Here is a 251,780-nt window from a genome sequence, read left to right on the forward strand (position 1 = left end):
CCCCCGGGAGCTCAGGCACAGGACGCCGGGAGCCGGGGCTTGCCGGGGGCGGCCAGGCGTCCCGCTGTAAGGCCCCCACAGCCCCCAGGAGAGCTCGGGGCGTCCCGGGGCGCCGGCTCCCCTTCTCCGAGCCGCGACGGCCGCCCCAGCCGGCGACACCTCACGGCCGCCAGCGACGGCGGCGCGCGGGCCCAGGGGAGCGGGGCGCGGCCCCGCGGCGTGGGCGGGGCTCCCGCGGCGTGGGCGGGGCTCCCGCGGCGTGGGCGGGGCTCCCGCGGCGGCGCGGGGTGCGTCGGCGGTGGGAGCAGGCGGAGGGGCTGCGGCAGCCCGCCCGCCCCCTGCTCGGCATCGCCTGTTGCAGCGCCGCTCCTCGCTGGTAACTATCCTCTGTCGGTTATGCTTAATAGGTGATGGTTGATGTCCCCCTATGGTGCTGGCGGGAAAAAATGAAAATTAAAACGAAGCGGAGCTGCCGCCGCTCGCCAGGGAGGGCCCGGGGGGCGCGGCAGCCGGGCGGGCGGTGACCCCGGGGGCTGCGGTGCCGGCAGGGAGCAGCGCGGGGGTCCCGGCGCCGGTTCGGCACCAGGCGGCGGCTCCGGGGGGGTGGGGTGGCGGCGGGCGGGGAGCCGTGCCCCGGGAGCGGGCATCGCTGGCGGGGCTGGGAACGGGGCTGGCAGCGGGGCTCCGCTGCGCTCGGTGTCGCCCTGTGCTCGGCCGCGGGGGGGGGGGGGGGGGCGGGCAGGCGTGAACCTGGTGCTGCTTCAGCAAACTGGGTCGGGCTGAGCCAAACCTCTTAGAATTCATCTCGGCAACACGGTTATTCGGAAATGCACCTGGCACCGCAGTGCTGGTTGAAGTGAGCCCCGCCGGCTGGAGAGCGACGGAAATCCCGCCGGGGTGTGAAGTCGGTTGAGAGTGACTCGGAGATGTGGCACGGGTCAGGGTGCGGGCTGGGCAGGGCAGGGAGGGGGGGGGGTGCCGAAGCGGAGGCACTTTTAGCATCTCTGTTAGCTGAAAACGATCTCGTGAGGTCGCGTTTAGGGACTGACGACCAGTCTGCATCAGTGTCAGGCGAACACTGACCACCCACCACCGTTTTCGGTGTCAAAAACTGCTTAGCCAATACATTTAATCTTAGTATTTATTTTTTAAATTCCTTTTTGTCCACAGGGTCCCACTAAAGGCAACTTCTTTATAGCGGTAATAGTGTTGAGAATTTCTGAAGGGCATTTCCTTTGCCTCACTATGGAAATGAAGAAGCTGGTTTGCATGTTGCAGATGACTCTGCTGTTTGTCCCCTGCCTGCAAGGTTAACGTTTCCCTACCAGGCTGGCAGCAATCAATTTCCCTCTCTTACCTCTGCTTCTGCTCTTCCTTTGCATGTACTCCACTGCGTAAAGTGAGTGGAATAGGCTGAGGCAAAAATTTGGATGCCTCTCCTCAAAAGAAACTGCGTAAATTAATTTAAAGGTATGGCTGCAATGTGTATAATAGATGCCAGAGGGGAAATATTTATGTAACACACCGAAACATTAAGTTGTTTTTTTTTTTATGTAATTGTCATCCAAGAATCAATACTGTGCCCGAGTGATTTATTTTGTCATTGGCCTTTGTGCTTAGCAGTGCGAGATTCAAAGCAAAACGTCACAACGAGGAAATGCACGTTACATGCACACCGTGCGAAATCGTGAGCTCTCCCCCATTAGGCTGTAAGCTCATTTGGGCAGGACTTCCACTGTCCCTGTCTTGGCACAGTAGCGGTGGTTGCATCTCCACCATGGTGTGGTGGTGCTTGGGGCTGGCGGGACACCTCAGTTTCTGCCCCAGCACCCCATTCTGTGGGAGGCGGAATGGGGCTGTTAATGCCTGCCTTTGAGTTTGGAGTTAGGGTACGACCAGGGTGAGCATCCAGACCTGATCGCCCAGGCACACTCCCAAGTCCCCTGGTCAGATGTAGGTGTGGATGACACCCTGAGGATGACACACCTGAGGATGACACTCTGAGGAAGGCTGGAAGGATACCCAAAGGATACCCGAAACCTCTTACTGAAACATTTTATGTGTGTTCATGCTGTTGACAGCGAAATACTGGGTTGCAGTCTTCTCTTGGAGGTAAATGGGGCACTTTATGTCTGGCAATAGGGATAATCCAACAAACCCTTACCAGAATTCTTAAGTTTTCTCCACTGGAGCGGTGACTTCAGCAGGGTTGGTAGTTTCACCAACATGCATGAAGCCAAGCATTTGGCAAGTGGTATGTGGGGTCGGTCCAGGCACAGCAGATGATGGTACAGTGCTTGGGCTTGGCCAGGTCCCTTCTGCCAGGTGCCCGCTGGTGGGGACAGTCGGGGAACCCTTTCCTGCAGCGCTGCCTCCTGGCTCTGCAGCCATGTCTGTATGACCATATGGGCCAGTGCTAGCTAGTACATGCACCCCAGGCTAAAAATCCTACCTGTTGAATACCGGAGTGTGATTTAGGCTTCCTCTCCTGAGGAAGTTTTGCATCCTGCATTCTGGGATGAATTTTTGCTTTTATAGGGGCTCCTGGCAAAACTTCTCCAGGCTTCAGTGGGATTGGCTTTTTCCTCCTTTCAGGAATAAGGTGGCCTTTGTGTTTGCAAGACCAAGGCCTATCTTTCTTTGTTTCAGCATAAAAGAAAGTTACAAGAGCTGTACTTAAAACACCATCTCACTCAGAGGTTTGTGTGTTTTCCCTGGTGGGGAAAGAGCCTTTTTCCATTTTCTGTTCCAGACCCTTCCCATGGCAATGGCAGGGGCTGTGACAGCAGCTGGGTAGTGGCACAGACGCCTGAGCAGGTGTCTGGTGTGACAAGACACATGGGAGGGACTGTGGCCCAGATCCCCAGCAGTGTCTGGCACTGTTCTTCATTGATGATCTGTTATGGGTGACCGTTTGGACGGTACTTTCATTGGCTGCTTCCAAAATTATCTCCTCTATTCCTTTAGCAGTCATTAAGATGTAGAAATTGTGAGTGAGAAGGTCAATAATGGTGGCAGTCCAATAATGGAGTATGCTATACACGGTATTCCTGAGTTAGAAAACAAGATGAAACTCAGATGAAACCCCATTTTCCACATCACGGGGTGCTTTCTCACCATTAATGCTTACCCTCTCTCATCCCATCACTGTCTCTGTAACAGACCTGCAACTCCTGAATTTTCCCATGTGCAACACTCACTTCAGGTAGCCCTTGCTGAAAAATAAGCCCTTAGAAAACTCATACCCTCCGATCATCCACACAAAATCAAGAGAAAGGAGCAGCGAAAAACCACAGGCAGGGTTGTGTTGGGAGCACATGCCAGGAGATCAAGAGGAGGAAACGCAGAGATACACGTCTTCTGCTCCTTTGCATGCACAAGTGTAACCTGTACTATTGCTAAATAACCATACTTATTTATTCATGTATTTATTTTACAGATAATCTGCAGGGTTTTTTTCATTAAATTACAATAATTCATCAGAAATTCTAGTCTCTTCCATGCTATTAGAGAAACCACATTACAGTTTTAAGGGCTGGATGAAACTCTGTGCGTTGCCAAAATTGAATGATTTTCATCAAGAAGAAGCTAGGACCATGCTGCTAGTCCTCCTGCTGACCTTTAGTATTTATTGCTGACATAGCACACAACTGGAAAATTCAGCAATTGGTAATAGCATTACAAGGCGGACTTGAGGGATGGTTTTCTAAACTAGTGGTGGACGCTGCAAAGAAAACATTATTTTTTCTCTCAGTATTTTGCTTTTTTCCAGGCTCTCTTTGTGCTGCCTGTGGGCAGAGACCCTCTGGAGAGTGCCCAAGCAGAAACCCTGACCCAGCCAGCTCTCAGGAGCCCTGAAGTTGGTCCTGCTATGTGCAGGCTTAGGAGCCTGAGTCCGGATGCTTGGCGTTAGCGAGGGGAATAGTCCCTGTGTAAACATCTGCAGTCTGTAGGTGCCTGTTTTTCCTTCCTACCCTACCTAGTGACCCTTAGTATTTACAGTGCATTCATTTCCTTCTCACTTGCAGGAAGACAGCTAGTCCAGTTTCCTTCTCTTTTATAGGAAGGTAGCTAGTCCACTTAATCAGTATTTTGAATAAACCTAATATATTTTTTAATCTGCTTTATTCATATTTACTCTTTCTATTGTGATCTTTTTTTTTTATTCTGAATCAGTATATAACATATTTCCCTAGTTTAAAATGTATTTATTTTTGTTGATTTTCATTATTGATCCTTCAATATTTATTTTCCTGTTGTGATATTTTAGCATTAGTAGGCCTTTATTAGATTGTGAATGTACACCCTTGCTGCTGCTGTTTCAGGAAACTTCTGAGGTTGTTCTGTAGAGTTTTTTCTTTAAAGAAAATCTCAACGTGTTTAATTTTGCTCTTGCAAGGCCTTATCTTGCAGAAAGCGGACTGGTTTAGCTGGGAACACTCATACGTATGAGCTAAGTAAGCAGGTATGCTTTTAGATCAGGAAAGTTTCCTTCCTCGTAGCATTGCGTTTTAATGTAACACACTGAGCATGAGATTTGGGTACGTGAACTCCAGAGGTCCTTTGCAACCAACATACCCACGGTTCTTTCTTCTCAGTCTAAGCTGAGTACGACAGGATGGAAAAGCATGGTTAAAGCTCTGGTGTTGGAGTATTTGGGACAGCAGAGTGGCAGCCCGTGTCTTTCACAGCACACTTAAATCGACGAGTCCAAAGTTTTTGGAAAAGGTCAGCATCATTCTGAAATTGATTTCCCCAGAGATGAAGAACTGTAAAACTGCAGTAAAAAAATATTTGTTTCAGAGACCTGAGTATTTTACAAAGTTTTTTTTTGTTCCTCTAAGCAGAAATAGCTGTATTTCTTACCAAAGTGGAATTTCTTTCCTCATTACTGTTCCTGTCATTATGCTGTTATGTTTCCTAACCTTGAAATGAAAGCAGTTTTGTTAACTTTTTATAAATGCTTGTTACCATGTTGGGATTGAATTGCCTACCCCAGTGTTGTAGAAAAAAAGTGCAAAAAAAGTTTCATTTTCTTGAGTGTACACAAGGTAAAAGGGAGGCAGTGTGCTGGGTAAGAGTGGAATTGTGTGAAAAAAAAAATGAAAAAAAGCCAGAGTTACTGAGCTACTGCTTCTCCCTGCCCCCGCCCCCAGTAGTTTTATGGGGTCATCGTTAAACAGCAAGGAAAAATGCAAACCCTAGTGTCTGCTGTTAAGCAGAAGACTCAAACTGAATCACTGAAGAGATACTTAAAAATAGCATCATTAGAACATCTTCTTTGTTTCCTGATTATGTAAAGACACATGAGAACATTCTCTAATTTTTATTTAAACAAATGTCTGAATGATTGACTCTAGGAAGTTGTCAATATAATTGTATTCTACTGCTTATGGGAAGAACTCAAAGGGTGATATTTCAGTGTACCTTACAGACGAAATGCCTCTCTCCATTTGCAAGAAAATAAGTAATTTATACCATATATCAAAATCTTTACAAGCTATACAACTTTTACCCTACTTTTACATTTGAAAACATCTGTACTCCTAAGTGTCAGCAAACTTTTCTAGCATTTATGTCCTGTTGTTTTGTATACAGTCCTTGCTTGCCTGACATTCTGTAAAGAGAAATATGAAGTTCAGTTTGTGAGACTTCTATCATGAAATATTAGTAATAAACTCTTGAATATGTAACTGGCTCCCATTAGTTAGCTTTGGTAGACTATTTTTCGCTTCTTCCCCTCCCCATATGTTTGCTGTCTTTTTGTACAGGCAAGTGTCATGACTTTGCTCCTCAGTTTTTTCACCTGTGTATCCAGGTCAGAGTTTTCAAAATAAAACTGAGATTTCAGATTAGCCAGTCTAAGACATGAAAAAAATAGAGCAGTCTCAGGAAAGTGCTGAGCAGCTACCATCAGAAAGCTGGACCTTAAGGTCCCAGGGACGAAGACGCATCCAGGCTTTCTGCAAGACCTGCAGACCAGAAGTTTGTGGAAGTCCTCAGGTTCTGGATCTCAGAGTTGACCCGTTCAGGGTTAAGGGAAATGGCAAAGGTCATACAGTGTAAATTTGCTTGAATTACATTTTGCAGGTGCAGTGAGGTCATTTGCATGTTAGTGACTTGATCAGCTTGGCTTTAATGAGCAGAGTTAATCAGAACTGTGATTAACACAGGAAGTGTGAGCAGGGACACATAATGAGCAACAATGTAAAAATATTCATTGTTGCCTATGAATTAAAATGATGTAGTTCATGTGTTCTTTAAAAAAACCTTAGTTTCTCCAACGACTCTTTTTTTAAAATACCCACCTTGAAACTCCATGAGCATGCTCATCAGGAGGGTCCTCACCGACTGCTCTGTTGTAAGGGTAGGCAGAGCAGCCCCTAGCTTGGACGAGCTCCCCTTGCTAAAAAGACCAAGACTCAGCAGAAGGAAAGCATCCTCCTCACGAGGTACCCAAAGCCAAATGCCTTGCCAAGTTGGTTGGTGGGGTTGCCCCATAAAGAAGCCATCTCTGAGTGTGGAAACGGGCTCCCCTGTACCCGGTGGGAAAGACTTGTGGTGCCACCAAGTGCCAAGCCTGGGGTCATCTGCTGCCTGTGAAGTGGGTCAGTAATAACATAGACATCACATGGATAGATGGTGCAAGGGGAAAATAGGGCAGAGGAAGTAACACTGTGCAACTCCCTTCCTGATGAGATGGGGTCATCAGCTGCTGAAAGTCTCCCATGCTCATGAGAGTGTGTTTCTCAGGACTAACACCAACCATAAACTCTTTAAAAAGAAACTGTCTTTGAATATGCATGTCTGTAGGAGGCCTGATATTTGCAAAAGTTGTTGGGTTTGAGGTAGCACTGGACATGTCAGTATGCACAAGGCATTTGGGACAAATAATTAGTTAGCCAAAAAAAAAAATCCCGAAAAGAGAAAATAATGTTTTGCTTCTTGATGATGGTAACTGTTCTACAGGATGAGGCAGTAATCAGTTTCTTTATTTTTACATTGCAAACACAGTTCTTATATTGTCCGATTGCCTCAGAGAGATTGCTAGGTCAAAAAAGAGGTATCAAAGGAGAGATACTTTCCAGAAAATGAGACAGGGATTTATAGTGACTCAGAGAAGGAAAATACCCTTGCTAAAGATCCTTTAGACCCACCTTAAAGGATAGCTGACACATTTTACATCTGATTTCTCAATGCTGTGATATACCCACTGGTATAGCCCCAGTATTTTTGTGTGGATGCTACACTCCTAGAATTAGAAAACCAGTTTTCAAGCCAATTCAAAAGCAGCCCTCAGGTGAGGACTGGCATTTGACACTGATTTTCAGATAACCCCTGCTGGCTGCCCTTGCTGCAAAGCTTCGAGTGCCCAAGCATTAGCCTTTGTCTGCAGTTCTCATTTGCATCCCAATGTTCAGACATCTTCAACATCTACTTTCACAATTACGTACGATATATAGACAAGCAGAAAGTCAGAAGGGGAAGGATGTCTGATGGTTAGACCACTATTTCAAACCATAGGAGATGTCTCCAAGATACATGTATTAAAAATATGTCTTTTTTTAAATAAAAGAAGTAGAATATTAATTAATTAATTACATTAGTCAGTGGCACCTTGGTTACTACCAGCATTTGAGCTAGCTTCTTTAAGCAAATTTTTAAGCTAGCTTTTTAAGCAAATCGTATTTCTGCACTACTCTGCCTTCGGCATCTACATACCTTTAGTTAAATGGGTTTGTGCAACCAATGGTAAACAGAAATCTTTGCAGCTGCAAGAGAAGTATCCCCTTAGGCTGGAACTACCATGTATCTGCCATGTATTTATCCTCTCATCCTTCCCCTTAGAGCCTTTCTTGTGGTGGGATTTGAGGACTCCTGCATTGGCCCAGGTGCACAGAACCCATGCAGCAGCATGTCCTAGAAATTCTGGACAGAAGCGCACAGCCTTTGCTTAAATGCTGACTTGTTTTGCGAGGGCAGCTAGGAAGACTTGCTGAAAAGATGGCCTTTAGTAAAAGCTGGGGTTGTGGCTGCAGACAGTTGTGTGCTGGGAAGGAAGGGGGACCACACGGCTTTGTGGGGAGGCTGCAGCGCAGCCAGTACACAGGATCTTAGTAAATGCACAGTAATTTATCTCTCACTGATGAGTCAACATCTCTTCCATTCATTGCTGGAACAAACCCTTGGCCATAGAGTAGCTGAAGCATAATAGTTCACATGCCAGCTGTCCTCACGGTGCCTCATTCATGTGGCCATGGCCAGAAATACACCTGCCAAAGGTGTCCCTGAGCTTTAAGTAGAGAAAGCCCACAGTACTGAAATCTCACTGGGGTGTGGAAATGCACTTATTTTTAAAATAAAAGGTAACAGATCTTCAGCCATGAAGGAAACAGATTACAACATACAGCTGAAACTACTGAGGAAATACAAACAGGCTGAACTAAATCTAGTCTTTGCAAAAGTGCCTGCAAACCCTCTTGTTTAAATGTGATGTGTGAGTCACAGCTTGCAGCATGCAGTTGAGGATGCCCTTAATCAGTGTGCTGCACAGGAGCACGGGAGGTCTCCTCTGCGAAATGAATCAGGAGAAGACTGGTTTGTAGGGGATCGCTGCAGGCCATCAGAGCTGCCCCCTAGTTTTTGTTCCTTTTGCAGTTGCAGGAACAGCTCATGTGCAGAGGAGGGAGAGGAACCAGGCAAACTGATGGGATTTTCCGCAGTGGGAGGTCTTTGCCTGGCTCTCCTATGGTTTGGCTGTGCAGTGTGTGTGACAGCTAAAGCAGATATTTCATTACACACTACTCAGTACATGTAATATGTAGAAGAGATGAAGAAAATATTTTGTTATAGCTAAAACTTGGATACTTGGATACTTTCCACACTAATGCTTGGAAAAGGATTTAGAGTTACTGTCATGTAGGAAACTCATTGCTGCTCATGTGAAGCTCATAATTCACCAGGTGGGAAAAGGCAAAGAAATGCCTGAAGGAGCATTAAACCAGCCAAAGCAAGCAGGCAGACTGCTCCTGGCACTCTTGACACTGAACACTCTTTCCCTTGAGCTATTTGGTGGTTTGTGCTAGACTTTCATCTCAATCTTATTCCTTCAGTCCTGGCTAGCAAAGGGGATTGTAGTAAAAACTGAAGGTGCTCCTGCTTTCTTCTCCCCCATGCTTTTGCAGCTACCTGAATGATGGTGGTAGAGCAAACCATCCTGTCTGCCTGTTATATCTGGTTCCTCTTACCTCCCTCTCTGTTTCATTTGGGAGAGTGCCAGCCCTTTGGGGCAGCTTGCCTTCTTACCCTCTATCTTTCTTCATTCCTGGAACCACAGTACCCAGAGGCTCCAGGAGCTCTTGTACAAACTAGCCCTAGCAACAAAGAAGACACAAAGCTGCAAAGTGGAAAAAAGCTGAGCACTTGGGACCATTCTGGAAGAAAAATTCCTGGCTGCCTTACCCATTCCTCTACACAAACTTGAGGTGCCAGGGAGGATGGTTTCTGGCCAGCACTTCATAGTGACTGAGGCCATTTTTATCCTTGAGCAATAACATGGCTTATTGTACCTGGTCCAAAATTTTGGAGTGGACTCTGTGGCCAGTCTGTACATTACTGGCCATGGCAGTGCTTGCCAGGCATGTCTGCCACCAGCTTCAGTGGGAACGGGCCTGGTAGAACAGGACTGGCAACCCCCAGGGTGGATATGTAGATACTCCTGGCTGTGGAGATCTGCAGAGGACTTACACTGCAGCCTCTTTGGCTTGCTCCTTGTGCCCATGGAGCATGCAAAATGTCACCAGCACTGCAGGGTGTCGAAACTGCAGGAGGAAATCATCTTACACTGATGATGCATCAAGAAATCCTACTGCTCAGGTGGTATTCCTGGTGCCCATCTCTCCTCTGTGTACCCTCAGTTATCTTGTGTGGGATATGCAGAGGAGACAGAGGCAGAGGGTAAGGTTCCATGAATGGCTTTCAGCTATTTGGGAAGCTTGTCTGGCTCCATCCTCCCTGTGTCCGTGGAACACCTGCTTTCCCCCTTCCCTCCTGCTGCCATAGGGCAGGCATCAGCTCACCAGGGCAATCGAGCCCCACACTCCCTGCATGCCCATGTCTTGTCCTTGGAACAACTTCAGTTGCCTACCCAGGGGCAGTGACAGCAGGGCTGCTGGCCATGCCTCAGTTGTCCATACTGGCCAGTTGCTCACTTCCAGGTCATGACATAAGCTGGCCAGTGGTATCATCTGCAAAGGTTTCCTTCATCCTGAATGTGTTCAGGGTCTCTGTCCCTGCTGTTTGGGAACAGCTGAGCTCAGAGGTGAGGGTGTTTGCCATTCATTGTGTGAGGCACGGATAGTTATCTGAGAAGAGGCTAAATAGATCTGCCCGAGATCATCTCCAGAGCTGTCCCGCTCATCAGCCCAGCTGTAGAATGAGGGATGGAAACTGGGCAGCAAAGTCGGCTAGGAGCAGGACTAGTGACACTGTCCCTTTGGGGTTTAGGTTTAGGGGGTGGGTTGTGTGCTTTTGCTCCCTACAGGTCAATGAGTGCCTGGGAAAATGGACTCACTGTTGACTTGTGGGTGACCTGCAAGGAAGACATGGTCTGTGCATTTTTTTAGTGGGATGCAGAGCTGGATATGGCCAACCACTATTGCTCCTTGGGCTGTTTGTGCAGGGGATTTCTGGGCAGCTGCCTGGGAGGGTTTGTTCTTTTTCCATGATATGTGAAAGCGAAGTGGGCATTTGCTGGGATTACTGGTGTGTGTCACTTGGGTAGCACAGGGTTTATCTCCTGGCTTTGCCCTGCAGAAGGCCTTGGTTTCTAAATTCCTGACACCACTGACAAACACACAGAGAAGATCAATACAGTTGTGGAGTTTTCATTTGCTGCTGAATTGTTTAACATTTCAGTTTCTCCTGTGTCTCTCGAATGCTGTGTCAAAAGAGCAATTAATGTTTGTTTCAAGTTTATCTGTCTTTTAGATAACACGCAAGAGCTAATGTTTTGTGCTCCTTTTCAAGAACAGTTGTTTAGGGGCTCTTTTGAGTCTTCTGACATTTGGAAACACACCTGTTGACTTTGCCTCATTAGCTTTTGGTGTGCATTGCCACAGCAGCACAGAAAACGGAGCAGCTAAATGAGGATGCAGAGCCGAGGAACACCCCTGCATGTCTGAGGATGTGCTCTGCCTGCTTCCTAGCAGTGCAGGCAGCTCCTGTATGGTACCCACTGGCAGCAACACAAGCAGCATCTGTGTGCTGCTGACAAGTATCTGACACGTCACACTTGGTACTGGCTTTCGAGTGGTGGATCCTTCCATCTCTCTGTGTTCCCTCAAAGGTCTTTCACTTTAAGCAGTCAGCAAAATTAGTCTGGTTTTCACTTTTACCACATGCGCCTTCTGTATGATTGTTAACTTAACTACTGTCCCAATACAGAGGGTCTTCCTGACCGTATTTTAGTTAGGTGTTAAATATGTTGATTGCTAAAACTTGTCCAGGGTGCCTCAAACTTTTGCTTAGGCATGCAAAGCCTCACAATCTTGGCCACCGTTACTGTCAAAGCCTGGCTACTGCTCTGTATAGACTTATAGAATAGGAACATGTCTTTGGATGCATACCCTCCAATTGCAGAGCGCATCCACATCTCTTCAACCTTATCTCAGCTGAGCTTCCAGCCTTATTTCAGCTGAGCTTCCAAGAGGTGTCAATGCTAACCACTAGGGCAGGAAGGTGTTTGACCAGCAAAGTGAAAAAACAAACAGAACAAGAAAAGCAAGGAAAAGCTTGGTTTTGCTTATTTGAGATAAGCAAAGTTGATACTGAAAACATGAAGGAATTGTAACTGGGTTTTTGTGGGGCTTGGCCTGAAGCAGAATTGCAAGTAAGACCAGCTGTAATCGGTGCTCACGATTGCTAGCAGGCAGAGAGGGGCAGAAGTGTCTCCCGCTTCCCAAGCTTTTTCCCCTCATATTTGTTAGTTTATGTATATCATGAAAGGGATTAATCCCAAATACAAGCTCTGATTGGAGGTTTTCTTAATCACCATGTAAAAACATTATTGGGACTAGATTTGTCAGGAAAGAGGGTGGCCTTGTAAGCATTCCTTTTCCAAAAATAGAGATGTACCAGGTAAGAGTTTGTTGGATTCAGGACCTTTGCAGAAAGCCTGACCTCAGATACCTCCTGTCTTTAATTTCCATACCGATGCCTCCATCAAAAAAACCCAAACCACCCAATCTTTTTTTGTCTTCCTGCAGCTCCAGTCGATGCAGGACGTGTTCCTTCTGAGTGAAAGGCTGTCACCCAGTGCAGCACACGGTCAGCCTAGCGCTGGTTCTCACCTCCACCTGCAGGAGCATGGCGAGTCCCTCTGCTGCGGAGCCAGAAGCAGGGCTGGCTCTGCAAACACAGCCGTGGCAAGGCTGGAAACGAAATGCCCTCGGTTTGGGCATTTGTTCTCCACATTCTGTACTGAATTATTATTTTTTTTTATGTTCTGTAGAAACGCAGCAAGTTCCTCCTGCGGGAGGCAAACTTCCCCTCCCAACAGGGAACTAATAACTGCTTGTACAGGTTTCTGAGTGGCAGCTTCTGTGCAGAACTTCAGGCCATTGACCACCATGCTTGGAAAATGCAGGCAAGAGGCTGTAAAAAGAAGTGGGGCTTCTGAGCTAAATACCCTTAGAAATATTGTGAAGAATGCTCACAGAAGCACACTGCGTGAGAGCGAGAGAGCTTAAACAGGGTATGAGCCAGGGAGTAAGGAAATGGCAAGAGGTGGAGGGAAAAGGGAAAAAACTTACAGAAAATGTGCAAAGGGAAAATGAGAGAATAAAGGGGAAAATGCCAACAAAAAGAAGAAGAGATACAGGAATATAGCTTTTAAAGAAGCTGAGTTAAAAAAATGAAAAATAAGCTAAAAGGAAAGCAAACAGCCTAGGAGGTTAAAATTTCCAAAATGTAAAAACATATAAAATATAAATATAATGATGTAGTATTCAAGAAGGTACGTGTGCGAGTGAGCCTGTGTGCACATGATATTTTGTTCAGTCCTACAAGTGTTCATGTGCAGATTTCCATCTGGGCCCAAAGGAAATTGAATTACATTTTTCTTGGCAAAAAGCTGCCTGTGGAGAACTTGTCTGGGGGGAGCAGCTTCACTTACAAATATGGGTTTTTTTCCTGCAGTTGGACCAGCTTGCAGCAGAAGACAGGTACTTGAAATTGTGGCAGTGGGATGGCGGCGCCTGGGCTCCCAGCAGAAGTGCTTTATCTTTGCCGTGACAGCTGCCCCAGGCACATGGCAGAGCCTTGTGCCCACATAGCAGGCAGGGCAGGTGGGTCTGGGGAAGCCCATTTTGCCGCTAAGCCAAAGCCACCTATGGTTTATTCAGCAAAAATTGGGTGAGATAGACTGTAAGTATAACAGATAAGTTACAGTGAGACAGCTTTTGACAAATTCAGATCCTCAGAAATCATGACTTTGTTTCCTCCCAGCTTGGCAAAATCAAGTGTCATAATTATAATTAAAAATAAAATACTTTTTCCATCTGTTTCTCCATGCTTTTTACTCCTGTAAGCCTCTGACGAGTTGAGCCACCGAAGTCACGTTTTCATACTTTTTCCCTCATCACAAAGATGAAATTGTAGAATCATAGAATCATTTAGATTGGAAAAGACCTTTAACATCATCAGGTCCAACCATTAACCCAGCACTGCCAAGTCCACCACTAAACCGTGTCCCTAAGCACCACATCTATGCATTTTTAAATGCTTCCAGGGACGGTGACTCCACCACCTCCCTGGGAAGCCTGTTCCGATGCTTGACAACCCTTTTGGTGAAGAAATTTTTTCACAATACCCGATATAAACCTCCCCTGGTGCAACTTGAGGCCGTTTCCTCTTGCCCTGTCACTTGTTACCTGGGAGAACAGACCGACCCCCACCTGCCTACACCCTCCTGTCAGGCAGCTGTAGAGAGCGATAAGGTCTCCCTGAGCCTCCTCCTCTCCAGGCCGAACAGCCCCAGTTCCCTCAGCCGCTCCTCACCAGACTTGTGCTCCAGACCCTGAAAGAAAACCCGAACAGCTCAGAAACAGGTTTTGGGCTGAGTCAGGGTCTAACCAAGACTCTGGTTTTCATAGGATTGCCCAAAAAAATAAATACACAAGAGCCAGTATTGTTGCAACAGCCTCTGTGAATGACACTTCTAGACCCATATCCTTTTGGAAACGGATATATCAGCTGGAGGAGTCACCGCTGGTCTCTGTTCGAGCCGTGGGATTTGGGTGCTCTCCTGGGAGAGGCAGGGCGCGTGCCCTCCTCCTCCCGCTGCAGTCAGACCTGCGGGCTGGCTGCTGGCCGTGGCTGCTCTGCTGCTTAACAGTGGCCAGGCTTTTCCAGCCTCTTCTTTTCACTCTCCCACCAAGTAAAACCCAAGATTAGTTCCTGCACCGTTATTAATATTTCACCAGTACTCGCCGTTGCAGCAAATGGATGGTTCTGCTCAATAATTCATGGCTGGGTGTAGCCTATTAAATTTGTAGTGGGGTGTACACTTTCCTGTTATTTATTTATCATTGCTTTCATTTTACAGGGTGTTTTCTTCCCTGCCATTTTTCACTTGCTTAAATGCCTCTCCTTCAAAGTTCAGGCTACTTGCAAGAAATTAATCTTGTTCCTTATGCCTTTTAAGTAAGGCTAAGCTCTCACTGCAAGGACCTGGGACTGGGCCATAAGGAAAACTTTCAAACACATTCAGTCACTTCAGTGCAGGAAATCACTTTCAAGCAAATGACTGGGAATTCGGTACCAAGCCTGACAACCCAAAGTTCATCCATGGCCTCAGAGCTATCTGCTTTTTGTTTCACAGAGATGTTTGGCTATTTCTGCTGAGGAAACAACCTGCTCCAGGACCTACAATTGACTGTTGCCCTGTCTCACCCTCTGCCAGCAGACACTGTTCTCTCTCAGAGCCCTGAATGTATGTTTTGAGATGTGTAGATCTTTCTAGGCTGGTTGTAGGTTGTACCCCCTGCTTAGGAGTGATCTTTAGCTTTGTGATGTGGAAACAGTCTACTCGTAGCTTATTTGAGCGTTGTGGCTCATCTTGACTCCTAAATAAGACAGCTTGACAGTGAAACTGAAATAAAGTTTTCCTTAAAAGGCTCTACGATGGGTTTTCAGAGTTAAGGGTTTGGAAACCAAAAGCTGCACAAGCATGTAAAACCATAAACCAGTCTCCCAGCCTAAGTTTAACAGGACATTATCCTCCTGGTCGTTCCTGTGCCCAGCTCCAAGGGAAAGTGTGAGTTTGGAGAGCCACTGGTCCTGAGAATGACCCTGCCAAAAGCATGCTTTTCAGTATGAGAGACCTTCTTTCTACATTCCTCTATCTCCAGACGTGCCAGTATATGAGCCTAGGCTTCCCTTCCTGCCCAGGTAAAAATGCCTTGTTGCCGATTCCCGCTCAAGGCTGCCAGCCCTGCTGTGTGGCAGAGGTTTCCCTTCATTTTCTTCACACCTGTGCAGGCGTGGGCCAGCACCCTCCACGCTGCCTTCTCCCTCCTCCTCTGGCTCCGTGCAGCGGCTGTGCAGGGCACCGCTGGGAGTGCCGGTACAAGGGGTCCTGGCATGGAGGGTGGTGGTTGCATGAGGGTCAGGGATCCCATGTCTCTGGGAGGGACAGCTCAGTGGCAGGCTCCAGCTGGAGGTGAAGTCCTGCAGTGACAGGTCTGCCCCACTCCTTCCTGCACGAACAGATTGAGACAGAGAGTGAGATGCTCTTGTTGCACCAACAAGTATTTCATGATATCATGATTCCAGCTGCAAAAGACCCTGGTTTCCAGGTTGTGAACAATTCAATGGGATCACCCACTATTGCTTTGTATTCTCAAGGCTTTTTCTGGCAGATGTAATGCAGGAAGAATACAGCACAAAAGGTCTTATTTTCACATGCATTCTGCAAAGCTCCCAGTCTTTAGTATTCTCTCTCCCACAGAGATCACAAGTGGCATTTTGAGATACATTGCTAACGCAGACAGTCCCAGCAGTAGGTCAGATTACCTCCCCTCTACCTGAGCACATGCCATCAGAGTAATGGCTCCTGCTTCACAAGGACTCATTTACCTTTCAACAGCATTTAAGTTCTCAGGGTCCATTTTCAGAAGCAAGGCAGGTTATTTCAGTATCTAAATCACTAGTGGCTACTGGAAGTGTCACTGACTTCAATAGGAACAAGAATGGGGTCACATGGAATAAAGGTGTGATTTAGATTGCATCAAACTGTAGTGGGAATTAGACTGGGTACTCTGTACTTACGTAAAAGCAAGATATTATTTGTTTAAATGAGATCATTTTTAAATAATTTCCATTAATTTTGATTTGCCCTAGTTTTTCATGGACCAGGAGGTTCCTCTCAAAGGGTTCATTTAAAATTGTGCTGTCATTAAAACAAAGACACTTTGCAAGGTCCACAGGAAGCTGCCACTGTCAGTCTGGAAGATTTGTGCTGCTGTCCCTGCTTTGCTCCCCACCACGCCCTTCCCATCCTGTGTATGTTCTTGGAAGGAGGACAGTCCACAACCTGTGACTGTATCAGCAGCGGCAAGGGAAGGTGGTGTGTGATACGAATGTGATTTTGCAAAATAATGGCCTTTGGAGCAACTCATTCCCTGAAGCAGAAGCAGTCTCCAGGAAGACCAAGGAAGAGGGTCTTGGGAGACTGCAGTGAGCAGTTACAAATGCAAGAGCCAAGAAAGAGGTGGTCGTGCCAGAAAAGGCCACCGCAGGAATACTCTTCCCTAGTTCCCACAAGGAAACTGTTCACCTACAGCAGACCTCAAATCTCTCCTCAGTTGGGGATCCCTGCAGACCCCCTCTGGGCTGCCAGAACACAATATTGCCAAGTAATTTGAAGCTGCTGCTGTACCTTTTCTTAGGCAGATGCCCCAGTTCCTTTGAATTTAATTCCCACTCATTGGCAGAAACCAATTGGGATCAATGGTTCCTGCAGGGTTTTTGGGTTGCCTCTTACCTTGTTAAGAAATATCCAAGCTTGATGACAGGAGAAGGTGGCCAGTGGCTGCCCTTGCTAAGGCTCCCCACGACACCCAGGGGTGAAGGGGAGGAAGGTGAGAGCCCGCTGGCAGGCGAGGAGGCAGGAGTGAACACCTGCTGCTGCTCAGGGCTGGCAGGGCTGAGGCAGGGGCAGAGGAGAGCCAAGGCTGCAAGAGAGGAGGACAAAAGCTGTGGAAGGGTTTGAAGCCTGCAGTGACACAGCCTGCCTGACCTGCAGCGAAGCGTGGCTGCATTGCACGGGCAGCAGGATGAGAGTATCAGTGCTGCAAAAGGTACGTGGAAAGAAAGGTCCTTCAGGCACAGGGATGATAAGGGGCAAGGCTTTTGATGTGTTTTAGTGGTGACAACAGAGGGGAAAGGACTGGTTTTGAACCTGTTTGGCTGTGGCTCAGGGGCATAGTCTGTTCATAATTATAGTCCTCTCTCTGTCAGTGATTAGGCACAGTGCATGTTAATTTATGGTTCTTAATAGTCATCTTAGCTGCTTCCTAATATCCTTGCATGTAACTGGAGGAACACCCTTCTAACTCCTCTGCCTTTCATTCAAGTAAATCTCACAGTAGCTGCACTGAGATTTTGCCCCTAAGACTGGAGCTGTAGGTCAAATGTATTATTTTTCTAATGGGGGACAGTAATGGACATTGAACTCGGTATCACAGCACATCCTATCGTAACACCAACCAGTCTGTTGCTAACTGTAAGCGTACTTCATTTATATTGAAGAGTTATGATTCAACACACTTCTAGGAAATAGATACTATAATGATTGCCTGCAGTATCCTGTCCTGTGTAAGAAATTACATTAGAGAGATCATTGGTATATAATCATATATTGCCAGCAATACCATAAACAAGCATCACATAGGTACAAGTTAACCAGGTACAGGTGGGAGTTAACTATTGCACTGTACCAATGCAGTGTATTTCAGTGCTGCCCAATAAAATTGTTATTTGTGTGATGCTTCAAGGATGCACAGTGCAGAATTTAAATAGTGCGTTGTCATGACAGGACTTCAGCTCAGGTTGTCTGTAAAGACTATTTAAGTTTAGTGAATTTTGGTGAGACAGCATTTTTAGGTATACACAGTGACATTCTAGTAGGTCTTGCAGTAAAGCAGCAAAAGGAAAAGGGATTCATGGTCCATATGGCAAATATATAATTTTTTTGTTGTTTATAAATCCATCATACTTTAAATCTCATCCCCACTGTTCTCATATTTCTAAGCTGTTTGAGCACTTTTTAAGCACAGCTGGTGCTTATTGATATGTCCTGGTATGAATCAGTACTGTGTGCTGATGACACAGGATTAAGCTCAGTCTAATTGAGATGAATATAAAATATCATACGCTAGGGTGGAAAATCTGAGTACTTCACCTAACTTCTGCAACAGCTATGATAACTCAAGGGAGGATGTTAAGAGTGCTTAGCAAACGTCTCTGATAAGAAAACGCCCACCCCTAGTTTTCCTGTGCAAGTAAGATGTTAGATTTAAGGTATGCATCCATTTGGTGCCCTCTTCCCTATCTCAGAAAAGGTACTGCAGCATCTAAGGAGGTGTTGTGGAGTGCAACAGAAATAATTAAGGATTTGAAAAAGCCTGTAAGAAAAAAGTTGGGGCAAATCATCAGGCTAGTGTTAAATATCTTAGCAAACAAAGAAGGGGAGTCTGTCAAATAACGAAATACCACACAGGAGGTATTTTTCTAGTAGAAGGAAGTAATCATAAATGCCTGGAACATATTTCAGTGTAATTCTGAATACAGCAAATGTACGTGTGCTTCAAGGATAGATCTTAACTATGGGGATTTGTTCATGAGAAGGTTTTCCTGAAGCTCTCTGACAGAAGCTTGTAGCTGATGGTTCAGCTGGTCTGAAGAATCATGAATGACAGCTTTTTCATTAAAGCCCATTCAGTTGGGTTATTTTTTCAGCTGCCTGTTTTCAGAGGTAGTAAAAGTCAGAATAGAAGTTGTTAAAGAAGCTGAAGGATGATTCTTCAGCCTATGGAAAGTGGTGGGAATTCTGCTCTTAAGGCAGGACATTTGTTAAAATCCCCATGGGACTGATGAATCATTTTAATCTATTGATGTTGTGTTTTCAGTTCTGCTACAGCTTCTGCAATGCTGCATCACCAGGGTTGAAAGACAGCTAATGTTTGCATCCATCACACACTTTTACCCTTGACCCTCAGTGTAGCTGGGAAACATACCCTTGAAATTAGTGTCAGTTGTGAGGTGGCGTGAGGAGCACTGTGTCCTGTTTGAGGCTCCCCTGTACAAGAAAGGCTTTGACAAACCGTAGAGAGCCACCAGGGTGGTCAAGGGGCTGGAATACATGAGATCCAAGAAGAGGCAGAGAAGGCTGAACTTGTTCAGCCTGGAGAAGAGAGGGCTGAGGGGAATCTTACTGGTGCCTACACCTACCTAATCGGAACTTACAGAGAAGACGGACCCAGCCTTTTGTCAGTGTGCACTGAGAATAAAAGGTCAGAAGTTGCATCAAGGGAAATTCCAACCACATGCAAAGAAAAAAAGTTTTCATAGTGAGACCAGTCAAATGTTGGCAGAGGTTGCTCAGAGATGCTGAGGACTCTCCATCCCTGGAGATGCGGCCCCAAAAGCCCCAGCCTGACTTTGCAGCCAGCCCTGTATTGAACGCAGGGTAGGACTGCAGACCTTGTTGTCATGCAAATTTAAAACATGGCTGCTTTTATCACCAAAAAGAGAAGGTGTTTGGTGCGTATACATCTGCTTAGTGAAAGAGAACTGAACCAAAGAGGGTAAAACTGAGAGGAAGCAGTACACATCAGTGCACCTATTGTAGGCGTAACGACGCGAGGGAGACCAGAGAATTTCCTTATAAAGACAATCTATTTCACGATGATGTTTTGTCACCAGTCACTTCCCGCTCTGGGCTCAGTCTTGGGCTTACAGTCTTGGGCTTGACGAGTTGCTCTGCAGAAAAGGAAGATTTTCCTCGTCACGCAGCAACCTGTTTCGACATACTACTTGGCAGTTCCCCAGCCACCAGAAGTTTGGGTTTTTTTAAGAACTTCTCCTCTTTCTGTTGGATTTGCAGCTGTCGAGCTGTTGTGCCCGCAGTTTGGACCCACCGCTTGAGCCCGGGAGGTAAGATCACAGCACACGCTGTTCTTTTAGCGAGCAGCCCTCGTTGAGTGTATGAACAGTTTAACTGTGCAGGAAATTGTGGTCACAACGACAAAGCAGTGCAGGTCTGTACAGCATGAAGCATGTTCCAATCGTCTTGTGCACAGCATTTCTACTGACCTTCAGGGAAGTGTTTGATGGATTTAATTGGGCAGAGTGGTCTTTGACTGAGTAGGGTGGTAGTCTTTGAATTTGCGTTGGTTCGTCAGGGTATGATAAAGTCAGAAGCCATTATTTAGATTACAGAGTGGATCCCTCTAAGGAGGTAATTCTCATTCCAGTGATGAAAAACACTGATTCAGAAAGCTAATGTATTTTGGCCCATAGTGTTTACAATCTACCCTGCTGACTGTTAAGACATTTATCTTAGGCTTTTATAAATGTAACTTCACTCTTCAGAGAACAAATAAAACTGATTCATGAAGGACCCTGAGTGTAGTAGGGACTTCTGCTTTAAAAACAGTGATATGAGGAGGTCCTAACATTGTATTTGCCTTTTAAGATCTTGACTGTTGAAGCTGGTCAGGCTTGCCCCTTGTCTTCTTTGGGATTTCAGCTCAGGCTGTAGACCAACTGTGTCTTGCAAATGTCTACAGAAGGTTTAGGTGGTAGCATTGTAAACAGGAGCCTTTGGGCTTAACTTTTTGCTCCGTAAGAGCAGTAGACTGCTGTTTTTGTCAGATACTGGCTTCCTCAGCACATGGATTTGGTTTAAACACTGTAAACTGACCCTTAAATCTGTGAGCAACTTGACTTTTCAAGCAAATGGGACCTCAAGCCTTTGTTAGTGTCACTGAAGCCACAGACAAAGTTGGCCAGCTGGTGCCTCACTGCTGCAGATATCAAGTGAAGACGATCTCTAGCAAATGGCAGGTGAGATTGTGCCATGAGAAGTGCAGATGGATGCTCAGCGGTTTGATTGTCTTGATAAAAGCAGATCACACCCTGAAACATCTCATGTAGAGAGGTTTGGGCATGTATTGCCTCCCTCCCCTCTTGCTTCTCACACAGGGATGATCTTGCCCTCCCGAGATGGGGCCAGAGGGTCTGTGCAGGGTCAGGGGTGGGGCTGGGGAAGCTCTCCGGAGTGGACAGGAGACTTTGAAACCCCCTTTGTGGTGGGAAACTCCATTGAGGAGAGATGCTAGAGCCACGAGGGACTGGGAAGTACCTCCCTGCTTGCTGGTAGCAAGGATGGGGATTTCTGCTTCAGTCCTGACTGTGAGACCCAGATTTGCTTAGCTCAGAAGCTGAAGACAGTGTTCACACAACAGGTCAAAAAAAGGTTGTATTCTGTTGCTGGTTTTGAATCTGCTTCCTGAATGGAAACTGAGTAAGGGTTTGGACTGAATACTGCTACGGTTATGCAGTGTTTGAGAAACTATATGAAACTCATCATACTTAAACAAGTCCAGTGGTGACACTTCTCTCACCCTGCTCACAGAACCTACCATGCACTCCATCATGTTGTATAATGCTACCAAATTTTTTTTTTTTTATCATGTTTCCTTCTGATTTCATTCACAAGCAGCTTAAAATGCATCTGTGTAGCATGGAGCAGAGCTATCTTGATAGAAATCCTACAGCAAAAGTCATCACCGTATGTTTTTTCTGAAGTATGAAAGAACCTTATAAAGGGGTTGAGTAAAGGGGAAGGAAGGAGATGGAGGCGACCAGGAGAGTACAATGCATTCAGAAATGTAGCTGATTTTCATACTATTAGCCCTTTCATGCAGAACAGCAGACTCCAGTAAAACGCTGATACAAAACATAAAACGTTTATCAAAATGAAAAATACATACGAAAAAACCTGAAATAGTATTTAGGTGCTACAAGACAGTGTAGGAGGCTCTGCATTGATCTCTCTGCGCATCTTTGCAGTTATCAAAGGGGAAAACTAGGATGGGAAATAAATCGCCACCCCCAGATGAGACAAGCGGGGTGTCCCGGACATGGAGGCAGCGCTCACAGGGAGAACAGCATGTGAGCCATGAGGGCTGCCCAGTGGTGGGGACTCAGCAACCATGCCATAAATCCAAATTATTCTTCAGAGGAAAGTGGCACAGGAGGACTGTGCATCCTACTGCTCCGGTTCCTGCTTCAGTTCCCCTTTGCACACTCAAGAGACCTTACATCTCCCAGCATGGCACCATTGCAGGAGCGGGTCCAAAGTAGCAGGACAGCTGGTAAGGAGGGCTATGCTCAGATGTGCTCTCCATGTTCTGGTCTGGTTTGGTGAGTGGAAGAGCCTGATCACTCAAGGGCTTGCTAAGCCCCTATGAATCCCTGCTGAAATCAGTGAGGAGTCCTGCAAAACTGAGAGCAGAATACAGCTGCTGGTGTTGGAGCAACAGTAACAGATTCATAAAACCAGGTGCAATCAGTCAAACGCAAATATAAAGTTTGCATCTAAAAATAAAATACCCACCTCCTTTTTACAGCTGGAACATGTTTTTAATACTTTCCATGCACAGAGGAACTCTTTTCCTGCTAACAAGCTGGAAACAAGAGGCCACGTTCTCCTTTTCTTGTATCGGTTACGGGGCTTTCACAGGGCATTTGGGACTGAGTCAGTACATTGTGACCTGACCTTCTGCCGCTGGGTTGCAGCACAATGAGTGCCTCACAGGAATAGGAAGAGCAGTTTTCATCTGTCTGCCTTGGGTTTTGTGTCACATCTGCCATCCCAGTCGTGATGGGGCAGAGGTGGGGTGGCTCCTCATACCTGTATCCAAAGCAGCCTCTGTAGGTGCTCCCCTCTTCCCCCACCTTAGTTAGCAAAGGTGGAACTGGGTGGGCCAGGGCTTTCCTTGTCGAGTAGGACATCTGTGGAATGACAGAAGCTGTTTGTCAATTTGGCTTGGTTTGAAAACCAGCTTTGGCCAAAAAAAGAGGGGAAAAAAATCACTGGAAACATTTGATAATCAAAATGTTTCTTTTTCTATATAAAAATGTTTTCATTTTAAAGCTAGCTAGCTTGTGTGGATAAAGGGATAGAAAAGATAAGTGACCCAACAAAAAATGTAGTGTACTACGTCAATTTTTTCTTTTGTAAGAAAAATTCTACAGGCTCTGACTGAAAAATAATATGCACAGATATGCTGTCTCCCTGGTAGAATTTATCTGACAGATAAAAGACACATAAGGATGGTATTTATGGGTTCACAGCTCTGTTTCTTCGGTTTCCTTGAAGGATTAGTACACCCTGCCACTGAGTGGTATATTGGAAAGAGATCTTCATTTCTCTACAAACCCTGTGTATTTTCCCTTCCTAAGCCCTGTTGAGTCGTATTTAATTTAGGACTCAGGCATCACATTGACAAACAAGGTCCTTTATAAAATGGAACATTAAGAAAATAACTCATGGGCATCACTGTGTTGCTTTCTGAACAGTGATAAATGTATTTTCTCTGTATTTTCAAATTGTATATGAAATAATATGTGAAGTGCAACAACTTAATTTCAGTGCCTGCACACTTGGTGAGATTTTGCTGTCTTAAAATGCCTTTGAGGCAAAGATTGTCATTTAATGTGGGCTAAACTGTGAGTATTTATCATGTACCAGGGAGGAACTGTTTGCCATAACTTCAGAAAGACTCTTCTCTGTGTTTTGTATGCTGGTTTAAACAGTGAGATCCCACCCCAATTGAAGGTACTGTAATCCAAGTTACATATTGCTAACAGAGCCAAGCATGTTTCTGTCTACTTTAGGATTTAAAATTTAGCTCAGCATCTTTGAGGAAATTAGAAAAACCTCTTATCCATGTGTATAACTATAGCTATTTAAATAGGGAAATAGTCAAACCACTAAGCGCACAACTTGAAAAACAAACTTTTTTTTTATGAACCACCTCAGGTGTTCAAAGATGTTGCAATTTGTGCTTCTTAAGTAATTTTCAAAGTTGTTGTGTAAGAAATGCATCTAATTGACAAATGGTTCAAAACCTGATGGTATTTGCTGATGCTGTCAGTCATGGTGAGTAGCTGGCTAGATGGTGACACTCACCAGCAAGGAAGTAATATAGGGGTTCTAGTTTTTATCTTATATCATTAGCAAAAAAAAGCCCTATCACAAAAAAACGTCCACACAATCTGCTTGAAAGCTGTGATGCTAAACAAGTATAAAGGACATGTGTGGGATTGTTTATTTGTCTGAGATGGCTGGATGCCCTCGAGCCACCGTGGCAATTTATCACTGCTCCAACCCGGCAGCAAGGCTGGGGAAGTTTAGTGTTAATGCTACTGTCCTACTTTGCTGTGGGTGCACTATGGATCACCCTGCTAGTGGCGGGATACAAACACATTATTTCGATCAAAACTGTAAGAATAACAACAAATAATAATAATTGTAAGAGAGAGAAGCATGATAATAGCAAGTATGCTGAAAATATGAAGTTTAACTGGGAGATAAACTATTCTGAATTATGTAGAAAAAGATGTTTGACATATGTTTGGCCAACAAGATAGCTTTGCCTGTTGCATTTTAATTTAAGATTTTTGCCAATAAGCACAGGATGAAACTTTAAAATTGGGGAACTTCTAGGCCATGCTGTTGTGGTTATAGCATTGATTCTTCTTTCAACACGAGACCCACTGAGTAATTTCTCTTTTTCTCACCCCTTGGTGAGAACTAAATTAACAAAACTTGTCTCCAGAAGGAAAATATTTATCAGAGCCTAACTCATAAATCTCCTCTTTTCTTGTCTTCCCCTCAGCCCTTCCACACTGTAGAAAATCAACAGACTGAGACATAATTTGAACAGAAATGCATACGGATATGTAGATTTACATGTGGGACCTTATGAGGGAAAGGCAGAGGGAAATATTTCTAGGGAGGATTATACTATCAGCGATATTCTGATGAGTGACAGGAATGAGGAGGGCCCCAAAGGTGCAAGAGGTATGGAACAAAGATCGACTATGCTCAAGATACTCTCTTTTCCCTTGTATTTTTCTGGCCTGCAAGATGCTTCAGATCTATCACAAGAGTTTCTGCACAATTCTGAGGCCACCTCTGTTATTCCTGCCTACTGGTGGCACTGTCCAGGGCGGGCTGCGTGTTGTGGGAGGATTGCTGGTGGTGCCTCTTTGCTATCAGCTAGGAGGGAAAGGCTAATGCAGAAAGGAGCTGGAGAAGTATCCCCCAACCCTTATGGAAAGCTGGACATTTGGAAATTGAATTTGTGGATGAGACAAGAAAGAGAAAAGAAAAGGAACTGGAGCTGTGAGCTCTGATAAAGTAAAAAGCAGACCTTCGTGTGCAGAGGGAGACACAGTCTTACGCTGCCCCATGCAACCCTAACAGCTATGTTTCGCAACAGCATGTGCCTCTTGCTGCATCACTTTCAGGAAAAAAAAAAAGTATGAAGAGAAGACAGCAGAAGAAATAGGGGAATGTATATATGATGGGGAACACATATGCAGTTCTTTATCTGATCACTCCAACAGCTAGAGGCGTTGTTGTATTACTAACAAAGCACTAGTGCATTAACATAATAAAGCCCTGATGGTAGAAAGTGAGTAAATATTAGTAATTTGTTCAACTTTCTCAGCACCAAATTCACAGTTAAATCATTCCTGACAACTTAAGTATGTGTTTGTGAAATGTAATGTTGCCCCATGAAATTTACTTTTTTGCTTTGGGGAAAGGTACAGCTTCATGTCTAGCTGTAAAGTGCAGTTTCACACCTTCAAGGCTTTCATTGCCTTGCTTGCAATAAGGCTTAAACACCAGAGAAGTGGAAGAAAATATGAAACAAGGTAACCATTTAATACAAGCCTTGGAAACCTTGAGGTTTTAATGGATTTGCCATTTATTATTTATATTGCATGGTGGGTGCACACTTTGCCAACTAATGCATAACCAGGCAGCTTCTCAGGCTATGGTTTCAAAATTGAAAGAGATGAAAGAACATCAATATTGCTGTGTTTCAATTTAGAGGTAACGTTCAGGTTTGAGATTATTTTAGTTCTTCCTTTATATTCCATACTGAAAATTGTTTGTTATTAGATCTCTTAAAATATTAGTGTGATAGTAGGTCCTTCTGAGGATAAGGTCAAATAAAAGGAAGCTTTACGGCATGGCTGTAATGTATTGGTTTGGAAATGATGGCAGGAAAGGCAGTGCTTCGTAGAGGCTCTTTTGATATCAGTTTGGTACGATTCTCAGCAGCTTAGGTGAGGCTATTTTCCCTTTTTTACATTAATCTGTAAATCAACAGCCTTCTGGGGAGGAAGAAGTAGTTTGCACAACTTTATTTTTGCTTTTGCAATAGTGGGTTTATGCTGTTTGGCAAACAAGAACGAAGCGTCACTTTCAGGCAATGTGTAATCCAGATGTCCTGATGCCATCTGAAGCTCAGTCTGTCTGAAGGAGTGATTTTTTTCCTTCTGAATTTTTATTACCATCCCTTTCTTTCTTGTTGGCTGTTCTGCTTTCTTGCTCTGACCTGTGGAGCTGTATTCCCCTCCTCAGCATCCTGCCTCCACATACAAGCATGTGCTGACTTTCATCTTGTTCTCTCTAAAGAACCTCAGTTCTTTCACTGATCTTTGATCACACCAAGTTCAAGATCCTTCCTCCCAGCTGCTGCTGACCTTTAAAATCTCATTTGTGCTGATAGCTAAGCCATTTGCATTTGTTCCTTCTCAAACTCCCCTCCCTTTTGCTTGTGGTTCACCCTTGCCCAGCCTTCTCTTTGCTTCTTGCTCTACATCTCCATGCTCAAAGCCATCCCCAGGTTCTCATCTGCTGATTTTCCCTTTGCTCCTCTCTCAGCACCTCAACAGCCACTCCCTTCAAAGAAGCTGTTTCAACTAGTTCATATTACCTGTCACCTCCACATACTTTGCTGCTATACCACCCTCTGCACTTTTTTTCTCGGCATCTGTCTTGTCATACTGATTTAGCAAACAGTTTGGAGCAGAGCAGTGCACCATATGCTTACAATGCCTTGTGGATTATCAGTAATCGGACTATTCACCCAGGGTTGTTGGATGCCCTCTTGATGGGATGCCTGAGGTATTTTCAGTTTGCATTGAGGATGATGAAGTGCTGGAAGTGCTTGACCCCTAGAAGCAAATGACCCTGCTCTTGGCTGATAACATTAGTAAGAAAATATTGGGCCAAACCTCCCCTACCATAACCCAGAAGCATTTTACATTTCTATGTGCCTAGATATCATAATTTACTTGTAATGATCTAAGCAAAATAAGCAGTTTATATACTGAAAAGTAGCTTTTTGAAAGTGGGTTTGCTCCTTTTTGCTGTGTGTTGCTAAAGCATTGGACTTTTACTCTCTTGATTTCCCTATGTTTTGCTTTTACTACTTGAACAATTTAAAAAAATGACAGTTGTTTTTAATTGTGAATAACCCTGAAATCGTTAATCTGCAAATTCTGATTTTGATTAATTGAGTGTAAATGTGAGGGCTTTCAGTAACTTCACAGAGATCTTCTGGCCACGGGTGAGCCTGGAAAACGTGCAGCGAAGACTTCTAACACTTTTGCTGCCTTTATTATGTCCCTTGCCAAAACCAGGAGTAGAGGTAACCCTGAAACTGTGTAGAGGTGGGGATTTTCTTGCTGGTATGGATTTTACATGGCAGATGTACTGTGATGGGCCCCACTGTCAAACCCTCAGAGAGGTGATGAGTTACGATGCACTTGACCTGCCAGAAGAGCTGCACAGATGACAGGACGGGGCTGGCTGACAGAGGGTGCCTGTCCAAATCTCACTGCTGCCTAAACAGAGAGCTGGTTTTTAATCAGCAGCACCAGGTGATGTTACATGCTGGAGCTGACAGGCTGGAATGAAGAGATACTAAGGACATGAAAATGCAGAAGAAACCCAGTTGTGTGTTGGGGTGGGGAGTGACAATACCTCCATCACCCGAGTACAACTACTCCTTAGGTCCTCAGGACCAGTTCTCATGCTTGGTACAGATTCATCTGACTTCTCAGCTAAGTGTAACCACCTTTACAGCACAGTGGATAACATTGACCTAAAAAAGATGTCAGAAGGATTCATTACAGCAAAGCCCTTCATCCTATTATGTGTTATTAGTATAAATGCCCACACACGTAAATATATGTACTATTAGTAGGGTTCTTTGTATTTAACAGTTTGGTTAGTTACTGATCAGAGGCAACAAATTATGCAATCAAGAAAAGTCCATTTTATGTTGGTGATAATTTTTCCTCAGGTTTGTAAAACTCTTTGCAACAGTAATGTTGTAGGCAACAGCCTGTGGTGTTTCTATCTGTTAAGCTCTAGAACAGTCTTAATGCTATTAAAAGTTATGTCGCAAATTACGTTGCTTAATCAAGTGACTGGACTGGAAGGGATGATCTTGCAGTGGAATATGGATTTTCTTGCTGATAGTGTAAGATTTTCATGTGTCCAGGTGCATTTTAGGTAATCCACGTACTGCAAAAAACCACAGCATGCAACAGAAAAAGATTGGTAGTGAGGAGTCAGAGGCAGGAAAGGTACCAGGACGAAGGAGCGAGACTGGATCTAATTCTACCTGAGTATATATAACCTAGTCGTTATTTTGCTAGTGGATCACAGGGCTTTTTACAGGTAATGTTTGAAAGTAAGGTGGTTAGAAAATTTTATAATATTATATTAGTATTTCGGCAGCAACCAGCAGCTCTGTTGTGCTAAAGCTGCACATGGGTTCTCGTGCCCCAGTATGTGACTGCATTGTGGATTATGCTGCATTTCTCTGCCTATGAAGGTTGGAGTGAATGAACAGATTTTTCTCTGGAAGCTGTCCTTACCCTAAAACCACAGTGATGTGGCAAAAAAAGGGTGCGCAATGCTACAGGGAGACAGCAGACAAAAAGCTAACCCCATGAGATTGCCTTTGGGCTTTCAAAGCCATGTCCAGATTGGTTCTCACAGATACAAGGAATCAATGCACGAGTTCAAGACAGCATTAGACCTGAAGCCCAGATAGGCTGTAGCAAACCTCTAATTTTTAAAATTATCCCTGTATATCCTTCTATAAAGTTTGGAATCTAAGCCTCCATGATGCAATGCTGGTTTTAGTCTGGGAATGAGGTATTTCTGATTTTTTTTTTCCCCATTTGAACACTGTAGCTACAGCAACCACTTTCCAGGATCAACTCGGGTTTCCATTCTATTCTATTTAAATAGTTGCTTGGTTAATTAATACTTAAAGAGACATAGGACACTAGAGACATTCTGACAAATATAGAATAATAGATTGTCTCCTGAACAGTTTCCTCATGAATAGATGCAAGGGACAGTAGGTGCACAAAAAAGCAGAGGGGTATAACGTGCATCTTTTGGCAGTCTATTAAATAATATGACAAAGGGAAGTAAACTTTCACTTTCTGATTATTAAGACAGGTGCGTAGAAAGGGAAAGTCTAATCCTTCCTCCTGCTTTATACCTTTGGTGAGAGGAAAGGCAGAAAAAACTCCTTCCAGCCACCCATTCCTAAAGTGCCACCCGACCCCAGGCACTAACTTAGGTACCCTGTGGGCAAGTCCCTAAACTCTCTCCATAGCCAGGAAGAGAAGTAGCCCTCTGGGAAGCCCGACCTGGTGCTCTGAACACCTTGTGAAGGAGCTTCTCTCCATCCACCCACCCCGTAAGGGTGACCAGCCTCCTCATTAGGTACCCGAAGGTAGGCGGTGCAAATATTCCCCAGGGTTCAGCTCCAAGCCAGCCCCCCAGGAGCAGACAGGGCTGCTGCTTCTCTGCCGGCACTGCTGAAGAAGCACATGGTGAATTGTGTTTCCAAAGGGGGAATAACAAGAGCCAGCACAGTTTTGTCCGCTTTCTCCATGAGAAACAAAAGTTAGCAGAGGTAGGATTTCATTCCAATTACATTAGTATAAATAAAACTGTTGGGATTTTGAGCAGGGCCTGGGAAAACAACAGGAGGGACATGGATTTGTATGTCATGTACGCAGGATTTTACCCCTTCACTTGATTTTGGGATGCACAGAGGAACTGGGTTTTCAGCTATGGGGAGCTGTTCCGAGACTTTCAAAAACCAAGTGAAACCCCCCCTTTTTCATCATGATAACAAACCCAAAAAGTCACCAAATAAAACCAAGTGTTTTCTTCTTGCAGACCCGCCACTTGGAGAAATAGGAAATGGCGTCAACAGCACACTTCTCGGAGGAGGAGATGGCAGAGCTACAGGAGGCTTTCAGCAAAGTTGGTGAGTACGGCAAACAGGAAAGGCACTGCTTAAGTGTGAAGCTGTAGCAAGCTCTTTTCTGATGTACTGACCAGCTGTGAGGAAATGCAGTTTACTCCAGCGCTGCTGCAGTGTCACAGGAACCGCAGAAACTCCTTTTCCTGCCACTGCGGGCCTCCTGGGTGAAACCACACCAGCATGCTGCGGAGCAATGGCTCTTGCTGGAGAGAGATGGCAAGGCGATGAAAGCAGCATTTATGAAATAATCTCAGAAGCTGTAGAGAAAACCATGCTGTAAATAATTCTCAAGTGAGTACTCCCTGTGGGGAGGAAGCGTCTGGAGAAGACAAATGTCCAAATGGTTACAAAATTTGTCATCCCTTTACTATGACCTTTCAAGCCCATATATTTTTAAACTGTGTGTTTCCTTCCCAAGCCTTTAAAATTATCATCTGATTCGTCTCCTGTAAAGTCACACAGACCCATCGCTGTCTGCCCACATTCTATAAAAAGGTCCTTGAGCTTCTGACAGCTCACATAACTTTTATTAGCAGATCTGTCAGCCTGGCTGGATTATGTGTTAACCAGTTGTCCTTGCTGCTTCAGGTGATGGTTGTTCAGCTTCTGAGCACACAGTAGCCCAGGCTGGCAATCTTAAGCATCTGGTCACTGTGTGCCCCGTACACCTGATGTACTGACAAGGCAAATGCTGGATGGAGGCTTTTGTTCCTCTCCCAGATATTTCGCTCTCCAAGTCCAGATCCTTTTGTTGTATGACTGCAGAAATGGATAGGATGCTCTCTGCAATCTGTATTAATCCGTGCTACTGATGCTAAGAGCCGAGTGCCTTTTTGCAGCGTGCAAGGAGTGACTCATATTGCAACTTACCACGCAGAAAATTGGTACACACTTCTTTAAAATCACCTCAGCCTCTGGGCTGAGGAAGAAGAGCCTGCAGAACAAGAAAGACACATATACATATACATATCTATATAACACTATGTACCTAAGCATAGTGTTTTAACAGAAACTCTCCATACAATAAATTCAGTATACTTCTTTATCTTGGAGATTTTCACAGACTGCTGGAGAACAAAGGACTATTTAACCTGTATTGGTGATCTCACAAAATCCTACCCTGGATCTTGCAACAGGCTCAGCAGGACTATCTGTGTTAGCACCATTGCAGAGAAACACCCATGTTCTTATTTTAAGGATGACATACGCGATTCCAAACCTTCATGACTTCCAATGATACTAGGTGCAGAAAACAGGCTAAAATCACCAGTTATATCTATAAATATATACACATGTAAGGTGTAACTGTATTGCACCAACTCCATTTTCTTTAGCTGTTCTGTAGACAGGATACTCCCTCTATGAATCACATGTTTGTCTATATGCAAACCTTGGATAGTCAGTTATATCCATCTAAACTTAGCTTTGTTAAAGTATTACTATATTCTAAACCATATAATTTCATCACTGTGAGGTGGGGTATTTTTTGTTAAACGGTGATTGCAATTTCTTCATGGGCCTGAATAGTTGAAAATACACACCACAGTGGTTGAAAATACTGAATTTCAGGAACCAAACCTTTATATATAATGTACCCTTCCCCAGGTAAAATAAAAACAGCCTTTGTGTGCATAAAATTTCATTGGGCTGATGTAGAATCTAAATGTTGGTGACAATCTTTGCAGATATCAGTGGGAACGGCTTCATCCACGCCAATGACCTAACAGACGTGTTGAAGGCAGCCAACCTCCCTCTCCCAGGATACAAAGCCAGAGAACTCATTCAGAATTTGACAACCACGGGGGATGGCAGGATCAGTTTTGATGAATTTATTTCAGTAAGTAAGATGTTATTTATTTCAATAAGATGCCAGGTGGGATACTCAAGGTTGTCCCCAGGGCACAGCAGAGGCACAAGCACAGGGTATCCTGGGCACCTAGTTAATCCAAGGAGTCCTCTGGTTGGAAAAGATGAGAGCAGAAGGTAAGCAAACTAGAAATCCTGCAATTAACTGGGACAAGTTCTATGTACATAAATGCAGCTGTGTATTGAATACATTTAATACCTTTCCATTTGGTTGGAATATGCAGTGGCATAAAGTTTTTCAGTTATAAGTTGCAAAAAGATTATGTTCTGGATATATGGTTATGAAAAATTTCAGCAGATTGAAACTAAAAACTTTATGGGGCATTTTTTCTATTTAAAAAGCTTCTTTCCCTGGTCTGATCTAGGACAAAAGCAAATGCTAAAATAGAAGTGGATTTTCCTTGGGATGGAGAAATAGATTTTTACTTGTCCTGTCTTCAAACCAAAACTGTTAAAGGCCCTCCTCCTGCACATTTTAGCTCTGTTGTTTCATACCATACACATGTTGGTTACTTAGCTGATCTTTGTTCACTGCTCTGAAAACAAAAATCTGCACACGATCCTGTTCTACCATGGCAGACAATACACAGATTTTATCCAGTATATACCACTGAATAACGCACAAGCCATGCTTCCCTATGTACATATGAAGCAGAGAGGATGTGCCTCCTGGCCCAAGAGCTCACTGTTTTAGCTTGGTTCAATTCTCTGAAATCTTAAAATTGTCTCTCATGCTTGAAAGATTTTCCAAAACCTGAAGAGTGATGATGTTGCTAAGTCGTTCCGAAAACAAATCAACAAAAAGGAGGGGATCTGTGCTATCGGTGGGACGTCTGAGCAGTCCAGTGCCGGCACACAACACTCTTACTCAGGTACGTACAGCTGTCCTACACTGACAGCAATGAGGAACAAACAAGCGTGCCCTTAGAGATCATCTGCACCTTATCTCAGTGCAAACCCAGGTGCTCTGGCCTCGGTGAGCTTTGGTGGCTGTTCAGGCAAGGCTGGTGCAAGGCAGAGTTCTGAAGGTGACAAAGGTCTGGAGCAGGGTCTTTGTAAAAAATAATGTGAGCTGGTTTACTGGGGCAGGCAAAGCTGTAGCTACGGGAGGAAGCTCCAGCTGGCTTCGCTTCCCTTACCTTAAATGCATTGCAGCTTTGCTGGGGAACAGCCTCCTGGCACGGCTGTAGCAGCACAGAGACTGGCCCCTTGCTGTCCCTGCTCACAGGGAGGCATGGCATGGGTTCCCCATTGCTGCTGACCCATTTCCTTGTACATTTTACCAGTAGTCTGGTAGTCTCTCTGTAAACTCACCTGTAACCAAATGGTTCTTGACCTTTTTCTAAAGATGGCATGACCCCTATAAAGAAGGCTTTTCTCCAAGCCTGTTTCCCCAAGCTGAAAGTTTGGGGCAGCCATGGTTGCTTCTGTTGCCTCCTGGGTACAGCCCACTCTGAAGCAGCTCCACAGGGAAGAAGTCCCACCCTTGGCTGTCTTCTCCATGGGCAAGGGTGAGGAACTGACTTTCTCCAGAGAAGGGAGAGTGGAGGATGCTACCAAGGCCTCCACCCAGCTGATCACAGGGGACACCATCTCTGAGCTATTGGGGGCTGTGTGAGCTGCTGCTGGTACAGGATAGCCACATTTCAGCCCTGTTGGACTACAGGCAATATTTGCCCATTACCCTCTCAATGCTCCTTGTCAGAATCCAACCCTGGCCACGCTCTTCTAAATATTGCATGTGGAGGGTGTAATCTACAATACAGAAATCACTTATCTGAACTTATTTGAAGTTATGTGGGGTTTGGATTTAGCGGAGTGATACAGCAATGCACTCACATTACGGTGCAAGTACGTATTACCCTTAGCAGAGCGTAGCAACTGCAACATGCAGTTGAATCATGAGAATTTCATTATCAGTCTCTGTAATGTGCCTGCCCTCATGATATTGGGCAACCCCTGTCAATGGGTTAGAGTATGGAATGAGTATTACTAGCTCAAACCCATTGCTGTCTTCGGCTCATTTGCCTGCCTCCCTAGAGCCTTCTTCCCTTGTAGGCGTTTGTTGATCAGTCACGCTGGTGGGATAGTCTTCCCCGCAAGGAGCTCTGCCTTTGTAAGTAATATGATGGTAGACATATTGCTACCATATCAGCAAACTGATGGATTTGATGTTGTGTCTACAGAGGAAGAAAAGTATGCCTTTGTCAACTGGATCAATAAAGCTCTTGAGAAGGACCCTGACTGTAAGCACGTGGTCCCAATGAATCCAGAAACAGATGACCTCTTCCAGGCGGTCGGTGATGGCATAGTGCTTTGGTAAATAATACCTGTCTTTCTCACAAATGGGAACTGTGAGCCTCCAGAAACTCACCTCTCTGCTTAAAGGGAAGCTGCTGACTACATTAAGCTCATGAATCTTTGCTGATTTAGGGCCTTAATAATGCTAGGGGTTTTGTTTCTTTCATATTTAAAAATATAAAGCTTCTTTCATGTTAAACGAGAGTTTTTCCTTGCCTCTGGAGCCTTGCAATACAGTGAAATCTGAGGAGTTACTTGGTTTTATTTTTGTCCAAGGAATTTTAGGGGTTCACGTGGCAGCACGAGATAGTGAGTGCTTTCACAGAAATTTTCTGCACAATAAACTTCTCACACCACCTTGTGGCATTCTTGGCCACACACGTGTAGTGCAATCTGCACGTGACCCAAAAGAATTGCTCAATTCAGTAACTCTCCAGCATTTTGGCTTGCCCTACAGAGTAGTGATAAAAGCTGTATCTGTATTTTGTGTTCACATAGCTAGTAGTGTATTTCTTACTTTATCTTTTATTTCCAGTAAGATGATCAACTTTTCAGTGCCAGATACCATTGATGAGAGAACAATCAACAAAAAGAAACTCACACCCTTCACAATACAGGTACTGAAATACAAGATTCTTTGCTTTTCCTTTAGGATGCTCTGATATACTCAGAGCAAAGGCTGGGGATACTATAGTCCTGCCCAACAGAGTCAGGCAAAGTTGTTTGTGCCAAAGTGAGATGCTCAGGTCCACATCGTAAACCCATAAAGACTTATATTTCTGTTTCTTTCCAAACATGTGAGCAATCCCATTAAACAAACTGTGTTTATATTTGCACCTAACCCAATGTATGTTTACCAGTTCAAAGCTTGAGATACCTTTGCAGTAGGTGCCGTACAAATGCAAGAGCAACTCGATAATGTGGTGACCAGTCTCAGTCGGAGCAGCTCTCAGAAGGCTGAACCCTGCATACAAGGTCACACAGGCACAGCCATGGACTTGAATTCACAACTGCTGTGTTGCAGTCTGATGTCCTCACCAAAATATTAACTGAGATCCAGGAAGCACTGTGATGTGCAATGTGCCTGAGACGGGACCATAGTCTTTGCCTGCCTTTTACAATCCATGCTATTTCACCTTGAATGCTGAATCCCTTCTTTATTTCTATTACATGCACATGTGTAAGATTTAAAAATTGGACAAAAAAGCAAACTTTCACTTTATAAAGCTTATTGTGTTTCTCACGCAGCAGTACGTAGAGAAATATTTTTATAAGAACAGCATCTATATATCTGGATACAGAATATAAATAGATATATGGAATAGATATGAACTTAACCCAGTTTAGCCCTCAGCTACTCTGATTTGATGGAACATTAGCCGGGCTCAAGTAAGCTCAGAAGCCATTAAATTGGATTTTTATGCTGTCTACCACATCTTTCAGTTCTAATCATTTTGGTCAGCAGCATAGCTTAGTGATGCAGCTCAGATCAATCCCTGTCACACATAGACATGATTTGATCAATACAGCTTCCACTTTAACTTAACCCTTTTACAGCTGTCTGGTGGAGAAAAGGTAATTAATTTGAAATGCTCCAATTTTTTCTAGCTTATGAGAATTTACACTATGTCTCTGCATTTTATATCTAATCAAATCTCTCTGTCACACCAGTGGTGAGGAAATTCATGTGAAAAATTGAGAATCTGTGTGATAAATTATATTTTCAAGACTTCTGTCTGCTTTACTTATCCTCTGTTTACCAAGCCACCTTTTTGAATAGCTTAGACCTGTGGGTCAGGTTTTTTTATACTCTTTGTTTTAAATGGGAAGGAAGTGGAAAAGGAACGTAACATTCTTGAAACCTCACCTTCTTTCCACCCCTCACTATGAATCACAGCATCTCTCTGCTTCCACTGAATACTCCCAAACCAGGACCCCACGCTCCGAAGTTCAAAAAGAAAATACCCAGGCTTGACCTGTTCTGACCTTGGCTGAACTGCAAGGTTAAAAACCTCAAGTCTATTCATACTGATTCCTATGACCATGTGCTTTTTGTATACCTTGCCAGCTAGCAAATTAGTTGTATCTTAGGTGTTAGGGCTTTTGTTAGGGCTGTTTAGGGAGAGCTGAACCTGGAATATCTGCCAGTCGATTGGGCTATAACTTACCTCATTCCTCCATGTGTGCAAGACTGAGCAGAGCAGAGCTTGCCCCATGCTGAAGCTAAGTCTGCACTTGATCACGTGTTTGCGCCTTAGCTATAGGGAAAGCCTGGCTTTGACAACCAGGACTGAGCCAGGACATCACTGTGAACGCAGATGTATGCTCTGAGCTTCAATGCCTTGTGACATGGCATCATTCACCTTTGCCAAAGAGGTCCTTTCCATCTTTGTGTTGGCACTCAGAATTTACCAGTAATGCCAGCAGATTATGCATTCCCCAGGTCCCTGTGGTCAGATACATATCCTGGGCTACACCAAAAGCAGCATAGCCAGCGGGCTGAGGGAGGCAATTCTGCTCCTCTGCTCCACTCTGGTGAGATCCACCCGGAGCACTGCCTCTAGCCCTGGGACCCCAGCACGGGTGTCAGGGTTTAGCTCCAGCCAGCAATTAAGCCCCACACAGCTGCTCACTCCCTCCCACCTCCCACCCACCTGCCATGGGATGGGGGTGAGAATCAGAAGGGTGAAAGTGAGAAAACTTGTGGGTTGAGATAAAGACAGTTTAACAGGTAAAGCAAAAGCCGTGTGCACAAGCAAAGCAAAACAAGAATTCATTCACTGCTTCCCGTCAGCAGGGAGGCGTTCAGCCATCCCCAGGGCAGCAGGGCTCCAGCACACTAAACGGTCACTTGGGAAGACAAACGCCATCACTCTGAATGTCCCCCACTTCCTCCTTCTTCCCCCAGATTTTACTGCTGAGCATGACATCATATGGTACAGAATATCCCTTTGGTCCGTTGGGGTCAGCTGTCCCGGCTGTGTCTCCTCCCAACTTCTTGTGCCCCCTCAGCCTCCTCGCTGGTGGGGTGGGGTGAGAGGCAGAAAAGGCCTTGGCTCTGTGTAAGTGCTGGTTAGCAGTAGCTAAAACATCCCTGAATTATCAACACTGTTTTTGTCACAAATCCAAAACATAGCTCCATGCCAGCTACTCTGAAGAAAATTAACGCTCTCCCAGCCAAAACCAGCACAACAGGAAAGACATGGACTTGTTACAGCAGATCCAGAAAAGGGCCACGAAGATGATCAGAGGGCTGGAGCACCTCTCCTGTGAAGAAAAAACAGTTGAGAGACTTGGGTTTGCTCAGCCTGGAGGAGAGAAGGCTCCAGGGAGACCTTACTGCAGCCTTCTGGTACTTAAAGGGGGATTATAAGAAAAACGGGGACAAACTTTTTAGCAGGGCCTGTTGTGACCGGACAAGGGGAAATGTTTTTAAACTAATAGAGGATGTATTTGGATTAGATATAAGGAAGAAATTTTTGACAATGAGGGTGCAGAAACTGGCACAGATTGCCCAGAGAGGTGGTGAATGCCCCATCCCTGGAAACATTCAAGGTCAGGTTGGACGAGGCTCTGAGCAACCTGATCTAGCTGGAGATGTCCATGCTTACTGCAAGGGGGTTGATGCAGGGGGCTGCAGGACTAGATGACCTTTATAGGTCCCTTCCAACCCAAACTATGCTATGATTCTATGATTCTAGGTATGTGAATGCATTCACAGTGAAACTGCTCACAGATTTTACTAGTTTGGGCTGTGCTCCCTTCCTGTATCCTCAGCTCTCCAGTCACTGCTTCATTTGGAAGTTCTCTTCTCTCTCTAGGAAAATTTGAACCTGGCCCTGAACTCTGCTTCAGCCATTGGGTGCCACGTTGTTAACATTGGAGCTGAAGACTTAAAAGAAGGGAAACCTTACCTGGTTTTGGGTCTTTTATGGCAAGTCATCAAAATTGGACTCTTTGCTGACATAGAGATCAGCAGGAATGAAGGTATGTATAGCTCTACTGTTGTCACTGAACAGCCTTTAGGATAAAGATCTTTTTAAAAAAATCTGAGCTGAATTTTTTTCCAAGTATTTGTTACCTGTCTTCTTGATTTCTCTAATTTCCCGTGCTCTTTACAAGTTCCAGCACTCCAAAGTCCAGGGGTGTGTGTAGGCTTGCATGTGCAGAGCTAATTTCATGTTCACTGGGTCAGGAATGATGGTCTACACCCAGGTATATTGGTGTTTGGGCACTAAATCTGGGATAAGGAAATGCTACACTGCATTCAGGAAGCTTTGCTCTTTTCTTGCTCTTGATTGCCAAACATCTCCTCTTTCTTTGTGAAATCAGAATTATAGAATCACAGAATAATTAAGGCTGGAAGGAACCTCTGGAGGTCCACCCTGGAGTTCCTCTGGTTCAGCCATCCCACTACTCACTCACAGCAGTACCAGTCTCAAGGTTAGATGAGGTTGCTCAGTGCTTTTTCCAGTGCTCTCTGGAGAGGCTGTTCCACAGCCAAACTACTCTTGCTGAGACATTTTTTTTCTTACATTTAATAGTTTGAATTTATCTTCCTGCACCTTGTGACTGTAACATACTGGGGAAACACAGCTCTGGCCTCTCTACAGTTGTTGAAGACAATACTTGTTCCTCTCTCAGACCTCTTTTGAAGCTAAATAAACCCAGTTTTCTCATCCTTTTCTCAAATATCATGTACTCCAGCCCAATCATCTTTGTCTCCCTCCACTAAACTTGCTGCAGTCTGTCAGTGTCTCTCTTGTACTGGGGAGCTCCAAACTGGACACAGTACTCCTGATGCCAAAATTTTCCATGAAGTAGCTTTAGCATGAGGCTGTGGATGTGTACATGCAGTCCACACATACCTCATCTTGCTGCTTTGTCCCCTGTGCCTCTGGGTAGTCTGCTCAACCAACAGTGACACTTCTTTCCTCCAGTTACCATGCAGGTGTTACCTTCATTGCTTCACTCCTTCCACATTTCTATCCCTTTCATAGCCAGAGCCACCAGTTTCCAGAGTTCCCAGTCCCCATTCCTCTGTAGGTAGCCTTATCCACCTTATATCTATTTTTCCCTTTCTGGTATTTTCTCCTTCACTTCTCATCTCAGACTTCAGTTTGTCAGGGTAGATAAGCCAAGATAATTTAAATTTCTTTTCAGATTCTCTCTTTCCCTGATAGCCTTTCTCTGCAGCTGTTCCAGGTGAAACTGCCCTTTCTTGAATATGGGACACTGTATTTCCAAAGAGCTCTCATGAGCACATGGTATCAAGGCAGTAATACATCCCAGCCTCTATGGGAAATAACTAGGATGCACTAATATTGTGTTTGGTTTTCCCCTGGTCACATCACATGGTGGCTCAGATAGCTCAGGAGACATCTAATACACTCAAGTTGTTCTCATCCTTTGTCTGTATAAGCTTTTAGCTAACAGCAGTTATTCATATTAGTTCCCTAGTGAATGCCTTTGAACATGGCACTATTAAATTACATTCCGTTTTTATTAGTGTCATCTAGCTATTTCTGTGTGACTTCCTGATCGTCCTCTGTATTGACCATGCCACCTAGTGAATATCTTCATCAAATTTTTAGCACATTGCTAGTATTTGTGCCAAGATAATTGATGCAAAAAGAAAAACATTAATCCAAAAATCAATCCATGATCAAGACTGCACAAGAATCCTTCTTCCAGCCTACTTCTCTCCATGTTAACATTGTTCTCTTCATAAAATCCACTGCCTACTTTCAAATGCTTCTATTATCCCCTTTCTGGTTCAGTTTAACCCCAAAGCACTCTATATCAATTTATCTATTGAATTCCAGATACAGTAGGTCTTCACTGTTTCCTTTATATAGCAAATCCGTATTTCTTTCAAGCCATATTTCTTTCAAGGAATGACAAAAGATATCACAAGGAGATCACAGTAGTGTGACACACTCTCCCTTTTTATCACATTAACAATAAGTTTCCATGTTATTAGTTGTTCTTTTTGAAACTTGTTCCAGTCTTTCATGCTCCAGGATCAGCTGAACATCCTGCAGTTGCAAGGGTCAGTCCTTCCCTCCTGCCTCTTTCTCCTTCTATGAACGTAGCTGTGTTAATTTTTCTATGCAAATAGGCTACCTTCTCCAACTGACAGGTGAGTTAACTCTACCGGCCCATGAACCCATGAAGTCATGCGCAAAATCTGTAGAATACCTGTGTGTATCCAGTTTCACTGTGAAGGTCACTGAGATTTCTTTCATCTAAGCTGCAGAGAGTCTGTGTTCATTTTCCCATTCCCATCTTACCTCTGTACTCAATGTCACTGTGTCCAGCTCTGGAGCCATAAGCACAGAAAAAACATCAACCTGTTGGAGCAGGCCCAGAAAAGGGCCACGAAGATGATCAGGGGGCTGGAGCACCTCTCCTGTGAAGACAGGCTGAGAGAGCTGGGTTTGTTCAGCCTGGAGGAGAGAAGGCTCCAGGGAGAACTTACTGCAGCCTTCTGGTACTTAAAGGGGGATTATAAGAAAAACGGGAACAAACTTTTTAGCAGGGCCTGTTGTGACCAGACAAGGGGAAATGGTTTTAAACTAATAGAGGATATATTTGGATTAGATATAAGGAAGAAATTTTTGACAATGAGGGTGCAGAAACTGGCACAGATTGCCCAGAGAGGTGGTGGATGCCCCATCCCTGGAAACATTCAAGGTCAGGTTGGACGAGGCTCTGAGCAACCTGATCTAGCTGGAGATGTCCCTGCTCATTGCAGCGGGGTTGGACTAGATGACCTTTACAGGTCCCTTCCAGTCCAAACTACTCTATGATTCTATGGTCATCTTTTCATTAAGACCTGAAGCAAGGAAATCGAGTCATTCTTAGACCACACTGAAATTGTCTTGCATTTCTATATGATCCACTACTAGCTCCACAACTATCAGCCTTTTCTTCATTTTATTGATGAGACCCTTTTTCTGTTTATGTCCTCTGTCATCCTAACACAGCTTGGGTTTTGTCAACGCTTTGATTACTCACTTTTAGAAACTAGGGTAGCAAAATGTGTAAGAGAGAAAATACTTCCACATTCTCCTCTACAAGTATTCACAACATTATTACTTTTCTTTTTTCCTCGCTCAGCCTTGATAGCTCTTCTGAGAGAAGGAGAGAGCCTGGAGGATCTCATGAAGTTGTCTCCAGAGGAACTGCTGCTGAGGTGGGCAAACTATCACCTGGAGAATGCAGGATGCAACAAAGTCAACAACTTCAGCTCAGACATCAAGGTATGAGAAACACTGACCAACAACAGCAAAACAGCAGGTCCACACCCAAATCCCTGTCCTCCAAACAGGGATTGTGCACTGAAGCAATCCAAGCAGCTGAGACTGCTCTGCCAAACACATAGAGCTGGGCACAGAAAATCATTTCAGCGGGGTTTACCCTTCCACTCAGTAGTATTCCTCCTTCTGACCTCCCAGGCATCACGGCCAGCCCTAGTACACCAAACGCCTGGGAAAGGAATGGCTGGCTGGCTCTGGACAGGGCATACGCGCTCTACTGCTGTATTTTCAGTTCCCTGCCGCTATTGCTGTCCTCCTTCCTAAATGTCCTTAAATGTTTCTTGACCTGGCTTTGGTTTGGAAAGGCTGGACCTTACCCAGACATGTAACCAGGTGTAGGGGAAGAGGATGGGCTCTTCCAGTTCCCCCACTTGATCTTTTCTTCACTACAGCACCTGGGTTATGTGCTTCTACCTCCCAGCCTTTGCTATAAACCTGCATGCACTAACCTGCAAGTTTTAATTCAGTAGGACTATTCAAAATAACATAGCTAGATGAGGAGGCACTTGCAAGGATGCATTCCTAGTCCATGCAGCGTATTGCATGCACTTGGGACTTCATGGGCTTGTGGGTGCAGAGCTTTCTCTGTAGGACCTTCACTCTTCCCAGACAGAGGTAGCTGAACCTGAATGGTGCACACTGATGAGCTGCAGGCACTGAAGCTACAGTGAAAGGCCCAGACAGCTTTCCAGGGCTGTGGGGGGTGTATCAGGGAGGGTGTCTGAGCTGGCTTGAAGGAAAGCCAGGGGCTAGCCAGCACACCGACCTCCCTAGCCATGACCTGACCTTCCCACTCCCAGCAGAGCATGGGAAAAGCCCCACTCCAGAGATGCCTGGTTGTAAGCTTCACCAGGGACTGAAGCACAAGAAGTCATTTACCGTGACTTACTTGACATACATAAAAACACACCCAGGAAGGCAACAGGAGAGTCTGAGAGTCACATTTGACAATACAGTTTTTATTGTAACAGGTTTTTGGTTCACTGGGTGGAAGTGACTGGAGAATATCGATGGAAAGGGAAGGGAATGGAGTCTTCCCATCTTTCTGTATGCTGGCCGAGAGGACTATAATGCAACTGATTAAATCCTATCTGCAGCTGAAAGATAAATCACTAAATCACACCTACCATATTTACAGTTGGGAAATAAGGCACATTTACCTCTTAGAGGCCAAGCCTTTAGCCTTTATAGTCATTCTCTAACTGTGTCTCCCCACCTCAAACAACCACTTTTTTGATATGTGGGTTGTAATGCATATGTATAAGTTTTAAAACAATTCGGGTAATCAGCTTTATATTTTGAAGAGTATGGGTTAGTTAGTCAAGTCCCTAAATACTAACATGTAGCTTTATTTTCAGTTAAGTTCTTTCTGAAATAAGATTATTTTCCACACAGGGAAGCAACATTACATTTCACAAAAGATTAAAGACACGACATGTTAAATCCTTGTCTTGGTTCCTGCTCTTTTGCCTGAAAAATGCTGATACTGTTGTCAGTTTTAACTTTGTCTGTGAATACTGTGCTTTCTCTTCCATAACTGTTCCAGTGTTGCTTTGAAATCTGCTTTTAAACATCTGCTTTCTCCTTCTGCATTTTCTTTTATTAAATGCTCAGCAGCCTGACTTCTACAGTATTATAAAGGTATGCATTTTCTTATCTCTAATTTAATGTTCAGATTAATTCAATTCTAATCTCTCTTTGTTGTTGCTGTCCTTTTTGTGAGTGCAACACACAGCATTTTGTCTCGTGTGTTGAGCGTTCTGCAGCATATATATATTGGCTTAGGGAAGAATCAGATCCAGCAAATACAGCATAAAGTAGGAACTGCTAAGTGCTTCCAGCTTAATTAATTTAATTATGTAGCCCAATGATTGATGTAATAAAAACAAAGCATGCAGGCCCATTGTTCAGGGGAGCACTGGCATGCAAAACCTGGCTTTAGATGTAATTTTTCTTCCCTTTAATTTCTGTCTGTCACAGGACTCAAGAGCTTATTACCATTTGCTGAACCAAGTTGCCCCCAAGGGAGATGAAGAAGGCATTCCAGCTATCACTATTGACATGTCAGGATTAAGGGTAAGATGAGATAAGTTTAGAGTAAATGCCGGTATTTTCTGTCTGTTACTTGCATTGCTGGCCAACACGGGGTTGCACCAGGATGTCAGAACAAGCAAACTCTTTTTAGCATTGCAACATGATCTTGTATTTCAGAAATCCAAACTTTCAAATAATTAAATGATGTGGTTTGCCTTTTGTTAGATATTATCACTGAAACTTTAACAACCATTGAACCATGCTGCTAAACTACTAACATGTAACAAGTGTATTTAAATACATTTATTTGGGAGTTTCATCAAACCATCCTCTTTTATATGGAATATAACTAAAAGCAATACGGTGAGATGGCTCTGCATTGTAGGTAAAGCCCTTTTGAAAACACAGACCTGCCATTACTAAAAGTGGGAAAGGAAATAGCTATAGATCTGACAGGGACCTGCTTGAACAGCCCCACACCTTGCTCACATGCAGAGATCCTGAGCGGGTCCTGTGTGCAGTGCCAGGCGGTAGGGTGAGGCTGATGGCCCCACTTTTTGCTGGTGCAGGAGAAGGATGACGTCCAGCGAGCAGAGTGCATGCTGCAGCAGGCAGAGCGCCTGGGCTGCCGGCAGTTCGTCACAGCCACCGACGTCGTCCGGGGGAACCCGAAGCTAAACTTGGCCTTCATTGCCAACTTGTTCAACAAATACCCTGCCCTTCATAAGCCAGAGAACCAGGACATCGACTGGAGCTCCATTGAAGGTAAGGAAAATGCAAATAAAGGATGTTTCTGGCCACCTGTGCCACAGTATCCCCAGCTCTGAGTCGATGATACGCTAACTTAACCTTACGTCCTTCAGACATATATTCACTGCACCATTAGCACAGGCAGCCTTGAGAAGGGGAAGCTGCTCTTTACCTGTGTGTAACTTCTCACATTTTAGGGGTCTGTCCTATGGATAGCACATGTTAAAAGACAAAAATGTTTGTGGGATGTCTAAACCAGTATTGGTTTAGACATCCTACTATTGAGCATGCTTGTTAGTGGAATCTAGAGTTAATCTCACATTCCCTTAATTGAGAATATAATTTAAAAATCAGATCTTGCATTAACATGCTGCCTGCTTGCTCTGGGCTGGGGTCAGGACCACCCTTGTATGGATCATTTGCTGAGCTTCAGGTCCTCCTTTCCCCGCCTCATAGTGCAACTGCTCATGCTGAGGCACAGGCTGTTCTTGAATTCTTGAAGGTGTTTCAAGCCAATCTGCCTAAATACTGTAATATATAGGGCATGAAGAAATATTACATGCTGCACCATACTCTCTTATTTCACCTGTCAGCCAGGGTCGCCTTCTGTTTATGGTTCAGTGCGCTGTAAATTCTGAGTTATAGTTTCATCGCAAGACACCGATTTTACTGGACAGTTGTCTTTTTGCAGGCCTGTTGATTGATGTATTTGTTGGTTTAGGTGAGACAAGGGAAGAGAGGACATTCAGAAACTGGATGAACTCCCTCGGTGTTAATCCACGTGTAAATCACTTATACAGGTAAGAGGAGGTACTGCACTTCCATCGGATAATAAAGAGCCAGCGATTTGTTTACAAAAACATAAAAACATTTGGACCCTATAAGAATATATGCTACTTTTTTTTTTCCTTTTCTTAAGGAAACTAAGTTTACCTCTACTAATAGCTTAGTTGAGTTCCCTTCCCCTGTTCTTTGTCTAACAATACATCTTTTTTATTGTTTTCAGTGACCTGTCAGATGCCTTGGTTATCTTCCAGCTCTATGAAAAGATCAAAGTGCCAGTAGACTGGAACAGAGTGAACAAACCACCATATCCTAAACTGGGTGGCAACATGAAGAAGGTACAAAAAGCTGGAATAGTTCCAGTAGTGATGTCTGTATCAATTCAAACAGCAATGTGGCCACTCATGTTGCTCTCAAGTCCCAAGTACAGCACATTAAATTACTTTTTTCCGTCAATAAATAATTTTTTGTCCTGAAAAAGGAACAAGATGTTTGACTCACTGGCTCTGTTGACAAGTGAACAATATTTGTGAAGTAAAAAGACTTGACAATTTTTTGTGTCAATATTTAAAAACTGTACTTGCAGACCACTTTTACTACTGTCTCAGTCACCAGTTATAATGCATCTTGACCGTGAGTCATATGGCACCAGCTTAATTGCAGCTGTCTGGATCACTGCCCTCCACAACAAAGGAAGACAGTGATGATAAGTGTTCTTGACCAGATGCCTCAAGAACCGATCACAGAGTTGCTGCTAAATACAAAGCTTTCTCCCAGCTACCTGGATGGCTAATTCTATCCAGTTAGGCCAGACTGATTAACTGACCTAAAGTATTGACTGGGACACTAATCCTTTGCCTCAGAGCAATGCCATGGTGCTGGAGGTACCCATGAGCTTAGAATTGTATTTTCCAGGGTAATCTGTTTTTCAGTCCCTGATGATGAACTATAACATTTCCTTCTGTGTTAACTCTTTACGATGGTATTTTTGGGATGGATGGCTGCTGGTAGTCAAACAGCTGTATTATACAGAGCCCCAAAGCTCCTGTTTGCCCAGAAGGATCTGGGCTAAGTGATCCAAAAAAAAATTAAAGTCACAGTGTTTTGTCTTCTTTTTTTTTGCTGTATTTTTGAGCTGCACTAATTGACCCTGTCATTAACAGCTTGAGAACTGCAACTACGCAGTGGAACTGGGAAAGAATCAAGCCAAATTTTCCCTTGTTGGCATTGCTGGGCAAGATCTGAATGAAGGAAACCGTACGCTCACGCTGGCCTTAGTCTGGCAGTTGATGAGAAGGTATGGCAGTCAGACACAAACTTTAGAACATTTTGGTATACTCAGTTTGCATTATAATAGTTTCCTGATGCTATCACTGAGAAGGATTTACAGGCTACAGCTTTCTCGCTCCTCTGTTTGCACATATATGCAAAGACAGAGTAACCTTTTGTTCACTCCTAGTTAAGGATGCAATCAAGGAGCACATTATCTTGTGGGCAAGGCCATTGCAATCAGCTCATGCAGAAGATTATTATTGTCACTATCTGTATAGCATGAATAAATGTCCATTGCATGGAAGAGAGAAAAAGAAGTTGCGAGGTCTCTGTATCAGGAAATGGGGAGAACGTACTGGAAACAAGGAATTGATGCAGAAGTTTTGTAATCTGCTACCTGAAGTGGATGCAGTTCAGTAGCTGTCTCCACTTTAATGTAATTCTCTGTGTGTATGTGTGTGTGTTTAAGAGCATCATAACTGGGGGGGGGGGGGGGGGGGGGGGGCGGGGGGAAGACCCAGTGGTTAGGAACCGAACAGAGACTAAATTCAGTCTATAAAGCAAGGTATATGTTTATCAGGCAGATAATTAATCTAGGGATGTGGATTACTTGCCATCAGTTTGGGATGTCTTTCCAAGGTGTATGCTGACATGCAAGCAAAATATTCCAGGCTTGTGTTTATGCAGAAAGTCAGTCTTAGATGAGCATAACAATTCCCTTCTGGCCTGAAAGTCAGTGATTACTTTTTAAAACACTATGAGAATTAGTCATTTACACCAGGATCCACTAAGAGAGACCTTCTAGGAGTTTTGAGTGTCAAAAGATTTTGACACTCCTAGAACAGGGATTACGGAATTGGGGATGAATCAGACCCATTAGTATAATTATCGTGTTATAATATAATTCATATACATTGTGAGTGTGTGGGAAGCAGGAGAGTATCAGGTCTAAGAGGACCATTGGGTGATCCCAGTCAAGTGGCACACATACAGGATACTTCTGAGGTTATAGTAGACTTTGAGCAAATGCACTTATCCTGGCTACCCTCTTAAGGTACACCCTGAATATCCTTGAAGACATTGGTGGTGGAGAGAAGGTCAATGATGAAATCATTGTCAGCTGGGTCAATGAAACGCTGACTGCAGCTGGGAAGGATTCAACCATCTCCAGTTTCAAGGTATAGTTTTGTTAGAAGTCTCTTAGGAATCTCTTTTTCCATGTGTTGGAGTGTATGTTATATATGTTGCCTGTATATAGATGTATATATGCATATACATGCACACTTTACATTATGATATAATTAGTGACACAGTGTGATTATTTTTCATTCCCTTTTAAAGGCATGTTCAAATATACAGATTTTATTCAAGAGGCTTTATTATGAAAAGGTAACAGAAACATGATATGAACGTAACAGGAAACACCTTGAATGCCAGTTTGACATAGGACATCAAAGTATGGAGCCAGGAATGATGACCAAAATTAAGCAAGAGCTGCTGTGCTGTTGATTATTAAACAACAGCAATTACAAATGTCAATATTAAAATTCTACTAAAACAGTATTAAAGTATATAAAAAAAAATGGAAATATGCTTATAACCTGGTAGTACCTTGCAGGTGTACCTTGCCCTATTTTGCAAGGTACCATATAACCAGAAAGACAGACCAGTTCCAGAGGGCTTCTATTTTTGCTAATGCATCTGCAACGCTTCCCAAGCTGGGAAACACTCAGTGGATGTAAATCAACAGTTTACACCAGGCAAGGATGGCTCCATCAGAATTCATGTAATAAGCTCAGGAGTTACACAGTCGGGGCCCCTTGCACCTCCCATCAGTAGTTGTGTATCAGTGTTATCTCCTCACAGGAAGCAAATTCACCAGCCCAGCACCCCATCTTTGCTTAATGACATTGCATTCTATGACAAGGTGACCCACTTAGTGGATGAGGGAAAGGCTGTGGGTGTTGTCTGCCTTGACTTCAGTAAAGCCTGTGACACCATTTCCCACAGCATTCTCCTGGAGAACCTGGCTGCTCGTGGCTTGGGCAGGTGTGCTCTACACAGGGTAAAAAGCTGGCTGGCCGAGCCCAGAGGGTGGTGGTGAAGGGAGTTACACCCAGATGGTGGCCGGTGACAAGTGGTGTTCCCCAGGGCTCAGTGCTGGGCCAGTCCTGTTTAATAACTTCATTGATGATCTGGATGAGGGGATCAAGTGCACCCTCAGTAAGCTGGCGGATGACACCAAGTTGGGTGGGAGTGTTGATCTGCTCAGGGGCAGGAAGGCTCTGCAGAGGGATCTGGACAGGTTGGACCGATGGGCTGATTCCATTGTATGAGGTTCCACAAGGAGAAGTGCCGGGTCCTGCATGGGGTCACAGCAACCCCAGGCAGCGCTACAGGCTGGGGGCAGAGCGGCTGGGAAGCTGCCCGGTGGAGAAGGCCCTGGGGTGCTGGTCAAGAGCCGGCTGGACAGGAGCCAGCAGTGTGCCCAGGTGGCCAGGAGGGCCAGTAGCATCCTGGCTTGTATCAGGAATAGTGTGGCCAGCAGGACCAGGGCAGTGACCGTCCCCCTGCACTCAGCACTGGTGAGGCCGCACCTTGAATCCTGTGTCAGTGTTGGGCCCCTCACTGCAAGACAGACACTGAGGTGCTGGAGCGTGTCCAGAGACGGGCAGCGGAGCTGGTGAAGGGTCTGGAGCACAAGTGTGGTGAGGAGCGGCTGAGGGAACTGGGGCTGTTCGGCCTGGAGAGGAGGAGGCTCAGGGAGACCTTATCGCTCTCTACAGCTGCCTGACAGGAGGGTGTAGGCAGGTGGGGGTCGGTCTGTTCTCCCAGGTAACAAGTGACAGGGCAAGAGGAAACGGCCTCATGTTGTGCCAGGGGAGGTTTAGACTGGATATTAGGAAAAATATCTTCACCAAAGGGTTGTCAAGCATTGGAACAGGGAAGTGTTCATCCTTGGAGGTATTTAAAAGACATGTAGATGTGGTGCTTAGGGACATGGTTTAGTGGTGGACTTGGTAGTGCTGGGTTAATGGTTGGATATGCTGATCTTAAAGGTCTTTTCCAACCTAAATGATTCTACGATTCCATGATATCTCATCCATTGGGGGGGGGGGGAAATCCTTGAAAGGTTTCTTAGTCTGCCTTTGATGAAAAATTATGCTAAGCAGCCCTTCATGAAGACCTGAATGGTATTTGACTGAGCTGTCCATTGTCATCGTGTTCTTGTATCTAATTTATTTTACATCTATGCAGGATAGCAAAATCAGCACCAGCATGCCAGTACTGGATCTCATTGATGCCATTCAACCAGGGTCAATCAAATATGACCTCTTGAAGACAGAGGACCTGAATGATGAGGAGAAACTAAACAATGCTAAGTACGTTCATGCTAAGTGGCATGCAAGACAAGCTACCTGCTAAGGCTTGCCTGGGTCTGTCTTTGAGAACTGCTCTGCTATCACTCTCATCTGGCACAACCTCAACTAGAGAAATACCTCCAGAGCTAAAAGCACGAAGACTAGGAGTTAGGCAGTAAAACCCACTATCAATGGAAATGAAGTGTGTAATGTTATAATTCCTGCTTTATAATCCCTTTGAAGGGATCAAAATCACTTGGCTTCACAAGCTCTTATTTTCTCTTATTAAATTTAAAACTCATTCAGAGATCAGGGAACAATGCCAACAATAGTGAGCCATGGAAACCAGTGATTAGAGGTCATGGTACCTCTTTTAGTCACATACAGGTGGGACAAGGGCATATTTAAGAGAGAAGGGGGAGGACAGGATTCATGCCTGAAAAACTGTTTTTATGGATGTGGATATTGATTTTTTTTTCCTGGGTGGAAACCATTTCCTAGCAGAGAGGCAATCCTGGGGGCATCTCTCTTTCAGAGTTATACAGATCACCTCTCAGTCTGATTATCAGTTTAGCTTCTCCTTTGCTATGTGGCAACTACAAAAGGGAAAAGGGTGACGGTAAGGCAAGCAGAACTGCCATAATTTTTCCATAGACTTTTTCCACTGTTCTTTTCCCCTTCCATTTCCTACCATCTGTTCTCTTTCTTTCCTTGCAGTCCTATGTGTACTTTTCTTCATACTTAATTTCTTCATCTCTCTACTGATGTTTCCCTCTTTCCCTGTCTCTTTCTGCTCCCCCCGCCCCCCCCCCCCCCCCCATATTTCTGCATTTTGCACAGAATTTCAGAATGTATGTGCTCTGCAGTGGGAATAACCTGAGATTTTCTAGCTTTTTCATTAAAAATTGAAGAGACATACCCCCTGGAGAACAGTCAGTAGTAGCCATGCAACAGTGCACTCTGAGCAGGGAGATGGGAAGGTTAGCTTGCATGTTTTGAGTATGACTCAAGCTGAAGAGAAGCCCCTGAATGTTGATTTCCAACAACACTGATGTCCACCAACATCAGCCTTCCGCTTTCAACCCTTGTGAATTTGTTTGTGTGCAAAGACAGTCACAGAGATGGAGGGGGAGCAAGACCAGAATGGCTGGTTGTGAGGATAATCTTTCAGGGGATGGGAGACTAAATGTTTTATACCAGTTTGACCTGCAGTCTCCTGTGTTGCAGTAATCAGTGCTCTAACCATCAGGGAATACACTGTTACCTTTTACTAGAAATGTTCTCTGAGAACCTGTCTCATACACTTCTATAGAAATTTGATTTTGATGAGTCAGTAAGAAAGTTCCCAACCTACTCTAGTAGAGGGAAAATTAATGCTACTGCATTAACTTCTTTGTTTGTTTGTTTGTTTGTTTGTTTTTATTTTTTTTTCACTCATGCAATGCAGGTATGCCATCTCTATGGCACGAAAAATTGGAGCAAGAGTCTATGCCCTTCCAGAAGACCTGGTTGAAGTAAAGCCCAAAATGGTCATGACAGTGTTTGCTTGCCTTATGGGAAAAGGCATGAAGAAAGTTTAAAGCATAAAAGACTTGTACTGATGCCTGGTATTCACCCTTTTGATTCCCTCAAACTGGATGCTCCTCTCTGTATCAAGGAAATATGCAGGGTGCTCATGCTTTTAAGGCATGAATGTCACACGTGGTTCCAGTTCATACAAAAGTCTCCATGTGTATCCAAGAAATGTCTTGTTTTGAACAGTAATATGTGCTTGATTTCTTTGCCTTATTTTCCACTTTGCTAGATATAACCATTTCATATTCCTGAATAAGTTTTCAATAGCAAAGATTATACATATCCTTTTATTAATGGATACCAGAGTTTTCTGTCCGGGGTCACCTGGAGATCTTTGTCTTGGGAAGCACAGACAGCTTTTAGGACTGTGAAAGGTTATATACTACTTCTGCCTGAAAAATGTCTTCATGCTTTTGGTAGCGTTTCTGCCATACTTTCCTTCAGTTTGCACCTGGGATAACAAAAGGAGTTTCTCCAAGCCAACGCAAGTATTAGTGACTATATTTTTGGAATGGTAGGATCCTCTTAGGAAATCTTGTGGAAAGAGAGAAGCGTTTGGGGTCTGCAATGTGTTGCTGGTATGTGAACTGAGCAGTATTGTTCCCTGCAAGTTATGCCTCTGCCACCCCTGGCATTACTCACAGAGCACATTACTACTCACTGGAAAAAACACACCATAACCTGGTCCTCCAAGAACACCCAAACTCTGGAACCTTTGCAAGGAATGCTTTCCAGAGGATAATTCATTTTTATGTCATAACACATTTAAAACTTAAGCAGATTGCAAAGCGTGATAGAAATGAAAACCATATTAAAGAAACTAAGGGGATGTACTCAGTTAGCAGCAATACAATAGGAAGTGAACCAAAGGGACCCAGAATGACGTATTTATGCAGTGAACAAAAATTAAACTCTGTTAACTTCACAGACTGGCACTCAAAGGGCTGTGGCCCTGATGCAGGAAAGCATTTAAACCTGTGCTTGCATACGAAACAAACTAAAATGCTTCCCTGAACCCACTGGGAAGGGATCCTCAACAGAGCTAATTCAGCATAGCTTTGCAGCTAACAAGGGACTGTGGGTTTGCCTCAGTCGAGGGCCTAGCCCCATCTACGGATAGTCAGTGGGATATATTTGCACTGAATCTCTTCCTTGGAATGAGTCATTTACTGTTCTGGCCTTCACGTGGATTTTACTGTGGTGAAATACAGAAGGAGGGAATTTTGCCTTAATGCAATCCCATTGACAGTCTCAGTTCCCTCCCTCTCCCCTTCCCTCCCCTTCAATCCTTTCAGAATTGCCTTAATAAAGAACCAATATTCGTGAGAAGTGTCTCCAAATAAAAAGTTCTATAAAGCCAAATGTGTAGTCTTTGCTTTTAATAATGCATGTGCTGATGGGGAAGTGAGTATCATCTAGCTGAAATAGGGATAGATTTGAAAAAAAACAACCAACTGTGGCCCCGCTAAGGATGTGTCTTCCATATTGTTATTGAACTCACAGACTGCAGAAGGCAGGAAGAATTGTTTCCTAGGCCATTTCTGAAAACGCCACTGAGACACTGCCAAAGATGGGACACTGTGTGGGCTGGACCCACAGCCTGACCCAATATGATTTTTCCAATTCAGCTCAGTATCAGTTACCCTCTTCCTGTGCTCATATACCCATAGACTTTGCTTCTTTAAGCATTCTGCAATGCAAACACGCTACTTTGTTTTGGTACTAATGGTCAGATCCTGTTCCTGATCGGATCTGGCTGCCCTGTTCCTCTCGTGAACCTAGACAGTTAATACAGGGTGGGAAAGGTACAGCATCCTAGGACCCATTCGGTTTGGTCACAGCATTTCCCAGTGCTGGCAGAGAAGGAGAATATCTCGAGTGTTAAACGATGGAGATGTCACCCCAGCTTATTGCCCAGCAAGGGGGAGTTACCAGATCATCGCCCCTACACTGCTTACTCCTCTTTTCAGGTGTAGGACCCGCTGTTGCCTTACGTGAGGGGTGGCTCTGAAAAGGCAGCTGCTGTTCCCTTACGTTGTTTGACTCGAGAGTCACAGAATCACAGAATGGTCAGGGTTGGAAGGGACCTCTGGAGATCACCTAGTCCACCCCCTAGGTCATCTAGTCCACCCCCCTACGGAGGTAAGCCAGAGAGGGGAAACTGCAGGCAGAAACTGTGAACACAGCATTTCCCTCGGGTGGAATGACCGTGTATTTTGCGTGTGTGGCATGCACATGTACGCAGGGGCCGTTTTTGGCTGGATGGACAGTGTAGATCTGAGAGGGCAAGGTAAACCTGCCTGGAGAGATGTCCTCATCCCAGACTCAGGGGTGGACATGAGGGATGAAGTAGATGATAGATGGGAGACCGCAGCAGCACCAGGGTGAGAAAGGGGGCTCTTCCCTTGGTCCGAAATAAATGTAGGCATTTGCTATCCCCAGAGAGAAGAAGATTGTCAGGTATTTCCCATTAAGCAGCCCTTAGCGGCTCAGTTTTTTTGCACAGGGGTAGGATTTTTAGAGAAGCCTGCTGAGAGAGGCAGGGAGAAGAGGTTTCCACACATCATGGGTTTCCCATAGGCAAGATGTAAGACTCCAGGGGCCCTGGGGATCAAAACCTGCCTCTAACTTAGGCTCGGAGGGGGACGACAGGTGATGTACGCTGCTATTCAAAGCATGTTTTGTCAAGGGGGTTGCTTTTCCTCCTCCTCAGCATCCCAGCACTGGAGCCAGGCACCTTGCCATACAGCCCTCCCCGTTGCTGTTCTCCTGCCCCCCGGCTGGCTCTTGGGACACTGAGCCCCACCGTGCAGCTGTGGCCAGCGGTGAGCCCTGGCGCCGGCCCGGCCTAGCGCAGCGGCGACATCTCGCCACCAGGTGGCAGTCACCCCGTTTGGAGTCCCACAGACTGGCAGGCATGAGCTCCGGAAACGCTCTCCTCTGGGAAAAGGAGAAAATCTGGGATATTTAACCCCAGGCAAAACGCTAGCAGCTGCCAGTGTTGTAAAGGGAATAACTGCTGTTGGCAGGGGTACTATAGTAAAAGCCCTACCAGATCTTCATCCTTATCTCTATAATCTCCCTTGAAAAATAAATCTGTCAGGGACCCAAAGGTGTGGGAATAGCTGCATACTGGTACAGGAGTATAAACATTTTCACTTTTCAATGCACCTCTGTTCAATCAGGTATTCTTGTTTATTTGATGGATTTGAGAGTTTGCTTTCATGAACTAGTAACAGGAGCCTGTAATAAAGCTCCCAGCAGATGCTAAATGAGTTAAAGCCATGACAAACACCACACAAAACCAGGATCTGGAATTTTTTGCTATCGCTTTTCTCCAACTTTTTCCACCACTCTTAGAGAAAGCAGCTGCCTTTGGGATTCACTCCCAAATCAAGCTGGCTTTGTAAGCACTTCCATTATTGATTTTCATTGCACAATTAATCATAATTTTCAATGCTTAAAAAAGGCTTAGATGTTCATATGAATAAAAATAAAGCATCAGCAGTTAGAATATCTAGCAGAAAAAAACCATGAGGGCAATCAACCCACATGCTTCAGGGTACAGTCTGATCACCAGATGGACTCAGAAGGAAATATCTCCCCATAGTGTAGTAAAGCATAATTAGGTGCATGATGAGGATTTTACACCTTCTTGTAAATCATCTATCCTGGCTAGAAGTCATCTATTCTGGCCTTAGAAAGGAGACAGCAAGCAGTATGGCTGGTTGCTGTGCTCCTGTACAGAAAAAGTAATGTTTCTGCTTCCTGCAGAGATGGAATTGAATTGAAACCCCAACCTGACATTACTCCTCCTTCCAAGTGCAGCTTAATTCTGCTGTGAGCCTGATCACAAACTTCAGGTCTTGCTGTCCATTGCTGCCTAACAGTGCAGCAGCTTCGGTCTGGCTCCCACTTGGAAAACAGAACCCTGTCTCTGGCAGATGGCTGCAAAAAGCACATGAGCAGCACTGGTCCTACAGCAAGTACTCGGCTACCACTGCTTTCAGTTTGATGGAGAAATGGTGCCTCTGATCTTGCAAACCCATGTGTTGAGTTGCTACTGTGACACTACAGCTGTCCATCTTCTGTCACTTCTGTCATCTCCTCCACCATCTGGAGAATGGACTTGTCAAGACTTTGGGAGTATTTTGCTCCAGGCTGCTCAGCTGCTTTAAGTCCAGTAGTTTTCAGGCAAGCAGACAAGGTGAGCAGCAGAGAGTAGCACCACTGAATGCCTGAGCCTCATTGTCTGCTGTGTGGTGAGCAACGTCAAAGTTAAATTTTATCCACAAACCTAAGAAGCTGTTCATAAGCAAGGCAGGAAATAGAGGAGCTCTGTGTACCGGTAAGGTGATATCTGTGCACTTTTTATAGCTTAGTGTGGGCAAAGTCTGAATTAGGACCGACAACACTGGCTATGTTCTCATTTTGTTCCTATTTTTTATGTCTGTTCTCATTGCCGATTCTCTTTTGCTACCAGGAAAACTGTTGTTCCCCCAGCAGTTCCTTTGCTGCTCTGAAAGTAACACACAGCTTCGAGTCTTCATTATCATTTAGTAAAATGGTGATATTTTTAGAGCATTGTTTATCATTGCACTTTATTTACTTTTTGTGTCCTGATCACTTTTTAAAGGCAACAGTGTCTTACAGAAAACCTAATCTGCTCCTAGTGTGCAAGCTACTATTGCTATTACAGATCCATGATAAATTATCCAAAGCCGAGAAGGGCCAGAATCACACAGGCATGTGCTCACAGGTGGTGGTGTGTCTGAAATTATGAACAGAGCAGAAAGCTACATAACCAACCATGCAGAAAAGCACTGAACTCCCTCAGGGCAGGCAGTCATTTAGTGCTTCTGTTAAGGATCTAAAGGAATACAGCAATGAATATCTGTAAACACACAAAGCATGCAGGGGAACCCACACATCCACTTGGGATATCTCCTAGCAGGTGACTGACATGCACGATGCTGCTTTGATTCACACAGGCAGAAAAGCCATGTCCCACTGCCAGGCACATCTGGCAGCCTACAAATATGTCCTGGCTCTTCACTGCAGTCAAGAAAACCAGACACCTCAGAGCACATGTCAGTTTGTCACTGATGTGAGCAGATGGCTTCTGACCAGCCCCTGAGTAACATGTCCTCCCTCGATTTTGCAGCCCTGGAGCAGAACACCCTGCATGTCTGAGAGGTGGCGGATAAACCTTAGGTGCATCAACCTCTCCATGCCTTACTCCTCAAGACCTGCACCTGCTTGTGTGCTAGTAAAACAGTCCTGTGGTTAAGTAACATGGCAGTGAAAGGCTCAGTCAGCCACATCAGTCCTGGGTTTTGGCAGTCCTGGGTTAACGGCTGGACTTGATGATCTTAACAGTCTTTTCCAACCTAAATAATGATATCATTCTATCCGTGAAAAGTAATCGAGATCTCTCAGGAGGGATGCAGGCCCTCACCACCAGCCCTGCCTCCACTGCTTGCTGCCCTCTCAAATTACATTTCACGTTAGGGAAATGTGGCCGCAGTGCCCCGTAACGCTTCAGTCACAATCCTCAGACCAACATGGGGCAATGCTGCCCATGTGCTGATCAGACCCTGCAGAACGGTCAAATGTCTCTGGAAACTTCTCAAATTCGCTGTTGGAGCCAACTTCTTGGAACATAGGTTCTACTCACCTTAGAGGCTGTGAACAGTGCTACTGGGACCTGTACTATCAGAAACCTCCTTGGCTTGCCAAGCTTTGCAACATGTGGGAGCAACCTACTAATACAGGTTCAGCCTCTGCTGACCTACTGGCATCCATTAGCGAGCACTCAGAAGCTTTTAGCTTAGTAAAGGAACAAATTCTCCTAAGGTCATTTTACTCCGCACTTCTCATACAGGCTCTGGGCAGAGGGATACCCAGCACCATGACAGTGTTCTCTGTGACAGACCCTGTATCTTGCAGTGATCTCCTAAAGGTTTGGAAATGATACCCAAACAGGAATCACAGGACTGTCAGAGCATGGTGCTTAGATGCAGACTGCAGAAGCTTTCAGCACAGATGCTCTCAGCTGCCAGAGCAGTCACATGGTCCTGGGCAGCAGCAGCCATACAACTAAGTGAATCCGCTTGTGCAGACTGATGGTCAGCATGGGCTGACTGAGATGCGCCTCTCAGGCTGGGACCACACCAGCCAAGAGAGTTGAATGAAAGAGGGCAGGAGCTTTGCTCCATGGAGCTTCTCTTCACCAGCAGCCTCAAACAGGTCCTGGCATCCTCCAAAAGCCCAAAGAAAGGGCCCACTCTTCCAACCTCTGCCAGATGCCATGCAAGCAATATGAGCAAGTACAAGCAGTGCAGAGAAGAGCAGCAGATACTGCTGACACACCCAGAGACAGGCAGAACTCATCACTGCTCCAGGGCTAACTGCATTCCTGATATGTACATACAAACCTATGTAAACAGGGAGGGGGACTGGTGTGCATCCACTCCCTTGCACCTTAGCTGAAGTATGCTCTCTGTAGGTGGTACTCGGAGCACCTTTCTCAAGTGCTCAGTAGCTGTGCCTGGAGTGCTCCTGTGCCCCCCTTTGATATTCTTTGTTTAACAGAGTTGAACTTGCTTTGCGAGTGCTCTTTGTTAAGATACTGGCACAAAAATCATATCTACTGGCAATAAGAAAACATGACTCACTTGGACAACATGTTGTTTGGGTGGGAGTCGATAATAAACCTTCAGGAAACAGAGCTCATGAGGAAAGTTTTTAACCAGTACAGACACATCCTCACCTCCTCAAAACAGCACGTACACTACAGCATATTTCTCTCTGCTGACCCTGGAAAGCTGAACAGCAAGGAGAGTAGAATAAAAAATGAATAAAGTAGGTTGGCATAACTGAGTACTCAAAATCATGAAGTGAACATGTATTTTCAGCTCTGCTCACACCTGTCTGCCACGACTGAAACATACTGCTTGTACAGCACTCACCCGGGGATGAGAGGTCTGTTTCCTCCCAGGTTAACCCATTTTCTAGCACAGGTAGCATCTGATTTTTATACTTGGGAATGACATGAGGGAGAAATGACAGAACCAAAGAAATTTAGACATAGTTCAGATTTTCCCCTCCTGGTGGTTTCACAGGCTGCAAAATTGTTTCCAGAATGAAATGACAGAGGTTGGTGACATTGGCCATGTATGTAAATGATCACAGTGTCCTACGGAGATTAATTGGTTCATGAATAAAGATGAGGAGCTGAGGTGTGCAGGGAGAAATCATTTATCAATTATATGCCTTGGAAAACTGAAAGATGATGCGGCCTTAACGGCTGAATGGGTTTGAAAGGGAGACTTGTAAATTGAGTTCTAATTCTGCTCTGCCGCATTCATAATAAAGAGCTGTTAAACTAATTGCATCCTTGTGTGGTTCATGAGCAATGGCACTCAGCTGTATCGCAACGCAAGCATCAGGGATCAGAGTTTAGTTAGATTTTAGTCATCTTTTGTCTCATGTAGGAAGGATGCTATCTGGCTACCTTTGGCCTCATCAGTAGTGATAACACACACATAAAAGGGCAAGAGCCTGTAAATATTTTTCAGGAGATTAATTTTGCATTCGGATCTGAATTTAAGGAACCAAGGAGGACAGCACAGGCTCACGTGACTTTTGTGTTCTGCTTCAGTCGCATGGATCCATTGGTGTGATTACCCATCCTTGGAGGGACTCGTTGCTGAATAACTGGAAACAAGAGGATTCTGGAGGATCAAGACAATAGCAGAATATGCTAATCTCAAACAGGGAAAAGGATCTGAGGGATGGGGCTGCTAACAGCTGACCTCCCCTCCTCCTGCCCTTTCTGTGTGCTCATTAACAGGTTTGCTGTTACAGACAGTACCAGCCTAGCGTGGGCTCTGGCATATGCAGATCTGAGAATCCTGATGCAGGATGAGGCTTGTTATTTAAAATCTTGCTGCTGGACACTGTGCAAGCCCCAGGATCAAAGAGCATAGCCACACTTAACTCCTGGTTGAGCTTAGAGGAAATCTCGTAACACTTGCTGAAAAACAAGGGTGCCGTGGATGGGAGTCACGGGGGATTACTTGGTGTTGCTGCTGCAGCTGCTTGAGACCATCTGGCTGCAGGAGTTCAAGCAGTTCTTCCTTTGACTTGTTTTATCTGACAAATTTCTGTGGTCTGGATCTCCTTCACCAGCAAGAGCAGCTACAGGAGCCCAGCACAATGGCCAGCCCAGCATCTCAGTCTATGCTGATGCAGAGGGTGCTTGAGCAATGATAGATACCCTGAGTTAGCTGGGACATGGGTGCCTGGCCCCTTCAATTGCCACCTTTTTGGGCACTGAGATCTCAAACCACCACGCAAATATATGCCAGAGCCTGGGTGAGGTACAACACCTATGCAGTGTCCAGAGGACACTGGTGTTACCATATGTGAATTTGTAGAGGGAGGGGAGACACAGCAGTTTCAGCCAGAAGAGTGGAAATATCTCTTTAGAATTGCCTTTAAAGTGTGATTACAGTTTTAAAAGCAATATAGTAATGGCACCAGGAGGCTTTATATACCGCCAGTCCTAATTCCCACACGTGTAGTTTTCAACAAAGAAATCAAGAGACTACTTTGTAAATTATCTGCTCTGAAAACTAGGACCTGATCACCCCTTTTTAAATAAAAGCCCGTGCGTGTCCCAAAGCTACTCTAAAATTTAACAGAAACCAACACAGATCAAACTGTCCCCCATTACTGCAAGGCTTCTGGTCACATCTGCTACGGTAACACTTGCAGGCACCAGTTTAGCATAGCCCATACCAGCCAGAATTTTTGATCAAGTAGCTCTTTGTCACGGAATGCTGATTCATCAAAAGCAAAAAGGGTTGCTGGAAAGGATCAGTTCTGATGAATTTCCCATTGAGAGAAAAATATATTTGTTCAAGAAAGTTTTCAAATGGCTGAAATCTCCTCTTGCAACAGTACTTAAATTCAATGCTATTTCCTCCAGGTCTTAAAAAAAAGAGCATAGAAATGCAAGCTAATTTTCAATAGAATCATGAAAAAGCCTTGAAATCGACTAAAAATCAAACAACAGCTGAAATTATCAAAATGAAACATTTTTAATAACTCAATTGTTTTTATAGCTGCCATTCACAATATTTAAGACCTCGTTTTTCTTTCCAGTTTATCTAGGAAATACTTTCCAGGTTTTCAGAAATTCTTGAAGGCTAATAAACAATTTACTGTTGTAGGTAGAGCAAGTATATCTTAATTTATGACTTTTGTAGCCCGGAACACTGCTTACTGCTTCTAACCATAACACAGACCTGAAGTGTCCAAGCTGATGGAGGGAGATAAACAGAACGCATGGGATTCACTGGAACAAATGCAGCCTCCTACCTCCAAGCGAGTCACCCCCAGTTCTGGTGGCCATGAACAGGACTAGGCATTTCATTACCCTCTGAGATGTCTACAGGAGGTCATGGATTAATTGCTCCCCAAAAGTGCTCACCTCTCTGCAGCGCCTACGCAAGTGACACGAGGCGGCTCGCTCAGGTACAGTGGTCTGCACGGGGAAGGGCTAACACTGGAGGAGATGATTCTCTCTTCCTAAGCAGGTAAGAGGAGCAGATAGGGGGAATGTCAACATAAGCCAAAGGACAAATGATAACCCCTAGCAGCTGGGTGGAAGCAGGGAAGTTAATGCTTAAGGATGGGGTCTAAATACATACCCATCCCTTTCTATTATGTCAGCAGGCTTTTTTACTGATATTCTGCCTGAACACAGCTAGAGTGCTCCTCAGCAGCTCACAGGGCATCGAGGTAATCAGTGTATAGCTGGTTGCTCATTATAGCAAACCACAGCAACACAGTATAAATATATCATGTTAGGAAAGGAAATCAGACACTGAACTGCCACAGAACTTGTCTTCGTGTGTGGTGTGTGTCACAGCACAAATATCTTTCAAATGGGAACCTCCATGCTTTCAAAAATCAGCCCTCTTTATGGAGGTGCTTACTGACAAGGAACCTCATTCTAGGCACCCAGATTCAAACAATTTGGCTGCTGGTGGTGGGGTGGTGGTGCTGGGACGGAGCTAGGGGCTGCAGTGGGTATGGAGCTGCCATTTAGTCATGCAAGAACAGTGAGCAAAGACAGTGAGGAGGATGTCATCTGCATTATTTAAATACTAATGGAAGGGAAAAAAAGCAAAAAGACCATTGATCCAAATAAGCAATGTCCAGCACACATCTGAGAGGCAATGGGGTTTTGTGCTCCCTTGGGTCGCAAGATCTCTGAGGCTTTCAGACAAGCAAGAGGCATGGGGTTATAAATTTTTGCCTCCTGGTCAGTCACATCTTCCATTTTACTTTTTGGTTATTTTTTGACCTTCCGTCCTACATTTACTTTTCCATTTATTGTGTTTTAAGCTGTGCAGTGCATTAACCACCACAAGACTCTGGTTTTTCCTTCCCTCAGAATTTCCTCTAGTGCCTTTAGTTTCCTCAAACACTCATTTTTTTCCTTTTTTCTTTGTGTGTGTGTGAAATATTTCCAGTGCATACCAGAAACCAAAAAGCAAGTAGAAAACAGCGTGTGAACCATCTCTTTGCAACAAGCCAGAGAACTCACAGGAAAAGCAATCAACATGCAAAAGTGTCTGACACCTACCATTTGTCCAAAACATCCTTCTCAGGTAGATAGCAAGAAGCGTTCCCTTTTCCCACTTAATTAACACTTTAAGACATAGAGAAATATGATCCTTTTTGTTCCTTTGTTACCAGCAACCCCCCTCCATCAGCTTTTCCATCTCCTCTGTTACACCTATCTCAGTAGATCCAATTATTCTTTAAATTTGTATCTGTGCATCAGACATCTCCAGATGAAAAGTGTGCCTGGGTGACCAAGTTCTGCCTCCTGCATTTCATCCTCTGTCGGCAGCTTCCTTTTGCCTACGTGAGGGAAGAGCGTCTGAACCACTGGTTTAAAAATCAACCCCTGTTGAAAGCGCTGCCGGGAACAGCCTCTGTACCTCACCACAACTTCCTATTTGTTTGAACAACATCTAGAAAAGATAAATAGGAGCTACAAAATCTAGATAAGGTATCAGTGGTTTAGCTTCCCATGAGCCTCTTTCTTTCTCATTGGTGTCTGGTTTGTGCTAAACTCTAGTTTGGGGATTTTCAGTGTTGGTGTATTTTCACAGAGACATTAACCCCAAGGGTACTCACTGGGGAGCATGATTCACCTCTGCTGACCTCAGCCACCCAAAACTTAGCTGTCAGGTTCTTAGGGCAGGTCTGCCCTCCTAAATAAAAATAAAAATTTAAAAAAGCCAGGACTGAATTTGAGCTCTGAAGACCTGATTGCCTGCCTAACTGAAGCACTGGCTCTGATCCAGACCACTTCAGAGCTGTTTTAGATGAGGTTGGTGGATATGGCCTAGTCCATGTTACTTAACTTCTGCTCCAGGGCTTGCCTCCAGGCATTTTTCACCCAGTTCTATAGCTATAACCCTAAGCTACACCCTACAGCATCAAATAATTTATTTCCCCCATTCATGTCCAGGTCTCGGCTCCCTGGTGCCCCCATTGTGCTTACACTGATTTACTCCTCGGTCCTCCTCTGGAATGAATTACCTCTGGAAGAAAACCGGAATGAATTACCTCTGGAAGAAAACCATGTTGTGTTTCTGGGCACTACTCACCCAAAAAAACCTTCTATATCAGACAGCAGGTATGGTTTTATCATTCTGCACCTATACAACAGGGTCAGCCAAGAGCTAAAATACGGGTGGATCTGATGGTGGAGATGTAAGTGAGCAGTTCTCCCACACGTAAGGCTGCCATTGGGGTGTTCTCTAACCAGTGTCATGCCTGGAATTGGTATGTCGGTGCATGGAAGAAGAGGACTTCTACCATGACAACAAGCTAGCCGAGTTGCATTTACTGTTCAGGCACAGAATGCAGATGGAGATGATCTATTCTGGACATGTCAAATTCATTCAGCTTTTCGGCATGTCCTGTCTGAACAACTTTGGATAGGAATATGGGAGGCAAATCTTGGGGCATGCCAAAATTAATAATAATGAGATGAAGAGTCACTGGTACTTTTTTTCTCAAAAAGCTAATCCAACATGATATGTGGAAAATACATGGATGTAAAAACATCACAGAAAAGAGGACACGGAGCAGCACAAGCAATCTGAAATCCTTGGATGGATTCAGTGTTAACCAAAGAGGTAGAGGCCAGCTATGGAAGACAGACACCCAGTTGATGTGCTCATCCTGAACTAGAGGAATGGCCCTAAACAGTAGGTATCATGTCCCACTTGCTCCTTGTTTTCTCTGCTAGCAAATGCCAGCAAAATAAGCTTTCCTGCTCAGAATTTTTCCATTTGGACTTAATAACCTCAGTCTCACTCCTCTCACCCTGCTTCATGCTTAGTTGTGATGTGCTACAGGAGTGCTGAACACAGAGCTTACTGCTGGACCTCTGTATTTATTAGAGGATCAAAGAAAAACTTTGCATGTGGTGTTCTTTCTTATGTCTGCAGTTCGTAGCCACAATGAAATGACACAAAGGCTGAGATTACAAAGTGACTTGTCAACATGAAAATGTCCAAAATGTACTTTTATCCTTTCCTACACGGATGACATCAATACAAGCAGGACCTCCCCAGGGAGCTCTGTCATATTGACTTAGCCACCGGGAGTTTGGAGTTGAGGTGAGAGACAGTATTAAATTTTAACTACTCTTTAAATAACATTTTTGAAATCAATAATGTGGGTCCTGAACCCTCAGTTTTTCAATTGCATTTTGTTTCACTGTGGATGCCATGAAGATGAGGTTTTACCTGCTCTTTTTTACCCTATTTAACTGGATTCCAGAGAAGCATGTCTTCTTCAGTTTTGCACAGTAAGTATCTGCTGGTGCTACTGGGCTTTTAGTGGGTGGTGTGTGGGACAGGGAAAGTATTGAGGCAAAAGAACTCCAAGATGCATAAGAAAACATTTGGCAAAGGCTGACATTTATTTATTGCTCTTGTAATTGGATATGTGGTTCAATTTAACATATAGATGGTGGAGGAAATGAAATTACTCCAAGTCTTCTTTGCATCCATAAATCCTATGTTTTTAATCATATTAAAACTATTCTTTTCGGTCTAAGTGCAAATCAATTCTGTTCATTCAGTGCTTTTGAATGCCAATAAAGGGCATTCTGAAACTTAATGGGAAAAAATAATTTGCTTCATTTGGCTTAAAACAAGATCTTAAATGAATTACTTCTTGAGTTAGAAAGAGAAACCATTTCAGAAAGTGCTAACAATCTGTTTTCTTTCTAAAGCAGCTTTTATGATTGTTTTTCCAGTCATAAATCATTTTTGAATAACCATTTTGCATTTGTACAATGTTTCAGAAGCAGCTTTATTGTTACCTATTGATAAACTTCAGAAATGCCCTGAAACCAAATGCTTTCTTAAAGCATGAGAACATATGTCAGGGATGAAGACAGGCAAAGTGCTTTTATTTTCCACATGTACAGCTGGTTTAAAAACCTGAAATGTTTTAATAGCTACAACTAAGAGGATAAGCCCCTCCTGTTTTGGTATCAAGCAAGCTGAACAACCTCCTCCCAGGACTGAAATACCTACATAAATAATAGTGAATTATGTCTCACAGCTCTTCTGTGACTCCACATCACACACCAGCGGCAGACCTGTGACAGGTGAACACCACTGAGTTCACGCCTTAAAAAGAGAATCTTTGATCTGTTTGTTTTGCAGTCGCATTTTATAGTAGGTTGCTATGGCGGTGTGAGGGTTACAGTAGGGGGACAGTTAAACATGTTTTTAGGTGAATTCAGTGAAGCAGTACTGCTCTGTGCTGCTTGAAGGTTCATTTATTTCGTGTTTAAATAAAACACTGACTATCTGACCCTTACAGAAGTATATGGCATTTCCCACTGGAAAGCATGAGTCTAACCCTCTCAGCCCCAGTTATGAGCTAAAATAATGAGATTTTAAAGGTGATACATTATATCTGACTTTTTACTTTTATCTGAAGGCTGTTGGAGGATTTAGTGGTCATGTATTAAAGCTTCCCTTTGCAAGGTCATAGTGTGATTACTGCATCTGGACATCTAAGAAAATACCGAACGTGTGAGACTTGTGAAGGAGCCGATAACACTGGAAAGGCACCTAGATCGCTTGTAGGGAAAGGGCAAGGCTGGAGGCTGTTTGAGAGCCAAAGAAAGGTGGGACGAAAGAGAGCCCACAGCGGACATCTGTGCTCCAGGCAGACAAAGAGCTTACATGGACCAGAACAGGAGACGATGCTGGCAGCACTCCTTTAGTAACACTACCTGCTAGAGCCAGAGCAAGGCATTCAGCTGGAGACAAGTAGGGAGGCCTCTCCCCAGGTGATGTTAGTCAGAAAGAACAAGCGCAAGGTTTAAACCAAGCCAGGCTACGAGGACAGAGAGACACATCCATGCTGATGCCTTGTTTCTGAGGGCCTGTGTGACATGTGATGCTGACGGCCTTCCTAGTGACTGAGGAACACAGTGGCAAGGAGGGATGAAGACACAGAAACGCCTGCTGAGAGCTGGCACTAATTTAAGTCAACCTGTGAGATGGTGGCCAGGGCCCCTGGGTGGGATTCATCGGATTGTATGGGATTTCTACGCAGTTCTGCATGGAAGCAAGTCTCTTCACCTTCCTGTACAGCTAGTGGAGAAAAAGATGTGTATTTAGGTTATAATACATTCCACTTCAGCACACACACCTAAATCAGCTCAGGTTAACTGGGCCTGGAAAGTGCCTGTTTTTTTATTAAGAGAGTGACTAGCTCAGGTGAAGATACCAGAACCATCCAAAATGAACCGTAATGCATCCCACTCTCTTTGTCTTAGCTACAGATAAGACCTGAACATTGTAGTGTGGAGACAGCAGCTGGACTTCTATTTATCCAGAAGTAAAAGGGAGAGGAAAAAGAGATGGGGAACAGCGATAGACTCCAGTGGAACCCCGGCAGAAAGCTGGAGGAGGGGTACGAGAGGGATCAGCTTAAGGACAAACTCCAAGAGCAACCAGGGAAGCTGGGCACAAGGGCAGAAAGTGAAAGAAAAGAGGTGTGCTCAAGTCCAGCTGTACCAGAGCAGCAGGCAGGGCAAGGAAGCTGGGGTGGAGGGCTGTTTCTGAGGTTGGTATAAAGGCAGTAACTAGAGCTTTTGTCTGGGTGTTTTCTAACAGGGCTGGGGCAGAAGACAGATGAAAGGGGGTATAATGCCAAATCAAAGCAGAGGAACTGAGAAGCCTAACGACTACAATTTTGTCTGTTAATACTCCCCATGTTAAACATGACTACAAGAGCAAGGGCAGACATTGGATCAGTTTGTTCGGTGTATTCAGGTCCTACCAACACAAGCTATAGAGGAATTGCTGCTAGTTACCACCTGTCCAGCACTTACCACACTCAGCTGAAATATTTGTGCAACAAATGGTGCGGTACAATTATATACCAGCTTCCTCATTATGGTACTCTCAGGCTGTGGGAATCATAGGACGAAACCAGATGCAGAAGCCCTTTTCTAGTCTCCCCTGTGAAAAGACTTCCCCAGATACGGGAAGATGAATTAATTTTTAAAGTAGCCCCAAACACACACTTTGGAGTGCACTTGCCTAAAGAAATAGGCAAACTGCCAGCTATGCCTATCCCTAATGACTTTTTGATGCTTTGTCAAATGATGGTGGAGGCAAAAATAGGGCTGGCATATTGTTGGTTCTGCATGAGAAACAACAGTGATTGCTTGGAGCTGGGCTAAAAGTAGAAAAGATGAATCACCTGGTTGCCAGATGCTGTCAGGTCTTTGCTTGAAATCAGTCACAACAACAAGTTATGACAATCATGGTATACAGCTTGAAAACACTACTTTTGAGGGCTCTGCCTGTTTTCTTTTCAGGACAGTGTTTGCAGACAGGGCTGGCAGGGACTTCCACAGTGTCTGGTTTACGCACTGCCACCAGCTCCACATGATGGGAGGGCCAAAAGCCACCCCAACCCAGAAAATGGAAATAGAGGTCTGACATTCCCCTGAGTCTCCTCCTTCTACAAACACAAATTATTTTAATTCATATTAATTCAATGCAATTTTGAACTACGTGGCTTGCAGGGCACTGAAGATCGAGGCTGGATTTACAATGCAAAGTGGTATTTTTTCTTTCCAGAAAGCTAATTTCACTTCTGTCACTGATGGTGGGGTCAGGCATGGAGTAGCTGGGAAGCACCATCTCGTGTACAGTATGTCCAGACCATGGGTTTTAAGTAGAAGGGGAGTATTAGTTACCCAGCAGAGGGGGAGGACAGTGGTACAGACCAACGGAAACCATACCTGGCAGGAGGACAGAAATGAGGAGATCAGAAAAACTGGACTGGAGTAGGAATAACGATGGTAGCAGCCTCTGCACCTCTACAAACTATCATGTTTGGCTTTTGCCAAACTGGGAGGGCTTTTCCCAGACTGGGAGGACTCATGCCTCTGCTGAACAGTGACTAAACCAAGAACTCGGGGGAGAACAGGACAGCTGTCGTCTTGGTCTAGGCTAGTTTTCCACAGGTGCTGCTGCACTCCAGATTAGCTGGGGCTGGTCGCTGCCGTCTGGTGCCAGCTCCCAGGAGCAGTTTCAGAGTTCAGCAGTAGATACTGGCTAACAAAGCCCTGCATCACGTCTTTTATGGATTTTACCGACTGGCAGAAGCAGAGGCTGGAATGGGGCTCAGCATCTTCATTATTGAATCTTCTTTGAGTTCATGGCAGCCAAGCCAGGGAAGACAAGAAAAGCCAAGACTGCTTCTCTACTTTTGCATGACCTAGAGTAGTTCCAAGTACCTGTGCTTTACCTAAATACCCTTGGTTTTCAGGGATGAAGTTTTGTGCGCTCGCCCACAAACAGACGAACAGGTTGAAGCCCTTCAGGATTTACTGAACACAACTGAGGTACACAGATCCTTCTGTCTCTCCGGTCTCTAGGACAAATTATTCTCCCCCAAGTGCACTAATACTGCTTCTCCCCACAGAGAAAGATTTAGCCCACTTTCATTCACTTGTTCTAAAACAGCAACTCAGCAAATGCTTGGTTTTCACTGCTCTGCTGCCTTCTGATTTACATGAGAAGACCCTTCCTTCACAATGTTATAGTAGTGCATATATCAGAGCTCAGATTTCTGCAACTGATTTTGTGTTTTAAGACACCGCTAAATTGTCAAAGCACTAACACACAGTAAGTAGAAATACATTTGCTAGGGACCCTCAGCACTTTAGACCAATGCAATCCTGACCTATATGAGTGCACAGCTTTGAAGATCAGGACTGATTTTTTGCGGCATTTTACTTAAAGCAGCATTTAGAAAATAAGAATCTCTTAAGCGATACTTTTTTTTTTAATTGCTTCTATCTTTCACTAAATAATAGAGCATTTAATTTAAATGAGGCATCTCTCCCTCTTCAAAAACATTTGTTCAACCACACTCTCCCAGTATGAAGCCATCACTCTGCGACAAAGGTGTAACCGTTCCCTTGACCAACATAATTTACAGGATGAACCAGGATGTGTCTCAGATGACTTCAAGCTTTTAATGGTGCCTATGCGCAGTCTTTCTCAGCTCCTATTCATTTTATGCCCACGCCAAAATCCTGCTACTCCTCTGCTGTCCCTACTAGCATCTTCTGATCCTTCCCTTCAGTTCTCACAAACCTCGATAACCTTCCTTGCTCTTTTCCACCTTCACAAGTCAACTCACATAACCCATGTCCTTTGCTGTACCAAAACAAATCTCCCCTCCTCCATCTTTTCCTCACCACCGTCATTCTTCACTTTCTTGTACACAGGAGCCCCAAGAAGTCATGAACAACTGCAGCACATTCAGTGCAGAAAGAGCAATTCACAAGTCATTTCCATGAATATGTGAACTGAACATTTTTCAAGGGTTATAAACTGTCCATTTTTTTCATGGCTATAAACTGGGCAAGTTATAAAAAGAAAAGGGAAAGGGAATGGGAAAACGAAGGGCAATAGGAATAGGAAAGGGAACAGGAAGACACAAATAGTACCTCCCAACAAATTTTAATGGTTACAATCTAGCAAAAAAGAAGCAACTGAAAGTTATCATCTTACAAGAAGAATTATCAGGCTAATTACAGGTGCTACTCCCGCAAAAGCTGGAAAGCAAAAACTTAAAACAAAGGAAATCCTTTGTTCTTGCAGCACACACATTGCACGTAGTATCCATCAGAAGACCCAGACAGTGCACACCTACAACAGAATTATTTGTAGTGGCCCTGGGGCAGTATTGACCATTGCTGATGACGGGTAAAGAGACCAATAACCATATATGCATTATCAAAGTCTCCCATTTACGCCCGTTCATTGCTCCTCTGACACCTCACCTGTGTCAATCCAGAGTTCCTTAGTTTTCCTTACTCTCAATTCAAAAAATGCCTACACCAAAGAGAAACTAAATCTGAACTGTTGCACACCAGTGCAGACAGCAAACTAGTCAGGACAACAGGGAAAGCAGCGCTGGCAAGCTAAGCCTTGAGCTTGCTTCTTGGATGGGTTTTCCAAACAATGCTGTTTGATGTGTTGCTACCCTACCAATAATGTCTGAGAAGGCTACACTGAGACTAGCTCAGCCTTTTGTATAGCACATTGCAGTAATACATCCAGGGGCCAAATGTTTTACCATTTGTTGTTCCAAAGTCTTGATTAAAAGCATGGATGAGTTTTCTGTATGATTTTGCAGACATGTTCTCTGAGAAATTAATGAGGTAAACAGTTGACAGGTCATACATGCCTGGAAACATGATGCCCTGAGTATAATATTCCTGGTGCAACTGCACCAGAAAAGAAAAAAATAAACCCTATTGTCTGGTCACTCCATGCTCTATGCCTTTTAAAATGCATCCAGGAACTATGTTGACCTTTTTCACATTGTAAATTCATGCCTAATTTTCTGCTTACTGTTACCCCTAGATCTTTTGGTATTACTGGTTCTAAAGTTTCAGTCTGCATTGAATATGTTGGCTTCTGATCTTATTATTGCAAAAAGATTTAATTTTACCAAGAAGAATCTCATTTTCTTATTTTCCTCCCTTTTCTAATCTCTGTACTGCTGCTTCAACTTGACTTATTTCAAACCCCTTCTGGCATTTATTTCATCCCTGATCAAAGTCATCAGCAAATACAATAACTACAAAGACGGGTCTGATCTTCATTAATTCTCCAAATACCCTCAGGGAAAATAACTCTCAGCAGACCTGAAAACATGTAACATAATAACCAGCTAAACATATACCAGAAATACTCTCTCAGAAAAGGTTATGTTCCTGTCTTTGTTCTTGATTTATGAATTTATGTGCAGAAGTCATTATAAACACTTCTTAAATACATGTTTAATTTCCAGCAGTAGCAGAAAGCTATAACACAACACAGGGAACGCTAAACTGCTTGTTACAATTGGTCTTTTAAATTGAAAACATATGCTTTGATTATTTTCAAAATACTTACTAAATACTAGTAAGAATAGTTTTTCTTTCCTCAGTAAAAAAAATAAAATGGTTTTGAAAACTTTGCAGGTCATTCTCTGGCAACCTGTTGTGGTTGAAAACATCAAGAAGGACAGAGACGTCCATTTCTATGTCAGGGAGTCCAGCATAAATAGCACAAAAGCTCAGTTAAGACAACTGACCATCCAACACAAGTACGTTTTTTTTATTTGTTGTCATGAATGTTTCTGTGAAGTTGTTCATCATTTATTTAACAGGAGATTGTGCTCTTTCTTTGTTATTCAGAGTCTTGGTGGAAGATGTTCGAGGACTTATTGAAAACCAGACTATCAATGACACCTTCAGCCCACGCAGCTCTTCATCATATTATGAACACTACCATTCAATGAAAGAAGTAAGATATTTTTGTTATAATCCTCTGTAGATTCAAGGGGTGAAATTTGTCTTATGGTTGAGAATGGAGATAGGGAAAGAAATCATCAACACTTAAATAATTGTCATTGTACTGCTTAACCACTGGGAGTCGTATTTACTGTAATGGCTTCATAGAGAAAGAATGAAGCACCAGACAAAATCTCTCATACATGTATTGCCTCAAACTGCCCTTCAAGTACAGTCAATACAGAAGCAAAATGAAATCACAAAACAACATATAAATATTTTTAAAATTAAATGAATAATAATTTAGCCAAACAGAACTAAAGAGGAATTTCAGGGCTATACTTGGAGTGTGTTGTGACTGTATCTTACCTTACTATTTTAAAAGAAATTAAAGTCAGGCCAAGTGGTAAGTGGGCTGAATTGCTAGTTTTTCTTTCCCATCAGCTAAAGAGGCAGGATTTTGGGAGGTAGAATGAATTTAAGTCTAGACCACTTTCAGGGATGAAGGAAAACAATAGGGAGAAGATCTGTTTATTAACTTCATCCTTGCAGATATATCATTGGATGGAAGAAGCAGTGAAATTCCATTCTGACCTCCTCCAGAAAATATATATTGGATCATCATATGAAAAACGACCACTTTATATTCTGAAGGTACAGCTGTGACTTAAATGCAAAAACTTTCCAAGTCCTAACGTAAGCAAGTGAGACTGGGTTTGGCCAGAATACTTTCTTAAATCTATACTTCTATGGCGATTTTTTGTTTTTTAGAAGTTTCCTACTTTCTTCTGGTAAGGTGCATCACCTTTGCAAAGGCATTTGACCACATTAGGTTCCTTTTTGGGTCACAAAGAAGCTATCACATCTAGGCCATCATCCAAAGGCATGAAATACTGGCATGGTGGATACCCTCCTCTGTTGACTATGAAGCCAACCTAGTTTGTTGCCCTGCATAGTTGGCCATCTGCTTACTTGACCTCAGATCTTGCTGTAGTCTTGGTGTCTATGTTAGGAGCTTGCTGCAGGCAGTCTGAATGTGGCTCTCTGACTGTACGTGAACGTAAGACAGTATCCTGGCCCAGGATCAGTCTAAGCCCTCCCTAGAAGACAGATACTTCTTCCATCTTGGTTACTCTTTTCACTTTCACTTTTATGTGGTACACTTTACAGCAATGACATTTTAATACAAATTCTCTTTTGTTAGCTTTCTAAAAACCAGGAAAAATCCAAAAGTGCCATATGGATTGACTGTGGTATCCATGCTAGAGAATGGATTTCTCCTGCTTTTTGCCTGTGGTTCATAGGCCATGTGAGTAGATAATCACATCTGATTACTGTTTTCAAATCATAGCAAAAAATCTTTATGACATTTACCTTCTCTGTCCAATTGCACTCTGAGCTCCATAAAGTCTTAACCCATTTACTTCCATAACACCAACACATGGGATTTGTGTCTAAGCTGCATACACAGCAGTGTATGTGCATGTATGTGTGTGTCACTAGATGGAGGGGGGGGCAGTGTATGTGTGTGACAGAGAGACAGAAAGTCACATGGATCAAATGCAAAAGAGCTCAGATGTATCCTCAAGTATGAAATAAACCCCGAAGTATGTACAGCAAATTCAAGAGACATTTATAATTATGAACAGTCAGGGATGCAGAGGGCATGCCAAGAAAAGCAAGTATTTGGTAATCTACGAAGGATATGTTTAAACTGCCACATGGATCTGAGCAATTACCTTGACTCTGGGTCATACAACACATGGTGGCTCATGCTCATATTACTGCAGCTGGCACTGCCTGGAGTAGATCAGAGGACACCCAGAGTGACCTCAAGATGTCCTACAAGCCTTGGCTCTTCCCTATGTGCCTTCCTAGAGCAATAGGTACCCCACACTTGCCTGTGCAAGGCATGGCATAGTTCCACACCAGCATGCATGCCAGCAATCTCTATACAGCACTTGCTGTGATGAGTCACCTGCTGCTATTGCTCTGCATTTTCTATTTGTGCTCCTGCTTTTTTCTGGATCTGCCTCATTCAGAGAATGAGGTCACACAAGTCACCTTCTTCTGAAGGTACCCCTGTACAGACACCCTCCTTTCAGACCTCCAGAACATGACCAATAACTGCCAGCCACACGCATACTAACAGTTCATGGAAACTAGTAAATCTGGGGATCAAGTAGGTGGGATCAAACTGTAGTATGTATGGGCTTAGCCTGACCAGCCTTGATGTGCTGCCACAGACCAATGGTCACATCTGATCTTTAGTATCTTTAATATCTTTGCTGCTCAGCATAGTGAACAAAGGTACACCGAAAGATACAAAACCCATTTTTTGCACCTGGATTTTAACATATGTTGCCTCCATCTTTTTGAATTTAATGCATCTCTGCTCAACTCATTATGCTGAGCTGATGGCCCAGTTCCTAGTACGGAACAGAAAAATGCTCCTAAGGTCTTTCTGTCTCAGACAAGGTTGTCCAGCTTGCTCAGTAAATATCCCGAGATATTATTGTTACATTTTCACAGAAGCAAAGTTCACAGTAAAAAAAAGCTGGATGAGATGGAGACTTCACAATCACCAGTACTATAGCCAGAGAAACAACATAGATGAGTCCTTGAAACATGAATTATGGTTTGGCCATGATGGAACTATGGATGATGATGGTGAAGATAACAACAATAATAATAATAATGATGATGATAAATGTGTTTATTTCTGTCCTCAGTCACAACTATAAAACCTCAATGACTATAACATTTGAAAAGAAATTGAAGGAGTTAGGAACAGATACAGCTGAATATACTTGTGACCCACTGATAATCCCAGCCTCCAAGGTTCCCTTTGAGAGAAATGCATTTGCCCTTTTCATTCTGTTCCAAATAATAACCAGCTGTGCTGCCACTTTCCAAGTGACACATCCCTGCAGCATTTTTCAGAAGTAACAAGCTGAACATTTAGGTTCTCCATCCCCTTGATCTAATTGACGTGTTTTAAATTCAAATTTTATTTCTATAACAATTCACAAAGTAACGTTTTAAAATCTGACATTAATACACATCTGCACACACACACACACACATTAAAATCATGAGCCCTCTCTAGCAAATGCTAGGCATTCTTTATAATGGGTCCACTTTATCATTTAATTTTGTCATTAAGAATGTAGAAAGATTGACATTTCTCATTTAGTCAGAGAAAGTCCATTGCCTTAGGAAAACTAAGAAGGATTTTAAATGAAAGAGGGTGGTTTAAGTAAGGCAGAAAGAACAAGAAAAAGATATGATTAAGGACTTAGTCTATTCCACTCGTAACAAACCTGTTTATCTAGGTTAAAATTTCCCCCTCCGTGTTGTGGACAAACAACCAGGTTAGTATCACTAACACCTTCAAAATAGGCTGTGAGGCAAAGTTAGCAATGTAGATCTTACTGACTTGGCATACAAGTGCATTGAACTTACAATGCGACCAGAAGAGAAAATGTTACATACAGCAGCCGTCGGAAATGTTACTTGCTATTTTTGGTCTTGCTTTATTTTATGCTGCCTTTGTGGCATTTGCGGTGACAGGGAGGGTTCCTATCATTTATACAAGCAGCAAAAACTCAAACCTTCCTATTATTAGGCTTCAACTCTATGTCATGACCAACATTAAAAGACTGCAGTATATCTGATTGACTGTATCAGTTTGATTCCTACCCTTTCCCTGGCACTTCTAAACGAAGAGCTGCTTTGCTGTTAAGCAATTTCTGTGACATGACGTGCCTCTATCAAGAGGTAGACTGGTCTGATAATTGCACAATTATTTCACATATGCTATCAGGTGCCTTTCTAGGAAGGTAAGAAAACCACTATTACAAAAACTTTTAAGTTTTTAAGTTTCCCCTGTGCTTTATAGGCAATCCATGTGCGTGAGAGAGATCGGACCATGGCAAGACTTCTGGAGCACTTTGATTTCTACGTCATGCCTGTTGTGAATGTGGACGGCTATGTGTACACGTGGAGCCATCCCTCTGTACGTACAGCTTTTGTGACAGGCTGTGCAACGTACTGATGTGCTGTTTATGGAAACTATCAGTGTGCATGCTTAGGGCATCATTTCCATCATGGAACTGCACACCCCAAACTCTTAATCTGTGCTTGGGATTTCTGCGTCTCTGCCCTATTTAAATACAAAAAATACTGAAACTAATTGGCATTTGAGTCACTGTACTTTTGTGTCTTCCAAGCTGCTGGAAACACATTTGGAAATGACAGAACCTCATCCTGGGATTTTAATACTTCCAGATGTCAGGGAACGCCTGTGCCAGCCTGCAGCAGCAAGGTTACAAACATGGCACAATCCAGCACAAGCTGAATAGTGTGCTGCATCACATAGAGCACAGCCAATAATTCACTTCCTCCTCCTGCAATATAGCCCTGTTCTCTGAGTACTTTTTGTTTCAGATAAATGAAGGTATCTTTTGCCAAGGATTTTATTTATTGGTTGGAAATTCCCAGCTGTTGAGATGTTCTTTGATTTTCAGATCCTTCACTCAAGTTTCAAAAAGATAAATCTCCTCCACTCTTTTACTCAATTCGATCTTCAACCCAGCTTGATTCACATTTGGATAACTACATCGATACACCTCAACAGCTGTACACCAGATTTCCAACTTTCCACATGCTGTCAGGAATGCCTACAGAAAGATTGCACTTGGACTCCTAAACTCAAATACCTGGCCAAACTGTGTGTCTTCTCTCCTCCCTCCACAGTCCAAATCCATTGAAATCAGACCAGACATGTCCACTTCTTATCCTGTTCAACATCTCCTTTTCTCAGCCAGCCTCATGGGCAATCAGACTGTAGTTTTATAATCTCCCTTGGTGCTTTGCCTCTTCATTGGCATGTGACCTGTAGAGGCACAAGTGAGAAGTCACATTTAACTAACCAGTGAGATGGTGCATTGCTTTTCTCAGCTTTTCTCCTGAACATGGCTTGTGTGACTCTTTCCATAGAATCGGCTGTGGAGAAAGAGCCGCTCATCACACGGTAACAGCAAGTGCATCGGTACTGACATGAACAGGAATTTTGATGCACGCTGGTGTGGTATGACATTATTTCCTTCCTATTGTACCCCTGCCTCACTTTTAGCTTTTAAAAATCTTTATTTTGAAAATTTTTTCATTTACCATTTCACAAAGTTGATATACAGATAAATGAACCTGAATATCCGTTATGAACCAGTGAACACATCCCCATTTTGAGACACTTTTTGTTGGGACTCAGGATTTTTCCTCCCCAGGTGCCACACTGGGGACTAATCTCTTCTCAGCATGATGACAGGAGAGAACCAGGACCCTGGAACCCATCCACTGCATCACACCATGACACACCTGGTGCAGACTGTTGATGAGGAGGAAAGAGGGATGAGGTGGCCCTTGCCATGTCACCCAAGGCCTACTGCACCATCCAGTTGAGCAGATGCTCTACCATGTTGCATGAACTAATCACCTCAGTCATTTTTCAGTAATGCCTAGGTAACCAAGATTTTTTCGCTCTGAATGTTCCTTGTCAAGGCTCTATCATGTTTACTTAACTGCAGGAACGTTAGTACTTAATAGTCTGCAGAACTAACATGTTGCCATATAGATCAGACCTGCCTTCACTCACTACTGACAGTGATGTCCTGTATGACTTTCAGCCATTTTAGTCCATTGCTAAACTGGGAATAAAGTTATTTACTTACCATCCATGGCTATTATATAGAGAAAAATATACCTTTTTTCAGGCACAGAATTATGAAGATAAGGACTAAATACATAGATTTAAAAGTGATATTCAGTATAAATATGTCATAAAGACAGAACTTGGACAAGACTGACAATAGTTTCAGGGCAAGGTTATATAACGTGGTGCATTCAACTTGTCAAGCACTTTTGGTGGGTGGTGAACAACTTTGGAAGAGGAGAAATTATTCTAGTTTACATAGAGCAGAAGAATACAGGTAGATTAGAAAGTACTTCCTTTCCAAGTAAGCCTTTGGACAAAATGTACACCTTCTTACAAGGCAAAACCAGAACATCTTAATTGAGTAACTAGGGAAGTATTCATACTGGTTTTCAGCCATGCTACACTCCTCAGTTAGGCATGGTTGAAAACATAAGAAAGAGAAGCCTCAGCACCTTGCAAGGTCATTGGAGAGAAACAACTGTACAGATTAGTCTAGGCACCAAAGTCTGGTGCTTAAAATAACTTAAACAGATGATTGCTAAGGATCTCCCTAGGTTTCTACTTCTTAATTATACAGACAGTAAAATGCCGAAAAAAAGTAATAGTTTTCTTAATTAGCATAAAAATATTGTTTAAACCGATTCAGATGCATTAGCCATTGATAGCAATGGTTGAACAGATTTGATCCAGAACATACTAACTGCAGAATCTCCATTATTTCACACAGCTGTAGCTGTGTGAAACACCAGGCATTCAACAGGATCCTCAGAAGAACCAACCTGGAGTTTTATCACATTGTAACACTTGTAATTATTACTAGCTGTGCCAATTGAATACAGTAACACAATTATGTTCATGGGAAATGACCACAAATTCATGCAAACATGCCATTTAATCTTTACTCACCTACCTTTAAACAGTGAAGAGTTTTAGTCAGGGGTGTCAAATGTTCAGACATCCACTGGCTTCAGTGCTCTTGTGAATATACTTTGTACCACCACTAAATTCCAGGTTTTAGATCTGTGAATTTAATTAGAAATATACTGCTGTGTTTATTTGTTCTTCCCCTTCAGCTGCTCAGATAGCAACTCTATGAACTTTATGAACAATGCCTTCATGTCTTCTATGAAGAGCAAAATATACTAAATGCAGTGATACCTTACGCTCTTCTTTTATACCATTAAAAAGAAAAATTACTCCACTAAAAGCAATGCGCAATCTTGGAATTTGCTCTGTGGAACTGAATTTCACTGGAACCAAGACTTAATTTTTTTCTCCACGTTTTCTACATTATTTCCTTAGTTGGCTGTTCTGAGTACGACCAAGAATATAGGAAAGCAGACAGAACATTCATCCAAGACTGCCAGCCAAGAGATTCTTCATTGCCTTTTTCCTTGAACAGTACTCACTTCTCTGCAAAACACAACAGTGTAAAATTTAACACTGTCATTTTGTCACCTTCACGTGATTTCATATAGATGCTAGGAATTGTTTGTTTTCATGTGTATGAATTTTCATGGACCGTCTGTGAAATCTCCCTCAATTCAGAAGCATTAAGGCATATATATGTATCCCAGAACATAAACATATCACAGCCCTCTCTGCCTCACTACCCTTGTTTCTGACCCCCCAGCCTACATTTCCCAGAGTCAGTGTCTCTGTTGACACTTCTCCCCCACAGCGTGCTCTCCTCACTACATTATTTCTGCTTCTTCTGCTGTGTCACACAAGGGTGTAGGTCATATGAGGATGTATTTTCAGCCACTGATATTAAGAAGGGGCTTGCAGTATCTGTGCAACAGTTGAATGCATGAAAATACAGGTTTATTCTTAGCATTGACAGCCAGGTAACATGACCTACAAACCTAGTTTTTCTGTCTATCACAGCTACATTTCACCCATATACACCTGTACAGAGCTTTGCAACTTTTAATTAACTAAAATATATATCTATCAAAAACTTTTAAGTTGTTTTGGTGTCCAGATACGCTCCCCACTACTTTGTGGCATGCTATAGATCTCCCCTAGATATCACCGGCACCAGAAGACATTTCCTTCTCTCCTGTACCGTATGATAATACCTTGTGTTGCTTCTACAGCGCTGCTACTCTGCAGATGTAACTGGCATTATTGATTTGTGGAAGACGGACATCTCTTAAAGTCTCCCAGTGCCTGTGGATGAAGAAAGTCTTGTGGGTGTTAAAGCACTCAGTGAGCTTTATTCCTGCATAAGACTTAAGGATAAATAACCATTTAAACTACAGATAGTAGCAAAGGGGAAAACTTACAAAATTTATTAAAACATGAAAAGCTGACATTTAATACTAAAGAACCAAGCTGCTTCCAGAAAGTTATTTGGTCTTATTCTGAAGATAGCAAAAATGGTGAATCCTAGTTGTCTTTTCGGTAACTTATTCCAGTGCCTAGTTTTCCTCATTCTTAAAACCCTTCATTTTCATTTGCGTTTCTTCAACTTCCAATTGGCAGTTTGCTTTCCCCCTGAGATTAGAACTGCCTTTTTCCTGTAGTACTTCTAGATTTTAAGAAGGGATCTCACAGCCTTTTCTTGATGAATTTAAAGGGAGCATATTCATCCTCTCCTCTAATACTTTATATCCAGTCTTTGAATATTTATTTTTCTTCACCTTCTCCATATTTTTTTCAGGAGGTAGGTGAGAAACCCTAATAGGCTCACAATGATTTTTACAATATGCAAGTTTTTTCCATAGCATGGCAGAGTCCATGATTTCTTGCATATTAGTACCATACTCTGCTCTTTCATTAGACCAACAGAAATGTGGAAGTGGTCAAGGAGTAACACTGTGTGCTTTTTTGTTACAGGGGAAGGAGCATCTCCCTATGAATGTCACGAGATATACTGTGGACCCTACCCAGAGTCTGAGCCTGAAGTGAAGGCAGTGGCTCGTTTTATCAGAGATCACAAGGACATCATTAAAGCCTACATAACCATGCACTCTTACTCCCAGTTGGTATTGTTTCCATATTCTTACACTATGGACAAAAGCAAAGACCATGATGAGTTGGTAAGTCTTACCATCTCCTGAAGTTTCACATTTATTTCAGAACTTCTTATCCTGCTTGGTTAGGCTTGTAATGAGGGAGTTACAGTGCTCTAAGGATCAAGAATTAGGAAAAGAGATTTCTCTTTATGTTCTCAAGATCTTAAAGAAGTCTGGGCTGGTCTAGCAGCATGTAAGACAGCAAGCTTCTTCTAAAGACTACGGAAAAATGAAAATATCCATTCTAGATATTCCAACCTCTGATATGTTGAAGGTGCTGCTAGAAGAGCAGTATCTTGGTTTTTTTGGACACTTTGAAAAGTTTGGACACTTCTGTAAATTCCTGATTGTGTTGTATGATTTACACAAACTCTGAAATTACTTGGGTGTATAACTGAAAAATATCCTCCACATACCTAAGCAATGAAGTATTCTGGTGGATACTTGCTACTTTTATTAAGGTTTTTGCCACGGATACTTATTTAAAATGGTCCTAATGGTAGGATGGAAAATGTATCCCGCTTAATTGTTGAGCCACCAGATCCCACAGTAAAAACTCTCCTAGAAGACAGGCAGAGGTCAAAACAGAAAAAGTAGCTGCTGCTTTTTCCTACTGACTGTAACACTGAATTTGTCTGGACCTGGAAAGGATATCTAGGCTAAAATGGGATTTGCTAACACAGAAAAATTAAGCTGTCAGAGTAGGTGGACAGCTCAGTCATATTTGTTTTACCTAAAGCCATCAAATTCCCTAGAGCAAGGAATTCCCTCTCCTGGGCTTCCCAGCCCACTTTTGTCATTTCCTAAGCTCCAAGTGCCACAGCAATTAATTCTTTTATTAGCAGCAAGAGCTCCTCCCTAGCAGAAAGGAGTAGAAATCATGTAAAGGAGACCAGAAAGCAGCTTTGCAGGCTTAGGATTTGCCATATGGGAAGACAGCACATGTCTGAGGTGGACAGGTCACTTCATATGCTACATGACATAAGGGCAGGCAGTAAGAGAATTTATAAAGATACAGGATTGACATTTGCACGCACTGCTGTCATTTTTTCTGCTTTTCAACTTCATGTATCTCCCATTTTACCTAACACTCTATTTTTAAAAACCATATTTTAAAAAACGTTTTAAGAAACATATGTTGTAGAGATAAGAGGACTGTAAAGAAGTGCACAGTTAAAACATTGGAAACATCCTACTTAATTAGACAAAACCCCAGACAGTCCAGTATAGCATCTCCATTGGTAACTAGTGACAGTGAGTTCAGAAGAAACAAAAAAAATTGAGTAACGTAAATACAGAACAAACTAACTCCAAACAACATACATTCCTACGCTGTCTCAGATGCTGTTTAATTTCCTGAAACAAACTGCTTTATATACTGCAATAAAATGCAGTTGGGAGTGAACAGTAATAATGCATTTGTGACTCCTTCCCTACAAGGCAGAAAGAGATTGCACTAATTCTAGGCATTTAAGTCTTCCTCATGGCTTAAGAGTAGAATTCCCTCAATGAAAATATTTTTCTGCCATTTTTCTCAATACTACTATAGAAATCAACAGTGACTTAAATACTGTGGTAGAAAAGGAAAAATACAAGTGGGAACAAATGGTTTGACAACAGTTTGCTGCCTGAAGTGGTAGTACAGTCCCATCTGTATTTTTTACCTAGCTATAGCAGAAACGCAATTGGTAGCATGGACATACGCTGAAAATTTTAACCAGCTTCTGTGGATTTTCTAAAGCCTTTTTGTAAGTGTATTTAACAAATGAGAGATCCAGAATACAGTGTAAGTAAATCCATACATATTAACTATTATCACAAGGCTATAAAACTAATATTTTGTTTAATTTCAGGAAAGTCTGGCAAAGAAAGCAGCTACAGCTATAAAGAGGACAACAATGAAAACTTACAAACTTGGTGCTGGTGCACGAACAATTTGTAAGTACGATTTTACTGCAACAGTAGGCATGACAGTGTATCCTTGCTAGCATCAGAAGACAGCTTTCGAACCGAAGTTCTGGTTTCAGGTAACTTACCTGTTTTCCCTTCCTCACACAGATTTAGCTCCTGGAGGGTCAGATGACTGGGCTTATGATCTTGGCATTAAATATTCCTTTACCATTGAGCTTCGGGACACAGGAACTTACGGATTTTTGCTTCCTCCTCATGAAATTAAACCTACTTGCTTAGAAGCACTTTCTGCTGTCAAAGAGATAGCTCAACACGTTCTTGAAAATTTGTGATGTTGAATATAACTTATTTCAGCATGACTGTACTCAGCTCAATAATAAAAAAGCTTTCTACTTTATTAGAAGTATTTATATATAGGCCAAAAAATAAAGTATGATTGCAGCCCCTATACTTCATTTTAGAATACATCAGTTTTTTTCCAACCATACTTATATACCTATACCTACAATGGTAGTTCAGCGCACTACATATATATATGTATTGCACACTATAAGGGGAGAATAGCATAGATAATCTTATGTCTCTCTGGATGGTGGGACCTCCAGGTGATCTAGCATCTAATGGGCCCCTGACTGACATGCAGCATGATGGCCAGATCCCATCCATACAAATTCCCCAATTATGGTCATTCAGACTATTATAGGACTTCCTTACAAGAAAACAACCCTATTCATTGTTTCCACTGTCAAACAAAAAGGATGTTCACCTGACAACTTCTTGCTGCACATTTCGATAAAGGGCAGCAGGCGGCCAGACCACTGCACCCGGTGGAGGCTGCCCAGTTGGCCTGCACGGCACGTTAAGGCCTGAAGACTAATCCAAGCACCAGTAGTGCCAGGGAAAGGGGCAACGGTTTTAAAGTGAAGAGGGAATATTTAGATTAGATCTAAGGAAGACATTTTTTGTGATGAGGGTGGTGAAACTCTGGCACGGGCTGCGCAGGGAGGCGGCAGATGCCCTGTCCCTGGACACGTTGGAGGCCAGGCTGGACGGGGCTCTGAGCAACCTCAGCTAGTGGAAGCTGTCCCTGCCTGCAACAGGGCAGCTGGACGGGATCACCTTCAACGGTCCCTTCCGACCCAAGCCGTTCTGTGAATCTTTCCCACACCTCAGCCGCACAGTTTTATCATCCCCGCAACGCTGACCGGCTTAGGCCGAGGCTCTGGGCTGGCAAACCCACCTGGGGCGCTCAGAGCTGCCGGGAACGCCGGCCCGGCCGGAGCCCCCCGAGGCGCCGCAGTCCCCGCCGACGGGCAGCCCCCGCGCGGCGCGCGCGGCGCACACGACCCGCCTTCCCCGCCCCCCCCAACATGGCGTCTCTGCCGCTTCCGTCCGGCCCGCCAGCACCGCCCTCCTCCCCATGACGTCATCACCAGCGGCGGGGGGGCGCGAGGGCCGCCGGGAAGGGTGCGCGCGGCGGTGGCGGCGGCGGTTACCCAGCGGCCCTGGCGCGTGTGCGCAGGGCGGGAGCGGCGGGCGCCGTGCGGCTGCGGGAGCGGGTGGCGCTCCTCGTCTTCCTCTCCGTGTCGCTCCGCGGTCAGGCCCGGGAGGACGGACTCCCCCCTCGCCCCCTCCCACCCTCTCCGCCCCGGGCGGCGGCGGAGGAGGCGGCGGGGAGCGGCGCGGCAGCGGAAGGAGCAGGTGAGTGCGGCGGTACGGCCGGGGGCGCGGAGGGCGGGGGAGGGGAGAGGAGGGGAAGGCCGTGAGGGAAGGAGAGGCGGGGCGAGTCCAATCCGGTCCCTGCCCGGGGGCGGCGGGGCTCGGGGGCGCTCGGCCTTCGGAGCGGAGCTGCGGGGCGGCCGCGTTCCCGCCCGGCGCGGTGCGCCGTAGGGGCGGCCCGCCGGCGGCCGCGGGGCCGCAGCGCAGGTGCCGGTCATCCGGCAGTTTGCTTGGGGTGCGGTTCCGCCAGTCGGCGGCCGCGCTGGAGTCTGCCTCCCATATACTCGGATCTTCGCTGTTCGGGTTTTTTTTTTCCACTTCAATGAGGCTCTTGGCCCACTTTCTGGCAGTAAAATAGTTTCTGCTTTATGCGCTTAGAGGAACTACTAATTTCGCTTGTGTAAGTTCACTCATCACCATTTCTCTAGATAGTGGCTACAGCTAACTCCCATCCCTTCCAGAACTTGTAAACTGGGCATAGTGGGTTACTGTTATGGGTGGTTCGCTTAGGTCCTCACCTTTGACTTCTCTGCTGGATTATCACTCCAGCACTGATTTCTTGTCAACCTTCTGCAAGACGGAAGAACAGGTTTTGACAGATACTGGATTAGCAGCCAGGACCTTAAAAGGGATCTTGCTCTGATGGTGAAATACTTATGATTCCTCTGTGCAGATGGGAGTGGACAGCTCAGCCCATGAACTGAACGTATCTGAAAACTAGAAGTGTGTCTATATGTGGCTGTGCCTGAGATGATGCACCACATTTCTCAGCATGCTTGCTGGAGTGTGACAGTATGCTAATGTGGTGATCCAATTTACAGATTGGAGATACCAAGGGTTTTTTGGGATACATGTTATGAAGGCTGAGTGAGCTTGGATCTGTCCACACCAGTTGCATAGACTGTCACTTAGTCTGGTGAAACATCTTCTTTGAGTATGAGGACTCTGTTAGACAAGATATGGAATACTGTGTACTTTCTTTTGTGATACTAGGGCCTGATGGTTTAATTTATTTATTTACATGTAGAAAGCCAATCATGATTTTATACTTGTGAAAACATAATTAGCAGTTGCTTATCACTACTAATGGAGAAATAGCATATGTTAAATTCGAGGGATAGGTACAAGTTAATGTGGTGATGGGTTAACAGCACGGAGTTGTTGAAGTAAACTTGGAATAACTTCTAGTTTTCTGTCAAACAGGCTTCTTTGTGTGAGTTGAAGAGTGCTAGACTGACACCACATAAGTGTGCAACCAATATTTGACTGTTTTTTTTAAAGTTGGTTAACAATGTATTTTAGTATTTTTAGCATTATTTTTAGGTAGTAAACCTGTGGAGCTCCTTCAGATATCACTACTGTATTAGTATTGTGACATGGAAACATTAACTTTGTAATGAGAAACAAAACCTTTTCAAGTAAAAGCTCTTCATTTGGCAAAGTGAAGGGAAGCGCTGACATTTTCCTCTTTCTAAGCTGTTCTTTAGTTGTCCGCAGGAATTTAGTTTATCCTAGAGCATTATAATCAGTTTGTATCTCAACTTACATAGGATTTTAAATTTAAAATTTTGCTTGTTATTTTAAATAGCATATTTATCACTTCACAGGTAGGGGTTTGTAAGTGACATAATGTTTAGCCTGTGTATGGTATGCACATATGCATGCACAGATATTGACATGCTTACTAGTGATGTCTTCAACTTCTTAAAGAGATCTATATCTCCTTACAGTATTTTGTGAACTTTGCTTTTGTTCTGTTACATCTCAGTTTCTAATTTTCCTGGAGAAGCAGGATTATTTTTTACAGAGGACTGGATTAAGTTTTTCTAACAGAAAAACAGGTGTTTCAGATGTGTTTCTCTCGATCATGGCTTATGTAATGTCATACTTCTCTTGAAGAAAAATATTAAGCATGCTTGACACCAAAATGTAGGAGTACTGATAATAAAAAAATATAGAATTTCACTGAATATTGTGTCAATCATATCATACTTCATTGATTCCAATTACTTGGTTAGTGACCACTAGTTATACTCACTTCTCTCAAGTCTGTCTACATTTTAGATTAATTTGTGAAGTAACAGTGAGATATATTTTACTTCAAATGGTAGTATAATTAGTGTCATGAACAGACTGTCTCTCACCCTGGAAAAGTTACCTTGATTAAAAAATTAATCTGATTCATCTGTGAATAAGTAAATGTAGTGTTAAAATACCAAATTTATTTTTAAAGATTCCCCTGGATCTTATTTGTGTACGGGAAAGTGATACCTTACACTTAAAGCCTTAGCTAAGATTTCTTTCAGGAATACAATGCTCATTTCACTTAGTGGTAGTAAGCTGTTGCAAAAGTTGCAGAAACTTCAGTGCCCCTAAGTAGATTTAGCAATGCAATGTCAGGTACCTGAAATAGAGAAGTACATAATTTTCTACTTAGAAACTTTTTATAAAAGAAAACTTGGTAGTAATTATTTGAAATGTTGAAATATGAATGCTCAGGCTCAGTCCATACTGATACTCAGTTCTGTCTAATCCATCTGAGTCTTTGGTAAGGAGGTGGTAGTTCAGAGACACAAGCATTTGGTGGAAAGGAAAATCATTGCCCTGGCCATCAGTGTGGGGTTGATAGCAGGACTGTGATATATCAAGGGTAAAGCAACATATGAGGAAAATGTGGGAGAATTGAGCAAATCATGGGAATTTTTATGGGATGTTCCATTTAAATTGTTCTTTATTATCCATTAGTGTGCAGTCTGAAAAACTTTGGAAATTAAACATTTCACTTAAATTTTTTGCCCTTCACACTACTTCTTTATAAGCGAGGAAGCGTGGCTGATATAAAACTGCCATTATGTATCCGAGATTTCAACAGCAGTATCGTTTTAATAGTCTTTACGTTTCAACTTGATTGGTCTTTGAAAAATGAAAGTGGGATTGATTGCATTTTTAGATACAGTCTCTCAATTGTAATGTTTGACATAGTGAGAATTCCTCAGTTTGCCTCTGAATAATGTGTCTGGACTCTTATCCTGCAGCCTGTAAAACAGCTGTATTCACTTAACGGTGAAATCTCATGCACTTCTGGTTGCAGGCGTGGGACCCTCATGTGATAATATGTGCATACAGAAAGTAATATGCTGTGCAGCTGCAGCATGCAGTTCTTGTTTGTTTAGAATAATTTCTCATGCAATATCTCCTGTATTAATAATTTATCTGTTCTTAGTTACAAACTGGTGGATATGAGCCAGAATGTAGGGATAGAATTCTTGAAATAGTACATTTATTTGTCTCACATTCCAAGTTTTTAATTTATTTAAAATAAGGGTATTTACAAACCTTAGAAGATTCAGGGCTGGGTGATGTTCTCTTAATTTCCTTGCAGGAAATTATCAGCTAAAATATAGGGAAGTTGGTAGCCGGAATTAAATTATCTGTTGAGTTATGATGATGTCACCCCCTTTATCCTCTCCATATTTATAACTATTCTTTTAAGCCTAATCATCATCATAACTTCCTATAGAAGTTAATTCCAAGAAGCTACTATTTGCTGGGTGAAAACTAACATTAAAAACATAAAGATGTTTTGCCTCTGTTTCTTTGAAAATAAAAGGACATTCAAATTAGGAGGCAAAATGAATGTAAATTTTCGGCATTTGTATACGGCTATCATGTCAGTGTGTACTGTACTTACATATTAGATGCATTCATTTTATCTGTCCTTTGTGTGTTGAACCCTCTTCCTATGCCATTGCCAGTGCCGTTCTTCTAACCCTTTTTGTTTCAGATATGGCTTTTCTTACTGTAAATATTTAACCCAAAATCAGTATTTGGTATATGATCGTCTTATTAAAAATGCTTTTGCATATGTCAGTCGATTTTTGTATCCTCTGTTAAAGGGTGTAGCTGCATGAAAACATAGAAATTTAGTGGGGTTTTTGCTGAAATGCATTGGGAAACAATCCTGAAATGGAAGGGTGCTCAGCTAGGTGAGATGTGGTATTGTTTTGCTTTCTAACTTTAATGGTTTATCCTGTCAGACTTTATAACTACTGCTGCACATTGAGCTGTCCACAATGACTCCTAATTATTTTTCTCAGAAGACTGGACTAATTTGAACTCATAAAGTATTTAGATAAAATAATTTTTCCTTGTGTGCATTACATTATATTTATTTGCATTTCATCTGCTGTTGTATTACTCAATTTTCTAACTCATTTAGATCTTTCTAGAAATCTCTATTCTCCTCAATTTTTACTAATCCACATAATTTCTTACTACTGGCAAATTCTACTGTTTCACTGTGTGCTTCCACTAATTGATGTTAACCATTGTTTTTAATGTCTGGTATAAACCACATGGTTAACTTCTACCCTCTCTGAGCATCTTGGTTAATGTCTTGGTTATCTGAACCTCATTTATGAGATAAAATTCTTCAGATAATCCGATGCTTGGAGAAGTAGTCGCTAGAGCTGAGCTGAGAAATCTTTCAAGTACGTAGTGTAAGCTTGCTTTCTTCTGTTTATAAAGGAGCTAAAGTGCTCAGCAAGAGCTTCAGCACAGAGTTTTATTTGTAGAAAGTGCACAGGTGTAAGACTTCCGGAGAGGTCCCGTTGAAGTAACCACAGAATTCAGATAATGATGTTTTACCAAAGTACAAGAGAGAAACCAGGTATTACCGAAGTATCGAGTATGTAAGTTACAGCAGTATTACATTTTATGTGCATTTGTCCACATTTATACATTATACATTTTTTTGCTGTAGAATGGAACCTTCCAGTCTGAATGCTATGGGAACATATTGCTCATCAGATCAGTGCAAATTTGTATTAGTCCACTCTGGTGGGTGTTAGTTTAAATTTGTATTATTCTGACTGTATGGGTGAGCTTTTTGCCATTTGTAACCTCTTTGTGCGTGAGAAATTAGCTTAAGTGTGTGTGTTCTAAATGCAGTGATACTTGAGTAGGAGCGGAAGAGACAGCAGTAGGGCAGGAGATTGGTGTTTAGCTAATCAAGTTATATTGACTAAAGAGTTCTAGGGTGATGGCACTTTGCAATATGACAAAGAGGTGGTTTTTTTGAGCTGTATCTAAATAGTCCAGCAACTGGCAGATTTCCCCAAAATTATTTTATTTCTGTGTAGATCAAGTAGCATTTTGAGAATGGACAGTAGTTTTTGGAGCCTATTTTGCCCTTTTTCTACAACTTATCTCTAGTGCTAAATATATATATATATTCCCTTTTTTAAAAAAATAAAAAAACACCAATGGTTTACTTTCTATATTCAGTAACTCCTTCCTTTCTCAGGTAAGATAAATTGCAACTTCTTATTTATCAGACTTACACTGTATTTGTTTTAAAATCTGTTTTTATTAATGAAAAGGAGTTACTTGAGAAGTGTGTCACTGGTGTGGGGTTTTTTGTTGGTTTTGGTTTTTTTTCTAAACTCGGGTGATTCCAAATAGTCATAGGATACAAACCAGTAACAAACACAGACTGTGGATGATATCAAGGTGGTTTTTCGGTAGGTTGTCACATACTACTGAGGAGGAGAAAAATGAAGCTCTCATTTTTGGAGATTTGTTTCTGAAAATGGGAGCCATTGTAGTCAAGAACCTGTTTCTGAGAGGTTGGTGAAGTAACATGAAAGGCTCTTTTCACTTGAAGTCACTTGAGTTCATGTACAAAACATCTATGACGAAGGAAAGCATCTGTTCTCTGTGGTGTTTGCTACCTAAATGGATATGTCATATGATCTTTCCCAAAGGGAAACTGAAGAATCCAAAGCAGGTCATAAAACAAAATGAAAAATTATCATTACTGATGTTCAGCTGACTAGTTTAAATCAGAGACATTCCTTGTTATTAGATACATTTCACTCATTTATGACTTCTTTTTCTTTCTTCATCACCTCTGCAGCAACTCTTACAACGTTTATCATACTATTTTATTCATGTGAGTTCAGTGTCGATAGCCCCAAACTGAAGGATTTTACAGTTTTGCTTTTTTTTTTGGTTGAAGTAGTACAAAATGTCAAAAATTAGAAGGAAGGTCACAGTGGAAAATACCAAGACCATATCCGATAGCACATCCCGAAGACCCAGTGTGTTTGAAAGGCTTGGACCCAGCACTGGAAGTACTGCAGAGGTGAGTTGTAAAAGCGTTCTTCTTTTCCTCCCCATCCCAGCATCTTCTTTTCCAGGATTTAGGTGGTGGGAAAGAGTAGCTCACAAGTGTCAAATACTCAGATGTCACTGATGTTAGTAAAGGTGAAAAGAACTCCTTAACACATGGATGTTCGACATACTAATACTAGAATTTTCAAATAAAGCGTGTTGTCCCAGCTTCTGGAGAGGAGCAGTAGTACTGTACATATAATAGTATTTCCACCAACCTAAATTTTTCTCTGCCAGACCTGATACTCATTGTTGATTATTTTTTTAATTAGTTATATTACTGGTGGACAGAAATTACAGATAAATGGGAGTTAATGTGGAGTCATTTGTTTGTTCTGTCACACTCACACCAATGGTATTTCCAGAAATGAGTGTGAAATTCACCCAGTAATGTCTGTCTCTTAGACACAGTGCCGTAACTGGCTGAAGACTGGCAACTGCCTCTATGGGAACACATGTAGATTCGTACATGGCCCTTCACCACGAGGTAAAGGCTATAGCAGCAGTTATAGAAGGTAAATCAAGAACTCACTTTGAATTCTTCACATGCTGTAGGAAAATAGCTTTTGCAACTATGTCTTCTGTTTTTGTTTTTTTTTTTTTTTTAAAGTGAAATGCTGTGGTGTGCCTAATGGTATGTTTCATCAATAACCAATTGCATTGTGAAGCTGCTCAAAACAATTAATTTGGCAACTTGCCATGGGTTTTCCCAGGATTTTTGTGTGTATGTAGCTTTATAAAATGGAGTCCGCTGGATACAGATTAATTTCTTATATTACTTCGAAATGGGAAGTTCAAGTACCTTAATTTTTTGTGTAGTGTCACTGCAGCTTCTGATATGCCTTTCTGTCCTTTACTAAATTGCTGTTTTGAAGCTACTTACAGCAGTACTCACATACTTGCAGCCCTTCTGCCTTCGCTATATTATTTGATGAATAAGTTGTCTATGCTTTCTCTCCTGTTGTGAGAAAACACTTCTCTTTAAAACATAGTTTTGTGACTTTCTCTGTTCAAATATAGAACAAATACCCTGTACCATAGGAGATCCAAAAAGCTACTTCATTTTTCTGAAGAGAGTATTTTTTTATCTGCCCCTTCGTGTGTTACTATAATTTTAAAATGTTTTTTTCAACTGTCCTTTGTGTAGCGTAACACTTAACTGAAACTAAATGTGGCAGTAAGTTTGTAATATTCTTGCTATAAAGGACAAGATAGTACAGTTTTAGCATAGTACCTCTGTGTGAAGGCTTCACATTTTACAAACAGCTGTGCTTCATAATGGTACAGTAATGTCAATGTTACCTCTAGATGATGGATGGGCACACTGAAGCATCAAAGTATAAAGCAACAACAGGAAGGTTGGCATGAGGTTAGGGTTCTGTTTCTGGTTCTTTTTCCTGTTCCTGTGGCATACTCTGAGGATGATCTTGACTTTGCTTGTTTGATCTTTCTTTGCTTCTAGGGTGGTAGCAGCTGGGGTACAAAATATATCACCGAGTGTAATGTTTCTTTAGGTGTGGAAAAGATTTTATTCTGTTCTGTACTGAGTATTCCAAATGGGAAAAATGAGTGATTTACTGATAGAAATTAAATTTTAAAGCTGTTAGAATGTCACTTTCTCCTGGCTTTCAATGTTTGAAACGCTCAGTGTGTAGTTCTGCTTGGTCATTGCAAGAAAAGTGACATTTCTTTTAATGACTAAAGCTGTGTTTCTGCTTCACTGTCACCACTGACATTTAAGAGTAATGTTGATTTACTTCATTTTATTGCTGACTTTTTTTTTTTACTAGGACTGTATGAAAAAGTCAAACGACAAATCTTGCTGCTTATTTGCCTGACATTCAGCATTTAATAAAGGTGTTCTTAAAAAAAAAAAAAAAAGGGTGTGGAAGCCCCTACCTACTTGCACCCCCTGCCCCCCCCAAAAAAAAAAAACCCCAAAAACCACCCACACAAAAAAAACAACCAAAAAAAAACCCCAACCAAAACAGTCAAATGAAAAAACCCGTGTTTGTCTTTAGAAGTTTCTACTGATAGCTCTTGGCCAGGCACAGAAAAAGCTGGTTTATGTACATAATAAAATGTTGGCATTTTCATGCCATTTAACGTTACAGAGAGTTTTACAAATGTTGTCCCAGTATTTTGAATGCAGTTTTATTGGCTTCTTGCAAGCCAAGCTAACGTTGCTTCCACATCAATTGAGTTCAAGCAGTACCCTTGTTAAATTATCTGGGAGCTCAGCCAGGCCTGCTGGTGAAGTCTCTTGTCTGCTTTGCAAGCAGTTTGGTAGGACAAAGAACGTCTTGCTGCCTTTCTGTCTTGGCCCTTCAATTCCATACCTGTCTGAAATAAATACCATTGTTAATGGTTTTATCTGACCATAATGCCTTCCAGAGTTCAGAACATCACCAGACAGTAGGAAAACTTGACTCTAAAGTGTGAAAAAGACTCTTAAATCTAATTTCATTATAACACTGTTTCAGCATTAATGCTGTCAGCATGAATTTTAGTCTTGCTGTTACAAAAATAAAACCTAGCATGTTTTTACATATAAAGCTTTCCTGATGAGGATAATTAAGAACTTAGAGTAGGCATGCCAGTCTTCCAAGTATCTGAAGTAAGGAGAAGCTAGCAAGGAAAGAGCTGTCTATAAACATGATATCCCACAAGGAGTTTTGCTCTCTTGCTCCACTTGTAGATTGTTGGGTAGTTGCTTGGCAGCTTCCTGCTTGGTACCCTTATACTTTTGTAAGGATCTATGCCATCGTAGCATCCCTCTGTTAGCCCATCCAGTCCTCTTCATTCTGGATCATTACACTGGATTTAGAAAACAAACCAGCAGTAATAATAGGTAAGAACACATGGATTGTGCAGGGTTCAAATATTGTTGTGTGGGAAACTGAAAAATGGGACGATGTTTCCTGAGCATTCAGTAATAATGCATACATTATACACCAGTAATTGTCAATGCCTATACACACGTGTGTGTGCACATACACACAGGTATTCGCAGATAAGTGTGTTGTAATGTGTGCCTGTTTGTAGGTTGTTCCTGACACTAAGAGATACAGAAGCAAATGGAGGTGCTGGTATGAAAGTGCGTTTTCCTAACCAAGCCACTGAATATGGAGGACTGAACTGTTGCAGAAAGTGCTGCTGTTTAAAATCACTTAACTGCACTGCTAAAATTTCAAATTACGAAATTTTGCATGTTAGGCCTTACTTAAAAGATGGGCCCAGCGCAGAATGTTAAGTCATAAAAGAGAAATTTTTCATTGAGAAGTTTTCTTCTTTCAGTGTACAGGGATAATACTGTGGAGCCTTTTGTGTGAAAGGTTCTACCAGTTGCAGTCTAACCACATAATCTTAAACTGTAGAGGTAAAACTGTAGTTATCTGTTGAAATTCAGCAGTGTGCATTTTACCAGGAATAACCTAAGATCCCTTTTGGAGGGAAGCAGAGGGAAAGTTATGTAGAAAAGAAGCCATTGTGTAAAAATTAAAACTGTGGTACACCTGAAAGAAAGCAGTACCTACTACTACAGGTAGTAGACCAGCTTGTTTTTCAGTGCATTAAGCACTGTTTTCTGAAGTATCTAAAAATGCTCACAGCTTTCTGAGTAGTTATTTCTTAACATTTGACAAATTTTCAATCTTACTTTATTAGACAGTTGGGGGGGTTATGATGTGTTTGGGGAAGGAAGGGTAGGATGGTTACCATGAGTTTGCTCCAGCGTTCTCATAAAGCTGAAAAAAACCCGCAAACCCAAAGCAACAAAACCAAACAAAAAAACCCCAAACAAACCCCAGCTCTGAAGCTTTTTTAATTTCTGTGATTTCTTTTGTATCTTTTGTTTCTTTTTGATAACTTTTGTAATCTTTAAGTAGATTTGAATAATGTTTTGACAAAATGGGTTTTTTCTTCCTTCCCATACTGAAAAAAGTATTAATGGAGGGTGAAATAGTTTGGTTGCTTTTTCACTCCAGCATATAACTTAAAAAATAAAAAAAGATTAAAATATCAGATGTTTAGAAAGTACATGAGCTGCATTCAGCATAAGTTCTCTTGCTTTCTCCTTCAGCTACTGGGTTTTTTCCTGAAATTGCTCCTCTTGAGGAACAGTGTTTCTAGTACATTATCTATAATCTTTTTGCCTGTTAAATTAACTTTGTTTCACAGATCCAAATCCTTTGTGCCGTAGCTGAAATATTATTAAAAAATAAGGCATTGAATTGCCTTTTTAATGTTGAAGGACAGTTTATTTTTTTAGGTAGCTGATGGTATGCTTCAGAGAGTTTTGGTAATGCAAAGGAATTATCTTTCTAAGATGGAAAGAGGGGAAAAAAAGATACCTTTGCTAAAGCCAGTCACTTTAAAGAGGATATAATCATGTGTGCAAAGAAGATGACTTGTTTAGCTTTATATGCTGGATATTATTTGATCCTTAGTGCTGAAAAGAGCAACACGCTACTGTTTTGTACCTTTCCTCTGATCTAGATTGACCTGTATTTACAACTATATGAAGAATTAAATGCATTTAAAAATGAGAGCAGTCATTGGTCTTTTTCTTCTTAGATCCTAAAACACTTAACAATGTGATGCAGTTTAAAGGATTCAATATAGGTAACTTTGCAAAGGAGGAAGTGAAAACCAGTTACTGTTTCAAAAATGCACAGGTTGGAAATGACATCATACTAATTCAGGTTTTTGTATGCATAAGCTGTGAAAGACAGTTTACCCTTTGTGTATTATGTGACACAGGAAGGGTGGGAGAAAGAACGCTTTCTAAATGGAAACCCTAATTCAATCTGAAAAACAACAAATGTAAATTTCATTACTTAAGTATTATATATAACTCTTCTAATCAACTAAGGCAGCATCAGCATCTCTTTGATTCTTTAGTGTAAACTGACAGGTACATATCCAGTACTTTCATACAGCCAGTTCACAGAAGAATCTGTAATTATGGCTAACAGTCATCACAGAAATACCAGACTCAGGTTCAAGCCAGACTTACATGAAGAGAAAATTTGCTTTCTTGAACTGAAAGATCATTTGAAGCAGCTCATGCATCCCTTTTGCTTAGGAGCTAGTTTGAATGCAAGGGTTGTTCTCTTTTAGTGCATAAGTGTAAATGAACTTGTGAATCCATAGTAAGAGGTGACAAAGTTGTATAGATGTCTTGTGGTAGTGTAAGATGTTCCCCCTCTCCACATCACAGTAATACATTTTACAGGAAATATACCTTAGCTGTGTGACTTTAGAGTAGAGTTAATGCAATATTTTTTTAATTAAATAATGAAATAATTATGTTACTGCAAGATAGAAAATGGAAGAGGCCTCCAAGAGTGATTTTCTGGTGCATAGTCCTGCAACAGGTTTTTTTGTGGCACTCAGCAAGGTCATGGGAGGATGGCACCTAGATCCTGTTATCTCCACTTGCAGACTTCATCTGTATTCAGAGTTGTGCTTCTGTGTGACTATCACTGCTAGTCTACACTAGTTTGACTCTGTGTTAATTGTGTGTATATATATATGTATATATTTAAAAAAAATATATCAAAAATTGGCACAGCTTAGAATGTGGAGAAGGGTAAAGAATATCTTGAAAGACTTGGTAGGAGTGTTTGTGAAACACATTTGCATGATGATCAGAAAAAGATTTGTTCTGGATAGGACCACCTGAAGCTGATCTATAGTTCCTGAGTCATGCCATATATACATGCAGTAATTTCTCTTCTTAGAGTCAAGTCTTCCTGGTGTTCTGAAAGAGCTCGATTTTTAGAACGCTTAAGCTCATTAAAATGGAATCTTTTTTTATTCATCCACTTTGTTTCTGGGTGGGAGGTTTAGATCTTTCTATATATACTAATAAAAAAGATAATTAAAAGACAGATTGTATTCCTTTAAAAATAGTCCCATAGAACTGGTTATATTATGTTTCTGTATTATACAGGTCGCCAGAAAGACCCACTGGAGATCTTCGGGAAAGAATGAAGAACAAACGTCAAGATGTTGAGTCAGAGCCACAGAAACGAAGTACAGAGGAATCATCCTCTCCTGTTAGGGTAAGAATGGAGTTTGCAGAACTCCAGAATCCCTCAGTAGCAGTTGGGCAGTGTGTCCTAGAAACCTGATTGTGGTGACTTGTAATGTTTAAAATGTTTTAATGGACTGATCATTTTGTACATAGCATGTGGCATGTTTATTATGAAGTGTCTTAATGATTGTATTATTTTGCAATTTTATAGCACTTTCTGGTCTTTTGGTTCCCAAAGATTTTATAAATCCAGCAGACTAAGATATGTTCTAAACACTGATAAACAGGTATTTAATAACAGTGCAGACTCTTTGATTATTACCAAGAAAGTGTATTAACTGTTGTTCCAATCATCCACTGTTTCCCCCAACACTTATTCATGTCCATTGTATACATGCATCCCGACTCCAGTTATTCATCTCAAATTTGCTTTTGATCAGACCATGCAGTTACTGTTGTGCTGGTTCATTTTGCCCTCATCCCATACTCATCAGGCATCCCAGCTGCTCACTTTTGGATTTTGCATAAAATTCATTCGTTATTGTTCTCATTTTTTAATCATCCTTCTACAGCCCTATACCCCTCAAATATCAGAAGTTAACTTATTTTTAATTTGTGTTATCTGTTCCTTTTGTTACAAAAAAATAGGGGCAGAAGCTTGTAGTGTGACCCTGCACCTGTGTAACAATAGCACCAGTTATTCCTGTGTCATGTTTTTTAAGACCATCTTCATATGAATAATGATTACAAGTTTTTATTTGTGAAAAATTGGTTTTGCTTCTGCAGGTATTAACAGCATTTTTTTTTTTTCCTCGGTCGGTTCCTACTTGCTGTGTAAACTGGATTTTTGTCAGGTGTAAAGAAATCAACAGCAGCTGTTATCGTTAAATTAACAGAATGGCTTACCTTCCGATCATGTTTTCAGTTGCTGTTAATTTGTGTAAACTTTCAATCTTTTTACTCTTGAATGTGTTCCTTTTATTTTCTAATAGTTTGAATAAACTGTTCAGTTATTGAGTACGTGGTTGGTGGGAAAAGTGTTTTTTCCAACCGTTATTAAAAATTTACTGTAACTTTTTCTGTCCTGGTACAACTCTAATTTTGATGTAATTCTTACTTTTGGTTAGTTAACCCTGCTTTTTATAGTGTTCTATTAATGTAATAATAAAATACTCTTAAACAACTAAATCCCAAGTAAAGGTGAAACTGGAAGCAGGAATCAAAAGGAATTGAAGAATTAGTGGGTCTGTTCAAGTACCAAATAAGTATTTACAGGATAAGCATGCTACAGAGGAAAAAAAATGCTTTGCTTGAATCTCATAAAACAAGGCTGAGGAAACCACTGAGCTTTTGTATTATTTGCGCGGAGGCAACTCTCAAAATACGGGCTATCCAAAGGAAATATTCTGGAAAAAGTAGATGAAGAGGGGCAGTCGTCAGAAGTTGGCATTGCAAAGAACCAGGATATCTAAGCAAACAGAAGACCGAAGTGACTGAACTGTTAACATAGATCTTGCTCCACTGTTACAGCTACTACTATGGTGGAGATGTAGTATCTGATGTTTCCATCTCTTGTTAAAGCTTTTGGGATAACAGAGGAGCTGGATAATAAATCTTAACTTTGTTTTGAAATAACAAGTAGCTTGTTCAATAAAAAGTTTCATAATTGTGGGTTGTTTTTTTTTTTTTAAAAAAGCAGCACTGTTCCTTCAGACAAAGTTTGTGCTTCACCAGTCTACTAGCCTGAAACTTTAATAGAGGGTAGTGGCTAAGAGAACTGTCTGATACAGGTGAAACTTAAATAGCTGCTTTTGAAGCAAGGTTTTTGGGGGTGTGTAGGTAGTCAGAATAGCAGATATAATATTGTCGGGCTTATCAGCCAGCTAAGGGGAAAATTTTAGATTATTTTCAAATGATGAAGTTACAGAGGATGCTGTGGTGCTTATCTAAAGACCTATAACTTTTTAAGAATCTTGAAAAACTTTTGGACATCCCAAATGCCAAACTTTGCAGAAGATATGAAAACAGTAGTTGAGATACTGAAGTCTGAGGAATGCCATAGGGGTTGGGGAAAGATAGTTTCCAGCAATGGCAGATGAAACTTGCTGTTGGCAAGTGCAAGGTAATGCACAATGAAGAAAGCATTTAAAACAAAAAATCATGAATGAATATTTTAAAAGTAACTGAAACTATCCAGTAGAAAAAGAAGTTATTGTGGACAGCTCAATGAAACCATCTGTTCAAAGTGCAGTCACAGCTGCAGAAGCAAACACTCAGGTATATAAAAATGAAATTAGATCAATATTATGCTGTAGAAATTCATGGTCCCGTTTTATTTGAAATGCTGGTTGGTTGTGATCACCTGTGTGCAAGAGAATACAGTTGAAGGTCTTTTTGAAGTGGGCAAGGAGGTGAGAAAGACTGCAGAGAAGAAAGGACATGTGGCAAATGTATGTAATGTGTGGTTGAGAGAATGTAAATTAGATGCGTCATATTCATACTTTATCGTAGTAGAAAGAGTGGCAAATTTGAGAATGACAAGGTGAAATGCTCTTTATGTTATATATGACAATTCTGCCTGATTGCCAGAAGATACAGTCAAAAACCTGAATAGGTTCCACAAAAAGTTGAGACAGTGTAACTAGTATAAAATATTTTTAGAAGAGATTTCTTGGTTTTTGGAAACATAACTAGTACAATCTGTATATATTTAGTTAGAAATTTCCTATATGGACAGCTTGTAGACTATATCCCTTACTATTTCTTCACATCTTGTATTGTTATTTTCAGAGGGAATATGCTGCGTTACGTGGACAACTACATTGAACTCAGTTGTTTCTGTGAATCTCAGATCTGTATTCAGAATTATTTCAGCACTGTATGTTAGTATATCAATTATTATGCAAATAATTAGATAAGGTTACTGCCTTTATTGTGTTTAGTCGGAAATTTTTATGTTGCGTTTTTCTCCATATTATGAGAAGACAGTTACATTGCAGTATGTGAAGTATTACCTGGGAGTTGTGTGTAATTTGGGAGAAACAGTGGGAAGAACTTGAATGTACATTTAGGAAAGGTTTTTGTAAGGAATCTTTACCACTTGTTTCATGTCTGTGGGTTTTGTCACTGTGGCTTTTGAGTATCTCCACTGGAAATGGATAGTCAGCATTGTCTTGCATCTCTGAAATGGAAACAATACCTGCCCATTTCAGGGAAACTTCAGGTCCATTTTCTTCTATGTTTGTGTAGGGTGGTAGTAGCTTACGCTATAAAGGTGTTATACCTAGAGTAAAATAGTTTTGTGCTTGCCCAAAAGATTCTAGCTGCAATACGTGATAGCTTATTCTAGATTTAAAGGAAGCTGTGCTTTTGAGTTAGTTAATATTGCTGCTGCGTGTACGTGTACTAAGGCTGAAACTGAAGCTTCTGCCTTCTAAGAATTGTAGGCTGTAAGAGTCTTACAAATATTCTCTCCGTTGGTGTTGGCAAAATAGCACTTCTTGATCTTAAGTAGCATTTCTCCTGAATGTCAACATGAAACTGTAATCATCTATCCAGCACATGTAAATAGTTTAACTGTGAGCACATACCTGAAAACAGCATAGACAAAGTCTACTAAGTTGTTGTTTACTCTTAGGACAATCTACAATGTTTTTTTCAGTAAAAAATTATATTATAAAAGTTCATTGTTTCTCATCTAGTAAATGGCACTTTTTAGAGTCTGCAGTGGATACAGCATCTTCAAGTGCAAGTGAAAGACACGCTATTGGCCTTTAGGAGCTTGTCTTATATTATTCTTGGCTTATTAAGGGAGAGGCGAAAAAAAGCCTGTGTAAGGATATGAAGGAAAAATTACTCCCCATAGTACGAGGGGATTAAATGTGTTCTAAGTGGAACAAGTACAATAAAAGGAATATGTTGAAGATTTTTCAAAGAGAAAATTCAAATATGACTTCTAAACCATCATAACTTAAGTTCTTCATTTACTTGCCCCAGGAAAATATACTCAATTTCTAAACTGAGATTTGTTTTTCAAGATGCAATATTACCAGGATCTTTTTTCTTGATAACTAAACTGAAGTGATTTAGTGTATGAATGGGCTCGGATCAAGTTGTCTTGACTTGTAAAATAGCATGCTTGTATGAAAATTGTCTATTCCTTTCCCCTATATTCAGTAATGCAATAAAAATCTTTTCGTAGATGTTTTTGTTCTCAGTTCTGCAGAAGTATGATTGTGCCACTACTGAATCTCTCCATTGAAAGGAGAAAATACAGGCTGTTTCAGGATGCTTGTGGTTGGTTGTAAGTCTGGAGAATAGGCGAGATACATACAGGCTACGCAGTTTTTTTAACATGGGTTATTAAATTGGTCTTGAAGCATTCTGTCTTACCTGCACATTCTCTGCTAACAACTTATTTGGGGAACTGGCTTTGAGAAGGTTTTTTTTAAATCAGTATATAGAGGATGTCCTAACGTGTATTTCAGTTTGCTAGTAACAAATAGTGTTGAATTAATAGAAACCAGTATTTGTGTTTAAGAAGTTGTTTATTGTTTGTTTATATTCTAGGAATGAGTTGGAGTATATAGCAGTACACAGTTTAATAGAACAGATGCAGCCTTCAAGGAGGGCAGTCTAGAAAAATAAAGATACTCTTAAAAAAAATGGTTAGAGGAGAGGCTTGTTGATAAAGTTACAGATTTGCAGATCTCATCAGAGTAATTTTCTGGTAAAGCAGTGTGCTTTAAAGCGTAGTACAATTCTTGCTCTTCGACTGAAATGCCTTTATTGTGATGATGGCTTAGTTGATGTGTAGACTTGTCTGAGCAACAAACATGACTTGATAGTTTAGGATCTCATGCAACATTTTAGAGATCCTGTCATGAAATGGAGAAAAAAATAACTTTTTTTTTTTCCTTATTCTGCAAGCTGCTTTAAATTAAACATGACACAAATTAGTTCTTTAATGTGAAGTTCCTTCATGTTACATAGCAACTGGTCAGTTTTTTCCAAACTTTCTAAAGTTTTGAATATGATATACTGAATGTATCAAGATGAGAAGCTTGAAGATAACTGTGCATTGAAGCATCTGGTTTAGTTCACTAGGTAAAATAATTGCAGTACTTGTTCTGTCATCGTTTACGCCATTACACCAGAGATAAGATTTTAACATTGTTAGTGAATAAGAAGGAATAGTTGAATTTTACTCATTTGGGAGTGACTATCCACAATGTTATTTCCTTACTGTATTTCTAAGGTGACGTTAAGGATTTAATTTTACTCAAGATCTAACTCCCATTAAGGAATAGGTAGTGAAATTTTCAGGCATCTCCTTTTCTTGGCATAAAACCAAAGGTTCCTACATACCAACACTGATGAATCCCAAAAAGAAGGCACTATGGGAGGTGAGAACGAAAGGGATATGGGACAGACTTTCATTATTTGCTCTTTCTGATTTTCTACTTAATAAATAAACCCGAGATACTGCTAAGCTTGAATGTTCTTCCCTACCCCACCCCGCAAATAGTGGAAAAACTTTGCCCTGTACTCCACTGGAGCTTAGGTTGATTATTTAGAGAATGTCACTTCAGCAGAGGCAATGATGCAGTTGTGCAGCTTTACTACTGGAATTTAGCAGGGGGAGAAGAGCAGCACAGGTTCAGTTGCCTTTTGAAATTACCTTCTTTCCTGTAATAATAGTCTCTGGCTTCCTCAGGTGCCTGTGGGACCATCTGCCACATGCAAAATGGGTGCTATTGCAATAGCTAGACTTGCCTAATAGCTTGGGGACAGTGAAAGGTCAAATACAAAGCTATCAACAAAACTCGATTCCAGTGTGTTGCTTTAGATGTTTTTCCCCTTCCTTCTGCCAGCCAAGGGTCTCTGTGGGTTTTTTTTTCATTATTCCCCCCCACCCCCCTTCTTAATCCTTGGAGAGTTAAACAGCTCAGCTTCTGAGGCTCATCTGCATTGCCAATAAATATTCTTACTTACAGCTGAGAACTCTTACCCAGGCTGTTAAAATTATACTCTTCAAAGTTCATTAAACTTCTGGTCTCAAGAACCTGCTCTGTTCTTTCAGTTCGTGTTTTAAACTTTATTCTCTGATACATGCTTGATTCTTGCCCTGCCTTTAAACCCTCTTATGAATACTCTCTTCTCTTTTCCCCATCTGCTATTTGCATATTGATTATATGAAATTGCATTAGAACATGTTGCCTGTGGAGTCTCTGCTTATTTAAGAAGGTATTTGTTCAACAGCCTAAAGGGGAAAATGCTTTTTGTACTATAAAAAAGAAACAGCCAAAATACCATGTAAAACATACCTGCTTCTTCAGGCTTCTCTTAAAATAAAGTTGTTTACTCTAATGCAGCATTTTTCCCTTTATAGAAAGAGTCTTCACGAGGAAGACATAGAGAAAAGGAGGATATCAAAATTACGAAGGAGAGAACACCAGAAAGTGAAGAGGAAAATGGGGATTGGGAAACAAATAGAGAAGGTAAGTATAATTAAACTAGGAGTCCTCCTACAGCTCAAAGAATTGCAAGATTACTGAGCTGTGTGTAAAGCAGAATGCCTGAAGATCTGGTCTCTTGAACACTATTACACTGTAGCCATTAATGTTTATTTTTGGAGGAGAGCAAAGGAGCAATCTGAGTTGGACTGTTAAGAGTGGTAAAACCAACTTACTTTAAAAACATAAGCTTTTTTTTTTCTTGATTCCTGGGACAACAAGGAACTTGGCCATAGGCTACTCAGTGGCTGAACCTTTCACATTTAGATCACTAGTTGAATCCACATTACATCCAAAGTACTTTGGAAACTGGTCGGTCTGAGGAGAGAGCATAGCTTCTTTGAATTAAAAAGTCAGCAGGTTTTTGTTGCATAATTTGTAATGATGTGACCTGTCTCATTAACAAGGGTTTCATGAGAATAACAACAGCTGAAGATAAAATTGAACTAGTTATGTTCTGAAAACACTTGAAGGAGAGCAAGAATCTTGCATTACTTTCTGTTGTTTCTGTTTGGGTGTTTTTTTGTTTGGTTTAAGTGTTCAGTATTTCAGAAGTAGTTACAATATTGCAAGAGAAGATAGGAATTCTGATACATTCTGAGTGAATTCAGTTAAAATGTATGTATTTGCAAGAAAGTATATACAAGTTGTTTGTGGAATGGAGCTCCTCCATAGATCTCATTAAGTAGGTAGCTTTTCTGTAGTATGTGCTGTAAGTATTGTGAATACTGTTTTGCTGTATCGTAAGCACAATACACGAACAGAAAAGTAGCCATAATATATTTTCATTCCTTTCTAAATTTTGTGTTCAGCGTGATTTAAGAAGCGTTGACCTATGATATGTATGCATGGAAATAGAATTGAAGTAAAAAAAAAATTTGGAATATAAAACCCTCAAGTTCTATTTAAATATATAGTATGAATGTCTTAACTCTTAGACACTGAGGCTTTCAGCTTGAGGATTATGGGTTTTTTTCAAGATCGTGTTAATCATAGGTATGTGGATGAAGTAGAATTACTGTCTCTTAAAGTTCTAGTGAGTGCTATGTAAGCAGACAGGTGGTCTGGGAAAGAACCTATGTTGTTAGGAAATGTACCTCCCTATAAGCTGTTCCCGTGCATTTGTGACATATGAATGGAATTTGTAGACTTCAGTTTAGTTATTGCAAAACCTTTTATATAGTTCCTGTGTGTAGGAAGGGGAGTGAAAGCTAATGACTTTTTAATGAAGTCATCTTTTCTCTGACAGTTATTTTCCTGAAGTGTTTTTTGAGCATGACTTAAATAACCATTAACAAAATACATGTAAACAGGGTGAGTAAAACTGCTGTAATTTTCAGTAAGATTTCAAGGCTTGAAGCGTATGGTATAAGCTAGCCATGACTTAATGAAGTAAGTGAAATAATCACCTTTTCTGATGTGAAAACCAAACAGTAATAATGTTGTAAAACCAGAAATAAACTCTTAAGATATGCATTTATCCAGTGAAAGAGGTCATACAGACCTCTTTTATTTTAAAATCAATTTGTAGATGTAATCAAGTGTATCAATTGATTTGTGGGATGCTCTGTTAAACAAAATTCTTTAGTATCAAGCATCACTATTTAAACCTGTTCCATGTGAGATTTCCCAATTAAATAGTGCTCTACATATTTTTGATCTTTGTGAAGACACACTCTTAATTTTTTTTTTGTTATTTAAATATAAATAAATGGTTTCCTGGGTTTCCCGTGCTACCTCAGCTTTAATAATTGATGCAGGTCTCTGAAAAAAGTTAAGGTGTTTTTTAAATAAAGCTTATGAATTTAACTGCAGGTTATATGGAACTAACTGGAGTTATTTCAGGTTTACACACATAATTAGAGAAAAGATTGGCTTAGCTTCATTGAGCCATTCATACACTGCTTAAAAGTCACAGAAATACTTATGCTTGGTATCCAGTATGCTACATATTATTATTTCATATGTAATTGTTTACTAATTATTTTCTTTTTTTTAAATAAAGACTCTGATAATGGAGATGTTAATTATGATTATGATCATGAGCTGTCTTTGGAAATGAAGCGCCAAAAGATTCAGAGAGAACTCATGAAATTGGAACAGGAAAACATGGAGAAACGAGAAGAAATAGTCATTAAAAAAGAGGTTTGTATTACGTAAATGTGAAATTAAAATAATAAGTCATCAGCTGCTTCATAAAATTGTTTCCTGGAAGACTTGAGCTTCCTGGGCTACCAATGTGCTATTGTGTTACATAGTAGCAAGTATGTAGGTGTATAACTTAGTATGTGACTTGGATATTAGTTGTGAGTATTCGGACAGTCATTCAGCACCATAACCAAGTTTTCTTTTTATGAAGTTAGCTATAAAATGAGTAGGATTTAATGCATGTTAATGATAAAAAGCTAACCTTTAACAGAGAAGATGTGTAGAAGAAAACACAAGCCATTTGCCAAGCTGCTTTTCCAACATGTCTTGTAGTAACAGAGTAGAGTGACAAAGGCAAAGCTGTAAGTGTTAGAAACCCTGACATTTTGGTGAAGATGTAAAAAAAAAAAAAAAAAAACAAACCACAAAACCAAAACCCTGAAAGGAATTCTTTCTTTTTCAAACTTGAGTGCTATATGGGAAAGTACTGATTTTAAACTTGTAGTAACAGTTTTTGTAATGTATTACAGAGTGCATCTTCTCTTCCCCCACCATTTTCCTGTTGTCTTCCCTTTATGGTGTTCTTTGAAAACAGTGTGGTTACTTTATTTGAGGTAGATGTGTACATGGTTAAGATCTCGGATGTGGGATGATACTGAATTTACGTATTTGACACACATATCAACATACAGTTAAGCTTTTGAGCATCAGTATCTTACCAGTTAATATATTCTTTTCCTCAAGATTTCTCCAGAGGTGGTTAGATCTAAATTATCACCATCACCAAGAAAGTCTAGCAAATCTCCAAAACGAAGATCCAGTCCCAAAGCATCTTCGGCTAGTAAGAAAGAAAAGAAAGCATCTACTGTGTCTTCCCCACTTTTGGATCAGCAAAGGTCAGTATGTCGATGCATCTTGTGAGAAAGAACAGAATGATGCGGATTTTTATTATTGGGGTTTTCATAATTAATATGGTTTTTCATTTTCCTTGCTTTCAGGCCTTTGATTAAATAACTTTAGGGGAAGGTCTCTAAATTGTGCACTCTGAATCATCTTATGCAAAAAATTGTTAGATGCATGTAGTTGTCAGTTGATTGATTTCATGGTTTACAAGCAGGTCTTTTCGAGTATCTAGAGTCTGGCAGGCGATAAGGAAATGCAAACCATTACAAAGTGGGAAGCAGTTTTATTTGAGATGCTTCAACCTGTGAAGTAGCTCCTGTAGACTGAAGTAAAATGTTTAAAATTTGATTGACTGCAGATTCTTTTGGTATTGCATATTGATGTTCAGGAAATAATGTTTGACTTTCAAGGCAGGGAATTTCTCAGAATTTAGGAGGGGAAAAGAAGTGGAGGATGTGGAGTGGGGTGGAAAGGTAAGGCCCAGGTACGTGAAAATCACAGGAAGTTGAAACTGGGCACCTTGCCACAAAAGGTCAATCTCCAAAACCTGTTTATAATTCTTGCTGGCTGCAGGACCTTTTCAGTCACTGCTTACAGCTTTTAGATAGGAAAGTAAGTACTGTAGCAGTGTAAGCAGACACTTTTGTATTTGCTAAGTAAAAAAACCCTTTAAAATAGGTACAAAACTATGTTGTGCCTGCTGCATGAGTGTACAGCATGGGCTAGAATGCTACTGACATTCAGCATGCAGTGATATTTGGTTTATAGGGTTTATGTCAGCAGTAGTTTATATGGAAAGATGTATACTATTTCATATTGTGAGATGCATATTCAAAAATATTTGGATGCTCTATCCTGTGTCAGGTAGCTAACGTTAAAAAGAAGACATGATTTTTTTCAAGTCATTTTGTGCATATGATTGGGGTATTGCATTGCAGAAACAGGAGTCTGAACAGGCAAGATACTCTGCAGAGTTCTGGTCCTCTGATGTGTGCAGTTCATGCAAGGGCATTTTGAGTTTGAACACTAGTTCTGTCTGAACAGGAGCAATTCCTGTTTTTGTTCACTTGCTTTAGAAATAAAGGTTTTAAATTGAAGAACTCAGTGTGAGTTTTTACCGTCTGCATTTACCCTTCAGTCACGTACAGTTACTGAACACTCTGTGCTAATGGAGTGGTGATTCCTATCATAAAAGCTCCAAGGTCCTTTACATTGTAACTTTCCTGCCAATACTGGAGAAATAATTACTTGAAATAGTTGACAGTCCTTCATTTTGCCCCCACCCCTGCTGTTAATTTATCTCTAGGAGTTCTAAAAGTAACCAGAGTAAAAAGAAGGGTCCTCGTACCCCTAGTCCTCCTCCTCCAGTACAAGAGGAAACTCCCCTGGGGAAAAAACACAAAGAAAAACATAAGGCGAAAGAACGTTCAGAAGAAAAGACAAGGGAGGTCAAAGAGAGAGGGCGTGACTTTGAAAGGCACAAGGAGAAAAAAGAGAAGCAGAGGTAAGTTATATTGCTTTATTAGCTTCTAACGTTAATGTAACCTTGCTTTTCAGGTTATTTTTTTAAACACTGAATAATAAGGGATTTATACCTGCTCTGCCAAGAACCTTTTCAATACTCATTAAATACTTTACGTGCGTTAGGTAGATTGATAGACTAGAACTATCAGATTGGTAGGCTTAATTACATAACTTAGTAAGCTTGTAAAGTGCCCTTTGGAGAGATTCACTACTTCTCAGGAAGCTGGACCTTCACCAATGGAGCAATTCATTTGCCAAAATCTTTATCAGAGTCGTTCACTTGTCCGCTTGCCTGCTTTTCTGAAATCTTTAGAGGACTAATATCTTTCTAAATTGGCAGTGGCATGTTTAAACTCTCCCTAATCAAAAACTATTTCTGTAGCAGTCAAAGACTACTGCCATTTTAGCATTACTTCACTTTTGCTTATCTCTCTCTCTCTCTCAAATGGTGGATTACTATGACTATTCCCATTATTTTCTGAAGCATAAGCATCTATTTAAGTTGAAAAATAGATCATCGTCATTTTTAAGTCCTGTATTCCCTTGATGAAAATAGGGTATGTGTCGGTATATGGGTTTGCTTTCTAATGTATAGTGAAGACTAAGGAGTGGAAGACTGCTGAACTGTGTATTTTTAATTGATTAAATAAGTTACACCATACTTTAAAATATATTATTTCCTCATGCTTTAACACTCCATTACTGGAAGGAGGTCATAAGCAGTAGAAAAGAACATTCTAGGTAGTGCTGATGAAAGGACTAAGAGAGTACTTGGCTTATCGTACTATAATCAGATATTGCTGTAGTGACTACAGCCTTTTATTTCAGTGTTGGATTTTTGTGTCTTTTTTCCTAAATAATAATAATAATTAAGAAATAATGTCAAATCTTCATGGTGTACAGTAAGTGAAATAGTTGAAGGTTCCGACAGATCTCTCATCCATTTGCAACTGTGGTGAGTGTTTGAAAATGTCTGTGAGCTTGAGGCTTCTTAAATAAAGTTCTGACATTACAAAATTTTTTTAAATAGGGTTGCAAGATAATTCTCCATTGATAGGGATTCCATTTCATGGCCACATTAAGTATTAGGTAAAGTTAAAAGACTATATTTTTGGTTTTACATGTTCTAGTTTTCTATTTTACAGTCCAGTGATTAGCGAGAACTTTAGTGTATATCTTGCACTCTTAAGTTTTGCTAGATTAAAGTAATTTCATATGTGAAATCCTAGATGGAACAAATGACTCTAAGATAGTTCCTGATCTTGTAAGAACAGGTTCTGTCTTGAAGTTGTTTGTAATTTCTTAGAAATGTACTAATGCCGTATTACACCTGTTAAACAACCTGCTGTTTATGTTTCCCAGGGATCCCTCTGAAAGCTCCCATAGACAGAAGCATTCTCCTAGTCCTGCAGATCATTCTGGCAGTAATTCTTCCCCTTCCAGGGAGTATTCACCACCTGCTGCAAGGCGAAGACAGACCTCCCGAGCTCCAGCCAAGTCAACCACTCACAAACATAACTTCTCACCCTCTCGCAGGTAGGAGGTCAATTGCATGTATTTTATTTCCATGAATAGTTCTAATTTAGAAGCTTCTTCTGTTGGTTTGACTACTTGTTTATGTGTGTCTGTTGTGGGTATGTGTGTGCCTCAAACACTTGAGCTCCGAGACTTTCGGGGTTTTGCCAAATTACTATGTTGAGAGTACCTGTCATGTCAAGAACACAAGTCATGATATGGGCTTCCGTTTATCAGTTCCTCTCAGCTGTTCAGCTTCAGGTGGAACTTCAGAAGTCTGATATGAGGCATAGTCTATGATCCTTTGGAATTTTTTTTTTTCTCTTTTCCTCACCTTCCCCCTTCTTAAAAAGTAGAAAATATGAGAAGTCTTCTGTCTTGGAGATGGGGAAGGAGCAGGGTTTCTCCATTCTAGAATGGGTAACAGATTTTGCCTCTACAAATCTTTCCTGAAAATCAAGCACAGCTGGCTAAACAGTACAATATGAGGACAATTTCAGAGACCACTCTTGCAGAAAGCTTCAGGGAAGATATCATCCTGCTAGTTCTAGAGGCCTTAGGAAAAAAATCTTTTACCACCCATTAAAAAGAAAGAAGGAGGCTTCTTATTTTGGGCTGAAGGAGTCTGTAAGCTTAGGTTTAGAAAGGCAGTGCTAAATACTGCTACAGTCCTATGTCCGTATAATGGAGAGGGAGGCATACTTATCTCCTGCACTTCTGTTGAAGGATGAGGGGAAGACGCCAGATGTCACATATATCTGCATGCTGATAAAACAAGCAAAATAAAACCCATCCATTCAGCAGTCCTAAGAGTCTTAAGCAAGCTCTTTTGCTGCTGTGGTGACTCAGTTCAGCTGGAAAAACTGTATTGTTTCAAGCTAGATGTCACTGATAGACATTTTCTCTAAATTAGAATGTTTATAGCAAAGGAATTAGAGCAGCCCATTCCCCCTGCAGCTGGCAGTAGTAAGGAGACTGAAAAATACATCTGCAGTACCCTTTTCCCCATTTTTTTCTGACCTATTCCAGTATTTTGCTCATTACTGCCTGCTTGGAGGTTCTGTGCAAATGTATCAGGTGTTGTGCAAGGGAATGTTAAGTAGGGAAGATAAATGGGCCTTCTGCTAGAAGCAGGAAAGAATATTCAGAATGTTTTGTTTGTCTCCAAACCATTGATAGCCTTCCATGCAAGCCAATTTTGATAACCCCGTGTTTCATAATAATGTTTTCATGACGAAAAGTAAATGTAGTCTTAGTTTAAAGACTGGAAATCATGAAATTATATTGTATTCTGTCAGGGTCAGGAAGGACTGACAGAATACAATATAGAGTGCTTTGGAAATTTTGCTACTAATTCCAGGCCATCTGTTTCGTTTGTATGTGACCGTGTGTACAAATTGTCATCTTAGACGTATGCAGGCTCAGTTCAAGTATTATTTCAGCCTGTCCTGCAAAAATTTTGTTTGACTTCTCTCAATCAACAAGTCTGAAGTGCCTCAACAATCAAGTCAAGACGCTTTCTTTGGTGAATATATCTGATTCTGTAATGGAATCTGGCTGTAAAACCACCATCTTCACGAGATTGGTCCTATGGTAATCAGCATACTACTCCATGGGGCTCTGAAGGTAATTTTCTTGAGTCACTGATATTGACTAGAAGGAAAGGTGAAATACTGATACTAATAGATTTCCACCACGTTGTCTTTTAGCTAAAAAAGACTTCATTACAGACTTGAGTTCCTACCTCAGATTGCCAGTGATTTCACTTCATTTTCCATTCCTGAAGCTTTGCTCCTTCGAAGCTGAATCATTGTTCTGTGTTCTTGACATGAGGAGAATCTGTTTACCTGCGGAGTCTGGGTCTTTAAGAAGCATTAGCCAGGAGATCCACTAATGAGTATCGTCGGCTGGGCAACTGTCTGTTTGGCTTTTAGATAGTGTCATGACAGGTTGCAAGTCTGCTAACCTGAATTATGCCAGAGCTCATTCTCTTCAGAGCTCAACTGACAGCAACTATCTTGCTGAGAAAAATTTCTTGCAATGTTTGCAAGTTATTCAGCAAAAGCTGCGTTACATATATATCTTTACCAACTGTTATGTTATTGTAGAAGATTGCAGGGAGGTACTACTGCCTTTGATGAAGTAGTCTGTCATTTGTGTGCCACCTGAAACGGAGAGCTTCATCTGTCTGATCTGGATGTTTATTTGAAGACACCAACACTGTGTATGGACATTCAAAAGCAGGGACTAATTTACTTAAAATTAAGTGGTATTTTTGAAGACGTATTATCCATGTGTGGTTTTTCTGACTCCTGTTCTTCTCTTTGGAGAATTTTGTGAAGTGGGAGGGAGTTGGGACTTAAGGGCAATGCATATTTCATGGGAAGAGATACTGGTAAGTTGCTTTGATTCTGATAAGGGAAGAAAACCACTACTGAACCTAAAGGCTTGAAGTGTGTGTTTGTCCGTGTTAGACTGTATGGGATAATGTATTATGAGGAATTTTTTGTACTGCTGTGTAGATAATCTTTAGTTAAGTGATGGGATTTCAAAGATGAGAGACACTTCATATGCTTTTTCTTATTCTATTAGATAAGAGTTTTCCCTGTTCGTGTAAACATTAATGCTCGCTAAAATATGAAGTAGATATGCATATGAGTTTTAAGGATCCAGGCCTAAATTGTTTAAAGATCAGTGCTTATAATAAAAGGAAGTAGTTAAAAAATGCACAAGGAGACAGTTTTGCTTTAAACAAAATGAGAAAAATTACCCGTAAGTAACACTGTGTAAAAATTATCTGCCTGATTTTACCATGACCTCCAAAAAGCATTTTACATTGAAGAAAACAACTGTTCTTGGTTTTGGGGTGGGCAAGATAATTTCTGACTCCTCCCTCCCTTCCCCAGGAAGGCGTTCTGGTAGCTGTGTAGTACTGTGTAAAAAACGTTTTGATTGGACGACTTGCTCTTGGATATTAAATAAACTGTAACCATTTAAAACTAAGTGTATTTTGAAAGGATATGCTTGGTACCCTTGAGGGAAGACTACTTTGATATTTTGTAGAGAAACAGCACTTATTTTCATCAGACAAAGGGAAGAGATGCACAGATTATTTTAATCACTTTTTTTGTAGGGCAGGGTAAGAACCTTTCAAACCAAGTTTTTACATGTGTGCCTATTTTGACTTTTCCTTGCAGGTCTGCTTCCCCATCAGGTCAGCATCATTCTCCCATATCCTCCAGACATCACTCCTCTTCATCACAGTCAGGCTCCTCTGTTCAGAGACATTCTCCTTCCCCACACCGCAAAAGAACTCCTTCTCCATCCTATCAAAGGACAGCTTCCCCGCCTGCAAGGCGATCTTCTTCTCCTTATCCCCCCCACTCTTCCTCTTCTCCTCAGAGGAAGCGAAGCCCTTCAAGACACCGATCTCCTGGAAGAGAAAAAGGAAGACATGATCGTGATCGGACTTCACAGTCTCATGATAGGCGCCACGAAAGGCGGGATGGTATGAATAAGAAATAGCACTTCAGAATAATTGTTACTTGTTTGCAAATTGCATTTTGAAATTTCATTTTCAGATTGTGGCATTATCTGCACCTATCCCAATGGCTAGGTGGTGAAGAAAATACTGGCAGTATTATTGTTCCTGTGCTGGTGGTGCTGTTTTCAAGGACTGTGCAGTGGAGTATTCCTGACAGGACTGCTTATGTAGGGTCAGCTGATTGTAAAGGTCCTGTAGGCATCTGTGTAGATGTGGTGTCAGTAATACGCAATGTTGGTGTCAGCAGGTAAGTGGTCTTCTCTTGGTGTCAGGCATATACTAGTGGATCAGCTGAATGGCAGCAGGATACTGTAAGTAACTGTTACTCTTTTCTGTGAGATGTATTGTCTTTTTAACTGACATTACCTGAAGTTTGTGCAAAGAAATGATCATTCTCTGGAAATCTGTAAAGCTGGTTGAGTAATTTGTAATGGGGAAATGCACTGCTCCTCTCAAAAGACAGATTACAAAGAGTATATATGTCAGCTTTTTTTAGACTGTCTGTAAACTTGCCTTCCTGTAGCAGTAACATTATAAACATGTAATTTAAAAAAAAATAATAATAATTCAGCAGGGCATTGAGGTCTTAAAAGCAAGTGGTCTAAATGTGTGTGTCTGTAAAAAAAAGGAATCTGATGGGAGGAGAAATGACCCTACCTTAAAATTATTGAAGTGTGCTTGCTCTCTAATGTGTTTGAAATTTATTTTTAGTATACTTGCTGTCTTTTGAACAGGTAAATATTTGTAAAGTACAGATTCAAATTCACAAAAAGATCCTTAAAACTTAGTGAATATATATGTAGATACCCAATATGATCTTCTACTTATATATTAATTTTTATTTTCTCTGTGTATGTCAGAAGTATGTTTTGACTGTATTACTCTTTTAAACATTTTACAGAAACTAGAGGGAAAAGGGAGAAAGACAGAGAAACAAGAGATGATCGTGATTATGACCAGGAGCAGAGTACCTCCAGGGATCACAGAGATGACAGAGAGTCTCGTGATGGAAGAGATCGGAGGGAGCCAAGAGACAACAGAGATCGGAGGGAGCCAAGGGAATCCAGAGACACTCGAGACTCCAGAGATACGAGGGATTATAGCAGAGATACCAAAGATAGCCGTGATCAGAGAGACTCGCGCTCCACACGGGATTCCCATGACTACAGAGACAGAGAGAGTCGTGATGCCCATAAAAAGGATGACCAGTATCAGGAGGACTTGCGCAGCTATGGAAGATCACATGGCAGAGAGGACAGCTCTCGTGCTGAAACAAGGAATGACTCCAGAAGTGACTCCAGAAATGAGAGCAGAAGTGATAGAACTGGCAGAAGTCGAGGCAGAGGTCCAGAATTATCTGACAAGGGTATTGCGTGATTTAAAAAATTAATAAGTGTCCATATCACTGGAGACTGAGTATTGATATTCATACTGTCGTGTTTAATATTTGTTATGGAAGTGCTGCCAAACAGTTCAGTGCATGCTTTTAAAGCTTTGTTCAATTCCATTGTCGTTAAATTGGAACAGTTGCTTAAATTTATAGCACTCCTGTGTTCTCCATTCATTAAAGTGGCATAACACTGGTATTCTGCCATCCCATTTTAAAACAAACCCTAACCCACCCTTACACCACTCTATTTAATGTTTCTGCAACCCTAGGTTTTCCCATGGGCTACACACACGAGAGGCTGATGTGTAGCAGAAGATTCATAGGGGGCAGTTTGTCTCCATGTACTGGACAGCAGGTTTTTTGTGTTCTCAGAAACAGCTGCATGTCTTGGGTACTTGCAAAACATCTTTCACACAGAACCACCTTTCACCACCCTGCCCCTTCTTAATTGACCAAAAAAAAAAAGTGGGATTTTAACCTGTGGCAGTAGTTTTGAAAGTCTGATGCACTTTGTAGAACAGCTTCACTTATCACCTTTTAGTTGCCTATAGTAAATATATTTTGGCTTTCTCAGGTTGGTTATGATGTTTTCATTAGGGAAATGCCATACAATTTGTAATTCTCCGCTTAGTCCTGCTTCACTGTCTATAAGCTTACATCCTACTCAGAACAAATGTGAACTGGCTTTTGGACTGTTATATTTCCAGTCAGGAGGCTTCATGCTATGACTAGGAGATGCTGATTTGGAAAGTCTTGAGTCTCCAGTATGAAAATAATAACTTTACAGTTAAAACATGAAATAGGAGCTGTTGCTTAAGTAGAGTTTAGTGCTACAGTTTCTGTTTCCATGAACACTTAATTCAAGTTTATTAGAAGTTACTACTTCAGTTGGTATAAAGTAGATTTCCTTACATGTGGAAACTCATCTTTTGTATTGATACATCTCTATTAGGAAGTCGGGGGACTAGAGGATCCCAGGTTGATGGTCACAGCAGTAGTGGAAACTACCATGACAGCTGGGAATCAAGGAGTAGCTACGCTGATCGGGATCGCTATGACAGTCGAGAACAAGCAAGGGATTCCTCCTTTGAAAGAAGACATGGTGAACGGGACAGGCGTGACAACAGAGAAAGAGGTATTTTAATGTATATTTTTACACATACATTTGTAGTCAAATGTATATGTATGAATATGTGTATTTCTCTCTCCTTCCTTTTTCTTCCTTGTTCTGCCCCTATACCACTAATTCATAAATAACTCATCTGGCACTGCACACTGATCCTAGTCCTATCCTTAAGTTACCTTCTGTAGTAACATCTCTCGTATTGGCAGTGTACATGAGTGCTATGGTCTTTCTCCCTCCCCATGGCTATATTTTGGCAGCTTCTGTCTTTATTAATCCAAGTGGTCTTTAAACAAACTAAATTTTTTCCAGAGATTGCATTGTACTATGTACAACTTCAGCGTAAAATATTTTTCGCCCTCTTTGCCTCTTCCTCAACTTCATGTACACACTTATAAATCTAAGCTCAAAATCACAATTGTATTTCATTACTTGTTCTGTTTGTCTGTACAGAAACATTGTACTTTTGCACTGTAAATTATTTACGCGTGTTTTGGGGAAGGCCTGACTACTAGACTGACTTAATTATGGACTACTTACTACTAGAGTAAGTTACAGTTTAGGTTTATGATTAATTAAAAAAAACTAATTGCCTAGGGAATTTAGTAGTGATGAATGCTTTACTGTGGTCAGTAGTAATTGGCTAGTAAATGTTGGTGCAGATACCAGTGGTCATGGAAAGAGTATGAAAGACTGTTCTTTTAGACATAGTATGCAAGATGTCACACTTCTGCACCTGAAGGAGTACTGTGTTGTCTCTAGTGCCAACTTTCACTCTGGAAAATTTGTATTGCTTACCAATTAAGAGAACAGGAGGAGTCAGGGAAATTAAAATAGCATGGAAATGAAAGGAAGAGCTGTGAGGAATAAATACAAAATTACAGTGGGTTTTTTTTTCTGTCTCGAATTTTAGTTGGGAAGTGACAGGTATGTTCTAGCGGTTGTTTAACTGAGTTTTTCAAAGGGATGTTTTGTATGCTACTTTGAGAGATGCATTTTGGCCTGTTGAAATCTGTCTGTTGCTTGTTCTTGTGGAACATTCTGCTTTAGATTCTCTCTTGTCTTGAAAGCAGGATTTCAACAAAGCAGGCTTCCTTTTTCTTGTCACCTGAAAAATCCTGCACTTTGAATGTGTCCTGGGGGTTGGCTTTTGCAGACTAGCTTTCATCTCTTCCACCTCCCCACCCCCAATAAATCCTAGGTATATTATAATGTAATTTGTACTATTCATATCATACAGAGTTCTTAATTTATTAAGAACTAAAAAAACCCACAACCAACAACAAAAAAACAGAAAAAAACTTTAGAAGTAAAACATGACATCATAACAAAATAAATTTCTAGAAGGGAAGTTGCTTTGAATGAGTTGTTGTTTTCCTGGAGAGGGGAAATATAAAGAGCTTGAATGGAGATAAGATTTGTTGGTTTTTTCCTTAAAAATTTAGGTCAAATTTTGTAATAGTATGTAGTCAGAGTCACAATTCAAGTCATAGTTTCCATAATTAGACCACAGTCTTAACATTTGTCATTCAGAGAAAAATCCAGATACATTTTGGTCGGTACTTAGTTCCGATATGTAAGGAATCTTTTTAGTATGATTTTAAAATGCAAGCTTGCAGATTTGGGCCATGTTTATTCAACTAAGGCAAATAGTAAGTCTTCCAATCAACCACTGAACAGTGCTTCAAAAAATGAAGTCACAAGAAGTGCTGACTATCCACATTAAGTTGTCTAATATACTTCCAGTATCTTAACTAATGTAAGACTTTCATGTGGATATTTTTTCACCTGATGTAACAAATAGGAGTTACAGAACTTCTGTACAAAATCTAATACTTAATACACACGGTAAATCATACAATGTTACAGGCATCATCAAAAGAATGTGAAACCTGTTCATGGAACCAATTGCGTGGATTGATGATTTGCCTTTTTTAAAATAAAGTGTTACATCCACTTTGCTCAAGTTTGCTTTTAATTTCACCCGGTAACAGGGGAGCTTTAAGTCGCTGTTAATTCACTCAGAAATGAAAATTGATTAAACTGATGGAAATGCATGTTTTATTGATTTAATCCAGTTCAAACTCTCACGGCTCGCCCCTGGTGGATGTTGTCTTCATTTACGGTGAAGTGTATTCTGAGCTTCAAAGTAATGGACCACAAAATACCAACCTCTGTTCATGCTGGGTTTTGCTCTTTTGTATAGTGCTTTTAATATATGTTGTGGAAAAATAGTTTTATTGATTTGTTGTGGTTCAAGTACTACTAACATCAGCATAGAAATTGTTATGAAGCGATCTGAATTTATAGAAATACTCAAAAGATATCCAAAATATAATTAACAAAATGCATTTAAATCTATGGAGAGTAAATATAATCTAGATAAATCAGGTTTCACTGTCCTTTTGGATAAGCAGTTTTCTACATAAGTTTAGTTTTCTCTCTGACTCTATTCCACAGTCTGAACAATGAAAAACTTGGCTTCTAAAACTGAGACTCTGCAGTGAATATGTATGAAAACATACAGCAGTTCTGCTTCCTGTATCTTATCATTGCCTCTCCCTTTTTCATGGATTTGGTTGTGTATTTCTTTGCAGGGTTCTCCTGTGATGAGACAGGCCAGTATTTCTTACTTTGCAGTAACTTACGTATGTATTAGTGTGAGTTCCTGTAAAGCCCATGCCTTTTTTAACAGGTTAAGGAAGTAAAATTTTTGTAGAGAAGTCTTTTCATATATATGTCATTTTGAGCTTTTTGGGATCTTATACCAGATTTTGAATTGAGTAATGCAATGGTAGTAGCTAGGCTGTGAGGCATATAATTACCTTTTGAAGCCATTCAGAAAAATCTGATAGACAATAAAATCTTTGTAGTAACTTTTGGTTAAAATAAGGAGAGCCCACTCGCTAAATATTGAAAAAATCTTTCAAAATTAATACCACTTTTTGTATTTTCCCTCCCCAAAGAGAGTTTTCATGTTTCTGCAGAGTTGCTTTTCATTTAATGCAGACCAATACCTAGATTGTCGAAACAAAAGCTTTGGGGTTTTTATTAGTGTAGTGGAAGCACTTTATGTCCCCTTAGCACTTGGTAATCAAACCTGCTTCTCTTTGCAGATCAGAGAGCAAGCTCACCAGTACGACATCAAGGACGAAGTGATGACCTCGAGCGCGATGAAAGAAGAGAGGAGCGAAGGGTAGATCGGTCCGATGATAGGAGAGATGAAAGAGCCCGGGAGAGAGAGCGAGAAAGGGAGAGGGACCGAGAGAGGGAAAGAGAAAGAGACCGGGAAAGAGAAAGGGAGAAGGAAAGAGAGTTGGAACGAGATCGTGCTCGGGAAAGGGAGAGGGAGAGAGAGCGGGACAAAGACAGGGACCGCGAGCGGGACAGAGACAGGGACCATGATAGGGAAAGGGAACGGGAGAGGGAGAGGGAGAAGGAACGAGAGCGAGAGCGGGAGCGGGAGGAACGAGAAAGGGAGCGAGAGCGAGAAAGAGATCGAGAGCGGGAACGAGAAAGGGAGAGAGGTCGAGACAGGGATAAAGAAAGAGACCGCCAGAGAGACTGGGACGACAAAGAAAAAGGAAGGGAGGACCGCAGGGATAAGAGAGAAGATACCAGAGAAGAAAGAAGTTCAAGAGATATCCATGAGGAAAGAAAATCCAAGTGAGTGGATCCAAATGTTACTTCCATCAAAGAGGAAGGGGTGGGGGTGGGGGGAGGGGGGCAGGGAAGGGGAAGGCAGTCTTTTACTGTTGATTTCACTAAGTTAGTAAGGAAGGGGGAGTATCATAAGGAAGAAGATACCTTGTTCATGCAGGGGCCTGGTATGGAGCCATGGCTCGCCTGCATCTGTATGGCATATACTGGTGGCCCCACAATCAGTGCTATGCTGGTGAAGTTAATCCGATGCCTTGTTAGTGCGGAATCATGGCACTACTCAGGAGCTAACAATTGAGTTGGATGATGTCATTTTCCCTTCTAAGTATACTTGCATGGTCTTGCCTTTAATAATGCTGGAGTTTTTGGGAACATAATAGCAGACTGTGGTACCTTTTGAAACCTGGAAAGTCAGATAGCAGCTAACTTGGTCAGGGTTCATGACTTTATTCATTACACTTCTGTGGAACGTGCATTACCCTTTGCACTACTAAATTTTCAGTACCAGAAGGCTACCAGCGAAGGTGTGAATATTATCCCAAATAAATGTGTGGTGTTTCCTTTAAGTGTGTAGCACTGATTCAGTTCTTTTTTTTTCATTTAGTATACTAAAATTCTCATTGTTCTGTCAATAGTAAACAAAACAGCATTGCCTTGAATAGCTGCTTTGCTTGGAAATGATTAGTTTCTTTTGTGTGAAGGAATTGTGGATTCCCATAGATCATCTAACACGGGCTCTCCCCTATCCCAATGAGAGGAGAAGTAAGCAAGTGTCTATGTGGAGGCTTAGCTGCCAGCTGGGTCAGCTCACTGCAAGGATCATTGCCACACAGAAAAATTGATCTTGGTAGTCTTTCATAACTTCTTCTAAAAAGTTACCTTTGTAAGTGTTAGAGTTTTAGTTTGAGGTATCTTACAGTATGGTCAGAAAACTGATCATACTTGCTGTTTTGGAAGAACAACTTAGAAAACTACAAAACTTTCTGGCATCCTTAGATGCATTGTCTTCTGTATGAGGTGCTTAACTTCAGGCACTGTATTAATGATAAACTCAATTAATGAATAGTGTTCTTTAAGGAATCCTGAAGAAATTTAACTGTATGTGTTTCTTCCGCAGGAAGCGTCACAGAAATGAAAGCAGTCCAAGTCCTCGTCAGTCACCCAAACGTCGCCGTGAGCACTCTCCCGATAGTGATGCTTACAACAGCGGAGATGATAAAAGTAAGTAAGAGTGAGCTCTCCCTGCAGCTGGATCCGGCTTACCCTCTACCTATGGCAAATAACATGCAATCTTTAGGAGAAATATGGCGAGAGCTTTTGTAAGTGTCCTCCTCCCCTTATTTTTATAAGCAGCACCATTTTTCTTAATCTATATATTTGTCTTTTGTTTTGTCACTATGTTACATCTGCCAGGTGACAGTGACTTCGACATCTATTAAGATGCATGTTTACCAAAATGGAAATAGTCTGTTGCTATTGCAGCAGCAGCAAAACTTAAGAAATGTAACTGAAATAATGGATTATGTGTTTTAATAGACACTTTGTGGCATGCACAAGATACCAAATGCTCACATACTCAACTCCCTAAGCAATACAAGTAAATTCTTCTTTTCCCGTTTTCTAGATGAAAAGCACAGACTTCTGAGTCAGGTTGTGCGGCCACAGGAATCACGGTCACTGAGCCCCTCTCATGTTACTGAAGAGCGACAGAGTCGGTGGAAAGAAGAAGATAGAAAATCGGACAGAAAGGAAAGTTCCCGGCGTTATGAAGAACCAGAGTTTAAAGAGAGGGTTTCTTCGGCAGATAAGCAAAGAGAGCAACCAGATGCTTCAGAAGGCTCCCGCTCCAGGATTCAGGAAAACCTTGGACACCATCCCTCTGAAGAAAGAGATGCTTCTGATAGAATGCATGATGACAGCAAGAAGAAGTCTAAAGTACAGAAAAAGGCCACAAAGAAAAAGAAGGATGATGACAGTGGTGTGGAAAGGTATGCTAATGAATCAACGACTGAAGAAAGCCAGGTCTTTTCACCCAAGAAAGGTCAAAAAAAGAAAAATGTAGAGAAAAAGCGGAAGAGGTCCAAGGGTGATTCTGAAGTTTCTGATGAAGAAATTGTTCCACATCATAAAAAGAAGAAAGGCCCAAGAACCCCCCCTGTAACAAAAGAAGAATTGGTTGAAGCACCACCTGAGAAAGCCGTGGCAGATGTCCCTCCAAAAAGAGAAGATACAACGTTTAGTGACTGGTCAGATGAAGATGTTCCCGAACGTGGTGACATTGTTGTTCCAGAACGAAGCACTGAGGATTCCCATAGGAAAAGTCACAGAACGAGGGGAGAAAAGGTGGAAGCACCTCATGTTACTATAGAGGATGGACCACACCGTAAACCTGTGGATCAGAAGCGCAGCAGCAGCCTTGGTAGTAATCGGAGCCATGCCTCAAGCAGACTTAGATCCCCTTCCAATGAGTCAGCTCATCGCAGTGGAGATGACCAGACTGGACGGAAGAGGATCCTGCACAGTAGCTCTAGGGACAGGGACAGGGATAGGGACAGGGACAGGGACAGAGAGAAGAAAAGCTTAGAAATCACTGGGGAACGAAAGTCCAGAATTGATCAGTTGAAACGAGGGGAACCCAGTCGCAGCACATCTTCAGGTAATAAGATACATTTTAGTGAGACCAACCTATATAATTTCTGTATAAAAGTGCAAAGGTACAAATCCCAAATCATTCTTGTATGGCAATATTCCCTTTTCATTTGTAATCAGTGTGAAGGGAGAGGGAGGTGCTCTGCCATTCATTGTAGAACTAGAGTGAATTAAGATTCCTGCAAGTGTTACCATATTTGAGAAGGTGATTCTCAGCGGGCAGGATTACCACTTTGTTTACACCAAAACATTCAGTCAGATTCAGTTAATGCTAACTCGGGAATAAAGCGATTTGTAGGACAGAAAGAACTCTTAGAAAGAGAAAATGCTTGTGCTAACAGAACATTGAGGTAGTTTTATTATCTAAATAATGTTCTTAAATTCATTACTAACATTCATTTTGATATGGAAATACTGAAGTTATGCAAAATGAAAATGTCTCTTCTTTCTGAAAGAGAGATCCATTATCATCTCAGGAGCTACTTTCACTGAGGTAAATCTGTCATGGTTCCTCTTAGGCATGCTTTTAATGCATATGGAAATCATCTTTGTTGCAAATCAAAATAATCGCAATTGACTTGTTTTATTTGTGTAGTTCTTGTAAAAAAAAAAAAAAGGGTAAAATGTTTTAAAATTTAACAGCATCAGTAGGAAAATATCTTCCTCCTAAAGCACTAGAGCTCTGTGTTCTCCTCAGGGTTACATGCCTGAAATTATTTTTCTGAATTCATCATTGGCTATCTAAGACATTCCTAGCTTTTGGAAGACATCTTTTGAATTTTGAGATGATTCTTTTTTTTTGTTTGTTTTGGTTTTTTTTTTTTTTGTTTTGGTGTTTTGCTCTCCCCCTTGCCTAAATTTCTGAGTTAAAATGATGTGCCTTCAGTTTGGCTTCTGTCATAGTAGGAAGTAACCACTAAAAATCTTCCGTGAGTGGAAGAAATACCTTTTATTTTTAAGTAAGGTTAAATTGATAGGCAATCTGAAGGCGTTACTGATTTGAAGATGATGCTTTTGAGAAGTACATTTTCATACCTGAATCTTCAAAATGCTTTGGTCTAGTAAAATGGTATTACATTTACATGCTGTAGTCACTTATATATTAAAAATATTTTATTCAGATCGTCAAGATTCAAGAAGCCACAGTTCAAGAAGAAGTTCTCCTGAATCAGATCGTCAGGTCCATTCCAGATCTGGGTCCTTTGATAGCAGGGAAAGGCTTCAGGAGCGAGATCGACATGAACATGATCGTGAACGAGAGAGAGACAGGAGAGAGGGAAGACAGAGAGACTGGGACAGAGATGTTGACAAAGACTGGCCAAGGAGCAGGGAACGAGAGAGGCTCAGAGAACGAGAGAGGGAGAGAGAAAAAAGACGAGAGCTGGACAGAGAGAGAGACAGACAACTACCTGATACTGCTGAGAGAGAGAGAGACAGAACTGTTGACATCCCCTCTCAAAAAGAATCAACAAAACACAGTGAAACGAAACTGGACAGAGATCACGAAAAGGAATTTGATGGTGTTTGTCGGGATTCAGCGGCATCAGAGAAGGAAAGAACAGACAAAGACTTAGGACCTTTACAAGGTTATGAAGATGGAAATGAGGCCGAAAAGGTAGAGAGTTTGGAAGGTGAGATATTTTGGGAAATAACTTGGATTGACAAATGTTTTATTCTTTCTCTTTTAGCATAGTGCTGAACTGAACTATATTAGAATAATTTTCTACTAAAAGGATTGTTGGCTCCAGCTTCTCTACTGTGGAAGCAGACACAGCAAGAGAGAAATCTGATGGCATCTTCCTTAGTGTTAATTATGTTAGTGCTATTTGTTAATTTCTGAAGAAGTCTTGAGGCAAAGAAGCATAAATGATCTGAGGTATAATGTCACCAAGGTGTAGTGTTTCTGAATAAGCAGTTTGTTAAAGAATAATGCCAGAGTTTGATTGCCTTGTTATATCATTGTAAGATCTATTTCTTAGTTGAGAAGTGACAGGTGGGGGGGGGGGGAGGGAAGTGTTGACTTGGATCTGTTCTTTGGGTTTAGTGGTGGGTATTTTTCTGCAGAGCCCAATTATCATAGAAATGATTGTCTGATGAGTAGGTGAAACATATGTGTGGCTTGGCACAACAGTCCAAAAATGGCTTTCCTGAGGTAATCTGATTAAATGCAGCTTCAGTTTCCTGGCCGTAATTGTACTGGGGAAAACGTGTTTAGGATTAATAAATAAAGTAACTAAGAGGCAGACAATAACAAACTCTTGTCACATGGATTAGACAGCTTGAGCTTTGCATGGATAGGGAGTTTGGGAAGTACTTTTCACCTATATCAACAATGTAGAAGAAGCAAGAGTCTGAATCCAGAGTAACTGGTGTATGTTACAGTTAAGTTCAGTTAAGTTGGGTATTTTTGGTGACTGCAGAAGTTTCCTTCTCTAAAATCTGTTGAAAGGAAAAAAAGCATTGTAGGATTTGGAATTTTTGGCTGTTTAGGATGGTAAGACCTGAAGTCCATAGTCTTTAGAAGCAGAAAGAGAAACACGAATCAAGCTTTTGTAGTTTTACACAAGATAACAGGACATTGTCTCATCATATTTGTATTCTTAAGAAGAATTGTCTGTAGTGTTCGTTGTTAATTTGAGCAGTTAAATGTTGTCTGGAGAGGATGATGAGGAATATTTAATACTACTTATACCTCCTACCTGATTACTCGCAAAGTGGTCATTAGGGTTGATTGATTCAATTGAGAAAATTGCATTTAAGGAGATTATCTGTAGAGTAGAAGCACTTTTCAAAGATCATATTTAGAGTGCGCATGGGAAAGTCTGCTCTGTTTTGCTGTAATGGGCAGAATTCAGTGATTTGTAAGCTAGAGGAAACAATGGTGGAATAAATCTGAGAGTGCAGTGTGGTAACTTCAGAAGAGAGTTGGTGAAAGGCTACTCCTAGGCACATTACCTGTTTCCAAGAGGGCATCTGTAACTAAACAGGCCATGCATGTTGAACGTGTTCTTCACGTTCTAGCCTTTCTTGTAGCAGACTTCTTGTAAGTGTATGAATGTGTGTATTGTTTTCTGTATTTTTCAAAGGTTATGTTCTTAATTCTTTGAAAATTATCATCTGTAGGAAGTTATGCTATATTTAGGATTCATTTTGTTTAGAAAAATAAATGTCTTTGGTAAAATATTAGAGGGCGTTCCATTTTGTTAAAGCATATGTATGTAGCATGTTTATGATTTTCTGAGGTTTAGTGTACTTTATTGTCTTCCATGACTTTATTACTCCTGTTTACCTTGCTTCTTTTAGATGACTAGTATGTCATGTTTTTAATGCAGGATTAATGTAGAAGTACATTATTGCAAAAAAGCAGTAAAGGTAATGATAGGGTTATAATTAGAAATTACCAGACTGATTTGAAATTCAAAATTGAAAAAGTAATCTGTGTTAATCATGTATTGAGAACTATGGATTATTATTTTTAATTGCTTAATACAGTAATTTTTTTAATGGTTCATCTGTGTTGTCTAAGCACATAGTTATGGTGAGCTAGTGTATCCAGTAGATCAGTGTGGAGGCAGAAGATGGATCATACAGGCAGTGAATATTTAAAATCCTAAGGCACAAAATAAAATCTAGTACCGATCACCTTATTTTCCTTTTAAAAAGGAAGAACTTTTTAGAAAACTAAATGCAGTTTCCAAATCTGATGAGGTTAAGGAGGTATCTGGTATTTACTTGGACAAATTACTGTAGTATATTATCTAACAAAATGTGTGAGGACGTAATTACTAGGTTATTGTCATGCCGTGAACCTTCATGTGTTTGCTCTAGGAGCAGGCTTAAATAATGCCCAAGATGCTATATGCTTCCTCCAAAGCATTGTCAGGTGGTCTACTAGCATGTCTTTTACTTGCTTTTTCCATGCTGATTTTTAGGTTAGTTGAGGTAATTTAATAATATTTTTTTTCTCTTCCCTATCTGTACCTTTTCCAAAGGCAAGCAAAAAAAATATTGGGGGCACCTTAAAATAGAGGCCGTTTCCCTTCTGGCTGAGGGATCTGGAAGATACTAGAATAGCTGGCCACAGGGGAGAATCCCTATTAATTCAGTCTAGTTTGTATGGCACAACTCATTGAGAGTACCATGGTGGAGAACCCTAAGAAAGCCTGAGTTTAGAGCAGTGTGGTTTCTAAATACTTGAATCAGATCTTTCAGTCTTGGAGGTGAGAGAATACCTTCAGATGTTCCTTTCATGTACAGCAAAATGCAATGTTTGAATGTCTTGTGTTTACAGATTTTAAGGAACATGTTTACATATAACAGCACAGGTATTTGTTATATGCATATAGTACATGAATGGAGGAGCATAACAACTGAAGAAGTTTGGCATGGCTTTCTAAAAGCTCTTCTGGTGACTTCCACAAAGAGTCTAAAACTCTGTGAATAATTGCTTCATTCAGGGTATCTTGCAAGTTCTTGTATTTTGGGGGTTTGTTACTTCTTTCTCTTGTAGAGCCTTCAGACTGAATCCTGAGCTTGAATTCATGTACCTGAAGCACCTGAAAAACTTTGTGGTGCTAACTTAGATTTGTATTATTACCTAAATATCAGATGATCAATATATGTTTCTTCTGAATATGGCCTTCCATGTGCAGTTTGACTAACACTACATCCAAAAAACCAACAGAGGTACATAAAATTTGAACTGCTGCATTGTGTATGGGAGAAATAACTTCTCTGTTTCCATGAGTTAATACCTGTTTTCATGTTGAATTTACTTGTCCCCAAAACCTAACAGTTTAGTTTGCTGAACCTCTTTGTTTTCAGGCTGCTTGAAGTGTGTTTAGAAAACAAGAATTACTGCTTTAAAGCTACAGTATTTATCTGTCTCTGTAGGAGGAGATGAAGAAGCTAAGATTGATGATGTGCAGTCACTGGCATCTGGTGCTGGAGAATATGAGCCAATCAGTGATGATGAACTGGATGAAATTCTGGCAGGTGATGCTGAAAAGCGGGAGGATCAACAAGAGGATGAGAAGATGCCTGGTAAAAGTATAGCAAATCCCCTTTATGATTATTTGAATATAAAGATTAGATTAGTTTGCGTATAATGCTGTTGTGACGTTGACAGTATTTCTGAATTAGGAATGCAGTTTGTATGCTCTTCAATATTTCTTGTTTGTTCTGTAATAGTCAGGTAAGGCTGAGAAGTATAAAGTAAGAAAAGAGTACCGGGACCTGTATCGTGAAGTAATATTTATCTTGTTTTACATAGCTAGAAGGGTAAGATTTTTGTTTTTATAAACATGTTTTCATTTATCCCATTTGGTTTTGATAGTTTTTCGGAACTGATATTTTCAAGCATGGATAAAATCTGTTCATAAATGCTTCCCAAATGCACTGGGAAGCATGGAATTTTCTACTTGCTGTAAGTTTAGTTGTTGGGTCATCAGGGTTGTATCAGCAGTGTTTATGTTTTCTGTGATAAACCTACTGGACAAATGCAGTTGTATGGTTATTCAATAAATAGTATAATATCTCCTTTGAAAAAAAATCCAGCATCCAGAGTTGAAATACTAGCTTTTTAAGCATTTAATTTGGATTTGTCATAGCATGTTTAGTTGTACTGGGATTTTTGTGCATGTTTAAGTTGTGCGTCCAGATCTGTGGCTAAGCAGAGTCCGAGCAGCTTTCCACAAAGGAGTTGCAATGAAAATGAAGCAGAATATTAAGGTTGGGGGTTTAATCCAAAGAGTTTTATATTTGTATGTTCCTTTTTTCCACCAGTCTAAGTGAGTTTTGACGTTCTTAGCTGAAGTGTCCAAGGATCTGGCTTGAGAACTGCAGAACAATATTAATCTAAAATATATTGCTTTTAGGAGACGGGGATGTACACAGCATGTGAAATTAATCAACTGTTGTAAGGGATGATGACATGGTAACTCATTCTCTGTCAATGTTTTTGCAGATCCTGTGGATGTTATAGATGTAGACTGGTCCAGTCTCATGCCAAAGCAGCCAAAAGAACCACGTGAGCCTGGGGCTGCACTCTTAAAATTCACACCAGGTGCTGTTATGTTGAGAGTTGGCATTTCCAAGAGATTAGCAGGACCAGAACTCTTCGCCAAAATTAAAGAGACTTGCCAGAGAGTGTTAGAAAAACCTAAAGGTAATTGTTTCTGCAGGGGTTGAATTGTCTTTTTACTCAGTGAAAGTCCTTATGAGATGTGCATTAGTTCATTATTTTAAGTTTCAAGGCCACAGAAAGTGTATAATGAGTATTGTGTGAAAATTACAGGAATGTAATGCAGCTGCATGTCAATCAAATTAGTATTTTAATTCCAGCATGGTGGTGAGGTGTTGAATAATAGCCTAATCAAAATTTTTCATCCTAGTTGGAATACTCTTTTTTGTGAGAGCATTCGTGCTTTCCTAGCCTAAAGCGTCAGCAGTTTTTTTGAGTGCTAAGTGTCTTCTGCAGTGAATTAGCAGTAATACTGCAAGAAAGAATTAAGATTTCTTATTTTCTGTGAAGGTCCTCTGCATGTTTTCTTAGTTTCCTTCCGAGGGTCCTCTCCAGAACACATAGATAGGAGTTTTTGGGTCAGAATGAAGGAGCTATGTGAAATTAGTATATTATGTCTCTGCTAGCAGTGGGAAATTAAATAATACACAGCTCTGGCATTTGGACAAAGTGTATGGCATTAGACATGCACGATTGGTGGGATGGACGTGAACTGTACCAGTGCAGTTTACTACAATTCTGTACTGTAAGCAGGGCTTGTGCATGAGGGAGAATACTGATTTTTTTCTCTTTGGCATCCCAGGAACCAGCTGAGCTGCTTGCAAGGACTTGCATGGTGGATATAGGTTTTCAGGACTATGAAACAATTGCTTTCTGTAGGATCTCTATGCAAATTATTCCAGGATCTGTATGTGAGAAAATTATAGCTTATACATAATGGTATCTGTGGAGCCTCTGTTTTTAGCAGATTTTTCTGATTTTTTTTATTTTACTCCTAAATTTTAGTTCTTAATTTGAAACAATACTTTTTAATTTTTTGCAACGTTATTCTTTATGCAGTTGTCTTGTTAACTTTGGAGTCTCAGATAAGTGGAGAGGGAAAAAGATAAACTTGCTTCTCCCAGCCTTGTTAATCTCCATGAATGTCACCGCCTGCTTGAGCCATTTTAATTGTGTAACTACTAATCATAGGCTGTTGCTACTGCTTCTACCTTTTTTTGAAGTCAAATTAAATGCAAACATTCTTAATGCATCATAGATGGTATAATTTGAGGTGTGTACTTGGTATTAGTAAGTACTGTAAATGTCCCACTGCAACGTTTGCAGCTCTTTCTGTACAGTATCAGCTTTCTTCTAGTTTTAAAAAACCCTCAGCTCTTATCCTTAAGAATTCACGTAACCAATGTAATTGATATAATGTTGAGTCTTCCTGAGTTAGCAAATTGTTGTGATACAGTAAAGGCATGAACTATGTCTCTCTCCCTGTAAGCTTTAATTTTGCTGCATACTACTAAAACACTTTTTACTAGGGATTCCTTGCAATAGGAACGGCAGTGCAGGATCACTCCACCAGGCTATTAAAAATGATACCTGAAATAACCTCAGCAGTCCTTGCATGCTTCTCTAGAAATAAACAGAAAGTCCGTAGTGATAAAAGGAGGCTCTCCAGCACTGCCTGTGGGCTGTTTTAAGTGTACTCGGATTGAGCAGAACTTGCTCTGGAGAGGAAGGGGGGTTGAAGTGCCTTCCTTGATTTGCCTTTGGTGTGTGCAGTCTCTTCACGCATTGGAATTGCTACACGTGGAACTGCCAGTAGGCTTGCAAATGTGTGCATTTCTTCTGTAATCTGCAAAGCGAAGGTTCCTTGTAGAGTGGTTACACAGCCACAGCACACACATTCTAAACAAAGGCACAAATGTGGTGCCCTGAAAAGTGAATGGATTTGAGCCAGATATTCAGTGTGTTACAGTGAAAATGTAGTGTTTTGACTTTAGATTTGCTCATGGTAGTGTAATTTGTTTCCCTGTTTTACTTGCTGAGTTTTGTGTTCCCTTCGTTGTTCTTATTGTGGATGAATTTTCTGGTAATACAGTGAAATGCAGGAAAAAGGAAATGCTTGCTTGTTTCAGAGATTTTTTTAATTATTTGGAAAAAAAAATCTGTGATACATGATAGAATTAGATTTGTAGCTGACTTACCCTTTATCTGTTAAATGCAATTGTTTCCTCTAAGGATATGGACATGCTTACGTGTCAGATATGCTCAGCATCTGGCACCTAGGCACACTCTGCAAGCTGTCAGTGTTACCTTTGAAGTGGCCTTTTTGCATCTTGTCACTTATTTGTGGTCTTGATTGTCCATTGAGGTCATCCTGGTGACTTCAGTGCAGTTCTCTTTAGCCTGACCTTGATTTCATGTAACTTTTTTGTTTCTTTTCACCTTGTTTAAAAACTAGTTTTACTCAGCTTCATCCAGATTTCTCTGGGTGGGTGGTACAAAAATGATTTGTTCTCTTCTGTGTGCATACTGCCAAACTGCTGTAGCAGTCTTTGCTTTTAGCTGCTATATTTTCCCCAGGTTTATTGTTGCCTCTAGTAATTCTTTGCTAAACACCCAGTATTTTAATATAGAGAGCCAGCTGGATTAGATTTAGCTTACATACCTTACCTTTTTTTTTTTTTTCTCCCAAATATATCATAATCTTCCTATTTATTGTAAAAGGATTATAAATCAATGAGCTGCAGTCTGGCCATGTGCACACTTTTTGTCTTTGTCTGCATGTCATAGAAACAAATTTGTTGCAGAATAAGGCTAACCCCAGGATCTGTCTTTTCTTGAAGTGGTTAGTGTTCTAGCTGTATACTGTTTCTTCTGATAAATATATTAAAAAACTAGTCCTGCCACTTTCAGTGCTGCTAACAAATGCTTTAGATGAGCGGGTAGGAGGATATAGTTTGTTAGCATCTGTTGACTTGTTCTCCAGGTTCATCCACCATGTATAAAAGAATTACTCTACATAGTCGTATTGCACTTCTGCATAGCCATACAGACTCTGTGTTGACACTGGTACAGTTGTCTCGTGTCTTGCAGAGAAGTGAAACTTAGACCACTTCCTGATTAATGCTAGTAGTAAATACCTTTTGTCACACATGTCTGACCATAAATGATACCTTCTCGTCTGTCCCACAGCTGTCACTTGATTTTTAGGCTTCTCAGTGCTCGCTGTCTAAATACTGCTTTCCAGTGCTGAAGCTACATACGAGGGTACCCATCCTTCCCTTTAAATGATGAAGGATTCAGGCCATTTTATAAATGGCTATATCCTTTTTCCCAAACCTTGATATTGTTTAGAAGGCAGAAATACAAATATTAAAACTTTAAGGAATTTCATATTAATGTACATTACTGTTCAAAAATACCATGCTTGTGATACGCAAATATCAATTCCTTGTAGATGCAGAAAACCTTTTTGAACATGAACTGGGGGCCTTGAACATGGCTGCACTTCTACGAAAAGAAGAGAGAGCAGGTCTTCTCAGTAATCTGGGCCCTTGCTGCAAAGCACTGTGCTTTCGAAGGGATTCTGCAATTCGTAAGCAGCTAATGAAGAATGAAAAGGCAAGTGTTTTGTTTATAGTGCTTGGTCAAAATACAGAATCACAGATTCCACAATGCAAAAAAGCATTTCTCTAGGGAGATAATTTTTGTGGTTGTTGTTCTGAAGTAGACCTAGTTCTTCAAATAATGGAGAACAGCTGTTTCTTTGAAGAGGTTGTAAGGTGTTTATTTTTTACTTAGGATGAGAGATTAAGATTGAGGCTAGAAGTAGGTGCTTTTTCTCATTTTGAGGTTTAGATTCTGGAGATATATTTCCTATATTTAGAGAATACATCATAAAAATAATTGTTTAAAATACAATTTCAAGGACCATTGTTGAATAATTCTTCTGCTTGAGATTCCATGTACTTTTATAAGAATTATAAGATTCTGTTCTTCCAAGTTAAAATTGAAAGAAAAAATATTTTAGCCATTTTTTTGCACTGCAGTAGGTTTTATGATCTTGCATGCTAATAGAAAAATCATTAATTCTTAGTCTTTTCTAGTGAATACCTATGATTAAAGCTCTAATAATTATTGAGAGTACTTGAGGTTAATTTCTGAGTTTGCATGTTAAAAGCCACTGTTTTCAGTTTGTTCTTTATTTTTTATTTTTCATTTTTAATTTCAACAGGGTGCAACAAAGCAAACATACACAAATTCTGCAGCAATGGACAGCGACCTGTTACGGTTGAGTCTACGGTTATTCAAACGAAAGACTGTGTGCCAGGTTCCTGGGCAGGAAAAGACAGAGGATAGTAAAATTCCGCAACCAGCTATCCAGCAAGAAGCGTGTGTGTCTTGAGTGAATGACCACAGTGGCACTTTCTAGTTGATGTCCCACTACCAGTGTTGGTACTGATTGATATTTAGAACTGGTTCATTGGAAAGCAGCTCTTAGAAGATGGAAGAAAATAACTCCGTTTGTACACAGATAAGAATTACTGGGTTTAGATGTAAGTAAAAGGGGTAAAAAATAAAGACTTCTGTGTGAAGTTCTCTGTAAGTTTTATAATATTGAATCTTACACTGTAACATAAACCTCTTTTATGGTGCATCAAGTGTAATAATGTGAAGATGTCTGGGTTTAGCAGTTTATAACACCACCTGACATTAAACTGAAGAAAACTGTCTGTGTATCTTTTTCCTTATTGTGAATGGGGTTTTCCACCATCACCCTGGTCCTTCAGTACACATCTGGAATTTCTTAAATAGCTCACTTACTGGGAGTTTGTCTTCCTCCACTTTCCAAATCTCTTTCTTCTCACAGAAGCCTCTGTTGTGGATCTGGATTTGGACAAAACTCTAGCTCTTTGCCATCTTTCACGTAGTTTCCTCTTAATTTCTGGACACAAAAATCTGGTCTAGTCATTTAAGGCTCCCCTTTTTGTTGATGAAAAGAACTAAAAAAAACCTTCCAGGAAATTATTTATGACCAGGTTTAGATGCCTATATGTGAAACTAACAGCATTTTCAAAATTCCTGCTGCTTACAAAAGGAGGGCTAGTGCTATATTGTACATTCTACTAAGTATCAATCCCATGCAGCAACCTGAGGGTACTTCACACTCGATGAGTTTCAAGAGTTTTCAAATGTGAGCAGTAAAGGCAGTGAGCAATGATGTTTTGCTGGGTGTTACAGATTTCAAGGGCCTGATTAGAGACTTGTCAAGCCTGGGATCAATTTTGTAAGAATTGTTTTCAGTTTGAGAAGTTAATATCTTGTGTGGGATCTTTGAGTGATACCAGTAACATATGTTTAAGTAGTCTGTGGAGTCCTCCATGTGAAAATGAGACTTCTAAAACTTAAGACTAAGTCTCTATACACCTCTCTACTTTTCCTGGGTTTAATCCTGAAGTGTTGCTTTGAATTCTGCTTGTGGAGGGTAGGAACGAAATCCATAGTTTAACCTTGATACTGCCTTGCTGCAAAGCAGCTTGTTTTCATTGTTCTCATTCAGGTTGAAAATCAGTTGTGAACTACTACATTTTTTGACAGTTGTTTTGTATTAATTTCTTACCTTTTTTGTCCGCGTGGAAGCAGCACACTGAGGTGGGATGTTGACTGTGCGCTTTAACAGCAGGCCTGCCTCACATCTCTTGTGATTACTGACAGTTGTATTGGCTTCAAGCAAAGGCCTAAATATGAATAGCAATTCAGTTCCAATACAAAGATTTCTTACTGTAGTGCTTTCCTATAATGCCTAGTACATAAGTGTTCAGTAAAATGTTCTTATACTATGTTTAAAGTATTATTAAAGAAAATGTGAGGGGGTTTTATTTATATTTTTGTAAGTGCCCACACTAGTGTATATGTACTTGTATCAAATAGAAATGACTTGAGAAATTTCTACCATTTGTTTGATTCTTATTAAATTGTGTGATCCAGGCAAAACTTTTATCTTCTGAAGTTTTTCACTTGTTGAACATTTTTAAGGGACTTCATGACTATTATTTTTAATATCATCGGTGATTTTATGTATGCTTATAAAAAATAGTCTTTTAAACACACTAGTGCTTTATCCTGAGCAAGAGTTAACAAACCTGTTGCACCCAGCATTTAAATGCATTCTCACCTATTTTATAGCTACAATAATTCTGCCTTTAAGCTGAAAGTATTAGATCATTGCTTCCAATTATGTTAAAGTGTGTTTTAGTCTCAGTCTCTAAAAGACATAAAAATGTTTGATAGCTAGAAACAGCCGTGTCTAAGACTGCAGTACACAAAATAGATTCACTGTGTGGCGTTTAATTACACTGTGCTTACTTAAACACTCTTCCTGTAAAACAGTCAAGGTGTATATATGCACTTAGTTTGCAGAAGAATATTTCACATTACCCTAGAAAATACAAAATAAAGTAGGCTTGATGGGCTACTCTGAATGTCTCGTGAAGTGATAGTGTCCCATTGAAAGGCAAAGTCAGTGCTGACTTGTACTGGTTTTCCATTCTGCTACGTATCAGGGCAGATCAATCCCTGAAATTACTGGAATTACACAAAAATGCTGAAATTGCCGTTTACACACCTTTGTTTTGATTTGATTTGCAGCACTTACAGGTGCAGAAGTACATCACGGTACTGGCAGAAAACATGCCTGTTCCTGTGGGAAGCAGTAAGAATCTTTTTCCAAGCAATTCCCCTCTTGCCTGGCAAGAGTTTCTGCACAGGTAGAGCCCAGAAGTGTGAAGTTCCTGTGTAGGAGTATTTTGATTTCCATTTTAACAAAAAATAGTGTTTAGTTTGCAGGGAATGTGAGTTACAAAACTCATCAGGTAATTTTAGAATAACTACAAAAAGGAAATTTGCCCACATCCCAGTTTCAGAAAAAGGTATGAAACGTGTTTGAATCTGAGAACTTGCTTTAGGACCTTCCCTCCCCTCCCCTGTGTTGCTCATTGCTTTCCTGATGGGGTCTGCCTGCCCTTTTAGCCTCTTCCATCTCTTTCTTTCTTCCCATTTCCCTCTTAGCTTTATTTTGTGTGGAAAAAGAGTAGATGGAAGAATTTTAGTCCAGTTCTCATTTTGCAAGGCTTCAGCAGGGGACACAGGAGCTTGTGATGTTTCAGGCAGTGGTGTGTGGGCAGGGCTGAACATACGCCTCAGATGCCATTGTGTGCTCCAGCTCCAAGTCTGAAAATGTGGGGAGGCACGTGTCCATACTCAGTTTCTCCTTTTAAGCTGTGACAACAACTTTAAAGTGGTCCCTGTACCAAAGCAGATGTCAGCCCTTTTTGCTGCTAAGCCCATGCTGTGCCTAGTTGGATGATAAATTAGTTGTAAGCATCCCCGAGGTGCTGTCTGGAACATGGAGCTGCAGGAGAGCAAGGTGCCATGTATACTGGTGAGATGTGGCAGGCCTTCACCCAGGTGAAACACCATGTGCAGATCTTGTAGCCGTAACGGATTCACAGACAGAGCAGATTTTAGAGCCTCGAGACACAAAGGGGACTGACCTGTATGTAGGGATATTGTCACGTTCATTATCTCAAATAATATTTCAAGGCTATTACTACTTCGGCTAGTGGAGTGAGATACAGATTTTGACAGTGGACCATCTGCACAGTGTACTCAAAAGACTGAGTTCAGATTATTTTACTAAACAAAGGCTTTTGTTTGAAGTGCTTTGATGCAGTTGTGTTCTCCTTTTTCTGCCATAGGGATGCCCTTCAGCAGAGATGCTGGCAGGAGCTGCTCTACCCATATGAGGTCAAGCACGGGACATACTCAATTTGTACAGTTCCTACCAGCTTAAAGAGTTCAGGAACCTCCTTTGTTTTGCAGTGACAGACAAAGTCTGCTTTTCAAAGGGTCTTTGTACAAAGCAGTTGTTTCCACTGTACAGGTCTTCAATGCTAAGGGGAAACCCAAGGTGATGGTACCAAATGCTTTTTGTTGTTTTGTGGGCAACCAAGGTTTCTGGGATGCAGTTTCAGGAGGCAGCTTAAGAATAGCAAACGTACTGTTAAAATAACAACAAAAAGCTCTTAAATGAAGCCCTAAACTCAGAAGTAAAGCAATGTAACCAAGCATCAATGTGCAAGGGATTTCTTAAACCAAACTGACCTCCTAAGAATTTGGAAATTTGTCCCATCAAAATCAAGTTCAAACATAGAAGAGAGGCAAAGTCTAAAAAAAAAAAAAGTTAAAAACAAACAAGTAGCTGAAGTTGCTTGGAAGAAAACTTTTTATAATGAACAGGCACTATCATTTGCTGTCAGTAGGAATCAATCTATGAAAGAGGGGAGATAAGTGTATTTGGGGAAGTTTAATTTCTTGATATAACCTTTCACTGCCAGGGATGCATCTACCACAGGCTTGCTTCCCACACACACCACACCCCACACCCCCCACCCACCCCCCCCCCGCGCTTAGTAATGAAGTCAAGGTGTTGCCTTTAAAGACTGAAGAGTCAGACATGCTAGAGCAAACTGCTGTGGCACAAAGCAGTGTGCTGCCAGATTTTAAGTTCACATGTGAAAGGGTTGCGCTGGTTGCAAGCATGCAGTTCCTGAACAAGAGGGATGACTGAAGTATTGGATGGGGATTTTCTGCTTCATGATGGGGATCATCTACCCGATAATTAAATTTGTTGTTTGAAAATATTATATGTATGAGGGGTGCTTGGGGCACTGTGCGCAAAGTACTTGAGGAAGGGTGTAGTAGAAATGGGACAGAATTGAGTAGCATGGGTTGTAGTTGTCAGCCTGGGAGAGTGACTTCACACTTCTACAAGCCAGGAGCTCACTCATCACAATGAAGGAAACAGGAGGATCTAGGTGCGCTAAATGAGCGCACAATGCACTAGTGAAAGAGCTCTAGAAACAGGCAGTGTAGCCTTAGCTAACATGGCTCCAGAGGGGTGTTTCCAGCACGGAGAGGAGTGCTTTTACTGCTCTCTGTAGTACCTACAAATTCTTACCTGGTCTGCCTTGCTCTATACTCACAGAAGTTGGATTCAGCCTACAGATACAGCGAGCCATGAGTCAGGAGAAGCATGGAGTATTAATGCCGTCTCCTGAAAAAAAACGGGAAAGTGAGAAATAGGGAGAAAAAACTGAAGGTCAGCAAAAAAACCCAGGTGAGCCTAAGCTGCCCATGTGTACATTTAAGATGGATACTGGAAGCCCCCGAAGGACCTGGAATAGGTGCATGGAAGATTTACTTTCTCTGAATTGTAAAGGTGCTTTGTGTCAGCATGAGAACTGCAGTTGCCTCTGTCTCGGATATCATTCCTATGTCTGTCTTGCATGCTCACAGAAAATGTGTTGGCAAGAGGTTTCAGAGGACTTTTGAAACGTCTCACACAAGGTTACTAGAAAAAATTAAACTGTAGCAAGTGGAGGATAAAGAAATGACATGAATTAAAAATTAACTGAGAAATTGAAGGTAAAACAGAGGATTAAATGATCACATCTCATCACAAACAGCTCACAGTGGTGACCTCCCTGTACATTTGTGATTTGGGAAGGAGTTGACTGAGAAGTAAGATGAGAAAATTTGCAAATCACAGTTAAAACCAGAGAAAAACCTAAGGAGATGCATTTTCTCCCGTGTGGCACACTCATTTAGCTTATTTCAAGTCCTTCTGCCAGTCAGCAATCAAGATGTCCAAACTGACTGTATTGGGTTTGTGTGGCAAGGTGTTGGTAGCAGGGGGCTACAGGGGTGGCTTCTGTGAGAAGATGCCAGAAGCTTCCCCCTTGTCCGACAGAGCCAGTGCCAGCTGGCTCCAATATGGACCCAACCACTGGCCCAGGCTGAGACTGTTAGCAATGGTGGTATCACCTCTGGGACAACATATTTTAGAAGGGGGAAAAAACCTGTGCAACAGCCTGCAGCTGGAGAGAGGAGTGAGAGCAGGTGAGAGCAACCACCCCGCAGCCGCCATGGCAGGCAGGAGGGGCAGGGGGCTCCAGGCCCGGAGCAGAGGTTCCCCCCAGCCCGCGGTGAAGCCCACGCTGAGGCAGGCTGTCCCCCTCAGCCCGGGGAGGCCCACGGAGGAGCAGATCCCCACCGGCAGCCCCTGGAGGCCCCACGCCGGAGCAGGTGGGTGCCCGAGGGAGGCTGTGACCCGTGGGCAGCCCACGCTGGAGCAGCTCCTGGCAGGGCCTGTGGCCCCGCGGGGAGAGGAGCCCGGGCTGGGGCAGGTTTGCTGGCGGGGCTGGGGACCCCGGGGGGACCCAGGCTGGAGCCGGCTGTGCCTGAGGGACGGCACCCGTGGGGGGACCCGGCTGGGGCAGGGGAGGGGTGTGAGGAGCCGCCCCTGAGGGGAAGGAGCGGCAGAGGCAGCCTGTGAGGGACTGACCCCAGCCACATTCCCGGCCCCTGGGAGTGAAGTTGAGCTCAGGAAGAAGGGAGGGGTGGAGGAAGGTTTTTTTAAGATTTGCATATATTTCTCATTATCTTACCTGTGGCATATGAAGGCATGGACCCCAGATGAGATCCCCCACTGCATACATAAGCACTGCTTATATACAATCACTTACCCAGCCAAGTTCTGCCCTGGAATACGCCTACATGCAGCAGAGCACCTTTGCAGCCAGCTCACACACCGCTGAGCTGTTTGCTCCCTCCATGCTCACCTGAGGAGCTCTCCTCTTCCCAGGTCAGTATTTAAGCTGTGGGAGGCTCTGGGCACACCCCCCATTGGGAGGCTTTGGGCAGCCCCTCGTTGCAGGCGGGTGGGCACAGAACTGATTTGCAGGGGAGCTCAGAGAGCCAGATGTAGTGTTAGTTGTTTCCTCACTACATTTTAAGACATCATCACTCTGCAACCTGGCACCCAGACAATGAACAAAGCCTTTCTCAGAAAGGGCCCTGATATCTTGACCTGATTTGATCCGTAACAAACTAATGTCCCCAAGCGGAGCCTGCCCTGCCCGTGAGGGTCACTGCCGAGCGATCTCTCCCTGCCCTCACCTCGACCCACCGGCCTTTCCTTACATTTTCTCTCCCTGCCCAGCTGAGGAGGGCAGCGGTAGAGCCGCTTTGGTGGGCACCTGCGTCCTGCCAGGGTCAGCCCGACACATTGACGTATCACTCACAGGGAAATTTAATCAATGTCTATACCTTATAGTGCCATAAGTTAGCGATATCAGCGCCAGAAGGAAACCTACAGTTCACAGAAAATTTCAATCTGTTGTAGAGAGATACGTGTAAAGGCAAAACCAGAAGAATACACAAAAAGATGATGTATGCAAAGGTAGAAGCTGTGCTATGAGTAGGCTCCTAATGCAAGAAAGTTTACTGACAAACGGGAGAACTCAGGGAAGGCACAGAAGATCTTGTACTTTCTATAGAAGATTGGGACTATGTCCTTAGAAAGGAGAGGAGTAATAGTAGGTAAGATTAAAATATATGAAATAGTCGTCCAGAAAAAGGAGGACAGAAAATACTTTTTTACCTACTCCTTATGACAGAGCTCAGCTGTAATTCAGTAAAATTAAAGAGTGGCATAATTGAATAATAGAACGGAAATTCTTGTCTTCCTCACAGTGCCTAATTAGGCTTAGAGTTCAAGGACATTGCAGAAGTTAAAACTTAGCAAGATTTTCAAAAGGATTGAGCATGCTGCCAATATACACAGTTGTTCCTGGGAAGTAAACCAAGACTGCATCTATAGCAGCCTATATTACATTAATTTATACACAATTGGGAAGGCTCTCAGGCATTGTGAGCTCCTAGTACCCAGCGGTTTGCTTCTGTATGAGCAAGCTGCCCTGGTTCCTGAAATCAGGTGGCTGCCTGTTGGGAAAAGCCCCTGACCCAGCTGCCAAATTACACAGGGGATTTGTGTGGCGAAGCGTTCAGGCTGGGACAGGCCACGTTCGGTCACAGAATCATCCAAACGGAGCCATCCTGGGCGTGTTTGAATCTTGCAGGATGTCATATATGTGGGACTTAATGTATGTGAGACTTAAACGGCTCATCTCTTGGAGACTGTAAGACCTTGTGAGAAGGCTACATCAGCCTGTGTCTAACTGGTAGAAATTAGGAGACCCTATCTGATGGCTTTTGAATTTTACTTTGAGGTGTCTGGTTAGGACAACTGTAAGAGAGGGATGAATTAACAGATAACACACCTGACTGGGCCATTTTTCCTGCACAATCTGAATTTTTTTTTTTCCTTTATGCAAAAGACTTTCTTGCCAGCTTATCCAAAAGCAAGTTGCCCAAATAAATGCACTGTTAAATTCACACTTAGCAGCAACTATTCTGCTTTCCACTTTCTTGAAGCAGTGGTACCCCTCTTTGCAAATTTCATCTGATGCATGAACTGTCAAAACGTAAATGGACAACCGTGACTTCTCCTCTGTCTGCTTTGGAATGATAGCATAATCTAGTTGCTGTATTCATCCCTTTAATTTCCATTTTTATTGCTATAATCTATACTCCCCCCCTTTTTTTTTTCTTTCTCGGTGCACAAATTATAAAGATGGCCTTGCCTATTCATCAGGAGACTCTAAGGCGTGTGTGGTCCGTGATGCATGATTCTATCTTGTTGTTTGATCTAGTTAATGCTGCATTCATAACTATACATAAAAAATGGAGAGTGCTGTCTGATGACAGCTTAGTGTAAATCTTGGCATCCTCTGACCCAGGTGGAAGCATGGAATCTTGGCAGATCTGAAGCTTAAAAAAAAAAAAAAAAAAAAAAAAAAAGACTGATAAACCCCGCTTAATTTAAAGTGTTTCTAAACCTGTGAAAACCAGCTGTTCTGTTAAGTGTACATGTTTGAATGGGCACATGAGCCTTTTCCTGGAACACAGGACCAATGGCATCACCATCTACATGTTAATGTCATCACAGAAGTGCTGCATAACCACAAGGCTCATTCATAAGGAAACACTCAAATCAGGGTCCCACTTCAGCAGCATTTTAGGAAAAGCAATTTAATACTGATCAAATACCATATGAGCAGAAATCAGCCTGATTTTCCATTAAATTACTGGAGCCTATAATAAAATGTGCTGGGTAGTTAATAAATAAGATGACTGGATAGAGAATTTCAGAGTCAGACTTTCTTTTTTCTTTTTCTGGCAACAGGCATGTATCAGTTCCAGCCTCAGCTCAGCCATGCACATCTGGACAGAAAGAAAAAATCACATTTATGTACGGGAGATTCAACTCTTAATTTTCACCTATATAAACCAATGTGAACTGTGAAGAGAATGACATGATTAAATTGATATACTACCAAAGTGATAAATCCAATATCTGGAAAGATGCTTTCCTTCCCTGCTTGCTTCTGTACCATAGAAATTGGGTTTCAGCTCTTCACCTGAGAACAGTAGAGGAGAATTTGTCAGGTGGGGGCTTTTTTTTTTTTTCTTTAGAAATATTTTGTGTTGCTCTAAAAGTACCTGATAGCTGTTGTATTGGTTTGTGTATTGAAAAAGGAATATTAGGTACAGAGCTAAAGGAGTTTCCTTGGCTTTTGTCCCTTATTGTTACTGAAATATATACATATGTTTTTCCTACAGTTTCCAGGGGTTGTTCTGGCCACAGGACAGCAGAGTGTGGGCGGTCACCTGCCTTAGACTTGCATGAACACAGGCAGCAGAGTTTCTGCCGTTGTGCAGAAGCGTGTCGGGTGCCTCTGCGGTGGTCTCGGTGGGGCCCATGGGCTCAGCATGGTGCTTCCAGCTGTGCGCAGGAGAGGCGGCAGCGCTGAGGAGGAGCATCAACATGTTGGTCACTACCCTGCAAGGCTGATCACGCTTTGGGCTGCCTATAAGCAAGGGCGTCCCAAATGTTTGCAATCTGCATCTTTAGGAGGATTTACATGGTATCACTGTTTTAAAGCAAGGCACAAAAGCACAAGGTCCACTCATCTGGAAATGTTGTAACCTACTTTGATAAATGCTGACACTGTCTCATAAAGGGATGGAGGAAACACCAGTGTAACCCTAAACTAAATTGAATTGCTGGTTTTTTCCCTCTCCCTTCTGCAAGGCTTGGGTACCTTTGCAATTCATCACACGTTCCCGATCAAGAGCTGGGAAAGTTTTTTTCCAGCCTTACAAAAATTAAATTTTATGCAGCTTTTGACCTGGATTAGTAGTGGGCAGAGCAATACAAAGCCTGATCCCAATTTCTTCTTAGCTGTTGCTTCTGCCCTGCTCCTCCCTCCACTGCTGGGCATGTGCTGCTGTTTGCAGCCTGGCAGCTCCACACAGGCTGTGCTGGAAAAGGAATCACGGAAGGGTTATTAGACAGCAATAGAAAGGTGTTGTAAATAAAAACATTCAAAAAGCCAACAAAGGTCTTAGGCACATTTAAAAATACTTTATAAAGAACTTTGCAGATACCGTTGTAGAGAGAGTTATCTTCAGCATGGCCTTCTTTCTAATTGAGTCTTAGACCCCTGCTGGTTAAATGACTGGCTTTCTATCTACATGGTTAAATCTGCTTTTTTTGCAGATAACTCTTTATGAACACTGCTCTGGTTACAAATTATGAAGTACAATTTATATTGGCAATAAAACTGTTAATAATTGCTAAAACAGTTAACCAGCTCACTAGAACATTCCCCATCCTAGATCTAGCCTTAGGAAGTTAACTAACATGTTATCAACCACTGATGAGGAGCTGTTCAGAAGAGATTATTGCTTAATTAATCTTTGTACTGAGCTAATAAGAGTGTTAAATGGGCCTCTCTGTTGAATTGGGTTGTTAATACAGATTGCAAGTTCCCTCAGGGGGAACTCTGAGACCAATATGACATTAAAGTTAGCCATCCAACAAAGTAGATATTTTAGGCATTAAAAACAACAAAGCCAAACATCTTCATTAATAATGTCATAAGATTCATTGGCTATGTGTATGAGTGAGTGTACATGCGTGTATGAGTAACCGTGCTCTTTCTACTTCTGATAAGAAAGCTGTACTAAAAATCTTATTTAGATTCAGCGTTTTTCACCACTGTTCTGTTGCAGCATAATTTAAACTTGTCACACTTCTCTGTAGTAAGCAGGTTATCCTGATGAGAAAGACAGAATCTGAAGCAAACTCTAATGTCATCTGCTTATCCTAAAAAGACAAACAAAATTTTAAAAAAACTCTTCATATTAATGAGTTTAATAAACCTTCTGCTTGATACAATTTGATGAAACAGTAAAAGGCAGTGACCAGACTGTCCTTGTGCTTCATGGCATTTTTATAGTGAGCGCTCAGGTCTTAGCCACGGAGCAAGGTGCTCATACTTAATATTAAACTTGCACAAGAAGTTACCTACTGTCTTTTAACTCCCTTTTAACATACAGGTTACATGTTTTGGGAGAAGAGAAAGATTCCATAAAAAGAAAGGCTGGAAAGGAGTAATTGGTGCTTAAGTGTCTGGTGTTAGCAATTCAGAGCAGATATCTCTCTGTCACTACAGTTGCTTCCACACTAGTCCCTGTCCTTCATGAGACCAGCTTCCATCCCTACACCCAACTTGAAGATGTTGACTCTGTGTATGCCTGCATGCCATGATATGAATATTATACTCAATGTGTGATTACATTTATTTTGTATGAAACAATCTCAAAAAGACTAGGCAAAGCATGTATGAGATGAAAGTAGTGATGTGACAAAAATGCATTCATGCATACCCGTATTTTTGATGTTAGGGTTTTATCTTGTCTGAATTCTTGCTGGCTTCAGGTTTAATATATTGCACACCCCCACCTCACCAAAAGCCTGGGCGTGTCTAGACAAGGTGAAGTCCCTGTTTTCCTGACTCCTCTGTGACTAGCCTTTGACATCTAACAGGTTTATTTTATGGTCTTTTGCTATGCACACTTGAATATTGATGAGAAACTTGCACTTAGGGGATGCGGTCATAGTACAGATCATCGCTTAGTGGTCTGTTGACTGGTTTCTCTGTTGTCCATGCTGACTCTAATGCATCACATTGAAGCACCAAGGCAAAACCTCCTTGATTAGCATACCCTTGGAGACCTCTAAATATTGCCTCACTTCATTACTACTGCAAAATGATCAATATGCCTCACCAAAATTAACTGTACTTTGGATATCTCCCTTGCCTGATTACTGTGCATTTTTTATTCCTCAAAGATAAAGGAGGGTTGTTCCCAGCCAAGATGTTATCCTGGTTGTAGGCACAGCTGTGGCGTCCCTCTGTGCCTGTGGCCTTTTCAGGGGTGGGTCTTAGCTGCTAATCAAAAATAGTCTTTGTACATGTGCACACAGTTTGTGTTTGGCGAGTATGAGCTGGTATTCATAAATGGGAAGTGATTGATTAGAAAAACATACCCCTGTGCTTTTATAAACATTGGGATGTGGGCTGGACTACCTCACTCCTGGCTGTCTACAGCGTAAGTCCACAAATCAGAGATGTTGTTTTCCTACCCCTCGTTTCATGCTGACCTTTTAATGGACTAGCCGAAGCTAATCTTACATGTACAACAGCATATTGGCTTGATGTATTTGTTACAGATAATTAATATTGCTCTAGCCAGCCATCTTCTCAATTATTATTTCCAGTTGCTTCATAGTTATTAAACTGTCACATTTCAAGTGCGGACAAGTGTCCATGATGATATAGAGAGGCTGGTTAAGTGGAAAACTTTTAGATGCCTTTTTATTACTCAGATTCCCCAAGGAATACCGCTGTGGTCATGCTGTCTTCAAATATATATTTGACCTATGCTTTGTATGCACAGTTAAAGGTTAGAATAAATATGCATGTTTTCTCTGCTTATTAAGCGAAACTCTAGACATTAAGAGAACATGAGAGGAGTTTCCACAGATCTCCCGACTAACAAAGTAAAGTGCTCATGCTGGATGCACCTGCCTGCCTCAGCTCTGCTCCACTCATCCATGCTGCTGTGTTTTCCGTACATGCATTCACAGAAATCCATTTGCAAGGAAATACAGCTCGCTAGTTAAGCCTTTGCATTGTAAATCCAGCTTTAATATTGTCAGCAGTGCTCCCTGCTGTGCATCAAGATCTGGTAAACCACTCCTTTGTGCTGTGGGTTAGAGGACTCATTGCATGTCCTGTGTCTTCTAGGCTCTTGCAGCTAGAAGTATGCCTTCTCCCACAAGCAATGCCCCGTCCCTCTTGCTGCAGTGGAGGCCAGCTGAGCTGCTGCGGTAAGGGTGAGAACCTTCTAGACACACCACCGCAAACTTGTTGAAGTGTTGGCCTCAGTAAAATCTCCTTATGAATGCTTTTCTTGCAGGATTGTTTCTGTGCAGGAGTTAGATCATGATGGAGTGTGAGCTTCAGTGTGGAGGTCTAAGTGACAGGGTCAGAGAGTGCAAAATGCTGTTGTCCCCTGCCAGCTCACCACCACATCTCTGGTCCTGAGCCCTGACAGCTAGCGCTGAGCAGTGACAGTGTTCAGGAAAAGAGGGAAGGAAAGCTGAAATGGAAAACCAGGGGAAAAGAGTATGAATAAATGTCTGGAAAAAGAAGCAAGAGAGTGAGGAGATATTGTTAAATCTCTGTTCACCAGCTAGTCAAAAGCTCCCCTCTACACAGAGAAAAATCTTTCACTCTCCAGGACAGACCCAGCTCCCAACACAGTCATGTTGGATTCAGGGATCTGTCCTTCACAAACTTCCTTCCAGGCAAAAAAATGTCATGGCTCTTTACTGAAAAAAATCTGAACACCAAAAGTAGTCAGGAATCCAGCTAAGGATAATCTTCAACTCCAGTAGTCCTGCGTGTCCAGGACAGGGCTCCCTCTCTGCTGTTGGACTCTGGTATTTCATTTTCTCACAGCTGTTCAGGAGACCCTTTTGTTCCCAGCCACAGCCCACCGGCTGCAACAGCAGCCCCCCAACCCCTTTCCCCTCTCCTGTTTAGGTACATTTCCACCACTGCCATGACCTTCAGAGTTGATGTATGAAGCATCCCTGCAGGATTGTTCTCTTTGACATTGAGCATGAGGCTGGGCAATAAAATGAAGAATTAGCAGGCATTTACATTCGCAAGTTAATGATGAGGAGTGTGAGCCTTCCAAACATCTGTTTCCCCTGTTTTCAAGGGGGCCTTCAATTTACTCCTGGTTCTCATCCATGCAGCTATTACCATTAACCATCAGCCAGCAGCGCCCTGGGTCTGGGGAACAGAGACTGGATTGTGGAATAAAAACCCTCTAAATCATGGTATGTCTTAGTTTTGGGGGGACAATTGTAACAGCCATGGGGTTAGGAAACAGTTGGAGACCTTCTTTGGAGGTGATGAGAGAAACACAGAGAAAGCTGTGCTCTCCTCAGGCCTGGAGCTGGACTGAGGGCTATATAAATGAAGAAACTGCTCTGCAAGCGGCCACGATCTCCCCCTGCCAGGGCACCGCTGGTCTGCCTCTTCTGCCAGCCTGCTAGGTCCTAAGGTGGTGACTGTCACCCAGAGAAAGAACAAAGCCCTGACCCTAAAGGTGAAAGAAGGGCCAGAAAATCCAGAAATTGGCAACTTGCGGGGAAAAAAGATTGAGAGTCAAAAAAATAGTAAGAAGAAAAAGTGTGTAAGGAAAAAGAAGTCAGGAGGGATGGATGAAGGGAAATTCTGGGTAATGACCACTGTTTTGAGATGGACCCAGTGGACATAAGGGCAGAATGCTGTTCCCCAGTAAAACACAGGCAGGGGTGAAGCTACCAGAGATCAGTCAGCTCCTGACCAGGGAGTGAAGGGGGAAAAATGGGCACCCTGGCATCTGGTCAGGGTGTCAGAGCAAAACTCAGAAGAGACGCTTTATGGAAGAAAATGCCTGAGCGAATTATAAAGGCCAATATAAAAATAAATCTTCCTGGTGCCTCTGACTTTGACTTTCAAACCCTTGTAAAAGGGCACGTTGTTCAGCTGTTACACCCCTCCTGATTTAGTGACACTGGAAGTAGCCTTCACCTCCCAGAGTCCCCCACTTCATTGCCTTTAATAACCTCATGAAGGGTAATGAAGCATTTTAGGTTTTGTTTTAAGCGGGTTGGTGTGGTGGGGGTGGGACATGCGGGCTTTGGGACACCTGGTCAAGGTTTCAAGATGTCTTTGAGAAAGGGGTCTGCGGTGGGGATGAGGCACCCTGGGGCTTGGCCTGGGTGACAGGGTCCTGGTGCTGCAGCAGTTTCACTTGAGAGCCTGGGGAGCTGCCCCCACGTTTGGTGCCAGCTCCACATGCTTTCCCAATTTCTCCCGTGGCCCTCCATGACTTTTGCATGGAAATCTGGGGCTGAGGCAGTACAAAGACATGGGATGGAAGGGACCCGTCTGAGCCTCACATCTGCTGCCCACACACAGGCAGAGCTGGGGGTGGGTTTTAGCATTCCCCTTTGTCAAAACAGTTCCCTCTTCTCAAAATCTAAACACAGTAATAGCCGGGGGGGTGGGGGTAGGGGGGTGGTCTTTAAAAGCCTGATGCCAAAAGCCACTTTCATTATCCATCACACTTGAGTGTGCTTGCAGTTATCCAAAGGCTGTGATGCCAGTGTATGCCTTGAACTATGGATCTGTGACAGCTGGATTCAGCACGGAGGTGTGGGAAGCCTTTGTGGTTTACCAAATAACAGGGAGAGACAGGAAAATCAACATGTCACACCAGTGTCTGCTGGCAGTCCAACTGATTTAACTGGCTCCATGCTTTTTAGCATTTTTGCTGGATTTGCTTGCCTTTTAAAAACAGATGGACTTCCAGGCTTGCAGCCATCTTCAAAGCAAAAGCCCCACACTGCCTCTGTCCCCATCCTCTTCTGAGACGCTTTTTGGCTGGCCCAGGTTATCTGATGAGGATTTGGTTCCAAAATGGTGCATGCAAGGTTGTAATAGAGCTTTTTCTTTTTGGCTGTTTCCCTTTTAAGCGATGTAACCAAGAAACCCTAATTTGCACCCGGGAATGCTGATTGCACTAAGTAGTTAAGTCCATCAAGTTCCCCTTGACACTTTCCGTCTGTGAGTTTCAGATAAAGCCGGGGAGCTAAAGTAGCTTAATGGATTAAAGCAATTGCCTTCCCCACCTAGGCACCTCAGCTGGAATCAGATTTTGGTGCTCAAGTGAAATTGCTCATTTGCTTCAGGGGAGGGAGGTGGGAACAGATCACCTGAACTACTCCAGTGGCCAAAAGCCCCGGTCTAGTAGCCAAGGAGTGGTCATCGCCAGGACTGGGGACGTTGGTCCTGGTACACGGGACAGCCTGCTGATGCATGTGTCCCTGCAAGTCGTTCCCCTGCCAGGTGCAGCAAAAGTGGAGATGCTTGTCCCACTATTGAATGAATACACTGTGACAAATTCTGCCAAATTCTCATTTACTTGGAAAACAGTGTTCAGACTGAGGAGGTGCTAAACAGTTAACCTTTCCATCAGACCAGGGAGAGGCTCTGGCTGTGAAAGCACCAGTAATTTACCTTCCATTAAGATGCTGCAGCTTCTCATCTATTTGAAGGCTGATAGAAATTGTTTTCTAAATAATAAGGCTTTCCCTGTAAAAAATACCATGGGTAATGGAAAGATTAAAACAGAAGTTGAGACATCACCAATCTATATATTCAATCAATGCCAAATGCTTTATGCAGTCATTCTCTGCTTCCCGATACATGTTACTAGGACCATACCAGAAAGCTCAGGAGAATTTCCAGGAACTGCTGCTGGTTTCACTTTTTTTTTTTTTTTTTTTTTTTAAGTTCAGCTTTGAGGTCCAGAAGAAAATAATTGAAAGTTGTCCAAATGACCTGAGAGATCAGTGGAAAATCTTGCAAAGAACCCATGACTATTTATTTACAGACCTAGGGCCACTTCCACAGGAGGCAACACAGCTCTCAGGGCTGTTCCTTTCACTCAGTGTGGCTGTAAGAAAAGTGGACTTTCTGGAAGGATCTGGTTGTTTCGGTGTGTAGCTGAAGCCCATCACTCCTTAGTTCCCAAGACATCCCAAAGCACCTGAGAAAATATATCCTGGAGGGTGACCTCTTCACTACTGTCTTCTCCAAGGTGGAACATCACAGTTTTGTTTGGTGACAGTACACTATAATTTTCACAAGGAGACAATTTGTCCAAGATAGCAAAATTTTGATTAGGAAGAACAGAACCAGCCAAGCTGAATCTGAACAGTCAACACCCCAGTTTTGCAAAATTTTTTTTCCCCATCTAATATCTAGAAAAACAGTCTATGAGAGCAGTAGGGAAGAGGAATCCATTTCTAACCTCTGCAAACACAGGCCGATCCCACACTGCTGGTTGAAGCTCATGTGAAACATATCATGGCCAGTGTTCACAGGAACGATGCATCTGTGTGACAGAGGAGAGAGACAGAAATACCACTTAATGCAAGATTAATCCAACACGATTTAATAATAAGACACAAAGGAACATAGTTGTCATTTACCATTGGCTTTAAAATGCTTTGTGTTAACCACATTTACTCCTCCATCTGATGTAAGCTGTCAGTTTAAACCCTCTTGACATGTTCTCTCTGTTATCATTTCTTACAGATCCCTGTTTTACTGCCACTCTCCTCTGGGCTTTTCTTGCTCCAACTTTCACTGAAGTGTGATTGGAGCAGAAAAATGGCTCAAAAGCTGCTACAACGGGGGATCCATTTCTCTCCTCTCACATTATCTAGAAGACTGGCCTTGACACAGGACACCGAGTCATCACCTCTGCCCTGTGCTACATGGTGTGACCATTACTCCCTCTCATGAGGATGTAGGAGAAAGCCTGCTCTGCAGCACTAACCAAGGAAAAAGTTTTCCTTGCCACTGAAGTGAGCAAACAGGGTGGGAAATTGTTCTTGGGTCCTGTCTGCAGGGCTGTTTCTAGACTGCAGCCAGAATTGATGGGGATTCCCACCCACCCCCCATGGAATTAGGGACTTCTGTTGTCCATGCTGATGTTTTCTCAAGTTTCTCCGTGAGAAACCCACTGAAATATTTGGGAGTTTCTTGGCAACGAAAACTTTTCAGATCATGAAAAATTATTGAAAGTAGCATGTTCTTGAAAATGTGTATTGAGTGGAAAAGCTGTTTTTCACTGGAAAACGTCAGGAACAATTTTCTTCTCCACTAGCAGCTCAAGTCACCCCTGTGCTTGAGCACCTTTTCTACACTGTTTGATTTCTGTTTATTTTGCCTTCTCTCCCCCAGATTCCCCCAGTGTCACTGGCAGGGACAGTGCCATGGTCAAAGGGTCAGCACTCCCCAGCTCAGCCCCCACGGGACGCTCACAGTATCCTTTAAATATCCAGGAGACCAGTGGGATTTTGGGGTGCTCTGGTGTCAGGGTGAAACCACAGGAATGATCCCCCATTTACTTCTGACTCTAAGAAGCAGGAGAAAGCTGAAGCCAGAAAGGGGAGCAGAGCTGTGAAATTCAGGACTCAAGGGCTTTCTTCTAAGCTCTCTTCCAGGCACTGCCCAGACTTTTTGCGCAGGGAGTGATGGGTCATTTAACCCCTGTGCCCATCTGCAGAGGGAGGCTTTTGTACTCACTACCAACCCATCCCCATGCCCCTTCTGTCCCCTTCACTGTCACATAAAGACTCCAGGGATCCTCAGCTGAAATATGATGGTGCAGTGACAGTATTACTAGGAGACGGGTGTCTGCCTTACTCCTATCTTGTTAGTTAGGATCCACTAGTTAAAGAAATTGCTATTTACTCCATTCAGTCACTGAACACTGTTTATTTAACTTACAAAATGCAAATATGCTGGTAGTCAGAGGGTTAAAAGAAACTACTAAGTACTTGTAAATTGATGTAGTGCCCTGAGGGTACTTCTGCTGGTAATAAAGTGCATCTTATAAACAGATCTGACTCCGTGCTACAGTCCAGCAAAGCAAAGTGGAGTGGATCCATCCCAAATTAACCGTAAATGAGAGCGACACTAACACAAATCAAACACTCCTCAGGGCTCCGCTTACTTTAATTACAAAGCCTTGGAAAATGATCTAGAAGGGATTTCTCTTCTCCAGGAGAAATTAAGTGAAGGGATCTCCAAACAGTGGAAAAAAATCAGATGTACAAGAAACAAAAGCCATTTAAATTCTTTTCTTTGCCCACCTTTTTCGTAATGAAAACCAATAATATTAACAATAACCGCTACATGTAAATTCATCTGGATGCGGTTTTCCTCCCCTAACTCTCTACTTGCCCTGACATCTGAGGTGGAGAAGTCCATCTCATCCACAGATGTGACCATTTCCAGACATGCTACAGGAGGCAAGAAACCACTGCTCCAAGGCTGGTGGCAGGAGGTAAAAGGGGCTGTGATAGTGAAACCCATGTCAGGAAAATGCATGGGCTGGGAAAGGCGAGACTCCTGAAGGGGCTTGAGGACACCCATTTGGGCTGCGAGTACCCCTACAGCTGAGATTGGGGTGCCATGGGTTCCCCCCAGCCCTGTCTCCCCTGGAGCACCCAGATTCTCTCTGTGCCCAGTTTTACTACAGGAACAGGCCCTGCATCCTGGCTGCTGCCACTCCCAAGCCCTCCTGTGGAGGGGCTGCAGTCCCATATGGGTTCAGCCAGGGATCAAAGGGCCAAGAGACACAGGGTGGCCAAGTCTCCTCCAGTGATGTTTCAGAGGAATCAAAACGTGCATTTTTTTCTTTGCTAGAGGGAAACAGGTTTAGCACCCAAGAACATGAGAGAGGTCAGGTCCTCCCATCATGGCTTTGTCCCACTTGTGCATTGGAGCATCTCACCCTCAGCAGACATGCAGACAAGGTGGCAACCTGCCACAGTGCTCTCAAGACTAGCCAGCTCCATCAAGGTCTTTTACCATCACATACCAGGTTAACTTCAATAAGTAGTTAGCACACCTTGCCCTGGCACGGCCACCAATCCCCCATGAGGTCTCAAAGATCCATCTACTGTTTCTTCAAGCTAGTCCCTCTCCTTACTCTGCATCTTCCAGATCTCTCTTCATTGGCTGCTCTTCATATAGTCCTAAAGAGCTATTTAACTACTTAGCAGGAACCAGCCACAGCTGCACCTTATCCACATCAGCCAACCCACCGCCCCTGAAGCCAGCCCACAGCTGTATATTATCAATGTTCATTAATCCAGCTTCATCCCTCTACAGCAACCCCTGAGCTGTACACTGGATTAGGGGCTGAATGAGGTTTGGATCCAAAAAAATGCAAAAAACTTCCTGATCTGAACCTTGGACTGCAATTTGTCACAGCTCCTCCAGGTACACCCTGGACAGAGAACAGATTAAGAGCAGCCCTGAGGAGAAGGATTTGAGAGTGTTGGTGAGAAGCTCAACATGACCTGGCAATGTGCACTTGCTGCATCAAAAGAAGTATGGCCAGCAGGTCAAGGGAGGGGATTCTCCCCCTCTGCCCCTCTCTCATGAGACCCCACCTGCAGTACTGCCTTCAGCTCTGGGGCCCCCAGCATAAGAGGGACTTGGGCCTGTTGGAGTGAGCCCAGAGGAAGGCCACCAAGATAATCAGAGGGCTGGAGCACATCTCCTGTGAAGACAGGCTGAGAGAGTTGGGGTTGTTGAGCCTGGAGAAAAAAAGGCTCCAGCGAGGCCTTATAGCAGCCTGCCAGTGCCTGAAGGGGCCTACAGGGAAGCTGGGGAGGGGCTTTTACAAGGGCATGTAGCGATAGGGCAAGGGGGAACGGCTTTGAACTGAAAGAGGGTGGATTTACATTAGCCATTAGGAAGAAATTCTTTCCTGTGAGGGTGGTGAGACGCTGGCACAGATTGCCCAGAGAAGCTGTGGATGCCCCATCCCTGGCAGTGTTCAAGGCCAGGCTGGATGGGGCTTTGAGCAACCTGGTGTAGTGGAAGGTGTCCCTGCCCATGGCAAAGGAGTCAGAACTAGGTGATCTTTTAAGGTCCCTTCCAACCCAAACTATTCTGTTTCTCTGATTATATGATTCTGGTGATGGGCTGTGGGGTCAGGGAGGGTGGTAAGTGTTCTCCAAGGCAAAGTGGCTCCTTTTGACCTTTGATTCAAAGCCACCACATCAGCAGACAGAGCGGCAAAGGTGCTGCTTTGTCCCTTATCCTCCAAGCTCTGCTCCTTTGCATTTCAGATGCAGGGGCATGGTTTATAATCTAATTCCAAAACTAAGACTTGGCATCTAGTTTTTTATGTTTTGTTAAGTAGCCTGTTTGGATTTTTATGATTCAACTAATATTTGTGGGTTTTCTGTCGTGAGCAGCCATCCAATAGCAACATTAAATAAAAAATAGAGTCACTTTATTGATTTGCTTTTAGTTAAAAGCAAACATGTCATATATAATCGAGATGTACACTGCTTGTAGATCGTAGAGAGCACATTTATAAAACCATCAAAAGAAATAATTAAATGGAATATATCACAGCCACCTTCTGAATCATCTGAACAGGGATGTTACAGACATAAAATGCTGATAGTCCTTCTGGCAAACTTTTAATACAATCATTTGGTTTGCACTTTAAATGCCTGGCATATTTTAACCCTGGAGATAAATGAATCTCAGTGGGATTGCTGAGTAATTAAGAAAAGTGTCTCTGATGGGCTTGCTTCATACAGAGAGGTGAAATAACACTGGGAGAGTCTGCTGATCATTTGATATCTTTACATTAAAAAAAAAAAAGAAGGCAAACCCTGAGGCATGCCATTGTCATGCTGTGCGACAGGGATTGCTTTCAAACAAGTTGAGTTTTCAGTGTTAGCTGTGTCCTGGTTTTATAAATTGCCATTTTAAATGTAAACCAGTGTGCATTCTGCAAGGAAGTCTCTGGAGTCTCGTCCTCCTCGCCCTGAGCCAGAGCACGATGGCCTCAAGGCCGCAGGTCAGGGTTCATCTGCTCAGTGGGGTTTTCCTTGATTGAGGGCAATAGCTGGGTGGGTGGGTGGCAGTGGTGGAAGGGCTTGGGGAGGAGTGGTTTGCTGCCTGCTAGCTAATCAGTTGCAAAAGGTCCACAGGAGTTGTTTATTTTCTAGTAATGGGTCAAGATATATTCAGGAAGGTCTCGACAATCTACTTTTAGGGTTTGTGTTGAGCTATCTGGATGCTCAGTTTTATGGAAGGAGCAGATTTTTTTGGTAATAAATGCCAAATAGCAATTGAAACACTGAGTCCCTGAAAAAAAAAAAATAATCAAGCTTTGAATTACTGCCTGGCTCTTTGATGTGCCATGATTAGCAACGCATGCAGTTTTAGTCCCAGTGCTATTACACACAAATCACCCTGGGAACTCTCCCTCAGCTATTACTGCCAGCAGAGGGATGTTTTCACATCAAGACATTTAACTCAAAATCGTCGCTTTGCCAGAAAAATCTTCTTGGAGAGCAGGCTCTGGGAGTTTTCCCTTCAGCATAAAGTAGCAGAGCTAAATCCCAGCCAGGCTGGGAGCTTGCAGCCTTGTTCTCTGCTGGCTGCACTGAGGTCAGGCTCTGCTCGCCTCTCGGGAGTCAGCTGTATCGCGGTCAGAAACACGTAGCATCAGCTGGGACTTTCACTGGCGATACTGCGCTCGGTTTCAGTGCGCATCCCCCAGCATGAAAAGCATTCCAGGAAGAAGGCGGTTGTATCCCCAGAGATGATAACCGATCTTATTATGAAAAACGTTACTTATTCTCTGGAACACAGACCCAGAATTAAGCCATTAGGCAATTAGGACAGTTGTTCCTTTAAATAATTATTTTTTACTTAAAGACATTGTTATTATTGGTGGAGAGGTGGCTGCAGGAGTAGTCCATTTGACAATTGCATCTGAGAGCAGGGGACAGAAGTGCCTGTTTATTTGCTATATAAATCAAATCAATTTAGTTAAATTTACAAAGGCAGGAATAAAACCAGTAAGGTCTGTCCTGTGGCTGTGACCCAGAACAGAGGCAACATTGTCACTATTAAAACTGCTCTCCCCAGGGAAACAAAGAGTGCCATGTGGCTGCAAGCCTTTATTTGTTTGTTGTAATTTCCAGTGCTATATATTTTAAATCTATTTCAAGCACTGTTGAAAACCTATACTGGTGAGAAGCCACCTGCCCAGAGGGACCCAGTGGAGTGACATGCCCACCAGTATGAAGGGGAGTTGTGCCATCTTGCTCCGAGGAAATCACGAATTAAGGGTTTATAACCAAGGTTAATAACTCCAGATATATCTCCCTCTGCCACACAAGGAAGGTAGATTATTTACAGGCACGTGTTCTGGCCCCCTAACTCTTACCTCCTGCTCCTCTCCCCCTGCGCCTTTCCACTGCTCTACCAACACCCCTTGCCCTGTCCGTGACTCCAGCCACATCTGAAGCATGGCACAACATCACTTTGTGATGCAAAGAGGAGGTAAAAAGAGGTCATACTTTGACAGTCTTTCCCAGCATTTCTCTCCTTGGTGTTTGCTGTGTTAGTCAAGGCAAGACAGATGTGATGGGTCCTGGACATCACAACCTGTCTCTAGCTCATGGGGCGCTAGTCCGGATGCAGAGAAAGAAATGGTCACTGCAGGACTTAGCCCAGAGGGAGCTGGGTAGCTTACACTGTGCTGGCCAGCTGGTGATGGCAGGCATCAGTCTGCATCTCTGCTGACCTCAGCGTAATTGTAAGAGCACATTAAGCTGAAGGACAGCCCAAAAATTCATTTCAGAGAGGACTAGCCACCTCTGGATTTTCCTCCTGAGAAAATCCTGAAGGTGAAATAAACAGTCTAAGAGTGAAATTCAGCCATTAGATACCTGTCTACAAATGCCACTGGTGTTATGGGAGCACCACGTGTGAATGTGGGAAGGGATCTGGTGCACTAGATGAGGTCCTTCTTGTTGAGCATCTTTTTTTTGTGCACACTTTCTGGGCAGATGAGTCCCTGCACCACCTCTGACCTAGGTAGGCACAACCTTAGCTATCTTTGGGTTGAAAAAATGCCACTGGCTGCCAGGATGTCTTTGATGCATGTACAGATGTGAAAGAGCATGGTCCAAGCAAGCTGTTGCCACATTCAGCTCATGAGGGATGGATACCTCTGGTGATACACTGGGATATGGTAATCATCTTAACAGCACTTGGCACTAAGTACTGCCTCCCATCCATGTCGCTCTCCAAATCTCTGTGCCATTAGCTAATTGAGTTTCACAGCAATACCTCAGCAACACTAGCATTGGCAGGCATGTTTTTCAAATGACTAAATACAGATTTGGAGAGGCTACATGTCCCACCTGGCCAGTGGGCAACAGTGGGATCTGTGAGCCTTTCAATAGCAGGAGTTGATGAAACCTTCAGATAGGGGTGACAGCCCCTGTTGAGGCCACATGGGAGGCTACTGTTGGGCTCTGTCCCAGGAACTCTCATGAAGAGGGTTTAGAACTTTAGAAAAGGGATCTGAAACTTGGACCTAGTTGGTGCTTGTCCAACCATTCCCTGCCCATGTTTATGTCAACAAGGGGTATGGCTGTCAATGGGGAGCTTCACTGCCCAAAGCAGGATGGGGACCAGAGGGGACACAAAGAATTCTGCACTGGTGTGTACCCAGACTAATTTGGGGTCACCTGGGCTCTGGGGCTTTCACTAGGGCCAGGCCAGGGAGATGCCAGGTCCAGGGAGAGCAGCGTGGGCTGCTCACATACCCTCACAGCAAGCAGGACCCCTTGCAGAGACTACCCACTCCCACCCTGGTCATGGCCAGGGCTGGCCTTCCTGCAGTGCTGGCCAAGCTGGTGGCAAGCAGGTCCTCCCTGAAGCAGTCCCTGCCATGGTACCCACTGTCTGGGTGGGATGTGCAGGGGTTTCTGTGGGGCTGCAGGATGTCATGTACTAGAGCTGCTGCTTGTGTGGCAATGCCCAGCTTTCTGGGCTTGGTGTTCATCTCACCTGGTTACAGAGGAGCGTGGTGCTACATCTGCGGAGTCACGGGTGTACAGTCAGTGGAGGCGATTTGGTACTTTTAGGTGGTGAGTCATCTAACCTATTTTAGGTATCTCCTTTAACCTGAGATGCCCCAGACCCGCTTCTCCCCACTGTCTCAGGAGGCATGGCTGGCTAACTCAGGCATAGGCATCTGCTAGAGGAAGATGTGTGCCACCTCTGATGGCTGGAAAATCCTTGATGAAAATCTCCCATTTGCCTCAACCAGATTTTGAAGACAGAAAAGTCCAAGACCAGGATAAACATCGGATCCGAAGCTCTGAAGCAAGCCTGAATTATTTATCATTCTTGTGACCCAGAAGAGCAGGGACTTCCGTCTGTTTTCTGGGTCATTTGCATATAGCCCTCCACCTTTCATTGCCCAAGCCCTCCTCCTCTGCGGATGAGGCAGGAGCAGCAAGACCTCGTTCAGCAGGGCTCGTCTGCATGCCCAGAAGCTGCTCACACTTAGACATGAGCACATCAAGTCTGTCTCAGCCCTGCTACCTGTCTGTCCTTCGCACATCTCCGTGCATGTGTCTTTGTGTCTGTTTCAAAGCAGCCGGACCCAAAAAAAGCCCGTCGTGACTCTGGCAGGCTCCTAGGGAGGCCTCCAGCATCCTGATTACAAACCAGCTCTGGAGCTGAGAGCGCACTAAGGAGACTGGAGGGTGACAGCAGCGCTGCCGCCGGTCTGCGTTGTTGGCTGCCACTTCCTCGGCTGAGCGCAGCTCTAGGAGCGAAACGCCAGCCCGCAGAGCATGACCAGAGACAGCCTCTCAGGCAGGCTCCCCAGCAAATGAGAAACTCTCCAGCCTTTAAAACCTGCTCAAAATTAGAGGCTGTCTCTGAACAAGCCACTGCCTGGGCTGTTGGCAGGAAAAGGAGCCTCCTCCATCCATCACTGCTGGCTCCTGGTGCTTTTTCACTCCAACACAAGGAGATCGAGGTGGCTACGATCCATCCACCCCCTGTGCCGGCATGGCCCGGGGCAGCAGGACTCTCCGCTGGGCACTGCATTAGGCTGGCAATTGAAAGCAATACATCCTTATGGTAATGTGGGCACCAGGCAGCCACTATGAATAGGAAATGATGGCAGTTACTTTATCTAATAACAGCATGAAAATGTAAAGTGTCTTTATTGAGCTGCTGGCTTGCTGGTGAGAGTTAAAGGAAATGCTCTCTTGGGTATAACGTTTGCAGAGAGAAGTGGCATGAGATATTGCCATAAACTCTCTTGTTAATAAGCGAGCAGAGGAAGGGAGAGCATACCAAATGCAGCGGTGTGAAGGGACAAAATTAAGAAGGTGGAGGCAGCAACCTTTTTCCCTAGGCAGCAGAAGTCCCCCAAGGAGAAATGAAGAATTCCCCTCTTGACCCAGCAACTAGAAAACTCGTGTACTGCTAATAATAGTGTAGGAAAGGATGGCTTTGAAAGGAATAAAAGAAAAACACCTCTTGCCATACTAGTGTCCTTCAATACCAGAGGGAAATGTAAGTTACTGCAGAGGGGAGATTAGCGCAGCAGCTGTGCATTGACGAGCCCCTCTGCAGGTGGCCAGGGGGTGCAGAGGTGACTTTTGCCCTGTAGCAGATGGGGGAGAGGCGGCCCGAGTGTGTGAACGACAGCTGCATGCATCCCCGTTTATTCTGGCAGTGGTGGTGGGTGTGCAGCATTGCAAAATAGCTCTGGGGGTGAGGACCATGCACAGCTCGAGGCAGGCTCCCCGGAGGGAGGAGAAAGTCAGTGTTGAGGAAATGTCGTGAAGAGCCTCAGAATTGTGAAATTGGTTCCAGTTCAGCAAATCCTGTTTTCTTCCTAGTTTTGTAGATTATCTGTGGCATTTATCACTGATATCTTAATTGACATGTTATTTAACCGCTTTCAAGACTGCTTTTGATAGTTCTTGCACAATAAAAGCTGTTCTCTTGAGAAAATGAAAATTGTTAAGATGTTTAAGATCAGCTTCTTCTTAAAGCATCCGTACATTTCCAGTGCAGCTATTGCTTATATTGCTGCATGGAGCCAAAATGGATTTTTGAAAACACATTTGGCAAAATAATTCACCACAAATAAAGTACTTTGGTAAAGTCAACAGCTTCTGACAGCACTTTGCTTTTGAAAAAAATAGATCACTTTTTAAAAGAGGAAACAAGATTTGCTGATGTGCTTGCCTCTCATTGCCATAGACACAGAGAAGAGGAGAGGGAGGGATTACCTCCGTGCATTTTCCAGGGAGGTTTGTGGTTCTCCTCCCTGCCCACAGGCAGCTCTGGCTCCCATGTGGCTGTGCTGAAGTGGTGTCAATCTGCCCTGCAAACGAAGAGAAGGTGTGGGAATGGGGACCTAAAGGAGTGGATGTGTCACATCTGCAACCCGTGCACTGTGATGCCGTGAGCCCAATGGGCCATTTTGCTTCTGCACTCATCAGAGGTGAGCAGCAGATCAGGATCAAGAAGAGAGGAGGAGGAGGTAAAGAAAATGCATAGAGAAGCTGCAAGAGTGACCTGATCTTGGGCAAGAAAGGTGCTTTGCAAAGGAAACACTGTCTGTCTCTTGGGTTTGCTAAAGTAGATCTCAGGCAAAAGCTGTGTCTTTGGATGGAGAAGGTCTGTGATGGCAGAGGCTGCCCCAGCTCAGCAAGGGAAAGCACAATGACTTTCTGCAGGCAGGAGCTTACGCAGAAAAATAATTCAGACTGGAAATAGGACAAAAAATACTAGTGGTGAAGACAAATAACCTTTGGAAGAATTTACCAGTAGGTGCCACTGGTCTCCTTCATGGGAAACATCAAAGCCAGGCTTTTTGGAAAGGATGAATTCCGAACAAAACACAAAGCAGTCGGTATGAAGTCACATGTGCTTTACAGGGGGCAGGTTGGAGGGCTACAACTGTCCTCCCAGTTTTTAAAACTGCTGGCTCTGCTTCCCTAGGGACTTGCCCTCCTGTGCCCTGATACAACAGATGTAGGTGCTGAGGGAATACCAGGAGAATGGGCAGCAAGGTGCTGGACCCTGCCTGTGAGGCAATTTAAAATGCCATGTCCTGTAGTCACTTCTGGGGACAGGGTGCTAGGCTGGAGAGACCATTGCACTGAGCTAGAGAGATGTTTCTTATGTTCTTGCTTAAAAGATCTGGTGGACAACAGAGGAAAATTATAATTCTAATTTTCAACAGTGTGAACACCTCACCCTAAAACCTGCTGTGAGACCCAGGAGCAGATGAAACTTCACACATTGTTTTCATCCAAAGGATGCAGAAAACTGCCTGACATTCCAGCCAGATCAGGGGAGATGCATCCTCAATGTGACCCATTCCTCCCATGACTATAAAGGGAGCTGGGCTGGTGCACTCAGATGTAGACAGTCACGGGAGAGGTGCTTAGTTGGCATGGATCCTACTCCTCCAGCCCCTGGCCAGGCAGAAAATGGACTTGAACCCTAGCTAGATGGGGACAGTGAGTCATTTAAAAAGCCAGCTAGCATCCCTAGAAGGGAGGGCTGTAAAAGACTGTAAAAGGGTGGAAAAGGTGTCCTTCCTGCCCCAAGGCACTCATGGGGGCTGGCCCTGCTAGAGGGCAGCTACGGGTTAGCTTGGCCTGGCTCCTTCCTCAAGGAAATATAAATAGTGGAGCCAGAGGACGTCCCATGTCAGCCAGCCCTGCCAGAAATCCCACCAGCAGTCAGAAACATGGCTGTGCAAGCAGGCTGAATGGATACTCATGGTGCCCTGAACAGCATCCACATCCCCGTCACTGAGATGAAGACTAGTGCCAGTGTTTCAGGCAGGTTAGGTTTCCCTGATGGCTGTCAGTTATGGAGGGCAGCCTGGTGCCACCTGCATGGGAATCATCCCATGGATATCAGCAGGATACATAGGCAGGGATGAGAAGGAACTTGGGTTTGCTACACCTGCAGCATCTGAAAGGGCAGGAAGGGAGAGAGAGCAGCCTGTAGGAAGGTCACCCCCAAAAGTGCCCAGTCAGAAAGGTAAAGAAATCTGATTGACACCCAAGCCCTGCGATTTAATGTTGGGTTTGGACTGAGTGTTGCATCTTCCAGGTTGTTGTCCTGCCAAGTCCCACAGTGCCTGGACACCTGTGGTTTCTCATGAGCATTTCCCTTTCACCTCGGCAACTTGGACTGAAAGCAAAGTGGGAAAACTGGAAAGCTAGCATGACTGTGGCCAGTTTCTTTGTCTAGCTGATCCTATTGTAGTGCTAACCTGACACAGCCGCGCCTGCAGCTGAGCTGTTAGAGCTTTATAATCCTATGTGTATTACGGGGGTGCCACTAGAGTTGCTAAACTGGCAAAATCTGGATCCTAACGGTGATTTAGCCTATGGCCTTTTGCCAGGTCACACTTACATGTTACAGAATCAACTGTCTTGGAAATAACAGCTACAGTCACCAGAAATTTCCAGCCAGCATTTAAATGGGATTCATGAAGTGCCCCTTGCGTGTGGACTTGTTCCTCCTCTCTCTGGCTGCATCCAAACAGCTAAGTAATGCCATTGAGGACCTGCCTCAGGGTTTGAGGCCAGGTAGGGCAGCAGACCTTGCATCCTCAAGCCTGGATGAGACCACCACAAAGTCAAATTAAGAGAGTTACACTGGTTGAGAGCCGCTCTGTATGAAAGCAAAAGACCTGGATCCACACCCACACACCAGACCACGCTGCTGAGCTTTTGTTTGCAAGCGAAGCTGCGTGAGCGGCCAGCTGCCGCAGCTCGGCAGATATAGGGTCCCTTGTCAAGCCAGGGCTTTAATTGTGTGTTGAAATGCAGTAAGGCGTTGCTGTACGTGGGTCTCAGGACATGAACAATACGAGCAATAAAATATTTTCCGAAAGTGTCGCCATGAACGTGAACTTGCACATTGAGCAGGAGTTACCTTCAGATGCACCGAATGCTCAGTGAGCAGTATTTCCACAACTATTGCTGGCAGAGATGCTCCTCAGAAGGTCACGTGTAGGATGCGAGATGGGCACAGATTCATACGGTGATTTAGGCACTGCAAATGTCCCCTTGCCCACCCTTGAAGGTGGTCTTTTCCTTGCAAAAATGGCAGTCCTTTTCATATACCAGCCCAGAAGCTGGGATGTATATTCAGGTTGAAGATATCTCTGTGCCCCTGTGGGATCAGGGACACTTCTCCTGCCCCCCCAGGAAGGCAGCTGGGTTGCAGGTGGGCTGGACCACAGCACTGCCAGAGCCCCAAGGCTGGCTGGATAGCAGGCATGAGAAGTGCCATCTCTGCTGCCCACAGATGTGGTCATGCTCCCCAAGCCCAGGCACTCAGTTGAGTGAATCAGTCAAACAGAAATAATCCCAGGGGATTTAGGTGGCAATAACCAACATAAAATAGAAAGGACCTTTTGCTCATTTAGGGCTTTGATGGCAGAATACTTGCACTGATAACTTGCAGACTGAAATTTGCTGGCATAAAGTATTTGTGCAGCTACTAACTACAAATCAGGAAGAAATAAATAATAAATAGCTGGATGTTTGTATTTACTTTGGGAATGGAGGAAAGGATACATTTAAGCAAATCAGTTCACTCACTTGTCCTCAAGTCTGTCTGAAAATATTCTCAAAGTGTCTCTCAGTGCTGCAAAAATTATCTCCTGTTGTCATTTACAAGCAAATGTTAAGAACTGAGAGATACATATGCCTCCCATCTTTAATGTTTTCAGGGGGGGTTGCTTTGTCAGCTGTTTCAACATTCACAATTTCCCACTTACTTATCTACTCAGGCTTCTTTATTTTGTTTTTACGCACAGGCTTTCTGCAGTCTGGCAAAGCCAGTATTGCAGTATTGATTTTGGAAGAGGCAGTTGTGGCAATCCAGTCCCAGGCTGAAGCCTGCACTGTACAGGGGCTGCTCTGCCCAGAGCAGCAGCCTCACCCCCAGCATGGGGCTCATATTTAAAAAGAAGGAAAAAAAAAAAAAAAAAAAGGAAGAAAGAAAAGCTACTTTTATCTGTTCTGCTTTGAAAGGAAAAAGGATTACCAAGGCTAAATAAGCCATTTGAGTACTTAGCTAGCAAGCCTAAATAGTACGCTGATAGGAAGTTCTGGCAGAGAGCTAATTAAATTAACCCTCTTTGATTTATTAACAAGCAGAGCAACATATCACACAGGATTGTCCCATGAAATGAATGTGCTTTCTGATTCCCTCGGCTGCTTCGGTGCAGACACCTCCCAGAAAACCTGGTTATAGGGACTCAAGTTTAATGAGACTCAATGGCTCGAGAAGAATCCCTGCCCACCAACAGAAATACGCACTGGTAATAATATGCAAGAGCATGTTATTTTCCTTGCACTTCCCTAATTCCTTTTTAATGCCTAGGACTATCTAATGGCTAATTCGTAATTTCCTGGCCACCGATATGCAGATGAATGACAAGCAAAAGCCTTCTGCATGTTTAATTATTCTGTTGATTTAGAAGCCACTTTTCCCTCAGTGCAAGTTTCTCTGTGTGTGTGCTCTCATGCATCATGTATTTCATTATTTTTAGAAGCATGCTCTGTGCCTTTTTATGCTCTCATAGTTCCAGCATCCAGTAATTATCATGTTTTGTGTCCAACGGACCTGATCCACTGGCAAGTGTAAATCAGGAAAATATTTCTGACTTTAAATGGAGTTACTCCAAGTTACACCAGACCCAACACCTGACGTCTCCTATTTTTAGTGGTGGGGAAAATGTCATTTGTGTGCTGGGACCCTTGTGAAGTAGCGGAATATAAAATTCAGAAAACTTCAGAGTGGTGAAAATCCAAATCAAAGCCTGCAAATGCACAGACGTGAATCTATTTATACAGCGAGCTCTACTTCTGCTTAACCCCTGCAAGGAACTGCAACTCTCTTTGCATATTTGATTTTTCTCTCTCAGTAAAACATAGGCTACTTAATCTATTTTTGCTACTTCCTAACAGTTTCACTGGTGGGCTTCTTCCCTACGCCTTACATTTAGCTTTGATATCCGAGTGCTCTTTTGTTAAATTAAGGCAATTAATAAATGGAGACGTTAAGCAATCAATTTTGCCTGCATATCTCCACAGCCTTACATATGACTGGCTGTAATCACAAGATAAATGCAATGTGCTGATGTATGGTAATGTTCAATAATACATTCTCTACCAGGCTCAATTCATCAGGGAGTTTCTGGAGGGGAGGCATTCGTTATTGGCTGTCTCCGGACCTCAAGGATAACATTTCTGTCCTTTCCATTGGCCGCCCCGCTGCTGCAAGCCTCTTCCCGTCTTATTTTGATGATGAATATGAAGGCATGCTAAGCCGTGCTGGAGCGTAGCTCTCGCCGACTGCACTCCCTCCCCAGGCTCAAGGACTCAGGGGCTCCCTCGCTGCTTCCCCTGCCCACTGCCAGCAGCAGTAGCAGCAGCAGCAACGCCAAAAGTTGTGATGCTTTTCTTCACCCAGTGCTTTGGAGCTGTGTTAGATCTTATTCACCTGCGGTTTCAGCACTACAAGGCAAAGAGGGTTTTCTCAGCTGCCGGGCAACTTGTCTGCGTCGTCAACCCAACGCACAGCCTAAAGGTGAGTCAAAACATTTTTGCTCTTCTGACATCTTCTCATCACCCCCCTACCCCCCCACCCCCACCCCCACCCCACCCCCACTGGCATTTCTCTGCAGGGAATGAAACGGTGCTCTGGCAGCAAGGAGAGAGTGCTGTTAACACATTGAAGCCCTGGCAGAGAGGATGTTTGCATTGTCTGGCTGCATGATTCCCTTTGGAGCAAGGAGAAGCTATCCGCTGCTCCAAGCCATCATGGGAAGTCTCTGCTCCCCCTCCCCAAAGTTTCCTCAACCCTTTCACCTGTGTAATGAGCACGCATATTGCAAGCATCTAGGAAAAATGATTGGAAAAGTTAGTTGGATGAATTAATGTCCCTTTTTGCTGGAAGGATGCTGAGTGGTCTCCCAGGCTGACACCCAAGCACAGCGGGATGCTGCCAGGCAGTGGGGAGCAGGGAGAGGGGGGATGGCAGCAGAGGGGTCTCCAGCTGCTGTTCTTTTTTGCATTTTCGGGGGGGAAAGGCTGTTTCTGTCTCCTGAGGGGAGTCTGAAGGCATTCCTCCGGTGCTGAAACTGTCCTTAAGCTGTTTGCAAGGTGAGTCTATTTTAGGCGGGAGAATACATTTGCCTTAATGCAAAACTATTTATAGTCCCCATAAAGCATTTCTCTTACTCGCACAGCTCTGGATTTTCACTGACAAAGTGTCAACAGCTCCATCTATGCCAAAGCCCTGATGTTTGTATGTAGAGAAGGAGCAGCAGGGGGAGAAAGAGACTGGGAGGCTTTAATTACTTTATCACAGTAGTGAATGACCAACTTTAACAAAGTGGCTCCTGTTCTGTGGGAAGTCCTTGCAAACCTGACTTGCAATGCCACGCTGCTAGCCCGACACAAGCTTAGAAATTAATTTAATTCAGGACAACTTATCTTTGGCTCTGTTGAGGTCCCTGCGAGGAACTCGGAGTGGTTGCAGGGAGCATCTTTCCTGAGCTATAGGTCCCAGGGAGGTCCGTTGATGGGGTAAATCCCTCTTCAGAGCAGGACCTGTCCCCCCAGAATGGCAGATTTCCCAGAGTTGTATTTCCAGTCTCAGGCTGCACTCAGGCAGCAGGACAGATTCCCCACAAGGGCATGCTCAGCCTGAGAAGCGCAGTTGGCCGGGGCAGGCTCTCCCAGGGGATGGAGTGCTCGGGTGTGGGCTCGCCTCTCCCAGCATTGTGCTCCTCCACCAACACAAGCTATTTAAAAAAAGCACAGCCCTGTCATTATCTGAAAGGATCTGGCCATCCAAATGGATAAAAGAAATAGCCACATTCCTAAGTACATGGGGAGATTTTGTAAGTGAATGCTTCTGTGCTCGACCCCTTTTATGTGTCTGTCTCCCACTACTTTCATCTATAATTTTAATTATTTAAAAAAACAGCTGAGAAGGAAAAAGCTTGTTGAAGGTCACAACACAATTTCAGTGCCAGTGGCACTGTCTTATGAGGTCTCATAAGCACACAGAGGGGTGTCCACCGACTGCTCCACTGTACCTAGGATAGTCCTGAATTTATCAGTTCAGTTCTTCTCAAGTAGCAGATTTGCTGTTGTAGGAGCTGCAACATTTTACCTTCGAGCATACCAAAAAAAGCTGATGTTTCTGTTCCTCTCTTTTAAATACACAGAGCACTTCAGTTTATTAAAATCCCCTGTGGCCAACCTCTCCACTGCTCAGACCCAAAGCCCGGTAGAGAGATGAGCAATCTTGGTGCTGTCTTGGCAGCTCTTGAAAATAGGCATTGGATGCAAAACTCTCTTGGAAACAGATGACAGCCTCTAGGAAAAGGTCTGACGTGTCAGTGAAACCCCAGTAGGAATCATCTTGACCTGGCTAGGAATTCCTACCCCTATAGGATGGCAGTGGGAACCTGATGGCATGTGTTTCCCCACACGGGCCTGTTGAGACACCAGGCAGATGGACAAGCTGACAAGAAACCTCTCTGCTCTGAAAAAAACCCTCTGACTATAAAGTGAAATATGCTTTGAAGGTGGTCCCAAGTTTACCCAGCTCACATCCAGCCGGGTAAATGCAGCAGGCTTTAGCTCTGATCTGCTCTCAAGGTGTTCAGTGTGGTTTCCCACCAGTTCTGTAAGGAATGCACCACCACTTCGTGGCAGCACCCAGAAGTGATGCGTGGGTTGGACCCCTTTGTGCCCAGCACAGCACTACCGACACCCACCCACCAGCACCAGTGAGGAGTGGGAGCCTGTAGGCCAGTGCCAGCTGTCTCTGAGCGAGACACCTCACCCCCCCTGCTCTTGCCTAGAGATGAAGATGTAGTCACCTCTGGATGGCAAGGCACCTTGTCCAAAAACTGGTGTCAGAGACAAGCCAGATGAACTTGCTTCTTGGGGTGCCCATTTGTCCCCCACGGATGCTCAAGGAGAGGCTGTGGTTGCTCCCTTGGGCAGCCTGGAGCAGACACTTCTGAAGCTGGGACAGGGAAATCCCCCCCAGATTGTCCTGTATGCCAAACAACACCTGAGGGACCATTAAAAATGAAAGGGCCAAATGCATTCCTCTGTGGTGGTTTACAGTATTATGACTACTTTGATGTTTCATAGTCTATTATTTCTAGCTGGATCTTTTCAACTGTAACATTCTGTTGACAGCCCCCCAATCTATCTTAACAATTGACAAGTGGAGTGAAAACTGTATTAAGGTTCGCGGTCGATGAATGCAAGCCTGCTAGGTAACAAGGACTAGGAGCAATGTAATTTCTCTCCCTTACCTTCAAGCCTTCAATGTTTGTGCTTATTTCAAAATCATAAGCTCTTTGCAAAGGAATTATTTTATTCCCTATCTCCACAGCACCTGGGCAACAGGGCTCCTGGATGACTGGTGCAAGTGATAAATGACAGGCATCATATTCTGGTGTCATTATGCACGTTGACATCCCTCACATAGGTCAGGTCCTTGATCAGTGCCAACGGACATAACTCCATTAAAGTAAAATTGCAGCAGGACCTCCGTTCTTGCTCCTTCCATCCAGGGGAGTGCTCAGGGGTGGTGTCCCAGAGATCTGGCATCATGTAAAGCAGTTAGTGAGTGGCAAAGGGCAGGGGAACCCTGCTACCCTCCAGGGAAAGGCTGCAGCAGCTCCTGTTGTCACAAACCCATAGCTAGACCAAGGGAAGCCTCCAGTAAAGTTCTGTCAGCACGCTGTTGCTGCAATCATAGCCCAGACCTCTGACCATGACCAGAGCCCATCACTTATGTCTTCCTTTAGGAGAGGTCTGGAGGCTGGCAAAGAAGCACACACTTAGAAAGAAACCTGTGCCTTTCTTCCCACTGAAAGGCTCATTAACTGGGAAGGCTGATGAGTGATTCAGTGTATCTTAAAGGACAAGACAGTAAGAATGTCAGCACAGACACCTCTATTGATCTGCTGCTATTTTCCCTGGGCACGACAGGCTGACACAGGCAACTCTAAACAAGGAAAGACAATTTTGCAACCGTCCCCCTTCCATTTCGCCTCTTTGGCAGGGGTATGAATAGGCAGGGGCAGGGGGTGTTTTGGAGCCTCTTTGTACTTCTTGCCGCTTTCTGCTCTTTGTCCTCCCACAAGCTTCGCCAGGCATAGCAGCGGCACCTTACAATGCAGTGCTACACTGGGATCAAAATTCACTGGCAAAGCAGAGAAAACCACATATTTACCACATTACTATAGGTCACCTTTGCTCTTAATCATATTATATGCATTACCTTGTAACCTGCCTTCCTTCAAGCGTACAGTCGCCATGAATGTCTCCCCTTGGAGAGGCATGGCCAGGCAAGGGAGCTCCCCAGCCAAGTGGCTGCTCCCTCCAAGGCCATATTAATTCAAGGAGCACTGCTTATGTTACTGGCTGCAGACCCCAGCATGCAGGGAAAGTTTTAAAGGTGCTCCGTGCACATGGAAGAAGCAAGCAGGGTTTGATGGTCTAGCGGAGATGAGTCTCACTGAATTGCTGTGCATTTTCCCCCTGTTAGTAGCAATTCTCCCCAGCACTGCTAATTGCAGGCTGGGTAGAAGGGGAAGATGGGCGGTGTGCCCTTGCTCCTTAGTTGGCATCAGTCTCTGCCCCAAAAACCAGCGGTACAGGGCAGGGGACAGCAGTGCAATCACAACCCAGATGGGTGCCGATGCTTTTCAAGGTGTTGTGTATGGCTGGGTAAACCAGATCTTCTTCATTCAAGAATTTTTACACACAACTTTAACTCTTTGGAGAGTATGAAAAATGTTTTTGTAAAGAGTAAAAAAGTGTGTCTACAATGCTCTTGTAAAACCCACCCATCTACATCTCTGTAGGACTTCAAGAAACTCATTGAATTACAAAAAGAAGCATATTTAAAGGAGGGCATAAATAGTTCAATCTTACAATCAGAAAGGGTTGTAGCATGGTTTATGGGCCAAGCTGTCTTCTAGCTGCTTTCTAAAGTAACAAGCAAATCTGTTCTGAGTTAGGGAAGGGATCTTAATCCTGTTATAACAGCTTGGCTCCGTGCGCAGTGGCCAGCCAAATAGCATTGTAATCCACTTCATGCCCAGCAGGATTAAAATGCTACGGTGCATTATACCCCCATGAGATTTATTTATTTGTTTGGTGCAAGGCAGGAGAGGGTCTGTGAAACCCCTAACAACCTCCAGACATCCTCTGCCACTGTCTCAGCCCAGACATCCTCAAATCTCCCATGCGGGGCTGTGATTTGGGGATCTCAAGTGGCTTTTGGCCCCAATGTCCAGCAGGATCATGACAGCTGTGGCCAGAGGGGCTGCAAAACCCCCTGCTGCCTGCAAACTCAGGCTCCTGGCAAGGCACCTGGGTCCTGTCCCAGCTGTGGACCAGGGCTGTGCGAGCACTGGGCACCTCAGGCTTTCAAATCCTTTTGCAGACATGTGGAGGGAAGCAAGCTGCGTTGCTCTGCCGCCCCTGCTTCTGCCCTGCTTTGGTTTGAAAAGATTTCAACGAGCAAAACTGGAAACCAAGCTGACCTCAAGCATCTGGGGAGCTTCCATCTGTGCATCCACAGCTGCCTGCAGATGTGACCATAATGGTGCTCTGCAGAGGCAAGGCAGAGCATGCTCTGGCAGTTGTCCCTGGTGGCTCTCCATCAGCCACTGCCTGGTCCCAGGGACTCCCCTGTCCTGTAAGGCACTAACCTTGTGCCCACAGACCCACACACCAGCACAGCCCACAGGACGGCAGCGCAGGGTGGTGCGGGCTTTGCTCCAAGCACGCTGCAAAGGAGGGCAGCTCAGAGCTTCAGCGTGGTCTCCCAGAAAAACAATTCCGGCGTCTTCTCCGTGAAGGGAGAGGGAGGGGAAGAGCTGCCATCTCAGAAGTTTCTGTGTTAAAGTGCTCCAGCTTCCTTCTCCCCACCGCCCACCCAAAACCCACTGCAGAAAATTAATTACCACTGTTAACTGGCCCTGCCTGTCAGGCTACAGCTCTGGCAATGGGATAAAGTAGGTAAGCATTGGGTCCTTTCCTAACCACGTTTCATTTTGAGGGTGAATTTCAGTAAACCCAACCTGGCTGCAGGATGTTTCAAGTCAGATGTTATCAATGGAAGACAGTGCTGTTATTTTAACATTAGAGAAATGCCTCTCCCCTCAACAGGGTGTTTGGCCACAGGGCGAGGAGTAGCCATCAGACACCAACACATACAGCTTTGTAATCCACCCACTCTGATGTGGCTCGGTATATCGAGAATTTCTCGGTGCAGCCCTTTGGGTTAGACATAACCACCCAGATACACCCCTTGGGAGAAATGCTGCCCCAAAGCAATTGCTGTGGCTAACACACGGGGTGTGGAGGAAAGAGGACTGTTTTAATATAAGCCTTGATTACATGAAATGAGTGCTGAGGTCTCAGTCTGCTTCCCAGTTAAGTCAACCCTAGACATTCTCACAGCTGGCATTAATTAGCACACGTTGCTGGTTGCCTCAGGTAGAGAAGCTGAGCACTGAACATGGTCCTGCAAACCTCCCATGTTAAAAGGACCCAGGCCAGGTTTCCAAGCATCATGAATTTTGCCTCAAAGTCAGAATTTGCAGGGAGTATACATTTTTGTTTCACTGTTAAGATCGTTGCCTGGCATCAAAGGCATCCCAGCACACTTAGCTGGGGCGCCCTTGGAAACTTCCTTTTTTTCTCAGAGACAGCCTGAGGTTCTTAAGTGATCCAAGAAACCGAGTTTAAAGGAAGCACAACGAATCCCAAAAGCTCCAGTAAAGCAAAGGAAAGGAGCTGCTGTGGCTGTGCCCTGTCTCGCTGGGGTTTCAGCACTTCATACACCATAGAAAGCCCACAAGCCTTGTCCTGGCTGGCTCAGAGCTGAGACATTGAGTCCCTCCTGGCACCCCCAAAACTTTTCCATCACAACAGGCAATCAGCGTCTCTCAGCCTGATGCAGAAGAGGGAAAAACAGTGAATCGTGCAATTTCACAGGGCAGGGAGGATGACAGGGATAGTCTTGACCCAGCTTTACTGGGGCCTGAGCGAGTCAGTGAGGAGCATGGGAGGACACAGCCATGCTCTTCTGGCTGCACGAGACTGAGGTGGAGAGGCCTACTGCTCCCCTGGTGTGCTGGGAGCAATGACCATGGGAGTGATGATTGTGATGGGCTGCCCTCAGCACCTCTTGGTGGCATTGTCCCTAGCACAAGTCCCTGGCACAGCATGGCACAGTGTGGTGCAGAGCCATGGTCCTCCCTGGAGCTGCTGAAGGTGGGTGCTGGGAGGCACATGAGCCACCAAAAAGGAGAAAATTCCTTTGGAGAGCTGAAAAAGATTTAGGTAATACCCTTGGCCTGCTTTTGTTGTGATTTTTGCAATAGAGGCGAACAGAGCTGAACCACCATGTTTGGCTGATCTGGATCCACCTTCTGATGGAGCTGGAGAGAGCCTGGTCCTGAAGTCTCTGCTTGGCTCTGGCTGAACGCAGAGCGGCAACTTCGCAGCCCACCTCTCTATGCACATACTGTATTTGGAAATGAAAAGCATGGATGCTGAGACATTAAACAACTCATCAAACTGCATTTTCTTTCTTACCGTAGCTTTTCTCTTTTTGTTAAGTACCTTTTCTTGTGCGCTATTGTTCCTTCTGACCCTGCACGTTCCCTGCTATACCATAGTCTTAAATGATAAGAATCGCCTCATCTGTCCTTCAGTAACCTAATTTTGGGCTTTTTTTAGTCCAGCTGAAAGGAAAGCATCACTAATTTCACAGCAACTTTGGGTCTCCTATTTCCCTCTAAGATCTTTCAGAAGAAATCACAATCATTCAGTCCTCCACTTGTTTGGTGCCACCAATTTCCCTATTGCTTTAAAACGATTGCCAGCAAGATGAGGAGGGCTACAAAAGGCAGTCCGTGTCACCACTTGCAGGTGCAGCTGGTGAGGAAGCCAAGTGCCTTACATACCGACAAAACATAATTGCCATTGCACACTGGATCAGGGCGGGAGCAGGCAGGTCTGGCTGGAGGTGTCACAGCTGCCTGTTGTCCACTCAGCACAGTGAGCCATGACTATGATCCCTTCACCAGTGCTGGCAGAAGAGAATATCTTCCCTGTGCTTTGGTGTGGTGAAGCAAATCCACTTTCAGCTGGAATTTAAGCTGGTGGTCTGGCATGCACGCTGCCAAGGTAGGCACATGTCCCTTCTGCTTCTATGCTGCAGAAGCAGGCCGCTGGGCCAGGCAGTGACCTCACGTGGTTTTCACAACCTCCCATGAAGCTCTTACCCCTAGAGATTATTGAGGGCTGTGCTGAATGGCAAAATTTCAGTTGTGCATGGAGATATCCTGAAAATTGTTCTGGGTGACCTGCTGCTAATAGCCACCTGCAATACGTCTGCTCAGCTCTCCCACAGAGCTCTCCTCCAAAGAGGAAAAAGCATCCTGGCACTGCTGATAAATTGCCTGACACATATGCAGCATGGAATTTGAAGCACTTTATTTATTTAGAGACATTTCTGAGCATCTTATATAACATTAATGGATTTATCTTTAGCTCTCCCCTTTAGTCTCAGCAACCACGTGGAAGTGTCACTGGGGGACAATGGCAGAGACCTCTGAGCACTTTGCATGTTTATTTTGGTATACTTTTTGTAAAAGGTAGAAATATTTGAAACAACTTTGGAAAGGCATCAATCAGGTATTTCCACACCATATGCAGTGCTTTCAGTTCTATTCTTTTCTTCCAGGGCAATTTCATCCTGAGCAGATCCAAACTGAAACCCCTTTTCATTCCATATTGGCCTCCCCAGTATAAAATAAATCATTTTCAGAGCCTTAGTGATGTTACCAGTAATTTACACATGGAGATACTGATGTAGCGAATTGCTCACCAAACCCTGGGAAATGCATGGCGGAGAAGAGACACAGATCCCTGTGAATATCTTAAACACAAGATCACACACTCTTTCACATCAAGTGCCAGCTGAAATGGGAAGAGAAACGGAAATGGAGCATAAATGAGACATAAAAAGATGAAATTGGTAACATCCCCTTGCACAGAAAACAAACACTATAGATGAGCAAGGAGGCAGATGCTATGGAGCAGAAAACCACATCAGCAGCAGATGAAAATGTTCTTCTACTCTTACGGACTGCCATGTGGAAAATAAGCAAAGTAATAAATGTGAAAATGGAGTAAATAGCCACTACACAAGGATTACATAGAGCAGCTGGGGTAAGAGGACAGTTATGGTCACCTTCAGGCTTTGTGGAAATGACAGGCTGAAATGGAAACGGCAGGATGGCAGCAAGTGGGCTTATCACAGTAGTGCCCTGAGCTCAGCGAGACCTCGCCAGGTTCATTGTCAAGCATGTGCACAGATTCAAAAATATGTATTTTTTGCAGGATCAGACCCTTTCTCAGACATACATATTTAAAAATAACCAAACTTGATCCAGTAAAAGACCGTATGGAAAACCCGCTGGAGTCCAGCAAACTTATCCATCCCTTCTAAAGAGCACAGGGCAGACTGAAGCCATCTTCCTCTCTAATAGGGAAGTGAGCAGGGATGTCTCACCACTGCGTTGCTACATCTGCTCAGGTGAGAATACCTGACTGCGTGCCCGCATGTGTTATCTGCTGGTTGGACCCCCATGGTGTGAAAAGGCACATTACAGACCAGTGGGGCCAGGCTTTGCTTGTGGGGCAGTACTATGAGTTGCCTGCTCGTACCACCTGAGAGCTGAGGACACCTCTGTGGTGCAATATCTTTTGGAGTCTAGGATCAGTGAGATGTGTTGTCCTCAAAGGAAGACTGTCTTTCTTGCCACTAACAATCAAGGAAGCCAGAAAACTAGCTTGGGATGGATGTCATTTTTGTCCAGCTGAAGCTAGATGAAATTAACTCCACAAATACGCTACAGTTTTTCTGACTTATGCAAAAGAATATCCAATCAGGATAATTGTCTTCTTAAGATAAATCCAGAAAATTTGGGCACAGTAACACCAAGTATTATATTCACTACTATTTTACGCAGGTTCAGGTAAGACAACCTGCTTTCCACTCCCCAAAAACAAGCTCTGAGGGAGTTTTCAAATACAGCAAAATAAGGTCTGGACACATAACTGCAGAGTGAGAGCTTTCAATTTATTTCTACTACAAGGAACTTCTCATCATGCAAAAAGTAGGGAATAAATTTTTGAACAAAGTGACAATGGAGAATTTCAGGCAAAGCAACTGAATAAACCATAGATGCTGTCACCATTGCCAGGCAAGACAGAGGGGCAAAGGGGTTCTGGTGGACAAGCTGGATGTGAGCCAGCATTGTACCCCTGTGGCAAAGGCCAACATCATCCTGGGCTCTGTTAGCAGGACTGTAACTTGTGAGACCACGTCCAGAGTACAGAATCCCTGGTGTTCCCTGCCACCGAAAAGGCACTGAGGCAGAGGAGCGAGCCCAGTGAGGGGCACCAGGCGGGTCAGGAGGCTGGAGCACAGGATGGGGGAGGAGAGGCTGAGGGCTGTGCTGGCTCAGCCTGGGGAAGCGAAGGGAATTGCTGTCTACAATTAACTAATGGGACTGTATAGAGAAAACAGAACAAGACTCCTCCCACAGATGCACACTGGAAAGGAAACAAGGACTAGACATAAGCCAGAGCAAGGGATATTTTGACTAGATATGACACAAAAAGTCCTTATCGTGGGAGTAGTGAGGCACTCGCACAGGCTGCCCAGAGAGGCTCTGCCATCTGCATTCTTGGGGATTTTAAAACTCGATGGGACCCTGGGTAACATGAACTATCTTTGCAGTTGACCGTCCCTTAAGCAGGAGTTGGGCAATGTGATGCCCAGAGGTCCTTTCCCACCTGAATTGTTCTGTATAATACCAGTTTATGTGCAAGGAGGGGGGCAGTAGTACAAGGGTCTCAAGTACAACCATTGAGTGTTTGCATCAACAACAAGCAAGCCGAAGTCATATCAAAAAGACATATCTGAAAAGAATGAAGAAGGCAAACAGACATGTGGGACACACTCAGGAATCCTAGGATCAGCACAGGAGACTGACACTAGCCAAAAATTATGAAGCTATACCAGTTACACAAGTATCCAGTAATTTAAACTCATCAGAAATGCAAATCCTTATGGTAGCCCAAAGCCCATAGATATTACCAGCTAATGAAATCAGTCTGGATTGGAAAGGAGGTCACTGTGGCAGATAAAGGATGGCAAAAGACAGCAAGACATACTTCAAAATATGCTTCAACATAAGCACTCTTATTAGTAATTGCAAGCAATATGAAATAAATTCTGAAGGGGAGAGGGCAGATTGTTCAACATCTATCAGAAAAGGCTTTGCACCCCAGAACAAGGGTAAACATGCTCCTAAAGAGCGCTGAGTGGAGCAAATAATGTGGAGCAAGTCACATGGAGCAAATAATCCATTTGGATAAATCTGCCTTTCGTTCTCCTGATTGGGCTGGCTGCCAGCAGGACAAACTTTCTCTGGGTTTATTCAATTAACTGCTTCATGATTACTTTCCCCCTATGGCAGGATTCCTAATGCTTCAGACCCGCTTTTTGGCCTGTGAGCTGTGTTAATTAGCTGTGCAAAGAGGTACAAAGCAGAGAGGCTGCTTAGGTAATGTCATTTCTGTTCCCTGTCTGGATTCTGGGTCTGCTCTAGGCCGGATGGAGTCTGTTTCTGTTTGTCTTTGATCAGTGACAGCCAGAGGTCCTACACAGGTTTTGGTGACTTGGAATGAGATAGCATAATTAGAGGTGAGGAAACACTGATTTATACAGACTTTTTTGCCCAGATCATGGTTTGCAGTGTGGAAGTCTGTGGGTGACCTGTATTTTGTTAGCTGAACATGCTGCTATCCCACATGACTTTGTCGATCCCTTAAAAGTTGTCATTGCCCTGGTGCAGGGGCAGCAGAGGGGGAGACAGAGCTTGGTCCTCACACCACCTCCAAGTCTTGTCACAGGTCTTTGTGGGTCTATTAAAAGAGGTTTTATTCATGTGTCAGACTGAAGAGGCAGCTGAAATGCAGGCACATGTTCCCCTTTGCTGCCTTGGCTGTGGGAATGTGACTGCCTGCAGCGGCCGCGCAGATGCTGGGATCAGGAATGTCCTGGGCCACCCTAACAAGCTTCACCAGACAATATCTGACAGGACCCTGAAGCATTGGTCCTTGGAAAATGTTTTGCTCATTTTTAAGGTTTGTTGGCCTGGGGGAGATATTCACATTTCATTTTCTGTCCTCGCATTCCTACCAAATAGTTGTGATGTGATCAGGGGCTTGTCTGGCTCATTTGGTTTCCTCTCTGACATCATTCTGGCAAAAGTTTTCTGGGGACCTCTTTGCCCTTGTTGAGTCAAGCAATATCCCATATAAATATTTGCCTCGAGACAAGTACTCAGGTTTAGAGCTCTCATTATCTGTGCTTTTGGGTGTAGGTGAAAAGACACGTTTTCCACCGCCACACACCAGCCTCGGCAGAATGCAACCCAAAGAAGGCAGCAGTGCAGCAGGAGCACGTTTTTTATAAATGGGGGGGTGTTTACCTGCAGACAATTCATGGTTATGCCCAGGTCAAGATTTAAAGTGTAGCAGGAAAACTGACACAAATGCTCAAAGTAATTCACCGTTGCTTCATCTGGTTTCCCACTTACAGCCAAACTGGAATCTTTCATCCAGTTCCTGCCTGGAATCTCAAGGACCTAGATCATACAGGAAATAATACAGCTTTAAAAATAAAACAGAACTTGTAAAGGGTTTCTTCTGCCATAGAGAATAGTTCAAAAAAGAGACTCAGAAATGCTAAGGTCATGCAAGGTTGCACAAACATAACCACTGGTTTGTAAATAACTGATTATAAAGAATGAATTTTCTTTCAGGCTATTGGTAAAAGATGAAGGTGCTATCAGAAAACAGATCTGAAGCCAGCTTAATCTTCAGGAGCTTCACAAGGCAACTGGAGATAATTTAGTGTTGCAGCTAAACACAAGATTACTGGTGAGGTATCTTTTAAAAAAATTTAAGCTTGTAATGATTTTTTAAGAATAAGCCAGTGATCAGAAAACAACATCCCAGTTCACAGATAAATCCAGACTGCATCTGGGTATTTTGCCTATTTGCTGCTTTAACTAAAGCAACTTTAATTTGCCAGAGGCCAACCAACAGCCTATAGCAAGAGAACGCAGTCTGATGAAGCAGATGTTGGGGAAGGGAAGAACTTTTCTTTACTTACTCATAGGGAAAATAAATTAATTGATACAAGAAGCAGCCTTTCAGCACTTTTTGTAGTGGTAACTTTTGCTTGTTGACTTTTACAACATGGAAGAAACTCGCAGATCAAGTAGCTTCTGAGTTGTTTTCATGGAAAAGGACCTTTATGCTCTCTACAGGCAAGTCACGAAGTGGGTTGCAGCCCACTGCAGTCCTGGCTGACTTGTAATTACAGCTCAGGCACTCCAGTCAGACCCGTGCCACCTGGTGTCTGCAAATAGCTGAGTGCTAAAAGATGAGCAAGAACCTAGTCCAGCCCTCTGCAGTCAAGAAGTCCTACAGGATAATGTATTTCCCTGGTGGGGAACAACCCCAGCTCTTGGTGGGTATCACCAGACTTCCCCAAGACCCACGCAGCCAGCACCTGTTCCTGAGTTCACAGGCAAAATCAGGCTGAGCTCCCTAAAGAGCCCTCAGTGATGACTGACCCGATGCTCTGAGCCCAGGCCACAGTTAAAGGTGACAGAGAGTCTGTTGTGCTTACCTCTGTACCCAAAACAGCTTTGCCAGCCTTTGAGCTCACCAACAGCACAGGCAGGCTTCCCATCCCCTGCCCAGCTCGCCCCAGCAGCTGGGGTGCAAGCAAGGATGGAGCAGAGATGCAGCAGAGACTGGATATGAGCCAGGCTGATTCTAGTAGATAAATAGCTGCATTAAGCGGCTACTGTGCCTGAACTAACAAGCCCTGCAGGAGACAGGATCTGTTCACTGCAGCATCCTGCCAAGGCACTGTGGTTTATCTGCCTCCAAACCTGACGGGCACATCCACATGCTGCAGCAGTTCGTTGTGCCACTGGAGCTGCGGGGGGAATCAGCGAGCTGGGATGCTCTGCAAGTGTCTATGCCTTTGGTTTCTCTCTCTGCAAATGGGGATGAACAATGTTCTCCGACTTTCTATTGGAGAGTAGGTGTGGCGTATTAGTTCTTAATGGTTGCATAGTGTAATTATTTCTTTGTTTTGTGACCTTCTTTAGAAAAATAGTTATGAGGTAGTGTGGGAGGATCTCGATGTACAGTTGGACTCGATGATCTTCAAGGTCTTTTCCAGCCTGAATGATCCTATGATTCTATGACACCAGTTAGGTGGTTTGGGATGGAGGCCAAAATAGTCAGATCTGCTGTAGGTTAAGCCGCTGTATGTGTGTGAGGGACCCATCTGCAAAACTGGCCCTGCTGCCACAAATACTGTGAAGCTGCCAATCCTTTTGGTGTCAATCAGGCTGAGGTGATACACTTTTCCAGTCTCACAGTCAGTCTGTAAATATGCGAGACCTAAAATGAAGATGCTGAAGCTTCATTGTAGCCACCTAAGTTTATATTTTTTTTACCTTAATCCCTTAATGATGATTATACTGTAAGTAGAAAATATAAAGCATTTTAGAAGCATTAAGGAATACTTAGAGGGCTCATTAATCCACAGTTAATATGCAGCCACCACTGAGAGGGAACGAAGCAATCATGCTGCCTCAGCATTACACAGCATGTCATCCCTGCCTGCCTTCAGAAGGGAAACAGAGGATACCTGCTCCACCTGGGACCATGGGGGAAGGTGGAGGTGGACAGAAGGTGATGTTCTAAGGTACAGAGCATGAGGCATGCACAGTGCCCTTGATGCTGTGCACTGGGGTTTTAGGGCAGATCTGCGCCAACATCCTGACTTTTTCCCTAACGAAGACAGCAAAGTTGGCACCTTCTGCTTTCAGCTTCCAGTCGGAGTAAAATCCAGCCACCTAGGTAGAGGTCAAAGGCAGTGCTTTGGAAAAGCATGTGTCAGTGCAGCAACCTCTGTTTTTCCCTGGCAAAGGCAAAACTCTTGGAAGGTCAATCATAAATCATCTAGGCTTCACCACACAAATGACCTGCTAAAAAAATAAATGTATGGGAGTATTTGCCTGCCTTATCTTCACTGATAAACAAAAGTGTTCTTCATCGCTTTGGATTTTCTTGGTGGTTCTCTGTGCACAACAGCGATTAGGCTGTGCCTCATTCAGTTGCAAGCATAATGAGTTCCCAGAGCTGCAGCAGAGGCAGAAATCACAGTGTCTGCACCACAGCTATCCAGTCTCTGGGCTTTAATTCCAGGAAAGCTTTAATTCTCATAGAAAACATCCTAATACCATGGATCAAATAAAAAAACTTGTCAACTCAGCGACCTCCAGGAAGTTCTTAACCAACAGAAAATTCAAGGGGGTACTGTGCGCTGCCTTATGACAGGGTAAAATGAGAATGGAGAGGCAAGTTAGGCAGTAATAGATGTACATGTATGATGTGGTCAAAGGCAAGATCTTCCTTCACCCTGCCAGGGAATTTAATTTTCCAGATACCTGTCACCATATGAAACAAGTGCTGAGGCTGTCATCGTTCCAAATGATTTTATTTTCATGCGTTATCTTCACTCCCAATATACGAGATAAGACTAAGGCCATGTGCTGGCCATATTATGTGACCAGATAAACTGCATCTTGGATGCATGGCCAAATTATGGCTAAGTCATGGCCAAATCTCCCAAAACACACAAATCCTATCAACCTGGGGTGGCTGCTCCAGTTGCAAAGCAAAGAGAGGAGCAAGAGCAGGAAGCCTGCGTTTCTGGTGGGCTTGCCTCTCAAATCCAGTCCTAAAGCTGAAGAAGGAAAAACATGTATGTGCTCAAGGGGGTAAATCCTTCTCTGGACAAAACCCTGAGGTCCCAGGCCTGCAGCTGTGCCCCACAGCTCACTCATGGGTACCACCCCAGTGGGAAGCAACCTGTGGTGAACGTACAAGATTGGCAGCCACCCCAAACTTCATGGCCAGGAAACAGGGTTTGTGGACCGGTCATCCTCAAGATATAACAGCTTGCTGCAAATCAGCCCCCTCCTTCCTGCTCCATGCTGCCCTTGTCGCCAGCGTGGATATATCCCTTGCACCTCCTTTAATCCAGAAGCTATGCCTGGGAAAGCAATAAATGCCATATCATGATGTGATGCTCCTGATTTTCCAGAATTCTTATCTAAGCATAATCCATTGATGTTATTTAATTACCATAAAGCAGATGCCTTATAGCATCCAAAATACATCTATTTGCCTTAATTTTATGGTATGGTAATTAACAACCAATGACTTATTCAAAACATATTTACAGAGGGAAATGTCAGAGTTGCATCACTTTTTCATGCCCAGTAAATGCACCTGCAATAACCAATTTGATATTTAATTAGCTTGCTTATGAGCTCACCTCTGAGAAAAATTATTTCAGAGAATGTGTTAGCTATGATGCTTAAGCAGATTCTCAGAGAGGATGCACTAGCCTGCAGGTCAGCAACAATTTCTTGCTTTGTTATGTCAGAGTGTTTTGCTGTTCATACAGGTTTAACGTAGTTATACCCTTCACATCATTTTAAAGTTAAACTATTAACCACACAGAAAATCAATATGCAATAGAACAATGTTCATTAAGCAAACCATAAATCAACTCTTCTGTAGACACAGCAGATACCAAAGGCTTTCATAAAACTCCTGGCATGCTATGATCAAAGGAGAGGAGACTGTTACCATGAAGATCACAATTCTGTGCATCAGATCTGGGTTAAGCAATTGTCCTGGTTTCAGCTGGGATAGAGTTAATTTTCTTCCTAGTAGCTGGTACAGTGCTGTGTTTTGGATTTAGGATGTGGGCAGGGTTGATACCACACTGGTGTTTCAGCTGTTGCTGAGCAGGGCTTACCCTAAGGCAAAGGCTTTTCACTTTCCTGTGCTCTGCCGGTGGGCGAGGGAGCAGGGCCAGGACAGGTGACCCGAACCAGCCAAAGGGGTATCCCATACCACAGAATGTCATGCTCAGTACATAAACTGGGGGGAGTTGGTCAGGGACCACCAATTGCTGCTTGGAGACTGGCTTGGCATTGGTCAGCAGGCGCCAAGCAACTGTATTGTGCATCACTTGTTCTTCTTGGGTTTTATTCCTTTGTTTCTTTTTGTTATCACCCTTTTCATCATCATCATCATTATTATTAGATTTTACTTTATTTCAATTATTAAACTGTTCTTACCTCATACTGTGGGTTTTAACCTTTCTCTGATTCTCTTTCCCATTCCACCAAGGCGGGAGGAGAGTAAGCTGTGTGGTACTTAGTTGCCAGCTGGTGTTAAACCACGACAATGATATATACACGCCAACAAATATTAATTGGGAAGGGAATCTGTCTGTCAGGACCTAGCAAGTGTGTGGTCCTTCAAAGGTTCCTTCTGCTGTAGCTCCCTGGGTAGGATGGGACTCTCACAAGTTAAATGGCTCTTCCATTTCTGCATCATGCTTAGGGATATAGTTCCCCTGGGAAGTGCAGCATTGGTCCCTCAAATGAGGGTTAAACCACCATCCAGTGGGATCACTGAGCTGCCTTTTAAGCCACCAACCCCAGGAACTGCAGGGCAACACGCTTGTGTCTTCTTTGACCTAAATGAAGTGCAAGTCACAAGGCTGAGGATTTTCAAATGTTTGTCACTGACTTTGTGTGCTCACAGCATGTTCATCCGTCAATGAGGACAAGCATCTGGAGGGAGCCTGTGAAGCTGGTGCAGGGGCAGGCAAAAGGAGGGATCCCAATTGGAAACTTCACTGACATAACACAGGGTGAAGCTTTGGTGAGGGTACAGTGAAATTTTCTTGCCTCCCAGACATAGATTCACATCATTTAAAGCCACAAGAGGTTCTTATGGTAACCTGACCAGACCAGCTGCACAAAGCTAAGATCTTCCTTAGGAGCTCAAAGCCATAACTTCAGCTCCCTGATGTCTTTTAGAAAGAACTCTAGTTTGGACAGAGTGACTTTTATCAATAGAGATCACGTGTCTATGGGCAAAATACGGTATTTTTAGAAATGGTACTGTCAGCAGAAAAAAAGGCTACATTTTATTACCTTGGATGGCTCTGGGGAAGCTGGGAAGACATTGTTCAGTGTTTTCTCTTTCCTGAATGTTAACAAAATAGCAGCAACTTGAGATCCCCCACAAAAGCCTGGAAATTAAGTATCCCCTCCCCTCTGCTTGGGAGAACTTTGTTATCCCCCCAGAAACACTATGTCTGTTGTAAAAAACGGAGTAACTTTGCTGGGGGTTGGAGGGGAGGCAGTGAAATAACCCCAGAAAAATCAATTACAGCTGATTGACAATAGAAGTTTGTATCTATACGGTGAGACTCCCCTTCCTCGGGATAATTTTGCAATAGCCTTACATTCTCTCAGTGCTCAACACAACAGCCTTTTTTCTCCACGGCGGCTTTTCCCCATGCTTCTCTCTCTACCAGCTTTCACAGGTGCAGTTACAGCTCATGTTGACTGCTGGATCAGCACTTCTTGCCCTGTGAGATTTCGTGAAAGTCACCCCAGCTTGCAAAACCACTGACTGGTGCTTCAGCACTCTGTAAAAGCCAGCGATGCCTTACAAGCACACAGCACTTACCCCACAGCAGAGCCCCAGCCTTCTCTGCTGCTTTCTCACAGTAGCTGCAGCACCCTCCCCCTGCCCCATTTTGCCAGATTGCTCCTTTACTTTCCCCCCAGTTGCATCCTGAGCCATCCAGCTGGTTTCCCCATCCAGGATCAGGCAGAGAGCACTCTCCCTGCACAGCACCTTCTCCTGCAGGCTCCTGAAGCAGCCTTGGTCATCCCCACATCAGGGACATCAGCTGTGGGCCTTCTGCTCCCTCAGCCTTGGGGGTACCAGCCTGGCAGGGTTGCAATGCCTTAATGCCCCACTTCTGTTCTAATTAAATATCGAAACTTGTTTCAGAGGACTGGATCTTCTTGTGGTGGATTTTTTGTTGGTTTTTTTTTTTCCCCCTGCAGTAAAGAGTCCATGGCTCATTGGTCTGGAAAATATCATGCTTGTCTTTGGCAAATAGCCAGGCTTTCATACAATGTTCCTCAAGTAGAAACTCCCAGTCCACTTATAAATACTGTCACCTACATTTTAGAGATGGAAAAACCAAGGCCTTTCTGAGGTTAAAGCAAGGTCTGAGACGCAGAAAGAAGAAAGCCCCAGCCTCCTCTCTTTTCATTAAGAAGGCATTCTTAGTAATTCTGTGGAATGAGAGATGAAACCTCCTCTGAAGTCAGGGAAAGTCTCAGGGGCTCAGCACTTACAGGTTCACACCTCCCATCAGCAGAAAGAAAGGTCTTTTTTTGAAGTTCATAAAAATACATTTGATTTTGAAGTTACAGAAAGCCATTAATTATGCTGGTTTTGGAGACAATCAGTCCAAGCACCTGCCACATACAACACACAGAAATACAGTGCTAAAAAAAAAAAAAAAAAAAAAAAAAAGGAAAGTAAACATAAGCTGCTAGAATTTCTACTGCAGAAAAGGTGCCCATTGAAGGACAGACACTATTCCCTACCTCACCTCAATCAAAGTATGTGAACCAGGCACTTAGTGAGGACGTTCCAGCTCCTGTCAGGGCTGTTGTGCCGGACTCAAAAGCCTGGAAAATAAATAAGTAAGCTAAGAGCTACTTTCAAGTCTGTGCTGTGTCATCTGGAGATTACATTAAACTTGTTATCCAAATCATAGAAAAAAATGAAGATGCTGTTGAGTCTCCAGGGGCAAAAGTGCAAATTTCACACAAGGTACCTTCTGTTTGTCCCTGAAGGCAGTGTCCATGGGATGCCACCTTCCAGCTATGTCTCTGCTGGTGCCCGTCACAGAGGGGGAACCTACAGCAAATGCCTTCTGCTGATTATTTAAGAGAAAAAGGGAAGTTTTGATTGAATTAGATCTGTGGTGGAATTTACCTAGGAATAAATTGCAGCTAAGTTTTATGTCCCCGTTTCACAATGGGGAGTCCATTGTGCTCATTTCTTTGGGATTTTATCCACCTTTGAACCAGAATGGGAGAATGGAGTGGAATTGGGAGATAGTTTCAATGCCAAAAAGGGGGACTGGGTTTTGGTCCCTTCCCTTTGGACTGGTACATTCATGTCTCTGTGGGGCTGGTGATGACCCCAGGGCAGGAGGGGTGCGCGATGGCACTCCGGTGGCAGCAGCTCTGAAGCTCAGCCTGGAACTTTGGCCATTCTGCAAACTGAGCTCCCTGGAGAGCAGTGAGGTGACTGACCTGCAAGTGGTAGAATCTGTGTTTTTCTAATCACTCGAATTCACTGTGAAACTGATGATAGTGCAAGGCTTGTACTCTTTCTTCTTCTTCCCCTTGATATAGCCAAGTGGTCCGCTGTTAATGGACATGCATAAACTGCTTGGCACAGCACGTCCAGCACTGAGAGCAGGAAATTATCATTTCAGGGCCACCGCTAAGAAAACCTGTGGAAGTGTCTTGGAGCAGAGTGAAAATCTAGTACTTGGGGATTAATTATCTGAAATTTAATGAGGCCAAAAGCCAGGTAGCAATTAAATGTCCATAGATGGAGAGGGTAGTTTCATTAGTAGACTTCAGTGGTGAGGCTGGCTTAAAAAGTTTTTGCTCTCTCATCTCAGTCTGTTACCAATACTATCATTTTGGGGACTGTGCTGTGAACTAGATTGCTGTAGTGATTTGCATTGCAAACTCTTCTGGGGCATTATATTTGAGCTGTGACATTTCAAAATTAGGTTCAGGTTTCTGCCAAATTGGAGCGACAAAGATACATGTGGATGTGTGCATACATGCACACGTGCATTTATACACATCAGTATAAATGCATTGCAGGAGTGGTGTTTGCACAAAGTACACTATCAAGCCCAAGACTGGTGGGTTATGTCTATACTGTTAAATGAAAGAGGGATGGGAAGCAACCTCTTGCCTGAAGCTAAACGCCAGTGACTCCTTGAACCGGTGAGGGTTAGCTCTCGCTATAGCAATTTCACCTTGGAGAGGTGTAGCTGGAGAGGGCAAAGCAAGCCAGGGAGTGAGCTGATAATGTATGTGGATGATCAGGAGTTCAGTGCTTGGGTTCACTACTTGATTTTCTTTTGCTGGACATAGCCACATATCCTTCTTCCTGAATGTACCCAGCTCCAGATATTGGCTTTGCGTTTTGGGCCCATCTGTCTGATGTAATCAAATTCAGAATATTTTGGTATGATTTTTGACCTTCTTAGCTTTATTTATATACATAAATACATGAATAAAAGTTTTTTCACAGTAAATTATACTTAGAATTAGTCAACAGGAAGTCCTGCTTTTTCCTTTATGTCAAGAAATATGTGAACAGTTCCTATTCAGTGCTTTTAAGAAAAACATGTTGCGTGGTAAAACTCCTGGCCACTGTATCATCTGCCATATAGGTGTCTACTTTGCATTAGCCAAAATCTAGTCGTATCCTCTATTTCATCCAGTCCGTTTTTTCTGCAGAGTTCATGTTTCTCCCCGAGTACAATAACCATAACACTTCATTTATTGCTGTCATAGCAAGGAGATCAGACACACTCCCTGGCTTCTCTATACAATATAACAACTCTGGTTATGTAAAATATTTCAATAAATTATTGCCTCAAACAGGATGCAGACAACAGGATTAAAACACTATGGCATGACACATATAATGAAATTATAGGCACACTACCTGACTAGGTATCTATTAGTTTGCATATGGAGCCTAGGAAAAGACTTGAGGAATTAGAGATCATTTTATTTTTTAAACCATGGATCAGAATACAACCACTCTGGGCTTGAGCAGAGCCTAAAAAGACTGATAGTTTTCTTACAGCCATGGACCAGCTCTCCATCATATATTTTGTTTCTTAAAGCTATAATGAGATCAGCCATAGCTCAGCTTTCCTGAACTCTCCACAGGCTTGTATCAACACAGATGTTCATGAAGAAGAGATAATGGTTTAAAAGCTCTAATTCTGTTACCCTCTCTGCCATCTAAGCTGGTTCTAATGTGATTAGGAAAGTCCTTTCTTACTTAGGCACGGTCAATTTGTCTCAAAGGAGGTAGGGAAAGGAGAACGAGGGTGCCAGTGCTGGCTCCATGCTCAGAAATGTTATCGTGGCTGCTAGGAGACTTGTTAATGCGGTGTCCTTCATCACATCCAAAGGCAGTGGGGAGTAACCCACTTAAGTCATTCCTTCTTTATTTGCATTTATCTGGAAGCAATGGGCTGCCGCGTTTCCACAAATGTGCTTTACACAAAAAGAGTCTCCAAGGCCTGGTCACTGTGGCTGCACCAGATCAGGCTGGGTTCATCATATCTGATTTATCACACAGCTTCAGCTCAGTGTGGTGGTGGATAGCAAGAAATCCACTGCATTGGGCAGCAAGCTGCCAAAGTGTTGACGTAACACATTCAGCTGCCAGACTTCCTAAGCATTTCATATCAAACACAACCAGAGGAAGAAAAGTTAATGCAGTCATAAGGAAGTGTAGCTTACGGTCAGAAAATATCAGGATGCTCCCAAACCATCAGGAGCTTTTGTGAAATAGTAACAGTAACTGAGTCAGGGAGGAAGCCCTAAAGACACGTTGCTGCAGTGTTGCCCAGCGGGTCAAGATTAGGCTGTCAGCCCAGGGAACATCATGGCAGCAAGTTGCAAACCAGAGGGTTGCGGGGGTGTCATGCTGGTTTCAGAGCTGTGAAGGTCATGCTGGCTTCAGAGCTATGTGCCACCAGAGTGGGGCTGGAGCAGCAGGGAAGGAAGGCAGGAAAGCCCATCGGAAAAGAGACAGATGATATAAGTGGTGCTGCACGTGCCTGTGGTCAGACCACACCTGCGCTGTGTTTTGGGACAGCCTCACACCATGGAGGTGTATTGAAAGGTTAAAGAGAAGATCGCTTCTCTTCTGCACTTACCTAGAGCAGGCCTGGGTGGAGAGAAACACCACTGAGCTTTCACATGGGCACTCTTGTCCGGCCACAGAGTGTAACCTTCCACTTCCCTCTGCTGTAGTTCTCCATCACAGCTCACAAACAAACTGATTTTTAAAAGATAGTGTTACTCTGTTCCTACAGCAGCTGCTCAGCCCGTGCCTTTGCCATCACACCTGAACCATGAGCGGGCTACCACAGCTTGGGTTAACCTTTATCTGCAGGGGCTAAAGACCGTGCAACCAGTTTTTACTACCAGCTCAGCCTATTTCCTTGGGGAACACCTCTGACAAAGCTAGCACGCCAGTCTTGACCTCATTCTGGCATGTTGCCCTGACCTCTCATTTCGTATGCACTTATTTTCTGGTCAGCCTGCTGCAAATCACAAAATTACCCTGGCAATTCCAGCTGCTGGTGCTCCACACTGCTTGCTGTTCATGTGGTTCCTCCACTGCAGACAACTGGTGCAGACGACTGCTGTTCAAACTGCATGGGCAAACGTTTCCTACTAACTTTCCCTATAGCTGCTTCTAGTGTAGATCTGGGGGCTGTCATCTGGGCTGATTGCACACCCTTGCGCTTTCTCTGCGTAGTAGTGGTGGATGGCATGGAGCAGCTCATTTGTTGTTTGTCCCTTCTACCTTCCCACAGCGTCGTATTGCAAGGTCTTTCCCCACTGCTGGATTAGTTGCGGGGATGGCTCAGCGCTGTGGACTATCTTTGCTATAAATGGTACAAACACAAGTTTGTTTCCAAGTGTGTCACTCTCAGTGTTTCAAAATTTTTCACCTCCTGCTTTTTTGGTCTCAGCTTTGGGTCATGTTTCAGCTTCCTTTGCCAAACTGCTCTTCCATTGAGTGTGGGTGCCCCTGCAGCTGGCATTGTTCAAACAGGATTTTCAGAATTACAATAGTAGTATTGCTGAGACCTTATACAAAATGGGAAGGTTTTTTTCAGGTCTGGTGCAACCAAATGTTATAAACTTCTAGTAAAATTGTTACTTTCAGGCTGTGGCTCCTTGTTTGTTCTGTGGCACTGGAGTCCTGGAAGTTCCATTCCCATTTCCTTCATGTTTCAGCAATGTTGCCAGGGGACTACAGAATTTGATTTATTTTGTGCAAATGTCCGTTTTCTGGTGCCCTTTCCTTTCGATCTTCACTAACATTTCTTGCCTTTTTGCCCTTGGTGGTGGGTTAATCCCATCCAGCAACTAAGCACCCACTGTCTGCTCACTCACTCCCCATCAGCAGGATGGGGAAAGAATTGGAGGATCAATAGTGAGAAAAAAATCACAAGTCAAGAAAAAGACAATTTAATAAGTGAAGGAAAGAGAGAAAACAAATAACAAGTGATGCAAATGCAGTCACTTGCCACCTCTCACCAGCAGACCAATGTCCAGCTGGTCTCCAAGCAAAGAGTATTTTGGAAAGACTAACCCCCCACCCCCTCCCCAATTTATTGCTGAGCGTGACGTTATGGAATATACCTTTGATCAGCTGGGGTCATCTGTCCCAGCTGTGTCCCCTCCAGACTTCTCACCCAGCCCCAGTCAACTTGCTGCAAGGCCAGAGTGAGAAACAGACCTCGATTTGATGCAAGCACTTCTCAGCAATGACTAAAACATCTCTGTGTTATCAATGATGTTCTGGTCACAAATCCAAAGTCTAGCACCATATGGGCTGCTGTGAAGAAAGTTAACTCCATCCCAGCCAGAGCCAGTGCTCCTCATTTTGATTTTGCTCCACAGCCTCCGTGACTCCTAACTCCTTGCACACTGCTCTCTTCTGGTGCCAAACATACAAGATACACGACTAAACGGAGGGTCCCATTTTACCCCACGAAGGGGAATAGGGATGCCTAGTATAGATGCAAAAGCAGATTGGGAGGTGAGCCCAGAGGGCTATGCTATTTACCTTGACTTTTAGGAGAGCCTGTATTGAATGGATCATACACAGATGCCTGTGAACCTATGATGTTAGGTAAGATGAATCACACTTTTTCTTGCTGGACGGGATTAAGTGACCTCAGAACTTTGAAACACAAAGGATAAAACATTAGCCAGATTTCTCTTTGTGAGATAGTAGATACTCTAGCCCAGCAGACTGGAACCTTCCACGACCTAAATAGTCTACATCTTCAAAGCTATTTTTTTCTGTGACTATTACTAAAATCTGAAATTTTGTCCTGAAAAAGTCAACACCTACATATTGACATACTACATATATCACTTTCCACCATGACATACTACAGACATCACTTCCCACTTGTGTACAAGTGGAAATACAACTCTGGCTGTGTTTTTTACCCTTATGCCTTTGTGGCAACCCCTAACACCAATAAATCACAATGAAAATGTTTCGTTTTCATTAGTTGGAGCGATGATGAAGATTAAAAGGGAGAACAAGAACAAAGAAACCAGATTTTCTTCTATTGGTCATGCTGGCTTTCTATGCTGGAGAGAGGAAACTGTAACCCTCCTTTTCTAGGTCACTTTGTTCAGGCATCTTTTGCTATGCACAAAGAGATTCTGTAAGCAGGATGTACACAACTTCGAAATATAATACAGGTATTTATCAGTTGACGCAGACAAGAGATAGCTGGGACTTAATGTGCTACCAGACGAAGCATTACTATGCTCAGTGTCCCCATTAAGACACCTGAAGAGTCCTTGCTGGCCAGGCAGTCAGCCATCACTTGGGGAAGGTTTGGTTTCTGCTGCATTTGTGGCATGTCCTCAGTGCTGCTGAGTTTCCAGTTTCCAACTCTCTATGTTGCCATCTAGGATTTTATATCTTCCCACAGTGGTGTTTTTCTTCTTGAATCCTTGAGTTGTTCCCTATCACCATCTCAGAAATCCTACCACTGCTTGCATGTTCACCTTTCTCATTTCATGAGTCACTGCTCTGCACTTTCTTCCAGCTCTTCCTCAGCGATCTGAGCCAAGGCTATGTACCTGGGCTGAGCCAGAGCCAGGCACTGGATTTCTGGATCACAGAGACCTACTTTCTAGGAAGAGAGGAGGTTGTAATTGTTAGGGAGTAAGTGAGTTATGGATGCATTTATCTGCAAGTGATTTTTTTGCTTGGCACCAAGATCAGCAGTGCTTTTGAGGATGCATATTATGACTGATAGGTCCTGGCACCACGTGAGGCTTGCATGCCACCAATACCATGTACCCCACTTCTAGGGAACCCCTGTGCAAGCATTTCAGACTGAACCCCTGCTGATCCTAGTTCCATTCTTCCCACCTTCTTCTGCAGCCACAGCCACCACCAGGCTCAGCTCCCACTTGCAGAGCAGAGATATCCAGTATCTGACCCCTCCTTTTGAATGCATTTTCCCACTATTCTCATTCAAAGTGTCCCTTTTTTCTCAGCTAACTGTGTGAGACTCATTCGGTGCAAGCTTGGGTGTGGTGCCACAAAGCAGGGTAAGTCTTTTGTAGTTAATAGACTGAGATACCCAAGGTTTTCCGTGGTCGCCCAGTATCTGGAGGATGGATAAATTCCCATGATGGATAGTGCCTTAGCCATTTTGTGATATTTCCCGTACTTGTCCATGAACATGACCTGTTGGGGACTTAGGGCAAGATCCAGCTCCTAAAATACTGTTAGACGCTACTTGGTCTCTAACTCCAAAAGTGCCTAACCTGATCACTTAGACACTGTAAGAGCCCCTGTACAACAAAGCTTGCACTGAATATGTGCTAATGTGCCTAGTGTGCCTCCCCACCCCTAAAGGGCTGACATCTTAGGACATCACCTTGCCCACATGAGTGTCTCCCACTTGTAGCTCTCTGGGTGCAAAATCAGGCAGTCCCGTGCTCCCTGAGGGACTAGTATTTAATTTGTGAGTGTACCCAACACAGAGTGACAGCACAGAGGGCAGGAGAAGATGCAACTCCCTGGCATCAGCTTTCAGTCTATGTTTCATCCACTGCTGGCAGAACATCCTAGAAGCAAGAAGTCTCTCCTTTAGCGGGGAAACCGTATCTCCTACTTCCAACAGGAATGCCCTCATTGTGGAAGGGATCAGGGCAGGGATCACCCTCCACTCTTTCTGTTGAAGTGAGGTCGTCATGCAGACAAAACCACAAACATCTTGGGCTAGAAGAAATGTGACTCCATACCTACGTGCCTTGTGAAAACAGTAAACTGCAGCCTGGTTTCTTTTAGCTACTGTCTCCTGTAAAACACAATCCACAGGAACTGGGACTGGATCCTAAATTTATCTTCCCTCACGTCAGCACACAAACTGTGCAAGCCTCTGCTGTTCCTGTGTCTCCTTGCTCCTAGCAGCACAGCTCCGTAGCAGAGGTGCGATGGCTGCAGTGGAGCTGTGCTGGCTTTGATCAGCTAAGAATTTGTGTTTGTAGCAGCTCACCCTTTCTGCATGGTCCTTTTTCAAGATACTTGTTATGCTCAGTGCTGGAGAAATAGCAGTAGCAGAAATAATGAGGGTGGCACAACAGTGAAGCAGCCAAGTGGGAAATGCACCGCTCCAGAGCAAACAAGACCCACTCAGCACATGCTCTTCCCCCAGAGCCCAGGCTGCTCTACCAGCGATGTCTACAAAACCTTGAGGTGCATCCGCTGAAACATGATGTCACCTGCACACAGCTGAGCATGTTCAACTGAATGTGACCCTTCTCCAGGTGTCCATAGTTGTGCTGATGGGATTTGGATGTATAATGAGAAGCCAAATTTACCTGAGATACCCTTGCTCCAGAATGCCAGTATCAGGAAACAAATGACATAAAAGGAAAGCACTCCTATGCCTGTACTATACACTTAAAATTAATTCCCTGTAACTGAAACCAATTGTTCACATAAATCTCACCCTGCTTTTAAGCTAGGACATAACCTCAGCTTAATTGATATTTGTGCTTGAAGACAAAGAAATCAATCTGGCACGTCTAAAGAGCCTTTACGTTTTTCACAGAGAAAGACTTTCCCTGGTAAATGAGCTTGTCTTTTTATAGGCTCAGGTTTGCGAACACGCAAGATATGCCTTTAATATTTACATGCATAGACGTATCTTTCCTTGGTGGGCTTGGAAACAAAACCACCTTCTGACTGCATCCTTACCATGGTCTCCTTGGTCAAATGCCCAAGCATTTGAAAAACTGGCACAGGTAGTCTCTATTCTTTCCCTCACTGTCACACTATTCCAGGATAAAGTACCCATTTATAGTTATTTATCAGTGTGTACATAATCGAGCCCTTTGAAGACACCTGTCTAAATGTGGGTGTGCCACTTCTATTCCTGTTTTATTGTTCTTTCACCACTGCCCACCCAGTAACTTCCTCAGATTCAGATGAAAGTGCGCAAATTAGGTGGGAAAGCTCATTTTACAACTAAACCTGCAGTAGGGGCATATCAGCATTAAAAAATACATAATGTGTGAGAAAGCTCAGGCCCATTTCTGGCTGACTGGAGTCTGGGTGAGATTAGCCATGTACCTTCACAAGCACACCCTCCCTTAAAGCTCTGACCCAAGCAAGTGGGAGAACAAGGAGTCTGTGCTAGATTTTGAAATGAGCTTGTACAGCAGGTTCAATGCACGCTTATCATGCCTTGTAACACACACTGACTCCATGTCCTACAATTTATGTGCTAAGTATTTCTAATATAGCAACCACATTGATTTCAAGGGCAGTTTGCAAAGTCACAAAGATGTGACTCTTCAGCTGACAGGGAAGGTAAAGCCTGAATGCCCTCTTCTAGCTGTAGAAGACCTGTGGTATGGCCGAGGAGTTGAAATCAGTCCAAAAGAGCTGCTGACACAGTCTGTGCTTGAAGGAAAAGATATTTTTTACATAGTGCCTTATGAAAACAAACACGTACCTGACATGTAACTACATCTTGACATAAGATGCCAAAAGAAAAAGCCCTCCACAGGAAAGCACTTATTATTTTCCCTTCCAAATGACCGAGTGCTTAGGAAAGGTGCCAAAAGATGTCCCTGAAGGCTGACAGTCTCTGTGCAGCCATTAACCTTCAAGGGCTTGGGAAACGGCACATGAGCTCCCCTCACGTGAACTTCTGCCTCTCACCTGCACAAGCTGAGCCACCTCTGGGTGTGGGAAATTCAGGTAGGGCTGCATCCACCATGCCGCAGCAGGCCAAGGCCACAGCAGCAGCCTGCAGCCGTCCATGCTGTGTGCTGGCCAGCACTCCCCCTGGATTTGCCCTGTGCCAGCAGGCACTCTCCTTTGTGGGCTCAGAGACCAGGGCTGTTCCCACCAGCCACAACGCAGAGGTCACCCTGTGTGAGAGGCGAGTTGAACCCCATGGACACAAGACGTGCCACTTGTTGTCAGGGCCAGGGAATAGCTCCTGGCCTGTTTTATTAATCTGTATAAAAGTAGCCTACGCTGGCAAATCAGAAATGAGGTGTGGACCTTGACCACCTGCACCACTTTTTCCTTGGCACGGGTTCAGGCTTTCCTGTCTCCCCTCAGTGAAGGTATGTCTGTACGCCAGGTTGTGTCACCTGAGCCTGGGACTCAAGATCTGTCCCCAGACCTCCTTTATTTGTCAATTTAGTCCTTGCACATAAGACCTGTATGTCATTGTCCTTTAAAGGCTGCAAGTCGTGGCAGAAACAGGGATGCTTGCTTTGTCATATGGAGCTTTTCACACGAGGGACCAGGTGGTATAGAGTTTATCAACTAGATGGTCAGTGTCAAGGCACATCTTCACATGGCAAAAAGAGGGCATGGAGGTACTCCAGCTGGCTAGCTGAGATCGTGAAAGCAGTCTAAGTTTAGAGTGGGATCGTGACGGTCCTGTCTCAATGTTTAGTTAAAACAGTGTTCAAGGAAGAGCAGAAGTGTTATTAGGAGAGCCTAAATTCATAAAAGTGCTGATCTGAAGAAGGACATGGAGACAACAAAGGGACCATGTTTGAGGCAACATGGGGACAAGCTGGTGTGGGGCCAAGCAGATGGATCAGGAACAGACAGAATCAAAGGGCTTGAAGGTGACCAGGAAGCTCAGGACCTGAGACAAGAGCAGGGTGGGATTGATCTCACCAGAACATAGGAACTGAAAACCAGATATCTGCTTCTGAGCTCAGCTTAGTTACCTTCAATTCCCCTTACAGGCAGTGGAAGGAAATAGCCAAGTGATGCCAGAATCAGGACAATACCTGACTGAACTGGGAAGGCAGTTTAGCTATAACTCGGCCACTCTACAGCTTCAGGTGGTTTAACTTAACCCTGATGTTATTTCATACACAGACTTTCCTAATTTTTCAGCCTGCATTCCTTTAATTGCAGTCAGCCGTGTAATACCAGTAGCAAGGAACTCCAGCAAAAGGTCATTTGCAAGTCAGTTTAGTTTGATGCTGCTGTCACTGATGCTTATTTCCACATCTGACTGTGAGGAAAAAGTTGCAATTTACCTTGCTTTCTGTGTCTTAGTGAAAAATTGCTGCTTAAAACTCTTTTTTACCTCAGTTTCTCATCCTGAAACATTCACTTTCATCTTCTGCCAGTGTCACTTTAATGTCCATCACCTGGAGTTGTGGCTGTGTCTACTCTTCTTTTATTGTCCCTTCTGTTTCATTGCCCGAGTAGCTCGGCTTGAAAAACAGTAACCAGCCATCACCATCACCAGGCCTTGGCACCTTTCTAAGTACAAAACAAAATAAAATATTGAGCGATAATAATTGAAAATGAAACATAGAGCGTTATGGCGGATCACCACAATGCTGAGGTTCTTGAATCACCAGAGTTTTTTCATTGAACGATTCTCATTTCACGAGATCATCTATGTAACTACTCTGTAACCTAGGGTAGTACCAGGTCCACAGCTACTTAACACAGCACGGAGTCTTCTTCACAACCTATTAATTTGAATGATCTCTGGCCAGTTTAAGTCATGGTTGATAGAGATTCTCTACATCTCTGCTGATGATGATTGCCATTCTGATAAACAGCAACAGAGTGAAAGAAAGAAAGCAGCATGGGCCTCCTCTTCCATTTACTTAATGTATCCTCAATAGCATTGCCCTCTAATATATCTGTTACCAATCAATACTTAATATAATTCTATCCTGTGGTGCTGGAGCAAGCCCAAAAGCTAAAGCAGATCTTTGTGTAAAAGAGGCAGCAGGAGTAAATGAGAAGAAAGCTCACATGGGAAGCAAAGTGGAGATGTGACATGCAGGTCCGACTTCACAACGTTGACCTCGCAACCTCAGGTCCACCAGAAAGACAAAGCAGCTCTGTGGAAAGAGCATTTGTGATGCATTAGTTGGGACTGCAGTGATAGAAGGGAGTGGGAGGTCTCCCACTATAACTGCATCAGCACTTTCTGCGGAAACAGGTTTTCCACTACCTGCCCTGAAGTTATCCGCTCTCACCAGTGCTGACAAAGGGCCAAGCAGGGATGAGGTTAATGGTCTGCATCCTAAGCTGGTGGGTGCCGGGTCTGGTCTGGTTTGCAGTGGTGGACGACCTGTGTTCATACAGCCCTATTCTGCTCTGGAGTGCACTGGCCTAAGTGGCTGTAGATGGAGGAAAGCAGTGAAAATATTAAGCCCTTCATTGATCATTTAACTTCTGGGTTATGTTCTAAATCTGAAGCAGGTTTTGCCATGTAGCTTCACACCACAACCTTTCAAAGCCTCCTGTTTGTACTTCCCTGAGCCTATGAAAACAGGGCAGTTAGCTCTGCTGCTCTGCTGCTCTGCTGTAGAACAAAGTTATAGCTCTGATCTCCTTCCATCCAGTGCTAAGCTGAAACCCCAGTGTGGAGGGGAAAGGTATAACCCAACTCCACAAAGTAAGAGTAGGATACTTCTCTGAGTACTTTCTCTGCCTGTGAATGCACTAAACAGGCCTCTGTGAGCTAAGCGTGGCGGGACAGTTTTCCATCTTATGTTAGATCTGAAAAAGAAACAACTAGTCAACTGATGGCTAGCTAGTAGGTGATTAAGTTGCAGCTGATTCTTAAAATTTTCTTTCCTTCAATATATGAGGCAATACCAGGGCACTGTCACACAATGGGAAAAGCCTGGGGAGTCAGGGTAGGTTGCTGGGAGGAACAGCACTGCTAGATCAGAGATGACTGGTGGTTCCAAGGGTCCGGGGTGCAGCTGGAGCACAGGCTCAGACCAGGACCGATGCTGTGGTGCTGAGTTACACGTACATGATGCACAGTGCCCACAGTTATAGTTACAGCTCAAAGTCCGCTTATCCATGATGTTCTCCAGTGTTTCTCCTAAAACTTAAAGGCTATTTGTTTCCTAGAATTAAGGATATTTTTGAAGGAGACCAGGCAGCAGGGATTGGTCTGCAATCAGCGTCAGTCTAAGCACACAGGGGTCTGCCACAGCAGCTGATGTTGGGAGCCAGCTGTCCTATCCACTTACCCCCTTTTGATTCAAAGCCTCTTTGGTGGGCAATTTAGCTGCAGGCAGCGATAGAGAGAAAAGGGCCAAGCAAGTACATGGTTAACTGTTTCTTTGTTTGTGTGAAGTCCAACGTGCAGCAGCTGGATTGCACTTCCAGGCAGCAATGGAAGGAAGCCAGTGCAAGCAGCAAGTCCTGCTGGGCTCTGCAGTTCAGGCCCACGGCTCAAGGTCCTGTCGTTGCTGAGCTCTTCCCGCATGTAATTCTAGGAAGAGGCTCTGGTAAAGGCAGTGTTCATCTCATTATCAATTCAATTTCTGTGACAGCCCTGCTAGGGCTCTTAATTTCTTGTGTTAAAACAACAAATGAGATGACCCAACTGCAATCTCTAATAGGTATCATGGGTCAGTAATCATTCATTTGTTATAGTGCCTCTCACTTGAAGGACGGAGATGAAAATTTGTCCTCGTAATGGCAAGAGCTGTAAATTAGTTTTATTTCACTGTTAAATCTAGAGGCCTGAAAATTAGGATGACCATCCCTTAGCTGGGAAGAAAATGTATCAGCTCAAGGGATTTTCTGCATTAGGCAAATAGGCAGCTCATAATCACCCATTAAACAGTCACAGTGGCTGTCTCCTGACACCCTTTGCTACGCCAAGTCGTGACTCTCCTGCTGCACTGAATGTGGTGAAACTTTTCAAGTCTCATGTCCTGTTCTGGGCCAGAAACCCTAGCTCCACCTCTAGCCAAGGAAGAGAAGTGAACATCACCTGCAGATGCTGGAAGGTAATTTCATCTTTTCCTGAAGATAGGCACATTCAAAATAGGGATGATTAATTGCTCTGTGGAGGTACATCTTACCTTCGTTATTAAGGGAGCTTCAGGTGAGTAGCTCAGATTTGAACATGTCTGTCTTTTAGACATATACATTAGACAAGACAAATCCCACCCAAAATTTATCCAGTTCTTTGTCACAGGTGTTTCTGCTGCTAAGGAATGTTATCCTTCCCCTTGAAGTCCTTGCGAGCCCTGTGGGTCTAAAAGATGTTATTTTGAGTTAGCATTCTGAGTTAGCATGGACTCGCTGCGGATTTGGAAATTGCAGGGTAAGCCTTCACTGCATGCTCATAGGGTGGAAAGGAGGGAAAAGAAGGGTTTTAAAGATAGATGGAAGCTATGCTAACAGGGGCGTGAGGGTGCCTAACAGCCTTCACTGAGCTGTTAGGCACTTTCCAGAAACACTTGAGTGGCTCCTCCTGGAAATGTGGGTATCTCTCCTGTGGTGACTACACATGCGATTCATGCCTTTGGCCTGACAGGCTGCACAAAACACCACACAGCCGTTCACCCTTGGTCCCAGAGGTCTTCCCTGAGATCTCCTCGCCCTATACGAAACCAGAAGGGGATGTAATGTCCACCCCAGCTAACTCGGATTGTCACAGGGGTGTGCAGGTCCTTGCAGCAAAACCATACTGTGACTTAAGAGTCACATCCTGACAGGGAGCGGGGACTGCAGCGGGGAGCTCAGCAGCCTGAGCCCTGGGCAGTGGAGCTGAGGTCTGCCTCACACACATGCACCCTGGCCCAGGGAGCAGGTAGAGAGCACTGCAGTGTGATATAAGAGGAGCAGATCTTCTCCCAGTGTCCAGTCACTGGGCTGCCACATGTCCTCCTTTCAGCCCTGGCAGCCCTTTGGGAAAAAGCAGAGAGGTTTTCCCTGTGAAAGAAAGGCTGAAACACCTTTGATGTGATGAAATGAGTGGTCTGTCATCTTGTTCAATAACATGTCACACACAAAGCTCTATAAAAAGCTCTCTATAGAAAGCTGAAAATAAATTAAAAAAAACCTATCCCACTCTCAAATCCTTAAAATCCGTAAATGTATCAGAATAATTGTACAATTATTCACTTTTAAGATGTGCAAGGTACGCAGTAGTGTACAGCCAGACAAGTTTATAAGAACATGTATTAAGCTGGCTACACAGGGAGGACCTGGCTGAAGTTAAAACATAAAACCTTCCCACCAGACAAGTGAGGGTGAGAGGGGGGACATTAAAGTGCAAGGATGACTTTGAATAAGGAAAGTGGTCCCTCTTCCCCCTTTCTCCAAAGCTACACTTGTAATGAAATAGGAAATTTTAGGATGGAGAACCAGAGAGACCAGAGCAAACTGAAAAAGCCTGTGGTGCTGCAGCCAGAGCTACACAGCCTATGCCAATGGATTTCCAGCAAGAGTTTCCCCAGCTTTAAAAATAACTAGAACCCAGGAGCTGCAGCTCTGCTGGGTGACAGGTCTAGTAAAATCATGGAGCAGATCCTCCTGGAAGATGTTGAAACATATGGAAGACAGGGATGTGATTAGAGACAGCCGATATTGCTTCACCAAGGACAAATCATGCCTCACTAATCTAGTTGCCTTCTACAATGGAGTGACTACATCAGTGGGCATGGGAAGAACTACAGATGTCATCTACCTGGGCTTCTGTAAGGCCTTTGATATGGTCATTCACAGTATTCTTACCTCTTAATTGGAGAGGGAGGGTTTTGATGGAGGAACTGTTAGATGGATAAGGAATTGACTGGATGGCAGCATTCAAAGAGTTACAGTCAATGGCTCAACATGCAAGTGGAAACCAGCAATGAGTGGTGTCCCACAAGGGTCCATACTGGGACCGATACTATTTAATATCATCAACGACAAATAGCGGGACTGAGTGCACCCTCAACAAGTTTGCAGATGACACCAAGCTGAGCAGTGTAGTTGATTCACTTGAGGAAAGGGATGCCATCCAAAGGGACCTTGGCAGGCTTGAGGAGTGGGACCTTGTGAATCTCACAAAGTTGAACAAGATCAAGTGCAAGATCCTGCACTTGGATCGGGGCAACCCCTGGTATCAACATAGGCCGGATGGTGAATTATTTGGCAGCAGCCCTGTGGAGGACTTGGGGATACTGGTGGATGAAATCTCATTTATGACTCAGCAATGTGTACTTGCAGCCCAGGCAGCCAACCATATTATCTTGGGCTGCATCACAAGAAGCATGTCCAGCAGGTTGAGGGAGGTGATTCACCCCCTCTACTCCGCTCTCATGAGATCCCACCTGGAGTGCTGTGTCCAGCTCTGGGGCCCCTGGCACAAGACAGACATGGGCCTTTTGGAGCAAGTCCAGAGAATGGCCACAAAAATGGTCAGAGGGCTGGAGCACCTCTCCTATGATGACAGGCTGAGAGAGCTGGAGTTTTTCAGCCTGGAGAAGAGAAGGCTCCGGGGAGACCTGATTTTGGCCTTTCAGTATATAAAGGGGGCTGATAAAAAGGACGGAACAACTCTTTTTAGCAGGGCCTGTAGTAACAGGACCAGGGTTAATAGTTTTAAAGTGAAAGAGAGTAGGTTTATATTGGACAGGAAGAATTTTCTTATTATGAGGATGGTGAAACAGTGGCACAGGTTGTCCAGAGAAGGTGTGGATGCCCCATCCCTGGAAGTGTTCAAGGCCAGGTTGGATGGTGCTTTGAGCAACCTGGTGTAGTGGAAAGATGTCCTTGCCCATGGCAGGGCGGTTTGAAAATAGATGATCTTCAAAGGTTCCTTCCGATCCCAACCATTTTGTGATTCTGTGACTCTATGCTCCCTCTTCCTGATGGCACATGTGGTCAGAGTGGAGGTGCCAGCAGGCTAGGGGATGACAGCAGATTCCCTCCCCAAAAAGGCAGTGCTTACAGGAAGGGTAGCGTGGAGACAGACTCAACTTCTCCTGGCTAGAGGAGACCATTTTGTCTCAGACCTAAGGCAATTTTGGAAAAAAAAAAATGAATGGTATTTTTCTCTGTGCTCTGCTTCTTCTGCAGGCAAAGCACTGCAGGCTCAGAGGCTGTCAGTACAGTACCTCTCCGTAAACATAAATGTTAACTTAGTAGGTTGTTGGGTGTTGGGTTTTTTCCCCTTCAATAAAGCTCTTTAAACTTTCATTCCTATTAATAGAGATGGAACATTGTCTTCTCTGGCAAAGATGAGCCTCCCTTTCTGTTCTTTCTTTCCACCTGCACCCTCCCCATGTGAAGAAAACGTATAGAGGAACTATTCTTTGAGAATTGGAGGGGGAGGATAAAGAAGGAACAGGCTATGATTTGCACAAAATTAAAAGTATTTGTGATAAAAGTCAAATGTTCCCACAGAAATGTCCCTTTCTTTACTGCAAAGAATATGTCAATGAAACACCAACATACATTGCAGAAACTTAAAAAATTTCCCCAGACTTGCCCAAAGCTAATGGCTTACATTGGTTTTCTGGATTGTTTTGCATTCCCCCCCCCCGCCCCCCGCCCCTTTCTTAAGACTGTACAAATTCGAGACACACTTTCAGCTGATAGTGGAATAATGATGACTTTTGGGTTGTCTTGTAACAGGAAGACTTTTTTTCATTCAACGCTGCATTCACATGGCAGGTATCCAGAGCAAGGGCAAACTGAAAGCGCAGGGCTAGGTCACTAATGGAGAAGGGGCAAGAACAGGTACTGTAAAGGGAAGTGACTCTGGGCTTGGCACAGTTTATTTTCCCGTCTTCTCTTCCTAATGCTCCTGAAACCTGAACATGACCTTCACCACAACAGGCCATTGTGGATGAGTCTGAGGTGCCCATCACCCACCAGTACCAGCGGTGCCTTGGCAGGAGGGAGGCAGACATGATTTTAAGCCACTCTTGCATTTCCCAAGACACAGCTCTCAGAAGAAGGTCTTAACCAAAAATGAGGAGTGTCTTACAGCTCGTTCATTGCTCAGTGACTGCTACAGAGATGTAGGCACAGGCACAGCCTTTGAGACAGGACAGGGAGCCAGCGTCAGCAGTGCTGCGTGCCCCGTGCTCCCTGCTCCACCTCTGCGGCCGCAGCGCAGGGTCTGAGCTCTCTGTGACCTGCCTGGTGTAGCCTTAATTGCCCATTACCCTTTGGCAACTGCAAGACCAATGTGACACAGAGCACAGAGCAATTCCTTGGCCAGGGAGGTGTGCATGGATGGGACTGGAGACATCACACCCGCCAAGGGAGGTTGCCGGCTTGCTCAGCCACCACCTCATCCCTGGTCTCCTTCCAACAAACCAATAATGTTTGTGCCGTCCTTTGGCACTCCTGGGGTGCATTTCTGAAAGAGCAGTTAGTAGATTTAAATGTCATATAATTGTGATAGCTGGAGGTTGCCTGATGGAAGGGAAGCATTTCGATTGTCTCAGGGTGGATTTGGTCTAATTATCTCAGATGACACCAGCAAATCTGCTCCTCTTGGAGACATGCTGTTACTGTAGTAACTTGTAAATGAATATTGGATGATGAGTTATTAGAAGCAGTCTGAACTGGTAAGTTTATGAGCACAGTGGGTAATCGCTTTTTTTAAAAAAAAATCTTTTCCATATTAATTTCTTTTTCAGTGTGAATGTAAAACACAAAATCAAGAGGTCAGAGATAGGGCTCTTGTGAACTCTGCCTCCCCTATCAGACACAGCAGATGCAGCTTGGAACTACTTTATCACTTTGCATTGAATTAAAGCCTATAATGGTTTTGCACTTTGTTAACAGGCTTTATCCAAAACACAAAGTGGATAAAGGATGAAGTGAATCTTCAGATAATTCTACATTTTGGATTATCTCTTTTTACATGTGCAGGCCATTCACTACATCACCCAGAGCCACAACCAGCATTGTCTCATGAGAGATCTGATGATAAACAGTGGTTACACCCTGCCCTTCTGGAGCAAAAGCTGACAGCATGTGCTTTGGCTTCTGATACTTGCCTTCTGTGGCCAAAGGAGATGGCATTTAGAGGGATCACCCTTGCTTAGAACAAGGTATAAAATCTTCTTGTAGTCCAAAGAGAAGGGAGTAAACTTCTCCATGCCCCAGTGCATCAGCAGTTGCAATGCAACATCAAATACTCTGCGCTACGATTTGTTGTCACTGCATTGTGCCCAGCCCTAAAATGCAGCAAAGAGAATTCAAGTTGCAAATCAGGTCCCAGGGGCATGTCCCACCCTCCAGCCCAGTTTCTTCCAAATCCATAATGACTCCAGCCCTTCTGGAGGAGGCTTAGGTTCTCCCAGAATAAACCAGCAGAGGAAAACCGTGTTTCTGACCTGCAGATGTCCACCCTTTTCCACCTCTATTGCTGACAGTAGCTGTAGCTCAGGATCCAGGATCTGGATTCATCCCCAGTAACTGTTTGCACTTCAGGGAAGCTCCTCATGGCAGAGGCAGTCTGTCTCTGCTTGGCCACAGCAGGGACCCAGCCTCCTGCTCCACAAAACAAGCTTTAATACAACTCCTCTCCTGGATGCCTTTGCAAGGGGCTTAAATGGTACTGGCAAGAGAACCTTTATGGGTTTCTCCTTGAGGACCAGGAGAATTTCATCATCTTCTATTGTTTCCCTTCATTTTAGGAGTCCTTCACAATTTCCAGGAAGCCACTGTTTCTGTCAGGGGGTCCCAAACCCAAGTAACAGAGAGCTGAAAGGCCACATGGGTAAGGGTAGTGAGCATGGGTGCAGGATAAACCCACATTGACCAAAGATACTCTGGCCACTATGAGCATGTCTGATCCTATTTGGTCCTGCAGTCATGGTCTCATACCGTGTTACGGAAAGCTGGGATGCTTTTTTTTCTGTGGTTACAGATTCAAATCTAAGAATCATCCTTGTTTAAGTGCTTGGAGCAGGCACAGGGAAATTACCCCAGAGCAGGTGATGTGGATCTGCTTGCCAACCCGCCAGACCTCCACAGGTCCAGATGCTTCCATTTCATCCACTTAATCTCCACGCTTTTCATTCATTTTGGCTAGCAAATAACTGTGCAAGATACTCCACAGAAATTGCCCATGTGCATGGTTTTGTTTGTATCTACTCAATGTGTTTTATTCCTCAAAGAAAGCACAGAAAGTGATCTCAGGTAGGATCCAGCAAACACAGCAGCTAAACCAGGATCATTTGCCTGGATGTCCATGACCCATCTACAGCTTGGACTGGGGGTCAGCAAGATGATTGATCTCCCTTGAGCCTGAAACACAGGAAGTTTCAGTGTCCTCGCTGGGCTGGGAATGGTCCATCAAACCTGCATTTAAAGCAGGAGAGCTGGAGACCATGACCTTGCTCCACCCTGCCGGTGTCTATACCTGGGTGTCCCTCAGAAAGCATCTCTAAGACTGAAATGCTTTAGTGTGAATCCTGTTTATATTTCATTATAATTGCATTGTTTTCAATATATTGAAGAATGTCAGGTTTTTTGATTTTTTTTTTCACTTGCACTGCAAGTCTGCGTGACAGTTTATGTTGAAAAAACTGATTTTTGAAAAGCAAGGAAGGGGGTTTAATTTGAGAATAATGTCTTTCTTTCCATCTGGGATGCATTTAAAATGCCGTAACATATTTTTGCTACATCTACCACAAAAACAAATTTATTTTTTTTCCAAAATACCTCTAAAAATACGTGGCCTCGTCTAAAATTCAGGGTCCTCTGATAAAGAGAAGTGTGATGCTACAGTGTGGACATGTACTAAAGCAGCATTTCCTCTGCATAGTCAGAGGTGTGTAATTAGCATGAGGACAGCCATTAACACATCCCGTGTGCTGTGTCACCAAGTCATGCCTGATTATGTTGCAAAGTGAGATTAGCAAAATGAGCTTGAAGTTGTCCTCTCGCTGCCATTTGATAGTAGGGAAAACAAATCCCTCCACTGCCAAAGCTGCAACTAATATTCAGTACTTAAGAAATTCAGCTGCTGCATTCATAATTAATAGGATTTTGTGTAATTAAAATTTTAAATAAATCCCCAACATGAGCCTTGGCTTGGACTTATTAATTGCAGATATGAAAGTACAGCTTTTGACAAAATAGGTTGAGGGTTTTGGGGTATTTTCCTTCTCTTTTCTTTCACCTGATAGATTTATAAAATCTCATTAGCATACTAGAAAATAGCAGACGAGAAATTAAATCAAGACCAGGATTAAAAGACTCACTACTTTCTTCATGTCACCTTTATAGTTCTTTTGAGCATCTGTCCCTGTGTGGTGGGTGTGAGTAATGTGGAGGTGGATGTTAGTGGGTGGCAAAGCTTTTATGAGGCAGAAAGAAGCTGAGAATTAGAAAATTATTGGAGGCAGTTTCCATACAGATGAGAAGAAGCAATCAGACACTGAGAAGCCAGGGAAGAGGAGGACGACAGTAAGAAAACTGAATAAACGGCACAGTTCACTGGCAAAGAAAATACCAATTTGTTTCAATAGAAACCCTGGAAGTTGCCATGGAGCTCTCACTCAAAGCATCTCACCAGCTGCAGACTCGGGTCCCTCCTTGCCTGAGAAAATCTTTAGGTCAAAGCCAAAAATCCACCAAGTTTTCACAGCACGTTTCCAGGTGGTTTCCCACCTGCCTACAGGCTGACTGCATCCCTTGTTTTCCCTTGTCATAGGTAGGGTGGTGGAGGAGATAAGTGATGGCATGTTAGCAAGGAGGTCCTGTAGCTAGGAGGAAGACCACATGGCCCTGGAGAGCTGGACTGCACTCATGTCTCTGCCTGGAAAGCACTTTGTGAAACTGGAGTCATTTACAGCAAGCCTCTCATGGGTGGCTTCTAGTCAGTCGATCTCTGCCCCTGGGATGCTCAACCTAAAATCTTAGACCCGATCTGCAGATAGTTCAAGCACTTGTAGCTGCATGTGAGGTTAATGGAGGCTGGATTTTGAAAATATCAAGTGCTCTAGGAGGCAATTTTCCTATGAAAAATCGGGGGGTATGTGATAGAAGCTGGGCAATAAAATATGGTCAATGCACTCAGATCTTTAATCTCCCCAAGCCTAAATTCCTTGACCCTAAACTGAGAAATAATACTACTGTTGTACTTTAGCTCAGCGTCATAGATATCAGCCAACAGATGCCTGTGATCCATAGAGACAGCCACAGCAAGGAGCTTCATCGGAGAAAAAAATACATGACAAAGTGAATTATTCTTAGAGGCAGTTTAAAAAAAATGCAGTCTCAAATTTGGCACTGTTTTCACAATGATAGCAAAAATAAGCTCATTATCAAAATTCACGGGCTTCCATCCCTCCATATCCCACCATTTTTTAAATAAAAAAGGCACCAGAATGGTTTAACCAGCACAAAAATATGGTTTTCCCCACTGCATTGTTCTAAGAAACATTCAAAACAGACCTGTAAGCATTATGTGTCCCTGTATAAATATGTGTATGTGTGTTTATATAAGTGTATATATAATTTAATATAATAAGTCAGTCTGAATCAGATGTTACCCTGGAGAATATAGGCTTTACAAAGTTGTACACAAAAGGAAACTGGATCTCAGACAGAGGTGAGCCATAGCAGGAAGCAGCATTAGCAGAAGTGACGGGCTTGTGGCAGGGGTGTGAGCACAGCCCCTTTGAAACCCTGGCTCCCACGTAAGGTGACAGCTTCCATGAACATACACGGCTCCTACCAAGCCTCCTGTAATCCAGCCAAGAAAGATGTGGCTAAGGAAGGAAGAGCTGGGACCCACGGAAGGAGAAGATATGGGTTCCCTCCCTGGAACAGGACTAGGTTGCAATGTCTCAGGGTGTGCTAAAGCTGGACGGGGGTGGAGAGAGAGGAGCACTGTCTGCTGTTCAGGTTGGCTGTTGTGTCTGATGGCTTTATTTTCATCTCTGCTGGTTTCTGAGTGATCCTACTCAGAAGACCCACCATGATGACCTTCAGACTACATCACTGACTTCCCCAAGGAAACAGCCCAGCCCATAGGTGAATTGATGGGTGTTTGCACAGTTGTGTGTGATCAGTGGGTAGAATGCAGTTGCACAGGTGTGAAATGTCTGGAAAAGGATGACTATTTGCAGCACCTGCTTTGCTGTCAAAAACCTTTATTGACTGGGCAGCGAATGAGTCCTTGTCCTCACTCTTTGGGATATTCTCAGCACATGCTGGCACCGTTCACAGGCTGGTTTTTTGCACATTATGTGCATTACTGTAAGTAAAAGTATGAATAAGGCATCCAGGCTCCCAGTATAACACTGGGAAATACTGGACAGTGCAGAAAGGTGACTTTTAACCTTTGCTCTGAAGACCTTAGCAACATTTATTCTTCTACAATGCAACGGTGCTACTCGTCCTCCTTTTACTCCAGATCATCAGTGTCTGGATCCTGTCCCATGGGGTGGGAGAACTGGATTGAACACTCCCTCACCCTGAGGTGTTTGCAGGGAGCAAACTCTCATTTGCAAGTTAGGACCTGAATTGCAAAGCATTTGGCTACTCAGGGCAGCAGCCACCTTTGCTCTGCTGTTAGAAGCTGTGCCCATGTGCAGCAGAGAAGCAGAGGTTGAGGGATCGTGGTGTAGCTGGTGCCAGCACCCCACAGGGCCCAGAGCTCAGCCAGCAGGGGTGCGGTGTGGGTTGCTGTCTCTGTTTCCACTATTTTTACCATAGCTGACCTAAAGTCTTTGCTAGTTAAAATACAAAAGTTCCCTCAGAGCATGAGGAGCAATCCCAAAGCCCTCTCTCCTGGATGGGTGCCTCAGCTTTGCAGCTGCAGACTCAGAGACATGCTCATGTCTACCTCTTGGAGATCTTGGAGATCTCTACCTCTTGGATCTACCCTTTGACCTTCCCCTGGATCAAGCCACTGGTGACCAGAGTGTAATGGTGGTAGGGAGCCACAGATTTACACCCTCAGATGAACAGGCATCCATTTCTTTCTCCATGGACTGCTTTGTCTCCAGCTGGAGAAGGTACAACTCTCTCCTGACTAAGATAGGGGTACCCTCCTGCTTCTTGTCTAGAAACCAGTAAAACCTCTGTGGGCCTGCCCTGAGGATGGATTTGGTCCTGGCTGCATGTAGAAAGTGGTGTCCAGGGGCAGTTCCTTAGTATCTTTTAGGTTACTCCTTCTCTCATTTCTTTCAAGTGAATCGCACTCCAGGGCTCTGCATAGGCTGTAAAAGGAGCTGATGTTCTTCAGAGTTAGCCACCTACTCCTCCGACGTCAAAGGTAGAACAGATGAGTCACACCTAGAGTGGTTTGTTGCATTTTTAGCAGAAAGTCTGTAGAAAAGCTGGGGCAGGACCCAGGAACCCTGTGTTCCAAGTCCAAATATAACCCTTTTTATTTTTTCCTGTAAGAAAAGCATGATGTGTTTATAAATTACTTTTTTGCCAAATGACTTGTTCTTTAAAAGAATTACACTGTAATAAGCTGCATCATTAAAAAGAAATTTTTCTGTGAGCGGCAGAGCCTGGTGTCCTGCGGTTTGGTGTCTCGTGGTGGGATTATCTCACATCTAATGAGGAGCACTCTGGCTGAAGCCTTTTCTCCTGTTCATAAAGACACTGTCTCATGTGGGTTCTCTAGTGTCTACAGTACATGTGGGTTCAAACTGCCGTTGTTTAGGTTCTTTCCTATCTGACAATGTAACATTGCACACGGGGCAAGCTGTTGCTCCCTGGAGATGCAGAAGGGTCATACTTCTCTACCGCGCTGCCTTTTCTCACAAAACCGGTTGAAGATTAAAGCCTTTAAGACTTCTATCACACAGTTAAATTTGACTGAAACTGTCCAACAGGCTGAAAGGTAATTGAAAATAATACTGGACTGACACAAAAATATAATAAACCTTATTTAACTAGGTAATCAGGCAATAAATGATGGAAAGTAAATACTGGAGCAGATTAAACATGGGAAAAAAAGTTCATAAATATTTATTCAAGCTTTTAAATGCTCTCAAGGTGACCATTTTATGCCCATTTTGCATTTCAGTTTTAGAGGTTCCATTCACAGCCATATGAAAGACCAACAAGGGGACAGGCACCCCAACAGTTACACTCATACCTCAAAAATAAAAGTAAAATAATAGTTTTCTGTGAGACTTTTCTTCACAAAGACAGGAAATTTTTAAGATATTTCAGAATATTCAAAAATTTATAATTTAGAAACAGGAATGCTGAATAATTCAGAAACCAGATTTTGACTTACCCAGTCAGAGAATAAAAATAGATCATGTGGTTTGTGCTGTTTTTCCAGAGTTTTCAATAAATCTGAACTGAACAAAGTCAGATCAAAAATACTTTGCTGAAATGATTCATGGAAATGTTTCAAAAATGTGAGTTGTGAAAGGGAAATCTCAATTATCTGCACACACACACACACACAAAATATCACAAATGAAGCAAAGAAGATCTAATGAATTGCTCATTGTAATTTATTTTTCCAGTTCCTGAGCCATAGAACTGTGCTTGTCACAAATTGATTTTTTGAGATATTTGTATTTCCTTACCTTGGATACAGTTTAGATGGATGAGCTACCATTGCTCTCCATGCTCATCAAATTAGGAGAATGCATTTCTAAATTCAATTACATCCTCAGTAGAACTGGTTCTCTGACTCTGGTAATCTTTGGAGAAGAATTATACACAGTCTATAAAGCTTCACATTTCAAAACCTAATTTTGAATGTTATTCAAGAGGTTAATTTAAGATTCATCTTCCTAAAGAGGAGTTAAATAAAACTGATAGAAGGCTGGAACTTGTCGAGTGGTTGAGAGGTTTATCAGCATGCGAGTATGAGTTCATTAGTTTTAATTAGTATAATCACTGATGTTGCATTAACAGTTTGGTGAGAGAAAGTAATTGCTCACACCCACTGTATTAGATTGGGAGATTAGAATTCATTTTATGAGGCAATTAGCATTTCAGGGATTTTTTTAAAAGGCTTTTATGATCCGCCATTGCAGTAGCCTCCTTCACCAAAAAGAGTTTAATTTAACCATAACTTTCATCCTAATGGGATGCAAAAATTAATGTAGAATTAAGTGCAACCAGCAATCCCACCGTGATAAGCAGGGAACTAAAGCCACAAACCTCAATTAGTTTATAATGACCTGTTTTATTTTCCAGACAATGATAGTCATTTATCTGTCCTCAATTCATTATCTTCTTGGAAAGTTTATATTCTTGGATTTTATACAGCAAAACAAATAAAATATGAGGAAGGAAAAAGTAGAACAGTACTATCACAGCAATAATTCTCCAAAGAAAAAGTTGCCAAGGTTCAATAGCCGGGCTTAAATAGGCAATTATTCTTCGTATCAAATGTCAGGAGGAAGAAACAGCTCCCTTTGACACCCAGTGCTTTGGGAAGAACCATGAATTTCACAGCAGCAGCAATCACAACCTTGCTCTGCTCAACACATCCCTTGGCAGCTACTGACACAATAAGAATGGAGATCCAAGACGTTGTCATCCTGGATTGGCAAGGAATCCCTCATCACCTGAGAGTTAGGACAGTTGACCCAAGAGATTTGCCTTCCAAAAACATCCTGGAAAGCAAAAGTACAAGTTCTGGTACTACTGGAACATTAAGGAAACATTAAGGAAAAACTGCTTACAGTAAGAATGCTTACTCTCACATCAAGGCTGTAATAAAGGCATCACAGTACCCACAGAGAGATGAGACAGCGAGCCATCTGCAGCATATCCTGCACCTATTATACAGGTTTATGCTTGCCCCTGGTTAAGACAAGTCTCTGCTCAAAAACAGCTGAAGAAAACCCAGATTTGCTATGACTTGGATGTGGCATGGAGAACAACTGTTAGATGTTAGAACCATACTGTTGTTCCTATAGTTTCGGGTACATATGTTCATGTGTTAAAATGAGCAGACATTGGGCAGTATTTAAGGAATTACATAAATCTTCCTAAAACATATGTTAAAGCAAAATGTATGTATATATGTATGTACTCTTAATTCTTGTACTCTTTATAAGCATCTCCAGAGGAGTTCAGAGAGAGGCAATGTCTTCCTGTGTTTAAGCATCTAAAATTTAGATACAGCTAGACAGGCTGGATCTCAGTCACTCTGGCCGCAGCCAGCATCACCTTTAGGAGGTGGATTACTCCAGCTAAGATCTGAATCTGCCACTGGGAAGGGTGGCCTCACTCTATTGACTGCAGAGGCAGTCCAAGGTAACAGGGTTTCCATCCTGGGAGGCTGGAGTAAATGCTTAAAATTGGGAAGGATGAATCACAACCGACATGCCTGTGCCTTAGGGTTTGTCTATGTACAGAGTTATTGCAGAAAGCCATTACTCTTCCTGAATAGCATTACATGTGGATACACTTTTAGTTGAATAAGACTCACTCATTTCTCTTCAACAATATCCACTTGACAGAGGCAGAGTGGTTTGCTTCCTACTCCTCACATGGAATCCTGCTGCCAGAGCTGCTGCCTTTTTAGCTGGCTGCCCTACCTTAATCCAAATTTACGTGCCCTATATTTGCCATCCATCCACCTCTGAAAGCCATTTAAGATTCATGGAGGCAAGCACATCAATTAAGCACAAATACATTGACAAGAAATAAACACAACTGAAGGCATCGTATACTATAAAAACTGACTTTTGTTTCACAAATTATGGGTGTTATAAAGCATATTGTTTCAGGAGAAACGCCTGTATTTGCCAGTGTGTTTCATTAAAGAATAATAAAGCCATACATATTTCATTTTCTTGTTCTGAGCTGCAAGAGCCTTAACTATATAAAACGCCCCATGCTGTCCTTGCTTTGTTGGGCTTTTTTTTCCTTTTAATCAGATTTTTCCCCCCGCTCTCTAAACACATACATCACTTTCATTTGAAGTGACTTATCATGGCTCAAACCGTTTCTCTCTTCCCCTGGAGAACAAGGCTACTGCCAGCACCTTTTGCTGTGCAGATTTCAGGTCTGGAATTGCCCCTGATCTCTGGAGTGCTGAGCTCCTGATGTTCCCACTGGTGCTGTTTTAGGCGGTATGTTAGGTGACTGATGCCTGCGGGGGCTGCACCTTGAAGATCTGCACAGGTTCCTGATCCACCTGCTATCATGTGTAATTTCTCTCTTCTTGTAGTATGCACCGACCCGCTGCGCAGCTGCACAGACATCTGCGGAGCAAGGCATCCTTTCTCCCTGCCATCACCATGAAGCAGTGCATGACCCTCAGCTGGTTCCCTGCACATGCCCGCTTTTCTCCTGCCCATGGGAAGGGCACCTGGAGGTGGTGGTGTCCCACCTGAGGCAGACCCATCGCATCAACATCCTTCAGGGGGCAGAGATTGTCTTCCTGGCCACAGACATGCACCTGCCTGCACCCACGGACTGGATCATCATGCACTCTTGCCTTGGCCACCAGTTTTTGCTGGTCCTCAGGAAGCAGGAGAAGTATGAAGGCCACCCTCAGTTCTTCGCCACGATGATGCTGATCGGCACGCCGACCCAAGCTGACAACTTCACCTACCGGCTGGAGCTCAACAGGAACCAGAGGCGCCTCAAATGGGAGGCGACCCCCAGGTCGGTACTGGAGTGTGTTGACTCTGTCATTTCAGATGGAGATTGCCTTGTGCTGAACACTTCCCTGGCTCAGCTCTTTTCTGACAATGGAAGCCTAGCAATAGGAATTGCAATAACCACCAGCAAAGTTCACAATGCTGAAGCTGAAATATGAGGGGGAAGAGGAAGAGGACCAGGAACAACAATGGTGCTCTTTCTGCCTTCTGAGAGCCAGGACTTGTGGACTTTTTGGGGGTGGGGTGGGTGGGTCCCAGGTCTTTTATGGTATTTAGCACTCGTCCACAGTGGGCGTTATGTAAACATCCTGTGGTTCCGGTCTCTGTGTAATGTATTTACTGTTTTGTTAATACAATTTTATGAGAAATTTTAAAGAGGCTAATCAATTTATTGTTGCCTTCAGCAACACTGGAAACAACACTTTCTCCTGGAAAGTGCACCCAGGGTGACTCACAGAAACCTTCTGCCTGAGCATGCTATGCAAATGTGTTTTCTTCATTGTTTGCCTAATTGCCTGGTAATTAGAGGAGGCCCCTATGCCTGGTAAAAGGTAAGGTATTCCACTAAGGGAAAAGAGCACCCAGGTTTCCATACCAGCAACAGTGATTTAACCCTTACACTGTGGTTCACAACCAAGCCCCAGGGAGCTTGCATCTCCCTTCAACTTCCGAGGAAACTTCCCTTACCAGCCAGTGAAAGCTGCAAAAGACAAAGTCACCACCTCTGCTAAGACAGGGCCTGGAAAACCTCATCCTGCATTAAATCAGAGATGACAGCTAGTGGGTGGTCACTGTGAGCATGGTTAAATCTCACTCTTGTATCATGACGGGCAGTGAAGGACTTGCTAGATGGTCTGGAGCCAGGATGGATATAATCACAGCCAGCCATCGGGCATTCACAGTTTTAGCTCCTATTTCCTTAAGCATTCAAAAGGAGACTTTCACAAAATAAAAATAAAACATCAGGACAGTCCTAACTTGTACACTGATCTTGCTATTGAATTCTGGGCCCCTTAGACCCACAATGTGTTGTGTGCTGCTAAATATTGATTTAAAGCAATGGAGCCGGAATATCTTTTTGCAAATTGGCTGTGAGATTTGAAATGTTATCCTTTAAAAAAAACAAACAACAAACCTAAATTTTTTTCTTCCATACACTTGGGGGTGATGATGGTCCCTTCCTTCTGCTGAGGGTGTTTCACAGACAGCAATGGCCACGTGAAGGCACAGGCTTCTCTAAGAGCTTCTACCTTGGATGGATTCTTGGGGAGAGTCAGAGGCAGCTGCTGGCCATCTCCGGACACTCGGTCCCATCTGCAGTCAGGCACGTTTCCTCCATAGCCAACAACAGCAGTGAAATCCCACCACAGTAGGTGACGTGTGGAAAGAGAGGGCTCTACAGCGAGTGTGACACACGAGAAGCATGGGAAATTGTCTTTTCCCATTTTCCCATCTGCCCGCGTGTGGCTGTGGCCTGGCTGCTCCTGAATGCTCGTTTGAGAAACATCTGGCGGGTTGGGTCAGTTAGTAGCTGGAGAGACTGAGGCTCATTGCTTGAGTCCCTTGGAAAACTAAGGAAGGAGGGGAAGCAAGCTAGAACAGTCCTTCAGCTTTTCAAAAGGCGTCTTGCTGTAGCTGGCTTTGGGTAGGCAAAAACACTGATGCTGATCTCTCCCACCTGCTGCTCTCCTGGGAATTGTTACAAATGATGCGTGAAGTAAAACAAATCACAGTTTTCCTGAGATGAATGCTGTGCAGGTAGTGCCTTCTGAGTTGCAGTTGTACCTCGCCTCCTTACCTGCTGCCATAGCAGGTCACTGCTCAGAGAGGAGCTAGGGTCCCTTCAACAGGCTTTTTGTGACCACACAAGCTGAGCTCTGAAGAAGGCTCAGTCCCTGTAAGAGTGTGCTGGGGCATACTTTCACAGCTCTCCCACCTCTGAATTTTTGGGGATGGGGGGGCACGCTGCTTTGCAGTGTTTCACTGGAACACACAGGCTTCAGAGTGGCTTGCTTTTTTTCCCTGAGATGTTAAATATTCAGAACCAGCTACTGCTGCCCTTTCCCTAAATGATAGCAATAAATAAATCATTGGCGTTTTTGTGGACTGAAACTGGCTTCTCCAGCTCCTCCGGCAAATATTCTACTGCTGAATTAAAACCAAAAATAAAGCAATAAAACCCCAATAAAAACAGTTCCTCTAGCTTAAACTGCCTGAGCTCTTTGTACCCTGTGGTGCAGACCTAACGTAATGCTGCATTTGTTGCCTGATCCCAACCAGTTCTAGAGGGAGGGATATTCCTTGGGTATTCATTTGTTCCAGACTATTTACTTCTTGCTACCTGGCAGCTTTTGCTCTTGAAATAGCTACTGAAATGAAGAATGCACTGTCAGTATTTTAGGGCATGCCCCTCACCAAAGGACCAGTGTATTTCTAGCAGGATGAGTTTGACAACAACAGCTCTCTGGGATGGGCATCTCCATCCCTTGCCAGCACCTTGGTTTTCTGGTTTCAATGGGGCAGGAGGCACAGTGGAAATGCGATCTCCCTGACATGGACCTCCTCACATCCCCTGTGTCCTTCTCCCACAGCTTTCTCATGACAACACCAACAGTTCAGCCTTTCCATTTCCTTCCCAGTCCTCCCCCTCATCTTGTGGTCACCCTTCTCAGCCTGTTCTCAAGCTCTCAACCTGGATTTCACCCTTCAACAGAGCTCGTGGTGTTTCTTGCTTCCTCCCACTTTTGCCTCTTAGGAGCCATTGTCTAAACTGCTGTTGCTGCTCTTTGCAGCCAACCAAGTAACCTCCTTGCTCGCCTCTCTCCACAGCTGCAAAGCACCAGCTCTGGCAGGGATTTTGGAAATCCAGATATGTTAGAATACTGATGAAAATATGCCCAGTAAGACTTCTAGTATGAAAAAGGAGGACACATTTTGGGGAGAAAGGAGATATGGGTGCCTAAATCCAGCCTTCATAAGCATCTCAACGTAAAACTCAAATGTTAAGGGGTATATTTAAGGACTTGCTACCATGGAAGACATTCTAATTCTATTGTAATTCAAAGCCTATGAGCAACACTTTGCTGCCATAAAGCAAAGGTGAAGCAAATATTCTGCATGGTGGGACATAAATCCTAAAATCTGGCCAATAGGATCAACAATGAAATTCAGTTTATGCGCAGTCTTTCAGTACCCATAATTAAGCACTTTTTATAGCTTTCTACTCATGGTTGAAAGGCAGCTGTCGCTTTGCTTCCCAAACTTCGGCTGAAATTGGGACTTCTAGAATTAACTTTGTACTCTAGTATTTTGCATCTATAATGTATTGAACCCAGTGACTCCAAATTCCTTCAAAATTGTGAAGAACACTGCCTTACATCTCTTTGAAATATGGAAATACCCTTCATTTGGTGCAGGAGAAAGTGAGGTCTGGCAAAATTGCTATACAGCTGTTGCAAAATTCTCTTTTCCTATCTACCTGAGAGCAATGCTGCTTCTTTAGTTTGTTGGGGGTTTTTTGTTGTTTGTTTTTTTTTTTACATAGGCAAAATGATGGACCCTTTTTTTAGAGTTTTTACATATCTGTATTCATGGATGGATTTAATTGTGCCTTGATCAGTAAATTGCAACAATAGTTTCATCAGGCTAAGCCAGATGGATTGCTACCAGACCCACTAGAAAACTTGCTTTGGTTCTTCTGCACTATCCATCAGACACAGTGTGAATGTTAATGTCAGACCTGCAGTAAAACAGCATTAGTGCTTTCAGCTCAATCCCATTATGAATTAAGCTCACATCATATATCCATGACTCTCTATAAATCAGCTGAAGCTTCCCGAGTCTCATCATCTTGAAGATGACAAAGGATCTTGCTGTGCCAGTGCCAGACAGAGGGCTTGCTGAGAAGTAGGGCAATAGTCCTCTTCCCACTGGACTCTGATATCACATCCTCCGTTTCATACCACCCTTTTTGAATACAGGCCAGTGAGCTACTGAAGAAAGGAGGGATGGTAAATTCCAGACAATGAAAGGCTTATAACAAAATTAATAGTTTACAATAAATTTCTGCATACTGCTTTTGGGCGTCAAAGGAATGAAACCTGATTGACGATACTGTAGTGTAGGTGATTTGTCTGCTTTTCTAGCTTGTAACACACCTGAAAAACACTTTCATTGGAGAAGAGTCTGTCAGAACAGATTCAGAGATGCAATTCTGCTCCAAGTGGATCAGAAACACCTTCTCACATGGAGGAGCTGCAGCTTCTGAACTGTTCAGACACAAGCGTGAGTTTTTAATCCTTTTTTTTTTAAATCCAATTAACTGTGCATGCTCACACCATCTGAGTGAAGGGCGGAAAACAAAGATTGCCACATGTACCATCACCAGAACTATTCACATAAGATGATTCATCTTCTACAGAGATGACCCTGCAGAAAACGAGAGGGTTTCACAGCAGGGTAGTGTAAGGCAGTGCCTGCAGGCTCTGGAGGCGTACACTTGCAACTGAGGGCAGAGCTTAACCTCCGGACAGAAACATTACTCAACAGAAACCACTAGGAGTGAGGTCACAGCAGGGGCTGTCAGGAAAATGATCAGACCTTCTGAGAGTAGCAAACCAGAGGGGAGCTGAGGCTCTGTGCAGAGATGTGTCTCTTCACATCAGCACCTTCCACCCAGCAAAATGGTCTCTTGTCTGCTGGGAGCCTTGTCTTGGGAGCAGTGTAGATGAGAGGACCAGCCCTTGGTGCTGTGGGTCTGCATGCAGATGGCCCTGATGCTGCATAGTGAGTGCAGACACCCAGCCCATATCCTGCCCCACAGCTCCTCTGGTTTTGGTGGGTACCCAGCTACCTGCAGCTGCTAGTGGTTCCTCCAAGCCCTGGCACCTGACAGTTTTGTTGTCTTTCACCTGAATAGCTCCCACCAAGGTAGGAGAGTATTTGCTGAAAACCACCCAAAAAAATCTTTGGCAAAACATAAATTAAACCTGTAGCTCATACCCTTGGTTAGGACTATGATCACTCATTCTTTCTCTCTTTGCAAAGGAAATAGACTAATGCATAGCTTTTTTATCCCCCTTTGGGCTCTGCCCCTCCAGAACATGCATGTGAAGGATTAGCAGGCAATGATCATCTTCAAGAGAAGGATGAGGACTAACATCCATTGCAAAGATGGCTGTTCTCACAGTAGTTTCACAAAGGGATGCCAGGCTCCAAAAAAGAGCTTAACAAACCTTAGCAGGAGGCAAATGGGAAACACCAATTGCAAAGCCTGTTGTCGTTTGACTAGAATGAGCTTTATATCTTCCAGGTACTGAAAATCCTCCTGAGACATTGCCTATCTGAATACATCACTTAATCTTGTAGAAAGCCCCAGGACTGAGGGGTTCTTGCTGTTAGAAATTGCATCAAGTAACCTTATTGAAGATAAATGGCTTTGAACTTTCATGGCAACAGTGATGAACTGCTTCAACATCCATGCGGTGCAGGCTGAAAAAACCAGAGCTTTTAGACAAAGAGATAAACTTATTCAAATGCAAACATGAGATTTGGGGCAGATTTTTCAGGTGATCTTAAAAGTACCTTCCTTATTGCTGCAGACTGGATGTCTGCATAGCAAAAGTCATTTCACTGCCAGTCAGGTCCTACTGGCTTGAGTTCAAAAACTCTGAGATTCTTCCTGTCTCTACTAAAGAAGATCACTTTAAAAAGTAAAGAAAACACTGTTGTGTAAGAAACAAGTCTGGAAAGAATCTTTCTTTTCAGACTGGACTGCCTGGCCAGCAGACTGTGGGGAGGGCACTACATCTCCTTCCCGTCCAGTGTCAATTCAGAGTCACAGGCACAACCTATATATACATTTTCTTCATGTTACAATCACTGCTTCAACTATTGAAGATAACAGCTGTCAGGCAGCCGACTTGAGGTCTTTGATGACTTTGAGACTTTTTCCTGAGAATTTACTAGTGTTGACTTTTAGGTGGTTTTCAGGCATGAGACAGTGAGGCTCTGTTGAGGCTCAGCGAGGCTCATCGGTGTGTGTGCATGCCAGGGATGCAGGCAAGCCCTCCATCTTTGCTTCTGCCTTTCACAGCAGGAGCACTAGACACATCCACAGGCACCAGTCTGGGTCTTTCCGTGGCAAATGGCTGGACCACAGAACTGGATGCCACCAGTTCTAGAGATGTTCAGTCCAATGGCAGCCAAAATCAATTTCAGTCCCTCCCTTAGCTTTGAGAATTAAAGCAAGATCATGCACACAAACATTAGTCCATTCATATGTCCGTCAAATGGCTCTTTTTTCAGGATACGGGTTCCTCTCTGGCTCCTGACAATGACATTGGGCTACAAAACAAGGCTAAGTGCTCCTACACCTTCCACAGTAGTGTCCTGATCCACAGAAAGGCCTCTGGGAATTATAGTAATATAAATGAACAATCACATAATATACTAACATAAAATAATAATGCAGTGAGGCCTTTTAGGGCTGATAACATCTTCAAAAGTAGCAGCTGATACTGAAAGGGATCATTACTCAAAATAAGCTTCAGGTGGTGCCTGTGCTTTTCCCTTACTGAGATGTGGAAGAAGATATCCAGAAGAGTCACAGTCTCAGGGCTACCCTGATTACTCAAAGAACTGCTGAACTAAAAAAAAAATTAGCTAAGGGAGTCCCGAGTGAAGCAGAGATATATTGCTGTTGCCTCTGGGCAGCAGTTTCTTGTGACATGTCCTTGGAAAAGGATTTCCAGTAGGCAGAGACAGTTGAACTTCAGCATGTCACAGCCCCTGCTCTGTCACTACCAGAGTTTTCACAAAGAAATACTTAACCAGGACTGCAAAAAAAGAGTATTAATATCGACTGAACAGTGTGACCAGTGTGAGAGCTGCCAAAGAGATTTATCCATTCTCCTGTGGGTTAGCCTCCACGCCGCTCCTCTGCTGGGTTGGCAGAGGACAGGGACAGCCCCGGGTCTGAGGAGGGCTGGCTGCATTCCTGACAGCCTGTAAATTGTTATTGCTGTTGTACAGCGACTGCGTGTGATAACTCCCGTGTTGAAAACCAGCAGAGATTAAACCTGGGCCCTCCAGCAGTGTATGTCTGTACCGGCTAATGGTGACAGCCAGGCTGTGGGTTATGGCCTTATAGCCTGTTATGCAGGACTGACATATGTTGGCTTGTGGTTATGTAAACACTGAGAAGTCACGTTGAAAAAACATTTCTGCACGAGATATGTCCTTAGCACATTGAGGGCGAGCACTTAATCATACTGTCTGTGCTGGATTGTATTTCACTTATGCCTCCTGATTGCTCTTCTTATCTCAGCTGGAAACCTGGAGGAACCAGAGCTGAGTCACCAGCTGTGCAGGTGTCCAGGTTACTGACACCAGCACAGAAGCACCATGGAGGTGTCTGTCCTGGAGGGCCCATTGCTGCGCATAGGGAGAAACTCCAAACAGCACAGACCCAAATACTGAGAAGTCTTTGAATATAAGCCTTAACTTCAGAGATTCTCCCATCCAGAGACAAACAGAGCATTTTTTTCCTGCAAAACACACTTGTCTTCACTCAAGTTGCTACCTAAGTGAAAGCCCTATTTGACTCGGGGAGTTTCCCTGTGCAGTGATGGTTGCACTTCCCATTCAGACTTGAGGGATATCAGGTCAAATGAGCCACATTTTGGCTCTCGGTTCCTCAGCGACTGACATGACTGCTTTTCTGTGTAGCCACAGTGTAGCTTTTCTACATACTTGTGATATTTTCCAGGTGCAGGCTTGCTGCAGAAACCCCATCTGCACCATAAAGCCACAAAATCAGAATGATCCTTTCGAGCCTTAGATCTGAAAAGCAGTTACATTTATACTGCATTGCTGTTACACCTGGGATCTGACTACAGGTGAGCCAGCACAAGCATCAGAAGCCATCCTGAGGTGACAGTCCTACTGCTTTACCAGGTTAAGTCACTCGCTTAGCCCATGGTGAGTGAGCTCATGGGTGCTGCCCATCCCGGGGCTAAATTAACCCTATAGATTGCAGCCATCTACAAGGCTGATATACTGTCTAACATGACAAACCCCATTTTCTTCTCCTCAGTGCCTTAAGCGGACACAACAGCCAGTTCTAGAGACAGGTCTGAACCATCACAGTTAAGCTGGGAGCTACGCTGCAGGTGAAAATTGACAGTGGTACAAAATGGCACCAAAATCTAGCTCAGATACAAGCAGTGGTGGAGTTCATCAGCAGCTGAAAACGAGAAGAAATGGAGGACGCTGATAAGGAGGATTACGGCAAAGTGCCCAAATGCAAATGTGACAGGAAAAATACACTCCTAGGCTAAGGTCAAGAGGTTTTTTATGGAACAACCTTTAGTTTTAGTGATAATGCCCTGGCAGAAAGCTGACACAGCTTTGTTTTCAGACCTGTTGGGCTGGGCAGCAGCCAAGAACAGCATTTATTCATTACATGTAAACTAAGCAAATTGCCCAGGGAAGGCAGTCAATAAGCACGAAGCTTCACGGAACCATTTTCACAGAGTGACCTTTCAAAGTATAATTGCATGTTAAAAGACTCAGTGGCAGTTGCCTCTGATCAGAGAAGCACTAACCAAGCTGGCCGGGGGACTAACTTGTCAAGCAGGAGCGTGTTGGAAAAGGGCTGTGTAGTTAGAGGCTGCTTTTGGCCAGCTCGCACACAATCAAGAGACTGACTCCACAGCTACACAAATATTTGGCCTCAGGTCCTCTAGGGAAAGGCAGAAATAACAGTGGTGATGTTGGGAAGCATTTTTATTTCCACTAAAATGCCTCTAGTTTACTGCTCTCTTCTCATCCAGTGGTTACAGCCACATTCAAATCGCTTCATCTGGGAGAGATTTTGATTGTGGTCATGGTGATGCATGATCCTGAGAATGGTCCTCAGTCCCTTGGACCACAGCCTTCAGGCTGCAGCTCTGGCTCAGACACTGTCATGGGGTATAGTGTCAGCACCCCCAAAGTAGAAGAGCTGGCTGTCCCCTCATCACCCCACCGCAGAGCGGTCTCATTCCCTGGCAAGCAGCCTTGCCTCCAGCCCAAACACCCCACAAAACTATCCTTATTCCTCCACAGGTAGCAATCCCATCCCCTTGCAGTGCTTAAAGGTCCTCACTTTAATTCTTCTAAAAAGAAAACTTCCCGGCTGGAAAAGTGAATGCAACCCAGTGCTATGTTATGTCAACATAATTCCACAAGACTTCATGTTCCCAGAGGGTTAGGGGATCCTGGCTATCTCTTCAGCCTTGTGTTAGATGCCACATGTCATAATACAGTGTCATTTCCCAGAACAGAGACATTTAACCCTAAGGCAAACTAGCACAAGGCATCGCAAAGCGCACAGCAAGCAGAAAACCAGCAAGAGACTGAGAGACAGGCTTCCAGTTTCAGATAGTTAGAAAGAAGCATCAAGGAGTGCAATAAGTAGTGCTTGGAGCTGGGCTGGCAAGGTCGGCATCACTGAAGCTCAGCAGAAGACTGTGGAGAAGAAGGGTTTCTGGAACATGACTACTCCATGATTTAATTACAGTTCAGGTCACTTAATCCAGATGCTTAGCTTAACCTCTGAGATGCTGAGGTGTGTCCATCTGTAAGCATCAATGACAGCATCTTCAAAAGCCTATTTTTTCTATTAAAATTCAAGCAGTATCACTCTGCTCATGCCTCAAGAAAATTAATCCTTTGGGAAATTGAAACGGTTCCTTTTTGGATGAGCAGTACGAGGCTGTGCCACTTGAGATCCTTATGATGGCAAAGCTCCTAGACCAGCTGCTTCATTAAAGGACCAATGCATAGCAATTTTTTCCTAGGACTTCAGTCAGGAGACTTTCACATATGCTTACGCATTTCAATGGACAGGGAAGGACTAAATACAGGCTTGAAGATAAGCACAGATTATCTACCTGCCTGAACCCAGGTGAGGTATGCCAGACTGGAATTTAAGAAAGCGGCATAGGAATAGGTAAGAAATTTACTGTACAGATCCTAAGCAGTGTTCTTTTCCATGTTTTCTGACATATAGTTGTATTTGTTACTGTTCATATTTCTCTGTCTGTCCCAAATATTTGACATCGACTTAATACATTACATTGTATGAAGTGCTCCACTTTAACATGCAATGATACCTCAGAAACAATTTCTTAATCTGAACCAATGTATATAATTTTCTAGAAAACCTTATGATGATATATTACACAAAAGAGCAGCAATAAACCTTTCTGTTGGTATCCGTAAAACATTTCACAGTGTCTGCCATGAAAATCGCCATTAAATCCTGTTTGGCATTCTCAGCTTGTATCACCTGTTTGCATTGGAGGGCTACTTTTATGAAGAGGGTATTACATCATGAGAGGGTAGAAATGAAATATTAGGAAGAAAAGAACAATTGCCAAAGTGCATTGCCTACTAAAGCTTGCCTTACAATTTGTCATTGCCTACCTTTAATCTTCCACAGTCATAACCAGTTTGAAAAGTGTCACCATCACCAAAGGCAAAACTCAGGTCCCAGTGCTCCCAGCTTGGGCTGTCCCCAGCTGCCCTTGTGCACTGGATTCAGCACTGCCTGCATTTGGCGGCAGGAGCCTGAAAACCCACGCAGGATTCAGAGCGCTTTGGTCCTGTGTCTAGCCCGAAGGTGGTCATGTGGGGAAACAAAGAAAGGGGTTCCTGGCATTTTCTAATCTTTCTGTCATTTCACTGAATGGAAACAACAGGAGGCTGCTCCTTGTTTCCTGCAAGCTTTGGGGGTTGATATTGTTTGTCTGTTTTTTTCTTCTGGACAGTTAACAGGGAATATATTTTAATGCTACCCCATAAGTTGTCAAGGACCTTCACAGATTAATTCTTTAATTTCAGGTTTGTTATTTGCAAGACCAGAATTAAATTAGGCAGGATCTCTAACCCTATTGCCTGTCAATTCCTTTTAACATCAATCTTTTTCTTTGCTTTCTTATTGCCAAAAACCTGTTTCAGGCACTCATGAAGCTTGATAGAAATTGCCTTGAAAAAAGCTGAGTGATCAAAACTGACCAGACGTGCAAGATGAATATTCATGGTTTATTGGAACAACATCCACCCTCTTCTCAGAGCAGGGTACCTTCAGCTGACCTATTGTCTCTCATACAAATTACTGCCTCATTACCACTCATTCCTCTGGAGGAGCTGGGAGGGACATCAAACTCATGTTAAATAATTCAGCAAAACAGTGAAAGAAAACTGTATCTGACTCAGAGTGGAAAAACCTGAAATTCTCTGCTGTACGTACAAATGAAAGTGGACCTGAAGGGACTACAAGAACCAGCTTCCTGCTTGGACATGAAGCACGGACGTTGTCCCTTCTGATTTTAGACATCTGGAAGATAACTGCCTGTGTCTGCACAGGTTACCAACAGTTTCTAGTGTGGAAGGTGGAGGTAGGGCACTTTGAGGATGTGACCCGTTTCAGCTATTTAGACATCTACTTTGGAAGGGAAGAAGAAATAAAGCTGGTACATTGCTCACATCAACCTCCGCTCTTGGTTGGGGACTTTAATCTCCAGGAAAACCAGGGCAAAAGCTATCCTAAACACTGCAGGTTAGAAGCAAAAGGTGCCTCGTGCTTGCACTCCTGCCACAGGCTAAAATTCCCCAGGGAGATCATTCATTTACCAGCTAGCAATAACAAAAGGTTACCAAAGGAGCATCCTGGGCTGTGGATTAGCATCAGTCTCCGGTTCAGCCACAGAAGATTTAATTTCTTTTGTCCTCACTTTTGTCTCGCCTGACAGTGCCATCCTAGACTGTTTCAACAAGGTCTAAAGATGAGGACTTTCAGGATTAACAACATTCTTCATGGCAGACACAAAAAAAGAGCTGGTGTTGGAGGAGGGAGATGTGGCAGGTGATTCCCAATGAACGCATGAACTTCCCCATGAACAAATACACTGGTGGCTGCAGAGCAATCACTAGTTTGCAAAGAAGGCAGTTGTGCCTTAAAACCCACGGCAGGAAGGGGCAGAGTGCTTTTTGTGGACCAAAATTATGTTTGGGGATGGCAGTGTGAAACTTCTTTTAACACAGCCAAATTCCATGTGCAGCAAGAACAGGGGCTAAAAATAGACCAGGATGCTAATGAGGGCCGGGCACACACCGTCTGTATGACAAGATGATGATTCTTTCTGAACATGCAATAATTTAAGGGGTTGTTTCATTTTGTTTCTTGCTGCTGCTGCAAAGTGTTGAGAAACATGAGGCTGTTCATGTCTTCAATTTTTTCCCCTTAATCTTAGGAAAATAAGGTGTTAATGGATAAAGGAGAAATCACGTAGAAGCAAGAGTTCCTTTATTTCCCCAAGGCTGATTGTACACGATCAGCAAGCAAAGCGGGTCAGAGAGGGCTTTCATAACATTTCAGGTGGATTTCCACACAGCTCAGGATGGGGGATCAGGATATTTCTTACACAGAGGAACTTGGACTTTCCCTAGTTTGTAGGTGCTGGGGGTTGAAGCACCCACACTTCCTTTATTCTAGCCCAAAACTTAGGCATGTGTCTTATGCAAGAAATGGACTGTGAACTCTGGCTGAACCTTTCTGCAAGCCCGGGACATATCTGCAGCATCACAGCCCTTTCTCAGGCTCTACACTGTCCTGGGACCACACGCATGGTGAAGCCTGTTCTCCATTGCAGGCACCACTGGGAGTTCCCTGTTTTCAGCTTGGTCACCTCTCCTCCTAAAACCCTCCTGGAAGCTCCGCGTTAGCCCAGGACAGTTGCTTTCATGGGACACCAATTCTTCAGCTGCCCTTATAGCTCACACACAGGCTTTCCCTGGGGATGAGACATCCCACCACTCTGGGAGAGATGGGGTGGAGAGAAGGGCTCACTCACATCTGTGAGCAGCGTGGACACAGCAGAACCAAAATCCAGCCTTGGACGCAGCTGCTGGCAGGGAGGCTGAGCTGGCCCCAGCTCTGGGGCACCCAGGCAAAACTGTCCAGCGGTTCAGGCACGGTGAGGACTCTGCATGGCACAGGGCTGTGTGAACCGCATTGCTGAAGGAAGCCAGGCTGAAAACCAGAGCAGGAAGCTAGAATTGTTTATGAAAGAGATCTTTTTCTCCTGTCAGAGACAGCCAACAGCCTGCCTGTTAACAGCCTACATCGGTGGACCATAAAGCATGCAGCAGATCAGGAGCTGTTTTCTGGCACATGCACACTTGTCTCCTATAAATACTACTCTGGGAGGGAACAAAACAGGTATCGCCTCTTAATGCTCCCATTAAACAGAGCCACACAGATGGTAATTAATGCATCATGACATGACTAAATTGGAAGAAGAAATTGATGCAACAAGAAGTCACCACAAGAACAGCAGGATTCAGATTAGTGTTCATTTTGAGATCGACTCTTTCTTCTTTACCTGAAGAGCTGGGGACCAGCTATTCCACATTATGAAAGATTTATTTGTCTGCTTTCCTGAGTTTCGGGTCACAATAGAGCTTTGTTATCTTTAATAGATTCATGTACTCCTTCCCTAGTGCTTTGTCAAATAATAATACTTACGAGGCAATAAAAGGAAAAAGAAAACACAAAGAAAATAGCTGCTCCCTGTGTCATAAGTCCTGGGTAAGTGAATGAGTGTGTGCATTTGTGTGCACATGTGTATAGGAGAGGGGATGTTCATTGCACTGTCCAGCACAGAATAAAATAATTTGTGTACCATCTACATGCAAATGTATCTTTCATTTAGGTAATAAACTGCACCCTTGTATAATTTACCCAAACAATGGAGCTGCGAGGACACTGCTACTAATCTTCAAAAATCAACTGTGCCTTTTCAAAAGGGATTTTTGTCTTTCTATGAATTGATCAAACTTGACAAGTAATTTCAACCTAATGTTCACGGCTATCCTCCTCTCTGCTCACCATCTGTAGGTGAGAAATCCTATTTTCTGGAAGTGACAGGGTAATGTAGGAGGCTGCAGACATCTGTTAAAAAAAAAAAAAAAAAAGTGGTTTTCCCAGAGTTACAGACAAAACAAGGGTGGATTCGGGAAGGATACAAGTATTTTTGAACAAGTGATAAATTCTTCATGCCTGCAACTGTCCACATGGAGTCACGTTTTTTTAAGCCACTTAGTTTAATGAGAGCAACTGTGAGATTAAAATGACTCTGTATTTAAAATGCTATGGTAGAAATGCTCCAGTGGAATAGCCTTGCTCTTGTTAAGAAATACAATAAAGACTCTCAGAAGAAATTCATTCTGCAAACTTATTGCATTAATGAAAACTGCATTATAGACAAAGACACTGAATGCAAACTCGATTTGTTTCCACATTTATTTATAAAAATATCAGCTTTGACTGAAAGCTGATCAATCCTACATCAAGCAATAAAGGTGAAATTGGAAAAAGGCCAGTAATCCCCCCACCAGGATCACTGAACTGATTGAGATTAATCCAAAACGATTCGCACAGCTACGAGAGAGTCTCGTTCAAATTTTGGTTTTTCACCCAGGAAGTATAATGCCAGCTTCTTAGGGCTCTTTTTGGATATATCAGGATATGTGAGAGAATATAGAGCAGCCCCCACACAACAGTGGATGGAGATTCTGATATCCCTAGGTTGAGTATCCAACCCCAAACATAAACCCTTCTGTGTGCAAACCATATAAATACACCAACACCAAGGGAGAAATTAATGTTTTTCTACTTAGAAAACCTTCAATGCACGTGCTTTCCCCCTTTCTGGATCGCTGCTGCTCCTAAGAAATCATTCAGGGCTGCTTTCCCCAGCAAGTAGGGGGTCCTCAATATGGGACACCAGGTGCCCTCACACCCAGCCCAAGGCGACAGGGTGTTTTTTTCACCATGCCTACATTTAGATAACTGGACCCCAGAGTGTCCTCAGCTGGTGGGTCCTGCTGCACATCTGCATGTTTCCTGCCTCCAAGAGCTCCAAGCCAGGCTTTTTCCCAGACACACATGCACTACTTCCCACACAGAGGGATCCCCTACCTCCTCTCTTCAGCTCTCTTCTGGGGCTGCTTATTGTCATCTTCAGGGCAGACCTGCTAAATATAAGCTGAAGTATTTGTTACATGAGTCCGAGGGGGATAAGTGGTGGCCAGCAGGTGAGCTACAACTCAAGGCCAGCTGTAGGTCCAGCTGAAGCACCCGGCTGTGCAAGGGACGAGGGATGGCTGAAGGGTGGCAATTCACTTTGGTATCGTAAGAATTTCTGAAGTTCTGAAATCTGCTTTATAGAAGAAATCCCATAGCTTCTGATGATTTTCACAGTGGGGGATTATGTCAAAACAGATTGAAAAGGTCCTTTGGAAGATTGAAAAGGTCAGGGCTTTCAGAGCTTTCTTTATTTCTCCCCCTTTGTTTCCCTCCCTCAAGGATACAGCCAGACAGCCCACCTCAAACTTCACTAAAACAGAACGGGAAAACACAGTCAAAACCAATGTATGACCACAAAATATCTTTTTCGGAAAAGAAAACAAAACCCAAATCTAGCAAAAAAATACACTTTTTATTTAAAAAAGAAATCTCTCTGCAACTAGCCTAAACATATTTTCTTTCCAGACATACTAGCTGAGCTAAAAATTAAGCTTCTTTCTGTTGTTGGGTAGGTGGACACTGTGGTAGTTTCTCAACCAAGAAAATTATCTTCATCTCAAGGTCTGGTCATTGTTAGTTAATTTGGGTCACGGGGTTTTCTGATTGCACAAGCAAGAGCTGTTCCCTTAGATTTGACTGCAGTAAGTCAGTGGAGCAGAGGCACATTGGCCGTGCAAGGTCAGAGATGAGATTCTTTTGGTCACAGAACTCACCAGAATGGGATTTCTGAGACAAGAAATCGCCAGGTGTGTTTGTTTCTATTTCAATGAGGGGAATGGGATTTCATTTCCATTCTGTGTAAATAAATAGTGGTTTGTCAAAATACATTGGCCTCTACTAGCAACATTACTCTTGTAGCTAAAACAAACCAAACCCTCTATAATAATTAATCAATTTCTTGAGTCATCCAGGCCTGAGGAATGCTTTTTTTCCCCCTTAAACCTTTGAGATTCCTGAATTTGCGAGCTTAAACCTGTGATGATGTCAAAGAGACAGACTCCCCTCCTCTTCCCTCACCTCCCCTCCTCGTCTCTCCTCACCTCTCCTGTCTTTAGCTGTTGCTCTACCAACCATCACTCATGTCAAGCAGGACTGGACCTGCTGTTCCCACCACCGGTAGAAAAGTTCATTAAGTTCTCCAGATCTTTTAGATCATTGAAAGGAGCAGAGCAAGAGCTCAATGCCAGGAAAACCTTCATTTTTCTCTGAAAAGAGCGGCAGCAGCCTAAGTTACTGCTAATTTCCATAAAGCCATAAAACTCTGGCAGTATCAGTAAGATAGGATTCAGTCCATGGCTCCTCATTATTCAGAGGGATGGGAGGATATGGAGATGCCAGAGTAATCTGGAGCAGACAATGAAAGTTGTCGAGGCTCCTCTGATTAAAACTGCAAATCCTCCAACCCTAGCCCTAATCCCCCCGGTGAAAAGGGGAGATTATCCTGGGTCCCAAAAAAGATAACTCTATCTTTTTCTTAAGTTACATGTTAAAATTCTATCTCCTCCCAGGAGATGCTGTGCATGGATATTGTTTTTTCTCTCCCCCTAATTAGGAAAGTATAAGAAAGAAACACTGCTGCTTGCGCAGTAACTGGCATAGCGGAGCGGGTTGCCTCTGTGCTCTCTGATTGCTTTATTAGCACGCTAAGCTAAGCCTACCCACACTGCCAGGGAGGCTGAGCGAAGGGGGCCTTTTCCAGCCCTTGGGGGTTATACGGTGTTTTGCAAGACAGTGAAGTAATCCGTCAGCTTCTGCTCCCATTTACACCAGTATGAATCTGCAGCAGGTGGGCACGCTGCCAGGCAGAGCGCCGGCATGCCAGGGCACCGCAGCCCGTCTGCCTCCTCGGTCTCACACAATCCTTTGGTCCTTAGGAGCAATTTTTAAAATGGGATTATTTTATGCGTGATCTGTGCACACCAGGGGTGATCCTGATGTCTCTGAGGCTCCTGATTCAGCCGAATCTTCACATCCCTAAAAGCTGCCTTTAATGTCAGCGGGACGGGCGGTGAAGGCTGCTTTCTTGGCAGCGTGCCGGAGAGGTGCGTTTACCTGTTTCGAACTAATGAGCCCACACCCCGCAGCCAGGAACTGTGACGGCTGAAGTCCTCTGGGGATGGGAACAGAGGCAGCCCTGTAACATAGGCAGCAGCCAGCTGGATAAGTATTCAGAAGACGTTCAGTGTTGGTACATAGTGAAACACTCTTCCCTCCAGCATCTTCCTGCTGCCCTTCAGTAATCCCCTGGTGCATTTTTTCCAGGCTGACACGCCAGCAAGAACAGAGGCAGGTGTGCAAGGCTTCGTTGCACAAATAGGGAGGGACCATACAGAGCAGTGGGCTTTTTCCAACTCCCACCGGTGCCAATGGCTCCTTGTCACAGTGAGGCATGTCCTTGATGAATTTCCCTCCCTCAACTTTTTGAGCCACTGTGCTCATCAGTGCCTCCATATCAGGCTGCTGGTTTCCAGTCAGAAAAGGCCAATTTTGGAGGACAGGGTGGAGCAAAGAAACCCTCCTGGAGAAGTGCAGCTGCCACAGAGCAGGGGACCCACTGCAGAAACCCATGCCACCAGAGGGCTCAGCAAGCCCTGAAGGCCACCAGGATGACCCTCTGTTTGTAAAACGATCCTTCTCAGAGCCTGGAGACCATGACAAAATAGCAGCTTGCATTAATATGACACTTTTTGTCAGCCAGGCTCTGACTGTGCTCAGATGGAGACAACAATAACTCGGTATCATTTTGTTTCTAAATCAAACATGGATGATACCTTTGAGATCAACTGGAAACCCTGATGATGTCTTTAAAACACATCCATAGGAGGAATCAAAGCATTAGCTGTGATATTTATTTTGCGTGTCATAACTATGTTTTGAGAAGGTGAGGGCAGTGCTCATTACCAGCATAGATGTACCAGCCTGTGTTTTCAAGCTATTAATATGGTGGCTAGTGTTAATGGAAATATAATAGAATGAGATGCTTCTATAAGTATGGGATTTAGCACAGTAAGGAGAAAAAAAAAGACATTAATGAAATTTTAATGAGAAAAATCAGCTTGCAGTAATCTTACAAGTAATGATTATTTCTTTGATTTGACTAGCCTGAATAGCTTTGTCTTCGGTGGGATGTGCTTGCAAGGTGTGCATGGGAGGACAGCAAATGATGTATTACAGGCCACAGCTGTGACTGTCCTGGAAAAGAGAGACGGTTCAGGGTCTTACTGTCTGCCTGGATGAGAGGGAAGAGCCTGACCACTTCCTTTCCACTGAAGAGTGGGGAAGGTTCTTGGACATGCTTTGGCCAGTGGCTGCTAGTCACTCATCACATCCCAGCTCTCTCAATCTATCCTTGGAGTTACCTACCCTCCTCCTTTAGAGCTGGAGCAGAGGTTCTTGACCTAGGTAGTGCACATCGTCCTCCAGGAGCATGTACACCTAATTAGGCACTCAGTGTAAACCAAGTAATACACAGGATCTTATTACTGCTCACACATATATACTTGAGCACACCTTGCAGAGGTTTCCTCTTTTCTAGGAAGTGACCAATGCTCTCATCCACCTCTGTGGCATGCTGATGCAGGGGGATCATCACAGTTCTCCATCAGTGAAGCTGACCTGGAGGGATGGGATGGTGCTAATCAGGCTAGAAGGGCCAGAGATTTATCTCACCTAGCTTAGGATGCCAACAGAGCAGTTGTCTCCTCCTGAATGTCCCACTCTCAGCTCCCTTTACTGTCTGCAGGGAGAAATGGGTGCTTTTAGCATCTATCCCATCTGACTGCTCTTAAACCTTTGTGCTGGGAGAGGTCTTGCACCCTGAGGGTGCCTATTTACCTTCACTAGCGATAACATCAACCATATCCGAGCTTGATAACTCCACTGCAAACCTGCCATTTGAATCCTGTCAGGCTTGGTCAGTCCTCCCCAGATCTTCCTAAAGTGAAGGCAGTGTATATACCTACATCAGTCTTCTGCATTGATGGTACCAGAAATATCCAGGGGCCCAAGGAAAGAGAAATGCCATTTCAGGGACAGCTCAGGATGATTCCTATGCTGCAGTTCCACCTCAGGTTACTTGAGCCTGCCTTATCACGCCCTGGTGGTACAGGGGACATTCAGGCAGGAAAACTCCTCCTTTGTCTTGAGACAGACCTTGTCTTGACAGGGACAGCACCTCCATGGTCCTCTGCTTACATCACATGTCCCTAACCCCACATTTGAGAAGCTGTATCTAAATAGTAAGGTTAAATCTGTATGCATCTTAAAGGACACAGCCTCAAAGCAATATTTTTTGCTGTTCCTGGAGTTTGTTGTCTAAAATACCCTCTTACCCTCTCCCAGTTCTGCAGCCATGATGAAAGGAGAAATTACACCGCTCACTATAACACGAATTGTCTCTCGTCCCCTGTAAAGAGCTGGATCATGGTAGTAAGCCAGGGGAGAAATCCCCTGTGAAAAAGACTTTCTCCTAGCTTAAAGCTCTTTGTGCCAGCCACTGCTGGTACACGATTCATAAATTTTTGGGCCAGGAACAAACTAATTGTCTAGTCTGAGCTCCCTGACAGAATTAAGGGCTATTTGATTGCACCCAGGATTCTCACACTGAGTTCAGATTTCCTTGCTGACCTATGGAATGCATTTTAGGAGGACACCCAATTGCTTTCAGAGGTTGCTAGTGAGAAAACAAGACATGAGCATATCCAGGAAGATTATTGCTTATGGTGCCCTTTTTTTTTTAATATTGGTCACACTTTGCAGCAAAAGTAAACTTAAGCCCTCTCAGACTGAAATGATTTGTTAAATTTCTGTTCAGTGCTCAGCCCCTCTCACAGCACTCTCAAAACTATCAAGCTGCAACAAGGTCTTTTACCATCTCATACCAACATACTTTTCATGCCAGTCCATCTGCTGCCTTCTCCTAGCCTCTCCTCATCCAGAGTAGGCTCTTGCCCCGTCTCTTGGTTCTTGCTCTCTCTGCTTCTTCCTCTGCTATTCTCTCTTCATTGGCTTTTAACCACTTAACAGAACCAGCCACAGCTGCACCTTATCTACATCGGCCAACCCACCGCCCCTGAAGCCAGCCCACAGCTGTACATTATCAATGATAATTAACCCAGCTTCATCCTTCTACATGTCCCCACTGTTACTGCTCACTCAGATGAATGGCATGTGAGCCTCCAGCATGGGCTCTATGCTTTGGCAGGCCAAAATCCAGAAAATATGCTATTACCTGAGTTTTATATATTTCTTTTCATCCTGGATTTAAAAAGGTTAAATTGAAAACTGGAAGTCAAACCTTCATGCCTGAACTTCAGTGACTGTAATACAGTGAGGCAGCTCTGACCACTTCAGTATTGTAATCCCATGACATCAAGTGGACACCTCTAATGTTCAGAAGTCACTGAAGCGACTCTCCAGCATTTTCTTTTCCTAAGTAGATTTATTCTGTTATTTGCTTTTGTTTGTTTTCTTTCCAGCATACTATGAAATTTAAAATTAAAGTTCTAGTCTGAGGGGAAAGGAGTGCAAAAGATGTTATAATTTATCTGAGCTGCTAAAGCAGAAGGGAAAAACTCAGCAAAGACATTTTTTGTCACCTGCCCTTTAAACTAGAGTATATTACTCTGAAAGGTGTACCATATTGCAAGGAACCTTTAGTGCCATTTGCAGCATCACTTCAAGCTTGGTTGCTCGCAACGTAATTTCACCAATGGTTTCTACCTAAAAGCAAATTGTCTATTAGGAAATAACACTGCAAACACAGATCATTCAAAAATGCTTTTCAGCATCAGCAGTAGCATCAGTCCCAGAAGCACACTGAAATTGTGGGGGTGTGCAGAGCTCTTGCCAGCCAGCACACAAGGAGCCAAAAGGGTTCCAGCAATGTGTGTCACTGACTCACGACTGTTTTCCTCCTGTGTCTTCTGTGAAGTGCATTTTAATGAAATGCAATCCCACAGGGTTTCATTTCAGTCATTGTCACAGACAACGCAAAAATAGATTAGTCACTTTTCTTTTTTCCTTCATTTCACCAGCTGAAATTTCTATGGACTGAACTTGTTTGCTTCAGGTCCTGATTCAGCAGAGTACTTAAACATGCATTTAATACTCAATGGGTAATTAGAAGAATGGTTTGTAAACATTTTCAGGAAGGAAAAATGTGTATGTGCTAAAGCTATCTTTTCCTATAGCTATGAGAAACCAATGGTAGTGTGGAACCTCTTCAATGTTTTGTGGTCATTAGCTTTTCTGTATGCACAAGGCTGGACTTTGCAGAGGCAAATCTTGTAGCACAAGGAATCAGAGATGTCTCACCCACCTTTATAGTTTAAAATGTAGCTGTTGGCATACTGTGGTTTCCTTTATAGCCAAGGAAATAAGCACTCGTGGGGTGCTGCCGCAGGTCGGCTGTGTGGGTGGTGGTGAGAGGAGACCCCCTGTGCCCACGCTGGAGACCTTCACAGTGGCCATGATGGGTCCCCATAGCCTTCCTCAAGGGTAAGCCTACTTTTCCCTTAAAACTTGAACCCCCCACATTTTCAGCTCTGAGCTGTTGTTGTTGATTTCCTTCTGTAGTAAAAAAAAATTAAGCTGATTGCTGATGATGGTGGCATTTCTTCCTTCATAATCCATTTGAAAGAGGCAGGTAGTGCTACTGAACTGTTCAGTTCATGGGATTTATTTGTGTTTTCAGCAAACTGTGAAGTTTCAAAGTGCCGTGTAACTATTACTGGGACTGTGTTTTCAAGGCTGTTCATCACCAGCCTTACTGCTGCATACTTGAGCGATCACTGTCCTGTGTAAACATCCATGAAACCTGTCTTGTGTGAGGGCATAATTTGTTTATTCCTGGACACCTTTAAAGGAGCAGGAAATTAATTGTAATGAATTCCATATATATGTGTGTGCATGTATGTGTGTGTGTATGCACATACACGTGTGTATGCACATACACATGTGTATATATGGCTTTTATATATTTTTACATATATATATGGAATAACTTGGAATTATGTTGGAAACGGATGATCTAGAAAAAGAATTAACCAGGCATGAACTGTGCCTCTTCACCTTCATTTTACCTCTAATATGTACATTTGCATGAGTGCCTTGTTGCCACTGTCACTGCTTATGTTAGTGACACCTCAACATGTTGAGAAAGAGATGTAGGATGATGAAGTTGTGGTGCTGAGGAAGCAAGAGGGCTCCTGTCTCCCTGAATGACTGGGACATGTCCTACCATAGTGTTTCCTGGAGTATTTACTGGACGTGCATACTGGTTAGCTTACTAGCAGGAGGGCCGGGGGTGAGGCAGAAAGGAAAGCCATAGCTGTAGATGAACAATCCACCAGTAAACGAGGTCACCCCAAGCAAGCTCAGGCTCTGGGTGAGGCAGCGGCGTTGCAGCCCAAGTTCCAAGACTCATTTCTCCAAGGCTGGGTGCAGTAGGCGGTTAAGTCAGTTTCTGCAGACCAAGAAGCAGTTGTCAAGGAGCCTGGCCTGCTTCCAGGGCATGTCAAGCCCAAAGGTAAGATGCGCAGGTCTTTAGACTGTTTTGCATGTGTTTAAATGCCTTTCCTGGAGACTCTGTGACTGGGGATATCTTTTATTAAACCACTGTAAAAAAAATTACCAGGCAGCTGCATTTTGGTCTCTACCTTCACCCCATCTCTCCCAGAGCAAGTCCTGGGGATGGCCCATGGCTCCAACCCTGTCTCTCTCCCTTCCTTTGCCTCCGTCCTCTTTTAAAAACTGTGTGTTCCCCTCCAGCAAAGCAGCAGAGCACCACAGAGGTGCGACTGGGTGCTGTTACAGTGGGAGGCTCAGGGATCTCAAAGGAGGGTGAGAATGTGGTACAGGACTGAGGTCTGATGCTTGACACACCAGGAGGGTTGCAAGCCCTGGGAAAGGGGTTTGCCATCAGGTCCTTTGCTTAAATCCCCCCTCCCTTGCACACCCTGCAAACTGCTTCTTGCAGGGACAGGATATGCCCTTTGCCTTCAGGAATAAAGATTCTTGCAATCTATATGGGATCTCAGTATGCCAACTTTTCTAATGTGACATCTCTCTTTTAATGGAGAACTCATCTAGGTACAGAAAACCACAAGGGACTTCAGGCATACCTGACTTTCCTAAACATCTATTCAGAGAAATTAGTACAGCTCAGTATCTGAGCAAGCCTGTCCTGCTGAGACTTAAGAAAGAGGTTTAAAAGGAGAAGGCAGGTCTTACTAGCCCTCTACCACTATGTGCTTCTGAACTACAGCTTCATCAAGTCCCACTGTGTTGGAGCAACAGCCCTGTGGCTGCACCCACCCTACAGATTCACTCCAGATTGCAGCGGCAGAAATCTTGAAGCTAAATTATTAAGAAGACATATTTCAAACAAGGCAAGGCCTGGCCCCTCCCTTTTGCCTGATAACATTTTTCACCTGTAAAAATTGAAGTTCCATGTTTGCATTTACAAAACACTTCCCTGTGTACCTGCATCTCTCCCCACTCCCATTTACCTCAGCAAACAGCTGGACGTGCTTGAGTTTGCTTTTCGATCCCAGGTGGAAAGAGTCCATGCAAATTGCTAGGCTGACCTTCTGAAAATGAGGCCTTGAATTACCCCTCACTCCTATTTAACTTCTGATTTACCATATGGTGGGAAGATAAATTAGATAGGTTAATTGGGAAGCCCTGGAATTCTGTTCATCATTGTGCTATGCAATCATAGATGCATCTCGCCTTTAGGACCCTGAATGTGCTGACATGTAGTCTTTTCTGCATGCCAGCCTCACGGCATCTCCATCACAATAAAGGATCGGGAGGGGGAGATGGTTGGAGTAGCCAAGCGAATCAGGAAAAACAACGAGCTAAATTGAGTGCTTTCTAATCTAATACATTTAAGTCATACTCAATAAAGCTTGCCAACAATCCCTGGCCTCTCTGCTGCAAAGATCACAGAAGCATCTGATTAGAATAACATGTCTTCCAAAAATCCTCTTTTAAAAAGATTTTCTTTCCGTATAGGCAACACGTAATGAATTGGAAACATCCCTTTGTGAGCTGGGGTGAAGGGGGCATTCACCAAGCCCACCCAGCACCAGGAGTCCTGCTGCTCTCTGCCTGTCGCAAGATGGAAAACCCATCAGCTGTGGCAAGCTCTTCTTCCCTGCCAAAAGTAAATAAATGGAACAAAAATAGCTCTGATCAGTCCCATATTCAAGTAATTTCCTGAAACTGAAATCCAAGCCCAGTTTTAGATACCAGCAAAAGCAGTCACACACCCGAGGGTCCCCAGGAACCTCATCCCTCAGAAAAGTATAATTTTCAACATGTGCGTTACATGATTTAGAGTAACTTGTCCCAAGTAAGGCTCTTGAGGTTTAAGAGACGAGACTGGGCAAGGATTTTAGGAGACATTATGAATATGGTAAGGAAATGGATATCCATCGTGTCACGTCATGGGCAGAGGGGCAGAGAAAATCTGTGACATGGGCTGTCAAGAAAAAAGGAACAGAAATATTGTTTTGAAGACTAATTTCAGTTTTGCATTTGAATCTTGTGAAAACTAGACCAGATGAAACTCCATGTTCTATCTGTGTTTATTCCTAGGAGGAGCCTGAGATTTCCACGTACAGAATAGCTGGTGTTCATGCCAAAAAATAGTGCTTTCTTGGGTAGTCTTGGTCAATCTAATGCTCCAGCTCTGGAGATGTTCTCTAGCAGGGTCACTTGCTGCTTTTCCCCCACCATCTTAGCAGAGCACATCAGCCTGAATAACATCACAAATGAGGAGCCCAACCTTCTTGAGAAGAGTTGCATTTCCATGTTGTATTTCACTCATGGTGTTAGAGCCAATAAACCCCTCAGGGTCTCAGACTGCACCTGAGCAAAGCTTTTCTTGCAGCAACAATGTTCAATACACCTTCCCCTGTTATAGTCCAGCTTCCCCAGACTGCTGGCATCTTTGCAGTCTGGGAACGTTAGAGGACATGTGATGAAGAGTATGTTTCTGTCCAAGACATGCCTATAGGTGAGATGGCAGAAGCGATTCACACAGGGGAGAAGGGGAGGGATGGGTGGACGTTCAAGGAGGGATCTGTACTGGCCTTCTTAGCCTCACCCAGCAATGGGCAGGGCAGTAATGCTGAATACAGCAAAGCTCAGGGCCTGTTCCTACCACGTCCTCCTCTGAGGTCGCTCTCGCCTGGTCAGAGCTGTGGCTCTGGCCTGGTGGGGTGGAATAACCTCCCTTTTCTAATCTGACGGCACCTGTGACAGCTGGGGATGTGGGAGGTGATCCAAGCTGCATGGTCCTCTATTCCTTGCCCAACACCCACACCACCGGAAAATCCAATTCAAGATGAAAGCCTAAGATAGCTGAGAAAATGTACAGTCAAAACAGACTTGTCGCATACTGATGCATGGGGAGAGGCTGTAATAACAGCTGTATTCTTCAGTTATATCTACAGTCCCCACAACCTCAACTTTCTTTGGAAAATTGGACAGGGAGGAGGACATGGCTTGTGATATCCAATACCTGGAGAAACACTGAGCTGTCTCAGATTTACAAACACGTTTAAATTGAGCAGTAAACCATTCTTCAAATTTCATGTCAGACTCTGCTTTTATTTGCGCTGGTGAAAAGGTTTCAGTGCAGCACTAATGCACACTGGTTTTACTGGGAATTAGACTGTCAGCTTCAGTGTGGCATATGGTATTTTGTCGTACCGATAATTAGGTATTTACAGGCATGCAGTTTTATGCCTAAGGCTAGCTTCCGCCAAGCAGTAAGGGTTTGCACATATGGTGCAGTTTTCTTATAAACAAGGAGCTTAGGTGGAATAGCAGAGCATTGGAAGGTTGCATTCAGGTCTGATAGTATCTTGAAGAATTGTAATTTCCCCTTGCTTGTTCCATCTTGGAGGCAACCTTTATCCATTCCCTACAGTATGTCCCATAGAAAATAACTTTTCCATTCTCTTTATGGAATTAAGTTACCACTATCACAATTCCTCCTTCAGGATGTTGAAGAATGTATAAGAAACCTGTTTCTGATCTCCAGAAGTGACAGAGACACACAGCTTTACACTTCCAGTATAAGTGAAATCTGCTCCAATCCCCTAGCTGCTTCTTTGTCAAGGGCTCTTTTGCAGGGCACATGAAATCCCTGATTATTTAAAATAGTAAAAAATAGCTATGAGTTAAGACCACTCAAACCTTTTCATACCCTTTGAAGAGTAATTTTAGAAAACCTGACAGAGCTCATCATTCTGTTCCTGATCAGTGTAACCTTTTACATCATTGGTGGTAAAGTACCAGCTAGACCAAGGGAAGATGACTACTCACAAGAAAGCTGCTGAAATAAAAAGATACTAAGCAAAAGACTTGGACATTTCTCAGTAATGACTTTCATCAGCTGAAATGTTTTTGTATTTTAAGTGAATTAATGTGCTATAACTATTAGTAATCTCAGGGACAGTGATAAGAGAAAGCATTTTGTACAATGCAAACAGTACAACACAAATGGAAACACTGTCTATCTCAAACAATCAGGCAAGGTGTCTTTTGTTATAATTAAATGTTATCACCTTCCTTGCTTCTTAAAATGTGCTTCGTACTTTATACTTTGATATCCTCATGCCACCACCCGATCACTATTTATGGTGCAGTCACATCTGCCACAGCAATGGAGGTTTTGAAAATGTTTTACCTGACTTTTAACAGATGGATGTTAATGGGATATTTATTTACAGAATAAAATTAAGTTGAAGCTGAATCTTAATGCACAATTTACATAATCAGCTTTGTTCTGAGCTGGTGAGCTGTTTTTCCCAGCACTTGGGACCCTTCAGTCACAGCTGCATCAAAGAAACAGCCACTGAGAATGGAGATTAAACAATTTCCTAAAGCTAGAAGTCTTGATGAGAATCTATTATTCCATATTAGATTCCCATAATTTCTCCAGACACTGCCATAAGATCAAAGATGTATGTTAGAGCTTTGGCATAGCCCACGATCAAAAGGAAGATGTTCAATTTGCATTTAGAAAACATTTCTGTCAACTGTATTTTTCTGAAAATTTGAAAGTTCTGCAATTTTACCTTTTGCACCCAAAACAACAACAAAAAAAACTATTAACCCAGAGGCACAGAAAGGCTGAAAAGCTAAAATGCATATATTTACAATGAATTTGGTAGGATTTGGTTGTGCTATTTGTGTGATCTAACTACTATCCTCCATCCTGCCGACTCTCAGCTCAGCTGCAGTTCTGCCATGGGCTTCAAGGAGCACAGGACAGAACACTCAGAGGCAATGCTGAAAGGCTGCTCAGCAGCTAAATCCCTGACTCCAGGGCTGGGTGAATGGCTGTGAGCCACCAGGTCAGGCTGGGAAGCTGATGTCAGGTTCAGGAAATGAGCTTTTGGGTTTTGCCTACAAGAAAAGAAAGACAAGTGGCCTCTGCCAAGCCACTTATGGCTCCTCAACCTCCCTTTCCCTCAGCATCCTTTGGGGTACTGCCTGGGCAAATCATAGAATTGCTTAGGTTGGTAATAAGATCAGCATATCCAACCATTAACCCAGCAATGCCAAGTCCACCACTAAACCATGTCCCTAAGCACCACATCTACATGTCTTTTAAATACCTCCAAGGATGAACACTTCCCTGTTCCAATGCTTGACAACCCTTTGGTGAAGATATTTTTCCTAATCTCCAATCTAAACCTCCCCTGGCACAACATGAGGCCGTTTCCTCTTGCCCTGTCACTTGTTACCTGGGAGAACAGACCGACCCCCACCTGCCTACACCCTCCTTTCAGGTAGTTGCAGAGAGCGATAAGGTCTCCCTGAGCCTCCTCCTCTCCAGGCCGAACACCCCCAGTTCCCTCAGCCGCTCCTCACCAGACTTGTGCTCCAGACCCTTCACCAGCTCCGCTGCCCGTCTCTGGACACGCTCCAGCACCTCAGTGTCTGTCTTGCAGTGAGGGGCCCAACACTGAACACAGGGTTCGAGGTGCGGCCTCACCAGTGCTGAGTGCAGGGGGACGGTCACTGCCCTGGTCCTGCTGGCCACACTATTCCTGATACAAGCCAGGATGCTACTGGCCCTCCTGGCCACCTGGGCACACGGCTGGCTCCTGTCCAGCCGGCTCTTGACCAGCACCCCAGGGCCTTTCCCACCGGGCAGCTTCCCAGCCGCTCTGCCCCCAGCCTGTAGCGCTGCCTGGGGTTGCTGTGACCCCATGCAGGACCCGGCACTTCTCCTTGTGGAACCTCATACAATGGAATCAGCCCATCGGTCCAACCTGTCCAGATCCCTCTGCAGAGCCTTCCTGCCCCTGAGCAGATCAACACTCCCACCCAACTTGGTGTCATCCGCCAGCTTACTGAGGGTGCACTTGATCCCCTCATCCAGATCATCAATAAAGTTATTAAACAGGACTGGCCCAGCACTGAGCCCTGGGGAACACCACTTGTCACCGGCCACCATCTGGGTGTAACTCCCTTCACCACCACCCTCTGGGCTCGGCCAGCCAGCTTTTTACCCTGTGTAGAGCACACCTGCCCGAGCCACGAGCAGCCAGGTTCTCCAGGAGAATGCTGTGGGAAATGGTGTCAAAGGCTTTACTGAAGTCAAGGCAGACAACACCCACAGCCTTTCCCTCATCCACTAAGTGGGTCACCTTGTCATAGAAGATCAGGTTAGTCAAACAGGACTTGTCTTTCAACTCCATGCTGAATGGGCCTGATCACGTGGTTGTCCTGTACATGCTACATGTTAGCACTCAGGATGATCTGCTCCATAACCTTCCCCAGCATTGGAGTCAGACTCACAGGCCTGTAGTTCCTTGGATCATCCTTCCTGCACTTCTTGTAGATGGGCATCACATACACCAACCTCCAGTCAACTGGGACATCCCCAGTTAGCTGGGAGTTTTTATACATGATGGAAAGTGGCTCCTTGAGCACTTCCACCAGCTCCCTCAGTACCCTTGGGTAGATCCCACCTGGCTCCACAGACTTGCATGTGTAAGTGGTGTAGCAGTCACTGACCATTTCCTCTTGGATTATGGGGGCTTCATTCTGCTGCCCATCCCTGTCTTCCACCTCAGGGGGCTGGGTACCCTGAGAACAACTGGTCTTACTATTAAAGGCTGAGGCAAAGAAGGCATGAAGTACGTCAGCCTTTTCCTCATCCTTTGCCACTATGCATCCAATAAAGGATGGAGATTCTCCTTAGCCCTCCTTTAGTTGTTAATGTACTTAGAGGAATCTTTTTTATTGTCTTTTCCAGCAGTAATCAGATTAAGTTCTAGTTGGGCTTTGGCCCTTCTGATTTTCTTCCCGTATAACCTCACAACATCCTTGTAGTCCTCCTGAGTTGCCTGCCCCTTCTTCCAGAGGTCATAAACTCTTTTTTCCCCCCTGAGTCCCAGCCAAAGCTCTCTGTTCAGCCATGTGTTAAGGGATGTGACCATTACTCAGGACTGGGCTCTTCACACCTTAACTTGGCCACTCCAGGCTCACTGCAGCCAGCAGGAGAAGACCTGCACCCCTGGTAAGAGTCTCTCTGGCAAGCCAGCCTTCCTCCATCAGTTGCAGAACCCACCTCAGGCAGCCATGGATCACAATTACTGCTTTCATTTAAGTTCTTCCACCTCAGTGGGATAAATACCACTTTGGAAAATGCAGTACTGCTTTAAAGCTGTCTGCTTTAAAACCAGCCAACAGCCTCTGCAGGAAACAATGTCTCATGCACCTTACCTGAAAGGTTGCTCCCTCCATTTGCACCTCACTGCATGAACATTATAAGTAGTCTGTGCTCAAATTTGAATGTCAAAAAAAGATGACTAGTCCTGTTTCAACACAAAGGTTGAGTGAACAACTCCCTCCATAGCCTGCATTTACAAGTACTGTTATGGCTCATTCTGTACTGAACTGGGGCCAACACTGGGAAGACCAGACTGGGCTACTGAGAACCCAAAAAACAGCCTACACCACCATGGAGAACATGGGGTTTGGCCAGTGCCACAGCTTCTGAAGCACATCCCAGACTTCATGAAATCACAAGCAAAACTCCAACAGAACTGTCTTCAGCAGTTAACAGGAGGAACCCAGGGATCAAGGAAACTCAAAACACTTTGAAAAAAATTCTAAATTCCAATTTAGGGATAGGAGGGTATGGTGGGGCTGCTAAGACAAGTGCAAAAGGCCAGGGTGGGTGTTACATGAAGACAGTACAAAACTAGCTGTATTAGACTGCCTAATAAGAAATGAAAATGGGAAAGTCAGCATTTGCACAGTCCAGCTACAGGCAATAATCCAATTTACAGAGAAGCAAGAGGCTGATGGTGACCTTGCTAAAAACCCAGGTTTCCAAAAATAGTATTGACACAAGTAGTGCAAAAATAAGGAGCTAATCAGCAACAATAAGGAGAGAGGCATAAAGTTTGTCTTTCTGCAAAAGGTAAATTATGCGCTGTAGCAATGACATCCATCCGTTTCAAACCAGAATAGTTATCAGTTCCCAGGGACTTGCAAATCAGTGAACAGGCTAGGGAAAAAAATTAAGCTTACCCCATTTTTTCCCAAACCTGCCTAAATGTTATGATGATTAACAAGTTGTTCCTGTAAATACCTGTTGCTGCATTTTTCCTCCATTTGTACTTTAAATAGGCTGCAAAAGCTGGGAGCCAAGCCTTCGTCACCAGCACCTGCTCTGGACAGAGACCCATGGGATACTATGATGGACCCCACTGAAATAGTTAATGCCACTCACTGAGGGCATGGAGCAAAGCAGAGAATGGGCAGTGCTTAGGACTTCTCCTGTGCAGTCCTGTGGACAGAGTGCCCTGTGCACTCTGTAGGCAACTCAGTCAGATCTTACCATCTGTGCCCTCAACACTGAGTAAGAGATCAAGCAATACTCACCTAGACCGAGCAATACACATGATCATCTGTCATTCTGCCATCATCAGCCAGAAATAACCCTTCACTGTTATCACCAACTCAGTCAGGTTTATAACCAAATAAATGCAGACTGGAAATTTGGTACCTTCTGGGATTATGACAGTTTGCTTATCACACAGTCCTCTGCAAGATTAAGTGCTGGGCAGTCATTATGGGCATTGTTATCTCAGCACATGGCAGATTTGAGAAGCCTTTAAGGCATGAATCAATTCAAATTCTCCATGGCTGATGCCAAAAAATATACACCGGGTATAGACTTTTTATAACCAGGAAGATCAAAGATCCAAAGCAGTGATCAAAGCGCAAAGGGTTCACAAAACCTGGTTCCCTTCAGGAACATTGTTAACATTCGGGAGAAGTAGCATGTTCCCTTGAGGATTCTACACATGTTCCTGGCAGTTAAGCTGTGCCCAAACTAAGTCAATTTTATTCACAAAGTAATAATTTCCCCACACAATGGAGAGATCTGAATCAGCTGCTTAATGAAGGCATTTCACAGAAAGAAAAGGCAGGGACTGAGACCAGCAGCACATGATCCCAAGCTTGTGCCACTTCACCATCTGGTGAAGCACCTCCTCTGCTCGGGATTGCCAGGCTCCTCACTCAGAGAGAAGGATATAATTCAGAGAGCTCCAAACTGAATGTGTAAGTTGGAGCTAATTGTCCCCAGAGCAGTTACAAAGCCAACAGAGAGAAGCAGGCAACTCCAGCTGGTGATTCAGCCCATCCTAAAACATCTGTCTAAGGGATGTCATATAAATCACAACCTGAAGGTGTCCATTTCTTCCTACAGGTTAGAAAGGAATCCTGGGGTGACTAGCTGAGAACTGGAAGTGCTGTCCTAGAGGGACACCCGACGTTAGGTCAGATGATTCCTCCCAAGTGCGTGTTAGAAAGGCTGCACATCCATGTGCCTTCCCTGTCCATGTGCAGGGACATGGCAGGAGTCAGTGCCCTGACCACTGGCAAAGGAGTGGTTTATTTCTTCTAACAGAACATACATCATTTTGTTAAAATATTTATACAAAACCAAATGTTGTCACTACTGCTGCTCCCCTTCAGAACTCAACATTAGGGACTTCACAGAACCCCTTTTGCCTCTTAACAAATATTACATTAAAACACAATGAGGGAGACAACTAGGAGAAAAAGAGTGTTGGTCTGAAGGTACAGAAGCATGAACATGTTCCCCAGCACAGGGCTGAGGTATTTAGCTATATATAGTTGTGAACTGTCATTAAGCAGGAGCAACTTGCTGTCTGCACATCCTCCTATTAACGGACATTGCTCCTCTTAGTTCTTACACACGCAGCCCTCCCTGCACCACCTGAGCCAACCCTTTACCTTCAACCATGAGAGGAGATTTGCCTCAGGACCTTGAAGGCCTAACAGCAAAATAAAATACTCCTTACTTGAAGCCTCTTGAAGTAAACAGTCATTGCTGGTATTTGGCCTGGTGCTGTCTGAGTGAAATACAAGGTGAAAGATAATTCATCCTTTAGGTAATTTGATGCCAAATCACTTAGAGACCTATAAACTAGAGTGACAACCCACTTCTTGGGTCCTGTTGCAAGAGCTAAATCTCACCACAAACTTCCTCTTGCTTTACAATAATGCTCCTACAATTGCTCTGCAGAAGCCTCCTTGTACCTGTCTTCTTAGATTACCTAAAGACTCCCATATTCTGCCTGAAAGATTGCAACAAATTACACTGCGTCAAGGATATCCCAGACAGAGGAAAATGCATTTCCAGACACTCTTGCCACACAATTGAGACTAGACCCAATTTTTAAACATAAACACATCAACAGGCTCTCCATCCTCTGTGTCAGCAGATCACTTGAGACTGACATGTCTGTTCATAGTGTGAGCACACACATCCAACTACCAGCTTAAGCCATGGAACAGCCACCAAAATTCCAGTTTTGACAACCTACTAGCTTGCTATGGAACAGCTAAAAATCTGCCTTATATGACCATTTAAAAAATTAAGAGGGGCCTCACTGCTCTTGCAGGCGATGTGGCCCTGCTGCCTGTTCCATTACTCCTGCAGCCCCACCATGATATCTGGGAGGAAGGATCCTCCTTTACTCCTCAGCATTTTGTAGCAGAGGGCTGTGAGTATGCCTTTGGACTATGAGCTGGGACCCATGTTTCCCACTGTAGTCTTTTTATCCACCCCTCCCAGGCTATGATTGCATGCGACAGTTCAGCCGTGGTGCAGAAGCAGGCACTTCTCCCCAGAAGCAGTGTCCCCCCCAGCCTAAGCACCCACATGAGTGTGGCATCCTTGCTCTCCTCTTCCACCACAGGTGAGGACATATCGCTGACCTCCCTTCATTTTCTCTGGGGCTGTGTCCCTGAGGCAGGGCCCAAATTTTTGAGCTGCCAATCACTGGGACAGTTCTGCTGAAAGTAGCTTAGTGATGAACTGCAGGTGCCTCATCAGCTGGTCTTGTACACAGGACAGTACGGTGGCTGCTAAGCTGTGCAATGTGCAAAAACAAAGCTGAAGAAAGCACATGGCAAGGGGACTGCTGAGCTGATATCAGTTATCAACAGTTCAAAACAAAGGAGGAAAATCATCAGACGTTCAAACAAAAAGGTGCTGCAGGGAGAAGGTGTAAAAATCCTAAGAGAAGCAGCAGCATGATTAAGGTACAGAGCAGGTCAGCCCTTCCCCACCTGCCTGCAGTGGTCTGGTTGATAGGGACACACTGGGTGATGGAGCAAGTCTGGTGAAGACATCACAGCTTAGCTTCACAGCATACCTACCCCAACCCGGTCCTCAGCATGTGACAGTAAGTTATTGCAGTATGTGTGGTCCCCTAAGTCCAACAGGAGATTTCAGAAAGACAGCTCAGACTCACAAAACTGCTGAGAGGCTTCTGCTGCACAGGGGCAGGGCATTGCCCTTTCCCTTGCCCTGTGATACCACCAGAAATACCAATGCTCCTCCAGGCTGGAGAGCTGTTAGCTCCTTAAGTACATGTGATTGTCTGCAGACAAAGACACACTTCATTCCTGGCCACAGAGAAGAGCTGGTCCAAAAAGACCACCAAAGTCTATGGGGATTTTCTTTTAGTAGTGAGCTGTAAATAAGACGCTAAGCAGTCTTTCCTATACAAACTACATCCTAAAAGTGTCATTTATTAGCAAATAATAATCTCACTTGAAATCAGTAGGATTATTCAAGTGTACCAAAACAGGGCAATTTGAGAAGAATTAAGCCTAATTAAAGTATAAACCAGTGAAGGTAATTTACAAATAACCAGGGCTGAAGGGGATGTGCTATTCTGGTGGGCAACATTTGCTTTATGGTCTTGTTATACTCTGAGGCAAGAGATGGATTCTTTTCTGAGGAAGAGCTTTAAACAAGGGAAAGAAACAACAGTTTAAGTGGGAATGAAGGACTGGGAAAAGGAGACAGTAGGACTGTATATATATGGCACCTAGAACGTATTTTTCTGTGTCCCATTGTCTTTCATGGGCCTGTCTCATCTGGGAGGCTACATTTTCCATGATCCACTGCTTACCCTATGTGAGAAAGGGAAGGCTGTTGCATGGCAGAAGACATAGTTCAGCCACTGAACTTGGCCAGCCATAAGAAAGAAAGGGACCACTGGGGATACAAATATAGCTCACACTTGGGATCCTCATTTCCAGAAGTGCCCATCCCTCTGAAAAACATGGCCAACAGAAGGTACGTCAAAATAAGTGTGAAAAGCATGAATTATCTTTTGAAATTCTAGGCCTTATTATCAGAAATTTTGGAAAAAAATGCTGAAAAACATGTTTTCCTGACATTAGGCAAATTCATAACAGTCACGCACACTGTTATATTCAGAAGGTGAAATACATCCGAGTCATGTAAGTAAGTTTCAGAATAACACAATGTTCACCAGATGTCTTCAGGCTCTACTGGGATTTTATTAGGTTCCCTGGAACAAGGAGAGAAGCTTTCCAGGAAATTGAACTAGCAGGTCTTAGCACCAAGCTTCACATCTCTCCAAGCTGATGCACAGTTGCCAGCTTCTGTCCTGCTTCCTCATACATTGAGGAAGTGATGGCAATGAGCTCCTTTTCCAACATTTCCATTTGAGCCGTAATGTCTGATACAGTGTTTTTCACAGCATTCAGCTGCAGCTTCAATTTATTGTAATCTTCTTGGAAGGATCTGTTCACATCATAGAGAATGTGACAGCCTTGTTTCTCCCCAAGGAGATGGTTTGCTTGCAGGAAGATGTGGAGGTATTCATAGAAGTCCTGGAGAGCCCGGATGATTTCGTACTCACCCTGCATGCTTGGGGCAGACTTGACCTTGTTCTGGGTTGAGGTGGTGCTCTTGATTTTAGCTTCATGTTTCTGCTGGAGGGCTGGGCCAGGGTTACCTTCTTCCACAGCTGTGATGGCATCAGGGTCCTTCTGAAGATCTGAGCTGGTATCTTTGCTCTCTTCATGGACTGTGATGGCTTTTTGGTCTTTCCAGATGATGGGGACTGTTCTGTTATCCTGCTGGAAATCCTCTAAGACTCTCTGCTTTTGCTGAACTGCCTGGAGACTTTTGTTGCCTGGGCTGACCTGAAAGCCTGTGTTCCTCTTTTGGAAGAATGGGACAAGCTTCTTTTCCTTCTGGAGGCTTTGCTGAATGGCATCAGTGTAAATAACCTGGACAGTTTTGTTCTGTGTCTGGAGACGTTGCAGAGACTTGTTTTCTTCCCAGAGCATTCTGTTTTCCATCCAAAGGGCTTGGTTTTCCTCCCAGAGTGCTTTGTTCTCCTCCAAGATGCTCCACTCATTCTGTACCTTCTTGCTAAAGAGCTTCCGGTGGTAAGCAAATGGTGGTTGGCAGTACATGTCATTCACCCATTTACCATCAACAAAGACAAACGTCTCATCCCTCAGTTTTATCCCTGAGGTGATGTATTCTATCTCAGGCTCTGTACCCTGCATGCTTTCGTTCGCCAGATCGAAAGCAGACATGGCCTTTCTTTAGTAAATTGAGGAGGAGTGTGTGAAAAGACTTCTTCCAGGACTTCTGCAAGAGGCTACTGACCACTGGCAAGGAGTAGGTGACACCCTGGAGCTGGAGAAGCTTGATCAGGACTGAAAGAACAGAAAACACAAATGCACAGAGTTACTGCCAAAATTCAAGGTCAGAATTAAAGTACATTGGATGACAGGAAAAAGCAAATAAGTCAGTTCTCAGTCAACCATGTTGCCCCTTTGAAAGGTAAGGAATACACCAGAAACATAGTTTATAGAAGCTGAGAAAATTGGCATTGGTACATAAAGCAGCTCTGTGGCAGCACTGCAAGCTTTGGTATAAAAACCTGGACTCTCCTTTTTTCTCTCTACCTCATTTTTACAGGCAGGTAAGGGGGTAAAATGTAAGAATACCTTGCACCCCAGAATAGTCTGTTCCTAAATGACTGGCAGACAAATGAATTAAAAATTATGAAGCTGAAACCAGCTTTTCAAAATCAAATATTTTTAAAGGATCACAGTGAAAAACTGACCCTGAGAGCAGCTTTTTCTGGTTGATGCTCAGTAGCCTGTGCTAACAGGACATCGCAAAAATGCAGTGGCAGTTGTGCTTTGTGATCTTAAAATCCCCAGAACTGTGAAGAGGAAGAGCACCACATGATACAATATGCACAAATAATTAAAACTCCAAACCACAGCCCTGGGACATCAGCACCAGGAAAGCTCTGTTGCTCTTTGCATGTTTTTCTGACAAGTTCCCATCACCGTGGTCCAAAAACTGTTCCAAGACATAGATAATTCTCGATCTTTCCTTCTCATTTCTCCTGTCACTCTTTTCTTTATATCCTTTGATAGCTCTATTATTTTTCTTGCTTTCTAGCCTTGCAATAGTGATTGTTCATCTCTTTCCTACAGTCCGTCTGCCTTTTTTTCACATCATCAGAAAACTCATCTCTTTAAAATCCATACTGGCAAGCTGTACCTCCAATGCTTGTCATTTCAGTCACAGAAAGCTCAGACTTATCTGCTCAACACTCTTCCCTCCTTCCCTCTACTCAAAATGTTGTGGCTTAAAATCACCTTCTTCTCATGGGTAAACCTGAGCAAATGAAGGATTTCAGTCTTTTTATGTGAACAAAAAAATCCCCAGCTTCACAAAATAATATGGTTTGTACCAAACAAAACCTTCCCTTCTGCAGCTTTTACCAAAATTAAATTTGTGCAGTTTTCACAGTGAAGTAATTTGAACTGAGGTTGAACTATTTTTTATAACCAAATTGTTGGCATTCTTAGGGTTTCTGCACAGTGTATCTAACAGCACAAATGTGCCTTTTTCTAGTTAAAAAAAAAAAAAAAAAGAAGCTGGTTGTCAGACTTCACCCAGGTCTAACCCTCTCCCCTGCTAAGGTTCCCCAGCTGCCCTCCTGTCCCTTTGGAAACCCAGTTCTGCCTTTCCATCGATAAGGAGAGTTTTACCTTCATAAATTTTGCCCCCATGTCTCTTCCCTAAGCATTAGGCACAGAGTGACCATCACACACAATCTCCTCGTACCCTCCTGCTCTGCCATTACATTGTGCACCCCCGTCCTATTTTTGCCTTCTCCTTTCCAAAAACTGCTGTTCTCCTATTTTCCTGTCATCTCTACCACGCAGCACTGCATCCCCAGGCTCCTCCAAGTTAATTCTGAGAGCCAACATCTGTAGCTGTTTCCTTCACCCACTTCTCAAGCTTGTCCAAAACCTTGGAGAATCCAAAATCCCTTAATACAGGAGAGGAAAAATGCAATATAGGTCTGTTTGCAGTAACAACTTTATTACAATAGGGCCTCCATCTGACTTTCAGGGTTGTCTTCCACATCCTCAGTTGGCTTATCTCACATCAGACTTGTGTTTTCATAATATTGTTCCTCTGCTGAAAGGGATTTGCCCCAAAATCTCTGCTTTTGGAGGTTTTTGTTTCTACTTATGGCATGTTCATATTCATATATTGCTCCCTCCCTTGCACCCTCTGACCCATAGCCTTTCCAACCCATCCCGTTCCCCCAGGGGGCCCAGTCCCATTGTTTCCACCTACAGCCCCAAGACGGGGAGGTGAGTCAGCCACAGGGGGAACGGACCCCTAAGTACCCAGAGGAGAAGCAGAAAACATCCAACATCATAAGCCCAGACCCACCTACCACTGCATATCATGGGAAAGCAGCTAGAGCTGTTCAAGTCACTTACGTTTAAAGTGTTTAGACGGCATGTTTTCAGGATAAACAGAAATGTATAATATATACAGCATTGAAGGACATTATCTTGGGGACAATTAAACTTGACAGCAGCTCTGTCAGCTCTTTTGCGCTGCAAGGGAGACATCAACCCAGGCTTCAGAGTCACTTTTCAAGTTCTCCCACCTCTCATATCATTCTCCCCACATCTTTGAACTAAATAATCCCAGGAAATGCTGGGCAGCTGGGGTGGGCGGGCTGGGCAGCCAGCTGGGGGAAAGCTGCACAAAATCGAGCCAGGCTGGATAATTCAGCAGTGCTAAATTACACGCCTGGCACTTGCTCACCTGCTCACCAGGGCTGGTCTTCTTCCCTCTCCTTGTGGCACTGCCAAGCAGCCCAGTCTGAGGTCCTGCTGCTGCTGCCAGTGTCCCCCAGGGGACAAGGGGAACGATTGTGATGCGAGCGCCGACAGGGACCTGCCCCAGAACCAGCCCCCTGCCCCCCAGTACCGGGGGCTGGGAGCTCCTGTGCAGCCTCCTCGCACAAACCACTTGCGCACTCCTTCCCCCAGCCCTCCAAGGATTGTCTTTGATTTTTCCCAGCATTGCACTTTGGGGTTATTTCTCATGGAAATGGCCTTTCTGGTAGTTCAGCTCTCATGACTTTTCCTGATCCCAGACTTCCTGATCTGCCTTTGATGCTCATAACTGACAGCAATTTGGGTGGATTTTTTCTCCGCCACACCCTCTTAAAACAGATTTTGTTTTCATTCTGAATTCTTAAATTGTGTTTCTTGCTGAACTGATATTGACACATTCAAAAGTCACTTCCTTGTATGCGCTATGAGACCTGAAGTTATTTTCCAAGGATGAATTGGGTTTGGAGCTTTTCTTTGACTATAAGTTTAAGAGCAGACTGTCATTGAATCCTATTAAGAAAATAGAATATGCAGGGTATTCATGCATTACAAGTTTAGATATTATTTGTAGCAGCTATTGCCACTTCCATGTCTTTACATTTCTAATGATCTCATTCTCTTTCTTATTTGCTACATCTTTCAGACGTGGATTTTTTTTTTCCTAATCAGGGTTCTTGAATAATAAATACAGCAGTTAATTCCTTCTCCAGTGAAAATTACCAACCTGACACCAGCCTCAAGGTGAATGTTATTGCTTTCAAAAGTTGGAGGTACAGTTCATCTTTGGTGTTACACAAAGATGATAAACTCAGGTATAAAACTCTTCTCTGTAATTTCTCCCTTGCTTATATTTAACCTTAGACAACAAAAAAACATCACAGGTTACTATGGCAACTCCCCAGGGAGCACTCTCCTTTATTCAAGCTCCAGGATCCTGTACAGAAAAGCAGGAAAATGTCCTCAAAAGAAAAAGGAAAATATTTTATCCTGGGGTGCTTGTGCTTGGCCTGCCATCAGATGGGAATTTAAGAGTACTACCCAAGTGCAGCCAGTTTCAGGAGAGGTGGCTGAGATGGCTGGTTTGAACTTCTGAAGAACTGAGGCTGTGGACACTGAAACAGACCTTTGATGAACATTTTAAGGTCTAAGTGCTGACTGGAATCTGAGTTAACAGAGACAAGTGCAGCATAGGACTAATCAGTAGAAAAAGGCTGCTTAATCCAGAACTGTTGAGAACTAAATTAGCAGTGTACCTTTGCATTTTCTTATGCAACATTTTCCTTAAAGTTGGCTAAAGTTCTGGCAAGTAATTTATGTGCTGAAAATTATGATTTTCATGATTAATATATGATTACTAATATATTTGGATCAGATTTCGTTACTATCATCAGATGTCTGTATAAGTACATCAAAATTGGACATGCTGCAACAGCTCACTATAGAATTTTTTACAGCAGCTACACTGATTTTGGAGCTGGACTCTCAAAAGGACAGAGATGTCACTCACAAGATTATAAGGGCAGAAATAATGCTGAGTGTGTTCCCCTCCCTGCCAAGAGACAAGTAACCCCTGCTCTGTAAGAAGGGTTTGAACTAACTTCCCAGCTGACTGCTTTGTCCACAGCTTCAGGCTACCCAGTTTCTCCAGGTGAAGCTGTTTCACTCTACAAAGAACTAAATATTAATTGGAACCAAAGCCATATTCCCCATTTTACCGGCACTCCTTACACCAGGCTGTTCAGCTGACCTTGCTGTCCTTGTTCTTGATGATATCTGGTTCTGGAAAGAATCCAGTGGGAGAGAATAGGTATTCCCACACACACTCATAGAATACTCTCCAGTTTCAAAACTCAGCTCCACGCTAGGTTGCAAGAGGTTACCATCCAGTGATGGGTTGGAAGTCGGGGGAGAGCAAGGTCTGAACTGCTGCCGTGAAGATTATGCAACACTTCAGGGTTTAGAAGAGCTGTTAAAGTGCCTGCGATCAAAATAATCTGTCTGTTGGGGGCGGGGAGGGGTGTGTGTGTGTTAGTAAAAGTGTAGTGTTTCTTTGAATTGGGAGCATCTTCTCTTTTTTTATGTGCGTTACATTCCCAAATCTCTATTTGATAAAACTAAAGGTGCCCACTGCTACT

At 43.3% G+C, this 251,780-nt stretch overlaps 5 protein-coding genes and 2 long non-coding RNA genes across 17 annotated transcripts; 5 read left to right on the forward strand and 2 right to left on the reverse strand.

The window, feature by feature from the left end:
* The first annotated feature begins 263 nt into the window (after positions 1–263).
* On the forward strand, positions 264–5,703 carry LOC130144989 (uncharacterized). Its single transcript, XR_008820335.1, has 2 exons — positions 264–376; positions 1,171–5,703. It is a non-coding gene; the product is annotated as an uncharacterized LOC130144989 (long non-coding RNA).
* Positions 5,704–19,995: 14,292 nt separating this feature from the next.
* Positions 19,996–53,082, forward strand: LCP1 (lymphocyte cytosolic protein 1). The gene is made up of 16 exons (XM_056328569.1): positions 19,996–20,217; positions 30,368–30,458; positions 32,141–32,292; positions 33,064–33,193; positions 34,508–34,640; positions 35,158–35,239; positions 38,444–38,609; positions 41,745–41,887; positions 43,925–44,020; positions 44,548–44,743; positions 45,450–45,528; positions 45,735–45,849; positions 46,675–46,808; positions 47,838–47,961; positions 50,042–50,166; positions 51,593–53,082. Exons 2-16 carry the CDS (start codon positions 30,392–30,394, stop codon positions 51,723–51,725), a joined length of 1,875 nt encoding a protein of 624 aa, XP_056184544.1. The 5' UTR covers positions 19,996–20,217; positions 30,368–30,391; the 3' UTR covers positions 51,726–53,082.
* An 11,425-nt stretch (positions 53,083–64,507) lies between these two features.
* On the forward strand, positions 64,508–82,700 carry CPB2 (carboxypeptidase B2). 2 transcript variants are annotated; one of them, XM_056328970.1, is made up of 11 exons: positions 64,510–64,627; positions 68,632–68,707; positions 71,345–71,469; positions 71,561–71,669; positions 72,209–72,310; positions 72,861–72,965; positions 75,558–75,674; positions 76,658–76,748; positions 80,214–80,416; positions 82,246–82,330; positions 82,451–82,700. In XM_056328970.1, exons 1-11 carry the CDS (start codon positions 64,548–64,550, stop codon positions 82,633–82,635), a joined length of 1,278 nt encoding a protein of 425 aa, XP_056184945.1. In that variant the 5' UTR covers positions 64,510–64,547; the 3' UTR covers positions 82,636–82,700. The 2 variants fall into 2 exon arrangements, with proteins under 2 accessions (XP_056184946.1, XP_056184945.1); XM_056328971.1 differs by lacking the exon at positions 72,861–72,965 and having other exon boundaries at positions 64,508–64,627.
* LOC130144806 (uncharacterized) lies at positions 74,868–82,555 on the reverse strand. Of its 3 annotated transcripts, none has more exons than XR_008820249.1 (3): positions 82,429–82,555; positions 78,283–79,544; positions 74,868–76,553 (listed from the first exon to the last, which is right to left on the reverse strand). It is a non-coding gene; the product is annotated as an uncharacterized LOC130144806 (long non-coding RNA). The 3 variants fall into 3 exon arrangements; XR_008820248.1 differs by lacking the exon at positions 82,429–82,555 and adding an exon at positions 80,428–82,239; XR_008820247.1 differs by lacking the exon at positions 82,429–82,555 and having other exon boundaries at positions 78,283–80,308.
* Positions 82,701–83,708: 1,008 nt separating the features above from the next.
* On the forward strand, positions 83,709–133,176 carry ZC3H13 (zinc finger CCCH-type containing 13). 8 transcript variants are annotated; one of them, XM_056327462.1, is made up of 20 exons: positions 83,809–84,004; positions 90,045–90,167; positions 90,602–90,711; positions 96,153–96,264; positions 102,628–102,736; positions 104,757–104,896; positions 105,644–105,795; positions 107,109–107,306; positions 108,689–108,862; positions 112,039–112,349; positions 113,287–113,751; positions 114,728–114,910; positions 118,015–118,564; positions 119,676–119,779; positions 120,183–121,214; positions 122,329–122,838; positions 126,101–126,256; positions 127,173–127,373; positions 130,684–130,847; positions 131,461–133,176. In XM_056327462.1, the coding sequence occupies exons 2-20, from the start codon at positions 90,051–90,053 to the stop codon at positions 131,629–131,631; spliced, it is 4,959 nt and encodes a 1,652-aa protein (XP_056183437.1). In that variant the 5' UTR covers positions 83,809–84,004; positions 90,045–90,050; the 3' UTR covers positions 131,632–133,176. The 8 variants fall into 8 exon arrangements, with proteins under 8 accessions (XP_056183431.1, XP_056183434.1, XP_056183433.1 ...); XM_056327461.1 differs by having other exon boundaries at positions 83,864–84,004; positions 90,042–90,167; XM_056327464.1 differs by having other exon boundaries at positions 83,864–84,004; positions 90,042–90,167; positions 126,101–126,250.
* Positions 133,177–163,381: 30,205 nt separating this feature from the next.
* On the forward strand, positions 163,382–211,152 carry SIAH3 (siah E3 ubiquitin protein ligase family member 3). The gene is made up of 2 exons (XM_056329040.1): positions 163,382–163,672; positions 210,494–211,152. The coding sequence occupies exons 1-2, from the start codon at positions 163,538–163,540 to the stop codon at positions 211,085–211,087; spliced, it is 729 nt and encodes a 242-aa protein (XP_056185015.1). The 5' UTR covers positions 163,382–163,537; the 3' UTR covers positions 211,088–211,152.
* Positions 211,153–246,027: 34,875 nt separating this feature from the next.
* CBY2 (chibby family member 2) lies at positions 246,028–247,011 on the reverse strand. The gene has a single exon (XM_056327034.1). The coding sequence runs from the start codon at positions 247,009–247,011 to the stop codon at positions 246,028–246,030; it is 984 nt and encodes a 327-aa protein (XP_056183009.1).
* Positions 247,012–251,780: the final 4,769 nt, after the last annotated feature.

Source organism: Falco biarmicus, chromosome 2, assembly GCF_023638135.1.
Source record: "Falco biarmicus isolate bFalBia1 chromosome 2, bFalBia1.pri, whole genome shotgun sequence".
NCBI classification, from domain to species: domain Eukaryota; kingdom Metazoa; phylum Chordata; class Aves; order Falconiformes; family Falconidae; genus Falco; species Falco biarmicus.

What these genes read in the sequence shown, in the direction of transcription:
- ZC3H13 (XM_056327456.1), top strand. Translation starts at nt 83,724, where the DNA reads ATGACGTCATCACCAGCGGCGGGGGGGCGCGAGGGCCGCCGGGAAGGG. An exon ending in AAATAGTCATTAAAAAAGAG is followed by an intron (nt 104,897 to 105,643) that starts GTTTGTATTACG and finishes CTTTTCCTCAAG; the next exon opens with ATTTCTCCAGAGGTGGTTAG. An exon ending in CATGAGGAAAGAAAATCCAA is followed by an intron (nt 118,565 to 119,675) that starts GTGAGTGGATCC and finishes TTTCTTCCGCAG; the next exon opens with GAAGCGTCACAGAAATGAAA.
- CBY2 (XM_056327034.1), bottom strand. Translation starts at nt 247,011, where the DNA reads ATGTCTGCTTTCGATCTGGCGAACGAAAGCATGCAGGGTACAGAGCCT.
- CPB2 (XM_056328970.1), top strand. Translation starts at nt 64,548, where the DNA reads ATGAAGATGAGGTTTTACCTGCTCTTTTTTACCCTATTTAACTGGATT. An exon ending in CAACTGACCATCCAACACAA is followed by an intron (nt 71,470 to 71,560) that starts GTACGTTTTTTT and finishes TTTGTTATTCAG; the next exon opens with AGTCTTGGTGGAAGATGTTC. An exon ending in ACTACCATTCAATGAAAGAA is followed by an intron (nt 71,670 to 72,208) that starts GTAAGATATTTT and finishes TCATCCTTGCAG; the next exon opens with ATATATCATTGGATGGAAGA.
- SIAH3 (XM_056329040.1), top strand. Translation starts at nt 163,538, where the DNA reads ATGCTTTTCTTCACCCAGTGCTTTGGAGCTGTGTTAGATCTTATTCAC. An exon ending in ACCCAACGCACAGCCTAAAG is followed by an intron (nt 163,673 to 210,493) that starts GTGAGTCAAAAC and finishes CTCTTCTTGTAG; the next exon opens with TATGCACCGACCCGCTGCGC.
- LCP1 (XM_056328569.1), top strand. Translation starts at nt 30,392, where the DNA reads ATGGCGTCAACAGCACACTTCTCGGAGGAGGAGATGGCAGAGCTACAG. An exon ending in ACTTCAGCTCAGACATCAAG is followed by an intron (nt 41,888 to 43,924) that starts GTATGAGAAACA and finishes TGTCTGTCACAG; the next exon opens with GACTCAAGAGCTTATTACCA. An exon ending in TGGGTGGCAACATGAAGAAG is followed by an intron (nt 45,850 to 46,674) that starts GTACAAAAAGCT and finishes TGTCATTAACAG; the next exon opens with CTTGAGAACTGCAACTACGC.